Source organism: Ranitomeya variabilis, chromosome 5 (genome assembly GCF_051348905.1).
Source record: "Ranitomeya variabilis isolate aRanVar5 chromosome 5, aRanVar5.hap1, whole genome shotgun sequence".
In the NCBI taxonomy this organism is placed as follows: Eukaryota; Metazoa; Chordata; class Amphibia; order Anura; family Dendrobatidae; genus Ranitomeya; species Ranitomeya variabilis.
Genome location: NC_135236.1, coordinates 224,389,457 through 224,597,505, shown reverse-complemented (window position 1 = coordinate 224,597,505; position 208,049 = coordinate 224,389,457). Strand labels below are relative to the sequence as shown.

General features: G+C 45.0%; 1 protein-coding gene across 1 annotated transcript; it reads right to left on the bottom strand.

Annotated features, from left to right (window-relative positions):
• Positions 1-29,594: 29,594 nt before the first annotated feature.
• On the bottom strand, positions 29,595-176,192 carry MINDY2 (MINDY lysine 48 deubiquitinase 2). The gene is made up of 9 exons (XM_077263830.1): positions 175,474-176,192; positions 123,907-123,964; positions 93,892-93,956; positions 69,758-69,916; positions 55,735-55,837; positions 51,551-51,693; positions 45,661-45,834; positions 38,717-38,896; positions 29,595-32,713 (listed from the first exon to the last, which is right to left on the bottom strand). Exons 1-9 carry the CDS (start codon positions 176,059-176,061, stop codon positions 32,591-32,593), a joined length of 1,593 nt encoding a protein of 530 aa, XP_077119945.1. The 5' UTR covers positions 176,062-176,192; the 3' UTR covers positions 29,595-32,590.
• Positions 176,193-208,049: the final 31,857 nt, after the last annotated feature.

Below are 208,049 nucleotides of genomic sequence, written 5' to 3'. Positions count from 1 at the left end.
ATTGAAAGAGTTTATAGTTTTAAATGACAAAGGAAAATATGTCCAAACTGGAGAATCATATAATGGAAATGAAAAAGAAAAATTTTTCTAGACACGGAGGACTATACCATGAATAGAGTTTACAATTGCGATATCAAACCACAATCAATTCTCAAAAGGTTCAAAAAATGCAAACAACGCAGGAAGGGTTAGCTTCAGCGACATGAAGGATTCCTCAGATGTTTCTGCTTTTTTAATGATTCATCAGGTGCTTCTGATGGCGGTTCTATCTCACAATCAAAGAGGAACAACTTCTTTAGCTCCAAATCTACTCCAAGAAACTGAGAAGACGTGTGGGGCGAAAACACAGGAGGATGCAGGTATCGGACATATTACTGAAATCGCCGCCACCAGAAACACCAGTAGTGAATCTCTCTAGTTTCATTATGTGGGAACAACAGATGTGGTTATTGAGTAAAGGACTTAAGTTTGCACCTTCCAGAAACTTTGATATTTTTTCGACTATTTTGGACGTTAACAAGTAGACCCAAAACATGACCATCAAATGCCTTTTTTTTTTTTTTTTCCCAGAAATAGACTCTCTAAACTATGAACACTTTCATGAAGATCCACTTTTAGATTTCCTCAAAACTTGGAACAAAAAGCCTTGCTGCATTTAACCCCTTCATGACCCAGCCTATTTTGACCTTAATGACCTGGCCGTTTTTTGCAGTTCTGACCAGTGTCCCTTTATGAGGTGGTAACTCAGGAACGCTTCAACGGATCCTAGCGGTTCTGAGATTGTTTTTTCGTGACATATTGGGCTTCATGTTAGTGGTAAATTTAGGTCGATTAATTTCTGAGTTTATTTGTGAAACAAAATGGAAATTTGGCGAAAATTTAGAAAATTTCGCAATTTTCACATTTTGAATTTTTATTCTGTTAAACCAGAGAGTTATGTGACACAAAATAGTTAATAAATAACATTTCCCATATGTCTACTTTACATCAGCACAATTTTGGAAACAAAATTTTTTTTTGCTAGGATGTTACAAGGGTTAAAATTTGACCAGTGATTTCTCATTTTTACAACAAAATTTACAAAACCATTTTTTTTTAGGGACCACCTCACATTTGAAGTCAGTTTGAGGGTTCTTTATGGCTGAAAATACCCAAAAGTGACACCATTCTAAAAACTGCACCCCTCAAGGTGCTCAAAACAACATTCAAGAAGTTTATTAACCCTTCAGGTGTTTCACAGCAGCAGAAGCAACATGGAAGGAAAAAATGAACATTTAACTTTTTAGTCACAAAAATGATCTTTTAGCAACAATTTTTTTATTTTCCCAAGGGTAAAAGGAGAAACTGGACCACGAACGTTGTCCAATTTGTCCTGAGTACGCTGATACCTCATATGTGGGGGTAAACCACTGTTTGGGCGCACGGCAGGGCTCGGAAAGGAAGGAGTGCCATTTGACTTTTTGAATGAAAAATTGGCTCCAATCTTTAGCGGACACCATGTCGCGTTTGGAGAGCCCCCGTGTGCCTAAACATTGGAGCTCCCCCACAAGTGACCCCATTTTAGGAACTAATCTAGAAGCATAGTGAGCACTTTAAACCCTCAGGTGCTTCACAAATTGATCCGTAATAATGAAAAAGTACTTTTTTTCACAAAATTTCTTTTAGCCTCAATTTTTTCATTTTCACATGGGAAGCAGGATAAAATGGATCCTAAAATTTGTTGAGCAATTTCTCCTGAGTACACCGATACCTCACATGTGGGGGTAAACCATTGTTTGGGCACATGGTAAGGCTCGGAAGGGAAGGAGCGCCATTTGACTTTTTGAATGAAAAATTATCTCCGTTGTTAGCGGACACCATGTCGCGTTTGGAAAGCACCTGTGTGCCTAAACATTGGAGCTCCGCCACAAGTGACCCCATTTTGGAAACTAGACCCCCAAAGGAACTTGCCTAGATGCATAGTGAGCACTTTAAACCCCCAGGTGCTTCACAGAAGTTTATAACGCAGAGCCGTGAAAATAAAAAATAATTTTTCTTTCCTCAAAAATGATTTTTAGCCCGGAATTTATTTTCCCAAGGGTAACAGGAGAAATTGGACCCCAAATGTTGTTCTCCAGTTTGTCCCGAGTACGATGATACCCCATATTTGGGGGTAAACCACTGTTTGGGCACACGTCGGGGTTCGGAAGAGAAGTAGTGACGATTTGAAATGCAGACTTTGATGGAATGGTCTGCGGGCGTCACGTTGCGTTTGTGGAGCCCCTGATGTGCCTAAACAGTAGAAACCCCCCAAAAATGACCCCATTTTGGAAACGACCCCCCCAAGGAACATCTAGATATGTGGTGAGCACTTTGAACCCCCAAGTGCTTCACAGAAGTTTACAACGCAGAGCCGTGAAAATAAAAAATCATTTTTCTTTCCTCAAAAATTATGTATTAGCAAGCAATTTTTTTTTATTTTCACAAGGGTAACAGGAGAAATTGGACCCCAATAGTTGTTGCCCAGTTTGTCCTGAGTATGCTGGTACCCCATATGTGGGGGTAAACCACTGTTTGGGTGCACGTCAGGGCTCGGAAGGGAGGGAGCACCATTTGACTTTTTGAACGCAAGATTGGCTGGAATCAATGGTGGCGCCATGTTGCGTTTGGAGACCCCTGATTTGCCTAAACAGTGGAAACCCCTCAATTCTAACTTCAACACTAACCCCAACACACTCCTAACCCTAATCCCAACTGTAGCCATAACCCTAATCCCAACCCTAATCCTAACCCTAATCCCAACCCTAACCCCAAGCCTAACCACAACTTTAACCCCAACACACCCCTAACCATAACCCTAACGACAAGCCTTTTCTTAACCCTATTTACAACCCTAGCCCTAATTCCAACCCTAACTCGAATTCCAACCCTAAGGCTATGTGCCCACGTTGCGGATTCGTGAGATTTTTCCGCACCATTTTTTAAAAATCTGCAGGTAAAAGGTACTGCGTTTTACCTGCGGATTTACCGCGGATTTCCAGTGTTTTTTATGCGGTTTTCACCTGCGGATTCCTATTGAGTAACAGGTGTAAAACGCTGCGGAATCCGCACAAAGAATAAACATGCTGCGGAAAATACAACGCAGCATTTCCGCGCTGTATTTTCCGCACCATGGGCACAGCGGATGGTACTGTAAACCTGATGGAACACTGCTACGAATCCACAGCGGCCAATCCGCTGCGGATCCGCAGCCAAATCCACACCGTGTGCACATAGCCTAATTCTAACCCTAACCCTTCTTTATTTTATTATTGTCCCTACGTATGGGGGTGATAAAGGGGGGGGGGGTCATTTTACATTTTTTTTTTTTTTTTGATTTTGATCACTGTGATTTGAGGTTTTATCACAGTGATCAAAATGTAGCTTTAACGAATCGGCCGGCAGATTCGGCGGGCGCACTGCGCATGCGCCCGCCATTTTGGAAGATGGCGGCTTCTGTGGAGAAGACGGATGGACACCTGGAAGCTCGGTAAGTATGAGGGGGGGGGGGGGGGAATCGGAGCACGGGGGGAGGGGACAGGAGGACGGGGGAGCGGAGCACAGGATGGAGGACTTGGGAGGAGATCGGTGGCGGTGGGGGGGTGCAGACCAGTGTTTCCAGCCATGGCCGATGATATTGCAGCATCGGCCATGGCTGGATTGTAATATTTCACCAGTTTTCATAGTGAAATATTACAAATCGCTCTGATTGGCTGTTTCACTTTCAACAGCCAATCAGAGCAATCGTAGCCACGGGCTGTACTACCACTCCCCCTGTCCCTGCAGATCGGGTGAAATTGGAGTTAACCCTTTCACCTGATCTGCAGGGATGCGACCATTCCATGACGCCACATAGGCGTCACAGGTCGGATTGGCACCGACTTTCATGACGCCAACGTGGCGTGGTCGGGAAGGGGTTAAGTTCTCAAAAGAGAATCGTGTTGATACAGTCTCCCCTAATGAGAGCTTTCCAACAAGTAACAAATTATTTTATCTGTTAACAATCAAGACCACCTGTACTGGACAATTTCCAAGATCTAATCGAGAAGGAACTGATAGAATAAAAAAAAGCGGAGGATATTAATTATAAAAAAGTTTAATTTATAAGGAGAGACAAGCTTAACATGAACTAAAAAATAACAAGGACCTTATTAGGGAATCAGATAAAGGTGGTACAGTGGTTTTGTTGGATGCAAATTTATATAATTTATTTTTATGGATTTTCGAAAATAATTATATATGACGAGATTTTCTCTGATCCAACAGATAAATATAATTCAATTCTTGGTAATTTGCTACAAGAGGGTCTACATATGAAAGTGTTTTGAGCAAAAAAAGTAATGGATTCTTTTCTATTTGCCACGACAGCACCCACTAGAGAGAGGGGATCCGCCCCTAGGAACAGGAAACCTACAGAGAGATAAAAGGGGCGGCCCCCTTCGCTCCTCAGTTTGGTTTCCTGTTCCTAGAGGGAACAAGCCGGTAAGTTGTGCACAGTTGCTGACGCTTACCCCCTCCAGGCGTGCGGAGTCAAGAGAGATGTGCGTTAGGACTGGCTGAGTGCTGCAAGACGGTGTGTGCCTCCTGTCTCCGGTCAGCATGAGGGGTGGCGTCTTACCCTCTCTGTAGCGGTGTTCCAGCGCCGAGTCGCATGGAGACGCGCGCATGCGCAGTAGATTGGCGTCCCGGAATTGGATGTTGGACTTATGGGGTCGCGAGATTACAATGGCATTTCCGGTGTGGGCGCCATGTTTTTTTTTCCCCTATGCGGTGGATCTGGTATCCGGACGGCAGGAGGGTCTCCTGTAAGGTAAAAAAAAAAAACTGAAAAAGGGGTGTGCTTGAAACGGTGGCCTACACTATATAAAGCTGCTTAGGGCAGTAGATGGTGCGCAAACATGACGTCTCAGGAAGATATTGCAGAGCGCCCACTGGAGGAGTTAATTTTGCCTAGTACTGATACTAGGAGGAAAGGTAGTGGACACTCAAAAGTGAGTGATTCCACGGGAAAAACAGGATCTGTCCGTTCTGCTGCCCAGGCCAGCCAGACAAACCTGCAGCCGGTATATGGTCATATTTCCGGGTGAATCGAATGATACCTGCTCTGGGGCTTACGTAGTCTTTTGCTGTTATTTTTTCATAGGGAAAAAAGACCGGCAAAACAAAACATAAGCAATGTGCGTTATGCACTGAACCCCTGCCTGACGCCTATACAAAAAAAGCTATGTCAGAGTTGTATAAGTAATACCTTACAACAGGAGGGATTGGTCAAGATGGATGAGATTTGTCTTATGATCCGTGAGGAGCTTCAATCCTTAAGTAGTACCCTTTCTATGAATCTTGAAAGGAGAAGCAAGAATGTACCCTCACCTAGAGCAGATACATCTGCAGAGAGTGGGGAAATTGATTCTGATGTCTCTCAGGCCTCGGTTTCCTCAGTAGGGAAACACACAGTCCTCTTCCTCTGACGGTATAAACTGGTAAATACAATGGGGTTATCAGAAGCCAAGGAACCTCAAACACCGCAGGAGCTTATGTTTGCGGGTCTCTCCCAGCGAAAGGGTCATGTATTTCCTTTAATTGATACCATTAAGGACCTTGTTAAAAGGGAGTGGAATAAACCGGGACAGAGAGGATTTGTACCTGTATCTTGTAAGAGCAAAAAAAGAAGAGAAGCCAGCACTGCTGAAGGTCAAAACGCAATATCTAAAGTGCACATGCACATAATAAGTTCTGACTGTATTTCAAATATGAGATATTTAGCAAATAATTGATCAATTCTTTGAGCTACCCCTCCACTTCACGGCAATCTCATAATGGGGCAGTCCTAACTCTATGTTTTTTATTTACATTGTGCCATTACGGCCTCCTAGATGTATAGAGAGTGAGAAAAAAAAAAAAAGGGACAGACCACATTACATAACATTACATGACAAACTGTACCTGGAGCATTGACAGAATCAATCAGCCTATCAATCATAGTGAACCCAGACAGAATGGCGCATATGACCCAGCGTGCGCTGCTGTGCACACACACACAGCAGCCCTGCCCTGCCTCAGGCTCTAGTTAATTAGGCAGCTGTGCCTCAGCCAGTTTCATCCTTTAACTTTGGTGTTGGTTTGGCAGTGTGGAGGCCAGATCTGATATGTCCGCACAGGACCTGATCGGCCTCTATCCGCGCTCGCCTTCCTGGCACTAAGGGAGTGATTCTGTCAATGCTCCACGTACAGTTTGTCATGTAATGTTATATAATGTGGTCTGTCCTTTTTTTTTTTTTTTTTTTTTCTCACTCTATACATTTAGGAGGCCGTAATGGCACAATGTAAATAAAAAACGTAGAGTTAGGACTGCCCCATTATGAGATTGCCGTGAAGTGGCGGGGTAGCTCAAAGAATTGATCAATTATTTGCTAAATATCTCATATTTGAAATACAGTCAGAATTTATTATGTGCATGTGCACTTTAGATATTGCGTTTTGACCTTCAGCAGTGCTGGCTTCTCTTCTTTTTTTGCTTCTGTATCTTGTAAGAGACGTTACCCCTATAATGATGAGGACCTGTCGATCTGGGCTAAGGTAGATGCAGCAGTGGCATCCACCTCTCGTCGCTCCTCTTTGCCTGTAGAGGATGCAGGATCTTTATCGGATCCAATGGACTGCGTTTAAACCAGCGATTTCAGCCACATGCACTAGCAGGTCTATGCTGGTTTGGCTAGACCAGCTGCATCAGAACATTAAAAAAGGGATATCTAGAGAAAAATTGTGTTCCTCTATTCCCTTAATTAAAGGTGCTGCGGCTTTCTTGTCTGATGCATCAATAGACTCTCTCCGCTTAGCAGCCAGAACAGCTAACCTAACCAATACAGCTTGTCGGGCGTTGTGGTTAAAGAATTGGAAAGGGGATGCTCAGTCTAGATCTAAGCTGTGTGCCATACCCTGCCAGGGTCAGTACCTTTTCGGGACTGTTTTGGATGATATCTTGACCAAAGCGGGTGAGAGGAAGAAAGGGTTCCCTAACCGTTTTTTCTCTAGTTGCCTTCCACGACAGCCTCAGGAGGTTGTCTCCATACTCTAATGGGGGACAGGAAGCACAAGAGGTTAAAAGCCCCTCCCATTAACCAGTGTCTTTCCTGTTCCCCATGGAGCATGGAGAGGTTCCTGATACGCTGCACGGCCGGCTCTGGCAGTGGTACCTGTAAACTTTTGCAGGGCAGTGGTGGTCGGGCCCTGGGCTTCCTCCTTCGCTTTCTGCTCCTGTCACCTTGGATTCTGGGACCGCTGTCCTGGTCCTCCTGCGTCCCCTTGCGGGGGTAAAGCGGACCAGCGATTCCCTTCCCGGAGGCCTCCCTGAGCTCTCCGGCGTCTCCCCCTCCTGTGCATGCTGTTCGGCGACCCGGAAGTCACGTGGTGCTTCGGCGCTTCACTTCCAGGTCGGGCTCTCCTGTACAGGAGCGCTGGTACTTCCGGAATTCCGGACCTCTGAACGGCGTGTGGGGCATGCTGCATCCTCGCACGTCTGCATGGGACTGCGGAGGGGGAGGGGATGGCTAATTGCCAGGCGCTGTGGCAGCTTTTATTTTCTATATAAAGCTGCAGAAGACGTCTCTCAGGTAAGCCTGCTCAGATGGATACGTCTTGCCCTGCAGCTGCAGAGCCCAGCGTTCCCCAGGCCCCAGTAAGTGTGGCAGGGATGGGTCCCATTTAATGGTGGTTTTTAGTATACACTCTTATACTGCTCCCTCTCTCATTTCAGGGAGACAAGCCTAAATCCACCACTAAATCCACCTCTAAGCGCAAATGCGCTACATGTAATGAAAAATTACCCTTAAAATGGGAGAAAACATTGTGCCAACCCTGTATGGACAAAATAATCCGGGCTGAACATCCTTCACTAATTGAAGAGATACTTTCCTTGGGTAGGCAGGAGGTTCAAACCTCTATGGCCGCATTTGCCCCTCCCCTGCCGCCATCACCACCACCCTCACCTGGTCCATCGCTTCCCAAGAAAAGAAAAATCCAGGAATACTCTGACTCAGATTCTGACGGCTCATATGCGTCATCCTCAGTTAAATGGGAAGACGTCCTACCTCAGAAAACTCCTGAAATCAGAAAGTACCTTTTCTCTTCTGAACATATTGAGGAGTTGGTGTCTGTGGTGAGAAATACTATGGGGCTTAAAGAGGAACCCGTTCCTCAAACTATACAGAGTTATTTGACATTCACACTGATAAACAGACTGGCTTTCCCGTACATAAGAGTATTATTGACATGATCAATAATGAGTGGGAACTTCCAGAGAAACGGCTAACCACTCTGTCAGACTTTAAGCACAGGTTTCCTCTGGATGAGGATTCAATTGAATGGAACATCCCAAAAATAGATGTTGAGGTGGCTAAAAAGACTGCCCTGCCGTTCGAAGACTCCTCCCTAAAAGATCTTCTTGATAGGAAGATTGAAAGCCTACTTAAGAAATCCTGGGAAACCTCCACTTCGGCTCTTAGGTTTAATATTGCATCTACCTGTGTGGCCAGGTCTCTCTTCCGCTGGATGGAAGAATTAGAATACCACATCTCTCAGGGAACTCCGAGAGATGATTTATTAGACTCCTTGCCTATTTTACATAGAGCAACGGGTTTTCTTGCAGACTCCTCCATGGAATCTATCCGTGTAGCCGCCAGATCCTTAGTCCGGACAAATTCAGCCAGAAGAGTGCTCTGGCTCAAGATGCTCCATTCCCTTTAAAGGAGACTGTTTTCGGGCCTTCATTAGATGATATCCTGGAAAAAGCCACGGACAGGAAAAAAGACTCTTCCTGAGCAGAGACCCCCCAGAAAGCGTTTTTTTCAGCCCTCCCAGGCTAAGGGCAAAGGGAAAACTGGTAGATGGAGCTATGCTAAGGGGAAAGCAAAAAATATCCTTATCCCCCAGCAGTCACAACAAGAGAAACAATGACTCCGATCCAGTAGGGGGGAGGCTTTCGAAAATCATTCACAGTTGGCGAAATATCTCCAACAGCCCCTGGGTCTTTTTATAGAGTTCGAAGCTCCCCCTCCCAGGATCTTAAGAGTCACCTCATCTCGGGAGACTCAAAAATTGATGTCAGGATTACAAGACCTGATGGCTTCGAGAGCAATTTCTATGGTCCCAATAAACGATCAGGGAAGGGGGCATTATTCCCGTATATTCATGGTAAAGAAGCCCTCCGGACAAGCCCGGATCATAATAGACCTGAAAGCTCTCCATCAATACATCACTTACCTCAAATTCAAAATGGAGTCAGAAAAATCCGCCATCCCTCTGATAGCTCCACATTCACATACGGCAACAATAGATCTCAAAGATGCCTATTTTCATATCCCGATACATCCTTCTCACAGGAAGTATCTGAGATTTGCAGTTCAGTTGAATCACAAGATTCTACATTTGCAATACAATGTTCTTCCCTTCGGGATCTCCTCGGCCCCCAGAGTTTTCTCCAGAGTCATGGCGGAAGCTGTATCTCACATCAGAAGCCAAAATGTCGCTATAGTACCCTACTTGGATGACCTAATCATTGGTCCTTCCGCCGAAATTCTCAGTCAGAGAGTTGCCAGAACTCTGAACATCCTACAACACTTGGGTTGGATACCCAATCTAAAGAAATCTCAGCTTTTGCCTTCAAAGATGATAACATTTTTGGGGGTCCTGTTGGACTCTGGATACCAGTTTCTTCCGGTGATCTTCTGGAAAGAAAGACTTTTGGTTCCCTAAGTCCTAGATTTCAAAAAACAAAGGTCCCCTACTCTGCGGACAGCGATGTCTCCTCTAGGGTCGATGACTGCCTGCATACAGTCAGTCCAGTGGGCTCAGGCCCATTCCAGAGTTCTGCAGGTACACATTCTGGAAAACTGGAATGGAAATCCAAACTTCCTAAACAGAAGAATATACACTCCAGGGAAGGTAAAAGCCTCCTTAGCCTGGTGGGTGATCCAAACAAACCTTCTCAAGGGCGTGGACTGGGTACAAACTCCACTGGTGACAGTAACAACAGATGCCAGTTGAAGGGGCTGGGGTGCTGTTGTGTCGCAAGTCCCATTCCAGGGTCACTGGAATCACAAAGAAAGCTCCAGTTCTTCCAACCTCAGAGAATTGATGGCAGTGGAGAGGGCCCTTCTAGCCGCCAACAGTCTAATTGTAGGTCACCATGTCAGAGTGTACTCGGACAATATAACGACTGTAGCGCATCTCAAACACCAAGGGAGTCCAAAATTCAATTACCTGAGTCGTGTCAAGCAGAATTTTTTGCTGGGCAGAAAAACATCTCTCATCAGCAATACACCTCAGAGGGTCGGTGAGTGTTCAAGCAGATCTCCTAAGTCGTCACGACTTAAAACCAGGAGAATGGAGCCTGAAGACAGACGTTTTCAGGATGTTGACGAACAGATGGGGCCTTCCCGACATAGATCTGTTAGCTTCAAGTCAGAATGCACAGGTCGAGACTTATTTCTCTCTAAACCCAAGAGACAAATCTCAGGGAGTAGACGCTTTTGCCCATACATGGAGGTTCCCGTTAGCATACGTATTTCCTCCAATACCGTTGCTTGCAAAGACCCTTTGGAAGATCCGAGACGATCAGGTCCAGACTATCCTGGTAGCTCCAGCATGGCCGAAGAGGAGCTGGTACCAGCTCATCAGGGAATTACAAGTGGATGGTCCAGTCTTTCTACAAACATCAGACGATCTTCTCCTGCAGGGTCCCTTTCATTATCCGAACCCAAAAAAATTCAAACCAGCAGCCTGGCTATTGAAGCCCAGGTGCTAAGAGCTAAAGGGCTCTCAGAATCGGTGATCTCCACTTTACAAAAATCCAGAAAACCTGTCACGCTATATATAGCAAAATTTGGAAAAAGTTCTCGTGGTGTCACCCTTGTAATCCTGACCCCTTCCACCCTAATATCTCACAAATATTAGACTTTTTACAAAAAGGGCTGGAATTGGGGTTAAAACAGAGTACATTAAAAGTTCAAAGTATCCGCCTTGAGTTCTGTCTTTGATGAAGACCTGGCAGGTCATCGCTGGATAAAAAGGTTTTTCGTCTCAGCATCAAGACATCATCCAAAGCAACAAATCTTTGTGCCATCATGGGACTTAAACATAGTCCTAAAGGGCCTTACGGCTCCTCCATTTGAGCCACTATCCTCTTGTTCCCCGCAGCTGCTGTCCTGCAAGACCGCCTTCTTAGTTGCCATATCCACTGCAAGACGAGTGGGGGAAATGCAAGCCCTTTCAATCAGAGAATCTTATCTCCGCATAAGGGACGATTCCATTGTGTTCCGACCTGATCCATGTTTTCTTCCAAAGGTGGTGTCAGAGTTTCACCGATCACAGGATATAGTCCTTCCATCGTTCTGTCACAATCCCACAAATCCGGAAGAACATAGATGCCATACTTTGGATGTACGTCGTATAGTTTTACACTATTTGGAACAAGCTAAAGCTTTCAGAATTGACCAAAATCTCTTCATTCATTTATCTGGCCAAAACGAAGGCAAAAAAGTAGCGGAGTACTATTGCCAACTGGATAAAAAAGGCCATAACTGAAGCATATTTAGCTCAGAATGTCGTGGTACCTGCAGGCCTAAAGGCTCATTCCACCAGATCTACTTCCGTCTCCTGGGATGAAAGGGCTGGTGCATCCATGGAGCAGATTTGCAGGGCTGCAACATGGTCTTCTCTACACACATTCACTAAACATTATAAATTGGACATCTGGTCCAACCGGGATCTAGACTTTGGCCGGAAAGTTCTCCAGGCTGTGGTCCCTCCCTAAATACAGAATTGGTTGGCATTCCTCCTGAGGCTGTCGTGGAAGGCAACTAGAGAAAATAGAATTATTCTTACCGTTAATTCGGTTTCTGGGAGCCTTCCACGACAGCGTTAATTCCCTCCCGATGTTCTTGGATATTTTTTCTCAGAACCTAAAAGGTAACCGGTGCTATGGTTTCAGTTGTAAGTCACTGGTTAATGGGAGGTGGGAGGGGCTTTTAACCTCTTGTGCTTCCTGTCCCCCATTAGGGTATGGAGACAACCTCCTGAGGCTGTCGTGGAAGGCTCCTAGAAACCAAATTAACGGTAAGAATAATTCTATTCCTTCTTACAGAAAGGCGTTCAGAAAGCCACCATTTGCCAAAAGGAAAGAATTTAAAGATCACTGGAGTAACAAAGACTTCAGACAGAAGGGGAACCTATTCAATAAGCGTCCCTTCAAATCAGCTGACAGAACCCGTTAATCCTATGCTGCTGGTAGGAGGTAGATTGCTTCAGTTTGCTAATCAGTGGAAGGGAATAACATCCAATCCCTGGGCCATAGATCTAGTATCTTCAGGCCTAACCTTAGACCTTATCCGGACACCTCCGGATTCTTTCCTTTTGACTTCCCTAAAATCTAAACCACAACAGAATGCATTAGAACTCGAAATGAAGTCCCTCTTAGCCAAACGGGTGTTAATAGAAGTGCCGTCATCTCAAATAGGAAAGGGGTTTTACTCCCCCTTATTTCTGATCACTAAGCCGGATGGATCCTTCAGAACTATAATAAATTTAAGGAAGGTACACACCTTTTTAAGATCCAAGACATTTAAGATGGAGTCTATACGCTCAGCTATAAAAAATCTGTTTCCTGGCTGCTATATGGTGGTCTTGGATCTTAAAGATGCTTATTATCACCTTCCTATACATCAATCACACCAGTACCGTATTTTACGGCGTATAAGATGACTTTTTAACCCCTCAAAATCTTCTTAAAAGTCGGGGGTCGTCTTATACGCCGGGTACAGACAAATGTGCATATGGTGGGTGGGGGGAGTGGTCCCGATGACGAAGAGAGGGGGCATCTCACAGGAAAGTGTGAGTGGAGTAGCCCCGTTACCTCATTGCGGCAGCGTGGGGGTCTCTGTGCTGGGGAGCGGCGGCTCCTCATTGCGGTAGCATAGGGTTTCTGTGCTGGGAGCGGCAGCTCCTCTTCGTGCCGTGGGGGCTCTGTGCTGTGGGGCGGTGCATCTTCTTGCAGCGTCGGGGCTCCGCCGGCATCTCAAGGCCCGGAGGCACCGGCAGCTCCATTGCTGTGATGCGGTGGCCTCCGGGAAAACGGCCGCTGGGGGCGGCACATGCTCAGATTCAGATCTCGTCCCGAGATCTCGGGAGACGAGATCTGAATCTGAGCATTCGCCGCCCCCAGCGGCCATTTTCCTGGAGGCCACCGCATCGCAGCAATGGAGCTGCCGGTGCCTCCGGGCCTTGAGGAGATGCCGGAGGAGTCCCGACGCTGCAAGAAGATGCACTGCCCCACGGCACAGAGGAGCTGCCGCTCCCAGCACAGAAACCCTATGCTACCGAAATGAGGAGCCGCCGCTCCCCATCACAGAGACCCCCATGCTGCCGCAATGAGGTAATAGGGGGCTACTCCACTCACACTTTCCTGTGAGACGCCCCCTCTTCATCATCGGGACCACTCCCCACCCCAAAAGGCACATTAGTCACCGGCCCAATAAGACGACATACGGCATATAAGACGACCCCCCGACTTTTAAGAAGATTTCATATTTCAACTGGAAAAGTTGGGGGGTCGTCTTATACGCCCAGTCGTCTTATATGCCGGAAAATACGGTAATTCCTCTGAGTGGCGGTAGTAATAGACGGACAGATTTGTCATCTGCAATTTAGAGCTATGCCCTTTGTATTGTCTATGGCTCCGAGGGTTTTTACCAAATTGTTATTGGAGGTGATGTCCTTTCTACGGGTGAAAGATACACTGGTCATTCCATACCTAGACGACCTACTAATTGTAGGGAATTTCCCCCTTCAATGTGAACAGAGGTTGGAGGAAGTGGTTGATTCTCTGCAAAGTCTGGGCTGGATTATCAGTTGGGAAAAATCCAGACTCCATCCGGTAACATGTCAAAGGTTTCTTAGACTCCTTCTAGACTCAGTAGGCCAGGAATGTATGCTTCCTGAGGATAAGAAGGCATCAATAATTAATAAGGTGAACCTAGCGATTGAGAAACGTAGTATGCCCTTAAGAAGTGCCATGTCCTTGCTAGGTTCATTAACTTCATGTATTGCTGCAGTCCAATAGGCTCAGTTTCATACTAGACAACTGCAGAGTCTTGTGTTACAAGAGGACATTAGGAAACGGGGACATTTAGATCAGACAATATTCCTAACTTTAGATGTGGTTCTGTCCCTTAGATGGTGGTTGGACTGGGAAAATCTCTCGAAGGGAGTCCCTTGGGTAATAACTCCTTCAAACATAACCACAGACGCTAGTCCAGAAGGCTGGGGTGCACATTTTCAGGAGCAGATTGTTCAGGGTCATTGGTCTAGAACAGAATCTTTCAATTCTTCTAATGTTAAAGAATTAAGAGCAGTATTTTATGCCATACTCCACTTTTTTCCTCAGCTGCGAGATTCCCATACAAGGGTGCTTTCCGACAATACTACCGCGGTTGCCTCCCTAAACTATCAGGGAGGTACGCGGTCGGACACTCTCATGAATGTTACATCAGACATCATGAATTTAGTCGAAAATCATCTGTTGTCTCTGTCGGCAGTACACATCAGAGGTATAGACAATTTTCGTGCCAATTTTCTCAGCCGCTACTCCCTCCATCAAGGAGAATGGATGCTCAACAAAAGAATCTTCAGACTGATAACTGCCCGATGGGGGGTGCCTCAAATAGACTTATTTTCAACAAGATCCAACCGACAGGTCAAAACATTCACCTCACTGCAGAGAGGACAATCCGGACATCTTCGATGCCCTACAGGTTCAATGGACATTCAGCCTAGCGTATGCCTTTCCCCGTGGAATCTTCTACCCATAGTTATAAGAAAAATAAGGCTAGAAGGGGCGAGAGTGCTGTTGATAGCTCCAGTTTGGCCCAAAAGGCCATGGTTTTCATGGCTCAGGGCAATGTCAATTACAGACCCTTGGATTCTGTCTCAAACCAAGGACCTGCTTTCTCAAGGGCCATTCTTCCACCCTCAGGTAAAGGGCGTGAACTTAACAGTCTGGAATTTGAGAGGCAGTTATTAAATCTTAGAGGATTCTCTAAAGGGTTGATAGATACCCTCATGAAAGTAGAAAACCATCTGCTACAAAAATTTGTCAGAGTCTGGAGAAAATTTCTGGAGTTCCACTCAGCACAATTTTCTTCTGAAATACCCATATTTCTCTAGTCACCTTCCACAACAGTCACCTTGGAGGATGTCTCCCCGCCCTAATGGGGGACAGGAACACAGAGGTTAAATAACTCTCCCCTTCCTGCTAACTCCAGTGTTTTTCCTGTCCCCCAGTGGGGCATGAAGAGGTCCTTCAGGTGCTGCCGTGGCCGGTGAACGGAGCACCTGGAATCTCACCGTCGGGCAGTGATCCTCTCCTCCATGTGCTGTGCTCCGTCTCCATCCTTGTGGATGTGGGCCCTCTCCGCCCCTCCCGTGCCTCTGGGGCAAAGCGGGGCGGTGACGTGCTGCCGGGGTCCTCGCTGAGCTCCCCGGCGTCCTCCCTCTCCAGTGTCTGTGGAGTCCTGGGTTTGCGTGGCCGGATGTGACATCATTGTACTTCCAGTTCGCGGCCTGGGGCTCTGCACACTGTGCCTGGCGTTCCACGAGGTTGGTGGCCACCGGGGGGAATTGCCGACCGGATAGGGTCGTTCAAACCTCCCTGTGGACCGAAGGGGGAGGAGCACACAATATCGCTGGGAACCACTGTACCTATATATCCTGGTCTGGGCCTCCAGGTAAGCGCTGTCCCCGTCTCTCTGTGACTGTATACAGCTGACCATGGATGGCGACAAACCCTCTGCTTCATCTGCAGTTTCCAGCGTTCACCCTACTGCCGTGTGTAGCTGGGCTGGTCCCTTTACTGCTCAGACATGTTTGAAGGGTTACTTAGTATACCTCTCTCTTTTAGGGAGAAAAGGTCTCTGCCCCAAAGAATAAACCTAGCCGCAAGTGTGGTGTTTGTGGCTCCCGGCTACCCTCCGTCTATAAGAAGACCCTATGTCAACCCTGTACGGATGACATAATACGTGCTGAACAGCCAGCCCTCCTCAAGTATCGCATCCTACCCCCCCCCCCCCCCTAAAAAGAGGAAGATGGCCCCAGTTAATACTGATACTGACTCGGGTGAGGTCCATTCTTCTGAGTCAGGAGATGATTGGGAGAACGAGGGCTCCACATCCACCCCTAAAGCAGATGGGAAAAAATACTACTTTTCCTCTGAAGATATGTATGAGCTAGTCTCCATCGTAAGGAGCACCATGGGGGTTGAGGACGTAGAGGAAAAACATTCCGTACAGGACGTAATGTTTGGGGGTCTGAGGCCCAAGCCTAAAAAAGGTTCCCTATACAAGAGAATGTTCAAAATCTCATTCTCCAAGAGTGAGCTTCCCCAGAGAAGGGCCTTAGTGTCCCGTCAGATTTTAGAAACTGGTTTGCCTTGGAGGCTGATAATTCTACTTGGGAGGTTCCCAAAGTGGACGTTCAGGTCTCTAAAGTCACCAAAAAAAGTCCCTCCCATTTGAGGACTCTTCTCAATTAAAAGATCCGATGGATCGAAAGATTGAGAGTCACCTAAAGAAATCCTGGGAGTCCTCTACGAATCTTCTTAAGGCAAATATTGCTTCTACTTGCGTCACCAGGGCCCTGGTTCTCTGGCTTCGCAAACTAGAGGATCATCTCTCCCAGGGTACTTCCTGAGAGGAAATCCTGGATTCCCTTCCCCTTCTACAAAAGGCTTCGGGATTCTTAGCAGATGCTTCCGGAGAGTCCGTTCGGGTGGCCGCATGGTCCCTGGTCCTCTCAAATTCAGCCAGGAGAGCTCTTTGGCTGAAATCTTGGGGAGGCGATATTACCTCTAAGACAAAACTCTGTGCCATCCCCTTTCAGGGTCACCATGTGTTTTGGCCAATATTGGATGATATCCTGGATAAGGCTTCTGATAGGAAGAAATCGCTTCCTGAACAAAAAGTTACAAGAAAGCGTTTTTTTCGTTCCCCCGGGACCAGTCCTCTCAGAAGGATTTCAGGGGAAAAAGGAAAAACGGGTCATTGGAGCTACCCAAAAGGGGGTAGAGGCAGGAACATCCTCGTGCCTCAGCAGCAACAGACTCAGGACAAACAGTGACTCTTCGGTCGGGGGCAGGCTCTCACGGTTTCTCACCCAATGGCGGTCCATATCCACGAACCAGTGGATCCTTCACACAATACAATTCGGACTAAAATTGGAATTCGAGAGCCCCCCATTGCCTGAGAATTACCCCGGAACAACCCCCAGACCAACTCGACTCCTTTCTCCTTCAAATCCAGGATCTTCTGCGAGAGAAAGTGATCTCCCATGTACCCCAGCAGGATTTAGGCAGAGGTCATTACTCTCACCTTTTCCTCATAAGGAAACCCTCCGGGAAATGCAGGCTGATCATAAATCTGAAACCCTTGAACCAGGTCATCAAGTATCGGAAGTTCAAGATGGAGCCAGTCAAAACCGCAATCCCGCTAATTGGACAAGACTGGGTGATGGCAACGATAGACCTGAGGGACGCCTATTATCACGTTCCAATCCATCCGGATCACAGGAAGTTCCTCAGGTTCGCAATCTCCCACAACCGCAAGATCTCTCACTACCAATTCAACGTCCTTCCCTTCGGAGTATCTTCGGCCCCGAGAGTATTCTCAAAAATCATGAGGGAAAGTCATCTTCCTCCGTCATCAGGGAATCTGCCTGGTCCCTTACCTAGACGATCTTATTTTGGCTCCTTTAACATCTCAGCTGAATCAGGATGTATTAAAAACTCTGGGTATTCTCGAGTCCCTGGGCTGGATCCAGAATCTCCTAAAGTCGGACCTACAGCCTTCCACGAAGAAGAAATTCCTGGGGATTCTCCTGGATTCAGAGAAAAGGATGTCCTTCCTACACGAAGATCGTCAGCACGACCTTTGCCAAAGAATCTCAAGATTGAAGCAACAAAGATCCCCAACCCTGAGGGGGAATCCATGTCTATTCTAGGGTCCCTAACTTCGTGCATTCAAGCAGTATCCTGGGCCCTGGCACACATTCGGACCCTCCAGACTCGCGTTCTCCTACATTCTCGGAGGTATCAGAACACCTTGTCCAGGAGAATCCCTCTTCCCAGACATTTGAAAGCAGCCCTGTCGTGGTGGCTAAAAGGCCGAAACTTTCGGCGAGGGGTAAGCTGGGATCAGCTCCCTCTGAAAGTGCTCCACACAGATGCCAGCCGAAGAGGTTGGGGTGCCGTGGGGGATCAAACATTTTCAGGGCCTATGGCCCATAGACATAAGTTCCAGATCCTCCAATCTGAGGGAATTAAAGGCAGTAGAGGAAGCGCTGCTAGCTGCCTCACCTCTAATCCAAGGCCATCATATTCGTGTCTACTCCGACAACGTGACGACTGGCTTATCTTCGTCACCAGGGGGGCACAAAGTATACCAGTCAAACTAGTGGCAGCTCGGATATTTCTCTGGGCGGAGAAACACCTCCTTTCAATCTCCGCGGTTCATCTGAAGGGTTCAGACGACACCAAAGCGGACTTCCTCAGCAGGAAAGACGTGCATCCTAGAGAATGGTGCCTGAATCAGGAGGTTTTCCTATCCTTAACCTCGAGATGGGGAACCCCAGAGGTCGACTTGTTTGCGAATTCCCAAAACGCAAAGTCAGAAACATATTTCTCCCTCAGCCCCGTGCAGGGTGCTCTGGGAATGGATGCTCTCATTCATCCATGGACCCAATTCCGATGTTGTCAAAGACACTGCAGAAAATCCGGTCAGACAGAGTCACAACCATCCTAATTGCCCCATTGTGGCCAGGACGAAGCTGGTACAGCACCTTGAGGGGAATGACCAAGGAAGGTCCCATTCTTCCTCAAAGATCCGATCTCCTCTTCCAAGGTCCCCTCTTTTATCCGGATCTCAAAAAATTGAATCTAGCTGCCTGGCTACTGAAACCAACATTCTAAAAGCCAGAGGTCTTTCCTATAGGGTTATCCAAACTCTCCAAAAGAGTAGGAAACCGGTGACTAACGTCATCTATAACAAAGTATGGAAGAAATTCTCTTCCTGGTGTCTTCCCAGTGTCCCGGATCCCTTCCACCCCAACATCTCTCAAATCTTAGACTTTCACCAGAAGGGTATAGATCTTGGGCTCTCCCCGAGTACTCTGAAAGTTCAGGTATCGGCCCTCAGTTCCTTTTTTGACCAGGATCTAGCTGGCCACCGCTGGATCAAGCGATTCATAACTTCAGCTAGTAGACTACGTCCTAGTCTCCCTAGTCGGATCCCTCTTTGGGATCTAAATTTAGTACTCAATAGTTTAACTCAACCACCCTTTGAGCCCTTGTCTTCTCTACCCCTTAAAATCCTAACACTTAAAACGGTGTTCCTAGTCGCTATTACCACAGCTAGGCGCGTAGGAGAATTGCAGGCCTTGTCAATTCAAGAACATTTTCTATCCATAAATTCTGACAGCATAATCCTACGTCTAGACCCTGCCTTTATGCCCAAGGTCGTTTCAGATTTTCATAGGGGTCAGGATGTGGTTTTGCCCTCATTTTGTCCAAACCTTTCCAACGAGAAGCAGGAAAACTTACATACCCTGGATGTCCGCAGGGTAGTTCTTCATTACCTGAAGCAGTCCAAATCTTGGAGGGTCGACCAGAATCTTTTTATCCAATTCTCAGGACAAAATAAAGGGAAGAAGGCGGCTAAAAGCACGATTGCAAGCTGGATAAAACAAGCCATCTGCCTTGCATATTCTGCCAAAGATCTCCCTCCGCCGATCTCTCTGAAGGCCCATTCTACCCGGTCGGTTTCCACGTCATGGGCAGCAAGAGGAAACACCTCATCAGAACAGATATGCATAGCCGCCACATGGTCTTCTGTTCATACCTTCACCAGACATTACAGGCTGAATTTCGACGGATCTGACCTTTGGCAGACGTGTTCTGCAGGCTGTGGTCCCTCCCTAAAGAAATTAACGTTGGTATATCTCCAAGGTGACTGTCGTGGAAGGTGACTAGAGAAAATAGAATTAGACTTACCGGTAATTCGGTTTCTAGGAACCTTCCACGACAGCACTAATTTCCCTCCCTATCTGATATTTCTCTGGATGATTCCTGCACTTTAGTGGTAACTATTCACGCTACTATGGCCAGAAAAAACACTGGAGTTAGCAGGAAGGGGAGGGTTATTTAACCTCTTTGTGTTCCTGTCCCCCATTAGGGCGGGGAGACATCCTCCAAGGTGACTGTAGTGGAAGGTTCCTAGAAACCGAATTACCGATAAGTCTAATTCTATTTTCCAATATTAGAGTTTCTGCAGAAGGGTCTTGAGTTAGGTCTCTCTGTAAGTACTTTAAAAGATCAGATTTCAGCTCTGGGAGCTCTCTACAATTACGATATTGCAGGCGATAGGTGGATATCCCGTTTTATATCTGCATGTGAACAGTCAAAACCAATCCGTATACCTCAGGTCCCACAGTGGGATCTAGGTCTGGTCCTGGACGCTTTAATAGAGAGCCCTTTCGAACCCCTTCATACGGCCTCATTAAAAAATCTTATTAAAGGCGGTATTGTTAGTAGCTTTGGTATCTGCTAGGAGGGTGAGCGATCTCCAGACCTTGTCAATAGACCCCCCGTTTTTATCAGTAACATCTGACAGAATAACTCTAAAGACGGACCCGTCCTATCTTCCTAAAGTTGCCTCTAAGTTTCATAGATCCCAGGAGATCTTCCTGCCTACTTTTTATGAAGATCACTCAACTCCAGAGGAGGAGAAACTTCATGCCCTAGATGTTAAGAGGACTATTCTAGCCTATTTAGAGAAGACTAGAGACTGGAGGAAGAGTAGGGCTCTCTTTGTGTCTTTCCAGGGTAAGAATAAAGGCTCCAAAGTCACAAAGAATACGTTATCACGCTGGATCAGAGAGGCCATAATTCTGGCATATAAAGCTAAAGGAAGAGATCCTCCTCTACATTTGGAAGCACACTCTACAAGGGCTTTGTCGGCTTCCTGGGCGGAGAAGGCAGATGTGCCAATAGACCTTATATGTAATGCCGCAACCTGGTCTTCACCTAGTACTTTTTATAAGCACTATAGATTAGATCTGTCTTCCTCTGATTTAGCCTTTGGAATATCGGTCCTTGACACGGTGAACCCACCCAAAATATAGTCTCTGTAAATCTCTGTAGTGGGTGCTGTCATGGCGAATAGAAAATACCGGATTACTTACCGGTAATGCTCTTTTATAGAGCCTACGACCGCACCCGTTCACATCCCTCCATTTTATAGTAGCACGAGGTGCCTTGGTGGGGAGGTGTTAATGAGTTAAAAGATATAGTATGTTTGTAAATATGTACATTTTACTGAGCCTATTTAGGCTACGTTCACATTTGCGTTGTGCGCTGCAGCGTCGGCGCCGCAACGCAAACAAAAACGCAGCAAAACGCATGCACAACGCTGCGTTTTGCGCCGCATGCGTCCTTTTTTTAATTGATTTTGGACGCAGCAAAAATGCAACTTGCTGCGTCCTCTGCGCCCGGACGCTTGCGCCGCAGGGACGCATGCGGCGCAAAACGCAAGTGCGACGCATGTCCATGCGCCCCCATGTTAAATATAGGGGCGCATGACGCATGCGGCGACGCTGCGGCGCAGACCGCAAATGTGAACGTAGCCTTACTGAAGCCTGGCGGCGGTTCCTCCTATTCTCTGTAAAACAAACTGAGGAGCGAGGGGGGGCCGCCCCTTTTATCGCTCTGTAGGTTTCCTGTTCCTAGGGGCGGATCCTGTTGTGAATTCTGCTCTTGGGTTCCCTCCGGTGGTTGTTGATAGTAATGCAGTTGTCCCTGGGTTGCAATCCTGGGCAGGTGTCCCTGCTGATTGCAGCTCTGAGTGGGATATTTAGGTGTGCAGGATTCATTAGCCCTTGCCAGTTGTCCATTGTTCTTGGAGGTTTTGCATCTCTGTCTGGTTCCTTCTGCCCTGCTGCCAAATCAGCAAAGATAAGTGTCTGGTTTTGTTTCTACAGCACACATGCTGTGTGCTTTACAATTCAGTACTATTCAATGTTTTTTCTTGTCCAGCTTAGACTGTGTTTGGATATTTCAGTCAAGTTGGATTCTCAGGAGATGCAGATATACACTCACCGGCCACTTTATTAGGTACACCATGCTAGTAACGGGTTGGACCCCCTTTTGCCTTCAGAACTGCCTCAATTCTTCGTGGCATAGATTCAACAAGGTGCTGGAAGCATTCCTCAGAGATTTTGGTCCATATTGACATGATGGCATCACACAGTTGCCGCAGATTTGTCGGCTGCACATCCCAAAGATGCTCCATACAAGGCAGGATGGATCCATGCTTTCATGTTGTTTACGCCAAATTCTGACCCTACCATCCGAATGTCGCAGCAGAAATCGAGACTCATCAGACCAAGCAACGTTTTTCCAATCTTCTGTCCAATTTCGATGAGCTTGTACAAATTGTAGCCTCAGTTTCCTGTTCTTAGCTGAAAGGAGTGGTACCCGGTGTGGTCTTCTGCTGCTGTAGCCCATCTGCCTCAAAGTTCGACGCACTGTGCGTTCAGAGATGCTCTTAGGCCTACCTTGGTTGTAACGGGTGGCGATTTGAGTCACTGTTGCCTTTCTATCAGCTCGAACCAGTCTGCCCATTCTCCTCTGACCTCTGGCATCAACAAGGCATTTCCGCCCACAGAACTGCCGCTCACTGGATTTTTTTCTTTTTCGGACCATTCTCTGTAAACCCTAGAGATGGTTGTGCGTGAAAATCCCAGTAGATCAGCAGTTTCGGAAATACTCAGACCAGCCCTTCTGGCACCAACAACCATGCCACGTTCAAAGGCACTCAAATCACCTTTCTTCCCCATACTGATGCTCGGTTTGAACTGCAGGAGATTGTCTTGACCATGTCTACATGCCTAAATGCACTGAGTTGCCGCCATGTGATTGGCTGATTAGAAATTAAGTGTTAACAAGAAGTTGGACAGGTGTACCTAATAAAGTGGCCGGTGAGTGTATATACCATCAGCTACACACACATACATTTGTTACATTCTAAAATGACTAAAAGCAAAATGGGCTGATGCAAATGTTTGGGCACCCTTGGAGATGTGTGCTCTGATAACTTTGACCAAGGTAACAAAACTCAATTAGCCTGTTAGGGTTATGGCTTTAACATAGTGCTTTAACATAGTTATTAAGGTTGAAGGAAGACTTGAGGTCCTTCTTGTTCAACCCATAGCCTAACCTAACATGTCCTAACATGTTGATCCAAAGGAAGGCAAAAAAAAAACCCAGGTGGCAAAGAGTAAGCTCCACATTGGGGGAAAAAATTCCTTCGCGACTCCACATACGGCAATCAGACTGCTTCCCTGGATCAACGCCCTATCAAGGAATCTAGTGTATATAACGTGTAACATTATACTTTTCAAGAAAGGCATCCAGTCCCCTCTTAAATTTTAGTAATGAATCACTCATTACAACATCATACGGCAGAGAGTTCCATAGTCTCACTGTTCTTACAGTAAAGAACCCGCATCTGTTATTATGCTTAAAAACCTTCTTTCCTCCAGACGTAGAGGATGCCCCTTGTCCCCGTCTCAGGTCTACAAGTAAAAGGCTTGTTTACCTTTAGAAAAGGCCGGGTGATAAAAACAGCAGCCATGAGTTCTTTTAAACACCTGCCTAGCACTCTGAAAATGATGGAGACCCACAAAGCAGGAGAAGGCTATAACAAGATAGCAAAGTGTTTTCAAGTTGCCATTACCTCAATTTAAAATGTAATTAAGACATGGCAGTTACCAGGAACAATAGAGGTCAAGATAAGATCTGGAATACCAAGCAAAGTTTCAGTGAGAGCTGCTCATGGGATTGCTAGAGAAACAAATCAGAACCCCCAACTTGACTGCAAAAGACTTTTAGAAAGATTTAGCAGACTCTGGAGTTGTGGTACATTGTTCTACTGTTCAGAAACACCTGCACAAATATGGCTTTCATGGATGAGTCATCAGAGGAAAACCTCTCCTATGTCCTCACAATAAAATTTTTGAAACAAGGTCTGTGGACCGATGAGGTTAAAATAGAACTCTTTGGCCACAATGATCAATGGTATGCGTGGAGAAAAAATGGAATTTCAGGTGGAGAAAAAAAATGAATTTCAGGCAAAGAACATCTCACCAACCGTTAAGCATGGGGTTGGATCAATCATGCTTTGGGGTTCTGATGCAGCCAGTGGTACGGGGAACATTTCACAGGTAGAGAGAAGAATGGATTCAATTTCAACAAATTCTTGATGAAAATATAACGCCATATGTAAAAAAAAAAAAAAAAAAAAGCTGAAGTTGATAAGAGGTTGGCTTCTACAAACGGATAATGATCCTAAACATGTCAAAATCCACTATATAGGCTACCCAAAACATGCAAGCTTAAGGTTTTACAATAGCCCTCACTGTCCTGATCTGAACATTACTGAAAATCTGTGGCTAGATCTCAAAAAAGCAGTGCCAGGAATCTCACAGAACTGGAAGATTTTTTCAAGGAAGAATGAATGAAAATCCCTCAAATAAAAATTTAAAGACTCTTAGCTGGCTACAAAAAATGTTTACCAGCTGTGATACTTGCAAAAGGGGATACTACTAATTACTAACCGTATAGGGTGCACAAACTTTTGCAAAGGCTTATTTTCATTTTTGTAATTTTTAAAATGTAAAAAATTACAATATTTTTTTCTTGCCTAAAATAAAAAGTAAATGTGTCATCTTTAACTTCAGCCCTTTTAGAGAGAATTTCATCAACTTGTTTTTATGTGCATGCAATTCTTTCAAAAACAAGTCCAGCAATAACGTTACAATACCAGTACATTCCTTCATGACAGAAAAATCAGCATTTCAAGTGATATGCCAGTTAGCCTAAAGAACCAACATCACTTCAGCTCTATTCCCCACCCAGCGCCACCACTTGACTGACAATCTATGCAGTGTGGCTGCAGGTAAAGCTGTTGTCAGTCAAGCAATAAGTGGCTGTGCTGGGTGGGGAATAGAGCTGGAGTGACAAAGGCTTCAAGTCCACAATAGTCCTTCAGTCTCTTTTGCATATCAATTCAAATGCAGATTTCTCAGTAACTGAGGAATGGACTGGTCATGTAAAGGTATTGCTTGTCTTTATATGCACATGTACTTCTTTCAGATAGTTTTAGGGGGTGAAATCCTGCTGACTGATTCCCTTTAAGGTTTAGCGTAATTTCATATTCCGACTGTAGACATTTTGACTGATATGATCATAACTTCAAACGGTCATCTGTGAAAACTGCTTCTTTGAGGTTTTTTATCCATGAAATAATTTATTGGACCACACCACAATCATGGGTTTTGCAGTGCTTTATTTTAAATAATTTAGGATATAACAATTCTGAAGTGTTTAGAGTAGACAATGTTACTTATAGCTTTGTGTTTTGCTTTATCACCTCCTATTAGTTTTCAAAGCTGTAAGAACAGATTCCATCAACAAACATACACAATTGACTAATCACAGATACAAACAAGTATATACTCACACACCATAGAAAAAAACGATTAAGAACACATTCAGACATGGGTGCAGTGCTGAAATACAAAAAAAATGTAAATCCAAAGAGATCAGAGGTCCAGTTCTAGGATAGATGTAAGAGGCAAAAGAAATATTCTAAAACTTGATAAAAGTACACACCCAGAAAAATTTGTAACCATGTTGTAAAGTTAACTTGAGAACTTTTCCTTCATTTAAAACGTGGTGATAACCAAGAATTTTGCAACCTCACACAAATAATTGAGTTTAGAATATCATATGGTTGGGAAATGACCAGAATAGGACATCATACTGGGTTGGTAAAGGGACCCTGTGAGGTTCTCAAAGCTTGCTCAAACCATAATGATTTCCAGCCATAATATAGCAATAAAATTATGGCCGTGATGTAACAAAGTTATTTAAATCTGTGAAAAAATGACTTAATGTCGTTACCACATATGCAAATCATCTTTGTCTGGTCTGGTGGAGCTTTTTATTTTTTTTTTTAGATCTGTCCGGCTTCACAGTTGTTAATCACAACTTCTCTGAAGACTAATTGACATTCTCTACATGATCCACAGCATTTCTCAGCTGACCGCAAAACCGACTATTATAAAAGCTGAGTCACACATAACGATATCGTTGCAACGTCACGCTTTTGGTGACGTAGCAACGATCCCGCTAACGATCTCGTTTATGTGTGACAGCGACCAACGATCAGGCCCCTGCTGGGAGATCGTTGGTCGATGGGAATGATCAGGACCATTTTTTGGTCGCTGATCACCCGCTGTCATCGCTGAATCGGCGTGTGTGACGTCGATCCAGCGATGTGTTCACTTGTAACCAGGGTAAATATCGGGTTACTAAGTGCAGGGCCGCGCTTAGTAACCCGATATTTACCCTGGTTACTATTGTAAAAGTAAAAAAAAAAAAAAAAAAAACAGTACATACTCACATTCTGATGTCTGTCACGTCCCCCGGCGTCCACAGGGTTAAAACTGCTTTCGGCAGGAGCGCTGCTATTGCACGCGCTGCTGCCGAGAGCTTTCCTGCACTGAATGTGTCAGCGCCGGCCGTAAAGCAGAGCACAGCGGTGACGTCACCGCTGTTACTGCCGGCGCTGGTACATTCAGTGCAGGGAAGCTCTCAGCAGCAGCGTGTGCATATTTAGCAGCACTCTTGCCGAAAGCAGTTTTAACCCTGTGGACGCCGGCGGGGGACGTGACAGACATCAGAATGTGAGTATGTACTGTTTTTTTTTTTACTTTTACAATGGTAACCAGGGTAAATATCGGGTTACTAAGCGCGGCCCTGCACTTAGTAACCCGATGTTTACCCTGGTTACCCGGGTGCTGCAGGGGGACTTCAGCATCGTTGAAGACAGTTTCAACGATGCCGAAGTCGTTCCCCTGATCGTTGGTCGCTGGAGAGAGCTGTCTGTGTGACAGCTCCCCAGCGACCACACAACGACTTACCAACGATCACGGCCAGGTCGTATCGCTGGTTGTGATCGTTGGTAAGTCGTTTAGTGTAACGGTACCTTTAGACTTCCCTTCTTTTTGATCGGGCGCAAAGCATGATGAAGCCAGGGAGAGTTCTCCTGGCTTAATTGTGCCACAGTATGATGGAATGAATTCTCTTGAATGCAAAATATTACAACTGATTAAAACAGGCTGTTGACCGTGTGGAGAAAGAGAAATCGCTGAATGCCTGAGTTTGTTCTGAAATTCCGGTCACACTTGGCCATGCAAGGTAATGAGTCAAACCATCGGACTGCATTTGGATGACATCCGGTTTACACGGGCTGAAAGAATGGAGAAGATGGAGAACCTTTCTCATTCATCTTCTCATCCGAGAGAATTGGATCACACTATGATAATCCTCTGATCAGAGTGTCATTTGAATACTCAGCTTGATTCTTTGATGAGAGAATCTACAGTGGTCTGAATCTGCCCTAAAAATAATTTTTGAGCAGATATGAATAACTCGGTACTACATCAAGCGCGTGATTTTATTGCTGGATTCCAACTGGAAATCATTGTGGAGGTATTGGGGACCTGACAAGTACTCTTTAAGAAAGTATTACGTTCAAACAATCTTATTCAAGTTCTGAAGTGCCAATTTTGAGTGCAGGACCAAGGTTACTAATCAGATTGGTAATATACTCTTCACACAAAGGAGGAAGAGATCTTTTCGGTATTGACTATGTAAATCCAATTGGTAGAAGAAAAATAGTCACATTCAGATTATCAAATTATTTCCTGAGATTCTACCATTTTCAGATGACAAACTTTTTGCCGTCAATCACAATCCGTTGGCTCAACGGATTGACAGATCCGTCGCAGATTGTGAAAAACTGATGCGACGGATTCGTTTTTTCAACGGATCCGACTAGCAGTTCTGGCTAATTGGATCCTAAATTAATCAGAGCATGCTCAGTTATAAAAAACGGAATCCGTCGCCAGATTCCGTCATTTGACGGATCCGGCGCCCATAGGCTTCCATTCAAGCAAACGACGGAAGTCGACGGATCAGTCGCTGTCCAATTTTTCAACGTACACAAAAAACGTTACTTTGTCCGTTGTCTCTGGCCGCCGGACAAACGATTTTTGACGGATCCGGTGAACAACGGATGAAACGTGAGGCCATCCGTCGCTAATACAAGTATATGAGAAAAAAATGTGTTGTTTTTTTTTTTAATTCAACGGATTGCGACTGATAGCAAAAAACTGATGTGTGAAAGGGGCCTAAAGTGGAAAATATTTAGGTCAGTGGTGTTTTGCAGATGTTTAGTAGTGGTCAAGAAAACTGTAAAAACTTCAAGAAGTCCAGAGCTTCTGATAAGATACCACCAGTCTAGACGTTGACAGATTGCTTGAGTTCTAACAGGGTTTGTGCATTGTAGTTACATAGAATAAAAAACCCTCAAAACATCTGTATGTACGGAGATAAGTTCATATTGCATCATGCTCTTAGCCAATTTCTATTAAATATCAAGACCAGCTTTGTCTGGCTTGACTCCTCGGGAAGCAGCAAGCTCTGAGCACAGTGCGTTTTCCCTGAAATTCCTGCTCTATTCCATTCTCAAAGCTCTCAGTTCTCATCCCTCCCTGTTACACCCCAGTCTGTGCTATGATTTATATGTAAATGTACCAGCAAAATCTCCTTAGCGATTATGTATGTTACGATTCTGATCTGCCCACAGATACATTTTAAAGGTACTGTGTTATCAGAAAATGGCTTATTGTTTAAATAATGCTATGCTAAAAAAAAGTGATGTTACTTTTAATTTCCACATAAATAGCTATATAAAACATAGGAATATTGCCATTTTCAGACAGGCCACTAGGGCCTTACATTAGACTCACATATACTGTTCTGTACAAAGGACTTTTCAGCATTCTCATTATTAAAGGGAACCTGACAGCAGATTTTGCCGCTACAAGATGCGGCCACTGCTTTAGAGGGCTTATCTACAGCATTCTATAATGCTGTAGATAAGCCCCTGATCTGACCTGCAAGTGAAGAAAAATGAGTTATAATATACTCACCCGGGGGGCGGTCCTGTGCGGTCCGGTCCTGTGCGGTCCGGTCCGATGGGTGTCACGGGTCCGGGTCCGGCGCCTCCCATCTTCTTGTGACACCGCCCTCCTGCTTCTTCATCGCTCCCCCGGCATCACGCTCTTGCACAGGCGTACTTCTCTGCCCTGTTGAGGGCACAGTAAAGTACTACAGTGCGCAGGTGCTGGGCCTCTCTGACCTTTCCCGGCGCCTGCGCACTGCAGTACTTTTCTCTGCCCGCAACAGGGCAGATAAGTACGCCTGCGCCAGAGTGTGATGCCGGGGAGCGATGAAGAAGCAGGAGGGCGGCGTCACAAGAAGATGGGAGGCGCCGGACTGGCACCTGTGACACCCATCGGACCGGACCAGCCCGCAGGTGAGTATAATATAACTTATTTTTCTTCACTTGCAGGTCGGACCGGGGGCTTATCTACAGCATTATAGAGTGCTGTAGACAAGCCTGAAAGGCAGTGGCCGCATCTTATGATCTGCTGACAGGTTCCCTTTAACACAGACAAGATTACAATGAAAGGTAACACGTCTTCACACATGGAATTACACAGGATTCACAATGTCATGTTACAGCTCACCTCCTGCCACTCCCTTCACAAAGACCTTTTTCCTGATGAGCATTCTCATTAAATACTTCAGAAGAATTCAGTAGGGTCACAATTATTCTACTACTACATATAGCCATGGACTCAACAGGAAGTGTCAAAATGGCAAAATTATTATTTTTTCTTAATATAGTGATATGAAGAAAAACAAGTCATTTTCTGATATCACCCTTTAAGCATTCACAAATAGGTCGAGAAGGAACAGGCTAGAAAAGCAAGGGAATAATACACTGCGGTGGCATTACCCAACACACAGGGCTGTTTGTATAAAATCTGCATATGCAAAATAGTAGCGTTAAGACAACTTGTCTTTTTTCATGCTTTGGGGGAATAAACGAATGCAGAGATGTGTTCAGTATTTCCTTAGTATTGCACAGATGATGGAATAATCACATGTACAACACTAGGAAAATTATGAAAAATTAACCTTTTGGGGGGCCTTCTGCACTTGAGTTAGGCAACACTGTTGTAGGGGGGTCTATGATTTTGTGCAATATATTACAGAAATTAGATATATAACAGATTAACACACAATATTCCCATCCATATCAGATGTGTGGTGTAAAGTAGGACATAGCTTCCGAGGAGATTCCTTCATTTACATTTCTCAGTAATTACAAGGCCTATATGTCTGTACTTTAACACTTTGACCAAGTTACTAATGTAATAACAGTGCAATACACACCTGTAGAGTGTATCTTGTCAATTACAGCATATACATATATATATATATAAATAATTATACTTGCCAACAGTGCTAATTACTTCTCTACCTCTACTTATTTTGCATGAAATATCACTAAATGCAGGTAATTATACTGGAAAATACTACTTAAAGACCAATAGACACTACTCAATAATCGAGAACGATTATCGGGTAATGTACAGAGGCTGTCAATATCCGTACTAAAGAGAATACTTTTGGGTGTAATTATTTTTAAACTTACTTAAAAATCTTAGTTCTCGGCAGAACATTGTCCTCTGCAACTAGGGCAGGTGCTGCCGAGAACAAAAGATAATCTATTCACACAGAAGAATCGTATTAATGATCATTCTTTGCACATGGAAGTGCGGTCTGCCTGTCTAAAGTTATTTAAGGACCACTAACTGGATTACAACTGGCCCATCAGTGGTCGTTTAACGGCTTTTAAGCTAGCTGTTTGATCAGGGCTCATGCAGACGTACATGGATCTTGGTCCAATCTCAGACCGCGATGCACAGATGGGCCGCGGTCTCCTGACCTGAGCGTGACAGCCTCATAGAAATACATGAAGCTGCGATACTCCGGTCAGGAGACCAGCGGCCAATCTGTGTTTGGGCCGATGTGCACGGATGTCTGAATGAGCACTAACAGTCAAGGCTTGCTAACGATGTTGGGAAGCCACCAGCTTAAGGATGACTGGACACTTAGCAGAAACTAAAGATGGAGTCAGGAAGAGAGGCAGTAGGCAGTATACTACCTAAATATTCTTCATCTCCTGCCATGTACCAACAATAGCTGCAAAATTCTAAAAACTGGCTGTGAAAAGTTGGTTATTTTGTTCATCTCTCATACTGTATCCTCCATATACAAAGTTTACACCTAAAAGGTGAGTTTCTCTGAAGTTGTCCTTTAAGAAAGAATGAACATGAAAAAGAACCCAAGTACCAATTTGAGGAACGTGGAAAAAAAAATAAAAAAAAACATTGTGTTAGAACATAGATTCTACATTTGACCAAATGGTATTCGAGGTAAAACATTAGAAACCGAGAAAGTCCAAATATATTTACATCAAGATACAAGCTTCGGATTTAGATGAAAATCTTGCAAGAAGCAAAAACTGCAGTTCGTTGGTTATTATAAAAAGACACAAATGAACAGAAATGAAATCACAGACTGATTGTCAATATCCTAGGGCCAGACAACATTCCCCAGAATGCCCAGAGAGGCCGTAACATTAATACACTGCGGCACTATCGCGCCAACATTTACAACCACATTATGTGGTGATGTGCCCCCCGGCCCACAGACAAGTGGGTACTGTAGTGTGTAACAGTCTCACCATTATTAGATAAAAAATTAAAGGGTCTCTACCTTTAGTCCGTACTTAGACTGGACACCCCAATCCAGTTGTGCAACCGTGTCACCACATACAGAATATCATGTACATGTAAAAGTCACACTGGTCCTAGATATTAAAAAAGTGTATTTTGTCACAAAATCTTCAAACCTGATATTTCTAGGCAAAGAGCCCAGGCTATGACACAGTGAGGGGGCAAATATCCCCTTACTCACTTACATTCTATGTAGCTATGGGGTAAGAAGTATAAAGAGGACTTGGGCCGACCAGATATGGCAATGGGGCACAGCACAGGTGGTGGGAAGAAGCCAGAACATAAAAAGCAATGCATGCTGGGACATTAGTCTTTATCTAGCCTTCCCTTACATCTGTGCCCTTTATAATACAGTCATTTCCCTAAGACTTACCTAACAAAATGGAACCACTGTTTTGCTCCCTGTGGTCACAAAAGTCTGCAGTATTTTATGGCTACATATCATGAGAGAAGCTAGGATTTATTTAAAAAGATGTAGTGGTGTACTTCTTGTTCCAAAACGTGGGACAAGGACACAGGATAATGACAAGTCCAAATGACAGGAGAGACTCTAAACATGTCTGTAACAAATCCCCCCTTTCCAAACTGAAACACGGCTGGGGGGTTCAGGCACAGATGGTTTATAACCGGTGTCTCCTTTTCTCCTTCTACTAACATGCCTCTTCATGGTTTCAGAAAAGGACATTCATTTCTGTTATAAAAGTATGCAAGAATTCTTGTCCTTCTCCTTCTCTTTGGGCTCTTTTCTCTTTTTCTCACTGCTGCCTGGTGGTCGTCCACTGGAAGGACTGGCAACTGCCTGAGGTGGCTGTCCTGCCTGGAATGAAAGCAGGAGATGTAGTTAAACAAAAGATTTTTTTTATTAGATATACTGCTAATAAGGAATTATGTACAACAGCAGATATGTGTATACGTAATACTGTGCATAGATAGGTAGGAGAGCTGTGGGCCCATCATACTGTGTGTAGGTGGGGAGCTGTGGGCCCGTCATACTGTGTATAGGTAGGGAAGCTGTGGGCCTGTCATTCTGTGTACAGGGGAGCTGTGGGCCTGTCGTTCTGTGTACAGGGGAGCTGTGGGCCCATCATACTGTGTATAGGAAGGGGAGCTGTGGGCCCATCATACTGTGTATAGGTAGGGGAGCTGTGGGCCAGTCATACTGTGTATAGGTAGGGGAGCTGTGGGCCAGTCATACTGTGTGTAGGTGGGGAGCTGTGGGCCCGTCATACTGTGTGTAGGTGGGGAGCTGTGGGCCCGTCATACTGTGTGTAGGTGGGGAGCTGTGGGCCCGTCATACTGTGTGTAGGTGGGGAGCTGTGGGCCCGTCATACTGTGTGTAGGTGGGGAGCTGTGGGCCCGTCATACTGTGTGTAGGTGGGGAGCTGTGGGCCCGTCATACTGTGTGTAGGTGGGGAGCTGTGGGCCCGTCATACTGTGTGTAGGTGGGGAGCTGTGGGCCCGTCATACTGTGTACAGGGGAGCTGTGGGCCCGTCATACTGTGTACAGGGGAGCTGTGGGCCCATCATACTGTGTACAGGGGAGCTGTGGGCCTGTCGTTCTGTGTACAGGGGAGCTGTGGGCCCATCATACTGTGTATAGGAAGGGGAGCGGTGAGCCCGTCATACTGTGTATAGGAAGGGGAGCTGTGGGCCCATCATACTGTGTATAGATAGGTAGGGGAGCTGTGGGCCCGTCATACTGTGTGTAGGTGGGGAGCTGTGGGCCCGTCATACTGTGTATAGGTAGGGAAGCTGTGGGCCTGTCATTCTGTGTACAGGGGAGCTGTGGGCCTGTCGTTCTGTGTACAGGGGAGCTGTGGGCCCATCATACTGTGTATAGGAAGGGGAGCTGTGGGCCCATCATACTGTGTATAGGTAGGGGAGCTGTGGGCCCGTCATACTGTGTATAGGTAGGGGAGCTGTGGGCCAGTCATACTGTGTATAGGTAGGGGAGCTGTGGGCCAGTCATACTGTGTGTAGGTGGGGAGCTGTGGGCCCGTCATACTGTGTGTAGGTGGGGAGCTGTGGGCCCGTCATACTGTGTGTAGGTGGGGAGCTGTGGGCCCGTCATACTGTGTGTAGGTGGGGAGCTGTGGGCCCGTCATACTGTGTGTAGGTGGGGAGCTGTGGGCCCGTCATACTGTGTGTAGGTGGGGAGCTGTGGGCCCGTCATACTGTGTACAGGGGAGCTGTGGGCCCGTCATACTGTGTACAGGGGAGCTGTGGGCCCATCATACTGTGTACAGGGGAGCTGTGGGCCTGTCGTTCTGTGTACAGGGGAGCTGTGGGCCCATCATACTGTGTATAGGAAGGGGAGCGGTGAGCCCGTCATACTGTGTATAGGTAGGGGAGCGGTGGGCCCGTCATACTGTGTATAGGAAGGGGAGCTGTGGGCCCATCATACTGTGTATAGGTAGGGGAGCGGTGAGCCCGTCATACTGTCTATAGGTAGGGGAGCGGTGGGCCCGTCATACTGTGTATAGGAAGGGGAGCTGTGGGCCCATCATACTGTGTATAGGAAGGGGAGCTGTGGGCCCGTCATACTGTGTATAGGTAGGGGAGCGGTGAGCCCGTCATACTGTGTATAGGTAGGGGAGCTGTGGGCCCGTCATACTGTGTATAGGTAGGGGAGCGGTGAGCCCGTCATACTGTCTATAGGTAGGGGAGCGGTGGGCCCGTCATACTGTGTATAGGAAGGGGAGCTGTGGGCCCATCATACTGTGTATAGGAAGGGGAGCTGTGGGCCCGTCATACTGTGTATAGGTAGGGGAGCGGTGAGCCCGTCATACTGTGTATAGGAAGGGGAGCTGTGGGCCCATCATACTGTGTATAGGTAGGGGAGCTGTGGGCCCGTCATACTGTGTATAGGTAGGGGAGCTGTGGGCCCGTCATACTGTGTATAGGTAGGGGAGCTGTGGGCCAGTCATACTGTGTATAGGTAGGGGAGCTGTGGGCCAGTCATACTGTGTGTAGGTGGGGAGCTGTGGGCCCGTCATACTGTGTGTAGGTGGGGAGCTGTGGGCCCGTCATACTGTGTGTAGGTGGGGAGCTGTGGGCCCGTCATACTGTGTGTAGGTGGGGAGCTGTGGGCCCGTCATACTGTGTGTAGGTGGGGAGCTGTGGGCCCGTCATACTGTGTGTAGGTGGGGAGCTGTGGGCCCGTCATACTGTGTACAGGGGAGCTGTGGGCCCATCATACTGTGTACAGGGGAGCTGTGGGCCCATCATACTGTGTACAGGGGAGCTGTGGGCCTGTCGTTCTGTGTACAGGGGAGCTGTGGGCCCATCATACTGTGTATAGGAAGGGGAGCTGTGGGCCCATCATACTGTGTATAGATAGGGGAGCGGTGAGCCCGTCATACTGTGTATAGGTAGGGGAGCGGTGGGCCCGTCATACTGTGTATAGGAAGGGGAGCTGTGGGCCCATCATACTGTGTATAGGTAGGGGAGCGGTGAGCCCGTCATACTGTCTATAGGTAGGGGAGCGGTGGGCCCGTCATACTGTGTATAGGAAGGGGAGCTGTGGGCCCATCATACTGTGTATAGGAAGGGGAGCTGTGGGCCCATCATACTGTGTATAGGAAGGGGAGCTGTGGGCCCATCATACTGTGTATAGGAAGGGGAGCTGTGGGCCCGTCATACTGTGTGTAGGTGGGGAGCTGTGGGCCCGTCATACTGTGTACAGGGGAGCTGTGGGCCCATCATACTGTGTACAGGGGAGCTGTGGGCCCATCATACTGTGTACAGGGGAGCTGTGGGCCTGTCGTTCTGTGTACAGGGGAGCTGTGGGCCCATCATACTGTGTATAGGAAGGGGAGCTGTGGGCCCATCATACTGTGTATAGATAGGGGAGCGGTGAGCCCGTCATACTGTGTATAGGTAGGGGAGCGGTGGGCCCGTCATACTGTGTATAGGAAGGGGAGCTGTGGGCCCATCATACTGTGTATAGGTAGGGGAGCGGTGAGCCCGTCATACTGTCTATAGGTAGGGGAGCGGTGGGCCCGTCATACTGTGTATAGGAAGGGGAGCTGTGGGCCCATCATACTGTGTATAGGAAGGGGAGCTGTGGGCCCATCATACTGTGTATAGGAAGGGGAGCTGTGGGCCCATCATACTGTGTATAGGTAGGGGAGCGGTGAGCCCGTCATACTGTGTATAGGTAGGGGAGCGGTGGGCCCGTCGTTCTGTGTACAGGGAAGCTGTGGGCCCATCATACTGTGTATAGATAGGTAGGGGAGCTGTGGGCCCGTCATACTGTGGATAGGTAGGGGAGCTGTGGGCCTGTAATATTGTGTATAGGTAGGGGAGCTGTGGGCCCGTCATACTGTGTATAGGTAGGGAAGCTGTGGGCCTGTCATACTGTGTATAGGTAGGGGAGCGGTGGGCCTGTCATTCTGTGTACAGGGGAGCTGTAGGCCCGTCATACTGTGTATATGTAGGGGAGCTGTGGGCCCGTCATATTGTGTATATGTAGGGGAGCTGTGGGCCCGTCATATTGTGTATATGTAGGGGAGCTGTGGGCCCGTCATTCTGTGTATAGTGGAGCTGTGGGCCCGTCATTCTGTGTATAGGTAGGGGAGCTGTGGGCCCGTCATTCTGTGTATAGCGGAGCTGTTGGCCCATACTACTGTGTATAGGGGAGCTATGGGCCCATCGTACTGTCATTAGGGGGGCTGTACATGGGGGGACTCAGGGGACATTATTAAATGTTAAGTGGGCAATTAAGAAGCATTTAGGCTTTACGGGCACTTCGTAGTCTGACAGTCAAAAGGTGCACATTCCTTTCTGGAGGCAAAATATGGACACTTCTTTCTAGGGCACTTGAACGAGGCATTCAGATTTTCTAGAGGGGCAATTTTACCATCTAGAGAGGGCACAAATGAGGCATTAATGCTGTATAAGGGGCAGTAAGAGGAGCATTGTTATTGTGCCGGACAGCAGGTCCAGTAATAGGGACACATACAGCAACAGCGGCTCAGCATTGGGTTGAGTAGTTTGTGCAGGTTGAGAATAGATGGAGATAATGCTGAAAATGTGAGACGTCAAATGTGTCTGTCGTAACCTCTGTAGACAAGTCGTGGCAGGAAGAAATTGTCATGTCAGCCTGGCCAAATGGAAAAGTGAATGATTCCATCATTAAGAACTTCACCTCTAAGTCACCATCTATAATTACACTGTAATCGCTTACATATTCTACCAATATACAGTCACTAAATGGCGTAAATATCGGTGTTGTTCATTGTATAGAGATTTATTTTCAGTAACAGAGTGGTCATCTGCTGAGGTTCTCCTATACCTACAGTTAGGCAGCGCTATAGTTATAATCAGGGTTACCTGGTTAGGGGCTCACTCTATATCCATACACACAGTACAAAAGCCTATACAGATCTGAAGGATTTGGGATTTTTTTTTGTCTACCCTTTTGGGCTGCATAGGTGGTTTATGAAGAAATCAGTAATTCTCTTAGTCTTCTGTAAACAGGACTGTAACAAGTTAAAGTGTTTATGGTATTGAAGACTTCATTAATTCTGACAAAAATGTATTTTAAGAAATTCAGAGCGAGGCCTGTAGGGGACCTCCATGTACAAGTGACTGCAAACTCTCATAAGTGTAGCCCTCTTCAATTATAAAAATGCCTCCCATTGAGCAATAATGTTTTGATTCCAGTATTTCCCTGCATAGAGGAGTCTATTGGCTTTGGCCTTTCTTGAGGACCATTTCTGACAAGACTTCTACTACAAAGCACTTTCCGGGGTACTATTCCTTTTCATTTAGAAAAGGCCTTTACTTTCCATGCCCACCCACTGGGATTCTGTTCAACAGGTGTCTGAGCTTCTGTCCCATGGACTCAACAGGACATCTGAAAACTGGTATACATCACAAAATGTCAACAAGCAGAAGACTTTACCAGGTGGAAGACTATCATCCACCATCAGTAAACATAAAAAAACCCTCTCAATCATTTTATGGACAATTAATTGATAATAACGTGGTTGCCTCACTTTCATAATATGGGTAAAATTACAAGCTTCTTGCCAACACAAGTAACTGTGCAATTCAGCTGATTAAAATACTGTCCATCCTCAAGAACCAAGGTATTTTTTAATTTTAGAAATCAACTAGGTTACCAGCCATTGCTGCAGTCTATCAGCGGTGGCCACTTTGCTAGGTAAGGACTACAGCACTTACAAGCTCTTTGACTTCATAACAGTGCCTTCAAGCTTTATAGCAGCCTCCCTGTGCTCCTTGGATGGCTGCCTCTACTTGCAGCATCAGGGAGCTGACACCTCAGGCCAACGGCCCAGCCATTTTGCTGGTCTGAACTGTCAGTCATCAGGAAAGCATCACACCCCGCAAGAGACTCCGCAGTGTTGTGCTCCTGAAGATTGACGATAAGATTACTCCTTTAATCATTTGTCTAAGGGCTCCTTCTCACTTGCAAGAAATACGTCCGAGTCTCGCAGGTTAAAACCCTCCTCTGGCGCCAGCACTCCAGAGCGGAGCATGCAGCTCCATGTATTGCTGTGCAGCCGCACGCTCCGCTCTGGAGTGCCAGTGCCAGAGCAGGGTTTGAACCTGCGAGACTCGGACGTATTTCTCGCAAGTGAGAAGGAGCCCTTACAATGTAAAACAGAAGACACAGGATGTCCAAGACTTTTGCACACACATAACCTGTCATTCCATAATGGCGAGATCCCCTTTTCACTTTACTATATTTTTTATACCTACGTTGCATCTTTATCGCCAGAGACGATTATTTATCTACAGTCTTAAATGACTTTTGATCCTAAATTATGGATTATACACTTTTTTCCATTACCGGTTGGGGGGCAGAGGCGGCTGCCTGCTCCTGTTCCTGGTAATATTGAGAGGCTCTCCTGTCCTCCTCTTCCTGAAGTTTTTTAGCCAATTCAAGATCACTGATGCCTTCTGGTATCTGTTCCCAGTCAATGTCTTGATTCTGCTGCTCTTGCTGTAGCGATAAAGCCATCAGATAGTCCTAGGAAAGATACAGCTCATCAGCATAAAAGTGTAGTGTTCAGCATGAATCGTGACCATGCCAACTTATCAATGCAAGATTTCCCCAACCCTTTCATTATCTGTCTAAAGTAGTGGAAATATGTCAACATCTCATGGAAACACTGAGATCTTTAATTGAGATAAGGCAGATTCCAAAAGTTGATTTTTATGGGATTCTAAGCAGAGAAAGTAACACACAGAAATCGGGGTGCTCTCGATTTATGGGACCGACAACATTTAGGGTTCTTGTACATGGAGCAAATTGTCAGCAGCAAATCCTTTATATATTTTGCTACAATACTGCAGTAAATGTATGCTACATCTGCAATGTGTGCATTTACCTGCCAAAGTCCACATTGTTCACTAGGTCACACTTGTCACTATATTACCTGCTGGAATATATATTGTTTACGGACAGTAACAATCAATTCCCTACTTTTCTTTTACTCTTGCACACATTACTAATCACATTTGTGTATACAGGTCCTTCCCAAAAAATTAGCATATAGTGTTAAATTTCATTATTTACCATAATGTAATGATTACAAATAAACTTTCATATATTATAGATTCATTATCCACCAACTGAAATTTGTCAGGTCTTTTATTGTTTTAATACTGATGATTTTGGCATACAACTCCTGAAAACCCAAAAAAACTGTCTCAATAAATTAGCATATTTCACCCGTCCAATCAAATAAAAGTGTTTTTTAATAACAAACAAAAAAACCATCAAATAATAATGTTCAGTTATGCACTCAATACTTGGTCGGGAATCCTTTGGCAGAAATGACTGCTTCAATGCGGCGTGGCATGGAGGCAATCAGCCTGTGACACTGCTGAGATGTTATGGAGGCCCAGGATGCTTCAATAGCGGCCTTAAGCTCATCCAGAGTGTTGGGTCTTGCGTCTCTCAACTTTCTCTTCACAATATCCCACAGATTCTCTATGGGGTTCAGGTCAGGAGAGTTGGCAGGCCAATTGAGCACAGTAATACCATGGTCAGTAAACCATTTACCAGTGGTTTTGGCACTGTGAGCAGGTGCCAGGTCGTGCTGGAAAATGAAATCTTCATCTCCATAAAGCATTTCAGCCGATGGAAGCATGAAGTGCTCCAAAATCTCCTGATAGCTAGCTGCATTGACCCTGCCCTTGATGAAACACAGTGGACCAACACCAGCAGCTGACATGGCACCCCACACCATCACTGACTGTGGGTACTTGACACTGGACTTCAGGCATTTTGGCATTTCCTTCTCCCCAGTCTTCCTCCAGACTCTGGCACCTTGATTTCCGAATGACATGCAAAATTTGCTTTCATCAGAAAAAAGTACTTGGGACCACTTAGCAACAGTCCAGTGCTGCTTCTCTGTAGCCCAGGTCAGGCGCTTCTGCCGTTGTTTATGGTTCAAAAGTGGCTTTACCTGGGGAATGCGGCACCTGTAGCCCATTTCCTGCACACGCCTGTGCACGGTGGCTCTGGATGTTTCCACACCAGACTCAGTCCACAATCTTCCTCAGGGTCCGGTCACCTCTTCTCGTTGTACAGCGTTTTCTGCCACATTGTTTCCTTCCAACAGACTTACCATTGAGGTGCCTTGATACAGCACTCTGGGAACAGCCTATTTGTTGAGAAATTTCTTTCTGGGTCTTACCCTCTTGCTTGAGGGTGTCAATGATGGCCTTCTTGACATCTGTCAGGTCGCTAGTCTTACCCATGATGGGGGTTTTGAGTAATGAACCAGGCAGGGAGTTTTTAAAAGCCTCAGGTATCTTTTGCATGTGTTTAGAGTTAATTAGTTGATTCAGAAGATTAGGGTAATAGGTCGTTTAGAGAACCTTTTCTTGATATGCTAATTTATTGAGACAGGTTTTTTGGGTTTTCAGGAGTTGTATGCCAAAATCATCAGTATTAAAACAATAAAAGACCTGACAAATTTCAGTTGGTGGATAATGAATCTATAATATATGAAAGTTTAATTGTAATCATTACATTATGGTAAATAATGAAATTTAACACTATATGCTAATTTTTTGAGAAGGACCTGTACATAGTATACACACAGATAAATGTCTCTCTCCTGCATGTGTCTCCTGCTTCAGCAAAGTCCTGATATCAAACAGACATTACCTAAGGGGTTGAATCTGCAATATGCTGTCCATTAATGCTCCAGCATTCCATTTATTCTGGAAAAAGCGCTGATCCACTGGGTACAAACAGCAGCATTTTCCAAACGCCTGCCTTCACTGTCTGCATTCAGATAGAACTCGTATTGTTTTATTGCATAGACTGACCTAAATATGCCAAAATATAATAAAAGACATCGCTTCTGGGATCCCGAAGATCAGCGCTGGAAGTACATTTTTCAGCAACTGTAAGCAATGGTGAAACCTACTAAAAAAGTAGATATCATCTCAGACTTGGACAGGGATGTCTGCACTTTATTTGATGAAGTGTCAGGGTACTTAAAAAATAAATAAAGATCAGTTTTCGGTCTAGATTCTAGCTAGATTGCTATTTAAAAACAGCTTTATATGGGATAAAATAATTCTCCCATAAATAGCCCTCCTTTTAATCAAGTATTCCAATTAAGCCTGTAACAATATATGACATTTTTGGGTATACAGAGTACAGGAGATAATATACCATAGGTATCGTACCAATAATCTATATATATAATTGTCTAAGGGTACTTCCGTCTTTCTGTCTGCAACTTCCGTCACGGAAATCCCGTGTCACTGATTGGTCTTGCCAGCTGCCTGTCATGGCTGCCGCGACCAATCAGCGACGGGCACAGTCCGCTTAGTCCCTCCCTACTCCCCTGCAGTCAGTGCCAGGCACCCGCTCCATACTCCCCTCACCGCTCACACAGGGTTAATTCCAGCGGTAACGGACCGCGTTATGCCACGGGTAACGCACTCCGTTACCGCTGCTATTAACCCTGTGTGTCCCCAACTTTTTTTCTATTGATGCTGCCTATGCAGCGTCATTAGTAAAAACATCTAATATTAAAAATAATTTAAAAAAAAAAAAAAAAAAACCTGCTATACTCACCTTCCGTAGTCCGACGATGCGCTCGCGGCTGCCGCATCTTCCATAACCAGAGATGCTTTGCGAAATTACCCAGAAGACTTAGCGGTCTCGCTATATACTACGTGGGCAGTGTTATATAGCGCGTGGGCTGCGTTATATACAGCGTGCCTGCTATATACTACGTGGCCATTGTTATATACTACGTGGCTGTGTTCTATACCGTGTGGGCAGTGTTATATATACCGCGTGGGCTGCGTTATATACCGCGTGGGCTGCTATATACTACGTGGGCAGTGTTATATACCGCGTGGGCTGCGTTATATAACGCGTGGGCTGCTATATACTACGTGGCCAGTGTTATATACTACGTGGGCAGTATTATATACCGCGTGGGCAGCGTTATATACCGCATGGGCTGCGTTCTATACCGCGTGGCTGCTATATACTACGTGGCCAGTGTTAGATACTATGTGGGCTGTGTTATGTACTGCGTGGCCTGTGCTATATATTACGTGGCCACTGTTATATACTTAATGGCCTGTGTTATATACTACATCACCTGTGTTATATACTGTGTGGCTGCTACATACTGCATGGGCTGTTATGTACTATTTGGGCTGTGTTATATACTGCGTGGCCACTGTTTTATATTGCGTGGCCTGTAATAATGCATCGGGTATTCTACAATATGTATGCATGTATGTATATAGCAGCCACATAGTATATAGCACAGGCCACGTAGTATTTGTCTTCTATATACTACATGGCTCCTATATACTACGTGGCCTGTGCTATATACTATGTGGCTGCTATATACGTACATACATACATACATATTCTAGAATACCCGATGCGTTAGAATCGGGCCACCATCTAGTTATGGTATAATATGCTGAGACATCAACCAGTGCAGGAGATGTGCATAGTCTGCTGAGGAATAAATTGGCCACAGAATAGTCTATCTAATTAGGAAAAAGTCATTTTACCAAACTGATCAGGACAATGTGCACACGTTAAGCATTTGCTGCAGACATATCTGCATCAAAAACGTCTCTCTTTGCATATAATATGCGACATGTTTCCTGCCCTTTTTACGATGCGTTAGAAAGGTTAAAAACCAATGAAAAATGCAGAAAGAACTAACAATCTGCAGGTTTTAAACAGCATCAAATCTCAAAGGAAAAAATAACCAGAATGTTCATAGAAATTTCAGAAATCTCATTTACTTTGCTGGAGCAGTAAAATGCTGCATTTTTAATGGCGAAAAAGCAACATGTGAACATATCCATTAACTAACACAGTGATCTTCCTTGTCGTTGGCTCAGTAATAAGGTCTTAAAACCATCTGCAGGTCGATTCCCAGGACAGATTATGGATTAGTAAATGTTTTTAGGGTAAGACAAAAAGTAACCTGTTGATGTCTTGTGGAGGATCAAACATGGAGCTTGCAAGGCCTGCAATTTGGACTATATCAGCATACAATGACTGTTCAAACTAAGCACAAGTATTCAGTGCACCCTTGGCAAGGTTGAGCATTCCAGTGCACCTTTCCACCTACTTGATTTTCATCTATCTCTACTCTACTCTGGCTCCTCTAAAGCTAAAACTGTCTATCAAAGAACAGAAGGAAGTCAAAGAAGTAGCTGCACTAATCTGCTTGGCCACACCAAGGGTGCACAGAGCACCTGTGCTTGGTTTGATCAGTCATTTTGTGTTGACAGACTAATTAAAATTGTAACAAAGTGAAGCTATTTGGGTCCTAGGTCTTGTCAATATAGAATATCCTCTTAAATGTACAAAATTGCTTTATGCCGTGCCTGTTGGCGGTGCTCACATTAAAAGATTCCATAAGAAAAAAAAAGTAAATTGGCAATCACCACAACTTGAGCAGTCCATTATTCCAGGAAACAACCAGAGGAGCGGTAGGCAGGGGATGAGCTACAACCAGTGCTTCTACAGGTCCGGCTATGCAATGATCGCTGGTTGTAGCACAAAACGGCCATCATCCACTTCTCTCCGCTCCCGCACACCCCCTGCCTATCCGCTTATGCTTTCAGGACTGTTAAATCTCAGACTGTCATTAAGTACCTGAATGCTAAGCTCACAAGGGATTTGACCAATCACGGATACCTTTTATTGTGTTATAGTTATACATAATAAAGTAAGTTTTCTCTTCAGAACTCAGATCCTGGAAAACAGCTAATTTTGCAGTTGGATTCCATTTATCATTTATGCAATCCATGAACCATAAGGCAGATTTGTGTGTCATTTTTTTATGTGAAAACAAAAAAAGGATTGTAAAGAGAAGGGAATTCAATAGACAAGGGTCTACTTCTATTTTTTTCACTGCCAATTCTGGCTTTGAAAACTGAATTTAAATAGGCACATGTGACTCAGAGTCCTCCAGTTTTCCTCAAAAACATTTTCCTACCCTATAGCAACGGTTTGGCCAACAGAATCTGCAGATGGTCATTACTGGCCACTTCACAGAAGCGATAAAATCACAACTAAATGCCATCGCATCTAGTGAATGAAACTACGGTCATCAATTCCACATATTATAGATGCCAACTACTATACTTTACTAAACTCTGGAGTTTCAGTGCCAGGCTGCGAACATGAAAACAACAAATAATTATAGGGTGCCAAAGTCATCAGCAAATGTCACGGAGCTGATAAATAATGCATTGGAGCCTCCCAAGCTTTGCCGTAACACTAGGCAGTGAGATGACAACAGCCTCAATCACTGCTCACATCAGTAGGATTCCTGCGCTAATTACAAAAATCAAATAGAATTTTCAACGTGATTCTTGAAATAAAAATATAAGAAAAGAGCCTTAAAGTGAATCTGTTAAAACTCTTTGATTAAACAGGAGGCCTTGCCAGAGACTGAACTCCCATAGTTAACGCTTTCCCTACATTATCATTCATTTACCAGTCCAGCTTAAATTTCAATGGAAAGTAGACCAAACATCAATACTTGTATTGCCCATGCAATAATTATGAAGAACCTGCATCTGCCCAGCTTCAGGTGACAATGCTGCTGGTTCAAACTGTTAATGAGGAGCGCACTGCCACTCAGAAAGGTGTACACTTGGGAAAAGTGCATAGCATCATTGGGAGTGCATATATCAGGCAAGAGCCGTATGCCAGTGGTCTGAACTGTCAATCACTCAGGAGCACAAGGAGAAGTGAGAGGTGCGCTCCTGATGATTGATCATGAGAATAACCCCTTTATGGCCACATGTAGGAAGGATACCATTCCTATGACACAAAGGCACAACATTTATCAATAATGTTTACATTTTAAAGAGTGCCAACTGAGACTGGACAGCCTTAAACTGCACCCTTCTTATCATTTACCTTTTTTTGCATCTTTAGTTGGTTCAGTCTACAGTAACTATTAGCTGGCTTACTTTGGGCCAGAAATTTGCTCTACATATTGTTGCATAATTTTGTGCTTGATTTTATGTGTAAAACCAACTCCCCTTTCCAGAAAGGTTACACCACTTGTCAGACAAGGTGCATATGTGAAACACATAAGAAATATGGCGCAAGTTAAGCAACTAATTGTGCCAGGATTCTGGAGTGCTTCGACTTAGTAAATCTCCCCCATGACTAGCGTCTTCGTTACTTATTATACAGCAGTCCGGAGACTATTCTGACTAATGAGGAGAATTTATGCTCTGTACAGCTAATGACCAACATACCTGATCAATCTGGTCTTGCTGCCCTTGGTACACAGTTTCTGGGTCAGATGGCGGTCGGAGGTGGAAATCAGAGTCACAGAAGTTTCCATCTCCATCCACATTATGTAAACTTTCCCAGACAATGTTTTCTTCCGTGAGAAATCCCTGGTCCGTAACAAGCAAGTATAGCAGTCCCTAAATGACAACATTAATACAAATCTATGATAAATGAATAAGAAAATACCATCGGTCATTTATAACAATGGTACGGAGAATCTTTCAGTTTGTGTTTTACCGGACAATGATGTTTAGGTTCATTAATAATGTTCAATCATAAATAAAAATCTTTTTTATCACTGGGAGGTTATCCTGAGATTCCACTGAAGAAACACTGTGAGATCCTTACTTCTGTCCTCTGTACCACTGATGTCTACTCCAGACCCTGTCTGGGAATACTGGGAACGAGGAGAGGTGGCAGCGCCCTAAAACACTACTGTGCAAAACCTTGTATTCTCCCCTGTCACACAACTAAACCAATCAAATGCAATGACAGCACTTTTCCACCAATGCCATCTTTATTTCTGGCAATCCTGAATATGAAGCACTTCTTACAAGATATGGTTAATAATAAACTCACAGCTACCAAAAGGTTACGGAGATTGCAGACAGCGTGGTCTGCATACACACACACAATGCAATGTTCTAGCAATATGGTCCCTGATTAAAGGTTCCGTTGAACAGATCTATACATGTAGTGATGTATTTGTGGACAAGAAGAGAGTCTATGAAATAATAACATGTACATAGGGTTTTGTAGAGCTGGACATTTCCCAGGTTCTTCAAATATTTTACTTTTCATAGAAAAAGTAAACTTGAGTAAACATACCTTTTAAAACAGAACCTTTCACCAGGTGAAAAATGATCAGTTTTTCTTTAGTTTTCATTCTCGCTCTTCCTCTGAGTAATCCATTTTTTGCTCCTTTCAAATCCGCCATACAGTTGCTGAGATATGGGTCTTAGAATTCAGTGCTCATCTTTATGGACTTTAACAAAAGGGCGTGCCTCTCCGGCTTGTCTGGGGGCGTGCCTCTCCGGCTTGTCTGGGGGCGTGCCTCTCCGCCGTGTCTGGGGGCGTGCCTCTCCGGCTTGTCTGGGGGCGTGCCTCTCCGGCTTGTCTGGGGGCGTGCCTCTCCGGCTTGTCTGGGGGCGTGCCTCTCCGGCTTGTCTGGGGGCGTGCCTCTCCGGCTTGTCTGGGGGCGTGCCTCTCCGGCTTGTCTGGGGGCGTGCCTCTCCGGCTTGTCTGGGGGCGTGCCTCTCCGGCTTGTCTGGGGGCGTGCCTCTCCGCCGTGTCTGGGGGCGTGCCTCTCCGGCTTGTCTGGGGGCGTGCCTCTCCGGCGTGTCTGGGGGCGTGCCTCTCCGGCGTGTCTGGGGGCGTGCCTCTCCGGCTTGTCTGGGGGCGTGCCTCTCCGGCTTGTCTGGGGGCGTGCCTCTCCGGCTTGTCTGGGGGCATGGCTGTAGACTGCTTTGCATTATTACCACGCTCTACTAGTAAAGACCATAAAAACAAAAAGGCCCCTATCTCCGGATCCATATGGCGGATTTGAAGGAAGCAATAAAAAAAAAAATGAAATAATGAAGGATTTAATGGGAATACGACATTGTCCTCTTTGACTGGTGGGATAATTACAAAACCTTTCAGTACTTCTAGTCTGGTTCTCAGTCCTTTCATTGTCAGGTTAACACCAAGTGTTACCATAGGATTTAGTGCAATTTATGCCCAAGACACCTTTCTTTTTTTCCATTATAATTTTGTAATTCGTTACAACATGGGTTACTTTAAGTATAACAATCAAATAACAAAAATGCATAAGCCAACATTGTTCCTACAGGAGGATGTGCATTAGTCAATAAGGTGGTCCTTCATTATACTGTGCACATGAGTTTTCCTATAAATTGTAAAAATTGTCAGAGAAATAAGAGTTTAAAAGAAAACTGAGTAACCAAGACACACAAGGTGAGGGGAGGTAGGGTCCTGTTCTTTAGTCCTAAGTCCAGAACATGTATTACTTTCCTAAGCCAGATTCGGAGCATTTCTTGAAAGAAGTATAGGCTTTGTTTGCAAGTATAAGGGCTGAGCTTAGCATGGATGTGGGATTGGGCACCTAGGTCCGTATCACCAGGGAGGTAGGGTCCATGTAAAGTCATCAAGGGGTCCAGATGTCCCTGAACTGTGGTATGTCTTAAGTTTCCAACTTGAGAGTTCTTCAAGTCTGTATATTTGTTGTACTTTAGATTCCCATTGGGTGATAGAAGGTGTAATGCTGGATTTCCACATACGGTAGTCAGAATCAGGATTCTAGAGGATGCTAGTAGGCTAGAAGGAATAGTATGTTTTTTTCTAAATATTGTCTGGAAAAAGGCATATTTCTGGAGCCAAGAACGATTAAGGGGAAAAGGAGATACCAAGAAAAGAGATTGGATGCACCGCTATATTAAATAATGGAAAAAGGGTGCAACATCATGCATTAAGCGAGACATGGAAGAAAGGAGAACAAGAAATGCAATAATGATGTGCACACCTAACGTTATGCCATAAGAGATACACACTTTATTAACCACAATTGTTAAAATCAAATAAAAACACCAACAAAACCTGACCATGAAAATGGTGATTACTACAAAATCACAAATAGTGAATCATATATATAATATGTTTAAGGGAAAAGGAAATATCAAGCTGTTTGTTTTTTTACACTTGTACCACATTATCTCCTATGATTATATAAATTCTCATTTTACTTATATGGTAATTTTCACATTTTAATACACATTAAAATATGGTGCCATTGAGAGTCCTTAGATCTATGCTCTTAATAATTGTTTGTATGAGATAAAAAGCACATATGAAGATCATAGGGCAATATTCTGTGCACTGAATTAAAGAAGATGTTAGCAATGACAGTGGAGGTTGGGGGCTATACTTCACACATAGAAACGGAAATGCAGAGCCTTTAAAACAGGCCACTGATAACTGCAGTTCTATCCCTTTTCGAGCATTTACCTTTCATGCTGAGCATTGTGTGGTTTATGAGATAATTTGATAGAAAGCTCCTAGGAGGCATTTTGGCAGAGTCTTTTCAGCAATAATTCAGGGGCTCAATTATAGCGTAGAAAGATACCATATAATTCACTATTGGTGAGGACTACTCAGCAGAAATATGTTCATTTAAGTAGGTCGTTTGCAGCACAAAATGTATCTTGAAGCATTAAAACAAAACTGTGAAAGTTCACAGTCCATGAACTACGACAATTCTCTGCCCATGACAATGAGCACACGATATAATAACACACTACAACTTCTAGATTAAATTAGACATCCTCGCTTTCCAATTAATTCAGACTCAGAAGCCGTGAAAATTTCACCTCTCTTTATTCAATGAAAAATTAATATTATTTTAATGACAATCAACAGGGATCTTGAAATTCTCTCAGCTCCAGCTTTTTATATGATCGGCTAATTATAGAGCAATTAATTTCTCACCGAGAGGAGAGAAAAATAATGGGAAAGTGAGTTTTATAGAGTAAAAGATCACTCCACCAGATAATTGTATTATATCCAACCCCTGCTGCAGTGCAGGGTCAGACCAGGCCTGGCTCAGCGTAGATTCAATTTGATCTGGTTTGGACCAAAAGTGTCAATAAAAGATTGCAGTATGATCCTCCATTTGGTCTGCTATCATCAATGGTTTTCTTTTTCCAGAGTAGAGAATCACTTTATGTATAAAAAAAAAAAAAAGCTTTACACACAGCCAACTAACCGCCTAAAATCTAAATAATTTTGTTTAGAACATAATATAAAAACAAACAAAGTAACAATTGAGAGAAAATACCACTGGTACAGAAAAATAGGTGGGTACAACCAGAAAGTGAATACCCTTAACGTTAGGGGTCTCCTTGGTGTAAATAGATTCAGCTAATAATACAAGCAGTCAAATGACAGTAATTGTGCAAATATCGCAATCAAAATGCCATCTCAAGGGAAAAAGAAAAATGTTCTCAATATACAAAAATATAAAACACGTATAGGCAATTGGGAGAACCACAACCTAGACACTGTATAATGTAAAGGCAAAGTTGCAGCAGTAAAGTAAAATCTATATATAAGTAGGTGTTCAAGGATGTGGCCCAGCTAAGTGCCTACCATGGGAGACGAAAACAAGGAAAGGTATAATTACCTGAAGGTAAGTAACCGGGGACCCACTACACCCGACGCGCGTTTCGCACTGAAATGCTTTGCTCAGGGGTATGAAATGCGCATTGGATGATCTTCTGTATAACTGCAGCATCTGTCCTCAGTTTATGAAGCTTGTGTATACAGGAAAGCGTAATGGCCGTCCGACATGAAGGCATCAGATATAGTCACTTGCATCCTCTGACCATGTAATTTCCAAAAGATTGATAAAATACTCAGGCACTTTAGGTAGAATCCGGTAATGAATTTGTATGACTTTCATAGGAACCCTGTCCAATAACTAGAGAACCTCCACACAGAGCATGCCTTAAATCCATGGCCAGTGTTGATGTTTGTTTTTTTTACCACAGCTGTTGGATAACCTCAACATTTCCTCATGGGGTAGTAGTTTTGGGACAACTGAAACAATTCTGGTTGAAATTTTGGAAAATTTCATGTTACCTGCGCCTAGTTCACAATAGGAAACATTGAAGAAGCACGGTTTTAACCGAGACTGTTGGGCCACTAAAAAGCTGCCATTGGGCACTAGTCTAAAGCTATGTGCACACGTTGCAGAATTGCCGCGAAATTCTGCAACTCCCTACCACGGGAAATAAGCATGCAGGATTGGCATACATATTCCTACTAAACACTAGCGTTTTGCAAGCGTAATTAGCTTGCAGAATGCTAGCATTTTACAAGCGATCTGTAGCATCGCTTGGAAAACTGATTGACAGGTCGGTCACACTTGTCAAACATAGTTTTTGACAAGAGTGACCAACTTTTTACTATTGATGCTGCCTATGCAGCATCAATAGTAAAAAGATGTAATGTTAAAAATAATAAAAAACTGAAAAATCGTGATATTCTCACCTTCCGGCGTCCCCCGCAGCCTTCCAGCTCCTCGCAATGCTTCCGGTAGCTCCCGTTCCCAGTAATGCCTCGCGGCAATGACCCCAGATGACGTAGCGGTCTCGCAGGACCGCTACGTCATCACAGGTCATTGTCGCAGGGTACTACTGGGAACGGGGGCATCATGAGAAGGCTGCGGGGGCCGCCGGAAGGTGAGAATATCACGATTTTTTATTTTAAATCTTTTTTTTCTTTTTTTAAACAGGTATATGGTTCCCAGGGCCTGGAGGAGAGTCTCCGCTCCTCCACCCTGAGTGCCAACCGCACATGATCCACTTACTTCCCGCATGGTGGGCATAGCCCAATGCGAGAAGTTAGCGGATCAATGCATTCCTATGTGTGCGGAATCCCCACAATTTCGCACAAAATGAACATGCTGCGTTTTTTTCCGGAATGTGATTCCACCGTGGGAAAAAACGCAGCATGTGCACAAAAAATGCGGAATGCATTAAAAATGATGGGATGCGTACGTAAGCCTTTCTTGAGCGGTTTGTTGGCGGAAAACGGCCAAAAAACTCTTAAAATCCTGAACGTGTGCACGTAGACTTAATGTAACAAGACGCTGCTCAGTCCACTTCAAATAATGGCAATTAGCAAAAGGCCCCCAAAGTTGTAGTGACCAAAACTGTTCAGCCACTAAAGTAAAATAGGTTACGAGCTTCCAGACACCACTTACCCACATAAAACTGCAACTGGTAATGAAAGGAAAAACCACTTAGACCAAGTGTGACAAAAAGCAATTTCTCATTTTATGTTCAAGAAACCCACCTTATATTTGGTCATAGTGCTAAAATGATTGTTTCTGAAGAATACACATAGCTCTCCTTCCTGTAGGGTTGAGGTCAGTTCACTGAGCCCATGGAACGTCAGCTGTGTGGCTGTGCTATTTAGAAACTGTTCTGCTACCAGGCCTAGAACAAAGCACAATGTAGAGGTCACGTCATAGCAGGCAAGAAGATAATGGACTGTACAGACGGCGCAGATGATCATACATGTAGAGATGTCACACATTACATGTGAGTCTTCCAACTGAGCTACCCATAAGGGGTACTCCCCAATGTATACCTCTGACATATGCCAAAGCCATACATCACCCATAGGCGCCCATAATAAAGACAAAAAAGCATATGAAATGTATCAGCCCAAGGAGGCCAAAAGGATACTCTCTTGTCAGATGACTGGTGATTTATTATTATTTTTTTTTGGCGGGGGGGGGTTGAGGGGGATAATTTTAATTTGTGCATAGATTAAGCCACCAGCACATATGTGAATGCTAGCCCAAATGCCCCACATACATGTTAGAGGATTGTTAGCCTTACGCAGAAATTTCAGCATTCTGATGTGTATGGGGGCCTCCCAACTCTCCTCAGACAGATTATGTCGGATTTTCTGAGATTGCAGAATACACTTGGATTATGCCACGCATTTCAAAAATTGCGACAAAAAACTTTAAATCGCTATTTTGGAAAATCACAGCAGAAACCTAGCATTATTGCATTGTGCGAACATATCCTTACAATTACAGTTGAAACCAGAAGTATATATACACTATATATAAAGACACATACAGTATGCATATTTTTCTCAATGTCCGACATCAAATCAGATACACACGTGGTCAAAATAGTTGGTACCCCTCGTTTAATGACAGAAAAACTCACAATGGTCACAGAAATAACTTGAATCTGACAAAAGTTATAATAAATAAAAGATCTATGAAAATGAACAAATGAAAGTCCGACATTGCTTTTCAACCATGCTTCCACAGAATTAAAAAAACAAAACTCATGAAATAGGCCTGGACGGAAATGATAGTACCCTTAAGTTAATATTTTGTTGCACAACCTTTTGAGGCAATCAATGCAATCAAACGATTCCTGTAACTGTCAATGAGACTTCTGCAACTCTTGACAGGTATTTTGGTCCACTCCTCAAGAGCAAAATGCTCCAGTTGTCTTGTGTTTGAAAGTTGCCTTTTCCAGACGGCATGTTTCAGCTCTTTCCAAAGATGCTCAATAGGATTTAGGGCCCATAGAAGGCCACTTCAGAATATTCCAATGTTTTCCTCTTAGCCATTCTTGGATGTTTTTAGCTGTGTGTTTTGGGTCATTATCCTGTTACAAGACCCATGACCTGCCACTGAGACCAAGCTTTCTGACACTGGACAGCACATTTCTCTCTAGAATCCCTTGATAGTCTTGAGATTTTATTGTACCCTGCACAGATTCTAGATACCCTGTGCCAGATGCAGCAAAGCAACCCCAGAACATAACAGACCCTCCTCCATGTTTCACAGTAGGGACAGTGTTCTTTTCTTGATATGCTTCATTTTTCTGTCTATGAACATAGAGCTGATGAGACTTGACAAAAAGTTCCATTTTTGTCTCACCTGTCCATAGGACATTCTCCCAGAAGCTTTGTGGCTTGTCAACATGAAGTTTGGCAAATGCCAGTCTGGCTTTTTTATGATTTTTTTTTTCAAAACCGGTGTCCGCCTTGGTGGTCTCCCATGAAGTCCACTTTGGCTCATACAACGACGGATGGTGCAATCTGACACTGATGTTCCTTGAGCTTGAAGTTCACCTTTAATTTGTTTAGAAGTTTTTCTGGGCTCTTTTGTTATCATTCGTATTATCCGTCTATTTGTCATCAATTTTCCTCCTACAGCCATGTCCTGGGAGGTTGGCTACAGTCCCATGAATCTTAAATTTCTGAATAATATGTGCAACTTTAGTCACAGGAACATCAAGCTGCTTGGAGATGGTCTTATAACTTTTACCTTTAACATGTTTGTCTATAATTTTCTTTCTAATCTCCTAAGACAACTCTTTCCTTCACTTCCTCTGGTCCATGTTGAGTGTGATACACACCATGTAACAAAACAGCACAGTGAGTATCTGTAGCCATATATACAGGCCCACTCAATGATTCCAAAATTGTAGACACCTGTGTTTATTTCATGAGTTTTATTTTATTTATTTATTTTTTGTAATTCTCTGCAAGCATGGTTGAAAAGTAATGTCTGGCTTTCACTTGTTCATTTTCATAGATCTTTTATTATTACTTTTGTCAGATTCAAGTTATTTCTGTGACCATTGTGGAGTTTTCTGTCATTAAACGAAGGGTACCAACAATTTTGGCCATGTGTGTAAAACCTTTCCCGTTTTACGTCTATCTATTAACCTGAATCGGTTACACCAGTTGTGTCAGGAGAAATGAGCCCAAATTCCGACCAACTATTGTGAGCAGCCTGTGGAAGGATATCCCAAACGTTTGACTCAAGTCATTCAGTTTAAGGGCAATGGTACCAAATACTAACAAAATGTATGTAAACTTTGCAGTAAGTAATAAAATGCCTTAAGACATGCTCTCTCTCATTATTCTGGCATTTGGCAAATATTAATAATTATGGTAATCCTAATTGACCCAAAACGGGAAAGGTTTATTCTGATTTCATGTTGGATATTGAGAAAAACATGCATGTGTGTCTTTTTATATAGCGGGCTCGGAAGGAAAGGAGCACCATTTTTTTAATGCAAAATTGGCTGGAATCGAGAGCAGATGCCATATCGCATATGGAGAGCTCTTGATGTGCCTAAACAGTGAAAACTCACAAGTGACCCCATTTTTGGAAACTAAACCCCTCAAGGAACTTTTCTATACGTATGGTGAACACCTTGAACCCACAGTTGGCTCACAGAAATGTATAATGTTGAGCTGTGAAATAAAAAGTCAACTTTTTTTTTTTTTTTACCAAAAATTTTTTATTTTAGCCCCAATTTTTTTTTCCACAAGGGTAACCGATACCCCATGCAAGGATACACACATACTCCGTATGTGCTTTGCTTTATAACTGTTAGTGCTGCACTGACATAAGTTAGTTATACCTGCACTGCACATGATCCAACTGACTTGCTAGCCCTGGTGACCCCTGTGTCATCATGACAACATGGGGTCACCATGGCAAGGATCGGTCTCTAGTGATGACGTCGCAGGGGCGCCGATCGGAGGGCAAAAGGAGCCCACCTCTCTCTGCCTTCTAAATACTGCGATTAATATCGATCGCGTCATTTAGGGGGCTAAACTACGGGGTGTCAGCTGTCATGTCAGTTGAACACCCATCGACGATTGTGCAAAATTGCCAGGACATAGTCATACATCCAAGGTCGGGAACTACTTCACAAACTGGACGTATGAATACATCTAAGGTCATGAAGGAGTTAAAGAAAAATTTACATATTGCTTATTTGAGGCACATCGTAGGTCAGTTTACATTACATAAAAGAGAAGAACAGTGGGGAAGAGATCTCTATAAATCCCATCCACTTTGATAGAACTGTAAGATGCTGCGTTTTTGATGCAGCAAAATTTGCAGCATCAAAAGCTCACCAAAAGCTCATTGTGGGCACACAGCCTTAAAGTGTTGATTCATAGAGGTATAAGTCCTTTAAGTAGAATTTGTACCTCTCAGACATTTATGCTATATACTTTCGATATGCCATAAATGTCACAGAAAGTAATACCCCTTTAATTTTTAGTGTAGCCCCTCAATTAGTTGAAAATGACAACGAGGCCCTTGCACCAAAAAAGGTTGTGCACCCATGGTATAAATGAATCGCTAGCCTATAAGTAACAAAAAGGGATGTCATAGTTAAAACAAAATTGTCCTTTTTCTCTCTAAATCACCTGCATAGACGCACAGTCGTTGGAGCTCCTATAGAAACATACGGAGAGCGCTGCACATGTGCAGCCACTTTTCCATTTACGACCGTGCCCCTTTCTCCAGATAGATGTAGGACTCAGCTGATTTGTTATGTTGTGGCCGTGGAGGTGTACCATAGGTTTGTTCCTTCTGGATGTTCTTTTCTTACCATAAAATTAAATGACAGATGAAAGTCAAGCTTCTCACTGATAAGCAATCTAGCCATAATAAGCCAAAATCACTCACCCACCTTCACTAACTAGCTCACTGTTCTCCAATTGCTTGCATGAAATAACCTTCTCCACCAGCTGGTTGTAGCTGCAGTTACCCACGGCTGTCACAATCTCAGCAATCTAGGAGATCAAATACAGCAGGAAATGATAATGAGAAAATTGGTGAAATTACAAAGAATAGAGCTGTGATGGGATTTATGTTCACATATAAACTTCAAAAGGAAACAACATAAAGGCTGCAAAAAAACAAAAACAAAACAGTAAAATATGCCACATTTTACAGCATCTATACATACAAAAAAATGTAATGAGTTCATGAGGTAGGGATGGAGCCATCAGTTGAATGAGGATGGACAACATCGAGCCAACTCAATCTTTACAGGAGACTTGCTTAAGACACTTTTCTACATTTCGTTGTTGAAAGAGCAAGATTCAAGAGTCCGCTTCTATCGAAATATACACAAATACTTTGATGAATACAAGGCAGAATGAGAAGAAAAGAGAAAGTGACCAAATATTCTGCCATAGGAATGGAGTAGGGAAGATATGCAATACTTTCGATGATCAGAATGCCACCACAATCTAAGCCATGCCTCCCTCAGTCTTTGTCCGCCCTGGGATGGACACTGTACCATCATCATCAGTGTTTTTCCACCCCACACCAATAGGGAGAGAAGGAGTGGATCCACAGTGTCCAGGAAGTAGCACTACGCAAGCATGTACAGCGTCCAACTAGGATGGAAGTTTTTCAAAAATGTGCACTGCGACCTAGGAGACGCCCTGAATATTCTGTGATTCAGTGACATCATCAGACATGCGTCGATTACCATGTTCTCTGCCTATTTAGCTTGGGATGTTGATACCCACCTAATTTATTCTAACGGATTTTGATTTGCATACTACAAGGACAATTGCTTGTGACCAAACTGTTTTTTTTTTGGGTGTTTATGAAAAAAAGAAAAAGGTAAGGATTCCTGTTCAATAATCTGGAATTACAGATTAAAGAGGACTTGTTAACAGTTCTAAATCGTCCAGTTTTTGCCCTTATTTTGTTCCGCAGTTCCCATGAGTACTCTGCTGGGGGGTTTTGTTTGCTTGTTTTTTTCCCTAAATCTACCATATGGCTCTAGAGAATAGGCCTTTTTTTAGTGCTGATTTTTCTTGTAACAAAGGGAGGTGGCTCGCAGCATTCTCTGAAGGCAGATCTTCAGGCTGCTCTTCATAATCACCCTATGTGCGCTTTCCCCTTGGTAAGGACCATAAAAATTAAAAAGGACATATGGTGGATTTATATAAAAGAAAGCAAAATACTCACGAGAGCAAAAACTGGCCCTCTTTAAGCTAGTGGTTGTATTACAGTTATGGGCAATACTAGTTTTTATAATTAAGCCCCATTGTTCCTGGTTCCTTACTATATAATTTTAGATCCAATTACATACCGTACTCACATTCTAGAAATACAGTAAATCACTGCAGGAATTTGTAATTATGGGTGATTAATTATAATTTAGTCTTCCATATTGAAAAGCACCTAGCATGAATATCTTTTGTTAAAGTTATACAATTTGTTGAGTTATTCTTATGAGCCCCATTAGTGAAGCTTTCACAGACTTTGTCTCTCCAAAGATTCTGTGGAGGAACTACAATTCCCGGTTGATATGTAATTTGTATAGCCCCAGTGGAGGCTGGCACAATGAATTCAGGTGCTGCCATGATCTCTCACACAAGACAGCCACATCCTTCCTAATAAGCAGAAGAAAATGAAGAAGTATTGAGAAATTACCAGCTGGCAGGATCAAAAATCAATCCCATTTATATTTCTAGAGTTGAATGTGTCATTTTGTGAGCTCTGCCTGAATGGAAAACTTACTAACTGGAAGAATAATTAAAGTTTTTTTTTTTATAAGTTCACTTAATAGCTTTTATCATTCCTTGGACCTGGCAGGTTCTCAGATTTATTTTCTACATAGAAAACCTACCAGTGCTGGGGCTCGGCCTGGACATGGCACCAAGAAGAAACACACAGAGAGCCCTCTCTACAGACCGTGTTCCCGGGGGAATTATAAGCAATTTACAGCCTTCAACATGCCGTTCTTTATGGGAAAGAAAGACAAGAGATCAGAGGCTAATCTGGGGTCCTCCACGTTTATCAGCACACCTGGTATCCAGCGTTTCTTATTGGAGGTCTCATCGGCGCCATTACTGCCTCACCTCAGCATGGAACAAGAAGCAGCCTTAACCTTAATGATGCCAGACAGCTCAAGCCTGTAAGTCCTGCACCAACTTCTCCCCTCCTAAAGGGGTTGTCCACTACTAGGACAATCCCTTCTTGATAAAAATGTTTGACCCCATAAAAAGATAAAGATAATACTCCCCCTCTCTAGGCTAAATGACACTTCCTAAAAAAAGGATATTGAAACCACTACTTGATGCCCTCCAAGAAAATGGCGTGATGTACTCCTGGGGGTACCCATTCCAGCTGCAGGTCCTGAAAAACGGAACATCGTGTACTGTATTTTTCTGACTATAAGATGCCCTTTTTCCTCCAAAGCTTTGGAGGAAAGTGTGGGGGGGTGCGTCTTATTTTCTGGATGTACAGTGTTATGACCCCAATGGCGAGGGTCTCAGAGGAACGTGGAAGTCTGCAGAATACAAAAATCCAGCTCATAGGGCAGTGGTAACTGGGTTGACCATATATCTACTCCTAACGCCAACACTAGAAGTAGCCGGGGATCATTCCTACGTTGATTCTAGATGACACGCGCCAGCCGGAGAATCTAGCTACCCCTAGTAGAGGAAAACAAAGACCTTTCTTGCCTCCAGAGAAGGGGACCCCAAAGCTGGATAGAAGCCCCCCACAAATAATGACGGTGAGGTAAGAGGAAATGACAAACACAGAAATGAACCAGGTTTAGCACAGAGAGGCCCGCTTACTGATAGCAGAATAAAGAAAGGTAACTTATATGGTCAACAAAAACCCTATCAAAATCCACACTGGAAATTCAAGAACCCCCGAACCGTCTAACGGTCCGGGGGGAGAACACCAGCCCCCCTAGAGCTTCCAGCAAAGGTCAGGATATAGTTTTGGAACAAGCTGGACAAAAATACAAAACCAAAACAAATAGCAAAAAGCAAAAGGCAGACTTAGCTGATATAACTGGAACCAGGATCAGTAGACAAGAGCACAGCAGACTAGCTCTGATAACTACGTTGCCAGGCATTGAACTGAAGGTCCAGGGAGCTTATATAGCAACACCCCTAACTAACGACCCAGGTGCGGATAAAAGGAATGACAGAAAAACCAGAGTCAAAAAACTAGTAACCACTAGAGGGAGCAAAAAGCAAATTCACAACAGTACCCCCCCCTTAGTGAGGGGTCACCGAACCCTCACCACGACCACCAGGGCGATCAGGATGAGCGGCATGAAAGGCACGAACTAAATCGGCCGCATGAACATCAGAGGCGACCACCCAGGAATTATCCTCCTGACCATAGCCCTTCCACTTGACCAGGTACTGAAGCCTCCGCCTGGAGAGGCGAGAATCCAAGATCTTCTCCACCACGTACTCCAACTCGCCCTCAACCAACACCGGAGCAGGAGGCTCAGCAGAAGGAACTACAGGCACAATGTACCGCCGCAACAAGGACCTATGAAATACATTGTGAATAGCAAACGACACAGGAAGATCCAGACGAAAAGATACAGGATTAAGGATTTCCAATATCTTGTAAGGCCCAATAAAACGAGGTTTAAATTTGGGAGAGGAGACCTTCATAGGAACAAAGCGGGAAGAAAGCCATACCAAATCCCCAACGCGTAGTCGGGGACCCACACCGCGGCGGCGGTTGGCAAAGCGCTGAGCCTTCTCCTGTGACAACTTCAAGTTGTCCACCACATGATTCCAGATCTGCTGCAACCTATCCACCACAGAATCCACCCCAGGACAGTCAGAAGGCTCCACATGACCCGAAGAAAAGCGAGGATGGAAACCAGAGTTGCAGAAAAAAGGTGAAACCAAGGTGGCGGAACTAGCCCGATTATTAAGGGCAAACTCAGCCAACGGCAAGAATGTCACCCAATCGTCCTGATCAGCAGAGACAAAACACCTCAAATAAGCCTCCAAAGTCTGATTGGTTCGCTCCGTCTGTCCATTAGTCTGAGGATGGAAAGCAGACGAAAACGACAAATCAATGCCCATCCTACTACAAAAGGATCGCCAGAACCTGGAAACGAACTGGGATCCTCTGTCAGACACAATATTCTCAGGGATGCCGTGCAAACGAACCACGTTCTGGAAAAACACAGGAACCAGATCGGAAGAGGAAGGCAGCTTAGGCAAAGGAACCAAATGGACCATCTTGGAGAAGCGATCACATATCACCCAGATAACGGACATGCCCTGAGATAGCGGAAGATCAGAAATGAAATCCATGGAGATATGTGTCCAAGGTCTCTTCGGGACAGGCAAGGGCAAGAGCAAACCGCTGGCACGAGAACAGCAAGGCTTAGCTCGAGCACAAGTCCCACAGGACTGCACAAATGACCGCACATCCCTTGACAAGGAAGGCCACCAAAAGGACCTGGCCACCAGATCTCTGGTGCCAAAAATTCCCGGGTGACCTGCCAACACCGAGGAATGAACCTCGGAAATGACTCTGCTGGTCCACTTATCCGGGACAAACAGTCTGTCAGGTGGACAAGACTCAGGCCTATCAGCCTGAAATCTCTGCAACACACGTCGCAGATCCGGAGAAATAGCTGACAAGATAACTCCATCTTTAAGAATACCAACAGGATCAGCGACTCCAGGAGCATCAGGCACAAAGCTCCTAGAAAGAGCATCGGCCTTCACATTCTTTGAACCAGGTAAATACGAGACAACAAAATCAAAGCGGGAGAAAAACAATGACCAGCGGGCCTGTCTCGGATTAAGGCGTTTAGCAGACTCGAGATACATCAGATTTTTGTGATCAGTCAAGACCACCACACGATGCTTAGCACCCTCGAGCCAATGACGCCACTCCTCAAATGCCCATTTCATGGCCAACAACTCCCGATTGCCCACATCATAATTTCGCTCGGCAGGCGAAAACTTCCTAGAGAAAAAGGCACAAGGTTTCATAACAGAGCAACCAGGGCCTCTCTGCGACAAAACGGCCCCTGCCCCAATCTCCGAAGCATCCACCTCAACCTGAAAGGGAAGTGAGACGTCAGGCTGGCACAAAACAGGCGCCGAAGTAAACCGGCGTTTCAACTCCTGGAAAGCCTCCACGGCAGCAGGAGCCCAGTTAGCTACATCGGAGCCCTTCTTGGTCATATCCGTCAAAGGTTTCACAATGCTAGAAAAATTAGCGATAAAACGACGGTAGAAGTTAGCGAAGCCCAAGAACTTCTGAAGACTCTTAACTGACGAGGGCTGAGTCCAATCAAGAATAGCTCGGACCTTGACTGGGTCCATCTCCACAGCAGAAGGGGAAAAAATGAACCCCAAAAAGGGAACCTTCTGTACACCAAAGAGACACTTTGAGCCCTTGACAAACAAAGAATTTTCACGCAAAATTTTAAAGACCAACCTGACCTGCTCCACATGCGAATCCCGATTATCAGAAAAAACCAAAATATCATCCAGATAAACAATCAAAAATTTATCCAGATACTTCCGGAAAATGTCATGCATAAAGGACTGAAAAACTGAAGGCGCATTGGAGAGACCAAAAGGCATCACCAAGTACTCAAAATGACCTTCGGGCGTATTGAATGCGGTTTTCCATTCATCACCTTGCTTAATGCGCACAAGGTTGTACGCACCACGAAGGTCTATCTTGGTGAACCACTTGGCACCCTTAATCCGGGCAAACAAGTCAGACAACAGCGGTAAAGGATACTGAAATTTGACAGTGATCTTATTTAAAAGCCGATAATCAATACAAGGTCTCAAAGATCCGTCCTTTTTTGCCACAAAAAAGAATCCCGCACCAAGAGGGGAAGAAGACGGACGAATATGTCCTTTCTCCAGAGACTCCTTGATATATGAACGCATAGCGGTATGTTCAGGTACCGACAGATTAAACAGTCTTCCCTTAGGAAATTTACTGCCTGGGATCAAATCTATAGCACAGTCACAGTCCCTATGAGGAGGCAGTGCACTGGACTCAGACTCACTGAAGACGTCCTGATAATCAGACAAATACTCCGGAACTTCCGAAGGCGTAGAAGAAGCAATAGACACAGGCAGGGAATCCCCATGAATACCACGACAGCCCCAACTTGAGACTGACATAGCCTTCCAGTCCAGGACTGGATTATGGGTCTGTAACCATGGCAGCCCTAAAACAACCAAATCATGCATTTTATGTAAAACCAGGAAACGTATCACCTCGCGGTGTTCAGGAGTCATGCACATGGTAACCTGTGTCCAATACTGCGGTTTATTTGCAGCCAATGGTGTAGCATCAATACCCCTAAGAGGAATAGGATTTTCTAATGGTTCAAGAGTAAAACCACAGCGCTTAGCAAATGAGAGATCCATGAGACTCAGGGCAGCACCTGAATCTACAAACGCCATGACAGGATAAGATGACAGTGAGCAAATCAAAGTTACAGACAGAATAAATTTAGGTTGCAAATTACCAACGGTGACAGGACTAACAACCTTAGCTATACGTTTAGAGCATGCTGAGATAACATGTGTAGAATCACCACAGTAGTAGCACAAGCCATTCCGGCGTCTATGAATTTTCCGCTCATTTCTAGTCAGGATTCTATCACATTGCATTAAATCAGGTGTCTGTTCAGACAACACCATGAGGGAATTTGCGGTTTTTCTATCACATTGCACCGAATTAGGTGTCTGTTCAGACAACACCATGAGGGAATTTGCGGTTTTGCGCTCCCGCAACCGCCGGTCAATTTGAATAGCCAGTGCCATAGTATCATTCAGACCTGTGGGAATGGGAAAACCCACCATAACATTCTTAATGGCTTCAGAAAGGCCATTTCTAAAATTAGCGGCCAGTGCACACTCGTTCCAATGTGTCAGCACGGACCATTTCCGAAATTTTTGGCAATACACTTCAGCCTCGTCCTGCCCCTGAGACATAGCCAGCAAGGCCTTTTCTGCCTGAATCTCAAGATTGGGTTCCTCATAAAGTAAACCGAGCGCCAGAAAAAACGCATCAAGATCAGCCAATGCCGGATCTCCTGGCGCCAGCGAAAAAGCCCAATCCTGAGGGTCGCCCCGTAAGAACGAAATAACAATTTTTACTTGCTGAGCAGAATCTCCAGATGAACAGGGTCTCAGGGACAAAAACAATTTACAATTATTCACGAAATTCCTAAACTTAAACCTGTCTCCGGAAAACAGTTCAGGAATCGGTATTTTAGGTTCTGACCTAGGATTTCTGATAACATAGTCTTGTATGCCCTGCACACGAGTAGCCAGCTGGTCCACACTTGTAATCAAGGTCTGGACATTCATGTCTGCAGCAAGCATAGCCACTCTGAGGTAAAGGGGAAGAAGAAAAAAAAAAAACTCAGAATCTTCTTTCTTATAATCCCTCTTCTGCAATGCATTAAACATTTAATACTGGCCTGGCAAACTGTTATGACCCCAATGGCGAGGGTCTCAGAGGAACGTGGAAGTCTGCAGAATACAAAAATCCAGCTCATAGGGCAGTGGTAACTGGGTTGACCATATATCTACTCCTAACGCCAACACTAGAAGTAGCCGGGGATCATTCCTACGTTGATTCTAGATGACACGCGCCAGCCGGAGAATCTAGCTACCCCTAGTAGAGGAAAACAAAGACCTTTCTTGCCTCCAGAGAAGGGGACCCCAAAGCTGGATAGAAGCCCCCCACAAATAATGACGGTGAGGTAAGAGGAAATGACAAACACAGAAATGAACCAAGTTTAGCACAGAGAGGCCCGCTTACTGATAGCAGAATAAAGAAAGGTAACTTATATGGTCAACAAAAACCCTATCAAAATCCACACTGGAAATTCAAGAACCCCCGAACCGTCTAACGGTCCGGGGGGAGAACACCAGCCCCCCTAGAGCTTCCAGCAAAGGTCAGGATATAGTTTTGGAACAAGCTGGACAAAAATACAAAACCAAAACAAATAGCAAAAAGCAAAAGGCAGACTTAGCTGATATAACTGGAACCAGGATCAGTAGACAAGAGCACAGCAGACTAGCTCTGATAACTACGTTGCCAGGCATTGAACTGAAGGTCCAGGGAGCTTATATAGCAACACCCCTAACTAACGACCCAGGTGCGGATAAAAGGAATGACAGAAAAACCAGAGTCAAAAAACTAGTAACCACTAGAGGGAGCAAAAAGCAAATTCACAACAGTACAGTACAGACCAAAAGTTTGGACACACCTTCTCATTTGAAGATTTTTCTGTATTTTCATGACTATGAAAATTGTAAATTCACACTGAAGGCATCAAAACTATGAATTAACACATGTGGAATTATATACTTAACAAAAAAGTGTGAAACAACTGAAAATATGTCTTATATTCTAGGTTCTTCAAATTAGCCACCTTTTGCTTCGATGACTGCTTTGCACACTCTTGGCATTCTCTTGATGAGCTTCAAGAGGTAGTCACCGGAAACTGGGAACCAGGCATGTAGAGTCTATCCGTTCACCTTTTCTGCATCGCACAAAGACACGGTGGTTGGAACCAAAGATCTCAAATGTGGACTCATCAGACCAAAGCACAGATTTCCACTGGTCTAATGTCCATTCCTTGTGTTCTTTAGCCGAAACAAGTCTCTTCTGCTTGTTGCCTGTCCTTAGCAGTGGTTTCCTAGCAGCTATTTTACCATGAAAGCCTGCTGCACAAGTCTCCTCTTAAAAGTTGTTGTAGAGATGTGTCTGCTGCTAGAACTCTGTGTGGCATTGACCTGGTCTCTAATCTGAGCTGCTGTTAACCTGCAATTTCTGAGGCTGGTGACTCAGATAAACTTATCCTCAGAAGCAGAGGTGACTCTTGGTCTTTCTTTCCTGGGGCGGTCCTCATCTGAGCCAGTTTCTTTGTAGCGCTTGATGGTTTTCGCCACTGCACTTGGGGACACTTTCAACGTTTTTTCAAATTTTTCGGACTGACTGACTTTCATTTCTTTAAGTAATGACGGCCACTCGTTTTTCTTTACTTAGGTGCTTTTTTTCTTGCCATAATACAAATTCTAACAATCTATTCAGTAGGACTATCAGCTGTGTATCCACCAGACTTCTGCTCAACACAACTGATGGTCCCAACCCCATTTATAAGGCAAGAAATCTCACTTACCATGTTTCCCCAAAAGTAAGACAGTGTCCTACATTCTTTTACCACTCAAAAGTCCCACTATGTCTTACTTTCGGGGTATGTCTTACATTGGGAAAAAAATGTCCTTTTTTGTTTTTACCATGAGGGCACTGAGGCTGCGTGTTTTTGTATCGTATGTTGCCCATGGTCCTGATGGACAACATTACTGCTGCTCCCGCGGCCTCCACATCCCTCCGCTCATTCCGCTCCAGATCCGTCCGCATCCCGCTCTAAAGGTACCGTCACATTTAGCGACGCTGCAGCGATCTAGATATCGATGCAGCATCGCTGTGTGGTCGCTGGAGAGCTGTCACACAGACAGCTCTCCAGTGACCAACTACGGTATGCGAAGTCCCCAGGGCCGCGCTTAGTAACCCAATGTTTACCCTGGTTACCAGTGTAAATATAAAAAAAAAAAAAAAAAAACACATACTCACATTCCGGTGCCTGTCGCGTCCCCTGGCGTCCGCTTCCCTGCACTCCTCCTGCATCCTGTGTAAGCTCCGGCCGTAAAGCAGAGCGGTGACGTCACCGCTCTGCTTTACGGCCGGCCGGCGCTGACACAGGATGCAGGAGGAGTGCAGGGAAGCGGACGCCGGGGGACGCGACAGGCACCGGAATGTGAGTATGTGTTTTGTTTTTTTTTTAATTTACACTGGTAACCAGGGTAAACATCGGGTTACTAAGCGCGGCCCTGCGCTTAGTAACCCGATGTTTACCCTGGTTACCAGTGAAGACATCGCTGAATCGTCCGCATCCCGCATCCGTCCGTATCCCGCAGTTAATGCAGCAAAAGGTACCGGTACTACCGGTATAGCTTATATTTTTCCAACGCACAGTTTACTATGTCTTACTTTCGGGGTGCGTCTTACATTAAACCTGACAGGGCACACATGTGAAATGAAGACCATTCCCGGTGACTACCTCTTGAAGCTCATCAAGAGAATGCCAAGAGTGAGCAAAGCAGTCATCAAAGCAAAAGGTGGCTACTTTGAAGAACCTAGAATATAAGACATAATTTCAGTTGTTTCACACTTTTTTGTTAAGTATATAATTCCACATGTGGTAATTCATAGTTTTGATGCCTTCAGTGTGAATTTACAATTTTCATAGTCATGAAAATACAGAAAAATCTTTAAATGAGAAGGTGTGTCCAAACTTTTGGTCTGTACTGTACATCATGTGGATGAGGAGGAGGGGTATATCATCAGCAGCAGAAAAGTTAGTCACAGGAGGCAAAAGCCAGCTGCTGCAGCTAATTCGTGTGCCCCGTTAAAGAAAATGAATATTCAATGCTCCTCACGCCCACAGTCCCTCCCACCTCTATGCACTGCAGACAGCGCCAAAAGGTAGGATGGACAATGGGAGTAGAGAGCAGTGAATGCTAATTTTCTTTAATAGCGGGCACACCTGATCGCCCACCTGCTGGAGGAGGTCGGCAGTGTGGCTAACAGTGTGCCTGCTTATGGTCCGTTGAGTCTTCTAATCCGAAAAATACGGTACTTTGAAAGATACAAGCGACACAAGACCATTCCATGATGCCCTGGACTTTCCCAGAATCCATATATCTTATTGGCCTCCTGCTCTACCATTGCCACAGAGTGTTCCAACACGTTGCAGAAGGCTGTGTAAAAGAAAAAACACCAGCGCTCGCAAACTGATTAATATCCTTAGCAGCTGGTATCAGAACAGCCAGGTGCCAAGGCTGTTCTGTGAACAAAAGGGCTATTAAAAGAACGGACGCTGCGCTTAAGGATATGTTACTACTAGAAGGGCGTGTATGCAAAATAAAGCATGAAATAAAATCCAAGATAAAATCCCCGATACCGATGAGCCTGGCTACCCCGCCTGGCTGCGGCTGCTGCCAGCCCACTTTGCCCAGTACATGCTCATCAGTATCGCCGCTCAGCAGTCTTGACAGGCGATACACGCATCTGACAGCTCTTTGCACCTACCACGCTACGGAAACCTGGTGAGTCACACCAGAGCTAGTAGCAATCAGTGCCAGACATCGTGTTTGTATATATGGTATATCTACTCTCCATTCTGCACTGGGTTTACAGAGCATATTTATTCTGGGCGCACAACAGGAGCACCGGTGGGGGATTTTATCTTGGATTTTATCTCGTGCTTTATTTTGCATACACGCCCTTCTAGTAGTAACATATCCTTAAGCGCGGCACCAGTTCTTTTAATAGCACATTGCAGAAGGCGTTCAATGGATCAGGAATTTGAGGGTGATGCCCCTAGATGGGAAAGGAACCTGCCAATCATATGAGCTCCTGAAATTAATCTCTTCTTCCCTGATGAGAGAGACAGTTTGCAAATGTTTACTTTTTTCTTTAAGCATATTAGATACAGCTAAATAGAGTTTTAAGTATCTTAGAACCCTAGGTCTGAAAGTTTGATTTACACCTGTAAAAACCACACCCAGTTAGGGACTTGCATTGCGATCTGCTTGTATTTCAGTTTCCCAGTGTTTGATTTATTCATAATCTATATCTCTTAGACTAGACACAGAGCTATATAACGTCTATACTTCCTTCTTGCTCTTAATCTTTTTATCCTTTTTTCTTTTCCCTTCCCCATCTTTTTTTCTTTTCCCTCCCCATTTTTTTTTCTTTTCCATATAATATGGCACAGCTCAAAACCTGCTCATTGGATGTCCGAGGACTTAATGTTTCAGAGAAAAGAGCTCAAATGTTTTATCATATGCATAAACATGTACATTTTCTCTTTCTTCAGCAAACCCACTGTAGAGGCGATCATATACCTTAGTTTACTAACAGATACTATAGTAGTAATAGTATGTACATATACAAATCACTGCTGCATACTTTCGGAGAAACACTGACACAGAGAGGAGGTATGCATTTGTTAAGATCTCTATCTACTCCAAAATTTTTACTTTGGCAAACTTCTCCCTAATTGTGACCAAATTAAGACAAGCCATCAAAACTTAAACTAAAAAAAAAATGTCGAGGGTCTTATCATTGGAGGGGACTAATTTGATCTTGAATCCTGCTTTAGATGCATCTCTGAACAACAGTGACCACTCTAAAACACAAACAAATGCTTTGCTAAACGTGCTCCAGTCTCTCCAACTGGTTGATGTATGGAGGTTGCTACATCCAGATGTAAAGGATTCTACATATTATTCTCTTTTATAGAATTTGCATAGTCATATAGACTTTCTTATTTAGCCATCACTTTCTTACATAGCAACCTACATATCAGATAGGAACTGCTATATGGTCAGATCACGCTCCTGTATATTGTAATCTGACTATGCCAGACTCCCATCAAGCTTCAGATGCTGAAATTTAAATAAAAATCACCCCGAAGCCTGTTTTCACCAGGGCAATTTTTACAATTCTGACCACTGTCACTTTATGAGGTCATAACTCTGGAACGCCAGTGATTCAGAGACTGTTTTCTCTTGACATATTGCACTTTATGATAGTGGTAAAATTTCTTTGAAATAACTTGAGTTTATCAGTGAAAAAAATGGAAACTTTGCAAAAATTTTATGCCCTTAAATCAGAGAGACATATCGCAAAATAGTTAATAAATAACATTTCCCACATGTCTACATCAGCACAATTTTGTAAACAATTTTTTTTCTGTTAGGAAGTTATAAGGATAAAAGTTGACCAGCGATTTCAAATTTTTACAACTAAATTTGCAAAACCATTTTTTTTAGGGACCACCTCACATTTGAAGTGACTTTGAGGGGCCTATATGGCAGAAAATACCCCAAAATGACACCATTCTAAAAACTGCACCCTCAAGGTACTCAAAACCACATTGAAGAAGTCTATTAACCCTTGAGGTGCTTCATAGGAATTTTTGGAATGTGGAAGTAAAAAAAATAAACATTTACTTTTCTTTCACAAAAAATTTCCTTTAGACCTAATCTTTTTTTTTTAACTTTTGTAAGGGTAACAAGAGAAAATGGACCACACATTTTGTTGTACAATTTATCCGGAGTACACCGATACCCCATATGTGGGGGGATACTACTGTCTGGGCATACCGCAGGGCTTGGAAAGGAACGAGCGCCATTTGACTTTCTGAATGCAAAATTTGATGGAATAATTAGCGGATGCCATGTCTCGTTTGGAGATCCCCTGATGTGCCTGAACAGTGGAAACCCCCCACAAAAGACACCATTTTGGAAACTAGACTCCTTTGGGACCTTATCTAGATGTGTATTGAGCACCCTGAAAGCCCAGTCATTACCTCGGAGACTATGATCATTACTCCCCTACCCTCTGGCTATGCTACGGCCAACAACGATTTTTAGGCCTATACAGACAATACAATTACCAACAAATGAGCACTTTGCTTGTTCATATGGTGAATGTCAGCATATTTACAATGGACCACAATCTTACAAAAGCTTGTTCATGGATTATTTTTTTCCTCCATCTAAAATTCACTTTTAATATGGATTGAATACTTTCATTTTTAGAAATGAGCAAAAAAATTTGCACTGTCTTTGTATGACGGAGTCTGAAAAATGAAGTGAATGTCAAATCGGACTAGTGTGAACCTTTTTGTTCACCTTTAGTTTTATACCTTATATTTCAGGGGCGACCACCTGGCTCTTAATACTTTCTCTGCTGTTTTAAATAAGGAATAAAAAATAATATGGATTTAAAAAAAAAACAAAAAAACTATCAGTGTTTAAGAAATAAGACATGTAATGGGCGCATACCTCTGGATCCACCAACCAGCCATGATACAAGGGTATATCCAGAAGATCAAATACAATACACTCAGGTGTGTACTCAAAGACTCGCACTCCAGTGAACTTCACATTGACATCTAGGCCGGTCTGTAACTTGTGTAGGATTGCCATAGCATCACTCATATTCTGTAACACAGTAAAAAAAAGGGGTTTCATTGCATTTCGTTCAAAATGTTATATTACTGCTAATATAACAAAGTTATATAGAGACCACAGTGAGTATTTATAGGCCTGTTCTATACATAAACCTAACCCATACACTACATGCATACAGTTTACAGAAGAACTCTCAAAGTTTTTATCCTCTTATTATATTGAAATCATATTATATAGCACAGTGTACTTACAATTGCTCATTTTGCCTTTCTACCCAGTTAATTCTTCTCTTTTGGCTGCTCTATGTATAGATAAGAAGAATCTTTTACCCACATAAATCTTTCCCTTTTTCAACTCCTAACCCAGCTAGTTCCTCCTGCCCCTGCCAGGGACGTTTGCAGTGACTTTCGATTTGTAGCAGTGGTGGGGGATGTTTTGCTCCCTGACACTCCAAAGGTTAAATACATTTGATGTTCATGTATGTGATAAGCGATGATAGCCATTGGGGCTGCAGTTAGCTAAGACAGGGTTAACTGTAGTGGCTGGCCCAGTTTGGAGAGGGAACAGAGTTGGTCGCAGGTCCAAGATGTGACAGGGCACGTCTGTGTGGACAGCAGTGAGTAAAGTAGCAGGCCTAGGACAAGAGGTTCTAGGGACAGCATTGGTCTAATATTCGGGGCAGTGGTTTGCCGAAAATACCCTTCCGTGTGATTCCATCTAATGGCCTGTGGCAACCGCAATATGGATGTCTGGGACCTGGGGCACACTTAGCTTGTGAAGCTACAGGGAAAGATGGACTCAAGACTACACGGGGGTGGAAGGTATTGCAATTCAAATATACTGCTAGTGGTGAAGACTCCCTAGGGCTAGGAAAGCCAGTGAAAGGGACATTCTACCTATACCAAGAACCAGGGCTGAAGTTCTATCTGGTACCTGTGGGAAAGATCCTCTACATCTGCCTGTAAATACTGTATATACTGCAGTCCACCAAATAAACGTTCGGTTGTTTTTATGAATCTCGTGTCTCCGGGAATAACTGCTGCCCTGGTTCCAGAAGAGGGATTCTTAAACTCAGAAGAAGCAGAGGCCTACAGCTGCAAAGTTTGATGCCTCTCACACAAAGCAGCACAGCGGGACTGAGACTTGAGATATCTGTAGGATGCCAAAGTGAGTATAGCCCGCGACTACCTCGCTTGGGCATCTTACAGATTCATACAAGCAAAATGGACCTCCTGTTTCTACATATAGCTTAGAACTTAGAAAGATTCAGCTAGAACTGGAGCTTGAACAGTCTTCTTTTGGGGTAAGCCAAGCATGTATCCCCATCATGTTCATTACCTGACAACTAGAGCTCAGCACTGAAAGCACTGCCTGTCTGGAAAACAATAGGCTAAACACACAATTCTGTAGGAATTTTCTATTGTTTATTTTGGTTTGTGAATCATCTTTAGATGCAAAAATAAAAATAGTCAAAAAGAACTGTAGAATTAGAATTTGTTGCGGGTCTTGTAGTTTTGTTCTGGCTGCTTTATTTAGTTCAGCAGTACATCAGTGTTATAACCTATTCATGTGGAAGAATTAGGTTAATGTGCTCTTTTTATAGGTACCGCTCTTCACTCGGTGTAATACAAGTGAGCTACTATACAATCAGCCAAGAAGGCACAGAACAAGGCACGCATCAATGCATGGACATAAGTGACTTAGTACCGGAAGACACTCATACAATGTACCATGGAATACCACATTTGGACTTTACAGTTTAACCCCTTTCAGACTGGTAGTCTTTTGGGCCTTGTTGACCAGATCGTTTTTTTTTTTTTATGTGGCATTCCAATGGCGATCTATTTTTTTTCTTTATTTCCTTGAGTACCTATTTGACAAAAGTGAGTTATCTCGTTCCAAATTTGAACAAATATTTTTATCTTTAAAAGACAACAAGCCAAATCTTTTAGGCCCTGCATCAATACTTGATTGTTCTATTCATGTAGTCTTCTTAGAAAACCAGAATTTTGCTGAATTTTAAGGCATGTTGGTGCCGTTTGCTAATTCGTGTATCCAAGCGAGGAGATGGAGAAGCTGCTAAGTGACATCAAGTTGCCCACCCTATGTAGCTTGACTGACATCCATAGGATAATGAACACCATCATAAACCCATCTTGAGCCAGTGGGACGATGAAATCTGAGTTATACCTACACACCTTAGTATGTGATTTAATGGTAAAGAATACAAAACTAACAGAATAGGACTCGTAACCAAAACATTCACAGTGTGTGGCCAGGATAGAGCAATTACATAATGCAGAAGAACTTCTTGGTAACTTTTTCCATTGAATGTAACTTTTGGGAAAGAACATATAACATTCTAAAAAACTGCTATCACTGTAATGTAAATCATCAACAAGTCTTATATATACCCATACATGGGGCAACATCTAATGTCACATGAAATATAGCAAACAAGGTTCAAATTGCAGAGTGAACCTTAAAAGTATTACCTGTCTCTGCTACTATATCATTAGAGTATGTGTCACTCAAATTTTGCAGCTTAGTTCTCCTGATTTTATGGATTATTCTGATTCAATAATAAAATAAAAATAAATTTGATAGTATTTCTCTCTCACTTCATTTACATGGCTATACCTCACGTCATTTTTGTGTGCAATAGTTATCACTGAGATAGGCTATGATCACAGGTTGCATTATTGCACTTTAATTTTTGCTGCATTCTTTTATGTAGCTTAAAAGCTGCTTCTTACAGTACCAACAAAAGCTATGAGATTTCAGAAATCTCATATACCCACTTGATTTTTCCTGACTGAATTGGGAATCTGCTCTTTCAATTATTACAACATTTTGGCAGCACTGTTTTTTCTTTTTTTAATTCTGTTTATTAAACTTAATATAACAGTACAAATAAACAGTACATTTAAGCAAATCATACAGCAATACCCATGCCCAAGTACCCTAACCCTCCCCAACCCCACCCTACCCTTCTCTGCATGCAACTGGCAGAATTGTTTTTAACTCATAGAAAGCAATAAGTATAAAACTATAAGTTTTTTCAGAGTTTCTGGTGAAAAAAAAACAACAAAAACACACAGGTACAGCAAGATGTTAATTTGTTATTTTTGCGATTCTCCCCCCCCCCCCCCCCCCCCCAAAAAAAAAAAAAAAAAAAAGTGGCTGCGGTGAAGTGGGGTCAGAGGTGTATCTAGGTTTTCTAGCACCCGGGGCAAGAATTCAGTTTGGCGCCCCCCCTCCCCCCCACAGGACACATGCAATTTGCACACTTAGGCTACTTTCACACTAGCGTCGGGCCGAGGTACCCGACGCTAGCGTTGTCTCCGCTGCACAACGGGGGCAGCGGATGCATTTTTCCAGCGCATCCGCTGCCCCATTGTGAGGTGCGGGGAAGTGCGGGGAGGTGGGGGCGGAGTTCCGGCCGCGCATGCGCGGTCGGAAAAAGCGGACCGTCGGGAGCAAAAAACGTTACATGTAACGTTTTTTGCTCCCGACAGTCCGCCACAGCACGGCACAACCGTCGCACGACGGGTGCGACGTGTAGCAATCCGTCACAATGCGTCGCTTCATGTTAATCAATGGTGAAAAAACGCAAATGCGTCGCTAATGTTAGTCAATGCAGAAAAAACGCATCCTGCAAGCACTTTTGCAGGATGCGTTTTTTTCGGCAAAACGAAGCATTGCGACGTAATGCAGTTAACGCCAGTGTGAAAGTGGCCTTAGTCACATACTGACGAGCTGCTCTACTGGATCGTTGTGTGTGACAGCGATCCAGCGATGTCAGCGGGTGATCAAGCGACGAAAGAAAGTTCCAAACGATCTGCTACGACGTACGATTCTCAGCAGGGTGTCTGATCGCAGTAGCGTGTCAGACACAGCGATATCGTAACGATATCGCTAGAACGTCACGAATCGTAACGTCGTAGCGATGGAAATTTCAATGTGTGACGGTACCCTAATGGAACCTGCAGAGCTGAATCCTGACATCGCAGGTTTCTGAATCCTCACAACTAATTCACTGCACACTTTTAGGATTTTCCCTTGCCGGTGGACAGTCATGTCAGCACAAGTATGTGATTTGTATACTTCTGGTCACATTCCGACTAGACGTGCCCGGCCTCGCTAAGTTCATTTTCATTGACGGATGCCACACGTCTAGTCAGCACGTGACCGCATGTATGTAAATCACCAGCACGAGAGAATCCTGACAGCGTGCAGTGCACACTGTGAGAACTCAGAAGTCTGCAGTCACGTAGAATGACTGCAGACTCATCACAACCTTGGACAACCCCTTTAATGCTCCTAACATAATTAAAAACATGAGAATTAGTCAGTATCACAAATAACACTTACATCCAGGTACCTTATAGATGTCGTCTCTGGAGTCGTTCTGCTTCTTTTCTTCATCTTGTCCAGACCCCATGATGAGTTTTCTCATCGACAGCTCGTCTCTGCAGACTTCCATCTTCTCCGCTCTTTTGTAGAAAATCTCCACATGATGCCCTTAAAGATAGCAGTGTCATTTTAATGCTCCTGAATAATTAATTGCCCCTCACTATATTGTCTGCACAAAATATGACCCCCACACTGTCCCTCTTATGGTACATGCTCTTTACATTAACCTCTCCTTTGCATACTGCGCCCGTCTACACACTGTCCTTTCACACTGTGGCCTCCCTATAGGGCCCAGTCTCTATACTGTACTCTATCATCACACTCCCCATTCTTGGTATACTATCCCCTCCTGGCTGTGCCCTTACACTTACTCCCCATGATACGCCCCCTCTACTCAGTTTCTATTCTGTGCCCACTCACTTTTCTCCCCCCACTCTATCTCCTCACACTATTCCCCTCCCTCCTTATACTGTCTCCTCTCACATCCCCCCTGTTCACCATACTGTCTCCTCGTATATTTAACCCCTCACTTTCTATACTGCCTGCTCACACATACATCTGCTGTGCCTACACACATCCTATCACCATCACTCCCCGTACTCTGTCCAAATACCTTTTTCACATCACTACTCATACTGTATCCGCATACATTCCCCCGTTCGCTCCCCATACTGTCTGCACCCATCCCCTCATACTATTTCATCATATATGCCCCCATTCCGCCATACTGTTTCCTCATACATGCCCCCATTCTCCTGTACCGTTTCCTCATACATGCCCTGCATCTCCCCCTTTGCTTCTCATTTTGTGTCCTCAAATCTCCCCACACATTAAATCTCCCATTTCCCACACAGCCCCTCATCATGCCCCCATTCCCCACACAGCCCCTCATCATTCCCCATTCCCCACACAGCCGTCATCATTCCCCCATTCTCCAGAACCCGTCATCATTCCCCCATTCTCCACACAGCCCGTCATCATTCCCCCATTCTCCACACAGCCAGTCATCATCCCCCCATTCTCCACACAGCCCTTCATCATCCCCCCATTCCCCACACAGCCAGTCATCATCCCCCCATTCTCCTCACAGCCCCTCATAATCCCCCATTCTTCACACAGCCCCTCATAATCCCCCATTCTCCACACAGCCCCTCATCATCCCCTCCATTCTTTATACAGCCCCTCATCATCCCTCAATTCCCCATACAGCCCCTCATTATCCCCAATTCCCCACACAGCCCCTCATAACCCCCTAGCTTCTCCACACAGCCACTCATCACACCCACCATTCCTCACACAGCCCCTCATCATTCCCTTCTCCACACAAATTCCCCACACAGCCCCTCATCACCCAATTCCACACAGCCCCTCATCATCCCCAACTCCCCACACAGCCCCACATCATACCCCAATTCCCCACACAGCCGCTTACCCCCAAATTCCCCACACAGATCCTCATCATCCACCACTCCCCATAGCCCCTCATCATCTCATCACCCCTTCTCCACACAGCCCATCACCCAATTCCCTACACAGCTCATCACCCCCCCAATTCCCCACACAGACTCATCATCCTCCAATTCCCCACAGCCCCTTATCATCCCCCCTATTCCCCACACTGCTCCTCATCATCCCCCCATTCCCCACACAGCACCTCATCATAATCTTTCCTATGCAGCCCCACTCAAGTAGCATCAACCCCTTTCCAAAATCCATCCTCAGAGTACTCACACCGAGTCCGACGTCCTCATTCCTATTTGTACTATGGTCCATGATGCAGCCCCTCATTTCCCACTTCTCCAGCAGCCTCAGCAAAACGCAGCTTCCTGCTATCGGCGCTTGACTGGACTGAAGGAGGCCCAGCCCCTTCCGGTGACATCATCGACTAAAAAAAAATCAACTCCGTTCTAGTCCCTTCTGTCATAGCTTCAATTGTACTTGTGTCTGTAAGATGCGAGTACAACTGAACACTGGGAGCCGTCGTGCTGCAGCTTCTCTGTGTTGGCTGTCAGCATGACAGCCGACACAGAACAGCCGACTCCCAGTCCAGGGCGCAGCAGAATGCAGCCACGGGGGGGAGACACTGCGGACCACCGCATCAAGTGGCCCGACTGCGCCCCTCTGCCGGCTGCACCTGGGATACATGCCCCGGCTGCCCCCCCTAGATACGCCTCTGAGCGGGGTGCCTGGGTCGCTGCTGGAGGAGGCAAGAGTGGAGCGTTGCTGCAGGCCGGGATGAGGTGGTGTTCGGATGTGCTGCGCGCCGCTGCGAGTGTTCATTGCTGCGAGTGTACGGTGCTGCGGTGGCTCTGCCGACATTCTGTTAAAGGCCAGAACCCCCGAGCAACTTATTTATTTTTACTCATTTATATAGCGCTATTAATTCCACAGAGCTTTACAGACATTATTGGCACTATCCCCAATGGGGCTCACAATCTAAATTCCAATCTTTGGAATGTAGGAGGAAACCGGAGTACCTGGAAAAAACCCATGCAAACACGGGGAGAACATACAAACTCCATGCAGATGTTGTCCTTAGTGGAATTTGAACCCAGGACCCCAGCACTGCAAGGCCAGTGCCAACCAGAGCCACCGTGCCGCCCCTGTTGCATGGCATGGTTTCCTATGCGGTGTACTCCTGGGAAAATGGCTGCCGGGGGTGACGCATGCGCAGATGGTCTTCTCGGCACCAAGATATTAGAGCTGAAATCTCATCTCCTGAGATCTTGGTGCCGAGATCCCCATCTGCTCATGCACCGCCCCCGGCAGCCATTTTCCCCAGATTCCACCCCATAGGAAACAATGCAACTACGGGGGCTCTGGCCTTTCAGAAAACGTCAGCAGAGCTACCGCAGCACCGTACACCCGCAGCACCGAACACCTGCAGTGGCCCACCGCACATGCGATCACCCCTTCATCCCAGTCTGCGGCCTGCAGAGACCCTGGACCCTGCTCCACCATGACCAGTAAGGCATAATAAGACGCACCCCCATTTTCCCCCAAAATTTTTGAGGAAAAAAAGTATGTCTTATAATCCAAAATATACAGTATGTCTAATGCCTGTGTCTTACATTAGGGCCTGTTCACACTGTCTTTTTTTAATGCTCCCGATGCGTTCTGCCTGAATCCTGTATAGAACCATAGATTGCAATGACAGGAATGGCGTTCACATTAATTCCACATGTGATGTTTTTTTTCTGAACTTGTCCGTCTGTCCCAACAGCCACATAAAAGTGGACACTTTTAGATGAAAAATGAAAAAACACAAACAGACTGATGGTAGGTGCACATGATCAGTAATCGCTGCGGGTTGGACATTACTTGGGCAGCATCCATATGTTACAGCATAGTGGATGGGATCTCAAGAAATCCCACGCCCACTGCGTGTCCACAGACGCCCGCGGATCACCCGCGGAGACGGACATGTGGCTCATCTTTCCAGATCGCAGCATGTCACCCATACACTGTGCGCTGCCAATTCCTGACCGTGTGCACCTGGCCTAAGAAAATAAATCAGTCAATTTCAGGAAAAAAAATTTCCTTTGACCTCTGCTTCTGTCATTGCAGTCTGTGGCCCTGTCAGGGATTTACGTGAATCCTATCTTCGGGGGATTCAGGCAGAGCCCCCAGACACACTGCAGCAGCTCGGTGTGAGCAGGGCCGCCTAATATACTATTGTGTCGAATAGTGCAGCCTACTATACTATTCCGCGCTGTCCCAGAACAGCAGCCAGACACTGACACCGGCCAGAAGACATTTTTTTTTTATAAATCTGTTGCTGTTGTCTTTCAGCATTTCCTTCCCTATTCAAATGAATGGGACACAAAAATGCAAGTGAAAAGGCTGCACAAACGCTGAATATTTCCTGCCAACACTGTAGATCAATCCGTAACAAAAAATGGTGCGTGTGAACAGTGTCTACATAAGTTTTCTGAGAATGTAAAAATAATTAGCATGAAATGATAAATCCCCCGCGGCTCCAGCACTGATGCTCCAGGGGTCTCTGCCAGTCTTAGAACTGGGCTGCAGAGGTCTTGTGGCTTCACCTTATATTATAGCTGTAAAGTGAATAATAACCATCAGGGACCCCGAACCATCGGCACAGAGCCAGAGGAGATTTAGCAGAGCAGTTTGGGGGACATGTAGGACTTTTTTTTTTTTTAAATCGCTTTTTATTCTGCTGTTTGTGAGGGAAGATGTAGAAAAGACGGCAATTATGCTGTTTTCTATTATGTGACTGTACAACCTCCTTTACACGACCTGTCATGTTTTTCACGGATGCCACATGTCCCCCCCTATTTGACCTATGGTGATGCACTCATGTCCGTGTTTTCCCAGCAGCACAGATGACAAGGGCCAATACAAGTCTATGCATGCCGTCCGTGTGCCGTCAGTGTTTAACATGGAAGGTATGTGAGAAGCTTTGTAACTTCATTTTCATTATTCATACTGGAAAAACAAAGATGGCACACTGATTGAAAACACTGGTGACACCGATATCGGTGTAACACGTACATGTTTTATATGGACATGGGGGCCCCACTTGGAATTTTGCCTAGGGCCTCAATTTGTCTAAAACCGGCCCTGGGTGCACGCTATCAGAATATTAAACATGGCAACCGACAGGACATGCAGTAGGATGGGCTGTGTGATCACGATACAGATGCACTAAAGCGGTCAGGCTGACTGAGATGGATCTTCATTGTTAGTCAGATAATGAAAATCTTCTCCTTTAACCTGGCTCCACTCAATGTCCTGTCAGGCTGACTGAAAAGAGCAATGTGCCTTCACAATGACAGGACAGTACGCTGCTGTAACATAACCTCTGTCTCGCGCTTCTCAAAGCCTGTCCTACTCCTAGTGTCCTCTGAAATCTAGGATGGGTTGTGATTGATGGCAGCTGCCATCTTGGACTCCTGACCGCACAGTAAAGCATAACTTTTTGCTATATTAAGGTATTTCTGTTCAGGTCTCAGTCCTGCTGGGCCCTTATTCACATTGAAGTCACTTTGACACATGCTAAGATTTCACTACCAGAGGTTAGGGCCATCCTGAATTTGGGTACACCATGACACTGGTGAGATGGCTTTTACATTTTTTTTTAAATCAAAAATGGTGTTTACTAAAGTACCCAATGTTATTTATATTGTGATGCAGTGACCCCTGTTGCAGCTAGGGGGCGCTGTGTGTGCTCCTCAGGATAAGCATGGAGGCGAATCTGTGGTTATAATGGCGATAATGAGATGGTGACCGGGAGGATTGTAAGTGGTCGATATGTGTCACAGAGGGAGTCTGCGCTGCAAGCCTGAAGTAATGTTGTTGTTCTGGGACCTGTAGTTCCACCAGTGTTTGTATAATAGCCAAGGGAGGCTTACAGGGCTAGTTATGAGAGCTGGGCGGGTCAAACTAGCCACACACACCACCCATCTATGGGAGTGGTTACAACTACATAATGTGACCATGATGTGGGTCACATGGTTCCTGTGTATGGACCTGAATGTTCCCTGTAATGGAGAGTGAGAGATCCTGGACGGCTTGTATGTGTTGGGAGGTCCTGTGTGTAGACTGGATCCCTGAACAGCGCACTGTGAGACCATGGATCTGAAGACTGGTGTGTTGGGAGATCCTGGGAGTAGGATCGGATGCCTGAACAGCGCACTTAGAGACTTGTATGTTGGACGGTCCCAGGTGGGGACGGATGTCCTGAATAGCGCACTGAGTGGCCTGTGTTGGAAGTCCTGGGAGTAGGCTTCCTGAATAGCACAACCTGTGTTGGAAGTCCTGTGAGAAGGATTCCTGAAGAGCACATGGGAAGGAATGGAGGCAGAGTCTGCAACGGCACTGCACTGGGGGAGCTACAGCACATCTGAGGATCTGGACTGTCAGGTGGCCTAGTGAGCAAGGCATTGTCCGGGATGGTGATCTCAGGTCAGCAGCTTCCCTGAGAGAGAGAGGACTGACAAGAGGTCAGCGTGTGGAGCAGAAGCTCCAGAAAGGTAACACCCGGGAAGGGAACTATCATAACGGCAGAGAAGTATCTGCTAGTGGAACAGACTGTTGGTGCTTGTTGTGTTCCATGGACATTGATGAACTGTTCGGCGTACGGTCACCCATGGTAACTGAACGAAGTTAGAGGTCCAGCATGTTTAGTGTCTGTAAGTTAAAGCCATAAATGAAATATCTGAGTTAAAGCTGCAACTTAATGTCACCGGTTGGTGCCTATTGTGTTCTATGAAGTTTACAATGAACTGGGCATAACTCCGTTTATGATGCCATAATAAACCACATGGACTGTTTTTGTGAGAAAAATTGTCCCTGTGTGACTTAGTCCCGTTGCTAAGAGAGTGTCCCCCAACACCTGCAGTAAGCGCTATCTAACAATATGCACTATTGCTTTTACTTATTTTCTTATAGCAGGGTATATGTTCACTTTGTTTCTGTCTAAGGTTTTGTTTGTTTAGTGTAAACATGCTCCTATTTGCATGCATATCATCTTATACACCAATTATGTTTTTCCCCGCTATATAAAAGGTATTTAGAAAAATGTTTAATATTTTAATGTGAATTACTTATGTTATTCATTTACGTTATTTTAGAACATTTCTCATAAAACCCCTTTAATAACATTCGGGAAGGAATGGCTGTTTGAATGCATTTGACTTACCGTATACCGTAAATCAAGTTTTTATGTGAAACATATCTAAGAACTTTTTTTTTTTTAAATGATAATTTACTATGTATTAAAAATTCCTGAAACGTTGCAATTTTCACTCCAACCACTGAGCTTCATAACGGTCTTAGATTTACTGCTCTGTAAAGACAACTTTACAGCAGACATCACAGAAAGGAGTAAAAAATCACTCATCCAATCATTGTTGGGCTTAATACCAGCAGCACATTGAGCAGTCAACTAATCAGATCCTGCAAGGCAGAAAATTATGAACGCTTGAGATTCTATTCTATAAGTAATTGGTGAGCTGCAGTAGTCCAGCAGTGCTAGAGCTCGGGGGCCCACCTGAGGATTTTCTAATCCTCTAGTGGGCCAGTCCAATGCAGACTTATTAAGAGATCTTTATTCTCCTCTTTTCTGCTGCTGTCCTTGGATATAACAGACCCCTGCTTCAGGTCACAGCTTAGCTACTCTCCCCAAAAACACTTAAACAGACAAAAACCGTCTTAGGACAAGTGGAAGCAGCAGATATCATACAGGAAAGATGTGGAAAGACAGTCAGAAGACAGATTAGAAGGGTAAGAGAAAAATTGGGAATTTCAGAAGCTCTAGTGTTTAGCACTGAATGGGAAAGAGCAAAGAGAGAGAGAGGAGGAATAATTAAAGATAATGGATGGGAAGACATCGTGCACTGCATGATACAAGTCTCAAAAACAGCGAGAGAAGAAAATTGGAAGTATGACCCAGATACTTCAAAATGGACTATGGGTAAGGGACAGTGTTGTGGTATCCCACCCCCTTACCTAGATCCAAATGCCCAATTATTTGTACCATCTGGAGGAGCAGAAGGAGGAAAACAATTTCCAGCCTTGTATCCCAATCTTGGTGGGGTAGGAGGATGGGTATGTTCACACTGTGGACAACAAAATCCAGATTGGAGGAATGATTGCCTAGCCTGTGGTGCGCCTAGACATGGCACTGTACTTGCTCCTGTTAGGGTAGTACCAAGACCTTTTAGGGAAACAAATGCTGACGGGGTAATGGGAACTAGGTATCATCAAACTCGGCAATATTTCCCTTGGTCCCCTGCTGAAGGTATGTCTCTCTTGCATAACGCGCCAGACCCCACCCAGTTTCCAGTCAGATTTGCACAATATATACAGCAAATTATGCAGACTCACGCAGGAGTCTGGGCGGATGGAGAGGAATTATGTAGAATGAAAATGACTCCTGGTCTCTTCCAGGAATTACTGGCATATCTACAGGGACATAGGCCACAGGCAGGACAAGTGGGACAGGCAGGACAAGTAGGACAAGCAGGAGAAGGTGCCCTACAAACGGTAGAATCAGGCAATCAGTTCGTAGACCACTTAATAATTTTCATGAGGCAGAAACAGAGGCAGAGAGGAACAACGGGAGTGGTGGCTCAGAAACCTGGTCAATCAGTAGATGAGTATTATCTAGGGGTAGAAAATAGCTTTAGAGATGAAGGAATAGATCTGACCACTCCAGGAATGATGAGGTTAATTACAAAAACCTTCATAGATGGATTGTCTCCAAAAGTGAAGGAGAAACTTAAGGCCGCAACTCCTGATTGGAGAACCTTGGAAGACCCACACTTGGCTAGGCAAAAAGCCGTAGGGATAGAGTTGGATTTAAGAGAAAATCATAAGCCTGTCAGAATAGCGCAAGCAAACACAACAGGAGGGAGAGCAAGACATAATTTTCCTTGTCATTACTGCAAGAAACCAGGACATTTCCAGAGAGAATGTAGAAAGAAGCAGGCAGACATAAAATCAGGAAAATTTGTACCAAAGAATAAACCCTCAGACATCCATAGTGGATGGTCCCATACCAGATTCAGATTGACTCAATGTGTTACAAACCTCCCTACCAGCTAGAAGACCTATGATACAGGTGAATGTAGGGGGGAGAGAGATTCCATTTTTGATAGATACAGGTGCAACTTCCTCAATTTTGAATCAAGATTTTCTTCCGAATCCGGAAGATATTTCACAACAAACAACTTTTGCTGAGGGTTATGATGGGGTAATTCGAACACTGCCATATACTGTGCCCCTAGAGGTCTCATTAGGACCTAAATGTTTTGCATCCAGATTTTTGTATGCCAGAGGTGCCCCAACATGTTTGTTAGGAACTGATGTCCTAAAGAAATTAGAAGCTAATATCAATTTTAGGGAAGATGGCACAGTTATGCTGACTATCCCTGATGATGCAGAAACATTAGAACAATATGTCAGAATTCAGGCTTTTGAGGATTATACTGAAGAAAAAGAGTACACCACAGATCTAGACCTCTCAACGGTCCCAGAAACACTGTGGGCACAGGGAGATACTGATGTAGGACTATTGCATATAGCTCCTGTAAAACTATCTGTGCAACCAGGAACTGTTCTCCCACAGCTCAGACAATACCCTGTGAGTGCCCAGCAGGAACTAGCGATCACAAAACAGATAGAGGAATATAGAGAGAAAGGAGTTTTGGTAGAGATACAATCACCTGCTAACACTCCTCTGTATCCAGTCAAGAAGAGAACTCTTGATAAGAGTTCTATGCCCAAATATCGTATGGTACATGATCTAAGAGAAATAAACAAAGTTCTAGATCCAATCACCCCAGTTGTACCCAATCCTCATACGTTACTATCACAGATACCAGCCAGTTCTCAAGTGTTTACTGTAATAGATCTTTCAAATGCATTTTTCTCGGTTCCTTTACACCAAGACAGTTGGCATTTGTTTGCATTTACATTTAAGGGCAAACAGTTGGCGTGGACACGCCTTCCACAGGGAATGATACACTCCCCTACTCTTTATTCAAATGCCCTACAAACAGTCCTTCAGAGGTTTGAACCCGAACCACAGGTAGTAATTTTGCAGTATGTGGATGACCTACTACTTTGCTGCCCAGACCTAGAAACTGCAGAAAGGTCCACTGTGAGTTTACTATGTTTTCTAGAAAAAGAAGGGTGTAAAGTGAATAGACAAAAGTTACAAGTTTGTCAGACCAAAGTGGTCTTTCTAGGTCATTGCATTTCTCAAGGTAAAAAGCATCTTACACCTCAAAGAACTGAAGCAATAAGACAGATGAATGAGCCTAGAAATCATAAACAGCTACGAGCATTTTTAGGAATAGTGTCTCATTGTAGACAATGGACTATACATGCCAGTCAACTAATGCAACCACTGTATGACTGTGTAAAAAGTGAACCTTACCTGTTGACAAAAGAAGGTCAAATTTCGTTCCAACAATTAAAAGATGCCCTTGTTTCAGCTCCAGCGTTAGGGCTACCAGACTACACTAAACCATTTCAGCTTATGGCTGCAGAAGTTGATTCCCATGCTACAGGAGTTCTTACCCAGAAGCATGCAGGGAAACAAAGACCAATTGCATATCTTTCAGCAAGGTTAGATCCCGTAGCTAGAGCAGCGCCAACCTGTGTACGTGTAGTTGTTGCGGTCTCACTATTGTTGGACAAAGCATCAGAAATTGTCCTAGAGCATCCACTCACAGTTCAAACTACACATGATGTTTATGGGATATTAAACCAGGTCCAACCAAAACACATTTCCATGGCCAGACATTTGCGGCTGCAGTGTTCTTTGCTGCTCCCCTCTACTATCACATTTACAAGGCTTCAGACTCTCAATTTAGCTACACTGCTACCTCTCGAGTCTGAAGGGGGGAATAAGGACACTGATCCACATGCAAATTTTTTCCCTACAGACACACATGATTGTACAGAGCTCATTTTACAAGAAACGGTAGGCTTACCCAATGTATCCGAAACACCACTTCAAAATCCAGATTTAGAGCTCTTTATAGATGGTAGTAGGTTTGCAGATGACACAGGTAACTTCCATACAGGGTATGCAGTTGTGTCAGAATCTGAAATTCTCAAAGCAGAACCACTTCCACCGAAACAGTCTGCACAAGAAGCAGAACTAACAGCATTGATTGAAGCGCTAAAAATAGCTGAGAATCAGACAGCTAATATATACACTGATTCTAGGTATGCACATGGTATTGTGTTTGATTTTGGAGTAATCTGGAGAGCTAGAGGTTACATGACAGCGTCAGGACAACCTGTAAAACATGCTTCTCTGATCAAACAGATTTTAGAGGCTGTACAAGAAACAAAAGAAGTAGCAGTAATCAAGGTAGCTGCACATGTGAGACTCGACACTAGGGAATCTAGGGGAAATGATAGGGCTGATAAAGCAGACAAAGCAGCAGCAGTCAAACCCTTACAACAGGTTCATACTGTAAACCCCACAGAAAATACTGAAGATAGACTGAGACAAGCACAGGAAGATGCAGGAGAAGAGGAGAGGGACAGGTGGAAAAAGGAAGGGGCAGAAGAACAAGCAGGAATTTGGAAGAAAGATGGACTAATATGTCTACCTAGAGCCTGGTACCCGATTGTAGTTGGTGGACTGCACCACCCTACTCATGTGTCTGCAAATGCAATGACACTACTGGCAAAGCAAGTCTGGTTGGCTCCAGGTTTTGGCAACTATGCAAGAGACTATTGTGCTGCATGCGTTATATGCCTGGCACATAATCCCGGACAGACAACAAAGACCCCTATGAAGCACCACGTCTGACCTCTCTACCCGTTTCAGCGATTACAGATAGACTTTATCCAGCTGCCAAAAAGTAATGGGTATGAGTATGTGTTGGTGTGTGTGGACATGTTCTCGGGGTGGCCAGAGGCCTATCCAGTTCGGAAGGCTTCAGCTAAAAACACTGCTTTAAAGCTAGTTGCCGAACTGGTGCCCCGTTACGGTCTCCCTGAAGTGATCAAGTCAGATAGGGGTACTCATTTCACTAGAGAAATATTTCAAATGTACTGAAAATGTTGGGTGTTGAAAGTCAGTTACACACTCCGTATCATCCACAAAGTTCTGGTAAGGTGGAACGCATGAATGGAACTTTAAAATTAAAAATACAGAAAGCCATGGCTGAAACAGGAAAGCCTTGGACAGAATGCCTTCCACTGGCCCTTTACTCAATACGCAATACCCCAAGGGGTAAGACTAAACTGTCTCCATATGAAATTTTGTTTGGCAGGACTGCCAATTTAGGATGTTATTTTCTACAACAACTTGTGTTAAATGTAGAATCATTGACTTCTTATGTGCAAAATCTTCAGAAACAATTAACTAAGGTGCATGCACAAGTTTTTGCTTCCCTTCCAGATCCTGACAACACTGTAGGAAGTCACAAGTTGGAACCAGGTGATCAAGTCTATGTAAAAAGACACACCAGAAAGGCTCTTGAACCAAGATTTGACGGACCCTTCCAAGTCCTGTTGACAACACCTACATCAGTCAAGCTTGAAGGAAAGGCATCATGGATACATGCAAGCCATTGCAAAAAAGCAGGACAAAACTCATGATATTGATGTTAATAATGTTAACCTCAACGGAGGCATGGGATAGACTGAATTCTCTAGCCCCTTTGAACAATAGATTTGTACAACATCATAGAAAATTAGTACATGACTTGTTAAATAATACGCAACCCCTGGCAGATTGTTGGATCTGTACCCATTCACCAGTATCAGCCACAAGTATACCTTTTCTAGCAGTTCCCGTGTCAGTTGAAGAAATATTCGCTTGGCCTAATTGTTCAGACAACCTGGCCAACAACCAAACTGGTAATACTAGGCTGTGGAATACTACAATCGCCATACCAATTGTGGGATGGGTAGAATTTCCTTGGTGGCAGGGTAATCTCTCAGGGACTGGTACACATCTACAATATTTGGCCTATAAGGGTGGGGCCTGGGTACCTAGGAATAAGACTGGATTAACTAATTTAGGACAGGTCCCCACAGAAAATCTACAGCTCAGTTTCAGTACAACCGCCGATCCCTCTGATGCTTTCAAACCTGTAGTATTGGAAAGATACATACATAATAGAAAATGGGAACATTCTGAGTTGTTCCCCCAAGGTGATGCAAACAGTTGTACAAGTAAGCCAGGGAACCTGGTTTGTAATGAATCCGATGAGTATGTCAACGGAATGCCTGTGTGTGGGAATCCCGCAGCCGGGTACTGTAGCCCCTTGGGACAAAAACCCTCTTGGTATATGCTTCAGAATGTATCTAGTTTTGTGGATTTGGCTCACAGATTGGTATTGCAGCACTTAGCTCTATGGGATCTGCCTGAAGGTACATTTTGGATATGCGGAGAAGGAGCATATAAATGGCTTCCCGTAGGTATAAAGGGTACTTGTACATTAGGACGCCTAACCCCGGCTACTTTCATAATTTCAAATAAACAAGTAAATATGCAAGCCGTGCCCAAGCACACACTGTATAAAAGAGCTGCAGATAACTCACCACGCCCCTCGGGGAGGCCACATATAGTACAAATGGGAATTCCCAACAAAATTGTTAGTACCATTTTTATTTATCCTATGTTAACACAAATGTGGGATAAATTAGTTAGAGCCACGGATTATCTAGATGATCAGATCTGGGATATATTGGATATACTAAACACTAGTATAGCTGTACAGAATCAACTTATAATAGTCGTCAACCAACATACCCTGGTATTAGATTACCTAACTGCCTCACAAGGGGGTATGTGTCAAATCATTGGACCCACCTGCTGTCATTATATAGACCCGAATAGTACTATGAGTATGACATTTAAATTAAAGGACGTACAACGACTCAGAGATCAGTATGACAAAGACAATGACCAGAATAAGGATAGCTGGTGGTCAGATACCTTTTCTCAACCCAGCCAACTGGTTCAGAGGGATTGGTGGGTGGGTTGCTGGGATTATGCAGAGCATTATACATATAGTTATGATTATTGTAATCATATATGTATTATTCAAGATTGTGCTCAAGGGTATCTCAGTATGCACCGATAAATTTTGTGTAATAGATGCAAGAGTATAAAGTTTTTATGTTATCTTTTAGTGATTCTAATTATTGCCGAACTAATTTTTGTTTTTATATTTTAGTATACTGCTGTATAAAGAAGAAAATGCATAGACTTTATGCAAGAATTTGTGATAGATTATAAAAGAATATGTCAAAGGGGGGAATTGTGGAGATCAGACTGAACCAAAGAATCCATCTTGTCTTCCTCCTGAGAAATCTGGTTTACAACAGGAAAATTGAGCAAACTTGACATTTTCTTTTATGGAAAGTAATCACGCGCGCATTTCTCCTTGAAATTGTAGCCTTTCATCCACATACCAGATATTGTAACTTTTCACTAGAATAGATTTGCTTTGTAAGTGATTGTGAAATATGAGCGCTTGTGCGCATGTCTGTAAAATGTCTAACTTTTTACTATATAAAGAAGGGGCAGCGCCCAGTGAGGCAGGCGCGCTCCTGGGGCTACCCCTGTTTATGACCACACAACCTTTGTGCTGCGTGTCATTTACTTGGATCCCTACATCCAGGAAGCCAGGGACGGAAGAAGGACTCAACACCCCATAAGATCACAGTCATGGGTGAAGGACTTGGGATTGCAGTTTAGCTGCCTGCCCTCAGGTTTTTCTTTGCGATGCCTTTTCTCCGCTCCTTTTAGAGGCATCAACTGGGAGTGATTTCTCCTTCCAGCAACAGTCTTATCTGCAAAACTTATTGCCCTTGTCTCTTCCTCACCAAACCAGACCCCATTCCCTCAACTGGCATCCTGCGATCTATCCCTCCTGCTGTTATTCAGCTTCCTGTCCACTTGCTTGCTTCCTTGGGTGTGCAGCTGATCAGCAGTGCTAAAGATGAAGGTAATTTTTAATGGGGGCTTTGCACAGCTGACCAGTTAGGCCCTGTAAGCAGTGTGCTCCATCAGTGCACACTCTACTGACTAGTGGAGCAACAGAGCAGACAGAAGTATACGGATAACTGCTCTAGAAATATGCACTCAGGACACTGCAGAGGGGAAGAAGGAGTAATGCTAGTCTACTAATCACACTTTCTGCCTTGTAACCCACCACCTAGCTGTATATTTCATGTTCTAGTGGATCTGTCAAATGAAGACAAGGTTACACTTGTCCCACCCAATGCTATTTGTTCTTCTACGCACTGGACCTGGAGTTACTGGCAAATATGGTCCTGTCCGCCAGAAGAGGTAGAACAGACACGCAAGGGAGCGGGGCAGCAGTGCAGAGAAACAGCTGCGGATCAGTATGATAATGTATGGTTATCTTTATAGTACACAAAAATCACATTTAAAGTAGAAAAGAAGAAACAAAGCCCTGTAAGTTTGGCACCAGTTAGTATATGAATTTATATATTCTACAGACTTAAAATCCACAATGCCTGGAAAATCTGCAGTACATCTGCCAGGATTAAAAGATACTCATTGCTACTGCAAAGCTTATTAGGGTAACTAGATAAAATGCAGGAAAGATATATATCTTGGTACAGTGTTAGCCAATGGATAGAAAAGTATTTAGAATGGAGAGTCCTCAGTGGTTGATACCTTTTAATGGCTAACGGAAAAGATGGTAACAAATTGCAAGCTTTAAAGACTACACAGGTCTCTTCATCATCGTCTATGCCTGATGAAGAGGCCCGAGTAGTCTCGAAAGCTTGCAGTTTGTTACCATCTTTTCCGTTAGCCATTAAAAGGTATCAACCACTGAGGACTCGCAATTCTAAATATTTTTAGATAAAATGCATAAGTTCACCCCATTATGGGACTCTACACCACTTCTACAGTTTTACATCACTGGCCGATATCCTTCTTATAACTGTGCTGATTCACTTGATAATGCCATAGTAAACATATAGGTCATTGGAATTGTATTCAGCCATCCGTAAGAACATATGTACGTACATTATTAAAGGAGAATTTGGAAATTCCGGAAAATACAGTCATAGGGGTTTTCAGATAACTTTACATTAATAAAATATGAAAAATACATAGCATTAGTTCTGTATAAAGAGATTTTACTGAAAACAATATCAGAAATATTGGTGGAACTTTATGGGCAGCTTGTAAATTTAGATAGTCAAGTATGCAAATATAATGGATACAGGACCAATGCGCTATCATGTATTAAAAAGGCCTCTTCACCAGTTTAAACATGTTAAACTGGCTAGGTCATGGAATAGTGGCTGCAGAGCTGAATACCATATGGATATTTTTTACATTTCTTATCTCCGCTGCAGAGATACTCGCTAGGTCTTAATTTATGATCATCCCAACAGGGTGTTACCAAAGATCCTTCCTTGTGGGGGAGTACTTTTTCAACTGCATGACATTGACCAATTACAAGCAGGAGACATCATGCAGAGTGAAAAAAAGAACATGCCTCAGAAAGTTAGAATAGGATTTCTCCTGTGAGACATGTAATGATAGACAGGCTTGTTCTCAGTCCCGATCTCTACACCTATTGTGTACAGTACATCATGAGTGTGATTACGAACAGCTTCAGCTTTCATCTCCCAGCAGTCAGTGTGGGGAAGGTCGACTAGAGCAGAGCCGAAGAGGAGTACACATTCAGCTTTAATCTCACATCTGAGATGACAGCGCTGTGAAAGGAGAGCTACAGCTGCAAAGATCTTTATAATCACACCCAGCTCTGCTCTATACCACACAGTAGGTGCAGACATAATGCTTGAGAGCAAGGCAGTCTGTCATTACGTCTCTCACTCAAGACATATTCTTTTGACCTTCTGGGGGTGTGCTCTTTTTCCTGCATGACGCCTCTTGCGTATGATTGGTCAATGTCAAGCAGGTGAAAAAGTACACCCCCCCCAAGGCGAATCTGTGGTAGTGGCCCATTGGGCTCATCATAAATCACAACCTAAACTTTGGGAGATAATATCTCCGCCAACAAAGATGAGAAATGAAAAAAATAAATTAAAATTAAAAGATGTTTTATTATATTTATACAATTCCATGATGTGGCTAGTTTACCATGCCAAAACTGGTGAAAGGTCCTATTTAAATTTTCTTTACATAATTTTAGCGACTTTCTCAGGGTAAAAATCAAACCCATAGGAATACTTTCTTGGAGAGGGAACAATTTAGAATCAGATAAGTTCGTATTTCATTTTATCTAGATTTACACTACACATTTTCTGCCATCAGGATTTTTTATGAATGCAGTAAGTAAAAAGCCAAACTTCCCCACTAATGTGCAGTCACAGTAACATCTTTCAAAGGGTTTGACAACACAAAGCACCTGATAAAAATTACAGCTCGGTTATGGCCGACAATAAAGCAAGTCTGCAGCAGTGATAAATGTATTTTATGTAGAAGTAACACAAATTACCCCCTTCTGCATAAAGTGCTTCTGAAAGAAGGAATATTGTACTCCTACAATCTTTTTGTAAATGGAATGTGAATACACTATCTGGAGAGAAACTACGAGGCAAAATATTAGAATCACCCAGCGCTAGATTATATTGTAATGACATTTATAAGCCATACATTCATTTTTTTATAGTCCATGCAGATCATAGCCTTATTTTACAATCAAAAGGGATTAATTACCTGATTACATTTATACTTAATAGAGTACAATTGCGGCATTTGAGTTTGTCTCAAATTATTAAATGGGTTAAATTGAAAAAAGCAACTTTACAATTTACATCTTTTCATTATCGCCTTCCAGCCATTGCAAATTTTAGTTTCTTAAATTTTCTTTTTTTCCTCTGTTTTATAAACTCAATGACTTTTTTATTTTGATGGCTGCATAGCTACCGTATATGATGGCTTGTTTTGTTTGTTTTTTTTTTGCTGGACAAGTTGCAGTTTTTAATGAAACCATTCATCTTACTGTACAGTGTGATTTAAAACAGTAACGAAAATTCCAAGTGTGGCGAGTTTGCGAAAAAACTGCAATCGAAACATTATTTTGGGGTTTTGCTTTTACAGCATTCCTTGTGCAGCAAGAATGATTGTCCAGGTCAGTTTGAACATGGTGATACCACACTTGTCCAGTTTATTTTTTATTACTTTACAGATGAAAAAAATTGTGAAATTTATTTAAAAAAAACAAAACTATGTTTTGGTTTTGTATCGGCCATATTCTTAGTCCCATAACGTTCAAATTTTTCGGTCAACCCGACATATCCAATTTGACAAATTCTTGCATTCTCTACTAAATTCTAGACCATCTTTTTTAAGTCTATATTGCTCCCCTGTTATTCCTACTAGAAATATCTATAAAATAAATTGAGAATGGGGTTTAGCATCTCCCTTGTGAAAGGATTACACAACTAAGGACATACCCTGAACTGTCAACATTAAATTGTTGATTCACAACAATTCTAGAAGGAATAACAGAGGAACTGTACAAGTTACAGGACAAAATGATGCATAGTTGTAATATTAATCGGATATATAATAAATATCCAGAAAGTTACACTTACACGGAGTGTTCCCCATTCTGAGGCTCTCTAGCTGTGGGACAACTATATGCCTTTGGCACCAATGCAGCCTCAGGCTTCCATAGCATCCTGAAACCCAACAGCGAGTCTGACATGTGCACATAAAGTTATAACAGAGCACTGGGTTTTAGCTCATATGGAATATGCTGTGCTGCTCTTTTTTCAATTAACAGTCACTTTATTTAAATCCTACACAACTGAACTCAAACGTCAACCATTGTAAAAATCACAAATTCAGCATAAGAATAGTGTTTCATTTTCAAATGTAAGAAAAAGTTATCTGATCAAAACACATTAAATCTATTTAACCTGACACCTAACATTAGGATTTCCCCTGAGGAGGTGTTAGGACTCCAGTGCTTTATCAGACTCCTAATACCGTTTTTAATGAGCGCTGTGTTATACCTAATTGCTAGTGTGTTTAAAAACTACTTTATATCCTCCCTGAAAGCAGGTAGCAGACTAGTCCAGGTCTTCTGTCAATCATTACTGAAACAGAGGCATGATTGACATCTCTAAGGGACAGACTCATTTTAACCAGTTTAGGACCAGGTCACATTCCCCGATACTGTCCAGGCACATGCACTTTTAACAATTCTAAAAACTTAATTTTTTTTTTATGTGGCAATATGTGTGCCTTGATTTTATGTCTTGTAATTCATGTCTATTTTTCACTTTTTTTTTTTTTTTTTAACTACCACTAAGGTTCTTTAAAAAAAATAAATAAATAAAAAATAAAAATAATATTATTGAAATTGCATTATTTCAGATATTTAACTTTTTTGTTGGCAGGTGCATGGCAACAAACAGCGATTCTGACCGTCAGTGTTTTTTTTTTGTTTTTTTTTAGTGTTTTATAGGTTTCTTCATTTCTTTAGATATACTAATATTTTAATTGCCGGTTTCCCCAGTAACTGGGGCTGGCATATTGGACCCATTTGCAGGGGGAATTTTGCCTCCTGCATGCATAACTGAGCTGACTAGGTTTCCTAGGATCCATCAGCTTCTGTTCTCGCCCTACTCCCAGAAATTGTATGATGACTGGTTCCGAAGTAGAAAGCCCAGTCAATTCTGCCAAATGTGTATACCAAAGTGCTGGCTCAGTGTTCTGTATTCAGTGATCAAAAGGCAAACATGGTAATAAACCTTGTTTGCCTTCTCTGTGGTAGTCTGGCTGTGTCTGACAGCTGGCTCCTCACCCCCACAGCTACAGGATGTCCTCCAAGCTTCTAGCGCTGCAATCATGTTTTTGAGCATCACTGCAGAGAAAGTGTAGATGACCGGATGTTTATAGCCTCAGGTGGTCAAGGTGGTAAAAGAAAAAAAAAACAAAACCTGCTGTGGGGTTGTGATCCAGAACACTCTGGTGAAAGAACAAATAGGAGAACTAAGATGACGCCAAGCTGTTAGAAATACACATTATAAATAACAATTATGGCTAATTGTTATCGATCCAAGTTTGGAGAAAGCACACCATTACACAAGCACAAGAAAGGAGGTAAAAGGGAAGTCATTACCTGCTCGTAATTCAGCCTTTGAGCTTCAGAAATCTCTTTTGGTTTGGCTTCTAAAATGTAGTCACCTAGAAAAAAATAACCTTTATAAAGTATAGACAAAGTTACACTTTTCCATTTTTTAAAAGCCAGAAAAAATTGAAAAACGTGAAGAAAATCAGCCATCATACACATTAATTTTGCATCAAAGAAAAAAAACCTTCACTAATTTTGGTACGTTCAGTTAAACTCATGTTTTAGGATTATGCCCAATCTGAAACTCACGGCTTAAAATCGTTAATCTGAACCAATCAGCACAATACACTAAACTGGCACTTGTAGCTGCGATGCCCCAAAACACAGGCTTGGGACCCAATTTTTACCAAATAATGGCACAAACACAAAGTGTGCCAGTCCTGGTGCTGACTGTCTTTAGCATCAGTGTTTCCAAGCTTAAACTGTATAGATGGCCACATTTTTAGTGAAGCATGAAATAATAAGATGATTATAATATCATACATTGTATCTATGATTACTTACATCATTATATTCTTCAACATTGAAATTGCAGCACCAAAAAGGAAACTTTGTTGAATTAAGGAAATCACAGGATAGACATAATATGCAAATAATGAAAAAAGCTCAAATTTAAAAAACATTTCGATCTATTCAGCATCGAGTATGAACGCCACCCCCAGAATTATATAAACTTGCACTCCTTAGCTGCCATCAATGAGGATATTAATGGTTGTCTAAGGAATGTTCTGCCATGCTGAATGCACTTGGGCAAGTAAATTATCAAAATTTGCTCCTGGGAGCTCACTTTGCAGTTCCTGACCAATGATGCCCCACACGTGCTTAATCGGAAACAAGTCCAGAGACGCTGCAGGCCATAGTAGCAGGTTTAGGCCATGCAGGCTGCTCACAGTAGCATGTGCAACATAGAGCCTGGTTGAAAAATGGCTTCTGGACACTTGAGAAATGGCCTTGTCAAGAATTCAACACCCTAATCAGTGTAATACTGAGCTGTTGCTGTACCTGAAATGAAGACTAGAGGGGTCCACACCCAGGAGAAGGGCTACTTTAAAGATCCTCATGAAGGCCTTTTCATGGCATTTATCAAGTGTCTCTAGACCAATCTCCAGCTATTACTGTGTCCGAGTCAAAAGAGAGACTCATTGCTTAAGAGTTAATACCTCTAATTCAGCCAAGATTGTTGTCCTGCTCTCCTATATGATAGCCACAGAGCGGCGGCATGCGGTCAAAGGAAAATCTGTAGTTGAACGTCTCACTCATAGGCCAAAGTGATGCAAACGCCTTCAGATGGTTTTTTGTAGGCACTGTTTGAAGTCTTAGGCTTGGTAAATGACATCCAATTTCACGTACAGTACAGGCTGGATCACTACGCACCAATTTTCTAATCTGACCATCTTTCCATGCAGAGATTCACCTCTGTGCACCTACTGCTGTCATTCTAGTTCATTGTTGTTCTCCTAACCACTAGCGCACAAAATGAACACTGCAGACATCTCGGCCTATGTGCGTTACTATCCGTTGGAGTGATAGAACAAGATTTCCTAGATTAAGGCCTCACTTACACGAGAGTATAAATTGGACAAGTCCAATCGAATTAAATATCAGATTGCACTCGGACCCGTGTTATACCTTGGGGCAGTGCAGATCTGCAATTATTTTCTCATGCAGAGTCTATGGGTACGTGTGAAACTTTGGGCTGCACCCTTATGTCTTCTGAATGCAGCCCGATTACTGCAGATGCCGGTAATAGAAGAGATAGAGAAATCACTTTCTCCACCTCCTTCGCACCTGTGCTGTGATTTTCTCATGTGAGTGAATCGGAGCACAGTGTACTGACATTCGGCTCAAACGCTGACCAAGTTTGAGCCAAGTGTCATTTGCATAATCAGCCCCGATTCTCTAGCACAAGAGACCCCAGCATTAGGATTATATCCCTTTGAGTTTTTAACAAGTGGTGACAAGTGAAATATTGATGAACAGGAGGTTTCACACAATCATCCCACAAGACTTGTTCTATGATTTGAGGTTGAACGTGGCTAAAAAAAAAAAAAAAAAATACTGTACTTTTGTTTTTAATCTGGCGGTTATGTGCTTCCCACATATTGGAGATAGGTGATTGAAAATGTTAACATTCCCAAATCTTAGCAACATCTGCTACTTTCTCTATTTCCATAAACTCGGGGCTTGTCCTTTCTGGTGTTACAATTTCAATGTTGAGGAGTGTATGAGCCATAAAGTAAAGTATCAACACTAGAACATCATAATAAGAAAGACACAGCTGAACTAGAGCGGGTGCAGAGAAGAGCGACCAAGGTTATTAGAGGACTGGGGGGTCTGCAATACCAAGATAGGTTATTACACTTGGAGCCATTTAGTTTGGAAAAACGAAGGCTAAGGGGTGATCTTATGTTAATGTATAAATATATGAGGGGACAGTACAAAGACCTTTCTGATGATCTTTTTAATCATAGACCTGAGACAGGGACAAGGGGGCATCCTCTACGTCTGGAGGAAAGAAGGTTTAAGCATAATAACAGGCGCGGATTCTTTACTGTAAGAGCAGTGAGACTATGGAACTCTCTGCCGTATGATGTTGTAATGAGTGAGTCATTACTTAAATTTAAGAGGGGACTGGATACCTTTCTTGAAAAGTATAATGTTACAGGTTATATATACTAGATTCCTTGATAGGGCGTTGATCCAGGGAACTAGTCTGATTGCCGTATGTTGGGAATCAATTTTTTTCCCCAGTGTAGAGTTTACTGTTTGCCACCTGGGTTTTTTTTGCCTTCCTCTGGATCAACATGTTAGGGCATGTTTGGTTAGGCTATTGGTTGAACTAGATGGACTTAAAGTCTTCCTTCAACCTTAAGAACTATGTTATAACTAACAGACAAGCAAGACCTAAAACCGTATGCAATTGTATTTCAATTATTAGGTGGACCCTACTTGTGAAAGAACACTCCTCCTCCCATTATTGCAGTCATCATATTATATAGCACTGTGTACTTACAATTGCTCATTTGCCCTTCTGCCCAGTTAATTATTCTATTCTTCATAAGGTCTATGACCGTGATGGCGAACCTTTTAGAGACCAAAAGCCCAAACTGCAACCCAAAAGCATTTATCCCAAAGTTCCAACACTGCAGTTTAACCCAAATACTGAGGTTTTAGTTTAGGAAAAGCAACTTATACATCAATATCTTTTGTCTTAAAAGAAAAAAAAACACAGTAACAGAGCTTTTAATGATACAAATAACTTTTTATTGAAAATAAAAAATTCGCATTTGGACTGCTTCTGTGGAAGGCACTGTGTAACGGGCCCTCTGTGGAAGGCACTGTGTAACGGGCCCTCTGTGGAAGGCACTGTGTAACGGGCCCTCTGTGGAAGGCACTGTGTAACGGGCCCTCTGTGGAAGGCACTGTGTAACGGGCCCTCTGTGGAAGGCACTGTGTAACAGGCCCCCCTGTGGAAGGCACTGTGTAACGGGCCCTCTGTGGAAGGCACTGTGTAACGGGCCCCCCTGTGGAAGGCACTGTGTAACGGGCCCTCTGTGGAAAGCACTGTGTAACGGGCCCTCTGTGGAAGGCACTGTGTAACGGGCCCTCTGTGGAAAGCACTGTGTAACGGGCCCTCTGTGGAAAGCACTGTGTAACGGGCCCTCTGTGGAAGGCACTGTGTAACGGGCCCCCCTGTGGAAGGCACTGTGTAACGGGCCCTCTGTGGAAGGCACTGTGTAACGGGCCCCCCTGTGGAAAGCACTGTGTAACGGGCCCTCTGTGGAAGGCACTGTGTAACGGCCCTCTGTGGAAGGCACTGTGTAACGGGCCCTCTGTGGAAGGCACTGTGTAACGGGCCCTCTGTGGAAGGCACTGTGTAACGGCCCTCTGTGGAAAGCACTGTGTAACGGGCCCTCTGTGGAAGGCACTGTGTAACGGGCCCTCTGTGGAAAGCACTGTGTAATGGGCCCTCTGTGGAAAGCACTGTGTAACGGGCCCTCTGTGGAAGGCACTGTGTAATGGGCGCTCTGTGGAAGGCACTGTGTAACGGGCCCTCTGTGGAAGGCACTGTGTAACGGGCCCCCCCTATGGAAGGCACTGTGTAATGGGCCCCCCCCTGTGGAAGGCACTGTGTAACGGGCCCCCCCCTGTGGAAGGCACTGTGTAACGGGCCCCCCTGTGGAAGGCACTGTGTTATGGGTACTCTCTGGAAGGCATTGCATACTCACTCCCCAGCTCCAGAACAAGTCACTCTGGTGGTCTCCAGCTAGACAGGGAGCATTGTCTCATTCTTTGGCTACTTGACTACTGAGGCATGTTACAGGGCACGAGCAGAACATCATCTGATGATGTTTTGTTCCAGTCACCTGAGGTCTTAGTGAATTGGATGTCATTGCTTCCTGTCCTGCTAGAGATCTCTAAAGCAACTTGTGCTAGTGTGCTAGACCAGGGGTGGGGAATATTTGGATAATTATACCATCATTCTGGGCTGTACTAAATAATCAACTTTAAAACGATTCTGCTATATTTGGTCAAATAATTAACTCACACTTAATGTGACACTGGAATGGCTTCTTTTTTGAGCGGCTGTGACGTTATTTGTGATGATAGTGATGTTTGTGGCAACACCGCATTTAATCGGAATTATTCAGACATATTTAAGTAGGCCCAGGGACATAAGCTAGAGTTCATGTGAGAAGGACTGTTGACCCTTATTGTCATTGAATTCATGTTCACTGGCTGCCACTTGTTATCTGGCTGCTGATTACCTATTGTATCTGTCCTAGTATTGTTCTACTATCTTTGGGAAACATAGGCACACTGTTTGAATGTTTGTTAAGGTACCGTTACACTAAACGACTTACCAACGATCACGACCAGCGATGCGATCGTTGGTAAGTCGTTGGGGAGCTGTCACACAGACAGCTCTCTCCAGCGACCAACGATCAGGGGAACGACTTCAGCATCGTTGAAACTGTCTTCAACGATGCCGAAGTCCCCCTGCAGCACCCGGGTAACCAGGGTAAACATCGGGTTACTAAGCGCAGGGCCGCGCTTAGTAACCCGATATTTACCCTGGTTACCATTGTAAAAGTTAAAAAAAAACACTACATACTCACCTTCTGATGTCTGTCACGTCCCCCGCCGGCGGCTTCCCTGCACTGAATGTGTCAGCGCCAGCCGGCCGTAAAGCAGAGCACAGCGGTGACGTCACCGCTGCTGCCGGCGCTGACACATTCAGTCAGTGCAGGAAGCTCTCGGCAGCAGCGCGTAACTCTGTGGACGCCGGGGGACGTAACAGACATCAAAAGGTGAGTATGTAGTGGTTTTTTTTTACTTTTACAATGGTAACCAGGGTAAATATCGGGTTACTAAGCGCGGCCCTGCGCTTAGTAACCCGATATTTACCCTGGTTACAAGTGAACACATCGCTGGATCGGTGTCTCACACACCGATCCAGCAATGACAGCGGGTGATCAGCGACGAAATAAGGTGCTGGCCTTCTAGCTCCGACCAACGATATCACAGCGGGATCCAGATCGCTGCTGCGTGTCAAACACAACGATATCGCTATCCAGGACGCTGCAACGTCACGGATTGTTGTCGTTCTCGTTGGAAAGTTGTTCAGTGTGAAGGTACCCTTAATATTTTCACCCATTGGTGCTCTGCAATATGAAGGACAATCTATGCATGTTGTTTGAACACTCCAGCAGTGAGGGATGGCCTCCTTCCACCTTCCCCCAAGCCTGTGGTGGAATGACTGAATGAGAAGTTGTGACCTATAAAAAGGAGGATCTGACTACATTACAATAGACAGAGCATCATGGGTCCAACTGAAGAAACAGAGAGCTGCCTCATTGACTATCACTATCACTGAACCCTCAAAGACATTTAAAAAATCCAGGTGGGGACAACCAAGTCACCTGACCTCGTACATCAATGGATTGCCACCTTCCTAAGCTTGTCGTTACCCCCTTACAGTGGGGTCCGTCAAAAGCGGGGAACAATTGGTGGGGGTACTCGGCCCTGGAAACGGCTCTAATCCCAGCAAGCCAGTGGAAAGGCGAGACTCTATATTTTGCACCATCTTGGGTATTTGCTGGGACTGTTCTATATGCTATTGTGTGTTGGTGGTTAAATAAACTATTGTCACACTGTTTTACCCCCACCCTGTGTTGTCCGAGTAGTGTTCTGCCCACGGGGAGAGCGGGCATTCAGTGGTATGAGCCCTGATCCATGCTGTCTTTCCAAAGACAGTCAGGCCAGTGGACGAGAGCACCCACTAACCATGTATCTCTACAATGTTGTTACATAATTATAAGTTTGATAAAGAACTTACAACAGTAAGTTTTTACGAACACGGATGTATATTATACAGTATGTCTTCTCACAGTGAAAAATTCATCACTGCTCATACGGGACTGGTGCACATATGTTACATAGGAGACGCTCGAGTACACAGTAAACAAGCTGGCGCACGCCTCACAGGAGGCATTTGGGGTGGTGCACGCCTCACAGGAGGCATTTGGGGCTGGTGCACGCCTCACAGGAGGCATTTGGGGCTGGTGCACGCCTCAAAGGAGGCATTTGGGGCTGGCGCACGCCTCACAGGAAGCATTTGGGGCTGGCGCACGCCTCACAGGAAGCATTTGGGACTGGCACACGCCTCACAGGAGGCATTTGGGGTTGGCCCACGCCTCACAGGAGGCATTTGGGGCTGGCGCACACCTCACAGGAGACATTTGGGGCTTCATCTGTGTGGAAGGTGTAACATCACCCTCATTCTTAAACTGCCCTATGCAAATAACATCATCCACTTTCCTGCACAGCCCCCCCAGACACAAAAAATTACCCCTTTCATGTTCAGCTCCCAATATGCATCCACTTATCTGTGCCCCCAAAACACCACCTCAGATCACTCACAGTCCTATGTATAAACAGAACCTCGCTCCATTATGCAGCTTCCTCATCCTTTTAGAGTCCCCCTTCATGACCCAGCCTATTTTGACCTTAATGACCTGGCCATTTTTTGCAATTCTGACCAGTGTCCCTTTATGAGGTAATAACTCAGGAACGCGATTCTGAGATTGTTTTTTCGTGACATATTGGGCTTCATGTTAGTGGTAAATTTAGGTCGATAATTTCTGCGTTTATTTGTGAAAAAAACGGAAATTTGGCGAAAATTTTGAAAATTTCGCAATTTTCACATTTTGAATTTTTATTCTGTTAAACCAGAGAGTTATGTGACACAAAATAGTTAATAAATAACATTTCACACATGTCTACTTTACATCAGCACAATTTTGGAAACAAATTTTTTTTTTGCTAGGAAGTTATAAGGGTTAAAATTTGACCAGCAATTTCTAATTTTTACAACAAAATTTACAAAACCATTTTTTTTAGGGACCACCTCACATTTGAAGTCAGTTTGAGGGTTCTATATGGCTGAAAATACCCAAAAGTGACACCATTCTAAAAACTGCACCCCTCAAGGTGCTCAAAACCACATTCAAGAAGTTTATTAACCCTTCAGGTGTTTCACAGCAGCAGAAGCAACATGGAAGGAAAAAATTAACATTTAACTTTTTAGTCACAAAAATGATCTTTTAGCAACAATTTTTTTATTTTCCCAAGGGTAAAAGGAGAAACAGGACCACGAAAGTTGTTGTCCAATTTGTCCTGAGTATGCTGATACCTCATATGTGGGGGTAAACCACTGTTTGGGCACACGTCGGGGCTCGGAAGGGAGAGAGCACCATTTGACTTTTTCAACGCAAGATTGGCTGGAATCAATGGTGGCGCCATGTCGCGTTTGGAGACCCCCTGATGTGCCTAAACAGTGGAAACCCCTCAATTCTAACTCCAACACTAACCCCAACACACCCCTAACCCTAATCCCAACCCTAACCACAACCCTAACCCCAACACCCCTAACCCTAGTCTTAACCCTAATTCCAACCCTAACCCTAAGGCTATGTGCCCACGTTGCGGATGTGTGTGCGGATTTTTCCGCACCGTTTTTGAAAAATCTGCAGGTAAAACACACTGCACTTTACCTGCAGATTTACCCCGGATTTCCAGTGTTTTTTGTGTGGATTTCACCTGCGGATTCCTATTATGGAGCAGGTGTAAAACGCTGCGGAATCCGCACAAAGAATTGACATGCTGCGGAAAATACAACACAGCGTTTCCGCGCTGTATTTTCCGCACCATGGGCACAGCGGATTTGGTTTTCCACAGGTTTACGTGGTACTGTAAACGTGATGGAAAACTGCTATGAATCCGCAGCGGATCCGCTGCCAAATCCGCACCGTGTGCACATAGCCTAATTCTAACCCTAATTCTAACCCTAACCCTAATTGCAACCCTAACCGCAACCCTAGCCCTAAGTGCAACCCTAGCCCTAAGTGCAACCCTAGCCCTAAGTGCAACCCTAGCCCTAAGTGCAACCCTAGCCCTAAGTGCAACCCTAACCCTAAGTGCAACCCTAACCCTAAGTGCAACCCTAACCCTAACGGAAAAACAAAAATAAATATCTTCTGTATTTTATTATTGTCCCTACCTATGGGGATGATAAAGGGGGGGTATTTACTATTTTTTTATTTTGATCGCTGTGATAGGTTCTATCACAGCGATCAAAATGTACAGGGAACGAATCTGCCGGCATGCGCCCACCATTTTCCAAGATGGCGGCACCCATGCGAGAAGACCGAGGACACCGGGAGGGACTCCGGGACTAGGTAAGTATGGGGGGGGTGCGATCGGACAGCGGGGGGGAGGGGAGGACGGGGGAGGGTCGGAGGGGAGAGGAAGGCGCTTAGGACAGGACGGAGGGGTGCGGAACACTGACGGCAGCTGCAGATCGCCGCCGTCAGTCGGTGGGGGGGCCAGATCGGGGTCTCCAGCCATGGCCGATGCTATTGCAGAATCGGCCATGGCTGGATTGTAATATTTCACCAATTTTCATAGGTGAAATATTACAGATTGCTCTGATTGGCTGTTTCACTTTCAACAGCCAATCAGATCGATCGTAGCCACGGGGGGGTGAAGCCACCCCCCCTGGGCTGTAGTACCACTCCCCCTGTCCCTGCATGTCGGGTGAAATTGGAGTTAACCCTTTCACCCGGCCTGCAGGGACGCGATCCGACCATGACGCATATGCTGCGTCACAGGTCGGATTGGCACAGGTTTTCTTGACGCATACGCTGCGTCAAAGGTCGGGAAGGGGTTAATCTCTCCATGAGCCTCATGCCATCCGCAGCAGCCACTGCACAACGCTACTTCCTGGTATAAGCTTTGCACTGTAATGGAGGCCCCGCCCCATCCCCTCACAAGAGCAGCTCTACAACAGACGCAACGGATACATGCAAAAGAAGGGTAGACAACAAGGCAACGGCTCCATTGTAGTATAGTAACATAGTACTTAAGGTTGGAGGAAGACTTTAAGTCCATCTAGTTCAACACACATACCTCCCAACTTTTGAAGGCAAAGAGGGACAAATTTTAGGCCACGTCCCTGACCACACCTATTTAACAACTAGTCACACCCAGATCCATGCCCCAACCACACCCATTTACCACTGCTGATCACAGTTTCATAAAAAATAATTATAAACAGAAAAATATATGGCCACACAGTGCTCCATACTGTATAATGGCCACACATGATGCTCAATACTGTATAATGGCCACACAGTGCTCCATACTGTATAATGGCCCCACATGATGCTGCGTACAGTATAATGGCCCCACATGATGCTGCGTACAGTATAATGACCCCACATGATGCTGCGTACAGTATAATGACCCCACATGATGCTCTATAATGTATAATGGCCACACAGTGCTCCATACTGTATAATGGCCCCACATGATGCTGGGTACAGTATAATGGCCCCACATGATGCAGGGTACTGTATAATGGCCCCACATGATGCTCCATACTGTATAATGGCCACACAGTCCTCCATACTGTATAATGACCACACAGTGCCCCATACTGTATAATGGCCACAGTGCCCCATACTGTATAATGGCCCCACATGATGCTGGGTACAGTATAATGCACCACACATGATGCTGCGTACAGTATAATGGCCTCACATAGTTACTACCCCACCCCCATCATTGCCCTCACACTCCCATCATTGCCTTCTCCATCACCACACACATACACACCTCTCACCGTGCTCCCTCGCAGCAGCCGGCAGCTTCCTCTTCCACAGCACTGAATGATGTCATCCAGCCACGCTGCTGACTGCTCACGTAGCTGCAGTGTATGCCACTGATAAAGACCTCTCCATGTCTCCTGTGCCAGTCAGTGTCGGAGCAATATCTGCTCCTATCCGACACAGCTAGCGATCGCGCTAGCAGTTTAAAGCGGTGGTACATTTGGTTTGAGGCGATGCAGGAAAAGATCCCGGCCGGGACAGAGGGGCAGAGTCTCAAAATCGGGACTGTCCTGCTGGATCCGGGACTGTTGGGACTTATGAATTCATAGCCTAACATGTTGATCCAGAGGATGGCAACAAAAAAAAACATGCGGCAAACACTAAGCTCCACATTGGGGAAAAAAAAAATTCCTTACTAACTCCACATATGGCAATCAGACTATGCAGGGGTGAGGACAAGTGTGTCCACAAAGAGGGCTGTGAGTTGCCCCTCTGGCACATGTTGCATAGGTTCGCCACCACTGGTCTATGATAAACCGTGATTAGAAACAGACTAGCTGAATCCTTCTAAGCTCTAAGCAGAAACAGGAAGTCTCTGTTCCCTGTATGAGACATCAACAGAACTATAATGATACATCACTGCAATGCCCCTGGCAGTCAGCTTGACCTTCTATTCAACTCCTGACCCAGATAGTCTGCTCCTCCCTCCTGCCAGGAAACTGGCAGTGATGCCAACCAAAAGTAAGGTATGTTGTGGAGGTATGATGTTCAGAAGTTAGCAATTAGCAAAACCGACGTACAGTCAGACGATAAATAACAAAACACGCATGTAACCTCATTTGGAACAGACAGCAACTAAATTTAAAGCAAACCTGTCAGCAGGATTTTGCTAGGTAAACTACAGGCATTGTCATGTCGCTGTTATACTGATTAAAATGATAGCTGGAGTGAAGAAATCAGTCTTGTGGTTCTTGTGTAATCAATTTTAGAAGTTCGCAATTAATAATATGCTATTGCTCCTAGGCAGGACTGTAGGCAGTCTTATCTTCCTGCTCTAAGGGTACCGTCACACAGTACCATTTTAATCGCTACGACGGCACGATCCGTGACGTCGCAGCGATCGTATGATTATCGCTCCAGCGTCGTAGACTGCGGTCACACGTTGCAATCACGGCGCTGGAGCGATGCCGAAGTCCCCGGGTAACCAGGGTAAACATCGGCTTACTAAGCGCAGGGCCGCGCTTAGTAACCCGATGTTTACCGTGGTTACCAGCGTAAACGTAAAAAAAACAAACAGTACATACTTACATTCCGGTGTCTGTCCCCGGCGTTCTGCTTCTCTCCACTGTGTAAGCGCCATAGCCGGAAAGCACAGCGGTGACGTCAGACGTCACCACTGTGCTCGCTTTCCGGCCGGCTGGCGCTCACACAGTGGAGAGAAGCTGAGACGCCGGAGGACTGACACCGGAATGTAAGTATGTACTGTTTGTTTTTTTTACGTTTACGCTGGTAACCACGGTAAACATCGGGTTACTAAGCGCGGCCCTGCGCTTAGTTACCCGATGTTTACCCTGGTTACAAGCGAACACATCGCTGGATCGCTGTCACACACAACGATCCAGCGATGTCAGCGGGTGATCAAGCGACGAAAGAAAGTTCCATACGATCTGCTACGACGTACGATTCTCAGCAGGATCCCTGATCGCTGCTGCGTGTCAGACACTGCGATATCGTAACGATATCGCTAGAACGTCACGAATCGTACCGTCGTAGCGATTAAAATGGTACTGTGTGACGGTACCCTAAGCCAGAGAAACCAAAGAAAGACCTACCCACAGGCAGCCCTGAAGCACAAACATGTTCCTCATCATAGAGAGAGACTGTTTGTGCTTCAGGGTGGCCCGTGGGCAGGTCTTCCCTTGGTTTCTCTGGCTTAGAGCGGTAAGATAAGACTCTGCCCACAATCCCAGCCAGCGAAAGAGAATCTCATTAAACTGAAAACTTCTAACACGGATTACACAAGAACTACAAGATGTGTTTCATCAGCTAAATTATCATTTTAATCAGTAAAACAGCGGCAACCTGACAATGCCTGTAGTTTACTTAGCAAAATCTTGCTGACAGGCTTGCTTTAAGGGCTTGGTGAGCAGAGTTTTCTAGAACACTAAAGTGTCTGGTCAGATAAACATTACAATGGGAAAGAAAGCAAAATGCGCACTCGTCATCTGTCTGCAGGTCCCTTCCTAAAGCAGACACAGACTTATGTTAAACAATGCTGCAGATTTTAATTTCTGTACAATTTAATGCCTGTTGGACAGGAGAATGCACAGAGGAAGATTCGAACAGGAAAAAACAAGGATCTGACAATAAGAATTAGATGTGATTTATTTTAACCTGTAGATGTGTAGCACCATGCACATACAGTACAGTATATGTCTACTTTGATAGGTTACAAACTGACTTAAGAAAATAGTTAGGATATTCCACTTTTCACTAGCTTAAGAGATGTCCCAATTTCAAAAAGAAAAAAAATTCCACTACAAGCTAAATGTTCTTATAGTGGTGTTCAAAATAATAGCAGTGTGTTCAAAAGGTCATAGTTACTCACCAATAACGGTGTTTCTCGGAGCCCATGACAGCACTACGGAAAGAGGGGATCCGCCCTTCGGGGACAGGAAACCTACAGATAAAAGGGCGATACCTCTCCCTCGCATCAGTTGGTTTACAGAGCATTGGAGGACCTCCAGGTTAGTTACAACAGAGAATAACATATTAACCCCTTTCTGACCTCGGACGTACTATACCGTCCGAGGTCAGCTCCCCTGCTTTGATGCAGGGCTCCGCGGTGAGCCCGCATCAAAGCCGGGACATGTCAGCTGTTTTGAACAGCTGACATGTGCCCGCAATAGGCGCGGGCAGAATCGCGATCTGCCCGCGCCTATTAACTAGTTAAATGCCGCTGTCAATCGCAGACAGCGGCATTTAACTACCGCATCCGGCCGGCCGGCCGGATATGACGTCATCGCCGACCCCCGTCACATGATCGGGGGTCGGCGATGCTTCTGAATGGTAACCATAGAGGTCCTTGAGACCTCTATGGTTACTGATCGCCGGTGGCTGTGAGCGCCACCCTGTGGTCGGCGCTCACAGCACACCTGCAATTCTCCTACATAACAGCGATCTGATGATCGCTGTTATGTAGCAGAGCCGATCGGGCTGTGCCTGCTTCTAGCCTCCCATGGAGGCTATTGAAGCATGGCAAAAGTGAAAAAAAAAAGTTTTTAAAAATGTGAAAAAAATAAAAAAAACATAAAAGTTTAAATCACCCCCCTTTCGCCCCAATCAAAATAAATCAATAAAAAAAAAATCAAACCTACACATATTTGGTATCGCCGCGTTCAGAATCGCCCGATCTATCAATAAAAAAAAAAGCATTAACCTGATCGCTAAATGGCGTAATGAGAAAAAAAATCGAAACGCCAGAAATACGTTTTTTTGGTCGCCGCGACATTGCATTAAAATGCAATAACGGGCGATCAAAAGAACGTATCTGCACCAAAATGCTATAATTAAAAACGCCAGCTCGGCACACAAAAAATAAGCCCTCACCTGACCCCAGATAACGAAAAATGGAGACGCTACGAGTATCGGAAAATGGCGCAATTTTTTATTTTTTTTTGCAAAGTTTGGAATTTTTTTTCACCACTTAGGTAAAACATAACCTAGACATGTGAGGTGTCTATGAACTCGTACTGACCTGGAGAATCATAATGGCAGGTCAGTTTTAGCATTTAGTGAACCTAGCAAAATAGGCAAGCAAAAAACAAATGTGGGATTGCACTTTTTTTGCAATTTCACTGCACTTGGAATTTTTTTCCCGTTTTCTAGTACACCACATGGTAAAACCAATGATGTCGTTCAAAAGTACAACTCGTCTCGCAAAAAATAAGCCCTCACATGGCCAAATTGACGGAAAAATAAAAAAGTTATGGCTCTGTGAAGGAGGGGAGTGAAAAACGAAAACGGAAAAACGAAAAATCCCAAGGTCATGAAGGGGTTAAAAACATTTCTTATTAGAGGAACCCCGTGACTATATTACATTAAGTAAATTATATGTAAATAAAGGTGCTCACCGCACTCGTGATGGGAGGGAATAAGCGGGTGCTGTCTTGGGCTCCGAGAAACACCGTTATCGGTGAGTAACTATGACTTTCTCTGTCTCCCATGACAGCACTACGGAGAGAATTGCAGAGACTAAGCTTAGGGAGGGACCACCGCCTCGAGAACCCTTCGCCCGAAGGTCAAGTCAGACACAGAGGCTAGATTTAATCTATAGTGTCTAAAAAAGGTTGATGGTGATGACCAGGTGGCCACTTTGCAGATCTGCTCAATTGATACCTCTGACCTCTCAGCCCACGAGGTAGCTACTGCTCTTGTGGAATGCGCTCTTATACCATCTGGGATCGTATTCCCCGAGGATGAATATGCCAAGGCTATTGCCTCCTTTATCCACCTTGCCAAAGTACCTTTGGATGCCCGGAATCCTTTTCTGGGACCCTGAAAACAGACAAACAAAGATGCCGAGGTCCCCGGGTAACCAGGGTAAACATCGGGTTACTACGCAGGGCCGCGCTTAGTAACCCGATGTTTACCCTGGTTACCATTGTAAAAGTAAAAAAAAACAAACAGTACATACTCACCCTCTGATGTCTGTCACACATCCCTTGCCGTCTGCTTCCTGCACTGACTGATTGCCCGCGACCCTGTCTAAAGGGTCTTTAAGGGTACCCATATCCTCAAATGGGAGCGCAAATTTTTTCGAAGCTTTGGCTACCGCTATGTCCAATTTTGGTGCTTTGTCCCAAGAAGTGGACGCCTCGTCTTCAAAAGGATACTTCCTTTTAAGCGAGGGTACTGAGGAATTTCTCCTATCAGGTTTTTCCCACTCTTTTTTAATCAGTGTTTGGACGTTGGAATTTAGGGGAAATGTTCTCCGTTTTTTTTGTCCCAGACCTCCGAACATTATATCTTGAGCCGTTCTATCAGGTCTGGGATCCTCAACCCCCATAGTAGCTCTAACTGCTTTCACTAGAGTATCCACCTCCTCTAGGGGGAAGCAATGACGGCCCGAATCTTCATCGGAGGAGGAATCAGATTTATCAGAATCCACGTCCTCAGATGAGGACCGGATAGAGTGGGAATACACCGTTTCTCTTTCCTTATCCTTCCCTTTTTTGACAGATGTAAGGGCATTCTGAACCTCAGATCTAATTATTGATTTTAATTCAGATGCGAAATCGGGAGTCTCTTCACACAATAACCGTTGAATACACGATTTACAAAGCTTTTTGTTCCAGGCTACCGGCAAAGCTTTGTTACAGGTGGGGCAGGATCTATTTTTCTTTTTCTCCAGCCTCTTCTTTCCCTATTAAGGGAGAAGAAGGAACCCCATTATAATATACACACTTTCACGGAGATCACTCACCATTCAGATGTGGACGTAGGTACCGGTTCTGGAGGAGGGCCTGGATCTGGTAGAAAAAGCTCTTGAGGAGGAGAGTTGGTTACTGCAGCAGATCTTCTGCGCTGCGTAGAATGACCGCTGGACCCACTTCTCCTGGTATTCTTAGGGTCTGTCTTTCTATGGTGCTGCTGCCTCGGCTGCAGTTCCTGTTTTTGCTGGGGATCGCTGTTCTTCATGCTTGCAGGGAGTAAGTGCGACAACTATGTGTGCACTCTCCCTATTTGAATCCGGCGCTCCCCCGGCGTTCACCGCACATCCGGCTCCTACGTCACATCCTCCAGGGAGAAAAAAAGCTACCGCGCATGCGCGCGGAGATGACCCGGAAGTTCTGCCGCATTTCCGGAGAAGCGGCCATTTTTGTACACCCGGAGCGTGCGCTTATCGGCACAGAAGCTCCGGATGATCCAGCGCCCCTTCCTCTCCTGAGAGTCGGCAGCGATTCTCCCCCCGCACATCCTGAAGAACCCCTCGGTTCCAGCGATGGCGGCTTCGGGTGCCGGACGAGCCGTGGCAGGAGCCTCCTCACTGCCAGAACCCGACTGTCCGTTCCCGGTCCCATGATACGGCGTCTTCTTACAGGTACCACCGAAAAGAGGTTCCCCGTCAGGGATAGGAAACCAACTGATGCGAGGGAGAGATACCGCCCTTTTATCTGTAGGTTTCCTGTCCCCGAAGGGCGGATCCCCTCTCTCCGTAGCGCTGTCATGGGAGACCGAGAAACACGAGTAAATCACAAACTCTTTATACTAGTTTTTATTTCCAGCATTGGGAACAGTGGACTCAAAAACAACAATTTTACTTTCACCAGTCCACAACACGTTTCCCCATTTCTCTTTAGGCCAGTTGATGTGTTCATTGGCAAATTGTATCCGCTTCGGTACATGTTTTGCTTTAGTTTGTTTTTTTAACAGTGGGTCTTTACATGGACATCTTGCTAAGAGATTAGCTTCACATAGGCGTCTTCTGTCACAGTACTCACGGGTAACTTGAGATCGTCTTTGATCATCCTGGAGCTGATCATGGGCTGAGCTTTTGCCATTCTGGCTATTCTTCCATCCATTCGAATGGTAGTCTTCCATTTTCTTCCACGTCTCTATGGTTTGGCTTTCCATTTTAAAGCACTGGAGATCATTTCAGCTGAACAGCCTATCATTGTCTGTACTTCTTTATAAGTTTTACCCTTTCCAATCAACTTTCTAATCAAACTACACTGTTCTTCTGAACAATGTGTCGAATGACTCATTTCTCAGGCTTTCAAGAAAAAATGATTGTACAACTTATCCTGGCTTTACCCGTAAATAAGGGCCATCTGATTCACACCTGTTTCTTAACGGAATGATTGACCTCACTAATTATACTCCACACTGCTGTTATTTTGGACACACCCCCTTTCAATTAATTATTCTAATGCAGACTCAAAAACAAGCAGATCATGAATGCGGAGTATGTTTGTTTTCTTAGACTCTACTGGACCAACTGGTAAATTGCTTAACATGTCGTAATATAATTTATACCAAAAACAGTGATTAATCTGGTTAGATATATTGGACTGCTAATATTTTGAACACTACTGTAAGTGAAGCCTAGAATCAGTATGGGAAAAAATAATCTAAAAACTTATAACATTAAAATGTTATGAAATATCACAGTACAAAAATGAAATGAAGAATAAAAACAGAGTGACTAGTCAAAAGGCCACTTTAAGAAAAGTTGTCATATAAGCTCATCAGGTTCAATTATGGCATATTCACCCTCCAGTAGAATTACATTTTTCTATGAAATAATCATAAAATGAATAACATAAAAAATATTTGTCTGTCAAAACCCATCACAAGAAAATTACGTCACAGAAATTCATCTTTAAAGGGAATCTGTCAGTAGGATCAACCATCCTAAACAGTCTATATGGGCATGTAGATTATAGGAAGCTGAGTGAAGCGATACCTTGATATTTATGGTCCGATATCTTATGCCAGAGAAATCAACATTTTTCTTATATTCTCATGGAGATCACTGTCGTCAGCCCATAGCCTGGAAAAGATCATTTACATATAAGAAAAATTTGGACTTTGCAGGAAGACGACATGGGATCGCAGATATCAAAGTAACATTTTATTCAGCTTCCCATGACCTGCATGCCCACATAGACGCCTTAAGAGGGTTGATCCTACTCACAGATTCCCTTTAAGTTAATGGTCACCCACCCCAACCACTATTTGGGTTTCACTCATGGTAAACAGCGTTACCAGTAACTTTGCCAAGGTCTGACAGAGAAATGTACTAAAACACAGATGAATGTATTACATTGGGAGCAAGACTCGACCAGAATAAAATGAGCTTACACAGAAGCTCTGTGTTCTCGTTCATAGATGTGGATCCCAAGTGGGCCTTTACAGAGCATGTAGACAAAGAACGCCTATATTGGACAAATTCTTTAAAATGAAAACCTGAAGATCAAGGAGTCTGACTAGAACACCTCAATATGCAACCTTATGTCACAATGATAGGAGTTTAGGTCCTCACACTGAAAGATCTCGTGGTTAGCCTGTCACTCCCTTAAAGTTTTTTCACAGGTATTTTGGTGGTCTCACTTACTCGTTAGCACAATTCAAAGCCAGATTTTTTAAGGACAGGACATGGGGTGTAACAATTGGGTTCATTGGGGATGAAACTGCAGCAAAACATGAAGGCTACCTTCCCACGATCAGGAAGTAGCAGTGCTTTGGACGCAGTGCATTTTCGCTGTTTCCAAAGCGATGCGTTCTAATCATGCAGATAAATCTGTATGTGTTCTCTGAACCATGCGGACCTACCACATCCAATAAATTCTATAGTGGAAATTTCTGCTGCGGAGATTAGATTCTCCGCAGCAGAAATGGACATGCTGCAGCTCATAAACCCACACTGCGGGCGAGTATACACCTTGTCAAATAGAAGCACAGTGGGCCTGGGATTTCTATAAATTCCATCCACTGTGCTTGTACTGTACAACGCAACATGTTGAAAGCAGCGCAGGTGAGCGGTGTCCAAAATGCTGCTATTCCTGATTGTGGGCACAGCCGGGCAGTGCTATGACATCCATACATTGTATCACTTGACCCAGGGGAAGACGGACAGAGCCACTCATTGGAGGGTTGACAGGTGAGAGGAGGGGTTGGTTATTTTTAATTAATGCTTGCTGGCATCACTGTGTATATTCTCCACATAAAATGATCACTGTGCTTTCAACCCTATAGTCTTAGATCTGTACTTTTCTTATTCATGTACTGTTACATTACTGTGCTTATTAACCCCAATACCATGACATCATTGTGTATTATTTCTGTACTGTGACATCACCAACTTTATTATCGCTCTGCTGTGGGGGATTTTACTTTTGTACATGGGCCACAAAAGGGGTAATAAGCTTTACTTTTGTATGAGGGACACAAATGAGGACATTTATAGTGTGTGTGTGTGTGTGTGTGTGTGTGTGTGTGTGTGTGTGTGTGTGTGTGTGTGTGTGTGTGTGTGTGTGTGTGTGTGTGTGTGTGTGTGTGTGTGTGGTGGCTGGGGAGCAGAAATGCAAACAGTACTAATTTAACAGTACTAATTTATTATATTTTTGGATAAGGCTAAGTTCACACTGGGTGTTTTTGCTGCTTTTTATATGCTTTTATTATACTAATTTTCAGCTGCATTTGACAGCACCATCTATGTCTTTGAGATTTCAGAAATATCATGCACACAGCTTGTTTTTTTTATCATCAGTATTTTGTGCTTTGCTTGCTTTTTTTTTGGACATAGAACTTGTCACTTCTTTCAGCGTTTTTCACCCATTGAATGTAAAATAATGCATGAAAAAAAAATGCAGCAGAACCTACATTTTTGCCGCAGCTTCTTTCCTGCCAAGCACTCAGGTTTTGCTGCGGGAAAGTAAAAAAAAAAAAAAAACGCAGCAAAAACTCCTATTGTGAACTTTAACTTACTATGGGGTACTGGTACTGGTAATGTGTGAGGTGTCATGACAGTTCTATTGTTTACAAGTCGGGGAAAAGGTGAGGATGCTCTAGAAGCAAATGGCCAGAGATGTCTGTGTGTTACATTCTGCAGAGACGAATCGTGGTTAGAAGTCAAAGCGGTAAGATTCGGAGGAAGAAGAGAAAATGAATGCCTTTTATTGGAGACTAGCGAGTCACTGGGTCTACCTTTACTCCACCCATACAGCTCTGGCAAAAATTAAGAGACCATGGCAAAGTTTTCAGTTTGTCTGATTTTTCTCTTTATAGGTATATTTTTGAGTAAAATGGAAATTGTTCTTTTATTCTATAAACTACTGACAACATGTCTCCGAATTTCCGAGCAATACATTTTGTATTTTTTTTCTGACAAAGAAAAATGTTAAAAATTAAAGTTCTTCTTTGTTTGATGGCTTCTGACTATCCATCATCATCTTGATTAGAATCCAGAGGTTTTCAATGGGGTTCAGGTCTGGAGATTGGGCTAGCCATGACAGGGTTTTGATGTGATTTTTTATTTTCCTAAGGGTAAGAGAAGAAATTGGACCCCAAAAGTTGTTGTACAATTTGTCCTGAGTACGCCGATACCCCATATGTGGGGGTAAACCACTGTTTGGGCGCATGGGAGAGCTCGGAAGGTAAAGAGCGCCGTTTGACTTTTCAATGCAAAATTAGCTGGAATTGAGATGGGACGCCATGTTGCGTTTGGAGAGCCCCTGATATGCCTAAATATTGAAACCCCCCACAAGTGACACCATTTTGGAAAGCACAGCCCACGCAGTATATTGCACAGCCCACGCAGTATATTGCACAGCCCACGCAGTATATTGCACAGCCCACGCAGTATATTGCACAGCCCACGTAGTATATTGCATAGCCCACGCAGTACATTGCACAGCCACGTAGTACACTGCACAGCCCACGTAGTATATAGCAATGTGGGCATCATATCCCTGTTAAAAAAAAGAATTAAAATAAAAAATAGTTATATACTCACCTTCCATTGGCCCCGAATCCAAGCGAAGCGTTTACCGATGCTCCTCGCGTGCTCCGGTCCCAAGAGTGCATTGCGGTCTCGCGAGATGATGACTGTTATGATCTGGTGGCCCAGGAGTAGCATTGGACGTACTCTGAAGAAGGTGGTATCTATACTGACCGCGGACCCTGAACCTAACACCGCAACTAGAAGTAGCCGTGGGATGTACCTACTGATCCTAGACACCTCGACACAGCCGGAGGACTAATTAACCCTATAGATAGAAAAGGGAAAACTATCTCGCCTCAGAGAAAATTCCCAAAGGATAGGCAGCCCCCCAACAAATATTGACTGTGAGTGGAGAGGAAAAAACATACACAGACTGAAAACAGGATTTAGCAAAGGAGGCCAATCTAGCTAAATAGGAAAGATAGGACAGAGAACTAAGCGGTCAGTATTAAAATACTAGGAAATATCCACCACAGAAAATACAAAAATCTCCACATCTAACTAAAGATATGGAGGGTATATCTGCCTCTTCAGAGATTCCAGCTTGACTGCATAAATCCTTACACAGATTAAGCTGGACAAGAAAAAACATGAAATGCACTGAACAATGAGGCCCACAACATGTGGGCTGCAAACCAGCAGAACTTATCTTGGTGAAAAGACCAGGAAGCAGGAGAAACCATGAAGGGATGTGAATCCTCCAGAATACAATGGACAACTGGCACTGACCAAAGGGTGAGGCCAGACTAAATAGCCCAGTCCAGAGTGGACACACCTGATAACTGCTGTGAAGGACAGACAGCAGCGCTACCACTTATAACCACCGGAGGGAGCCCAAGAACAGAATTCACAACAGTACCCCCCCCCCTTGAGGAGGGGTCACCGAACCCTCACCAGAGCCCCCAGGCCGAGCCAAATGGAAGGCACGAACCAAATCGTCAGCATGAACATCAGAGGCAACAACCCAAGAATTATCCTCCTGGCCATAACCCTTCCACTTGACAAGATACTGAAGCCTCCGCCTTGAAAAACGAGAATCCAAGATCTTCTCAACAACATACTCCAACTCCCCATCAATTAACACCGGGGCAGGAGGATCAACAGAGGGAACCACGGGTACCACATATTTCCGCAACAAATATCTATGAAAAACATTGTGGATGGAAAAAGAGGCTGGAAGGGCCAAACGAAAAGACACTGGATTGATAATCTCAGAAATCCTATAAGGACCAATAAACCGAGGCTTGAACTTAGGGGAAGAAACCTTCATAGGAACATGACGGGAAGATAACCAGACCAAATCCCCAACTCGAAGCCGGGAACCCACACGCCGCCGACGGTTAGCAAAACGCTGAGCCTCCTCCTGAGACAAGACCAAATTGTCAACAACATGAGCCCAAATTTGCTGCAACCTGTCAACCACAGAGTCCACCCCAGGACAATCAGAAGGCTCAACCTGCCCCGAAGAAAAACGAGGATGAAACCCAGAATTACAAAAAAAAGGTGAAACCAAGGTAGCAGAACTAGCCCGATTATTAAGGGCAAACTCGGCCAATGGCAAGAAAGCCACCCAATCATCCTGATCGGCAGACACAAAGCATCTCAAATAAGTTTCCAAAGTCTGGTTAGTTCGCTCGGTTTGGCCATTTGTCTGAGGATGAAATGCGGATGAAAAAGACAAATCAATGCCCAGCCTAGCACAAAAGGCCCGCCAAAACCTGGAAACAAACTGGGAACCTCTATCGGACACAATATTCTCCGGAATGCCATGCAAACGAACCACATGCTGAAAAAACAACGGAACCAACTCAGAAGAGGAAGGTAATTTAGGCAAAGGTACCAAATGAACCATCTTAGAAAACTGGTCACAAACCACCCAGATAACCGACATCCTCTGGGAAACCGGAAGATCTGAAATAAAATCCATAGAAATATGCATCCAAGGCCTCTCAGGGACCGGCAAAGGCAAAAGCAACCCACTGGCGCGTGAGCAGCAAGGTTTGGCCCGCGCACAAGTCCCACAGGACTGCACAAAGGAGCGCACATCCCGTGACAAAGAAGGCCACCAAAATGACCTACTAACCAAATCTCTGGTACCAAAAATCCCAGGATGGCCAGCCAACACAGAACAGTGAACCTCAGAAATCACTTTGCTAGTCCATCTATCAGGAACAAACAGTTTCCCCACTGGACAGCGGTCAGGTTTATCAGCCTGAAATTCCTGAAGAACCCGTCATAAATCAGGGGAGATGGCAGAAAGAATCACCCCTTCCTTCAGAATACCGACCGGCTCAAGGACCCCAGGAGAATCAGGCAAAAAGCTCCTAGAAAGGGCATCAGCCTTAACATTCTTAGAACCCGGAAGATACGAGACAACAAAATCAAAACGGGAGAAAAACAGGGACCATCGGGCCTGTCTAGGATTCAGCCGTTTGGCAGACTCGAGGTAAATCAGATTCTTATGATCGGTCAAGACCACAATACGATGTTTAGCCCCCTCAAGCCAATGTCGCCACTCCTCAAATGCCCACTTCATAGCCAACAACTCACGATTACCGACATCATAATTGCGTTCCGCAGGCGAAAATTTTCGAGAGAAGAAGGCACACGGTTTCATCAAGGAACCATCAGAATTCCTCTGAGACAAAACGGCCCCTGCCCCAATCTCAGAAGCGTCAACCTCAACCTGAAAAGGAAGAGAAACATCCGGCTGACGCAACACAGGGGCAGAAGTAAATCGGCGTTTAAGCTCCTGAGAGGCAGAAACAGCCGCAGAGGACCAATTCGTCACATCAGCGCCTTTCTTCGTCAAATCGGTCAGGGGTTTAACCACACTGGAGAAGTTGGCAATGAAACGGCGATAAAAATTAGCAAAGCCCAAAAATTTCTGAAGGCTCTTCACGGATGTGGGCTGGATCCAATCATGAATGGCCTGAACCTTAACCGGATCCATTTCTATAGATGAGGGAGAAAAAATGAAGCCCAAAAAAGAAACCTTCTGTACTCCAAAGAGGCACTTAGACCCCTTCACAAACAAGGCATTATCACGAAGGATCTGAAATACCATCCTGACTTGTTTCACATGAGACTCCCAATCATCCGAAAAAATCAAAATATCATCCAAATATACAATCATGAATTTATCAAGATAATTCCAAAATATATCATGCATGAAGGACTGAAACACAGATGGAGCATTAGAGAGTCCGAATGGCATCACAAGATATTCAAAATGGCCCTCGGGCGTATTGAACGCAGTTTTCCATTCGTCGCCCTGCTTAATACGAACAAGATTATATGCCCCTCGAAGGTCAATTTTAGTAAACCAACTAGCACCCTTAATCCTGGCAAACAAATCAGAGAGCAAAGGCAAAGGGTATTGGAATTTGACCGTGATCTTATTCAAGAGGCGATAATCAATACAGGGTCTCAAGGAGCCATCCTTCTTGGCAACAAAAAAGAAACCTGCTCCCAATGGAGAAGAAGATGGCCGAATATGCCCCTTCTCCAAAAACTCCTTAACATAACTCCGCATGGCGGCATGTTCTGGCACAGACAGGTTGAAAAGTCGGCCCTTAGGGAACTTACAGCCTGGAATCAAGTCAATAGCACAATCACAGTCCCTATGCGGTGGAAGGGAACTGGACTTGGGCTCATCAAAAACATCCTGGAAATCTGACAAAAACTCAGGAACTTCAGAAGAGGGGGAGGAGGAAATTAACATCAAAGAAACGTCATCATGAACCCCCTGACAACCCCAACTAGTCACAGACATAGATTTCCAATCCAACACCGGATTATGCACCTGTAACCATGGAAACCCCAGCACAATAACATCATGCAGATTATGCAACACCAGAAAACGACAATCTTCCTGATGGGCTGGCGCCATGCACATGGTTAACTGTGTCCAAAACTGAGGTTTATTTTTAGCCAATGGTGTAGCATCAATACCCCTCAAAGGGATAGGACTCTGCAAAGGATGTAAGGGAAACCCACAACGTCTGGCAAACTCTAAGTCCATTAAATTTAAAGCGGCGCCTGAATCCACAAATGCCATGACAGAAAATGACGATAATGAGCAGATCAGGGTCACAGATAACAGAAATTTAGGTTGTACAGTACTGATGGTAACAGAACTAGCGATTCTCTTGGTACGCTTAGGGCAATCAGAAATAACATGAGCAGAATCGCCGCAGTAAAAACACAACCCATTCTGACGTCTGAATCCTTGTCGTTCAGCTCTAGACACAATCCTATCACATTGCATAGGCTCAGGACTACGCTCAGAAGACAACGCCATAGTGTGCACAACTCTGCACTCACGCAAGCGCCGATCAATTTGAATGGCCAGAGACATAGAATCACTGAAACCAGCAGGCGTGGGGAACCCCACCATAACATCTTTAACGGATTCAGAAAGACCCTTTCTGAAAATTGCCGCCAAAGCATCCTCATTCCATTTAGTCAACACAGACCATTTTCTAAATTTCTGGCAATATGATTCTGCCGCTTCTTGATCCTGACACAGGGCCAACAAGGTTTTCTCAGCATGCTCTACAGAGTTAGGTTCATCATGCAATAACCCACGCGCCTGAAAAAAGGCGTCTACATTAAACAACGCCGGATTCCCAGGTTCCAGGGCAAATGCCCAATCCTGAGGGTCACCACGCAGCAGAGATATAACAATTTTAACCTGCTGGATGGGATCACCAGAGGAACGGGGCTTCAGAGCAAACAACAGTTTACAGTTATTTTTAAAGCTCAGAAATTTAGACCTGTCCCCAAAAAACAGATCAGGAGTTGGAATTCTAGGCTCTAAAGCTGGAGTCTGAACGATATAATTAGAAATACCCTGTACTCTAGCAGCAAGTTGATCCACACGAGAAGCAAGTCCCTGAACATCCATGTCAGCGCCAAACTCCTGAACCACCCAGATGTAAAGAGGGAAAAAAAACCACAACAGAGTACAGAAAAAAAATGGCTCAGCACTTTCTTTCCCTTCTTCTGAGATGCAGTTAACTCATTGTTGGCCAGTTGTACTGTTATGATCTGGTGGCCCAGGAGTAGCATTGGACGTACTCTGGAGAAGGTGGTATCTATACTGACCGCAGACCCTGAACCTAACACCGCAACTAGAAGTAGCCGTGGGATGTACTAGACACCTCGACACAGCCGGAGGACTAATAAACCCTATAGATAGAAAAGGGAAAACTATCTCGCCTCAGCGAAAACTCCCAAAGGATAGGCAGCCCCCCACAAATATTGACTGAGAGGAGAGGAAAAAACATACACAGGCTGAAAACAGGATTTAGCAAAGGAGGCCAATCTAGCTAATTAGGAAAGATAGGACAGAGAACTAAGTGGTCAGTATTAAAATACTAGGAAATATCCACCACAGAAAATACAAAAATCTCCACATCTAACTAAAGATATGGAGGGTATATCTGCCTCTCCAGAGATTCCAGCTTGACTGCATAAATCCTTACACAGATTAAGCTGGACAAGAAAAAACATGAAATGCACTGAACAATGAGGCCCACAACATGTTGGCTGCAAACCAGCAGAACTTATCTTGGTGAAAAGACCAGGAAGCAGGAGAAACCATGAAGGGATATGAATCCTCCAGAATACAATGGACAACTGGCACTGACCAAAGGGTGAGGCCAGACTAAATAGCCCAGTCCAGAGTGGACACACCTGATAACTGCTGTGAAGGACAGACAGCAGCGCTACCACTTATAACCACCGGAGGGAGCCCAAGAACAGAATTCACAACAGATGACGTAGCGGTCTCGCGAGACCGCTACGTAATCATCTCGAGAGACCGCAATGCATGAAGCGGTCACCGGAGCGTCGCGAGGAGCGGGAAAGGCCTGTTCCTGATCCGGGGGCTGACGGACGGTGAGTGTATAACTTTTTTATTATTATATTTTTAACATTAGATCTTTTTACTATTGATGCCGCATAGGCAACATCAATAGTTAAAAGTTGGTCACACAGGGTTAATAGCAGCGGTAACGGAGTGCGTTACACCGTGGCATAACGCGGTCCGTTACCGCTGCCATTAACCCTGTGTGAGCGCTGAGTGGAGGGGAGTACGGAGCGGGCACTGACTGCGGGGAGGAAGGAGCGGCCATTTTGCCGCCGGACTCTGCCCGTCGCTGATTGGTCGTGGCCGTTTTGCCGCGACCAATCAGCGACTTGGATTTCCATGACAGACAGAGGCCGCGACCAATGAATATCCGTGACAGACAGACGGAAGTGACCCTTAGTCGTTGTATAATGTAAATCTACTATATAATCGTCTAAGATATATTCACATAGGACTACACAATTTATGCTGGGAAATTATGTGTTTTTTTAATCTTGAAGCAAAATATGCACTTTTTTACATTTAATCATAATATCTACTTTCAGAAATAAGTTGATGGTCAGGTCACTCAGAGCAATGATTTTAGATTGTGGTGTTCCCAAGTTGGCCACATCAAAAACAGACCATGGTGCCATGAAACCCAATAGGGAACGTTTGTTAACATCTGTAATCAGAAAGCTAAAAGCAGAAACTAAATTGTTGTCCTCTGCAAACTCCTCACCGTGCGGTGAAGTGCAGGAATCCATAAAAGCAAACATATCTTTACCCGTGCACTCACAAGCTGGATCAGGATAGTCACACAAGATGGAAATGCTGTGTGTTTCTCTTAGCCGGGGTCAGACTTGCAAGTGCAATGCGAGAAACTCGCACGAGTCTCTCGCATCAATACCTGGCACTGCTGGCGGCACTCGGCACCGGAGTGTGCGGCTGCATGTATTTCTATGCAGCTGAAAGCTGCGGTCCTGAGTGCTGGCGGCTGTGCCAGGTATTGAGGTGCGAGACTCGTGAGCCCGGCCTTACTCTGCATCTCTGGTAGCTGACATCTACAGCAAATAGTTAATAAATTTTTTAATTTTTAACTGTTTTTGTTTTTTATTTTGTTCTAGTTTCTTGTTTTGCTTTATGTGATCCCGTGGTCCTCGCGACATGGTGGCTACTAGCGAACAATTGGCCTTTCTTCATAATCCATGAATGAATTGGTTCGTTGGTGGAAATCATGGACGACAACTGTACCGTATATGTGATCATTTGAGGGCTTATCACCTTATGGACTAATTGAATTTATATATTTTTTGGTGTTAACTTACTAGTATTGTCCCTATTGGCGGATGTATGTCCTCAAATTTGAACCATGTACCGAGCGAGGAATGTTATATATGTTATGATTTTACTTAGGTGGGGGTTATGGATAACCAAGGTTGGTATTACTGGGATGTGGTCCGGGTAATTTTTTGCACATTGGTGTGGACCATTATTGTGATCCCTAGACCTAAGTCAGATAACATTAATATATATGTATTGCCAACTATTCACCTGTTATATTTCAACAATTTCGTGTTCTTTGTGCTCTATTGATGATCCACATCTGGAGGTAATGGTTTGTACCGGGCTTACTTGGATTATGTGTGCGGGATATCTTTATCTTAGTGGAGGCACTTACACAGAATTAGTGAGCACTGTTCTTTTTCTCGGCGCTGGAATCGCCAGGTCTCGGTCAGGTGATTGTTGATCACGTGGGGCCCCCATGATCATCCGTCTCTGCCCGTAGCTCCTTGTGTGTTCAGCGTTTTGAGTTGTCATGGCGGCGCTCTTTACTTCCGGTGCATAGCTGTTTGGTACTTCCGGGGTCAATCCTATTTATATACGGCTGTATGTGACTCCAATGCCCCCTGACTAAGGTTTTTTTTTCCGAAACGCGCGTTGGGGCGGAGGCGGTTTCGTGGAGTGTCCCTGCACTGCGGTGGGTAAGACATTGTTTATGATATTAAGCATCGCTGTTTGTACCCCATTATAATAGGTGAACATAGGGGTGTGAGTAGCGGCTAAATTATTATCTTATACAGCTATTTTGGGCCACTTTAATACAATGTCGAGTGGTCACCCTATATATTTTGAATGACTAAGTACATAAGAACTATATTTTATTGGGTATCACATTGCGGTGCAGTGTTAAAGATTAAAGTATTTTGGACTTTGTTCCTTTTTTTTTTTTTATAAGGTTGTTGATTTGGACCTCCTGTATACTCGCCTCCCGCTATTGTTTCATGACACTCAGCTGTCTTTGCTCTACATATTATCTCCATTCACTGGTTGTCAATTTTTAATATTTAATTAATAAAATATAGATTTTTATATCCTACTTGTTGACCTAATATCATCGTTTTTTTTCTTAAGAGTGTATATAGCAAATAGTTAATAAAGCGGCATTATTTAAAATCTCCCCCTACACCAACCAATAATCACAGGAATGGATTGCGCAGCCTACAAGTAAAAAAGGTCAATATACTGAGTACTCCATTTTAAGTTTAGATTTGAAACTTGATTTTACATATTGGGGTACAGATATTAAGAGATCTTGTTAAAGGGATAGGTAGCAACTAGTAATGAGTGAATATACTCGTAACTCGAGATTTCTCGAGCATGCTCAGGTGTCCTCCAAGTATTTTTTTAGTGCTCAGAGATTTTAGTTTTCCTCACCTCAGCTGAATGATTTACAGCTATTAGCCAGCATAAGTACATGTGGGGATTCCCTAGCAACCAGGCAACCCCCACATGTACTTATGCTGGCTAACAGATGTAAATCATTCAGCTGGCGCAATAAAAACTAAATCTCTGAGAACTAAAAAATACTCGGAGGACCCCCGAGCATGCTCGAGAAATCTCGAGTAACGAATATATTCGCTCACCACTAGTAGCAACTTATTGATCATTGGGTGTCTGACCACTGGGATAGGCAAAATGGAGAACTTTTATCCCCGATAAAATAGAGCAGTAGTGCACGACAGTCCGCCACTAGATTCATTCTATATGGGGCTGCTAGAAAAAGCCAAGTTTGCACATTGCCACTTCAGAAGAACAAGGTTGAAAACACCCTGTTCTTCCTATTGCGGACCTTAAGGGTTGGACCTCCACTGATCAGAGTTAGCACTGCTAACAAAGTATCTTCAGCATGCTCGAATGCTATGTTCGAGTTGCCACAGCTGCATGTCTCACGGCTGTTCGACAGTCGCAACACAAACAGGCAATCCCTGCATGTACTGCGGGGCTGTAGAACAGCCGTGAGACATGCAGCCGCTGCGACTCAAACATAGCATTCGAGCATGCCGAAGATACTGTTAGCACCCAAGCATGCTCAGATAACACCTTATCCAAGCACGTCCTAAAATTGCATGCCAAAACAATTTCAAGTAAAGCAATAAGAATTCTCTAGACACACATTTTCTGCTTACCCAGATACTCCATGAGCTGCTCGGCAGTGATAATCTCCATCATGGGAGGTAATTTCACCTGCAAACCAAAAAAGTATTGTTTTTTTAAAACCATATTAAAGTTCTGTCTTTTCAAAATAGATAACTGAGAAAAAAATAAGAAAGTTTCTCCACCTTCTCCTATCAGTCAGTGAAAAACGGATGACATCAGAGTGCTGTTCCATTTTTTTTTTTCACGGACCCATAGACTATCATTGCAGAGTTTGATCAGACATGCGGATTGATATCGTACAGGTCTTCTGCATAGACCACTAGGTCCACAAAATATCACAGACATGTGTACAGCCTCACAGACGAGCGCTATCCGGAAACAAAACAGACCGCACTTGTATATGAAAATGGACGTGTGAAAAAGCCTGAAGTCCTGCAAAACTTTACATAAATCTATTTCAGAGCTCTGATGGCTCACTCGGTTCTTCCAATCACCTCTTTCATTGTTAAAAAGGTCTATTAGTTTTTCCCTTTTTAAAAAAGGGCTCACGGTGGTTTACTATTTATATGAGCATGTAACTATTGCAAAGGCAAGTCCAGCAGTATCTTACTTAACATGATCAGTACGTCCATCCATTATTAAGAAATCAGCATTGGAATGGATATGCAAATGAGGCTTAAGGACTTGGATAGAGCTGAAGCCTTTGTCACTCCAGTTCTATTCCATGTCTCCTCCTGGCTCTTTTGCCTACAATTTCAGAGCATAGAGGCTGCCAGTCAAGCAGGAGCTGGCAATGGAGCTGGACTGGGAACAGAGCTGGAGTTACAGAAGCTTCAGATCTACCATAGTCCTTAAGCCTCATTTGCATATCAATTCAAATGCTAATTTCTCAGGAATGGAAGCATGGACTTGGACATGTTAGGCTATGTGCACATGTTCAGGATTTTCTGCAGAATTTTCCTGAACAAAACCGGACTTTTTCTGCAGGAAATCCGCATGCGTTTTTTACGCGTTTTTTTCCCGGAGCTTCCCAATGCATTAAATAGCAGGAAAAACGCAAAAAATCTGTAAAATTAATGAACATGCTGCGTTTTTTACCGCGATGCACTTTTTTCGCAGAAAAAAACGCATCATGTGCACAAAAATTGCAGAATGCATTCTAAATGATGGGATGCATAATGTATGCGTTTTTATAGCGAAAAAACGAGAGAAAAAAGCGAAAAATCCACAACGTGTGCACACAGCTGGATTTGTCTTTGAGAGAGGCACATGCGCATATAGTCTGGAGTGTAAAATCCTGATGACAGATTCCCTTTAAACATCTACAGGTTAGACAGATGGCTTAAGAAATTTTCTTACATTGATCCAAAAGGAAAGCATCAGAAAACTGAGTAAGGCCACGTTCACACTAGCGTCGGGCACTGCACGTCGCAATGCGTCGTTGTGGAGAAAAAACGCATCCTGCAAAGTTGCCTGCAGGATGCATTTTTTTTCTCCATAGACTTTTATTAGCGACGTTGTGCGACAATTGCGTCGTCTTTTGGCGGACCGCCGCCACAAAAAAAGTTACATGTAACGTTTTTTTGTGCGTCGAGACCGCCATTTTCGATCGCGCATGCGCGGCCGAAACTCCGCCCCCTCCTCCCCGGACCTTGCAATGGGGCAGCGGAAGCATCCTAAGACTACTTCCGCTGCCCACGTCGGGCATTTTTTTCACAGTATGCGTTGGTACATCGGGCCAAAGCAGCACGACGGCCCCGTACCGACGCTAGTGTGAAAGCAGCCTTAGGTGTTAGAAACAATGCACAGGAGCTCCATAAAATGTACATTTAGTACTAAAGCCATGTATACACACAGATTTACACTATAAAAGTTGCTGAAATACAGTCTGCGATGTGCGTGTTTTAATGTCTGTCATACATCATAATCCAGAAAACCAAGATCCTAGTCACTATGTAGGCTAAATAAATAAAACAAACAAACAAAAAAAAACAATTGGCACAGATCCCAGCAGTCGGGCACCCATTGATCAAAAATTTGTGGTGTATCTTAGGCCGGATTCACATTCGCGTTTCTGTGCGCAGCGTATGATCTGCATACATCCGCATGCGTACATATCTTTAACATGGTGTACGCAGGGACACGTTTTTGCATGCGTTCGCATGCGGATGAGTACGCATGCGTCGTTTCGCGGTGTCCAGCAAACGCAACATGTTGCATTTTTTGAGCCGTCAAATATTTAGCATGTGAACAATTGCGTAAAAAACCCCCGCATAAATGGCTATGGGAACGCATTGGTACACAAGGACATGCGTGCGCATGCGTTTGATACGCATGCGTACTTTACACTGCGCATGTCCAGAAAATGATGTCACTGCCTCCACCATGGGCATAAAAAACGCAAACGCATGCCAAAATGCATTTAAACACATGCACACGCAGCGTTTTTGTTTGCGTCATGTGCAAGATGATGCTGAGGCGTAAGCATGCGTTTGCGCATGCAGATGATACGCTGCGCACAGAAATGCTAATGTGAACCTAGCCTTAGCCATCTGTCAAATGTATTTTTGTGAGAGAACACTAGGCTGCATATTGCACTATTGGAAACGTATTGGAAATGTTGTTTCTGAGATTAGCTCCATTGGATATCATTTTATGGGCAGCTTTGTGTGATTTAGCTATTGCCGGATGATTTGTTGCTAAGAGACAATTCCAGTAGTTTTAGAATAATGAGGACCCTTTACAAAAGCGAAAAAAAAAAAAAAGAAGAACATAATATTTCTAATTAATGGCATGCCACTTACGCTCAAACATGAGCATTAAAAGCAGAAAACGAAAAATCTGGTTTTAAATGTCTTGTTATCCTCACTTGGCACAATAATGATCAGCCACACTCAGAAAATCAAAGTGAGTTGTACTCAGCATAATGTAATAAGTAATTTTACTGAAGATTGAGCTTGAAAGAATCGTTTGATCCGAGTTATTAGGAATAAAGGGAATGTGAAGGAATGTATTTATTAGGCTGGATACATTTATACGATGTGTTCTAGTGAATATTGCATATTTATGAACTCTTCATAAATTGTCTCACTCGCCTTCACATGATCTTGATAAGTCATTTTGGAACCTAATCAGGAAATGTGATTCATCATTTTTAGCTATTCTTAAAGAAAACCTGTCATTTTTTTTTTTTTAAAATAAAGTTTAATACCTTTTAAAAATCCCCTCCACCCCCAATTCTACCACTTTTTTCCAATTTGTTCTGCTTCACTCCATTGCAGAGATATATTCACATTTGTTGCTTTAGGAGTGCACCATGTGAAATCTCTGCAAATCAACTTTGCGTCTTTAGAATATTCTCGGAGACCAAGGTTTCACCCCTTTCTCCTAAGACTGCCAATCACAGCTCTGCAGCATCTGAGACTGTTAGATCAGCTGTAATTGGCAGAATATTGGAGAAAAGGTTAAAAAAAAAAAAAAAGACTCTAAAGAAAGTAGAGATTTCACATAATGTGCTCCATAAGCAACAAATGCCAATAATTCTGCAATGTAGTGGCGCAGCAGAAAAAGGAAATGAGCAGCAAAATCACAGAAACTCAGAGATTTTTTTCTTAAATGTTCAATTCTTTTGAGCGCTAGTGACAGGTGACGTTCAAAAGAATAACCGACTTATTATATTTCAGCCAGAATACCGATGTTAAAATGAAACCAGCATAAAGCCATCTGAAAACTGCCTAAATATTATGGAGTTAGTAGCAGCTTTTATGAGGAACTTAAGATGAAAAGAAGAAATGTTAACTTTAAAGGAAATATATAATCAATAAGGGAAAACAAAGGGGTGTAACTGGATATAACGGTATTGCAAACAGAAAGGGGCTTTTGTTGGAGGTATCAAACATGGCACCTCAGCTCCTGGACCCTGAGCTTCAAAAGGGAAACAAGTGGTCTGTAACGGGGCAGGATAAATCCTATTTGCTGTATAGAGAGGAGTGGGGGAGACAGGATACTGAAATGCAAGGCCCTTAGCTCACCACCCAACCACAAAAAGCCATTTTTAAATAGTCCAATCCAAGTGCTCCTGAAAATATGAGCCTATGGTCAGGACTATAAAAAGCTGGGTGGCACAAAAGAAATTAGTTTATGAGGGCTTGGTTATTTTTGTGTGAGACGAGTTGCAGTTTTGAATGACACTAGTCATTTTATCACTCAATGTCCTGGAAATTGGGGTTGGGGTGAGATTCTAAATGTGGTCAAGATGTTTAAAAAAAGTAAAAAAAAAAAGCTAGAGAAAATGCAATAAGGAGCGATCAAAACTTAATATCTTCCTCAAAATGGGGTAGAAACATCATACCGCTCCATCAATCGAAAGATGAAAGCTTTTGTGGCAAATTTAAGCCACTTCTTGATGATCCTCTTCAGTGTTCGATGGTTTATCTAATGCATTAGAATTTGTTTTGGACCCTTCTCCTAACTTTCAATAATGAGATTTCATTTTTGTATGATAAGATGTTTACAGACCAAGGCCTTTGCTATATATCTGCTATATTACGCAGCTAAGCATAAAGACGACGCAGTTATTTCAACGGCAATTAGTCACGGCAGGAATCAGGACCCCACTCTATGTATCTGTCTCTTTTGGGTATGTCTGCTGTGTAAGTACTTCTTATTACTTCGACCAAGCTTTTCTATTAACCCATCTTACTCCTTCACCATGTTTACCTATGCCCTTACAGTGTTAGCTCCACTAATCCGCTCTCTCCTTCGCTATCACAAACCCCAGCACTCTCTAACCTAATAATCATCTCCCTTTCCCTCCCCACATGTCCTCCTCTGCTGACCTGCTCCTCAACCTCAAATCTGTCCTAATAAAACATAAAACAAGTCGCCCACTCTTTCTCCCATCTGCTCTCCCTTTCTCTGCTTCTCCTCACTGTTGGAGACATATCTCCCATCCCTGGACCCCCACATCTCATACCTCCCATTACTACTCCCTCCTATTGCTCCCTATCCAATATGAACTACCGCAATCTTTCCAACATAAAACCCGTGTCCCTGATGCCCACCCCCCCTGCTCCCTCTCTCTGGATCACTCTGGAATGCCCGCTCAATCTGCAATAAGCTTCATGTGATTCACAACCTTTTTCTCTCTCGCCATCTTGCCTTCCTCGGCCTCACAGAAACATGGCTAACACCCTCTGACACCGCCTCCCCTGCTGCGCTGTGTTACGGAGGCTTCCACTTCACCCACACCCCTCGCCCCGGCAACAGACATGGTGGAGGAGGGGGTCTTCTCCCTTCTTCAAACTGCACCTTTAACACAATCCCACCTCGTCCCTCCCTTATCCTCCCCTCTTTTGAAGTCTACTCTGTCCGCATCTACTCTCCCTCCAACCTCCAAGTGGCAGTCATATACCGACCTCCAAGCCCGGCCACTGCCTTTATTGACCAATTCTCCACCTGGCTTCTTCACTTTCTCTCTGCTGACATTCCCACCATCATCATGGGTGACTTCAACATCCCCATTGATACCCTTCAGTCAACAGCCTCCAAACTTCTGTCCCTTATTTCATCCTTTGGACTTACTCAGAGGTCCTCCGCAGCCACCCATACAGACGGACATACACTAGACCTCGTCTTCACCCGTCTCTGCTCTCTATCTAACTTCACCACCTCCCCTCTCCCTCTATCTGACCACCATCTGCTCACCTTCTCATCCCTGTCCTCCTCACCGGTCACCCATGTCCAGCAACATGCGCACCCCCGCAGAAACCTTGCACACCTAGACACCCACACACTCTCTGACTCCATCCTACCACTGGCATCCATATCCTCACTCCACGACACAGACACTGCCACTGCTTTCTACAATGCCACTCTCACATCAGCTATTGACACGGTTGCCCCTCTCGTCCATGGCAGAGTGCGACGTATCAATAGACAACCTTGGCACAATAACACCACTAAAAAGCTCCGGCAAGTGTCCAGGGTTGCAGAGCGGCGTTGGAAGAAAACACACTCGCAAGATGACGTCACTGTATTCAAACAAGCAACACTCGCTTTTAAATCTGCTCTCACCTCTGCTAAACAGGCGTACTTCAAAACCCTCATATCTTCCCTATCCTACAACCCCAAACAGTTATTCAAAACCTTTAACTCCCTCCTCCGCCCCCCACTGCCCCCTCCAACCTCCCTCATCTCTGCTGAGGACTTTGCTACACACTTTAAAAATAAGATTGACCAGAGAAGGCAAGTCTTCATTGTTCAACCACCACAACCCCTTTGTATACCAGACCAATGCCCAAACCCCATATCCTCCCTCTCCAACATCACTGAAGGGGGGCTTAATTGTCTCCTCTCCAAATCGCACCTCACCACCTGTGCGCTCGACCCCATCCCATCCCACCTCCTCCTCAACCTCACCACCACACTTATCCCATCCCTAACCCACCTGATCAACCTATCACTAACTTCTGGCACTTTCCCTTCTGCTTTCAAACATGCCACAATCACACCTTTCCTTAAAAAGCCAACCCTCGATCCAACTGCTATGTCCAGCTATCGCCCAATATCGCTGCTCCCATTCGCTTCCAAACTCCTGGAGCAGCACGTCCACTCTGAACTTTCCTCCCACCTCTCATCTAAGGGTACCGTCACACAGTGCAATTTTGATCGCTACAACGGCACGATTCGTGACGTTCCAGCGATGCATTTACGATATCGCTGTGTCTGACACGCTACTGCGATCCGGATCCCCGCTGAGAATCGTACGTCGTAGCAGATCGTTTGAAACTTTCTTTCGTCGTCTAGTGTCCCGCTGTGGCGGCATGATTGCATTGTGTGACACAGGTTGTATACGATGTGCGCACAGTAACCAACGGCTTCTACATCGCAAATACGTCATGAAATTATCGCTCCAGCGCCGTGTATTGCAACGTGTGACCGCAGTATACGACGCTGGAGCGATACTTATACGACGCTGCAACGTCACGAATCGTGCCGTCGTAGCGATGAAAATGGCACTGTGTGACGGTACCCTTACTTGCACTTTGACAATCTACAATCTGGTTTCCGCCCCCATCACTCAACTGAGACAGCCCTGACCAAAATCACTAAGGACCTACTTACCGCCAAAGCTAACAGACAATACTCTGTACTCCTCCTTCTAGACCAGTCCTCTGCTTTCGACACAGTTGACCACTGCCTCCTACTACACATCCTCTCCTCCTTTGGCATCAAAGACCTCACCCTATCCTGGATCTCCTCGCACCTTTCCAACCACACATTCAGTGTCTCCCACTCCCACACTACCTCCTCATCCCACCCTCTCTCTGTTGGAGTCCCCCAAGGCTCTGTTCTAGGACCCCTACTCTTCTCAATCTATACACTTGGCCTGGGACAACTCAAAGTCCCATGGATTCCAGTACCACCTCTATGCTGATGACACTCAGATCTACCTCTCTGGCCCAGACATCACAGCTCTGCTGTCCAGAATCCCAGACTGTCTATCAGCCATATCCTCCTTCTCCTCTCGCTTCCTCAAACTCAATGTGAACAAATCTGAACTCATCATCTTTCCTCCATCCCATAGATCTTCCTTACCTGACCTATCTATCGCAATCAACGACATCATGCTTTCCCCCGTACCGGAAGTCTGCTGCCTCGGAGTAACCTTTGACTCTGCCCTGTCCTTCAAACCGCACATCCAAGCTCTGTCCACCTCCTGTCGCCTCCAGCTCAAAAATCTCTATAATTCATCCTTTCCTCAAACTTCAATCTACTAAAATGCTTGTGCATGCCCTCATCATCTCCCGCCTTGACTACTGCAACATCCTTTTCTGCGACCTCCCTGCTAACACCCTTGCACCTCTCCAGTCCATCCTTAACTCTGCTGCCCAACTAATTCATCTCTCTCCTCGCTACTCCTCCGCTTCCCCCTCTGAAAATCTCTTCACTGGCTCCCATTCCCTCAGCGTATCCAGTTCAAATGACTAATTCTGACCTACAAAGCCATCCATAACCTGTCTCTTCCATATATCTCTGAACTAATCTCCCGATATCTTCCCTCATGTAATCTCCGGTCCTCCCAAGACCTCCTTCTCTCCTCCACACTTATTCGCTCCTCATCCAACCGCCTCCAAGACTTCTCCAGAATATCCCCCATCCTCTGGAATTCTCTGCCCCACACGTCCGACTATCAACCACATTCGGATCCTTCAGACAGAACCTGAAAACCCATCTCTTCAGGAAAGCCTACAGCCTGCACTGACCCCGCTGCCTCCTCATCATTACCGGAGATACTGCCTCACCAACACCGGAGCTCCTGCAACCCTCAACCTATTGTCTTCTTCCCCATAATCCTGTAGAACGTAAGCCCGCAAGGGCAGGGTCCTCGCCCCTGTGTATCAGTCTGTCATTGTTAGTTTGTTTACTTTAAGTGATATCTGTAACTTGTATGTAACTCATTCTCATGTACAGCACCATGGAATCAATGGTGCTATATAAATAATTAATAATAATAATAATAATAATAATAAAATGCACCTAAGAAAATGTCAGAAAAATTCTCCTAGAACAGCTAAACTAAATATGGGGTTAATCAAATTGGCTTTAAATGATGGCAGCTGGGTACCACTATTTATCATGAGTATAAATGTAATTGGATAATTCTGAACATAACATCCACAATTATGAGAGGCTGTTCACACTTAGGTCTTACAAACAAAACCTAAATAATGTTTCCAAGCCATAGAGTTTATGAATATAGCTGTTCTGTCTCCGCCATCTAATTTGTTACCTCCGATTATCTGTTTGCATAATTTGCAGTTTCTCAGCCAGTATACAGGACTTGATATATTCATACCTTTATTTGTAGTGCTTTGGCTCCCTCTAGCGGTCAGAGTCATGTTGACAGTTGTATTTTTCTGTTATGTATTTTTTATGTCTGATTCTCCTCCTCCTTTGCAATGCATTATGGTAGCTCAGCCTAAATTTCCCTCCATTATCATTTCACTTCCAGTTTGCCTTCCAGGAAAGAAGCTTACACTTCATCCCCCTTGCGATTGCATTGCCGGTATGTCTTTATGCTCTCTGTAGATATTTCTGCTCTATATTAGCCTAGCTTAACCAGTTGCACTCCTAGTTCAGTTACTAGCCTTCTAAATGTAATGCATAACGTTTATCATGTGTAGTATGTATTTGTTCCCTACCATGCACTGATTCTATGTATATCATTGTTCACAGTTTCACCGCATCAATATACCACTACGTTTAATAAAGCACAGACTCAACCACAGTCTCCTTATTGGACCCCGGTATAGCGGTTTAGCTGACTGGATAGCTACTTGGGCCTGTCTCATTTAGTGAGGACAGAACAGTGAAACGGCAGCCATCCAACTAGTGGGATTCAAGTCACCGGCTACTCAGAGACTAAATACAGCTACAGCAATGTCTGCACAGCCAAGCACTTTCCCAAGATACCATGTCTCACAAATCGCATAGAACAAGATCTGTTACTTCCGTCTCCTCAAAGACAACATCCATCAGCAGCGCGGTCGCCATTGCCCGCGCAAATGCTGAAGCCGCCAAAATACGAGCAAGCTTTGCTGACCAAGAGATGCAACTTAAATTAGAAAAAACACGCCTAGATGATGAAGAGAGAAGGTCACGCTTAGAGAGAGCACGCATAGATGATGAAGAGAGAAGGACACAGTTAGAGAAGGCACGTGTGGATGCCGCCTTAGAAAGCTTAGCAGCAAAAAGGGAAGCTGCCGCAGCCCTCGCTGAAGCGGAGTCGCTAGAAGCCGCGCAAAGTCCCAAGCTGCATAGCCAAAGCAGTATGTCGAGTCTGGAGTTTCCACTACAAGACTCACCACAACGCACATCCCAGTATGTTAATGAACTTCCTGATCCAAACTATAACCCTGAACCAGCTCCAAAACGAGAATACGACGTCTCCAGCGAAGTGAGCGAGAGTCATCACGAGGCTCAGCTCCAGGACAGAAACAAACTCGAAAACGTGACACAAAACAACTCTGCTAATGACTACCTTGCCCCTCACCAGGTAACCAATGTGGATCACCCTGCTGACACACCGTACGTCAGACCGAAGCAATACGACACTGGCTGGCGCCACCCTGAGGACACTAACAGGTATGAACGCACCTCACATCACTATCAGGACGATCCATCACCAGTGTACTCCACTGACAACCGGTTCACAACAGAATTTGCCAAGTTCTTCACACGACGTGAACTGGTTGCCAAGGGACTCATGAAATTCACTGACCAAGCTGAAGGTTACAGAGCTTGGAAAGCTTCCTTCCAAAATGTCATTAGAGACTTGGGGCTACAACACAGGGAAGAGATAGACCTGTTAGTCAAATACCTGGGAGAAGAGTCAGTCAAACACGCAGTAAGGATCAGAGACATTAATATAAACCGCCCTGAGACTGGCCTCAAAGAGATCTGGAAGAGGCTGGATGAGTGTTACGGCTCAGCAGAAGTAATAGAAAAGGCCTTGTTCAAAAGAATCGATGACTTCCCTAAAATTTCTAACAAAGGTCTCCAGAAACTTAGAGAGCTAAGCGACCTACTAAAGGAAGTCCAAGTTGCCAAATACGAGGACGACCTACAGGGACTTGCATTTCTCGACACAGCCAGAGGTGTTAACCCTATAGTCCAGAAGTTGCCCTACAATCTACAGGAGAGGTGGCTCACACATGGTTCCACGTACAAATACAAACACAGTGTTCCATTTCCTCCCTTCTCCGTTTTTGTAGACTTTATACACCAACAAGCGAGAATTAGAAACGATCCCAGCTTTGACTTTGCGATGCCATATGCCACACCGTCACCACCTGCAAATCCACGCAGAACATCTGTGGCAGTACACAAGACTTATGTTTCTTCTCCAGGTTCTAATTACAGGTCTGCTGGCTGCTCCCAATCAGAGACAAAGGTGCAGGACCCTGACAAGCAGTGCCCACTTCATCAGAAGCCTCATCCTCTCCTGAAATGCAGAGCCTTCAGAGGAAAATCTATGCCAGACCGCAGAAGCTTCCTGAAAGAGAACGGTATCTGCTACAAGTGCTGCTCGTCCACAACTCATCTCGCCAAGGATTGCAAGGTCAGTGTAAAATGCACAGAATGTGGCACCACAGACCATAACACTGCTCTACACCCTGGCCCGGCTCCATGGAGTGCACAAAACACGCCAGCTGACAGTGAGCATGGCGGGGAGGAAAGGAACACTGATACAGCTACGCCAGAGATCACTTCACAATGTACCGAGGTCTGCAAAGGGACAATAGACAGTAGGTCCTGTTCAAAAATATGCCTTGTCAGAGTATACCCAAAAGGCCATAGAGACCAGGCTGTAAGACTGTATGCTATCTTGGATGATCAAAGTAATCGATCCTTGGCAAGATCAACATTCTTTGACCTATTCAACATCAAAGGGCCAAGCACTCCCTACTCATTAAAGACGTGTGCAGGTACTGTGACAACAGCAGGCAGGAAAGCTACTGACTACCAAATCGAGTCATTAGACGGACAATTCTGCCTACCGCTACCTACGATCATCGAATGTAACCAGATCCCAGACAACAGATCTGAAATCCCTACGCCAGATGCAGCAATCCATCACGCTCACTTAAAGCGAATAGCACACCTTATACCAGAACTCGACCATCAGGCCCAGATAATTCTGCTGTTGGGGAGAGATATCCTGCAGGTTCATAAAGTGAGACGTCATATCAATGGACTCCACAATGCCCCCTATGCCCAAAAGCTAGACCTAGGATGGGTCATAATTGGCAACGTATGCTTGGGACGCATGCACGCCCCATCTTCTGTGACAAGCATGCTGACAAATACATTGGAGAAAGGACGACCATCTCTGTTTCAACCTTGTAACAATGAGTTCCATGTCAGGGAACTTCCACACAGCATCCAACTGCCCAATCATTTAATAGACTTTACTCACGACAGCAGCATAGTGTCGGGAAGCTATGAGGATCAGTTAGGGTGCACAGTCTTCCAGAGAACTAAGCAGGACAACCAAGTGGCAATGTCGGTAGAGGACAAGTTGTTCTTAGAGGTAATGGACAAGGAAGGAACTCGTTAAAGATGAGACCAACAGCTGGGTCGCACCTCTTCCCTTCAAAACCCACAGACCACGTCTACCGAACAACAGAAATCAGGCATTACAACGTTTCTCCTCTCTCAAGCGTAATCTGCAAAAGAAACCAGAGATGAAAGATCACTTTTTCTCCTTCATGTCAAAGATTTTCGAAAACTGTCACGGAGAACTAGCTCCCACTCTCAAAGACTCTGAAGAATGCTGGTTTCTACCCATGTTCGGAGTATACCACCCTAAAAAACCAGGCCAGATCAGAGTCGTGTTCGATTCCAGTGCCAAATTCAATGATGTCTCCCTGAATGACGTTCTACTGACAGGACCAGACCTCAATAACAAACTGCTGGGAGTACTTATGCGCTTCCGTAAGGATTCCATTGCCTTCATCGCTGACATCCAGCAAATGTTCCATTGTTTCCTTGTGAGAGAGAGAGACAGGAACTTCCTAAGATTCTTCTGGTACAGAGACAATGATCCCTATAAAGAAGTCACAGAGTATCGCATGAGAGTGCACATCTTTGGCAACAGTCCTTCCCCTGCAGTCGCCATTTATGGACTCAAAAGGTCGGCTCAGGAAGGAGAAGCAGAATACGGAGCAGATGTCAGACAATTCATAGAAAAGGACTTTTATGTCGACGACTGTCTAAAAGCCATGCCTTCAAATGAGACTGCCATCAGTCTTCTCAGGAGAGCCCAGGACATGCTTGCCTGCTCGAACCTTAGGCTTCATAAAATAGCCTCAAACAGCCAAGAACTCATGGAAGAATTCCCTTCTCAGGACCTATGTAATGGTCTCAGAGACCTGGACCTGGGGTCAGACCCCGCACCAATGCAACGCAGCCTTGGGCTTCTCTGGAATCTACAGTCAGACACTTTCACCTTTCAGGTCAACCAGGAAGAAAGGCCTTTCACACGTAGAGGCGTCCTGTCTACCATCAACAGTCTGTACGATCCCTTGGGTTTCGCAGCTCCTGTTACTATACAAGGCAAGGCCCTACTAAGAGACTTAACTAGGGAAACATCTGACTGGGATGCACCTCTGCCACCTGAAAAGAGGATCCAGTGGGAAGAGTGGAAGAACTCGTTAGCGGCACTCTCCAACCTGAATGTGCCAAGACCATACGCCCCTGTGCAATCTACGGAGATACAGAGCCAAAGACTGTACGTATTTGCAGATGCTTCCGTCAAAGCAATTGCCGCTGTTGCCTACCTCAAAACTGTAGACTCCAAATGTCAGTGCCACATTGGTTTCATTATGAGAAAGGCCAAACTCGCACCACAACCAGAGCACACTATACCCAGGTTAGAGCTTTGTGCCGCATTCCTAGCCGTTGAGTTAGCAGAGTTCATCACATCCGAAATGGATATCGACCTGACACAGGCCAAGTTCTACTCAGACAGCAAAGTAGTCTTGGGATATATCCACAACGAAACCAGGCGATTCTACGTTTATGTCAATAACAGAGTGCTACGAATCAGGAGAGCAGTTCATCCAAAGCAGTGGCATTACATACCCACGGACCAGAATCCCGCAGATCATGCAACTAGAGCAGTTGACGCAAGTCGACTAGGAAGCACAACGTGGCTCTCAGGACCAAAACTATTGTACGTTGAGGAATGTTTTCCAGACACCTTTGAACTAGTAGGAGAGGACTCAGATGCTGAAATCCGCCCTCAGGTTTCTACACTTCATACAATGACCTCTGTTATCCAGCTTGGATCCTACAGGTTTGACAGATTCTCAAGTTGGAAGTTACTTACTCGAGCCATTACCTGCCTGACTCATATAGCTCGCTCATTCAGGACCACCAGAACTTGTGGCACAGAAAAATGTAAAGGTTGGCATCTTTGTAAAGATACATATGTTACCTCTGACTTAGAGTTCTCTAGAAATCACATCATCCTCACTGTTCAAAGAGAAACCTACTTTGCAGAAATCCAATGTCTCATTAACAAAGCTCCAATACCAGTGAGCAGCGTATTGAGAAAACTCGACCCATTCATCGACAACAGTGGCCTACTGAGAGTAGGAGGCCGACTCAAAGAAGCTGAGATGGAGTTTGTGGAGAAATTCCCTCTTATACTTCCTGGAAAATGTCATGTTGCCTACCTAATCGTACAACATTACCACAATCTGGTCAAGCGCCAATGGAGACAGGTACAAAGTCTTGCAAATACTTTCTGGGACAGGTGGCGCAAACAATATTTGTCTACCCTGCAGCCACGTACGAAGTGGCAATCTACTAAACCTAATCTGAACGTAGGTGACCTTGTTCTTGTGAAAGACTGTCAAATTCACCGGAACCAGTGGCCACTTGGTCTAGTTACCGCAACGTTCCCGAGCAAGGACGGCAACGTCCGCAAAGTTGAACTAAGAATTACCAAAGGGAATGAACCTAAGACATTTTCCAGACCGGTATCTGAACTGGTCCTATTGTTGCCTTCGGTAGAAAGGAGTAGTGACATCCGTTGATGTCAGACGGGGAGTGTTCTGTCTCCGCCATCTAATTTGTTACCTCCGATTATCTGTTTGCATAATTTGCAGTTTCTCAGCCAGTATACAGGACTTGATATATTCATACCTTTATTTGTAGTGCTTTGGCTCCCTCTAGCGGTCAGAGTCATGTTGACAGTTGTATTTTTCTGTTATGTATTTTTTATGTCTGATTCTCCTCCTCCTTTGCAATGCATTATGGTAGCTCAGCCTACATTTCCCTCCATTATCATTTCACTTCCAGTTTGCCTTCCAGGAAAGAAGCTTACACTTCATCCCCCTTGCGATTGCATTGCCGGTATGTCTTTATGCTCTCTGTAGATATTTCTGCTCTATATTAGCCTAGCTTAACCAGTTGCACTCCTAGTTCAGTTACTAGCCTTCTAAATGTAATGCATAACGTTTATCATGTGTAGTATGTATTTGTTCCCTACCATGCACTGATTCTATGTATATCATTGTTCACAGTTTCACCGCATCAATATACCACTACGTTTAATAAAGCACAGACTCAACCACAGTCTCCTTATTGGACCCCGGTATAGCGGTTTAGCTGACTGGATAGCTACTTGGGCCTGTCTCATTTAGTGAGGACAGAACAAAAGCTGTATCAGCAGACATCCTGCTCCAGATTTCAATAGATATTCATTAAAACTTAGCATTAGCAGTCTGACCTTCAAACAAATGATGCTGGGAATTATGTTGCTAATATTTTGCTACTAAGAGCCCTGAGAATTTATATCCAACTATTACTAAGTGGCTGCCAATGTCCAACACAGCAGGGGAAGAGCGTTATTTTCTCTTTTTTATACATGTAGCCATTTTTTTGTCATATACTTAAAGGGGTTGTCAAATCTTGTTAAGTGTGTAAAATTGCAAAGTGCTTGCATGAAGAAAAACAACATTGCAATGTAACACTTTAAGAAACAGGGATTTTATCACCATTGAGGTTACGTTTTTCTTCGCCTATGAATAGCCATAACGGTTTTACTTTTCCGTCGAGAAAAGCGACATTTCCCCTTCAAGTCTTCTAAAAAACCGAACGGTCTCAGGAAGCTGATGTGAAACATTGTCATAGCCTTCATATTATTCCTGATTACTAAAGTAGGTCATGTGTCTTGATCTAAAATTATTAATTATATCAGGATTTTGCCTCTAATGCAATCTTCGCCTCGAGCAACAACCAAACACCAGCTGAAAAAAACGTCACTTTAGTGCAGAGAAGTTGGCCATGCTCAGCTCCTTCAAGCAAATCTGTAACCAGAATTTACAAAACCTACAAACCTCATTAAAAATTTTAGACCTGTTGAGGCTGATGTCCTTACTTTGACAATCCATGTCAGGAGCACTGCATAATCCCTCATTGAAAAGCTTCCTGCCCAACATTAACCCCTCCATGACATGTGCCGAATACATATATGGCACTGCGAGAGTTGCGTTCCCTCAAACCGCCGTACATATACTGAGTAGAGATCGCACAGAATCACGTTGAGCACCGCACCGATCAATTGCGGGTGTCAGCTTTGCATGAGAGCAGATACCATGCAGCCATGCCCACAATCGGTGCCGATCCCAGGCATTTAACACCTCCGATGCCGCTGTCAGTAGAGACAGACATCGGTGGCCATTTCTGTGACCGCATTGTGCAGATGGTCTCCATCTTGACCCAGGGCCGAAGGATGGCCCGCGGAGTCACCCAGGGACGGTGGCCTATAAGCACTTGCTCAGAGTAAGAGCTGACACGCCTCCTCCCTGCCTGTAAGACGCTGAGTTAATGCCATGCATTGCAGAGTATTACATCAGCGATCAGAGCAGGGAAAGTTAATGACAAATCCTACAAAAAGGTAAAAAAACAAAAATTTAAAAAGCTAATTAAAAATTGTAAAAATGTTTTTTAAAAATATATATTAACCCCTTAACGACCGCCGATACGCCTTTTAACGGCGGCCGCTAAGGGTACTTAAACCACAGCGCCGTTAATTAACGGCGCTGTGGAAAAAGTGAATAGCGCCCCCCAGAGTCGGATTTTCTCTGGGGTCTCGGTTGCCGAGGGTAGCCGAGACCCCAGAGAACATGATTCAGGGGGGTTTTTACCGACCCCCGAGTTGCGATCGACGGTAATTAACCGTTTACCGGCGGTCGCAACAAAAAAAAACAAAAAAACGCGATTTGCCATTTAATTTCTCTGTCCTCCGATGTGATCGCACATCGGAGGACAGAGAAATAGTGTCCCCGATGGCCCCCAATAGCCCCCCCAATACTCACCTATCTCCCCCGGTGCTCCTCGTGGCTCCCGATGGGCGCCGACATCCTTTTTCTGGGAAAAAATGGCGGGCGCATGCGCAGTGCACCCGCCGCCCGGCACCCGGAAGATCTTTGGGGTCTCGGCTGCCGGGGGTAGCCGAGACCCCAAAGAACATGATCGGGGTCGGTTTTTACCGACCCCTGTTTTGCGATCGCCGGTAATTAACTGTTTACCGGCGACCGCAAAAAAAAAAAAAAAAAGCGATCTGTAATTCTCTGTCCTCTGATGTGATCGCACATCAGAGGACAGAGAAATAGGGGGATTCGGGGACCCTATCATACTCACCCGGTGTCCCCGGGTCCTCCTGTGTCTCCTCTTGCCGGCCGGCTTCTTCCTCTGCAAAGAAAATGGCGGGCGCATGCGCAGTGCGCCCGCCATCTGCCAGCCGGCAGGAGAGACGAGTTGGGGCTAAAATTAGGGTTAGGGCTAGGGTTAGGGCTAGGAATGGGGCTAAATTTAGGGTTAGGGTTAGGCTACTTTCACACTAGCGTTTTTTGGCTACCGTCGCAATGCGTCGTTGGAGAAAAAACGCATCCTGCAAAAGTGCTTGCAGGATGCGTTTTTTTCTCCATTGACTTGCATTAGAGACACATTGCGACGGATTGCCACACGTCGCATCCGTCGTGCGACGGATGTGTCGTGCTTTGGCGGACCGTCGGCACAAAAAAACGCTACATGTAACTTTTTTTGTGCGACGTGTCCGCCATTTCCGACTGCGCATGCGCGGCCGGAACTCCGCCCCCGCCTCCCCGCACCTCACAATGGGGCAGCGGATGCATTGAAAAAACAGCATCCTCTGCACCCGTTGTGCGGCGCTTACAATGCCAGCGTCAGTACGTCGGCCCGACACACTGCGATGGGCCGAGTACGACGCTAGTGTGAAAGTAGCCTTAGGCTTCTTTCACACTTGCGTCGGTACGGGGCGGTCGCAATGCGTCAGCCCGACGTACCGACGCACGTTGTGAAAATTGTGCACAACGTGGGCAGTGGATGCAGTTTTTCAACGCATCCGCTGCTCAGTCTATGTCTTGGGGAGGAGGGGGCAGAGTTACGGCCACGCATGCGCGGAAATGGCGGACGCGACGTACAAAAAAAAAGGTTACATTGAACTTTTTTTGTGACGACGGTCCGCCAAAACACAACGGATCCAGTGCACGATGGACGCGACATGTGGCCATCCGTCGGTAATACAAGTCTATGGGCAAAGAAGGCATCCTGTGGGCACATTTGCAGGATCCGTTTTTTGTCCAAAACGACGGATTGTGACGGATGCCACACGACGCAAGTGTGAAAGTAGCCTTAGGGTTAGGGTTGGGGCTAAAGTTAGGGCTAGGGTTAGGGTTAAATTTAGGGTTAGGATTGGGGCTAAAGTTAGGGTTAGGGCTAGGGTTGGGGCTAAAATTAGGGTTAGGGTTGGGGCTGGGGCTAAAGTTAGGGATAGAGTTGGGATTAGGGTTGGGGTTTGGGTTGGTATTAGGGTTACGGTTGGGATTAGGGTTACGTTTGGGATTAGGGTTGGGATTAGGGTTAGGGTTGGGATTAGGGTTAAGGTTAGGGTTGGGATTAGGGTTAAGGTTAGGGTTGGGATTAGGGTTAGGTTTGAGGTTAGGGTTGAGATTAGGGTTAGGGGTGTGTTGGATTTAGGGTTTTGATTAGGGTTATGGTTAGAGTTGAGATTAGGGCTGTTTTGGGGTTAGGGTTGTGATTATCGTTAGGGTTGTGATTAGGATTATGGATCTGGTTGAGATTAGGGTTAGGGGTGTGTTGGGGTTAGGGTTGGAGTTCGAATTGGGGGGTTTCCACTGTTTAGGTACATCAGGGGGTCTCCAAACACGACAGACAATTTTGCGCTAAAAAAGTCAAATGGTGCTCCTTCCCTTCTGAGCTCAGCCATGCGCCCAAACAGTGGTTTACCCCCACATATGGGGTACCAGCATACTCAGGACAAATTGGACAACAACTTTTGGGGTCCAATTTCTCTTGTTACCCTTGTGAAAATAAAAACTTGGGGGCTAAAAAATCTTTTTTGTTAAAAAAAATAAATATTTTTTATTTTCACGACTCTGCATTATAAACTTCTGTGATGCACTTGGGCATTCAAAGTTCTCACTACACATCTAGATAAGTTCCATGGGGGGTCTAGTTTCCAAAATGGGGTCACTTTTGGGGGGTTTCTACTGTTTAGGCACATCAGGGGCTCTCCAAATGCGATATGGCGTCCGATCTCAATTCCAGTCAATTTTGCATTGAAAAGTCAAATGGCGCTCCTTTGCTTCCGAGCTCAGCCATGCGCCCAAACAGTGGTTTACCCCCACATATGGGGTGTCGGCGTACTCAGGACAAATTGTACAACAACTTCTGGGGGTCCATTTTCTCCTGTTACCCTTGGTAAAATAAAAATTTGGAGGCAAAAAGATCATTTTTGTAGAAAAAATTCGATTTTTTATTTTCACGGCTCTACGTTATAAACTTCTGTGAAGCACTTGGGGGTTCAAAGTGCTCACCATACATCTAGATAAGTTCCTTAAGGAGTCTAGTTTCCAAAATGGTATCACTTGTGGGGGGTTTCCACTGTTTAGGCACATCAGGGGCTCTCCAAACACGACATGGCATCCGATCTCAATTCCAGCCAATTCTGCATTGAAAAAGTCAAACGGTGCTCCTTCACTTCCAAGCTCTGCGGTGCGCCCAAACAGTGGTTTACCCCCACATATGGGGTATCGACGTACTCAGGAGAAATTGCACAACAACTTTTGTGGTCTAATTTCTCCTGTTACCCTTGTGAAAATAAGAATTTGTGGGCGAAAAAAGCATTTTTGTTAAAACAAATGCGATTTTTTATTTTCACGGCTCTACGTTATAAACTTCTGTGAAGCACTTGGGGGTTCAAAGTGCTCACCACACATCTAGATAAGTTCCTTAAGGGGTCTAGTTTCCAAAATGGTGTCACTTGTGGGGGGTTTCCACTGTTTAGGCACATTAGGGGCTCTCCAAACGCGACATGGCGTCCGATCTCAATTCCAGCCAATTCTGCATTGAAACAGTCAAACGGCGCTCCTTCACTTCCAAGCTCTGCGGTGCGCCCAAACAGTGGTTTACCTCCACATATGGGGTATCGGCGTACTCAGGAGCAATTGCACAACAAAATTTGTGGTTAAATTTCTGTTTTTACACTTGTGAAAATTAAAAAAAATGGTTCTGAAGTAAAATGTTTGCAAAAAAAAGTTAAATGTTCATTTTTTTCTTCCACATTGTTTCAGTTCCTGTGAAGTACGTAAAGGGTTAATAAACTTCTTGAATGTGGTTTTGAGCAGCTTGAGGGGTGCAGTTTTTAGAATGTTGTCACACTTGGTTATTTTCTATCATATAGACCCCTCAAAATGACTTCAAAGTTGATGTGGTCCCTAAAAAAAACATGGTGTTGTAAAAATGAGAAATTGCTGGTCAACTTTTAACCCTTATAACTCCCTAACAAAAAAAAATGTTGTTTCCAAAATTGTGCTGATGTAAAGTGGACATGTGGGAAATGTTATTTATTAACTATTTTTCGTGACATATCTCTCTGATTTAAGGGCATAAAAATACAAAATTTGAAAATTGCAAAATTTTAAAAATTTTCGCCATATTTCCGTTTTTTTCATAAATAATCGCAAGTAATATCGAAGAAATGTTACCACTTACTTGAAGTACAATATGTCACGAAAAAATAATCTCAGAATCAGCGGGATCCGATAAAGCGTTCCAGAGTTATAACCTCATAAAGTGACAGTGGTCAGAATTGTAAAAATTGGCTCGGTCATTAAGTAACAAATTGGCTCTGTCACTAAGGGGTTAATCCAATATATTTATTTATGTAAAAACAAAAACAAAAAAAGTACACATATTTGCTATATTCAGGTCCATAACGAACTAACCTATAAAACTGTTCCACTAGTTATCCCCTTTAGTGAGCAGCGTATTAAAAAAAAAAAAAAAAGAAAAGAAAAAATCACGAGGCAAAAAAACCCCAACTATGTTGTCACATCATACCGCTGAACAAAAAGTGGAATAAAATGCAATCAAGCAGATGAAAGTAAAGGTGGTATCTCTGAAAATATCTTATTTCACAAAAAAATGCTACGATAAGACTTAATCAGTGGAACAATACAAATGTCATAGCAGAATAAAGCAATGCAAAAATAAAAACAATTTTAAAGAAAAAAAGAATTACGGTATGTGAAAGTGGCAAAATGAAAAAAAAAAATTATATATATATATATATATATATATATATATATATATATATATATATATATATATATATATATACATATATATATATACATATATATACACACACTCACTGGCCACTTTATTAGGTACACCTGTCCAACTTCTTGTTAACACTTAATTTCTAATCAGCCAATCACATGGCGGCAACTCAGTGCATTTAGGCATGTAGACATGGTCAAGACAATCTCCTGCAGTTCAAACCGAGCATCAGTATGGGGAAGAAAGGTGATTTGAGTGCCTTTGAACGTGGCATGGTTGTTGGTGCCAGAAGGGCTGGTCTGAGTATTTCAGAAACTGCTGATCTACTGGTATTTTCACGCACAACCATCTCTAGGGTTTACAGAGAATGGTCCGAAAAAGAAAAAAAATCCAGTGAGCGGCAGTTCTGTGGGCGGAAATGCCTTGTTGATGCCAGAGGTCAGAGGAGAATGGGCAGACTGGTTCGAGCTGATAGAAAGGCAACAGTGACTCAAATCGCCGCCCGTTACAACCAAGGTAGGCCTAAGAGCATCTCTGAACGCACAGTGCGTCGAACTTTGAGGCAGATGGGCTACAGCAGCAGAAGACCACACCGGGTACCACTCCTTTCAGCTAAGAACAGGAAACTGAGGCTACAATTTGTACAAGCTCATCGAAATTGGACAGTAGAAGATTGGAAAAACATTGCTTGGTCTGATGAGTCTCGATTTCTGCTGCGACATTCGGATGGTAGGGTCAGAATTTGGCGTAAACAATATGAAAGCATGGATCCATCCTGCCTTGTATGGAGCATCTTTGGGATGTGCAGCCGACAAATCTGCGGCAACTGTGTGATGCCATCATGTCAATATGGACCAAAATCTCTGAGGAATGCTTCCAGCACCTTGTTGAATCTATGCCACGAAGAATTGAGGCAGTTCTGAAGGCAAAAGGGGGTCCAACCCATTACTAGCATGGTGTACCTAATAAAGTGGCCGGTGAGTGTATAATATCGCCGTAATGGTACTGACTCGAAGAAGAAGAAGAATAAATCTTCCTTATCAATTTTAATCACACACAGAATGGCATTTTGAAAAAAAATCCTGAATTGCTTGTTTTTGTTCATTCTGCCTCCCAAAAATCGAAAGAGAAAGCGATTAAAAAAATGTTATATGCCCGAAAATGTTACTAATAGAAAGGTCAACTCGTCCCTCAAAAAACAAGCCCTCATATGATTGTCGGCCAAAATATGGAAAAAGTATAGCTCGTGATGAAAAACAACTTTTACAATAAAAAGCGTCTTTTCGTGTGTGACATTAGCCAAACAAAAAACACTATATAAATCTTATATATGGCTCTAATCGCACAGATGCAAAGAATAACGTCGCCTAATCAATTATACCGCACACTCCAGGAGTCAGGCACACAGACTGAGTCAGAACGTATAGCTGACAAAGAACCCCAGCTAGGAGTGAGTATAAATACCCCTCCCATCTTGAAAGAGGCCAACAAGATTAACCCTGAGAGAACAGGACATTAACCATGTCCTAACCATGACATTTCTTCAATTCCTGTGAAGCACCTGAAGGGTTATCAAACTTCTTGAATGAGGTTTTGGGCACCTCAAGGGTTGGTTTTTAGAATGGTGTCACTTTGGGGTGTCATATAGACCCCTCAAAGTCACTTGAAATGTGAGGTGGTCCCTAAAAAAAAAGTTTTGTAAATTTTGTTGGAAAAATTAGAAATTGCTGGTCAACTTTTAACCCCTAACAAAAAAAAAATATGTTTAAAAAATTGTGCTGATGTAAAGCAGACATGTGGGAAATTTTATTAAGAACTATTTTTAATGAGATAACCTTCTGATATAAGGGCATAATTAAAATTAGACAAATGCAAAAGTTAAAATTTTTTGCCAAATTTCCGATATTTTCACAAACACAAGTTGTATTGAACAAATTTTACCAATATAATGAAGTACAATATGTCACGAAAAAACACTCTCTCTCAGAATCAGTGAGATCCATGGAAGCGTTCCAGAGTTATTACCTCAAAGTGACAGTGGTCAGATTTCATAAATTTAGTCTGGTCTGGGAGGTTACAACTGTCTTTCAGGTGAATGGGGTTAAAATGGGTCCTGCTTGATCTAGTGGATCTCAGTGGATAGCACTGCAGCGCTGGAGTTCTGGGTTCAAATCCCACCAATGACAACATCTGCAAGGAGTTTGTAGGTTCTCCCCGTGTTTGCGTAGGTTTCTTCCGGGTACTCCGGTTTCCTCCCATATTCCAAAGACATACTGATAGGGAATTTAGATTGTGAGCCCCATCGGGGACAGCGATGATAATGTGTGCAAACTGTAAAGCGCTGCGGAATATGTTGGAGCTATATAAAAAAATAAAGATTGGATTATTATCTAGTATTATCTAGTGCCATGCTCATTTTAAAATTGTGCAGGAAAACTTTTGAAAAAGATTGCACAGTCAATCTCACATGGATTTACAAAGCAAGTACACCAGCCTCATTAACTCTAACAAATCTATTTAAAGTATTCAATTTACTTTGTGAAATCTGGGAATAGATTCACTTTAAAGGGGTTGTCTGGGCATATAATATTGATAACCTATCCTCCGAAAAGATCATTAATATCAGAATTGTAGAAGTCTGACATCCGAAATTCCCACCAACCAGTTGTGATTAGGTCCGAGGTGCGCTACAATCAATGTTAAAATTTGGTTGCTACAAGAGCCAACAATTGATAGGTGAGGGTGATGAGTTTCGTACACCCATTGATCTGCTATTAGTAACATAGTTAGCAAGGCCAAAAATAGACATTTGTTCATCCAGTTCAGCCTATATTCTTTCAGAATAAATCCCCAGATCTACGTCCTTCTAAAGAACCTAATAACTGTAAGATACAATATTATTACGCTCCAGGAAGACATCCAGGCCTCTCTTGAACCCCTCGACTGAGTTCGCCATCACCACCTCCTCAGGCAAGGAATTCCAGATTCTCACTACCCTAAGGGTATGTGCACACGTTCAGGTTTTTTTGCATTTTTTAATGCATTTTTTCACTATAAAAACGCAATAAACACTCATTAAAAACGCATACATTATGCATCCTATCATTTAGAATGCATTCTGCATGTTTTGTGCACATGGTGCGTTTTTTTTCCGCGAAAAAAACAGCATGTTCATTAATTTTGCGTTTTTTCGCGTTTTTTCCGCTATTCTATGCTTTAGGAAAAAACGCATCAAAAACGCGGTACAAACGCATGTGGATTTCTGGCAGAAACATACGTTTTTTGTCAGGAAAATTTCTGCCAGAAATCCTGACGTGTGCACATAGCCTAACAGTAAAGAATCCTCTTCTATGTTGGTGGAAAAACCTTCTCTCCTCCAGACACAGAGAATGCCCCCTTGTGACCGTCACCTACCTTGGTATAAACAGATCCTCAGAGATATTTGTATTGTCCCCTTATATACTTATACATGCTTACTAGATAGCCCCTCAGTTGTCTTTTTTTCTAGACTAAATAAGCCTAATTTTGTTAATCTCTCTGGGTATTGCAGTTCCCCCATCCCCTTTATTAATTTTGATGCCCTCCATTGTACTCGCTCTAGTTCCATTATATCCTTCCTGAGCACTGGTGCCCAAAACTGTACACAGTACTCCATGTGCGGTCTAACCAGGGATTTGTACAGAGGCAGTATAACGCTTTGGAAAAATCAAGATGTACCACGTCCGATGACTCACTTTGGTCCAGTCTATAGCTTACCTCTTCATAAAAACTGATTAGATTGGTTTGGCAGGAGCGATTCATCATAATCCCATGCTGATATGGACTTAAACAGTTATTCTCGTTGAGATAATCCAGAATAACATCCCTCAGGAATCCTTCAAATATTTTACCAACAGCAGAAGTTAGACTTACTGGCCTATAAATTTCCAGGTTCACTTTTAGAGCTCTTTTTGAATATTGGTACCACATTTGCTATGCGCCAGTCCTGTGGAACAGACCCCATCGCTATAGAGTCCCTAAATATAAGAAATAATGGTTTGTCTATTACATTACTTAGTACGCGTGGGTGTATGCCATCCGGACCCGGACATTTATCTATTTTAATCTTATTTAGCCGGTTTCGCACCTCTTCTTGGGTTAGATTGGTGACCCTTAATATAGGGTTTTCTTTCTCTCTCGGCATTTCACCTAGCATTTCATTTTCCACTGTGAATACCGTGGAGAATGTGTTTAATATATTAGCTTTTTCATCATCATCTACAACCATTCTTTCCTCACAATTTTTTAAGGGGCCTACACTTTCGCTTATGATTCTTTTACTACGGATATAGTTGAAGAACAGTTTGGGATTAGTTTTACTCTCCTTAGCAATGTGCTTCTCTGTTTCCTTTTTGGCAGCTTGAATTGTTTTTTAGCTAAAGTATTTTACTCCCTATAGTTTTTTAGAGCTTCAATGGTGCCATCCTGCTTTAGTAGTTTAAATGCTTTCTTTTTACTGTTAATTGCCCCTCTTACTTCTTTGTTTAGCCACATTGGGTTTTTCCTATTCCTTGTCCTTTTATTCCCACAAGGTATAAACTGCTGACAGTGCCTATTTAGGATGTTCTTAAACATTTCCCATTTGTTATCTGTATTCTAATTTCTGAGGACCTTGTCCCAGTCAACCAGATTAAGGGCATCTCTAAGCTGGTCAAACTTCGCCTTCCTAAAGTTCAGTATTTGTGACTCCCTGACAAGTCCCCCAAGAGAAAGACAAGTGAAACTGTGCAATATTGTGGTCGCTAATTCCTAGATGACCGACAACCTGCAGACTTGTTATTCTGTCAGGTCTATTAGATCGTATTGTGAAGGAAGAAATTAAGAAAGATTCTCCATTTTGTGCTTTTCGACTCCATTTTCTTGTTGCTTAAAGATAAATTCTGTTATTTAATTAGGTAAAAGGTTACAGCTGCCATGAAGTAACTTTATCTTGTTGTTCACAAGCCTGGTATTCAACTAGGCTATGGTTTATAATTGGTATAAAGACCTTGAGTCTTCTGACTCGAGCCAGGGAAGGGACTCGGGGGTGTATTGCTAGATAAGACTTTGAGGCACCTGTGAGTATATGTTTTTCTATGCCAAGAAGATATGACCATATATGTAGTTTCCGGTTTTTCTGTATTCTCATGGGTTAAGTTTTTCCTGCATTCTTATAGGTTAAGAACTGTGAGCGTGTTCTTATGCTGATTGGTTGAAGTATAATTTCTATGATTATGAAAAGCGATACACAATAAAACGGGGGCCAGAGATCTGCTCGATCCCCCATACAGAGGCACACGTCTCCGTCTGGTCATTTTCAGTTGCCGGCAACGCCCTGTAGATTAATTTGGAAATCACTGAGTTAACCGTGAAGGATCAATTTAGATCCTCCCTCAACCGTATTAGGTCTAAAAGTGCTGCTCCTCTGGTTGGATTCTGCACTAATTGTGAAAAATATTTTTTCTTGGTTATTAGCAGAAACCTGTTGCCTTTATGGTATTGATGAGCTAACCTATATTACTTGACTGTAAATCCATTTAAAGGCAAGTAGCTTGATCAATTGTGGTTACCTCTGGGCATGGACCCCTCATGTGCTTGTGAAGCAAAATGGTGAACAAAAATAACACAATTTCGCCATGGTTTCTATAGTGTTTAGTGTGTGGTGAAAATTATGAGGAAAGTCTTAGTTACTCACCGGTTAACGGTGTTTTTCGGAGTCCATGACAGCACCACAGAGAGAGAGGGGATCCGCCCTTCAGGAACAGGAAACCTACAGATACGTAAGGGCGGGACCTCTCCCACGCATCAGTTGGTTTACAGAGCACAAGAGGACCACCAAGGTTAACAGCATAATTTATATACAACGATACTACTGCTAACTATTCACCACGAGTGGACTATATAAAAAAAGGGAAGAGGTGTACACCCAGAACTTAAGACGACGGGAGGGTATGTACGGGTGCTGTCATGGACTCCAAAAAACACAGTTAACCAGTGAGTAACTAAGACTTTATCAGTCGACCATGACAGCACCACAGAGAGAATTACAGAGAGTAAACTGTTTAGGGAGGGACTATGGCTTGCAGCACCCTTACACGAAAAGACAGGTCCGAGGAAGCACCCAGGTTTAATCTATAATGGTTATAGAATGTGTTTGGAGAAGACCAAGTAGCAGCTGTACATATTTGGTCGATCGACACCTCTAACCTCTCCGCCCACGAGGCAGCCATAGTTCTAGTGGAATGCGCTCTTAGACCTTCAGGCGCCGGCTTGCCCTTTGAGATGTATGCCAGCGCAATAGCCTCCCTGATCCACCTAGCTAGAGTAGATTTTGATGCTCTATTACCTTTGCTACTACCCTGATAGGACACAAATAGGGCGTTATCTATCTTCCAAGGATCAGTCACTGCAAGATACTCTAGGAAACATCCAGAACACAGCGAAATACTTCCGGGACATAGTGCGCCGGCGCATGCACACTAATGTTTTTCGGCTTTGCCCGCAGTTGGGCAAAGCATACTGCGCGTGCGCAAGGCAAGATTGCCTTGCGCAGGCGTGTACTACGGAGGACAGAGAATGAACTTCAATCCAATATTGCGGCCAGCATGCAGCCAGCGGGTAAGGAAAGGGTGAATCAAACACCTGAAAACTCCGCCCATATGACCGAAAACCGGTCCCGCCAAATTCAGGTGACAGGTTCCCTTTAAGTCCCACGGCATGACCCCATTCTTCACCATTGGCCTAGACCGTTTTGTCGCCTTGATGAATCTACTGATCCAGTAATTTTTAGAAATGTTGCAGCCAAAGAGGGCCCCTAAGGCTGACACCTGTACTTTAAGAGTATTTGGAGATAACCCCATATCCAACCCCTTTAGCAAGAACTCCAAAATCTGGTCTATTGGTGTTGATTGACCAGCTACTACCTACGAGTTTTGAAAAAATCTTTTCCAGATCCTGACAAATTTTTTGGTGATTATTTTTCTGCTCTTCAGCAGAGTGTTAATCAGGCCCGGAGAGAAACCTCTCTCTCAAAAGCGACCGCTCAAAATCCACGCTGTCAGACGAAGGCCAACCGCCCGAGGATGGTAGACTGGGCCCGGGATAGGAGATCTGGGATTCTGGGATGTCTGGCAAAACCCATGGATATTGACATGGTCCTGAGGCATGAAAACCATGTCCTTCTGGGCCAAAAAGGGGCAATTACTATAACTCTGGCCTTCTCCTTCCTGATTTTCCTCACCACCAGAGGAAGTAGAGACAGGGGAAGAAAGGCGTAAGCTAGCCTGAAGTTCCAGTCTGTGAGGAGGGCGTCTACTGACAGAGGATTTTCTCTGGGGTTCAGAGAGCAGAATTGTCTCACTCCTTTGTGGCGAAAAGATCCACCTCCGGTTGACCCCACCTTTCCTCAATGAGGTTGAAGATGGAGTCGTTTAGGGACCATTTTCCCTGCCTCAAGGTGTTGCGGCTTAAGTAATCCGCCGTAGTATTTTCTATTCCTCTTATATGAAGAGCCGTCAATGAGAGAAAGTGTTGCTCAGCTAGCTGGAACAGACGATCTGCCACGTTCATCAGGTGACCCGATTGTCGGAGAATATCTGCACGTGGTGGCCCTGTAGATAGACAAGGAGTCTTAACTGCCTGCTCCACCGACGTTAACTCCTTCAGGTTAGAGGACATTTCCGTCTGAAGATGGTCCCAAAGTCCCTGGATTATAATTTCACCCATGTGAGCCCCTCAACTAGAAGGGCTAGCGTCTGTGGTGATTATACGGGTTACATTATATTCCCAGGGGACCCCCGTGGACAGGTTATTTCAGTCTAGCCACCATTCGAGGGATACAATAGTGTTTTGGGACAAGGTTAGCTGGCTCTCTAGGTGACCCCCCCAATTTTTTGTTGTAATAATACCTCGCCCTGATGTATCCTTGTATGATACTGGGCCCATCGGACCGCTGGAATGCAGGATGAAATAGAACCTAACAGAGACATGGCTTTTCTAAGGGACATGGTGGGGTTTTTGGAGGCGTTTAGCACCTGAAGGTGTAGGCCATCTAAGGTCAGGCCTAAAAATCGCTGCACTTTCATGGGCTGTAAACGGGACTTTTTGACATTTTGTAACCATCCCAGTCGCTCAAGGGCAGACAGACATTACTTTTTGTAATTGCTCTAAACAGTGATCCACTGTTTTACCCACGATAAGGAGATCGTCAAGGTAGGGGATTACCAGAATGTCAGACTCATGTAGGTGGGCCATGACCTCAGCCATGACCTTAGTAAATACCCGGGGGGCGATCGATATGCCAAAAGGGAGGGCCCTATACTGGAAATGTCTGACCACCCCATCTAACTGGACCGCTACCCTCAGGAATCGTTGGTGGCCTGCATAAATGGGGATATGGTAATAGGCGTCCTTTAAATCCAACACCACCATAAAGCAGTTTTTAAACAGTAATTTTACTGCGGTATTAACAGTCTCCATTTTAAATGGTTGTATGGTCAGAAAATTGTTAAGTGCCCTAAGGTTGACAATGGTTCTGAAGGAGCCATCTGGTTTACGTATTAGAAACAGAGGAGAGTAGAATTCTCTACCTCATTCTCCTTCCGGAACCTCTGATAGGACCTTCTTACTGAACAGGTCGTGAATTTCTGTTTCCAGGGCCACCTGTTCTGCTGGAGAGGATCTGAGCGGGGTAACTCTGAAGAAATTATTAGGGATAGAGGAGAACTCTAGCCGTAGACCCGTAGCTATTATTCCCAAAATCCAATTGCTATTGGAAATTTTGGACCAGGCTGGGTAGAAGGCAAATAGTCTACCTCCCACCGGGGCAACTAGTCATTGGGGTGGCTTTTTGATGTCACGGGATGGTTCCTGATGCACCCCACCTCCAAACATGAATCCAGTACCTTTTTTCTTTTTATCGTCCCATCTGCCTTGGTCCCTGGCCGGCCTTCTGCGAAAGAACCTTTGTCCTGTGAAAGGACGCCTATAAGAAGTGGTCGGTAGACTGGGAAATTTCTATTTCCAGGACGTCCCTCCTGACAGCACCACCAGGAGGTTGTCCTTCTTATCCTTGATAGGGACAGGAAACACAGAAGAGGTTAAATAGCCCCTCCACCCTCCAGTGTTTTTGCTGTCCCTATCAGGGACAGACGCAGAGGAGCGTTGGCACGGCTTACCGTGCTGAAGATTCCAATAGCCGGTTGAGCAGGGCTCCCGGAGCGGCCTCATCCCTCTCCTGAGGGCTCTGAGCAAGCGGAGCATGGTAACTCCGCATGATAGCGCTGATACCGAGGGAGGTTCATCAGCGCTGGTTGAGCTCTGTGCTCCCGTCTTCGGCGCATCCCTCTCCAGAGGGCTCTGCGCCTCTAGCTGCACCCGGATACTGGCGGTGATCGATCCTAAGCATGCCAGTGAGCGCGCCGCGTCTCCCGGCGGGTGGTGCCTCGGTCGAAGCGTGCCGCGTCATCGGGGCGTGCCGCGTCATCCGAGCGTGCCACGTTACCGAGTGCGCCGCACCAAGCGCGCCTCTTTAGCTATGGCGCTGACTTCCGGTGGCATTCCTGGGCAGCCGGACCTCGTGTCTATCGACAGGGACGCCGAAAGACAGCCTCTGGCTGTGGTATGCAGCCGGGGGATGGCGCCTATGGACTAGTGGGCGTTCCAGGCATCAGGAGAGATCACCTGCAGCTGAGCTCGGAAGGAGGACAAGCCAGATGATTTGAAGACAGGTAAGATAACCTATTTAACCACAAACATCTGACAGTACACTGGTCCCAGAGAGATGGAGGGTGCAAATCGTCCAGAGATCCAGTCCTCAGAGCTCGCCCCTGATCATGTAAGTTATACATAAGGGGATTGTCTCACATTTACAAACCACATACGAGCTATAGGGCTTCTCCGTATCTATTTCAGGATAAGGAGGCGTCCAAGCATCCAGCAACAGCCCAAAAGCGCAAGACGAGTAAATGCCCTCTATGCTCTAATAGACTACCAGAGGGGCATACGAAGAAAGTGTGTGATAGATGTATGGCAGGACTGCTTAAAGGAGAACAAACTTCCTTTCTAGATAGTATAAAAACTATGATCAGAGAATAAGTACAGTCCACAGTATCGGCACTGATGCCAGTCGAATCCCCCCGCCCTAAGAGACCTAGGTGGGAACAGGATCTTAGTTCAGAAGAGGGTGAGCTTTCAGCTTACTCCGTATCTGACTCCATGGAGGGAGAATGCTCTTCAAATATCCTCCCAGAAGAAAGAAAGAGATATCTATTCTCTTCTGAGCACACAGACCCATTACTACAGGCCATCAGAAATACCATGAAGGTAGAAGAGGTCAGAAGAAATGATCTTGGAAGAATGGGGCGATGTAGGAAAGAAATTGGTAGTCCCAAGAGATTTTAAATATCGTCTGCCTTTTGATCCAGATGAGACCAAAGTTTGGGAATCCGTTCCTAAAGTGGATATACCTGTAGCCAAGGTCTCAAAAAAGACCGCCATTCCATTTGAGGATTCTTCGGGTCTCAAAGACCCTATGGACAAAAGATCAGAAGATCTCCTCAAAAAGGCCTGGGAAGCTTCAGCCGCCATCATGAAGACAAATATTGCAGTCACCTCGGTTGCCAGATCAATGTCGCGCTGTGGGTAGAAAAACTAGAGACCCAGATTAACAATAAGACTCCCAGAGATGAAATCCTGAAGTCTTTACCAAAAATCTCGAGAAAGGAAGGCCTTGGAGAACATCTTCATGTATAAGCATCACTATGGATGCAAGCCACAGCGGCTGGGGAGCCCACATAGAAGAGAACTACTCTCAGGGGACTTGGCCTGCATCAGTACAAAGCAGGTCTTCAAATTACAGGGAACTCAGGGCAGTCTGGGAAGCCTTGAATACATTCCAGGGAAAGTTAAAAGACCAACACATCCGTGTCTTTTCAGACAACTCAACGACAGTAGCCTTTCTACTTCACCAAGGAGGTCCAAAACATCGTCACTTACAAGACCTATCAGATACAATATTCTCCTGGGCAGAACAGACAGTCAGATCAATAACGGCAGTTCACCTGAAAGGCACCGAAAACCAGGTAGCCGACTTCCTAAGCAGACAGAAATTATATCCGACAGAATGGTCCTTAAACGAGGAAATCTTCCTCCAAATAACCCAACGTTGGGGCTTCCTGGAAGTAGATCTATTCGCCTCAAGGAAGAATGCAAAGACAGAAAGATTCTTTTCGCTAAACCCAGGAGACAGACCATCAGGAATAGATGCACTGGCTCAAAGCTGGGACATGAAGTTGGCTTACGCCTTTCCTCCGTTGGCCCTAATACCAAGAGTATTGAGGAAGATTCAGGAGAGCGAGACATCAGTTATCTTGATAGTCCCATACTGGCTCAAAAGGAGCTGGTTTCCTCTACTGAAATAGATGTCCTTGGAGGATCCAATCCATCTACCAGCAGTACCGGACCTTTTATCTCAAGGGCCCCTAGTCCATCAAAACCCGGGTCTACTACAACTAACAGCATGGATCCTGAGAAAGAGATCCTAAGATAAAAAGGCCTCTCGGAGCCAGTCATTGCCACTATTCAAAACAGTAGGAAACCTGTAACTGCTGCAATATACAGGAAGATATGGAAGAAGTTCTGCTCTCAGAGTACAGTTTCTGTATCGGTCTCTCACGGTCCAGATATTCCAAAAATTCTAGACTTTCTCCATTCGGGGTTTGATAAAGGACTAAGGCCTAGTACATTGAAGGTACAGATCTCAGCCCTCAGTTCCTTCTATGACTTCCAGCTAGCCTCTCATCCATGGATAATGAGGTTTGTCATGGCCATTCAGAGACTTAGACCTACAATTCGCAGTTCAGTGCCTCCCTGGGATCTAAACCTGGTCTTGAATGAACTCTGTAAAGAACCATATGAGCCACTAGCTCAAGCAGACTTGAGAGCTGTAACCTTTAAAGCTCTCTTCCTAGTGGCAATAACGTCAGCGCGACGTATTGGTGAGATCCAATCTTTATCTATTAAAGATCCATACTTAAAGGTCCAGGATGACTGTATCATCCTTAAACTAAATCCCGGGTTCCTTCCTAAAGTAGTCTCTGACTTCCACAGAAGTCAAGAAATTGTTCTGCCTACATTCTGCCAGAACTTCAGTAATGCCAAAGAGCGTTCCCTTCACGCTTTAGATGTAAAAAGGACAATTCTACACTACTTGGAAATCACAAATGGTTGGAGAATTGACTCCAACCTCTTCATCCAGATGGCCGGAAAGAATAAAGGGAAGAAAGCAACCAAAGCTACTCTAGCAAGATGGATTAAATCTACCATCACGGCAGCCTACATCTCGGCAGGAAGAACTCCTCCAGAAAGCCTCAAGGCGCATTCATTGAGAGCAATCTCAGCCTCATGGGCAGAAAGCGCTGGGGCTTCTATGGACCAAATATGCAAAGCTGCGACATGGTCGAGATTAAATACCTTTTGTAGACATTATAAGTTAGATGTAACAGTAAACCAACAAACTACATTTGGGAGGAAAGTCCTCCAGGCTGTAATCCCGCCCTAAAAAATAAGGAGTTATTTGGTATTTCTCCTGGTGGTGCTGTCAGGAGGGACGTCCTGGAAAGTAGGAATTAGTCCTACCGGTAAGTGTGTTTCCAGGAGTCCATCATGACAGCACCCCTTATATACCCTCCCTTGAGTTCCTGTCTGATATGTGAGGTAAACATGTGTAGAGAGGAATTTCAATAAAATAGAGTTGCATCCATCCTGGTGTGGTACTTGAAAAAAAATCACTGAAGGGTGGAGGTGGGGAGGGGCTATTTAACCTCTTCTGTGTTTCCTGTCCCTATCAATGATAAGAAGGACAACCTCCTGGTGGTGCTGTCATGATGGACCCCTGGAAACACACTTACTGGTAGGACTAATTCCTACTTTCTCGTCTCCGGCCTTCTCCAGCAGTTCGTCTAGAACTGGACCGAACAGGTATTCTCCTTCGCACGGAATAGAGCAAAGCGGGATCTGGCCTGAATGTCGCCAGGCCAACACTTCAGCCATAGGGCCCTGTGTGTCGCATTTGATAACCCTGCAGCCCTAGCTGCCATCCATGCAGAATCTGCGGACGCATCAGCGAGAAAAGCAGCGGTATTCTGGATTGTCGGCAGGGATTTTAACATGGATTCCCTAGAGGCTCCATCTTCTAGCTTAGATTCTAGTTGGTCCAGCCAGACCATCATCGATCTGGCTGCGCATGTCGCAGCTACTGCAGGTCTTAGAACACCAGCCGACAGCTCCCAAGTCCCTTTAAGAAATGAATCTGCCTTCTTATCAAGAGGATCTTTTAAAGAAGCCATGTCATCGAAGGGAATAGAGGATTTTTTAGAAGCCTTAGCCACCGCTGCGTCTAATTTTGGTGCCTTATCCCACGTGCTCACCAAGGGGTCGTCAAAAGGATATCTCCGTTTAAAGGCTAGTGGTAGGGAGCCCTTTTTTTCTGGCTTTTTCCACTCTCTTTTGATAAGGTTCTGAACTTTGTCATTAAGTGGAAATGATTTACGCTTTCTCGGGTCTAGACCGCCAAACATTAGGTCTTGCGCCGAAAGTTCTGGTTTTTCGTCAGCCACCCCCATGGTGGATCTGACTGATTTAATCAGCCTGTCCATCTGGTTTGACGGGAAGCAGAATCGATTAGAATCCTCTTCTGAAGAGGATGCAGAGGAGACGGAGGCTTCCGAACCACATTCTTTCCGAGGGGCAGTAGACGAATCTGAAACACTAGGTTCCCTTCTCCTCTTGAAAGGCTCCCCTTGGGACAAGGATTTTAGGGAATCTTTTACTTCTCTCCTGATGATTTCTCTAAGGTTTGAAGTAAAATCGGGAGACTCTTCCATCACCTATGGGAGCGGAAAGAACCCTATGTAATTTAACTAGTACTATGTATGTATGTATGTATGTATGTATGTATGTATGTATGTATGTATGTATGTACAGTGCCTACAAGTAGTATTCAACCCCCTGCAGATTTAGCAGGTTTACACATTTGGAATTAACTTGGCATTGTGACATTTGGACTGTAGATCAGCCTGGAAGTGTGAAAGGCACTGCAGCAAAAAAGAATGTTATTTCTTTGTTTATTTTTTTTTTAAATTGGGAAAAGTTTTTTCAGAGGGTCAATTATTATTCAACCCCTCAACCCACCATAATTCTGTTTGGTTCCCCTAAAGTATTAAGAAGTAGTTCAGGCACAAAGAACAATGAGCTTCACATGTTTGGATTAATTATCTCTTTTTCTAGCCTTTTCTGACTATTTAAGACCCTCCCCAAACTTGTGAACAGCACTCAAACATAGTCAACATGGGAAAGACAAAGGACCATTCCAAGGCCATCAGAGACAAGATCGTGGAGGGTCACAAGGCTGGCAAGGGGTACAAAACCCTTTCCAAGGAGTTGGGCCTACCTGTCTCCACTGTTGGGAACATCATCCGGAAGTGGAAGGCTTATGGAACTACTGTTAGCCTTCCACGGCCTGGACAGCCTTTGAAAGTTTCCTCCCGTGCCGAGGCCAGGCTTGTCTGAAGAGTCAAGGCTAACCCAAGGACAACAAGGAAGGAGCTCCGGGAAGATCTCATGGCAGTGGCGACATTGGTTTCAGTCAATACCATAAGTAACGTACTCCACCACAATGGTCTCCGTTCCAGACGAGCCCGTAAGGTACCTTTACTTTCAAAGCGTCGTGTCAAGGCTCGTCTACAGTTTGCTCATGATCACTTGGAGGACTCTGAGACTGACTGGTTCAAGGTTCTCTGGTCTGATGAGACCAAGATCGAGATCTTTGGTGCCAACCACACACGTGACGTTTGGAGACTGGATGGCACTGCATACGACCCCAAGAATACCATCCCTACAGTCAAGCATGGTGGTGGCAGCATCATGCTGTGGGGCTGTTTCTCAGCCAAGGGGCCTGGCCATCTGGTCCGCATCCATGGGAAGATGGATAGCACGGCCTACCTGGAGATTTTGGCCAAGAACCTCCGCTCCTCCATCAAGGATCTTAAGATGGGTCGTCATTTCATCTTCCAACAAGACAACGACCCAAAGCACACAGCCAAGAAAACCAAGGCCTGGTTCAAGAGGCAAAAAATCAAGGTGTTGCAGTGGCCTAGTCAGTCTCCTGACCTTAACACAATTGAAAACTTGTGGAAGGAGCGCAAGATTAAAGTCCACATGAGACACCCAAAGAACCTAGATAACTTGGAGAAGATCTGCATGGAGGAGTGGGCCAAGATAACTCCAGAGACCTGTGCCGGCCTGATCAGGTCTTATAAAAGACGATTATTAGCTGTAATTGCAAACAAAGGTTATTCCACAAAATATTAAACCTAGGGGTTGAATAATAATTGACCCACACTTTTATGTTTAAAATTTATAAAAATTTAACTGAGCAACAAAACTTTTTGGTTTGTAAGATTTATGCATCTGTTAATAAATCCTGCTCTTGTTTGAAGTTTGAAGGCTCTAACTTATTTGCATCTTATTAAACCTGCTAAATCTGCAGGGGGTTGAATACTACTTGTAGGCACTGTATGTATGTATGTATGTATGAACATACATACACATTTCCTTTTCTCCCAACCGTCTGTCGCACACACGACTGACATAGTCTTTTAGGGTAGGTGTCTGGCAAAGGGCAACCACATAGTGCACACTCCTTGTTCTTTACTTTACCAGCGCATTTTTTCCCCTAAGGAAAAAACATAGGAAAAGACTGCATCAGGGCACGTTCACGAAGGTCTCTTACCCAGGCAGCAGCAGTAGGTACCGGATTACTGGGGGAGCGAACCGGATCCTTCAGTCTAGATGAAGTCCTGCGACTGGGCTGATCACTGCGTTCGCGGGTCTTCGGCTGGGGGTTTGCATGGGACCTCTCCGAGGCTCTGTCCTGCTCCTGCTCCAGCAGACCGACGGGAGCTTCTGGCTCATTCATTGCTGCAAGTGGGCTCACAAGCAGCCCTGCAGCCTTCTGTGCGGCTTTAAATAGGCCTTCCCCGGATCCGGAGTGTCAGCAGGGGTGTGGCCAGGGGTTCCGCCCCCTCCCTGTGCAGATCACCGCCAGTCCCCCCATAGTTTCCAACTGTCCCCCCCACGCCACCGCCATACATGGCCACAGCATAGCGGCATCTGTAGCAGAACCTGGCCGGCGTCCGACCTCCGGTTCTGGCCGCGTCACTTCCGGTGCCGGAAAGAGCGCGCAGGGAGGCCGTGGCACGGCGCTGCCGGCCGACCCCACACCAAGCGCCCCGAACAGGATGACTGACGGGACACAGGAGCTGCAGAGGCACCGGGGAAACTGGTCGGACCCCGGGGGGGGTCAAATACCTCCGTCGCTGGCACCCGGAGACGGACATCCTCTGGACTCCGCTGTACCTGCTCCGCTCACTGCCGTGGAGCCCTACCTGGACCCACCGTGGCGCTTCCAGGGACCCGCACTGACCGAGGTAGGAGACCCCCCTCGCTGCCTGAGTCGGACAGCCGGCCTGGGTATCTCCAGATGAAATACGGATATCTGTAGGGCATCCTGTCCTACACGAACAGGAAACCAACTGGTGCGTGGGAGAGGTACCGCCCTTATGTATCTGTAGGTTTCCTGTTCCTGAAGGGCGGATCCCCTCTCTCTCTGTGGTGCTGTCATGGACGACCGATAAACATGATTATACTCATGAACTGTTATTTTATATTCATTCTGTTTCCAACAAATGGGAATAGAAAACTAACTGGTTCAAAATGGTAGCAATAAAAAAAATTAACCTGCAAAAAATGCATGCCCCCAATATGGCTCTGTGGGTGAAAAAAATAAATTCTATAGGGTATATTTATTTTTTCTATTTTTCTTACCAATTATACCGCACTGTGAATGGCATAAAAAAAAAAAATCCTAAACTGACGTTTACTTGGTTTTGCCTCCCAAAAATAGGAATAATGTTCGGATTCACATTTATGATGCACTGTACACCCAACACTTATGATGGGGTTTAAGTCTATAACAAGGAATAACAAGATTCAGGCAGAACCCCAGACAAATCCATTAACTATAATGCGGCAGATGGACTCACTTTGGACTCCATTAAACCCTTCATACCCGGAGATTTTTTCGTTTTCGTTTATCGCTCCCCTTCTTTCCAGAGCCATAACATTTTTATTTTTCCCATCATTATGGCCATGTGAGGGCTTATTTTTTGCGGGACGAGTTGTATTTTTGAAAGATACCATTGGTTTTAGCATGTCATGTACTACAAAAATGGTAACAAAATTCCAAGTGCGGTGAAATTGCAAAAAAAATGCAATCCCACACTTTTTTTGTTTTGCTTTTTTGCTAGCTTCACTAAATGCTAAAACTGACCTGCCGCTATGATTCTTCAGGTCATTACGAGTTCATAGACACCAAACATGTCTAGGTTCTCTTATTTAAGAGGTAAAAAAAAAAAAACGCCAAAGTTTGCTAAAAAGAAAAAACAATTGGCGCAATTTTCCATTACCCGTAGTGTCTCAATTTTTCATGATCTGGGGTCGGGTGAGAGCTTATTTTATGCGTGCCAAGCTGATGTTTTTAATTATACCACTTTTGTGCAGATATGTTCTTTTGATCGCCCGTTATTGCATTTTAATGCAATGTCACGGCGACCAAAAAAACCTTAATTTTGGCGTTTTGATTTTTTTCTCGCTACGCTGTTTAGCGATCAGGTTAATCCTTTTGTACTGACAAATTGGGTGATTCTGAACGCGGCGATACCAAATATGTGTAGGTTTGATTTTTTTTTATATTGTTTTATTTTGATTGGGGCGAAAGGGGGGTGATTTGAACTTTTATATTTTTTTTACATTTTTAAACATTTTTTTTTTTTTTAATTTTGGCATGCTTCAATAGCCTCCATGGGAGGCTAGAAGCATGCACTACTCGATTGCCTCTGCTACATAGAGGTGATGCACAGATCACCTCTATGCAGCAGAATTACAGGGTGGCGCTCATAGCAATCTGCCAACAACCATAGAGGTCTCGAGGAGACCTCTGGTTGTGATGGCAACGCACTGATGACCTCCGATCACGTGACGGGGCTCAGCGGTGCACGTACTTCCGGTAGCGCTTGTTAAATGCCGCTGTCAGCGTTTGACAGCGGCATTTAACTAGCTAATGGGTGCAGGCGGATTGCGATTCCACTCGCGCCCATTGCGAGCACATGTCAGCTTTTGAAAACAGCTGACATGTCGCGGTTTTGAGGTGGGCTCACCGCCGGAGCCCACCTCAAAGCGGGGAATACTGACATCTGACATACTATTCTGCCAGCTGGCAGAAAGGGGTTAAACCCCTTTCCTGTACATTCTTTTAAGATGTGTACAAAGCATAGTCGACTGCACTCTTGTGCATTCCTAAAAACATGGGACACCTTCGGAACATAAGCAGATTGTTAACAAACACCATTATGCCTCATAACTATGAATGATTCTGTCTGGGGTTTCTTCTGAATCCTGTTTTTTGCAGTCTTTAATGGAAACCAGGACATAAGTGATGATAATTGAGCAGAAAATAAATGCAAATCTAGCCTAAAAGAAAAAAAATGTGTTATTTACCCGAAAATGGCACCAATAAAAACTTTAACTCAGCCTACAAAAAACAAGAGCCCACTCAGGTCCGTTGTAAAGTTTGTAGTCATAGCTTACACACGTAAACTGGTCCCTATAGATTTACAAGTTGGTTATATACACTTTCATTCCCAATGTATTTTCCCCTCTGTGTAGTCCTACAAGGAGTCCATCAAGGGACTCGAAGGGCCAGGGAGCTGTTGCTGGTCACTAGTGGCAAGCCATTATGTACGGCTACAAGACGCCATTACATGGAGTAACACAGCAACAATCAAGATGCAAAAAGCCGACTAGGTCCGACTTTTTGCTATTTGCTTGTCATGATCCTGCCGGACTTGTATTACAATCCCATTCACCTGCGATGAAGCAGAACCACATAGCAATGATGAGCTGCATAAACCTGTGTCACAGCCAATGTCGCCGTGTAGCCCCAGCCTTATAGGGGTTGTGCACTACTAGAACAACATCTTCTCACTCTGAATGTTTGCCCTCATGAAAATAAAAACACTTCCTGCCTCCATTCCAGCGGAGTTGGCACTCACGTTCCCGGGGCTCTCGTGGTTATGACATGTGAGCCCGGCGCCCAATCAGCACTGGCCTCACAGTCCTCGCCTTCGTACGTATAAGTAAACAGGGGTAACACCGCATCTCTGACTTCCGCCTCATTACTTACATGTCTGGGGACAGTGACGCCAGAGCTAATTGGGTACAGGGCTCACATGTTATAACAGCCACTGGAGAGCTCTGGGAACGTGAATGCCGACACTGCTGGAACGGCACGGTAAGCAAGTATAAGGCCGGCGTCACACTTGGCGTAAGACAATACGCCACGTATTATACGGCCGTACTACGGCCGTAATACGGAGAAATGTTCCCAAAATAGTGATCCGTAGGCAGGGTGTGTCAGCGTATTTTGCGCATGGCATCCTCCGTATGTAATCCGTATGGCATCCGTACTGCGAGATTTTCGCGCAGGCTTGCAAAACCGACATCTAATGGATTTATGTGCTCAAATGTTCATTAAAACATATATACAGTATATATATTGTAAGGTTTCTCTTACTGAGAGTGTTGGGGGACACTCGCTTGACCGCGATATTTAAGCACACAGCACGGGTTTATAAAAGAAAGCAGTCCATACGGTTTATTAAGCCACATAAACCGGGTTAAGCACAGTTCATTACATAGAATACAACAGGCCCCAACAGTCTCTTTGGTACCTGACGGGAGCTCCTGCTCCACCTTGCCGACTCTTCCAACAGCCTTTGGGTAAGCTGCCTAACGGGGATCACCAACTCGCCTGGTCAATACACAGTAGTCAGTCCAGATCTCACCGAAGGACTCCAGCTTCCCCACACTCTGTTAACATGCTTCTGGGTAAGCTGCCTAACGGGGGTCCCCAACTTGCCTGTCCGGCACACAGTAGTCAGTCCGGACCTCACCGAAGGACTGCAGCTTCCCCACACAGGAACAGTCTCTGGCTCCGCAGATCCTGGCTCTCACCTCGTTACCACAGGTCTTGGACCCCGTCCTCCACCTATCAGCTCAGGTCCTGGACCCCGTCCTCCACCTATCAGCTCAGGTCCTGGACCCCGTCCTCCACCTATCAGCTCAGGTCCTGGACCCCGTCCTCCACCTGTCACAACAGGTCCTGGACCCCGTCCTCCACCTGTCACAACAGGTCCTGGACCCCGTCCTCCACCTGTCACAACAGGTCCTGGACCCCGTCCTCCACCTGTCACAACAGGTCCTGGACCCCGTCCTCCACCTGTCACAACAGGTCCTGGACCCCGTCCTCCACCCGTTACCTCAGGTTACCAGGATCACGCCAGTGGCCTAGTCCACGTTCTCAGGTGCTCTCCGGACCCTAGTCATTCCTAGGCCAATCCAGCACCATTCGGGACCCTAGTCATTCCTAGGACAGTCCCCGGGACCCTAGTCATTCCTAGGACAATCCCGCACCGTTCCCAGGTGCTTGCAGGACCCTGGTCATTCCCAGGCCAATCCAGCACCTTCACCGGTCAGGTCCATACACAGGTTCCACACAGGAACCACACAGGACCTGCCGGACACGCCTCCCCTGTGACCCACATCCTGGTCACATTATATACCTGAAACCACACCCCTGGATGTGTGTGTGGATGTGTGGCTAGTCTGACCCTCCCGTCTCTCATGACTAGCCTAGTAAGTCACCCAAACTTAACTATACACATTACAGAAACTCTTGAGGGACTACAGGTCCCAGCATAAACACAAAACATCAGACTTACTACGCAGACTCCCTCTGCGACACATATCGGCCATTCACAACACTGCCGATCACAGGTTCACCACGAATATCACCACAACAGATATGCCTCCATGCATATCCCGCAGAGCGCACAGAGCGCCCCCTAACTGCCACAGGGGTCACTATACCACATATCCTCCCCCTCTGTTCACACCCGTAGGGTTGAACACCTGACAAACACCTGAAATCTCGAGACAGGTCACACACACTCTCTTGTCCCACCAGTCGAGAAGACGGTCTCAAACGGTTTTGAGCAACACTCATAATCATACTCATACCCTTATTGGGTTACCCCGCCCCCAGCGGTCAACACGTAGGCCTTGAGCTTTGGCCCTTAAGTCACAGTCTGTCTGTGTCACCAAACCCTTAGTCACTACATTTTCTCTACCAGGTCTCCCACCTAGGTCACTTAACACTAAGTTAACTGAGGAGTTACTGCCTCTAACTCTTCCTTGGCGATCAGCCATTCCACCAAGCCCAGGCGACTTTGAGCTTCCCTGGCTTGCTCCAAACGTCGAGTTGCTTCATTATTCCTCAACAGGATCATCTGTTTCATGCGGAAGCACCGTAGACGCATATTCTTCAGGACAGGTCCTCGCTTCCCTGTGACTTCGTTAGTCGACAGTACCACCAATTGTTTCATCTCTAGTGCCCAATGCACACCATACGCTTTTACTGTCTTTTCAAAGGCTTCATGCACACCCCCACCGGTACATGCATCTTGCGCCTCTTCGGGTACATCTATCACACACTTGAAGAGTGGATCCTCACTTTCTTCAGGAACGGACGGCCCCTGTTTTGCCATCGTCCTTTCCAACAAGACATCTGCCACAACCGGGTGACTCTCTTGTTTGGCTCTTAACGCCCACTCTTCTTCAGTTTTACCCTCTTCCAGACCCCTGGTCAAAATGGGCATTAGCAGGTGTGAGTCTTCGACCAGCATCTTCTTCTCTTGTAGAAGACCACTTAATGCTTCTCTGAGCCCTTTCACATCTTCCCTTAAGGCTTTGTTCACACCTTGCCAGGTTAACAGGTGACGTCTGAGCTCCGAGACTTCCTTCTCCAGCTCATTCACCCTGTGCTCAGCCTCTTGTCTCAGGAGCCTTTCTTGTTCGACATGTTCTTTCACTGTCTCTTTCTCACTGGCATCACCGTCTGAATGGGAGTCACCACCAACCGTCAGCACGGCACATGCCTTTGTTACTGGCCATGACTTGTCACAGTCACCCCCAGAGTCTGTGTCACACTCCACAGTACGTTGACCCCGCAAGTCAGTCTCTGTCTGGGTATCAGCTCCACTTGTCTTATCCACCAGACCACTACCAGTCATATTGTGGCACACTTCAAGTGACGTCAGGTCAGTTAGTTGGGCAATCGCACCTTTTCCCTTGGTCAGGCCTACATTAGGACTGTCACCTCTAGGGGGCGCATTCTCAATATTACTAACTGACATCCAAATTATGCCCACAAACACGTCACCCTTTTCCCATAGTGCTACCAAATCTTGTCCTATTACCATAGGATACGGCAAGATCGGGTCTACAACCACCTCATGGTATGTGGAAACCTCCGGTGCGACAATGTAGATAGTGGCTACCTGGAGATATTCAGTGACCTCAGGTGACACAAAATCCCCTGGACGGGTTCCCAGCACAGACGCTTCTCTCCCTGGGTCTATCAACCCCCGCACACACTTTCCATTCAGCCAAAAAGTACACAGACGTGGCTCCTCACTGATTGCCACCCCTTTTTTGGCTCCACCCCCTTTTTGGGCAAGTGCTCCGCTTTTTAACACTACCCCGTTTCGGGATTCAGCCCCCCTTTGGGATTCCACCCCTTTTTGGGCCATTACCCCTATTCGGGTTACCGCCCCTTTTTGGGACTCCGCCCCCTTTTGGGCAACTATCTCCATTTGGGTTCCTGCTCACTATTAGGGATACTCCCCTCCCTGGGATACACCCCGTGAACTTCCCCACAGCACTCAGGCCCCAGTTCACACAGTACACCCCAACGTCTCTGGGCTTGTACTGGCCCTTTAAGAGTCTGCACAAAAAGAAAATTTTTTTTTTTTTTTTTTTATGTCAGTTCACCAGCTCCTGCTGGTACCGCCACAGCTCCCGCTGCAGTCACACACAACCGGCACCTCCAGGTGCTGCCAACCACAAGCCACTACAGCTCCGCCTGCTGTGGAACCTCTCGCTGCAACCACGGCTACTCTCCACACGGCTCTGCACGGGTCCACCGCTGCCGCTTGTCACCTTCGTGACCCCGCCGAGTCACAGCAGGCGCTTGTCACTTTCGTAACCCCGCCGAGTTACAGCTAGACGCTTGTCACCTTCGTGGCTCTGCCACCGCAATTAACTCCACGTGCTAGCGGGATCGTTGCCAAAATTCTCCACCAATTTGTAAGGTTTCTCTTACTGAGAGTGTTGGGGGACACTCGTTTGACCGCGATATTTAAGCACACAGCACGGGTTTATAAAAGAAAGCAGTCCATACGGTTTATTAAGCCACATAAACCGGGTTAAGCACAGTTCATTACATAGAATACAACAGGCCCCAACAGTCTCTTTGGTACCTGACAGGAGCTCCTGCTCCACCTTGCCGACTCTTCCAACAGCCTTTGGGTAAGCTGCCTAACGGGGATCACCAACTCGCCTGGTCAATACACAGTAGTCAGTCCAGATCTCACCGAAGGACTCCAGCTTCCCCACACTCTTAACATGCTTCTGGGTAAGCTGCCTAACGGGGGTCCCCAACTTGCCTGTCCGGCACACAGTAGTCAGTCCGGACCTCACCGAAGGACTGCAGCTTCCCCACACAGGAACAGTCTCTGGCTCCGCAGATCCTGGCTCTCACCTCGTTACCACAGGTCCTGGACCCCGTCCTCCACCTATCAGCTTAGGTCCTGGACCCCGTCCTCCACCTATCAGCTTAGGTCCTGGACCCCGTCCTCCACCTATCAGCTCAGGTCCTGGACCCCGTCCTCCACCTGTCACAACAGGTCCTGGACCCCGTCCTCCACCTGTCACAACAGGTCCTGGACCCCGTCCTCCACCTGTCACAACAGGTCCTGGACCCCGTCCTCCACCTGTCACAACAGGTCCTGGACCCCGTCCTCCACCCGTTACCTCAGGTTACCAGGATCACGCCAGTGGCCTAGTCCACGTTCTCAGGTGCTCTCCGGACCCTAGTCATTCCTAGGCCAATCCAGCACCATTCGGGACCCTAGTCATTCCTAGGACAGTCCCCGGGACCCTAGTCATTCCTAGGACAATCCCGCACCGTTCCCAGGTGCTTGCAGGACCCTGGTCATTCCCAGGCCAATCCAGCACCTTCACCGGTCAGGTCCATACACAGGTACCACACAGGACCTGCCGGACACGCCTCCCCTGTGACCCACATCCTGGTCACATTATATACCTGAAACCACACCCCTGGATGTGTGTGTGGATGTGTGGCTAGTCTGACCCTCCCGTCTCTCATGACTAGCCTAGTAAGTCACCCAAACTTAACTATACACATTACAGAAACTCTTGAGGGACTACAGGTCCCAGCATAAACACAAAACATCAGACTTACTACGCAGACTCCCTCTGCGACACATATCGGCCATTCACAACACTGCCGATCACAGGTTCACCACGAATATCACCACAACAGATACGCCTCCATGCATATCCCGCAGAGCGCACAGAGCGCCCCCTAACTGCCACAGGGGTCACTATACCACAATATATATATGTCATTGAGACACATATATATATATTCTGTATTTAGATTTCATTCAGCGCGATATCTGTGAACAGCCGGTAATTCAATTGCCGGCTTTTCATTTCTCCTGCACAAACCCGACAGGATATGAGACATGGTTTACACACAGTAAACCATCTCATATCCCCTTTTTTTATGCATATTCCACACTACTAATGTTAGTAGTGTGTATGTGCAAAATTTGGGCGCTGTAGCTGCTGAAATAAAGGGTTAAATGGCGGAAAAAATTGGCGTGGGCTCCCGCACAATTTTCTCCGCCAGAATGGTAAAGCCAGTGACTGAGGGCAGATATTAATAGCCAGGAGAGGGTCCATGGTTATTGGCCCCCCCGTGGCTACAAACATCTGCCCCCAGCCACCCCAGAAAAGGCACATCTGGAAGATGCGCCTATTCTGGCACTTGGCCACTCTCTTCCCACTCCCTGTAGCGGTGGGATATGGGGTAATGAAGGGTTAATGCCACCTTGCTATTGTAAGGTGACATTAAGCCAGATTAATAATGGAGAGGCGTCAATTATGACACCTATCCATTATTAATCCAATTGTAGGAAAGGGTTAAAAAACACACACACACATTATTATAAAGGATTTTAATGAAATAAACACAGCGGTTGTTGTAATAATTTATTGTTCTCGCAATCCATTTCCAGGCCCTCGCTTGGCAAAATAATAAACGCACAAGATACATACCTTCTGATGTCAGATCACGTCCAACGAGGTAATCCATCTGAAGGGGTTAACTAATATTACAGGCACGAGCTGCGATAAACCACTCGCTCGTGCCTGTAATCCCCGGGTGCTGAAAGGAAAGCAGTGATCTCTACTTACATTCAGTCGCGGTGATGCGCCCCTGCTGGATGTTCTCATGAACTGCAGCCTGGGAACTTTTTCCCACGCTCCAGGTCATATGAGGACATCCACCAGGGGGCGCCTCACCGCGACTGAAGGAAATGTAGGTCAATGACCTACATTTCATTCATTCGCCGGGGATTATAGACACGAGCACCGCTGCATTTAGCAGGGCTCCTGCCTGTAATATTAGTTAACCCCTTCAGATGGATTACATCGTGGGACGTGATCTGACATCAGAAGGTATGTATATTGTGCGTTTATTATTTTGCCAAGCGAGGGTTTGCAAATGGATTGCGAGAACAATAAATTATTACAACAACCGCTGTGTTTATTTCATTAAAATCCTTTATAATAATGTGTGTGTGTGTTTTTTAACCCTTTCCTACAATTGGATTAATAATGGATAGGTGTCATAATTGACGCCTCTCCATTATTAATCTGGCTTAATGTCACCTTCCAATAGCAAGGTGGCATTAACCCTTCATTACCCCATATCCCACCGCTACAGGGAGTGGGAAGAGAGTGGCCAAGTGCCAGAATAGGCGCATCTTCCAGATGTGCCTTTTCTGGGGTGGCTGGGGGCAGATGTTTTTAGCCACGGGGGGCCAATAACCATGGACCCTCTCCTGGCTATTAATATCTGCCCTCAGTCACTGGCTTTACCATTCTGGCGGAGAAAATTGCGCGGGAGCCCACGCCAATTTTTTCCGCCATTTAACCCTTTATTTTAGCAGCTACAGCGCTGAAATTTTGCACATACACACTGCTAACATTAGTAGTGTGGAATATGCAAAAAAAAATGGGGATATGAGATGGTTTACTGTATGTAAACCATGTCTCATATCATGTCGGGTTTGTGAAGGAGAAGGAAAAAGCCGGCAATTGAATTACCGACTTTTCACTAACACCGCTGCGTATTTCTCGCAAGTCACACTGCAGGTCCGTGTGGAATCCGTATTTTTCTCGCCCCCATAGACTTTCATTGGCGTATTATTAGCGCAATACGCAGACAAACGCAGCATGCTGCGATTTTGTACGGCCGTAGAAAGCCGTATAATACTGAACCGTAATATACGGCTAATAGGAGCAGCCCCATTGAGAATAATTGTGCCGTATGTAATGCGAGTTTTACGGACGTAGTTTCTGCGCTCTTACGTCCGTAAAACTCGCCAGTGTGACGCCGGCCTAAGTGTTTTTATTTTAACAGGCGCAAACATTCAGATTGAGAAGGGGTTGTTCCACTAGTGGAACAGCCCTTTCCTTCGCCATCAAGTTTGTTTGAACTTTCAAAAACACCCGTTTTCCCTAATTATTTCTACTAATTAACAAAAAACGTTGATCTGAGTTGCAGAGTACAAATTGTGCTGCCGAAGAACTAGTACAACCCTAATACTTTATAGTTCAGCAATGTATGCTATAGGCACTAAGCGGCTGCACACAAGACTAAAATCAGTATTTGTGGTGCTAACTGAAAAGTGGATGGACAAGATACCCTCCTGTTCAACATCAGTACCCGATTTCACACACAAAAAAATGCCCACAGACAAGCTCCATAAACTGGGGGAAAACCTTCTCAGAGGAGTGGAGGCTTATGTAGTCCCAGAGGAGGGCCACCATAATATTAAAGAAGCACTCCCACCAAAGTTGTATCTTCTTAATATAATGAAGTCATCATATAGCACTCTGTACTTACAATTGCTCATTTTGCCTTTCTAACCAGCGAATTCTTCTCTTTTCCATTGTGTCTATGTATAAACAGGAGGTCAATTTTCCCTGTTTGAGTCAAGAGTCACTGCAAAAGTCAATGGCAGGGGGGAGAAGATGAGCAGCTGGGACAAGAGGTGATAAATGAGAAATGGGAAAAGAGACTTCCTGTTTCTACACAGAGCAAAGAAAAGAGGAAAACTGACTGGGTAGAAAGGCAAAATGAGCAATTGTAAGTACTTTGATAGGAGGAGTGCTTTTTTAATGCCCATGGTTCCAGAATAAGAGCAAGCAAGCTCAGAAACATGTTATGGTCTTGTGTCACCATGACGTAGATTGAAAAAAAAAAAAAATGTAGCGTCTGATTTGGGCTCTCTGATTCACTCTATGTTCTTCTATCAAACTGGACATTGGCATGGGAAGACACAGGGATTCCATGTTGGTGCGCAACCAAAGACTCTTATGCATCAACTAGGAAGAGCTAAGCAAGAACCACTTCTACTTCACTCTGCCCGAGTTGAGTGCCATTGGGCTTCCTGGAACTAGAAAAAATTAATGTCCCTCGTTTACTGCCTATGCTTCGGCTGGCACGGTCAGTTTGGAGTCAAACTAAAAAAGTTGCTGGATTTAAAGATATTATAGCCAAAATGCCCCTATGGAAAAATAATTATTTCCCGGCGCTGTTGAGCCACCCGTCCATTGATTTTTGGGTTTTACGCGGTGTTTCCTCGGTAGGTGATTTACATGACCGGGGGACCTTCATGTCCTTTGAACAACTTCAGATTAAATACGGTATCCTGAGATGCCAATTTTTTCGCTTCCTACAACTAAGATCAGCTTTCCAATCGTATATGAGGGGTGAGGGTGCAGGTCGAACTATCTTGTCTCTACCTCTGATAGGAATCCTTAATTCGCAGGGACCCCAGGGTCTTATCTCCTCTCTGTATACCTATATGCTGTCTGTGGGGACTGGGTCTGCTATAAGCTCTATCAAGGGGAAGTGGGAGGGACTTATCCCTTATCCCTGACGTGCAAGACGAGGAATGGGAAGAGATTCTAGAATCCCCACACAGGGTGTCCCCATCGATCAATAATAGAATGACCCAGTTATATATATCAATCATATTTGACTCCGGTACGACTTTTTAGGATGGGTCGACTTCAATCATCAGAATGTTTATGTTGTCACTCATCAGACGCAGATTTTATCCACATGATGTGTAAGTGCCCCATCATCCTTCAATCCTGGAAAGAGGCGACTTCATTACTAACGGCTCTGCTGTCAGCTCCCGTTCCTCCTGAGCCACTAATCTGTTTGTTTGGGATATGGGATGAGGAGACCTGGGATCATTATGTCGGGATTTTTCTACAGGAGACACTTTTTCTGGCACGGAAGGTACTGGTGTTGCAGTGGATGGATGGGGGGGTTCATGTCCTTCCCTCAGGGCTTGGATTGAGCTGGTGAACTCGATCATCCCATACGAACGTACATTATACCAGAATAGAGGATGTCCAGGAAAATTTGATAAAATTTGGAACAGGTGGAATTCCTCTCATCTCACTCTATAAATTCATAGTTAAATTGGCATCAGTGTAAAGAGCTAGATCTATCACGATATTGCACAAGGGAAAACACAATGCTTAATATGAAGCGGCGGAATAGTAGTTATTATAGGTGTAGTTGTAGCATAAGACCTTTAAATTCTCATGGCTCCATGTTTCCGTTTACATGAAGTAAATGATTTGATATACACAAATTGTGTTTTGTTTTGGAAATCCCATAGACTGTAAATACCATCTTGGATATAACTAACAATGCATGTTTTGCTCTATACTTAATAATGCATATAAATCACATGTCTTATATTGTATGTAACAATAATGAGTATCAGTGTGTATATTGTATACTTTCATTTTGTGGTTAATAAATGAATTAAAAAAAAAAAAAAAAAAGAACCACTTCTACAAAAATTTGAAAGGAACGTCTTTATTTGTTCACCCAGAGGTGAAAAACCGTGATGTACTCGCCCTCCCAACAGCCGTGCTGTCACTCTGCTTAAGCGGTGGTCTTTGATGATAATTTGCAGCACTGATGTTATGTCTAAAGTGTACATCACTGCTTCAGCTCATCACGGATGTGCACGGCAGCCATGAGGTCACCACTACAGGCAATCCGCAAAAAGACCAGTACATAAGGGGGAGGTAACCCTGGACCCGGAGAGGGTGAGAACATCCCTGTTTGTTATTTTGACACCAGTGCACACCTATAGGTGAAAAAATAAATAAAAGGGACAACCCCTTTAAGTGGTTGTATGGTTGAAGTGCCAACTTTACTACCTCTGTACAATCACAGATCTGAAGTGAGCAAGCTAGAATAGCGAGACTTCAATAATACCAAAGCTTTACTGACCCCAGAGAACAGACAGTAAGTGCACAGCGTTACTTATTCTGCTGCATACCCTCATGGCTGGTTGCAGAATATTATAGACTATTACTAGAACATGTGACTGCTCCTGTGTTCTCTGTGAGAGAGAAATTAGACATGATGGCTGATGTTTGGGGAAAGTCCAGAGGCCCGTATACACATTAGATGGTCTCCCAATGTTAGTCTAATGTGTACGGGCCTAAATACACAGCCAACATCTGGCAGTAGGATATTTGCCTGCAGAACTAATGCCTGGTCGGTGGGGAGACGGGAGGCCCCCATACACACTAGATGGTTGGCAGATACTGATTCACAGGACTCATCTACGGTGTTTGGATTTGTGTTTTTGCCACTAGGTCTTTACGAAATACACAGTTTGCCATACACATAGGATATTTATCTGCAGAACAATGATTGATCCAACTCTCCTTGTCAAGATCTGCTGACAAATTGAGGTATGTGGTGATCATACAAATTAGATTATGTGCAGATGCTGCTAGACAGGCGGGATCTGTCCGGGATCTGCAGATAAATATGTCAGGACAGGTATATAGACAGCCATTGCTATATATATATTATATTGGCATCTGTATATATCTACATAGACAGCTAGTGATACACATGTGTGTAATCTACAGACACCTGTACACACAGACAGCCATACGTGTGTGGACACCTGTGCCGCATGCCTTCCCTGCCAGCCCTGCCCTGCAGCTAGTACCTTCCACGCCAGGAGCAGCACATTCATGATGGCCAGCAGTGGGCACGGTCCGTTCTCGTTCTGGGTCACTATGGGGGTGCTCTGCTCCTTCCACCGGATCCACTTGATGTGATAGACGGACTGTCCCGGGAACCTGTCCCTGGCAGCCTGCGCCTCCTTGGCGGCGTCGTCCTCCTCCTCTGCCCCCTCGCTTAGCAGCTCGGAGCTGGGGCAGGAGATGAGGTTGGAGAAGGACTCCAGGGAGTCCAGGCTCTGGGAGGCTGCAGGGAGGCTCTGCCCACTACTGCTCGGCTCCTCCGGGGTGAGGGCAGCGGGCACAGCTAAGGTGTGTGCAGCGAGTCCACCGTCTGCCGCAGCTCCAGCAGGACTGTGCTCCGAGGCCTGGGCCTGCACGGCCTCCTTCTGTCCTCCTGCAGCCGCCGCCTCTCCGCTGCTTGGAGCCGGTACCGTTTGCCGGGCGCTGCCATCCCCAGAACACGGCGGCTTCGTAACCTCCACATCTGTCTTCCCCGGGGCCAAGGCCGTAGTTTCCGAGCTCTCCACCAGCACACTGCCGCTAAAAACAGCCGCTGTCCCCGGGCTCTCCATCACCGGGAGTCGCCTGCTGTTTACCGGGACCACAGCGGCTCTTCAGCAGCTGGCCCAGCAGCCATGACAGCCCCGCCCCTCCTGACGTCATGTCACAGCTGTAAGCCCAGCTCCGGACTACAGGAGGCGGGGCCTGTGTTCACCTTTCATGTTATCAATAAAGTTTTGTGAATGTGAGGTAAGGAAAGGATATCTGAGCCCAGCTACATTGCCTGTTCATGTCACTGCCTCCTTTGACAGTGCTCGTGTCGTGACTGTCTCTGCCTGGGCTCACACTGCCCGTGACTGTCTCTGCCTGGGCTCACACTGCCTGTGGCTGTCTCTGTCTGGGCTCACACTGCCCGTGGCTGTCTCTGCCTGGGCTCACACTGCCCGTGGCTGTCTCTGCTTGGGCTCACACTGCCCGTGGCTGTCTCTGCCTGGGCTCACACTGCCCGTGGCTGTCTCTGCCTGGGCTCACACTGCCCGTGGCTGTCTCTGTCTGGGCTCACACTGCCGTGGCTGTCTCTGCCTGGGCTCACACTGCCGTGACTGTCTCTGCCTGGGCTCACACTGCCGTGACTGTCTCTGTCTGGGCTCACACTGCCTGTGGCTGTCTCTGCCTGGGCTCACACTGCCTGTGGCTGTCTCTGCCTGGGCTCACACTGCCCGTGGCTGTCTCTGTCTGGGCTCACACTGCCGTGGCTGTCTCTGCCTGGGCTCACACTGCCGTGACTGTCTCTGCCTGGGCTCACACTGCCGTGACTGTCTCTGCCTGGGCTCACACTGCCTGTGGCTGTCTCTGCCTGGGCTCACACTGCCGTGACTGTCTCTGCCTGGGCTCACACTGCCCGTGGCTGTCTCTGTCTGGGCTCACACTGCCGTGGCTGTCTCTGCCTGGGCTCACTGCCGTGACTGTCTCTGCCTGGGCTCACACTGCCCGTGGCTGTCTCTGCCTGGGCTCACACTGCCTGTGGCTGTCTCTGCCTGGGCTCACACTGCCGTGACTGTCTCTGCCTGGGCTCACACTGCCCGTGGCTGTCTCTGCCTGGGCTCACACTGCCTGTGGCTGTCTCTGCCTGGGCTCACACTGCCGTGACTGTCTCTGCCTGGGCTCACACTGCCCGTGGCTGTCTCTGCCTGGGCTCACACTGCCCGTCACTGTCTCTGCCTGGGCTCACACTGCCCGTGGCTGTCTCTGCCTGGGCTCACACTGCCCGTGGCTGTCTCTGCCTGGGCTCACACTGCCCGTGACTGTCTCTGCCTGGGCTCACACTGCCTGTGGCTGTCTCTGCCTGGGCTCACACTGCCCGTGGCTGTCTCTGCCTGGGCTCACACTGCCGTGACTGTCTCTGCCTGGGCTCACACTGCCTGTGGCTGTCTCTGCCTGGGCTCACACTGCCTGTGGCTGTCTCTGCCTGGGCTCACACTGCCTGTGGCTGTCTCTGCCTGGGCTCACACTGCCCGTGGCTGTCTCTGCCTGGGCTCACACTGCCCGTGGCTGTCTCTGCCTGGGCTCACACTGCCGTGACTGTCTCTGCCTGGGCTCACACTGCCTGTGGCTGTCTCTGTCTGGGCTCACACTGCCCGTGGCTGTCTCTGCCTGGGCTCACACTGCCCGTGGCTGTCTCTGCCTGGGCTCACACTGCCCGTGGCTGTCTCTGCCTGGGCTCACACTGCCCGTGGCTGTCTCTGCCTGGGCTCACACTGCCCGTGGCTGTCTCTGCCTGCTCTGACACTGCCTGTGGCTGTCTCTGCCTGGGCTCACACTGCCCGTGGCTGTCTCTGCCTGGGCTCACTCTGCCCGTGGCTGTCTCTGCCTGGGCTCACACTGCCCGTGGCTGTCTCTGCCTGGGCTCACACTGCCTGTGGCTGTCTCTGCCTGCTCTGACACTGCCTGTGGCTGTCTCTGCCTGGGCTCACACTGCCCGTGGCTGTCTCTGCCTGGGCTCACACTGCCCGTGGCTGTCTCTGCCTGGGCTCACACTGCCTGTGGCTGTCTCTGCCTGGGCTCACACTGCCCGTGGCTGTCTCTGCCTGGGCTCACACTGTCTCTGCCTGCTCTGACACTGCCTGTGGCTGTCTCTGCCTGGGCTCACACTGCCCGTGGCTGTCTCTGCCTGGGCTCACACTGCCCCTGGCTGTCTCTGCCTGGGCTCACACTGCCCGTGGCTGTCTCTGCCTGGGCTCACACTGCCCGTGGCTGTCTCTGCCTGGGCTCACACTGCCTGTGGCTGTCTCTGCCTGCTCTGACACTGCCTGTGGCTGTCTCTGCCTGGGCTCACACTGCCCGTGACTGTCTCTGCCTGGGCTTACACTGCCGTGACTGTCTCTGCCTGGGCTCACACTGCCTGTGGCTGTCTCTGCCTGGGCTCACACTGCCCGTGGCTGTCTCTGCCTGGGCTCACACTGCCCGTGGCTGTCTCTGCCTGGGCTCACACTGCCCGTGGCTGTCTCTGCCTGGGCTCACACTGCCTGTGGCTGTCTCTGCCTGGGCTCACACTGCCCGTGGCTGTCTCTACCTGGGCTCACACTGCCCGTGGCTGTCTCTGCCTGGGCTCACGCTGCCCGTGGCTGTCTCTGCCTGGGCTCACACTGCCTGTGGCTGTCTCTGCCTGCTCTGACACTGCCTGTGGCTGTCTCTGCCTGGGCTCACACTGCCCGTGGCTGTCTCTGCCTGGGCTCACACTGCCCGTGGCTGTCTCTGCCTGGGCTCACACTGCCTGTGGCTGTCTCTGCCTGCTCTGACACTGCCTGTGGCTGTCTCTGCCTGGGCTCACACTGCCCGTGGCTGTCTCTGCCTGGGCTCACACTGCCCGTGGCATCTCTGCCTGGGCTCACACTGCCGTGACTGTCTCTGCCTGGGCTCACACTGCCTGTGGCTGTCTCTTCCTGGGCTCACACTGCCTGTGGCTGTCTCTGCCTGGGCTCACACTGCCCGTGGCTGTTTCTGCCCGGGCTTACACTGCCCGTGGCTCTTTCTGCCTGGGCTTACACTGCCCGTGGCTGTTTCTATCTCACACAGGTCCGATCAAAACAATAAAATGACCATGACCATGGTACTGATATAAGACAAAGTATTTTATTAGAAAAATTTCCTTATGAAAACAACATATATCTATTTAAGCAGAAAGGTGCTAGACCACAAAAAAGGGACAACTGCCATAGGTTAATTCCCAACATTTGGCTGCTACTAAATATAAATATGGGACAAATCCCAATTTAGGCCTATCCTATACATAAAACCCTTCTAATAAAAATGCCTGTAAAGAGAATCCACTATAATCAAAATATGCTCATTAATATATTCTCGATTGTGAGGTAAGTATACTTATCCTTCTACTGTGTCATATAGATTATCTCCAAAACAATGGCATATATGTAATTTGGTATGAAGGATTACCTTGTAGTCAGCCTGATGGGGGAGTACCTCGGCGTCCCTTTGCCCCGACGCGCGTTTCGCACTGCTTCTTCGGGAGGCGTGTCAGGGCAGTGGGTAGCCGGTTTATATATAATGGACTGAACGATTGATTGGATACTGGGTTCACTGTTTATTCCCATCAGGTGGACTAGACGGTACATCATAGTCTGCGCCGGCATCCAAGTTTGACGTCACGGCGTCCCAGTGTATGGAAAAAGGAAATGCTATTTAATAACTTCCCGCACTATTCTAATGTACGGAAACCGGAAGTGTCGTACAGAAGACTCCCATACTGCTCAAGTGTATGGATACCGGAAGTACTACTATGAGGATTGCCGTGTGACTCTGTACGGACTTCATATGATGGGGGAGGGCATGTTGGCGCATGCGCAGATCCACGGAAGTCCTGCAGTCAATGGGAGATCAGATTGCAGCCATGGGGTCAGAAGCAGGAGGTCGTCCGTAAGTACGACTCTGCTGCTTCGTTACCCTGGTGACCGTTCACCGATCTCCCCAGGTCCGTAATCCACGCAGGCGCACTACCCACAGGAAGATGATGTAAAATAATGGGGATATGTTCAACATTATTAAAAACACATTAATAAAAAATAATGAATGTGTACTATGTGTATTATGTCCAGTTCAGGGGGCCAGATTGATGACTCACTGAATCGGATTGAAAATAACTAAATGGTGAGTGATAGATGGATAAAAGCAGCCAACACCTGCTCTTTTGAATTCATCAACGTCATAATTGAAAGTAATATGGCCACCCTTAAAGATATAGAAATGGAAAATGACTCTTTGCAGAAAACATTAAAACAAGAACTGAAGGCAGACTGCTTTCAAGAGATGATGGTGAAATTAGACAAAGAAGTTGAAAAATGGGAAGACACGATTTCTCAAAATAAACAGAAAAAATATGAAAGGGATGTGACTGATTTTGAAACTAAAAAAATATTTAGATGGCAAACAGTGAGAAGTCCAACCCGAAGAAAAGTGTCAAGAAGCCTATCTATAATTTCCAATTCGTCCTTGAGTGAAAGTGGGGAATCAACCCAGAAGGGATACAATGGACCTAGGACTCGACAGTACACTAAAAAGGGATCTACTCATGGAAACTATGATCGCAAAAGGGATTCTGTTAAGGTAATTAACCTTTCAACACATATTTTAACACATGCCCAAGAAAGTATTTTACAAAAGGGTCTAAGTTTTTCTCCAGCTTCCACTATAGACATGCTCACTACAATAAAAGATTTGCATCTATTTTCTAGAAAATTGATCCTAAAGAAATTACATCATAAGGATTCAGAAGGGATAATGACGGATATTGGAGAACAAGAGGCCTTGGAGGCACTTGTATCACTCCTTGAGGAAAATACCGCTACTATCAATAAAAGTAAGTTCCCCATGACTTTGATAAGTAAATCTACTAAATTTCCCTCACTCGCTACGGTCCCGGCCATAGATATGTTTACCAAGATGGTAGCAATTGACATTGAGGACATGTCTAGAAGTGCCACCAGAGATAATCTCACAAAAAGGGAGAGAATGGCTTTAAAGGAACTTAGCAATTGGGATGATGTTGTTTTCAAAAACGCCGACAAAGGAGGCAATGTAGTGATTTGGCCAAATCATATGTATGAACAGCAAGCGGAAAAACTGCTGCATAATACCCAAGAATATAGGCCACTCACATATAATCCGATAACCAAATACAAAGAGGAGTTGATTAACATCCTCACGGCGGCGTATGAAAACAACATCATCCCAAAAAATCTTTTGGACATATATACCAAGCTACATCCAAGACTGGCGACCCTCTATTTGGTACCCAAGGTCCACAAAAATTCCTCCAATCCACCGGGAAGACCTATAGTGGCAGCAAACGAGGGGTTGTGTGAAATAATATGCGATGTAGTTGAATATTATCTCAAGCCCTTAGTCATACAGCTCCCTTCATACATCAAGGACACAACATCTGCCCTAGGACATCTGGAAAGTATCCAACTCACAGAAGACATGATCCTAGTTACGGCAGATGTTAAGGCATTGTATTCATGCATTAGACATTCAGATGGCCTACAAGCGGTGGAGAAATATCTAATACATAGTAATATGGAAAAGGATATATCAGACTTTGTCCTTATATTACTTAGATTTATTCTTACACATAATGTCTTCACTTTTGCTGGGAAGACCTACCTACAACTACAGGGTACGGCGATGGGGGCCTCATGTGCCCCCTCGTATGCCAATTTATTTATGGGAGCATGGGAGTGGTCAATATTCCAGGAACATGAAATCCCGGGAATGGAGCGAATCCATAATTGGATTCGCTATATTGATGACATCATGTTCATCTGGGATGGACCAGTTGAAGAACTTAATATCTTAATGAATAGATTAAATCAAAATGATAAAAATATCAAATTAACGTATAAATATGGAAGAGAAATTGATTTTCTGGACCTATTTATTACAGCATTACCTAATGGATATTTATCTACAACTGTATACCGTAAACCTACAGCAACAAATTCGCTGTTACACGCATCTTCATTACATCCAAAGTCTACCACCAACAGCATACCTATTGGGCAGTTCTTACGCGTTAAAAGAATCTGCTCTGAAGAAGCACAGTTTGAAACACAATCAATAGCCTTAAGGGAACGATTCTAGGACAGAGGATATAATCGACGGATCATCCAAAAGGGATACTGGAGAGCAAAAAACACTCCTAGACAACAATTGCTACACAAAAATCAACCTATCCCAAAGATAAAAGAACAGGATAATGCGGTAAGATTCATTACCAACTATAGTAATGAATGGTACAAGTTGCGTGAAGTTATCCAGAAACATTGGAGAATATTATTCACGGATCCTATCCTCAAAAAAATTCTTCCTGAACATCCTTCCCTAGTAGCTAAAAGGGCCCCGAGTCTACGAGACATCCTGGTGCATAGCACATATGACCCTAATAAACAACTAAAGAAAAAAAAAAGTTCCATCAGGAAGGGGTTTTTTCCATGTGGAATATGCAAAGGCTGTGCCAATATGAAGAGAAGTACTAATTTTAAAAATCATGACGGCACAAGAACCTATGACATCAGAGAAAACATTACATGCTCATCGAAAGGCATAATTTACCATGCAACATGCCCATGTGACAAAATTTACATAGGAATGACTAGTCGTGAACTCAAAATTAGGGTTCGGGAACATTGCCTTGATATTGATAAAGCAAAAACAGCCCTTGATGATACCACATTGAAAACCCTTCCAAGGCACTTCAAGCGTTACCATCAGTGCAACTCTAGATTGCTTCTTGTAAAGGGCATAGATATGCTGGACCTTGGATGTAGAGGGGGAGATATAGGCAAGAGATTGGCCAAAAAAGAATGCCAATGGATATACAGATTAGGTACAGTAGTCCCACAGGGCCTAAACGAAAATTTTGGCTTTAATGCATTTTTGTAGAAAGACAATTACACTCAGAAGGTAGTAGTTTGGCAGGGGGTTACATTTATGATAACTCTTTTTTAATTTTTGTTTGTATGTTGGTTTTTAAATATTAATTGTTTTATTATCTTATGTTCATATAGTCTATTTATCGATTCTGAATTATTAATTGGGCATAGACATCTTCTGAATGCATGGAGCAGAAATAACTTTAAAAGGTACTCCACAAAACACTGGACAAAAATCAAGAAGAAAAATGGAAATTGGAAAAAGAATATTAATCTAGCAAGAAAAGAAGAAATAAGGGGAGGACAAATACATGGGGACTCTGGAAGCCACGGTGGTTTTTGACTATGTCTACTATATGTGGTGGGGGACCTTCTTCCTAAGCAATTGTGGGAAAAACCTTATATGGGAGGATGTTGTTATATTTAATAAGTATATATCTTTATGTGGAACATACCCCATTCATATGGGGACTTTATAGCACATTTCCTCACATATATGTACATGTATAAACGTATATGGACATATATTATTGGGGTGAATGAGGACACATTATCACTGTAGTTGGGTTCTTTTTTAAGCTATGGTCGCACTTATATATGTGGGCTAGCATATTTGCACATGGCTAGTCCAAACCTTAAGGTCACTATATTTTAATGTTATATTAATATTATGTTATTATTAATATTAAATCAAAATGTTCACTAATTTTAATATTGTATATGTTTACAAATTTAACAATAGGGATTTATAATATCAACGTAGACCTGTGGGCACGTTTATGCACTAATATATTTAATTTGGCACATATATATACGGATCAATCACTCACCATTTAGTAATTTTCAATCCGATTCAGTGAGTCATCAATCTGGCCCCCTGAACTGGACATAATACACATAGTACACATTCATTATTTTTTATTAATGTGTTTTTAATAATGTTGAACATATCCCCATTATTTTACATCATCTACCTTTGGGTAGTGCGCCTGCGTGGATTACGGACCTGGGGAGATCGGTGAACGGTCACCAGGGTAACGAAGCAGCAGAGTCGTACTTACGGACGACCTCCTGCTTCTGACCCCATGGCTGCAATCTGATCTCCCATTGACTGCAGGACTTCCGTGGATCTGCGCATGCGCCAACATGCCCTCCCCCATCATATGAAGTCCGTACAGAGTCACACGGCAATCCTCATAGTAGTACTTCCGGTATCCGTACACTTGAGCAGTATGGGAGTCTTCTATCATGAATCCCCATGGCTAGGGATAGCAAGGGACAAGCAAAGTAATACAAAATATCGGACGAGCTCTAGGGTGATGGAACCTGGGCTGACCGCTGCCCTACGCCTGACAAACGCAACTAGAGATAGCCAGGGAGCGTGCCTACGTTAGTTCTAGACGCCACGCACCAGCCTAAGAGCTAACTAGTACTGCAGAGAAAATAAGACCTCACTTGCCTCCAGAGGAATGAACCCCAAAAGGTATAGTTGCCCCCCACATGTATTGACGGTGAAATGAGAGGAAGGCACACACATAGAGATGATATATATAGGTTCAGCAAATAGAGGCCCGCTGTAAACTAGAAAGCAGAACGATACAAAAGGGGACTGAGCGGTCAGCAAAAAACCCTAATAAAAAAAAAACCATCCTGAGATTTACAAGAACCCATGTGCCAACTCATGGCACATGGGGAGAACCTCAGTCCACTAGAGCTACCAGCTAGCATAGAGACATAATAAGCAAGCTGGACAAAAAACCAAACAACTGAAAATCAGCACTTAGCTTATCCTGAAAGATCTGGGAGCAGGTAGGCAGGAACCAAACAGAGCACATCTGAATACATTGATAGCCGGCAAGGGAATGACAGAAAGGCCAGGTAACATAGGAAACACCCAGCCTCTGATGGACAGGTGGAAACCAAAGGCCGCAACCCACCAAAGTCACCCAGTACCAGCAGTAACCACCAGAGGGAGCCCACAAACAGAATCCACAACAGTACCCCCCCCTTGAGGAGGGGTCACCGAACCCTCACGAGAACCCCCAGGGCGATCAGGGTGAGCTCTATGGAAGGCGCGGACCAAATCAGTCGCATGAACATCGGAGGCGACCACCCAGGAATTATCCTCCTGACCATAACCCTTCCACTTAACCAAATACTGGAGTTTGCGTCTGGAAACACGAGAATCCAAGATCTTCTCAACAACATACTCCAATTCTCCCTCCACCAGCACCGGAGCAGGAGGCTCAACCGAAGGAACAACGGGCACCTCATACCTCCGCAACAACGACCGATGGAACACATTATGAATAGCAAACGATGCTGGGAGATCCAAACGAAAAGATACAGGGTTAAGAATCTCCGAGATCCTATAAGGACCGATGAACCGAGGCTTGAACTTAGGAGAAGAGACCTTCATAGGGACAAAACGAGAAGACAACCACACCAAATCCCCAACAAGAAGTCGGGGACCCACGCGGCGACGGCGATTAGCAAACTGCTGAGTCTTCTCCTGAGATAACTTCAAATTGTCCACCACCTGATTCCAAATCTGATGTAGCCTGTCCACCACCACGTCCACTCCAGGACAATCCGAAGACTCCACCTGACCAGAGGAAAAACGAGGATGAAACCCCGAATTACAAAAAAAAGGAGAGACCAACGTGGCAGAACTAGCCCGATTATTAAGAGCAAATTCGGCCAGTGGCAAAAAAGCAACCCAGTCATCTTGATCAGCAGAAACAAAACACCTCAAATAAGTTTCCAAGGTCTGATTAGTTCGCTCCGTCTGGCCATTCGTCTGAGGATGGAATGCAGACGAGAAAGACAAATCAATGCCCATCTTGGCACAAAACGTCCGCCAAAATCGAGACACAAACTGGGATCCCCTGTCAGAAACGATATTCTCCGGAATCCCATGCAAACGAACCACGTTCTGAAAAAATAAAGGGACCAACTCAGAGGAGGAAGGCAACTTAGGCAAGGGCACCCAATGAACCATCTTAGAAAAGCTGTCACACACCACCCAGATAACGGACATTTTCTGTGAAACCGGGAGATCAGAAATAAAATCCATGGAAATGTGCGTCCAAGGCCTCTTCGGGATGGGCAAGGATAACAACAACCCACTGGCCCGAGAACAGCAAGGCTTAGCTCGAGCACACACTTCACAAGACTGCACAAAGGTACGCACATCCCTAGACAAGGAAGGCCACCAAAAAGACCTGGCCACCAAGTCTCTAGTACCAAATATTCCAGGATGACCAGCCAACACAGAAGAATGGACCTCGGAGATGACTCTACTGGTCCAATCATCCGGAACAAACAGTCTTTCTGGTGGACAACGATCCGGTTTATCCACCTGAAACTCCTGCAAAGCACGTCGCAAGTCTGGGGATACGGCGGACAATATTACCCCATCCCTAAGGATACCAGTAGGCCCAGAGTCTCCAGGAGAGTCAGGCACAAAACTCCTGGAAAGAGCATCTGCCTTCACATTCTTTGAACCTGGCAGGTATGAAACCACGAAATTGAAAACGAGAAAAAAACAACGACCAACGAGCCTGTCTAGGATTCAAACGCCTGGCAGACTCAAGGTAAATGAGATTCTTGTGATCAGTCAAGACCACCACACGATGTTTAGCACCCTCAAGCCAATGACGCCACTCCTCAAATGCCCACTTCATGGCCAAAAGCTCCCGATTACCCACATCATAATTGCGCTCGGCGGGCGAGAATTTTCTAGAGAAGAATGCACATGGCTTCATCACCGAGCCATTAGAACTTCTCTGTGACAAAACCGCCCCCGCTCCAATCTCGGAAGCATCAACCTCAACCTGAAAAGGAAGTGAAACATCTGGTTGACACAACACAGGAGCAGAAGAAAACCGGCGCTTAAGTTCCTGAAAGGCCTCCACGGCCGCAGGAGACCAATCAGCAACATCAGCACCCTTTTTAGTCAAATCAGTCAAAGGTTTAACAATACTGGAAAAATTAGCAATGAACCGACGATAAAAATTAGCAAACCCCAAGAACTTCTGAAGGCTCTTAACAGATGTAGGTTGTGTCCAGTCACAAATCGCCTGAACCTTGATGGGATCCATCTCAATAGTAGAAGGAGAAAAAATGTACCCCAAAAAAGAAATCTTCTGGACTCCGAAGAGACACTTTGAGCCCTTCACAAACAGAGAATTGGCCCGCAGAACCTGAAACACCTTCCTGACCTGTAAAACATGAGACTCCCAGTCATCAGAAAACACCAAAATATCATCCAAATACACAATCATAAACTTATCCAGATATTCACGGAAAATATTGTGCATAAAGGACTGAAAGACTGACGGAGCATTGGAGAGTCCAAAAGGCATTACCAAATACTCAAAATGGCCCTCAGGCGTATTAAATGCGGTTTTCCACTCGTCACCCTGTTTTATCCGCACCAGATTATACGCACCGCGAAGATCTATCTTAGTGAACCACCTAGCCCCCTTAATGCGAGCAAACAAATCAGTCAATAATGGCAGTGGATACTGATATTTGACTGTAATCTTATTCAGAAGGCGATAATCTATACAAGGCCTCAGGGAACCATCTTTTTTTGCCACGAAAAAAAAACCTGCTCCCAGAGGGGACGAAGATGGACGAATATGTCCCTTTTCCAAGGACTCCTTAATATAATTCCGCATAGCAGTATGCTCTGGCAGTGACAGATTAAATAAACGACCCTTAGAGAACTTACTGCCAGGAATCAATTCTATAGCACAGTCACAATCTCTATGAGGAGGGAGCGAATTGAGCTTAGGCTCCTCAAAAACATCCCTATAGTCAGACAAAAACGCAGGGATCTCAGAAGGAGTAGATGAAGCGATTGAAATCGGAGGTGCATAATCATGAACCCCCTGACATCCCCAGCTTAACACAGACATTGTTTTCCAGTCCAGGACAGGATTATGAGTTTGTAACCATGGCAGACCAAGCACTAGTACATCATGTAAATTATACAGTACAAGGAAGCGAATCACCTCCTGATGAACGGGAGTCATGCGCATGGTCACTTGTGTCCAATACTGCGGCTTATTCATAGCCAATGGTGTAGAGTCAATTCCCTTCAGAGGGATAGGAACTTCCAGAGGCTCCAGACTAAAACCGCAGCGTTTAGCAAATGACCAATCCATAAGACTCAGGGAAGCGCCTGAATCCACATAGGCATCGACGGAAATGGAAGACAGTGAAAAAATCAGAGTCACAGACAAAATGAGCTTAGGCTGCAGAGTACCAATGGCAAAAGATTTATCAACCCTTTTTGTGCGTTTAGAGCATGCTGATATAACATGAGCTGAATCACCACAATAAAAACACAATCCATTTTTCCGCCTATAATTTTGCCGTTCACTTCTGGACTGAATTCTATCACATTGCATAGTCTCAGGTGCCTGTTCAGAAGACACCGCCAACTGGTGCACGGGTTTGCGCTCCCGTAAACGCCGATCAATCTGAATGGCCATAGCCATCGACTCATTCAGACCTGTAGGCGTAGGGAACCCCACCATAATATCCTTAATGGCCTCGGAAAGACCATTTCTGAAGTTAGCAGCCAGGGCGCACTCATTCCACTGAGTAAGCACCGACCATTTCCGAAATTTTTGACAATATATTTCCGCTTCATCATCCCCTGAGAGAGGGCTAATAAAGCCTTTTCAGCCTGAATCTCCAGGTTGAGTTCCTCATAGAGCAATCCCAATGCCAGAAAAAACGCATCCACATTGAGCAATGCAGGATCCCCTGGTGCCAATGCAAATGCCCAATTCTGAGGGTCGCCCCGCAGGAAAGATATTACAATCCTGACCTGTTGAGCAGGGTCTCCAGAGGAGCGAGATTTTAAAGAAAGAAACAATTTACAATTGTTCCTGAAATTCAGGAAGGTAGATCTATCTCCAGAAAAGAACTCTGGAATAGGAATTCTAGGTTCAGACATGGGAGTGTGAACAACAAAATCCTGTATGTTTTGAACTTTTGCCGCGAGATTACTCAGGCTGGAAGCCAAACTCTGGACATCCATGTTAAACAGCTAATATCAGAGCCATTCAAGGGTTAAGAGGAGGTAAGAAGCAGCTAGACAGCAATTAAGGGCTAGGCAGCAAAACTCTGAAGGGAAAAAAAAAAAAAAATTCCCTTAAACACTTCTTTTTCTCCTGCTTCAGCCCAAACAATTAACACTTTGTGGGCCGGCTATACTATCATGAATCCCCATGGCTAGGGATAGCAAGGGACAAGCAAAGTAATATAAAATATCGGACGAGCTCTAGGGTGATGGAACCTGGGCTGACCGCTGCCCTACGCCTGACAAACGCAACTAGAGATAGCCAGGGAGCGTGCCTACGTTAGTTCTAGACGCCACGCACCAGCCTAAGAGCTAACTAGTACTGCAGAGAAAATAAGACCTCACTTGCCTCCAGAGGAATGAACCCCAAAAGGTATAGTTGCCCCCCACATGTATTGACGGTGAAATGAGAGGAAGGCACACACATAGAGATGATATATATAGGTTCAGCAAATAGAGGCCCGCTGTAAACTAGAAAGCAGAACGATACAAAAGGGGACTGAGCGGTCAGCAAAAAACCCTAATCAAAAAAAAAACATCCTGAGATTTACAAGAACCCATGTGCCAACTCATGGCACATGGGGAGAACCTCAGTCCACTAGAGCTACCAGCTAGCATAGAGACATAATAAGCAAGCTGGACAAAAAACCAAACAACTGAAAATCAGCACTTGGCTTATCCTGAAAGATCTGGGAGCAGGTAGGCAGGAACCAAACAGAGCACATCTGAATACATTGATAGCCGGCAAGGGAATGACAGAAAGGCCAGGTAAAATAGGAAACACCCAGCCTCTGATGGACAGGTGGAAACCAAAGGCCGCAACCCACCAAAGTCACCCAGTACCAGCAGTAACCACCAGAGGGAGCCCACAAACAGAATCCACAACAGTCTTCTGTACGACACTTCCGGTTTCCGTACATTAGAATAGTGCGGGAAGTTATTAAATAGCATTTCCTTTTTCCGTACACTGGGACGCCGTGACGTCAAACTTGGATGCCGGCGCAGACTATGATGTACCGTCTAGTCCACCTGATGGGAATAAACAGTGAACCCAGTATCCAATCAATCGTTCAGTCCATTATATATAAACCGGCTACCCCCTGCCCTGACACGCCTCCCGAAGAAGCAGTGCGAAACGCGCGTCGGGGCAAAGGGACGCCGAGGTACTCCCCCATCAGGCTGACTACAAGGTAATCCTTCATACCAAATTACATATATGCCATTGTTTTGGAGATAATCTATATGCCACAGTAGAAGGATAAGTATACTTACCTCACAATCGAGAATATATTAATGAGCATATTTTGATTATAGTGGATTCTCTTTACAGGCATTTTTATTAGAAGGGTTTTATGTATAGGATAGGCCTAAATTGGGATTTGTCCCATATTTATATTTAGTAGCAGCCAAATGTTGGGAATTAACCTATGGCAGTTGTCCCTTTTTTGTGGTCTAGCACCTTTCTGCTTAAATAGATATATGTTGTTTTTATAAGGACATTTTTCTAATAAAATACTTTGTCTTATATCAGTACCATGGTCATGGTCATTTTATTGTTTTGATCGGACCTGTGTGAGATAGAAATTGTTATGGTACAGAGTCCCCCAGAGGGGAGGGATATTTATAGTTATGAATTGAGCATTTGAATGTGAATATATACCGTGGCTGTTTCTGCCTGGGCTGACACTGCCCGTGGCAGTCTCTGCCTGGGCTCACACTGCCCGTGGCTGTCTCTGCCTGGGCTCACACTGCCCGTGGCTGTCTCTGCCTGGGCTTACAGTGCCCGTGGCTGTCTCTGCCTGGGCTCACACTGCCCGAGGCTGTCTCTGCCTGGGCTCACACTGCCTGTGGCTGTCTTTGCCTGGGCTCACACTGCCCGTGGCTGTCTCTGCCTGGGCTCACACTGCCCGTGGCTGTCTCTGTCTGGGCTTACACTGCCCGTGGCTGTCCCTGTCTGGGCTTACACTGCCCGTGGCTGTCTCTGTCTGGGCTTACACTGCCCGTGGCTGTCTCTGCCTGGGCTCACATTGACCGTGGCTGTCTCTGCCTGGGCTCACACTGCCCGTGGCTGTCTCTGCCTGGGCTCACACTGCCCGTGGCTGTCGCTGCCTGTGCTTACACTGCCGTGGCTGTCTCGGCCTGGGCTGACGCTGCCTGGGTTGACTCTGTCTGTGCAGCAGAAATTCTCATCTGTTATGAACGCTGGCCACAGGGTGGCGCTGATAGCAGATCGACAACGAGGGGCGCTGGTGAGCAAAGCTAGAGCCGCGCTTCCGGCGCAATCGCATGAAATGTTGCTGCCAGAGATTGACAGCATCATTTAACATGTTATCAGCCATAATAACATGTTATTTAACATGAAATCAGCTATCATGTGCAGGAAAAGATGCAGACTCAGTGCCAAAGCCTGCATTAAAGGGGGAGACATGACATATGGGGTATTTATAAGTCATATGTTGTGAAGGAGTTACCAATCTGCACAGTTCATTGTTATATAAATTTGTAAAACAAAAAAAAGCACAATGGGCATACAATTTATACAAATTTTAATCCCTTTGGTGGAACTGTAATAAGCTGAAGTTTTTGAGCACAGAAGAACGCAGCAGATGAAAACGCATCAAATATTTATTGTGGGAGCTTAGCCTAAGGCTGCAGTCACACATAACGTATAAAAAATTTGGTCCGTTTTTCACGGCCGAGATAAGCAAAAATGTTCCTGAACAGTGATCCGTATGTCATCCGTGTGCAATGCGAGGATGCAATTTTTTTTTCATCAAAATATCCGCGTGACATCTGTATGGCGAGATATTCTCGCCGGCTTGCATAGTGGACATATAATGGATCCATGGGCCCAAATATTCGTGAAAACGTATACAGTCTATATATATAAATATATATATATATATATATATATATAGTGAGGCAGTGACCCCTGTTACAGCTAGGGAGCGCTGTATGTGCTCTGCAGAATATGCATGGAAGCGTAGTGAGGCCATGAGTGCGTACTACAGACACAGGTGTGGCTGTAATTAGAATAGTGAAGCAGTGACTGATTAAAAAGCCCTGTAGTAGTGGGGGAGGTGTGTCAGTGTGTTCTTGGAAGCAGACAGGGCAGTTTGGGTCACTGCTGTTTCGCTGTGTATGGTCATACCGCCGCATCACTATATATATAGAGAGAGAGAGAGAAAAAACTACCTCTTGAAGCTCATCAAGAGAATGCCAAGAGTGTGCAAAGCAGTCATCAAAGCAAAAGGTGGCTACTTTGAAGAACTTAGAATATAAGACATATTTTCAGTTGTTTCACACTTTTTTGTTAAGTATATAATTCCACATGTGTTAATTCATAGTTTTGATGCCTTCAGTGTGAATGTACAATTTTCATAGTCATGAAAATACAGAAAAATCTTTAAATGAGAAGGTGTGTCCAAACGTTTGGTCTGTACTGTATATACATACACACATAAATATATATATATATATATATATATATATTTATACAAAGCCACATGATGGTAAAAGAATGGAATAGCAAAGAAGGGGCAACAATAGTGGAAAAAAAGCAGGAAAAAAAGGTGAGCGGAGGGGGGAGAGAGTAGAAATGAGCATAAGAGTAAAGACAATCCAGTGAAATGTAGTTGTAAACAAAAAGTAAAAGAGTGCAATGCATAGAATAGAAGTACCAAAAAGGATATATACTAATGTGGTCAAATAAGATGAGATAAAGGTATGTGTGCCAGGACATGAATGCAAGAAAATAAATGTGTGCATGGATAAGGAGAGGAGGATAAGGCATGTGTGTCATATGGGTACATGCATCATGGCATATGATCCTGAGGCCCATAAATGGGTGCATGTCATTGGCAAAGTGCGCAGTTCACTCGACTGGAAAGAAGCAACTGGAAGTGACCTAACTATGACCGCAGCCAAGTATAACATATTATTGGGTGGAAAACATGGTGCTTTACACCCGAGCAGAAGGTGGATACCGTGTAGTATGGCATAATTTTAATGATGGAAATGTTGACTTCCTGTGGTGGAATACATATAAGGCTGCCGTCACACTAGCAGTATTTGGTCAGTATTTTACATCAGTATTTGTAAGCCAAAACCAGGAGTGGGTGATAAATGCAGAAGTGGTGCATATATTTCTATTATACTTTTCCTTTATTTGTTCCACTCCTGGTTTTGGCTTACAAATACTGATGTAAAATATGGACCAAATACTGCTAGTGTGATGGCAGCCTAAGAGGGGTTAGAAAGTATAGGTGGCATGCAAATGGAGGGCAAGTAAGAAAGGTTGGACCTAGTTTTGATATGTGGTAAAATGAGATGCTGAAGGTATGCATGTTAGACTGTTATATACTATAACCCCAGCAAAACAAGTAAAAAGACATGTTAAAATAATTTAAACGATAAATAAAACAAAGTATTGGAAAAGGGGGAGATGAAAATGTAGGGTACAGCAAATGGACAACTTTCTGGAGAACAAGATTTTAAAAAAAAAAAGGGACAAAACTGATATTTTCATCGAGTCCAAGCGGAGCCATTGTTTTAAATAAAATATAAGTATAAATCCATCTGGATTCTTTCTGAGCCAAAGTTCTTTTCCAATTACAACTCCCACCTTATACTCACCAACACCATGTCTATTCCTTGCATCTTCAGCAAGGAGGCATTACATTGATGATGCATTTTACAGTGTTATGGAATCTAAGTCAGTTTGGAAAGTTCTCTCTCTTCATTTGCTGCTCTTATGGACAGGACGTGTTCTCTAGCCTTTAGAGATATTGGACCAATAAACAGGCGACCACAAGGACAAGAGGACTGGTAAATCACTCCTTTGATGCTGCAGGTGATACTGTGTGTGATCTTATATTCACACTGCCCTGTGGATTGAAGCATTCACTCAAAGTATGATCAGTGACTATTATGTCCCAACACTTGGCAGTTGGATAACATACTTCATTGGATCTTGATTAAAATGTCGATATAAACGGACTATATCCTGTTGTTGGTGTGATGTGATGGTTAGTAAGGATTGGATTTCCGTCATTCTGGCATGTTTGTATCCTTGTTCGATACTAGTGTCATAAGATCTTGATTAAGATCTTCTTTTGAGATCTGAGACCATTTTCTCAAATAGAGCATCATTAGCAAAATCCTTATCGCCTGCAAGATTTGCCCAGTGAGCATGTTGTTGATAATATACTTGGGATGTGCTGAATGTACAAATAGTATAGAGAACCGAAGTTTTCTTTCTGTAAACGTCTAAGTGACATCTAAGTTAACATTCAGTGCCTTCACGAAGATATCCAAATCCTTTCAGTTTCCCAGCCAAATAAAGATTGTCATCAATGTACCCAGCCCACATGTACTTTATCCACCATAGGAGTAATATTCCGTCAAGAACACTTGTCTCTCCAACTGCCTCAGGAACAAATTAGCGTATGAGGGTGCACAGCATGCCCCAATGGCTGCTCCCTGGAGCTGTAGATAGCGAGTTTACCTTGAGAAGTTGTTGGCAAGTATGAATTCTGGTAGTTGTAAGATGAACCCAACAAGTTTTATGTCCGGGTTGGATGTGGAGAGAAAGAAACCGCTTGTAGACCGTCTTTGTGATGTATGGATGTATATGGACAAGCACACTTTCTTTTACTACTAAAGAACATTTAAAGCCAGGTTCGATTCCATGCCTTTTATTTATCATATACTCCCACATCATTTTTACATTTTATATTTCCTTCTTAATAGAACGTTCAGACAACTTTTCAACTCATTTCATACGATTTTTAAATAGTGACTTTGATATGCATTTGCTGACCTTGGGTGAAATGTTGCATGATACTCCTAACTCCCTCTTTTTTCACACTTCTTTTTTCAAAAAATGTTGTCTATTTTCACCTGCCCATACTGATTGTATCTTTATCATTGTTAGTTCCTCCGTTAAGCCTTGCCCACTGCCGCACCTATTCCATTTAGCTCCACCTACACCGGCATGCGTCCTCCATACCTATCTTTAACATTAGGTATGCAGGCCATGCGAATGTATGCGGATGCCTCCGGAACTACGCAGCCCTCCTCAGCTCTGCCCAACGCAAGTGTGAAACCAGCCTCAGACAGAGCTATACCACATAACGCATCCATCAAAACAGCATGGATTCACAGAAAAGTTTGTGCGGCTGAGTCGCCCGCCAGGGCCGTGGGGCACTCGGTACTGGGTCCGGTCGCACTTAAAGGGGATGTCACTGTGGCTGCGACCCGGTCTGTGGCCCTGGGCGCCCAGTTAAATGGGGTTTGGTCTTTAAAGGGTATTTTGGAATAGTCTATTCGTGACGCCACCTGTGGTTCTTGGTCAGAGGGACTGATGCTGCTTAAAGGGGTCCTCTGGGGTGATGTTGTTGCAGCAAGATGGTGACGCTTCCCACAGGTGAAGCGGGGTCCCCAGGGCTCCCGAGGTGTATGGCAAGGATGGTGGGTTGCCGGTAAATAACAGAGGACACAGAGCTGCAGTCTTTACCTGGTTCACTGGCAGTAGCAGTCCACAGTCCAGGGTACCAGGAATAGGTGATGATATGGCCCGGCCGGCCTGGAGGCAATAGTGAATCCCTCTCCCATGTGAGGTCCGTAAACCTTCCTACTCATGCTAGTGTGCAAGGTCCCTGCTGCCTGTAGCTGCTGGCAAAGTCCTCTCCTTCCTGCCCTGAGACAGGTACCTGTATGGTGGGCAGCTTGAGCCATTTTATAGGGTCTCTATCACGACCCGGGCTCTTCAGGTGCTACTTCACCTCCAGGCATGGTATGGGCAATTAACATGCAGTCCTATGCCCTCTGGTTTTGCTATGTGTCCGAGAGTACAACTCAGGCTCCCGGTGCCCGATTCCTGCTCTGAGGGTGCCTGGTCACAGTTCCCCTCTGAGCCCCTTTCCTGCTCCACTGTGCTCCTTTCCTCAGTAGCTCCACCACTTTCAACCCCTCGGGTTCACTTCCTTTCTCTGGAGCTGCAGCTCAGTCCTGGCTGCATGGCTCCGCTGTTTGCTCTCAGTTCCAGACTTTCTTCTCTCTCCTTTCCCTCCAACAGACTGCTGTCCTTGGTCTCCCTGGACCAACTCTCTCTAACTCCTCCTCCAGACCAGGATATAACTATCTGAGGGAAGCTCCCCTGAATCCGGGTTCAGAGCTCCCCCTTCTGGCCTGGATTCAAAATGTGTTGAATGTGGGTGCGTTACCTGGTACAGAGAATTCTTCGTGCCTCCAAGCGTGATATCACCCTCCCAGAAAGGAAGACCACATCACTGTAACAACCGGTTACCTGGGGTGTTACACGGCAGTGGGTGGGGATTAACGGAGGAACTATGCAGCCCTTCGCAGCTCTGCCCAACGCAAGTGTGAAACCAGCCTTAGTGAAATATGCAAGGCCATACATGAAATTGACGTCTGTATAGACCCATATGTTTTTGTAAAACCTTTTTAATGCTCAGCCTTGATAGTGCCTTTCAAGATGTGTAAGCTGTCCATGCCATAGGCACTAATGCAGCCCCATATTATAAGAGATGCAGGTTTTTGAACTATGCGCTGATAAGCTGAATGATAGTGTTATGCATCTACCCCATTCCATTCGATTTTCTTGTGCTTCATGTCGGAATTTGCAACTTGTTGTATTTCCTAGGCTTATATAAGGCCTCCCAAGACACACACCTGTGCTTTGGTATTGTATTAAGACTTGTAACTTTTTTAATTGTCTGTGCACAGTTCCAGTCCACAGTCATCAGGACATCTCCTGACTATGAGTTACCTGTGTGCGGTTTCCAGTAACCTTGCAACCTGTCAGTGGAGGTGTCATGACTCCTCCGCTCAGTGAATGATTGCTATGCTGTTCTATGGAAACTGTCTTGCTAAGCAGTCTGTGTCTTGACTGACAGCTTGGTTGTCCAATACTGTGATGGGCTTCCTGGGCTTTTGGTGCTTTGATTGACAGCTCTGCTGTCAAATCTGTGACTGGGGTGTGCGGGATTTTCTGCAGGTGTTCAGTGTTCTGGTAATCGCATAGCTACTTAACTGAGCTGTCTGCCACTGATCCCTGCCAGACGTAGTTGTGCTTACTGGTGAGTGTTAGCCTGATTCTGTTGCTCTGAGTTCTGTTCTTCTGCTGCCTGACCCTTTGGATGGTGTTCTGACTACCCCTTTGTCTTGTCCATCGGCTTTTGCTCCGCTATCTCTTGTTATTGACCCTGGACTGTTACCTGACTTACGCTTTTGTCTTTTCCCTTGGTAATCTACGTACTCTCTCTGTATTGACCCGGGAACGTCTGACTCTTCTGCCTCACGGCCTGTCCGTGAGTAGTGACTAGTGTCACATTACGTCTGGCCCTATAAATTTATTTATTTTTTTTATCATGAACAATGGACCCTTTTTCATGCACTCTTTGATCAGATGACGAATCTGATCCAGATGGTTCAGGATCTGGCCAGGGATCGCTAGAGGCTAGAATCATCACAATCCCAGCTTGCACTTTGTACTCCTCAAGCAGAAGTTCTAAGACAACATCAGTTCCAGCTGACAGCGATGGCTCTGAGATCCCTTTCGCAAAGAAGACTGTGCAGAGTCTCCTCAGCTCACTCACAGCCTCACTCCAAGAAGACCTGAAAGATAAGCTTGCAGAAGTGTAAGGGGATATTGACTCTCTGGGGGGTTTGTACGATGCATATTGAAACTAAAATGGTGGAGAACGCCAGTAAGCATAATGATTTAATAGATGCCAATGCGTCCCTAGAGAAGGAGGTAACCTACCTTAAAGGTCAGATATATTATCTAGATCTAGAAGATAGATCATATCAAAATAATGTTTGGGTGAGGGGGTTACCAAAATCTATCTAAGATGCAGAACTTTTGAACCACTTTTATAAATTGCTGTAGCTGGTCCTCCCAGAGCAAGACTCCCGTGTTCTGATGATAGACAGAATCCACAGGCCTAAAAACTTTAACAATGCTCTGTCACGGGACAACTTGGCACATATTCATTTTTTTAAAACTAAGGAAACCTTCCTACAGAACCTAAGGGCATGTTTCCACGTTCAGGAAACGCTGCGTGTTTGACGCTGCGTTGAGCCGCAGCATCAAACACGCTGCGTCCAGATGTTACAGCATAGTGGAGGGGATTTCATGAAATCCCGTCTCCACTATGCATTAAAAGACGCATGCGGCATACCCGCGGAAACGGACATGCGGCGCGTCTTTTAAGAACGCAGCATATCCTTGCATTGCTGAAATAACGCAAGGACAACGCAGGTGACCTGCCAGTGACCTCAGGTGCAGATTTGGTCAGGATTTTACCTGCATAAAATCCTGACCAAATCCTGATGCAATCCTGAACGTGGACACATACCCTAAGGAAGAAGTCTAACCGCCTGACCCGATTCAGAACATATCTGTTTTTCCAGACCTATCTACGGCGACACTTGCTAAGAAGGGAATTTGCAAAAGTAGCCAAAGTCCTAAGAGATAACAGAACTGAAGCAATAAATGGGTTATTTGGTGCTGCCGTGGAGAGAAAAAAATGAGGATTCCAATCCCATTTCAGGTGGTTTTATTCGTCAAAGTGTTTCAAAGTATGTAACTTCTTCATAAGGAAAAAACAATCATGATTGTGGTTTGTCTTGATGAAGAAGTTATATACTTCAAATCGCGTTGACGAATAAAACCACTTGAAATTGGATTGGTATCCTTCATTTTTTTTTTCTCCACGGTAGCACAGAATAACCACTTTTTCTCCAGTTCTTTGCATTTATCTCCTTCTGGATCTGCAGTAGCCTTAAGCCTTTTAAATGGTTATATTCACACAACCCATCCAGTTGAGAGCTATCATGCAAATTCATCTATATTGTTACCCAGATAACACCCTATTTGCGCATTGTGCTGTTTCCAGTTTCTCTCTCTGAGATAACATCACATACAGGTAGGGCTTCCTGGTTAAGATGATGATCCTTCATTCTGGAATATCACATGTCTGCCAGTCTGCTGCAAAAGTACAAAAGCTCCTACATAAGTGGAACTTGCTACCTCCTGCCACCATGAACACGTTTCCTAACACCGGTAGTCAGAAGAAACTGGACCCGGAGTGGTCAGAGATCTGAGTATGGAGAACGTCTTTGAGTCTTGCTGGACTTTCAGGTCCTAGTTGGGATTGGATTTCTATACCACTTGTTGTTCCTGCATGTACCATGAGTATGTTCAGTCTCATTGCCCTGGTTGGCAGAAATTCTGCCAAAGCATCTGGTTTGTTCTGTTCCCTTTGTTCTGTCTTTCTTTGACGTTGTAGCAGGAACTTAGAAATATTGTGACCTTTTTAAACATGAGTATTCAGTTCCTGTCGCTAAACGTAAAGGGTAAAAATTTGCCAAATAAAAGATCCATGATGTGGAGAGAAATGATCAGATCCCATTGTGATATAGCATGTATTCAGGAGTCTCACCTCTTAGAAAAAGATCTTAGGCTGAAACAGTGGGGGTTGTATTTTTCATAAAAAATTCCCTTGACTTTAAACTACTTAAGGTATTCAACAATCCTGGGTGTAGATGTATCATCCTAGTGTGCTGCCTGAGTTATGTGGTTTACACTGTTTCTTCAATATATGCCACCAATACTTGGCATATAAATGTCTCAGACTTCAAATCCTATGTGGGAACTTCAGTATCCCCATATCAAAAGTTTTAGACTGCTCTTCATCTAGCAATACTAGGAAAGAGCTTGGCCCATTAATTATAGAACATAATCTTCATGACATATGGAGGTACTTACATGCTAATGAAAGAAACTACTATTTCTTTTCCACAAGACATCGCTCATACAGCACAATTGATTATTTTCTGGTAGATAGCAAAGTATTATATGGGAAGATCCAAGATGGTCGTCGATGGTGCAAGACGTGTGCTGAGGAGCTCCTGCACCCACTGAAGCCATCTGCACCATCCAGCCCCTGGAATCCACATTAGACCACGCCATTGGAGCCATATATCATCTGGGTACACAGAGGGTACCTACATAAGGATTCTATTATGTTTTTGCTGGACTATGGAGCCTGGGAATCCCTTTGAGACTAAGGTGCAGCACTCTCTGAGGCCTACCAGCATTTAGCGCCCCCTCCATAGTCTCACCTGAGACTGGCGGGCCTTGTCTGGCACAGGAGAGATCACTGGCGCACACCCCAGGGAGCGGGACTGTTTGCTTAGCAACCCCAGATTGCAGTCGGGAGGTGCCCACGGTAAGGAGACCACTATCCCCTTCCCCCACTAAGCCACCGCGGAACTCGCATACTGGCGGTCCAGCCTTGGTACCGCCGGAGCCCAAGGTACCTTAGGGCCAGCCTGAGACGCGGTGTCCTGACATCGCCAGAGCCCCTACGCGGCCCGACGAGGGAGAGCCGACATCTGAGGTGACACCATTTTATAGGCATCACATTGGAGGACCGGTGAGGTGATCGAGTGATGCGGGGAGGAAGCAGAGGGGTCACAGTGAACTCTGTGGGCTTGGCACATCCAGGTAGGGGAAGCAGGAAGCTGGGAAACCGGCAGTGCTGCAAATAACAACCACAAACAGGGCTCCTACAGTACTACTATAAAAGGGCTTTAGTCTCACAATTTCAAGCAAGAAGGCAGATCTGTAGCGTGCACACCTGTCTAAAAGGTGCACCATCTATCCACCTCTTCCTTTTGTGCACTGCTTCCATAAAGTAGAGACAATGCCTGGTGACACTGCCTGAAGGCCCTGCACTTGGCAAAATCTATTGCCTCACAGTTTGCTATAGCACTCAGGAGGATTAAGGAGCGGAGCACTGGTCTGAACCACTGAGGTACACTTTAAACTATACGTTTGCAAATGGAACACAAGTACCACCTGGTGGCTGTAGGTACCTGCACCATTTAAAGTACTAACCACAAGAAAAATCTTCCTCATCTCAGACAACTGACATCTAATGTAAAGTAAATCCGCTCACTCTACTCAACATAGGGGAACCAAAACTCGACCCTACCAAGCTAAAAAACACAGCAGTATGGTCAAAATCGGACGCATATCTGAGTCAACTAATACTTGTGCGGCCATATCAACTAGCAAAATGGAGAAATTCCTCACAAAACAAAAAAGAATGATAACCTGGAATTAGAGGGGGAGCAGGGAGAGAATTATGACTCCACAGATACTGACAAACCCATCTCCAGAGGCTTTATTAAAAGCATCCTCACCTCCGCTATTGCTCCCCTGGCTAAGGACCTAGCTGAAATCAAACAAGATGTACAACACATAGGCCACAGAGTGGAGGAGCTGGAGGGGTTGCAGGTCAATCTAGCCGTATACGCAAAAGAAAAAACAGGCTTACATCTCCATGAGGATCACATTAATATTCTGTACACAGCCTTTGAAGACATGGAAAACAGAAACAGACAGTCAGGGGCATACCAGAGACCACTGAGCCAGAAGACACCACAGAGATCCTGACTGAGTTATTTTCTTCACTGCTGGATCTCAATGACAGATTAATGCTGGTCTTAGAGAGAGCTCATCATGCACTGAAACCCAAACCAAAACCAAAGGAACTGCCAAGAGATATAATCTGTAGACTTTTGGACTTTCGTATCAAAGAAAAAATCTACAAGAAAGCTAGAACAATGGGAACATTGAAGTACAAGAGGTCCATAAGGTCCATAATCTAAATCTATCAAGACCTAGCTCCATCAACTCTAACCAAAAGAAGCCTTTTACAGATATCCTCAAAGAAAGGCAATTCTTGTTCCGATGGCCCTTCCCGTTTGAATACTCATAACGGCAAATGGTAAGAGACACACAGCAAGAACGACAGCAGACATTGCCAAGATCTGTGAAGACCTTGAGATCCCATTAAACACGATTCCAGATTTGAGATCGGTCTAAACCAACCTACAACTCTCACAACTCACAGCACAAGACCAATGGAAAAAAGTTAGTACCCCCAAGAGTCAGAGAACCAAGAAGAGACCGGTGAGACCACAATGACCCGAGAACACTTGAAGTCACGAAGGGACTTGATGAGTACAATGTTTTTTTTCTCTCATTCGCAGGAATTAGATGAAGAATTGTAGGTTCTGTGTAAAGTTAGCTTACAGGTTGAATAGTATAATACCATATTATTAAGCTAAGCAAGTTACCCTAGTTGAGATTACTCTCTCACCAGAGATGGTTCCAACATTTCAGACAGGGCACCAAGCCCGAATTCTAGTTAGAATATTCTTGTTCTTCTTTCTTCAGCTAATCCTTATTCTTTCCCTCCCTCTTTTTTGCACCCTTTGGCAGGAGTACGAGGCCATACAGATGATGCCCATACCTACAGCAATACACTATGGATAGTCAGACACAAGCAACGACCATAGCATCTTATAACGTGAAAGGAATGAACTCCCCGATCAAAAGGTCACAGATCCTTTCACATATAAAAAAGTTAAGGATAGACATTGCTTTGTTACAGGAGACACATTTCATACAAGAAAAATCCACGAATCTAGAGAGACATTACTACAGTAGTTGGTACCACTCATATTCATCCTCCAGGAAATCAAGAGGTGTTGCAGTTGCAATCTCCAAACACATTCCATTTCAGTTTTTAGACGCTCTAAAGGACAGTGATGGTCGGTACATTTTTGTCAAAGGGAAACTCGCCCACAAACTAATCACGATAGGAAATGTTAATGCTTATGCTACTAACACAAAACAAGATATCTGGTTCTCCAAGGTAATGCGAGATGCTAAACAGTTTATAGAGGGGACCTTAATTTTGGGAGATTTAAATATATCTCTAGAGCCAGCTCTTGATACCTCCACAGGGAAATCCAACTTGCCCAAAACTGTATTTCTTCACTATTACACTCAGTGCAACTGGTAGATACTTGAAGATACTTACACCCCACCACAAAAGATTACACACATTGAGTGCAAGCTCAGTCATCCTATGGCAGCATAGATTATCTCTTTATTCCCTTTCTAATGCTTAAGGAATAGAAAGATGACTAGTTGTCACTCGGATCACTCCATACTCATAATACAACTAGTTATAGGCCATAGACCCAAAAATAGTGTGTGGAGATTAAACAAATCCCTCCTGTCCAATCAGTCTTCCAAGGACAGGATAGTTAAAATGCTAACCACATACTTTGAACTCAACACTCGAGACCACACACCGTTCCCTATAATCTGGGAAGTGCACAAGGCTGTGGTAAGAGGAGAGATGATCTTGATCGCCTCATACCTTTAAAAAAAAATCAAAACAGGCTGCTGTTGATTCTCTCTATGATGAGATCCAAGCCCTAGAACAAAACCATAAGCAAACACAAGCACGAGACACATTGGCCCTCCTAACTGTCACGATTCAATTTTGGATTTGTGCCAGATCTGGTTTCCCTCAGTTTAAGACCTTTTTTCCTTTCTGGTCATCGGGGGTTAATGCAGTTTTTCCCCAGTGGCCGCTGGTGTTATTGCATTGCATTGCTGCTGGGTCGGCTGATTTTTGTGGTGATCACTCCCTCCATCCTTTAAGAGGTCACTTGGTTCATCAGCTGACTGTCGGTGTTAGTTCATTCTTCAGCGACCAAGCTGGGAGTAGGAGCTTGCTGGGAACAGTTGTTCTACTGCTGTGTCCGGTGAATCTGGTGTTTCTTCCCACTGTGCTGTGCCTTGCAGCATTAAGCTAAGTGTTGTTTTCCTTTACCTTGTCTGTATTTCCTTACCCCGTGTTGTATTAGTGCAGCGGTGGGACCAGTGCTCTCACCTTTCAGTTCCCTACTTAGGGATAGGTGCAGGGCAAGTGAGGGACTAGGTATCCTGGTTGGCGATGGGTTGAAAGAACCCGTATAGGGATGGTAGCAAGATCAGGGCACATCTGCAGGCCAGTGCAGTAGGTGCCCATTCCCCCAGTCCCTACCGACAGGGCCCACCGTTGTAATTGTGTTCCCTTGAGTGTTGTGCTGTTCGTGACAGACCTACGGTTGGGTCGTTTTATACCGGGTCAGTCATCATTGAGTGAGGAACAACGGGTGGGAATCATCGTTTCCCTTCTTAAAGGTGATCCCCAATCCTGGGCCTTCTCCCTGCCGACCGGTTCTCCATCTCTATGGTCAGTGGCCAAGTTTTTTGCGGCTCTGGCGCTGGTATATGGTGACCCGGATGGCATCTCCTTGGCGGAATCCCGACTCCGTAAGATCAAGCAGGGGGGCCAGCTGGCGGAGGACTACTGTTCAGAGTTCAGGAGGTGGGCCCCTGACACACAGTGGAAAGACCCAGCCCTTAGGCTAGGTTCACATTGCGTTATGGCTGTACAATAAACGGACTACGTTACACTGCGGCATAATGCGGTGTAACGTAGTCCGCTAATGCTGCCATTGGAAGCAATGTCGGACGCATCGCTAGCGCACGCCCACAATGGGCGTGCGCTAGGCGATGTGCCGTCATTGAGTGACGGACCTGAGACGCAGGCTGCAGCGTTTCCGGGTCGTCACTGCTAGCACAGATGGAGCTAGCAGATGCTCCATCTGCGCTAGCGCTGTGCCAAAGTCGGCACTTGCATTAGTGTAGTCCGTTAGCGTATGCGCTGAACGGACTGCACTAAACGCAATGTGAACCTAGCCTTAGGAGTCATTTTGTGCAGGATCTGTGCCCTAGGTTGTAAGATACTCTGGTACAGTATGCCGCCCCCAAGTCGTTGGAGGCCGCCATGTCCCTTGCCATCCGGGTGGATAGATGCTTGAGGAAGAGGCATAAACCAAATGTGCCCCCTGTAGTCCTTGCTAGGGAGGACACACCTGACCCGGCGGACGAACCCATGCAGGTGGGAGGAGTTGGTTCCCAAACTGGGTTGTCTGGGGTTCGCCGTGGTGTGGGGGCATGCTTTTACTGTGGGCAGACTGGTCATTTTATCAATGTCTGCCCAGCTCGTGCCAAAATACCTGTTCCATCTAAAAAGCCGCGTCCCCCTGGTTGTGTGGAAGGAAGTGACCAGGGAGTGTATATTTCCTCCATTTTCTCGTCTCTGTGTACCTTACCTGCTGAGGTAGTTGTTGGTGAGGTAACTGAGAATATTCCGGTGCTTGTGGACAGTGGAGCAGGAGTCAATTTGTTGGATGCTCATTTTGTCCAGACCCATGGCCTGATGAGTATGTCGCTAGCTAGACCCCTAAGCATCCAGGCCATTGACTCTGCCCCGCTCAGCCAGGGGAGCATTACCCAAGTCGTAGACAATATACATCTGCGTATAGGGGCTTGTCACGAAGAGTCCCTGTCATGCTACGTCTTGGAGGGCATACCAACTCCCATGGTCTTAGGACTCCCTTGGTTGAAAAAACACAACCCGGTCATAGACTGGCGGTCCAGAGAAGTAGTCAGCTGGGGTCAGTCATGTAAGGACTGCTGCCTGGGAGCTACAATCTCTGCCATCCTTCTACAACCTACCCCTTATTCTCCAGTAGAGGTGCTTGAAGGGAGTAGGGACAAGTGGAGTGGTGCATAGTGGGAGTGTGGGTTTGGTGACACAGGGGGATGCCTCTGTTGTCGGTTCTGTAAAGAGTTCACCATCTTGTGGCAGACGCATGCGTGAAAATAAACGTTCAGGTCCGGACCTGTGTGTGAATGATTATGTATGGGTGTCCACCAAAAATATCAGCTGGAAGTGTGGTACTGGAATCTGGAGTTCAAGGGTAATCAGGCCATATCGGGTGTCAGCCATTGTCAGTCCGAAGACTTACCAGTTGGAGTTACCCTCAGTAATGCCCATACACAACTCATTCCACAGGTCGGCGCTCTGGAGATTTGTGCCGCCTATGTTGTCATCTCCATCGTGCTGTGTCTACTGTAAACCTGAGGGTCAGGTGACTGACTAGGTGAACTCTGGTGAATCGAGATGTCCTCACTGTAGGTTGTTTACTGTTGAGGTCCAGTGTTGAGGTTCCAGAGGACCCTCATTGAAAGGGGGGTACTGTCACGATCCAATTTTTGATTTGTTGCAGATCTGGTTTCCCTCAGTTTAAGACCTTTTTTCCTTTCTGGTCATCGGGGGTTAATGCAGTTTCCCCCCCTGTGGCTGCTGGTGTTATTGCATTGCTGCTGGGTCGGCTGATGTTTGTGGTGACCACTCCCTCCATCCTTTAAGAAGTCACCTGGTTCATCAGCTGACTGTCGGTGTTAGTTCATTCTTCCGCGACCAAGCTGGGAGTAGGAGCTTGCTGGGAACAGTTGTTCTACTGCTGTGTCCGATGAATCTGGTGTTTCTTCCCACTGTGCTGTGCCTTGCAGCATTAAGCTAAGTGTTGTTTTCCTTTACCTTGTCTGTATTTCCTTACCCCGTGTTGCATTCGTGCAGCGGTGGGACCAGTGCTCTCACCTTCCAGTTTCCTACTTAGGGATAGGTGCAGGGCAAGTGAGGGACTAGGTATCCTGGTCGGCGATGGGTTGAAAGAACCCGTATAGGGTCGGTAGCAAGATCAGGGCACATCTGCAGGCCAGTGCCGGAGGTGCCCATTCCCCCAGTCCCTACCGACAGGGCCTACAGTTGTAATTGTGTTCCCGATGTTCCCTTGTGTGTTGTGCTGTTCGTGACAGACCTACGGTTGGGTCGTTTTATACCGGGTCAGTCATCATTGAGTGAGGAACGGGTGGGAATCATCGTTTCCCTTCTTAAAGGTGATCCCCAATCCTGGGCCTTCTCCCTGCCGACCGGTTCTCCATCTCTATGGTCAGTGGACAAGTTTTTTTGCGGCTCTGGCGTTGGTATATGGTGACCCAGATGGCGTCTCCTTGGCGGAATCCCGACTACATAGGATCAAGCAGGGGGGCAAGCTGGCAGAGGACTACTGTTCAGAGTTCAGGAGGTGGGCCACTGACACATAGTGGAAAGACCAGGCCCTTAGGAGCCATTTTGTGCAGGGTCTGTCCCCTAGGTTGCAAGATACTCTTGTACAGTATGCCGCCCCCAAGTCGTTGGAGGCCGCCATGTCCCTTGCCATCCGGTTGGATAGATGCTTGAGGGAGAGGCATAAACCAAATGTTGCACCTGTAGTCCTTGCTAGGGAGGACACACCTGACCAGGCGGACGAAGCCATGCAGGTGGGAGGAGTTGGTTCCCAAACGGGGTTGTCTGGGGTTCGCCGTGGTGTGGAGGCATGTTTTTACTGTGGGCAGACTGGTCATTTTATCAATGTATCAAAGGAGCTTGCTGGGAACAGTTGTTCTACCGCTGTGTCCGGTGAATCTGGTGTTTCTTCTCGCTGTGCTGTGCCTTGCAGCATTAAGCTAAGTGTTGTTTTCCTTTACCTTGTCCGTATTTCCTTACCCTGTTGTATTAGTGCAGCAGTGGGACCAGTGCTCTCACCTTCCAGTTCCCTACTTAGGGATAGGTGCAAGGCAAGTGAGGGACTAGGTATCCTGGTCGGCGATGGGTTGAAAGAACCCATATAGGGATGGTAGCAAGATCAGGGCACATCTGCAGGCCAGTGCAGGAGGTGCCCATTCCCCCAGTCTCTACCGACAGAGCCCATCGTAATTGTGTTCCCGGTGTTCCCTTGTGTGTTGTGCTGTTCGTGACAGACCTACGGTTGGGTCGTTTTATACCGGGTCAGTCACTTTGTGACACTAACGCAGAAGAGACAAACCCTAAGGGATATTATGAATAAAGATTCAGCAAAAATGTTCATGAATTGGAAGGATCGCCTGTTTGTACACGGAGATGAGGTATCAAAATTTATGGTCTCCCTAATTAAAAAGAGGAAAGCACGATCGGTTATATATATTTTGAAAGGCCCAAATAATACTAAACTTAAAGACCCAGATAGTAAAAAGCAGCTTTTCGTAACTTTTACTCTTCCTTTTACAACTTGTGCACACATGAAAATATAGAGCAGTTAGAAAAAAGATGTATGGACACACGTGAATTCCTTCAAACTATCAATCTGCCGAAACTCTCAGAGAAACAACAGCTCAGCTTAAATAACCCCTTCACTTCAC

Bases quoted from the DNA above. Each gene is read 5' to 3' on its own strand.
- MINDY2 (XM_077263830.1), bottom strand. From the start codon at position 176,061: ATGGAGAGCCCGGGGACAGCGGCTGTTTTTAGCGGCAGTGTGCTGGTG. The intron at 55,838-69,757 runs GTATGCGCCCAT...TTGATCTCCTAG, and splicing joins GCTGGTTGGTGGATCCAGAG to ATTGCTGAGATTGTGACAGC. The intron at 51,694-55,734 runs GTGGGTGAGTGA...GCTTTGTTCTAG, and splicing joins CAGTGAGCTAGTTAGTGAAG to GCCTGGTAGCAGAACAGTTT.